Source organism: Mauremys mutica, chromosome 3 (genome assembly GCF_020497125.1).
Source record: "Mauremys mutica isolate MM-2020 ecotype Southern chromosome 3, ASM2049712v1, whole genome shotgun sequence".
In the NCBI taxonomy this organism is placed as follows: domain Eukaryota; kingdom Metazoa; phylum Chordata; order Testudines; family Geoemydidae; genus Mauremys; species Mauremys mutica.
The window spans coordinates 127,410,723-127,691,291 of record NC_059074.1 but is presented as its reverse complement, the minus strand read 5'-3'; the positions used below and the strand labels follow the sequence as shown (position 1 = coordinate 127,691,291).

General features: G+C 41.2%; 2 protein-coding genes across 4 annotated transcripts in view; both read right to left on the bottom strand.

Annotated features, from left to right (window-relative positions):
• Positions 1 to 56,205: 56,205 nt before the first annotated feature.
• Positions 56,206 to 225,669, bottom strand: SMOC2 (SPARC related modular calcium binding 2). Its single transcript, XM_045009508.1, has 13 exons — positions 225,108 to 225,669; positions 169,715 to 169,886; positions 150,372 to 150,478; positions 148,967 to 149,066; positions 138,427 to 138,474; positions 133,624 to 133,674; positions 132,751 to 132,825; positions 100,703 to 100,889; positions 90,662 to 90,744; positions 69,244 to 69,346; positions 64,404 to 64,678; positions 60,617 to 60,660; positions 56,206 to 57,859 (listed from the first exon to the last, which is right to left on the bottom strand). The coding sequence occupies exons 1-13, from the start codon at positions 225,180 to 225,182 to the stop codon at positions 57,836 to 57,838; spliced, it is 1,344 nt and encodes a 447-aa protein (XP_044865443.1). The 5' UTR covers positions 225,183 to 225,669; the 3' UTR covers positions 56,206 to 57,835.
• Positions 225,670 to 271,065: 45,396 nt separating this feature from the next.
• Positions 271,066 to 280,569, bottom strand: part of LOC123366242 (sulfotransferase 6B1-like) — a 23,177-nt gene continuing 13,673 nt past the window's right edge. The window contains exons 6-8 of one of the 3 annotated variants that reach the window (XM_045009513.1): positions 275,469 to 275,625; positions 273,709 to 273,844; positions 271,066 to 273,134 (exon numbers count right to left, since the gene is read on the bottom strand). In XM_045009513.1, coding sequence (XP_044865448.1) covers positions 273,714 to 273,844; positions 275,469 to 275,625 — 288 coding nt within the window. In that variant the 3' untranslated portion in view covers positions 271,066 to 273,134; positions 273,709 to 273,713. Of the gene's footprint in view, positions 273,845 to 275,468; positions 275,626 to 277,507; positions 278,183 to 280,569 lie in introns of those variants that run through there. The other 2 variants (XM_045009512.1, XM_045009514.1) reach the window with 2 other exon arrangements.

The following is a 280,569-nucleotide window of genomic DNA, read 5'->3' as shown; positions in this document are numbered from 1 at the left end:
GTGGTATGTATCCTATCATTTAAATCAGCTTCTGTACCAGATGGCTCGAAGATAGCTAATGTGATGCCCCAAACTGGGTACATGCTGTGATGGAATGTACCCCTGTATTCACACCATACATACTATTGTAATAATCTTTGTACAAAGTACATCTTGTGAGAGATAATTTGCTGGTCATTATTGTCCTGGCAAAATATGTGTGGCAACATTGTATGTGAAGTTATAAGATTTCCCTGTATTGTGGTGTTAACACATGTTCCAAACCACAGCCCGACCCAAGCAGAAGTTCGCAAACTGTGCTCTGCTTAATTTGCATTTAAGCAGTAAACAGGGTCAACAAGCAGGAAGGGGAGACAAAGGAAACTCTCACAGGTGGTGGAAAAAACAGCTGAGAATACCCTTTCACATAGACTCTTTGTCTCCTGAATCTCATCTGGAAATGTTTTTCAGGAGGGGGACTGAAACTATTAAAAAGGAGGCACTCCTCTCCCTGCCCATTGTATTCACGGCATCTGAAGTGACAAAGGAAGTGTTTGTTGGACCCCTTCTCCCAGAATCCTAACCTAAGAAGGCTGGTCAGTAAGACTGCTGAAAGCATGTGGTGACAACTTTGTTTGAAATTTAATATAGTTTGTTAGGCACCAGTTGTGTTTTCTTTTATTCTTGCAACCGTTTCTGACCATTCTACCTCATCACTTGTACTCACTTAAAATCTCTCTTTGTACTTCAAAAAAGTTGTTTTATTGTTTTATCTAATCCACTGTGTTTAAATTGAAGTTTTTTGGAGAAACTCCACTTAGGTTGACAAGTTGTGTGCATATTATTTCTATTAAAGAAATAACTGATTTTCTATAAAACATGTATTGTCCAAGAGAGGGCTGGGTGGTACAGGTTATATGTATCTTTGGGGAAAATCTAAGATGGGGTGTGTGTTGTGGTCACCCTGCAATATAACCCAGGCTGGTAAGAGTCAATGTGTGGCTGGCTGACCACAGCACACACCCAGACATAGCTGGGAGTGACTTGCATGCTGGAGGCTGTCCGTGAGCAGTCCAGGCTGGAGGTTACAGTAGCAAAGTATTGTAAAAGGCACACCAGGCTAGAAGGCAGGGGTGACACAGCTACTCATTAGTCTGGATTGTACCCTGGTATGTCTCACACATGTGGTCATGTCAGTTATGAGAGACAGGTTTCTGATGTTAGCTGCAGACCATTCTTCATGCCACATCCACGCCACCTTGAAATCTGGGCAGGGCAGTGGGCTCAAACCAGGTGACTCAATGGCAAGCGTGCACTGGGGTGGTTGAAGAGGTCAGTGTATACTGGTAGGATTGAGTTTACCCTCATCTTCTCAACCATTCTGGCTGTAACCTCCTCACAACAGATGTGTGGAGGAATAGTGTTGCTTAACACAGGACGCCACAGTACTGGTGTGGGTCGAATCGTCCCAGTTACAGTGCATAAGGTTGAATTTAGTGTGTCAACCACCCTGACATGAGACAAATGAAGCCAGACTGGATCACAGTATTCTACTGCAGAGTAACAGAGATCTTAACTAGATGATGGAGAGTTTGACTGTTTGCTCCCCATAAAATGCTGGCCAATTTGCTTAGAAGATTGTTACATGTCCTCACCTTAGCTGCAGTTTTCCTCAGGTGGTTAAAGTATGTGAGATATCTATCTAGAGTTATTCTGAGATTGCCTGAAACATGAATCCCACTCAATCTATGTCCACTGAGAAAGATATTCAGTTCTGAGTCTGCTTTAGTGTGGTAAAGATGGAACACTCTCGAAATTGTCTTGGTCACACTTAGTTGTAAATGCAACTGCCTACAGTATTCAGCCATCTGAATCAAGGTGACATTTAGCATGTTTTCAAGTTCTGGGAATGACTATGCTTGGATGCCTAAACAAATGTCATCTATATATGTGAACGTGAAGGACTGGGTGTGCAGAAGACCATCTGTGTACAGGTTGAAAAGCGTTGGTGCCAGCACAGAGCCTTGGGGTAGACCATTGGTTTGTCTTCTCCATGCACTAACTCTGTCTCCCATGTGCACTCAGAAACATCTGCTGTGGAGGAGGAGGTCAGCAACACTGACTTCTTGTGATGGGACTTCTCTTGACAATTTGACTAAGAGCTCTGTGTGCTAGACCATGTCATATGCTGCTGTCAGAATCAGAAATACTGCTCCCATCTTCAGTTTTTTCTGAAAACCATTTTTGATGAATGTTGTGAAAACTAGCACTTGATCACTGGTGTTCCAACCTCTTCGAAAGCCTGCTTGCTTGATGCAGAGTATTGACTCCATTCCTGGGGAGATGCACTGAAGACTGAGACACTCCAGCACCTTAAATGGCACATTGAACAGAGATATTAGTTGATAGTTTGCAACCTTATGTAGATCTTTCCCTGGTTTCAGGAGAGCAATGACTTTTTTTGTGTTCACCATGTCTTTGGAAGTCACTCTTCGTTGACCTCTCACATGAAAAACTGCACCAGACACTGGTGAGCATGAGTCCTGAGTTGCTTCAAGAACTCTAGTGACATGTTGTCATAACCGGAGGCAGTGGCTGTGACCAGTGGCTAATACAGTAACCAGCCAGCTTTCATTTAAAAAAAATTGTTTAATCTTAACAGTAAGAATATGGCAAAGTATAGGAGATACTTTTTTTTTAACACAAAAGGCCTATACACAAATATCTTTCTTACCTATAGGCCTAGGTAGCTCTAGCTTACCCTAGACACCTTTAACTCCAGGAGTCTATGTTCAGTTTACCTCCAACCCCTGTCTCCTTCTTCAGGGAGTGTCTCCCCTTTTAAAACCAGCCAAAGTCCTTTTGTTCTCTCCTGTGTTTCTTTAGCCTTGTTAAACCAGTTTGAGTGCTACATCGGGGTCAAAAATAGCCTTTGAAGCTGCTTGTTCTGCCTTGATTCAGGTATTTGCGGATCAGGTGTTATCAAGCCTCTGTCATCTTTTCTGCAAGTAGGTGCAGTCAGAGCCTTCTTGAATTAACTCCTTATATTCATACAGTGAACAGCTCAATATTTAGACAAGCAGAACACATAATATTCATAAGTTTGACAGAGGAGCTCCAATAACAATATGCATAGATAGGATGCCAGTTGGGAGTAGTAAGTAAATGGATCAGTTATGGAAATTACTTTGTGATGCCAGAACAGGCATAGGGCTACGTCTCATCCGGGACTAGCAGGTGTGTGGGATACAGTAGACCCCTTTCAGCTTTCAGGGAATGAATAAAGTAAAAACATGAGTATAACCTTCACAGTAAAAGTCCTCAGGTTTTTCATGTCTGCCTTTTCAAAGAAGGGTTCTTTTCAACGAAGAATCAGACCTTGTCTGTACTACCACATTTAAACCATGCTATGAAAAATTCTCAGCTTAAATTTGTAATGTTTCTAACGGGGTTTTCTGCACTATTGCTCTGCAAAGAAGAAGCAGGAGTGTGAGAGAGCTTATGCACTTTTAAAAATGGTTTCCTATACACTATTCATTATGATACAAATTGTTCTCAAAACCTGTTTCATGTAAACTGTACTCTACACAGTGAGGGATTTTTTCCCCTCTAAAAATTCCCCCTGTTGCTCCATCAGTGGCACCTCTTCACCAATGATGGCAATCATGGGAACACCAATGTAAACAAGGCATGGGTACTTTTACCACCATGTTGTCTGCTCTAATCCTGCTTAGAATAAGTCTAGATGATGTAGTGGAAAGAGTGTCAGTGACCACTGTTTCCTTGTATGCTACTGTTCCTACTTGTGCTTTCATTGGCAGAGCTACACTGGTGATAGTCCAGTGGCAGGAAACTCGAAGAAAAACATCTCACTGTAGACGTAGCCTTAATAATTTTCAGTCTACCAAAGATCACAATAAGAAATGCTAGCCCTCTAAAAACTAGGGTCAAGCAAACACATCATTCAAACATTTCAGCTATATTTGTACTAGAGATGGTTTGAAACCAAAAGCCTGGGTCTCAGTGCCTCCATACTCTGTGAAAGTTTGGATCTGAATCAGATCCAAATGCTGAGGCAGGGCCCTATCTTGGTCTTGGACTGAACCAAAATGCTGCATTTTAACACATTTTGTTTGGATCATGTTTAGATTCACATCTGAATTTTGCTACTAGGCCTATTTCTTGTTTGTACAGATGAGACAGAAAATCCCATTATGGTGATGGGTTGTATGGGAGAGGGGGCGGGGGGGGGGGGGGAGAATGTCCATTTATTTCTTGGACTATGCTCCATGGAATAACATGTGGTGTGAGGAGGAGGAAAATTGTGCACATATTGATTCTGGGTTGTGGGAATAGTGCGGGGGGGAAAAAGGCAAACTGTACTCTCTTTTAAAACCAACTGGCATAAATTTCACAGTTTCCAGAAGTAATGTAAGTTACTGATGCATAAACATATTGCGAATAGGCCCCACTGTGTTTATTTCTGGTGGAATGATGAAAAACATTGAATGAAGGCCAAATGTCAATCTTACTCAGCCCCAGTGTGGTGAAATAATGCAGTTTGGCTGGTCCTACTGAATTCATCAGTTGTTTGTGCCTTCCCAATAATTAAATATTTAATAACCTTTGTTCCTCTGCCACAAAGCATCTGTGGCAAAGCAAAATTAAGAGGAGCAAAATCACTTGAAATAGAAACATGTTTTGGGTGATGTTTTGAAAAAATGAATTCCTTGTTGTTGAGTTGTTGTTGTTTTTTGTTTTTTTGCAAAGCTTGATTAAGCAATTAGGTGTACTAAAACTAGCACCTTCATGCACTTCTGTGCAGTGACTACTTTTTCTAAATAAGCACTGTTTGATTGAGTATAGCTTCTAAAGGGCTCATAAAGTCTGCATCAATGATCTGTAGATAGCTTGGACTATATATTAGGGTGGGGGGAACCTTCCTAAGTAGGAGATCTAGATTATGGGGTAGGGTATCAAGGGAAATGGTGGAAACCCAAGGGCTTGAACTGCCAGAGGGTTCAGAAATGAGAAAGGACAAATGGTTAGAAAATATGCTACATACATCATGGGTAGGTGTGTAGGATGGTCTATGCTGTTTATTTCCATCTCTAATGTCTGTGATTCTACTATAATGAAAATATCTTCTAGATTTCCATTTGAGGTCAAGTCTTCTCCAAAGAAGCCATTATAATCACAGTGGAAGGACTATATATAATATAGCCTGAACTTCTATTATAAAAGCAACCCAAATGGAACCCGATAAGGACATCACCTTGAGATCCTCAGATAGAAAAAAGTTCATCTTTTTTGTGCTCCAGGTGGGCACTCCTGTTGCACACTAACTCATATAAATGGGAGAGAACTTCTGTACAAATCATTTTTAATGCGAGGCAGCCTTAAATGGGCCATATTTTCTGGTTTTTCATATGATGCCCTGGTGATCCCAGAACATTTTCACAACAGCTGAAATGTCCCTGTTTTTCATTTAATCAATCAAAACATTTTGTGCATGTGTTTTTTTAAATATATATATAACTACAAATTTGTTCTTCAAGAAAACTTGCAACACTGAGTAGTTTTCTCTGTGAGGGGAGGAGGAGGTGAAAGAATTGCAGGTGGATTGAAACCTGGGTTTATTGGAGAGTTGTGTGGGAAAGAACCTATTAGAAAGTTGCAAGTCTGAAAAGTGTTGATAGAAATGAGGGGGCAATGAGAGAATTACACAAAAATAAAGAAACCATAGGAAGAGGAGGGATTCAGGGAGCTGGATTCCTACTTGCAAAAGGTTTGAAGATGAGGTTCCCACTGCAACACCATCCCCTTTATGTGACGTAAAAGAGGCCTAAAAGCCACAGTTCCAGTTATGGAAGGTTTTGCATATCAAAGACACTGCAGAAGACAGCTGTAAGGCTTCCTTCTGAGGACCATTTGCAAACCCTGGGGGCATGCTGGGTCCAGGGGTTGGGACAGGAGAGGCATGTCAGGGACAGGGCTGCAACAGGCTGTGCTGCAGACCTTCTGAGCAGCACTGTGACCCTTAGGGTAGCCCTGGGAGGCTGCTGTAATTTAGGCCCCCAGGGCTGTCTAAGTTAAGCTAAAGACCCCAGAGTAGCCCACGATTGGATGAGCACAAAGATGACTTATATGTCACCTTAGCTCCCACTCCCAACTGCTGTGAGGTTTTGTACTGCACCTCTTAAAGCACAGCATGGAATTGCACACCTGGATACAATCTGGAGGATAAATGAAGGTTTCAGATTCTATCACTTTTCCAAATGAGTTTGCCAGCCTTCATTGGTACCATGGTTTCCTCCAGTGCTCTAAGGGGAAAGTTTCCTCCTTTTAAAACCTCTTCCCTTTTTCTAACCAGCTGTGGTGAACGTGTGTGAATGGCATAATCACTAACATGCCTCAATGCACTTTGCTCAGCGTTCTGCCTTAAAGCAATACCAAGTCATCGCCACAATCTGAGCAGAATCGTTTTATGGCTCACAAATTTCCTATGACTATATGGCTATCACATAGATTGACAGCTCTGGAAATTCAGAACCCCCAGTCATCCCTGCAAAACTTCATATTTAGACCACTAGAGCAATGAGGAAAATATACCAAAATACTTGCTCAGCACATTTTCTTTCCTTTTAGGTAACCACATGTGGGTAGATGACTCCTTCACCGCTTTATATTTCAGATTAAATGAAACACATTTATTTCACTTTTTGCCTAATGTAAAGAGTTCTAACTAATTTCTTTCTTCTGGAGCACAGCCAAGATCTATTTCCTAGATTACTTAGTTATCATTTTTCCCTTCCCTCCAGGGCTTGGACTGAGGGCTACGGTACTAACACTAGAAGCCCTAGCTATAGGCTGAGACATGGAAAACAGTGCTAACAACATTTTTGTCACACTTAAACATTTCTTTTTTAATGACATAAATAGTGGTTGTGATGGTGGGTGTGATATAAAGCGCTTATTGGTTCTCATTTTAGATTGCCTGTGTAATCTAGCTGATTAAAACCTTTATACTATGCTACACCATCATGTGTTCTCTCTCTCTGTACACACACACTCAGATGTGCACACACCCATATGTGTATCCTCATACATACAAGATATAGGTACATACCAAGAGTTTAAAAAATGACTAGAAGTTTTGGGTGTTGAGCTTAATATCTGCCAGGAGCACCCTCTCTTTAAGGACCCAGGAAGGAGTCACCAGCCATTTTTGAAAATTTTAACCATAGATTATCCAGAAAGAGATGGAGAGACAAAGTGCTCAAGTCCTTTTTGGCTGACTGCAAATAAATGGTGTCAACCTTAGAAATCCATTTCAGTAATTCCAGAGAGGAAAAAGACAAATTCTACTTCTAATATCCCAGTATATAATGATGTAAAAATTGATACTGAAGAGGGATTTCTTAAGTAAATAATTGAAGCTTATGGAATTGTTAAAGTTTCTCTTATACTTTTTTTAAAGTTAATTTAGAAAGCAAAACACTGAGACATACCTAGGCTGGGTGTACATTTCTCTTCCCCTTCAGACACATTTCCTTGCAGGAGAAATGTATCTCACCGGTTTGCATAGACAAAAGCTATTCACCAACTAAGGCCTACTTTTGCTTTGGAAATAGGGCTTGAAAGGGGTCTTAATTAATGCATATGATGTGTTCAGGCCCCTTTGCACTCTAGTAAAGTTCAGCCATGATAAATAGCATATTATTTCTTCATAGTCTTTCTTCTGTCTAATTCAGGAAATGTTGGTTCATATCCCTCTTCTATCTCCCAGAGGAATGTCTTAATCACCAGGCTATAGTCATTCTCGCTTGCTCTTTGGCCCAAAGAGCATTTAAGTATGTATATAAAATGGAACCTTGGAATACCTTATAGCCTGGTGGCTAGCGCATTTAACCGGGTCAGGGGAGGCCTGAGTTCAATGTGTGCCAGAGTGGGGATTCAAAAGTGAGTGTCCCACATCCCAAGCAATTGTCCTAACCACTGGCCTAAAAGTTATAAAGGAGGGGCTACAGAAAGACCGTTTGCTGGCCTGAAATGGCGACAATTCTGACAAATGCTGAACGCTTGTGCAACCAAGCCAAATATTTCCCCTGACTTTTCAGTTGTCTGGTGAACCAAAAAATCACTTATTAGTGCAGTTCTCCTGTTGATAACCACTCCCAGTGCAGCCACTGACTACATTAATATCAGAATTGATAAGATACATTAATCATAGAATATCAGGGTTGGAAGGGACCTCAGGAGGTCATCTAGTTGTGCTCAAAGCTAGTTATTTAAAAAATCAATTAAAATGACTATTTTTTAAAACTGAAAACATACATGAAAATCTTCTGGCTTTTAATTTTTTTCAGTATTTTTTTTTTAAATTTGGATTTTTTTCTCCTGTTCTTTCCCTTATTCCTGTTTGCCATTAAATTCAATAGAATAAATTGTGTCTGTTTTTTAAATTTCCCTTCACTTTTTCATTTTACTTTTTTCCTTTTGAAACTTTAACTTTTTCTAAACTTCCTCAGCTTTGGCAAAATTAGAGAATGGAAAAAGGAAACTCTAACTGATGCTCTGTAACTTTTAAAAAATTGGAGAAGTTTTGAAATGTAACATAGTTGCAGAGTTTGCAACTCTGTAACCTTTGAAAAGTTACAGAATAGTGAAAGGAAAAAAGTGAAATAAAAAAAGCTTTAACACTTATTTATTGCACTGACGGGCAAAAAGGAAAAAAAATTGGAGAACATGGAAAAAATTCAAATTTTTTTAAAATATATTTGAGAGAAAAAAATTCTTCAATTTCAATCCCTGAAAAATGGAAGCCACTTTGAAAATTCAAATTTTTCATAATATTGTTTTCTTTCCCATATTCAACCATCTTTAGTAAATTTACTTGCTTCCATGATATTATCTTTTCCCTTATGCTGAAAGAGTTAGCATTCCTAGATATTTTTAAGCTTTCTACTTCTTTTCAGATGTCTTCCTCTCCCCTAGATGAGCCAAGTGATATTAACCTAACAGTTTATATCCAGTGAATCAACCTCCACCTTAATACGGGTATTATACAATGTGCATAATCCATCTGTAGATTGGTAGGCTGCTGGAAATTGGATCCATGCATACCTATGAAAGGGTAACAGTAATGCCAGAAAGGACTGGCTGTTTTCCTTCATGCTCAGTATTAGTTTTTCTTTCACGAGTATGTATACAATAATACTGTCTTTACTGAAACCATTCAATTTCTGCAAGTGGCCCGGATCCTTTCTCAGGTAGTGCCATGATTAAGTACACAAAGAGAGACATTCTTTAGAAACAAAAATGAGCTTGCAGATTTTTCTAATTTCTTGCAGATGTAAAATTTTGTGATTTTTGAGCGGATTTTCCCACCATATTTTCCTAGTTATTTATATGCATATATATTTTTCATTGTTAATAAAGTGAAGGAAAAGTTACAGGGGATTGAGGAGACTGTGAGTGTTCGAGCAGAACTGCATAAATACATGTATGGTGTTCTGTCTTGTTAACATGGCATAAATGCTACGCTTACTGTGATAGCTGTGATTTTTAATTGATCATTACTACTTACACAACATATTTGTTGTTAGTTGTGTTTTCTTTTAACATCTAGTAAAAATGTCAGGTGGATATTCTTATGAGGCTTCCAAGTTGAAAAATGTCTTAATCTTCCATAAATCATCACACACACAGATATTTCCTTCACCTATTCAGAGAGTATTAAAGTGTACATAAGACATTGGTCTATTTGGAATGCCCAAAGGGCTGCTGATTCTGCTGTAACTATGGGAGCAGGGTCTATCATTGACTGATTAATCCGAAAGACAACTCACATGTTGTCACAGCAGAGATAATCCATTTCTGTGAATCATGAAAGAGAGATTGGGTTTTGTTTTCAAAGACAACTGCAAAGAAGATGAAAGGAAAACACAAAGTCGAGCTGATTGACAAGGTGACAGTATTTCCTATGCTGTTTGCATAGCAACTCGCAGGCTGTAATGTTAATCTTGGAGATGCCACTGGTATTATACAGCCATTTGCGGACGCACCGTGGACAGCTCACAACCTGATAGATGTTAAGGTCTTCTTCGAAAACGATGGACGAACATCACATCACATACTGTCAGTAGAAATGACAGCAAAATACCAGATACATACCTCGAGTCAGGTGAAACCTGCTGAAGCCAGCCACTCATTTTGTCTATCCTCAACAGCTACTCGTCTTTTTCTAATGGATGAGTATCAACATTATACAATGCCTAAATTCTTCAGAGACCATTGTGCGTGTGTACACATACACAAGTAAATCCCCCATCCAATATATATCACAGACAAAAATATCTGGTGGGATATCTACTTTCAATAATCAAGAGTTATACAAAGAAAATGTACAGTTCTCCCTATTTCTAACTGTCCTCAAATATACTGTCTGTAAAGTCCTCATTTATGATGACAATAGGTGGCTTTTAAAACTTATAAAAGAAACAAAGTTCTTGATTTTTTGACTAATTTATCTCTTCTCCTCCCCCACCCCCCCAACATGCTGGAATTATTTAGAAAATCCTTCTAATTGTCCAGGCTACATCCATTTATATGGTCATAAATGTAAGGGAAAATGTTTGGAAACAAGAATGGCAAGCCAACACAAAAGCTTTTGTTCATGTAAAAAGAAATCATATTGGGACAAAATTGTTAAGACAATTATAGAGGTAGAGGCGGAGAAGAAAAGAAATATTTTTTCTTCTATGCTGTAACAGTTCCCATGATTCACCAAAATGTTTTTGTCTCCTGCACTGCATACACTGAAACTAATATTCCCCACAAAGTTACAGAAACTGCTAAAAAGCCAGGGTGGTCTAAACCCTGGCACATATGAGTTATTCCGAACATTTTGAATAAAAGTGAATGCATATGTGTCACTGCTACCACAGCAATTTATATACATTTTACATATTTGTATACAGCATTATGTTGTACTCAGAAGATGATGGGTTATTTTAGGAACAGCTAGATCATGCAGCATTTTTGCAATTTGTGAGCAATAGGTAACATAGGAAATGACAGATTAACAGGTGTCTGTGCAGCCTGAATTCTTCCCATTTGTGTATTCATCTTGGGTACTGAATGAGGCTGGGGTCTTGTGAAAAAAATAGCATACCATCATGTGATTAAAGACTGTATTATAATGCATATACACCAGGGGGCAGGTTTGCTCACACAACTTTAATTCTGGCATTTCTTAACTTTAGAATTCTTGACTTTGCAACCTAAATAGTGTTCTTTGAACAGTGTGGTGTTTTTTAGGAAAAATAGTAAAAAGCAAATCAACTGTAACAAGCCATCCTGCATTCTCAGCAGGATTTGAACCTTGCGCCTTCAGTACAGGCTATTACCATGTAAGCTCTAGGACTAACTGTTAACTAGTACAGTAGCAGGAGAATGCTGTTAGCCCAGAAGTGGGGATAGGCCCCTAGAGTTACATGCTGGGTTCAGGAGGCTGACTGGGGAATCCCAACCAGCTTTCTCTCTCTTTCCCCATCCCCTCCTTGGGAGTATAAGGATGCTCCTCCCTGTGTGCTCACAGAGGGGGATAGGACCCTGAGACAGCATACAGGGTTGCGGGTGTGAGCTGAGATCAATGCTTGCCATCCTTCCACCCCACCCATGCTGCTACAACTGCTCTGGCAGCCCTCTCACTCCCAGGTTTCCTGGTACAGTGTACACCTGAGGCAGAGTAGGCCTAGCTTTAGCATATTTGTGGTGGTGTTTTGGCATGCTACCAAATTTTTGCTGACATAGAATCATAGAAGATTAGGGTTAGAAGAGACCTCAGGAGGTCATCTAGTCCAACCCCCTGCTCAAGGCAGGCCAACATCAACTAAATCATCCCAGCCAGGGCTTTACATTACAAGTGAAATGGTTTTTTGGAATAGTTTATAGCTCAGTCAGACATGAATGGAATTTCATGGGATAAGGCAAAAAACACTTCTCTAGCCCCAGGACTTTGTCCCTTCTGAATTTCATAGGCCTGATGCAAAAACAATAGGTATTACAGTGCCTTAAAAAATACAAGAACCATTTTTTCCTTTTTAATGGGAAGTATTAGGCAACCTGAAGATAGGGGTCTCTACCAGCCTCTCTTCCCTCCCCCACCCAAATATACTTTTTAAAAACTAAGAGTACAAAAATGAGTCATGTTGAGGTTTTTAATTGCAACATTTAAAGGAAACTATTATTTTGTCCCCCCATTTTATCCTTCTCCTTATTGTATAATTTACTCCTTGAGAGCCAATGAGGGGTTTCCTACTTTCTAAGGGCTTACAAGATCTGTATAGATAGCCCATATACAGAGAAGTGTATAGAACTTAGTAGCAAATTATGTTCTTTCTAAAGATTTGTGTTTTTAAACCATTGTACAGAATTTTATTGCGGGGTATAATTCTTTTACATTATACAGGAGAGTTCAAAAAGCCTCTTCAAAATTTTTAGCTGTCTGTTAAATCATACAGGACTTTTCCTTAAGGGATTGGATGTGTTTTTATTTAAAAAAAATGTATTTCTACCTTGTTTGTATTCATTTCATACTTGGATTCAGATCATATTCAGGTCTGAAACTGGACCAAGATATTAACTCCCTGAGTAGCTAGACTGAGTGGGAGAGATATGTAGGGAGATTGGCTCAGATTCAAATGCAAAGCACTGATCTAGTAATAGTTCATACTGAAGAATCAGAGAAGTCAGAGATAGAAAAGCACTTAGTAGATCATCTAATCCATAGGAATTCACCTAGACCAGTATCTCACCCAGGGGCGGCTCTAGGAATTTTGCCGCCCCAAGCACGGCAGGCAGGCTGCCTTCCGCGGCTTGCCTGCGGATGGTCCGCTGGTCCGAAGCCGCAGGACCAGCGGATCCTCCACAGGCAAGCCATGGAGGGCAGCCTGCCTGACGCTCTCGCGGCGCCGGCAGAGCGCCCCCCCACGGCTTGCCACCCCAAGCACGCGCTTGACGTGCTGGGGCCTGGAGCCGCCCCGATCTCACCTCCAATGCTAATCAATAAATGATGCTGCAGAGGAAGGTGAAAAGCCATGGCTTAAAACAAACCTCATAGATTAAATAATGTTAGCTTGCAAGACTGACTTGGTTGGCAGACCCAGCATCTCTGGGGACTTACATGGGAGCATTCTTTTTTTTCTTTTTTTCTTTTTCCTTTTAGTTTAACTAACAACTGATTTCCAAACCCAAATGTCTTATCTACTTGCATAAATGTTTTTGCTTTACACCATATGCTTTGCCCTGAAATCTGTCTATAGAAACCGCCAGCAGGAACAGACGACCTCAGCAGATGTATTCAATACATAGATGAGTAAATTCAAAGTTGACTTGATTTGCTTCTCCAGGTGTTAATGTCATATGAGCTTCTGTCATTTTCTGGTTGTGTTTCTGTTTCTATCTTGAAGTGCCCTCCAACTACAAAAAAAATTGCTGTATCTCATGAAACAGAACATTTACTCTTATCCACCTGTCAGTCCTTTTATTGTTGCAAAACTGAGATGTCTTTTTTTAATCATAGTGAACAATGAACAGACTTTATTTAATTTTTTAAAGACCCACTGCACCTGCCTAAAGGGCCAGATGGCCATAGCAAATGTGTCAGCACAGCATCCTAGAATGCATTCCAGGAGGTTGCTGGCCTCCTAATCCCAGGGTTTAAAAAAACTGACTAGAGGGGTGAGGAGAGATTTGAAGTAGATGCTTTAAAGGTGCAGCTTTTTTGAATAGTAATGTGCTAAATGATACTATTGAAAACAAAGAAGGTTCCGTCTGACCCCAATGTATTCCCACCCTCACCATCTTGTGTCTATGGTTTTAATCCATTCAAATCTCCACACCTGTCAATAGAAATTTTCTCTAAAACCAGGTAAATTGGCCGCCTCTTATAGTCAGGAATTCAAACATAGTTCAGATTTTAATTCATTTTATGCTTGCAGATCTTCTGTCAGGGATTAAAATATACACAATATGGACTGGTCAAATTCTCCATCAATCCTTTTGATTGACAGAAAATTGGATTTTTAATTAAACATATTTTTCAGAAAGTGTTTGTTTTCCACATAAAATTTTGTCTTTTCACTGAAAATCCAAAAAACCTAAAAGTTGCAGTTTAATCCAAAAACATTTTCTATTTTCACCAGAAAGGCCAAAACTTCTGAGGGTGGGGCTGGGGGGAGAGGATGAAGAAACCCATTTTCTGAACAGCTCTAATATATAGGTAATACATATTTTCTATTCACAATAGAGACAGGCAAATCAGTTTAGATAAAATTAGACGACTCCAAAACCTTCCTGCAAACCATAAACATGAACTAAATTTGATGGAGTTTCAAAATCAATTAATTTTAGATATAGACCTAACCCAATCCTCAGATTCAAACACCTCCTATAATGGTAGCCACTGGAATCAAATACTTCCTGTGAAGACCATTGAGCATTAGCGTGGTTGAGAGCTGGAACCAGTTTTGATGTTTGAGTTCTTCTGTTACTGTTTTTCATTTTCAACTTTCACACTTTGAGATTTTGGTTGGTATCAGAAGAGCTGAAATACCATGGCCTAGGCTGCTCTTGTGATATTTCTGGCCTGAATGGAAGTATTAGTAATCTCACAAAATAACTGGTTCTCATGAGGTTTCCAGCCTAATTTTGAGGACACCAAATATTGCAAGATGTGTTAAAACTGCAAGAGTTGGCAACACTGTTAAATGATTGCAGTATCAGAAGTGCTGGTTAAAAGTTGTTGAGGTTGCACACCTCCAGAAGGACCATCTTCTGATAATATATCATAAGGCATGTCAACATAGAGATGTATAATGTTCAGATATTTTGTGGGTTATTCATGCATTTGCCAAAAGCGGGTCCGATATGACATAGGGAATGCTTAGCCATGCAAACATAGTTGGAATCTATTTGCAGATAAGATCAGAAGCTGTTAGTACCAGATAGGGCTTTGCTGGTTATTTAAATACCCCACAAAGGATCAGGTATCTGACTATGATCCTAAACCTGCAGTTGTATGCACACAAGTAATGCCTATGCAGTTGCAGGACTGTGGACTAAATATATTGCTGTGTCCTTCTCTATATTATGTTAGACACTGTCTGTATGTCTTTTGTAACAGTGGATTACCAACAAGGGGCTAACTAACTTATGTTAAGATATGGTTAGCCGCTGTTACCTTTGATTAATTCTCTCAAACACAGTGGTTTATAAAATGCCAGTTAGTCTGTCATTTGTTTTCTTTATACCCTTGTTTTTTCTGTGTCTCTGGAGGTTTATCTTTACACTATACCATCCATATTTGTTTTCTTACTGGTTTCTGCATGTTGTTGTTGCTGGATTGGCTCAAAGGTAGTTTTTTCTGGCAATATACCCTTTCTTCGGGGGCTTGCACTTGTGCGCCTAGGAGATTTTCCTTCATTGCAGGCGATTTCATCTTTGGTTTCTTTGAAAGAAAGAAAATTAATTTGGTTGTGATTAATATATTACTGTTTTGGTATATTTAAAATATATATATACTTTAGCTTTGCTTTCTTTATAAATGAAAATTTTAAACAGTGCTTTTGTTTATTTACTAAGTGTTAGATAATTTGTTTTGAACACATTTTAAGTCCAAGGTTTGGTATTACTTAATGGAACCAAATCCTTACAAATTAAGACTGATGAAGAAGGTAAGATCGTAGACATCCTCCTGAAGAATATGAATGTTGAATATTATATATGTTAATTACTGATTCTTCTAGAATTGTAGAACCATAGGGTGAGAAGGGACCACAAGGGTCACTAGTCTAACTCCCTGCCAAGATACAGGATTTGTTGTGTCTAAACCATCCAAGACAGATGGCTATTCCTTCTCCTTTTGAAAATCTCCAGTGAAGAAGCTTCCACAACTTCTGAAGGCAGTCTGTTCCATTTTTTTTATAGTTTTTTTTTATAGTTTTTCCTGAGATTTAATCTAAATCTGCTTTGCTGTACTTTGAACCCATTGCCTCTTGTCCTGCCCTCTTTGGCAAAAAAGAACAACTTTTCTTCATCTTTTTTTATGGCAGCCTTTCAAGTATCTGATGACTGCTATCACATCTCCCCTTAATTTCCTCTTTTCCAAACTAAACTTATCCAGTTCCTTCACCCTTTGCTCATATGACTTGTATCCATCCCTTTGATCATCTTCATCACTCACTTCTGGATCCTTTCCAGTTTCTCTACATCCTTTCTATACATGAGTGATCAAAATTGGACACAGTACTCCAGCTGAGGCCTAACCAGTGCTGAGTAGAGTGCAGTGGTGAGCTGGAGCAGGTTCCCACAGGTTCCCAAGAACCGGTTGCTAAAATTAGACCTCCGTGGAGAACCGGTTGTTAAAGGGCCAGGGGGTGGGCAAAGAACTCCGGTCTGCGGGCTGGACCATCCTGTTGCTCCCAGAATTCCCAGCTGGGGAGGCTGAGGCTCCCCCGGCCCTTCCCCCGCTTCCCCCCAGCTGCAGCGGGGCCAGCCGCCGGCACCAGCTGGGTAGCTCAGCTGAGCTCCTGAGTCGTCCTGCTGCTTTGAGCTGCCGGCAAGGTAAAGGGGGAGGGGGCTGCAAGCTCTAGGGTTGCCGGGGGGGCAAGTGGGGCAATTTGCCCCAGGTCCTGCAGGGGCCCCCGACCCCCGGGTATGTCTCCCCCCGCCCCAGCCACTCCCCCACTCCCCCCCTTAAATCAGAACTTTTTATAGGGAACCGGTTGTTAAGATTTTGGCAGCTCATCACTGGTAGAGTGGTACTATCACCTTCTGTGACTTTCATGCAATGACTCAGTTAATGCAACCGAAAATTGCAGTTTTTTTTTTAGCATCAGCATCACACTCCACCATAACTCCCAGATCCTGCTCAGCAGTGCTGCTGCCAAGCCAGTTTTCTCCCATTCTGTATTTGTGCATTTGGTTTTAATTCCCAAAGTGCAGTCTTTGTTGAATTTCATTTTGTTGTTTATAGCCCAGTTCTCTAATTTATTAAGATCCCTCTGAATTTTATCCTCCAAAGTGTTGGCAATCCCCTGCCCCCAGCTTTGTGTCATCTGCAAACTTGATTGGTATGCTCTCTATTCCTACATCCAGGTCATTAATTAAGATGATTCTCTGAAGCAGATTCTGCAAATCTTTACTTATAAGAGTAGTTCTTCCAATAAATACAGTTGAATAAGTGGTTTTAGTCACATGACTAGGGACTACAGTACTCATCTAAGTAAAGGTTCCTCGGATTGGGACTAGCATTATTACGTAATACAGATAATATAACTATTATGTATCAGCAGGGACTATGATGTTGTGCCTACAGATAAAGAGTAAAGCTTCTACCAGATTCCCTGCCTTTTCCAAGGATTGGTTGATGTCCTAGAGAATAGATTTTATGTTCAGGGTTATCGACGCACAACAAGCAGTGAACCTTAAAAGGGAGGAGGCCCATCCTACTCAGAGCCCTTGCTCTCTTCTATGCTCATTTGTAGAGGGGAGTCTGCACTCTTTAAAGGGAGATGTTTTGACTAGTTATCATGCTTCCCCTTCCTACTGGGCCTTGCAGAAGCCTCTCTCTGGGTTCTTTGAGGTTCAACCTCTGTGGACCAGGAGGGGGTAGGCTGGTGGCAAAGCAGAGGAACCAGCTGAGGCTTTAACAACGTGTGTTGGCTTCTCCCACCATGTTGAGAACCTCCCTTTATGAGACTCAGGAGGAAGGCACGTTTAGGATTGCTCCTGGAAATATACCTCATGCAAGACACCTATTCTTCAGGAGCCATTGGGGCTTGGCAGTTGAGAAAAGGCAAGGAGTATTTGTATTACTGTGGATCTCCCAAGCTCCAGGGGTGACTCTTCCAGAGCTGCTGGTTTCTTCCACAGAGAGGCAAATCGCAGCCACCAACCAAATCAAGAGGAAACGACAAGTTGAAACTCGCACATAGGAGAGAATACAAGGTTTGGAAATTCAGGTTTAGTTGGAAAAAGGGCTGTAAACATTTTTAAGTTTAAAGAAACTTTTCTGAGTTATCTAAACCTCTTGTCTGCAGAATTGGGCTGGAGATCTCATCAGAACAAGCTTTCTCATGAGATCCTTCCCAGCACACTCTGCTTCCCAAGAGGCCTGAAAACACCACATGTAGAAGTTTTCTCATGGAACTGCAGCTTTATTTATATCAACTGCCTTCAAACCTCAACAGTTAAAACTAGTTCACCTTGAATTGCCCCTTAGAATATGTGCTGCTAACTTTTTATGACAAACTATTTGTTTGATCTTGTATTTAACTGTGACACTCTGAGTACCTTTCCTAAACCTGAGGAAGAGCTCTGTGTAGCCTGAAAGTTTGTCTCTCTCACCAACAGAAGTTGGTCTAATCAAAGATATTCTACCTCATTCACCTTGTATCTCTAATATCCTGGGATCAACATGGCTGCAACAACACTGCATACAATAGCTATTATGGTCAATTTCCCTCATCTCAAACCTTAAATCTCAAACTTTAATCTTATTTTAAACTGATTCCTTACCAATTTAAATATCAAAAATAGGACACTCTTAATCTAAGGTAAGGATCCACAACAGGGGGATGCACAAATTGTTTTCTATTCTGATTTAGTTAAACCAGTTCTCAAACTGTGTGTAGACAAGGCCATGGTATGTGTCAGGAAACCTGTGTTCTACCTATTTTTCTGCTCTTTGACCTTAGAAATTATCATGTGAATTGTCCATGTACCTCAGTTTGACCGTCTATAAAATGAGAATAATAGTATTTCTTTAAATGCTTTGAACTCCATAGGTGAAAAGTGCTATATGAGTGCAAGATATAACATGTTATGAGAGTCAGATTTTAGTGACAGAGAAACCAGACAGTCTCCAGTGGTAATGTAATGGATTTTTATGCAAGGTTTTGGGAAGGAAGCACAGCATTTGCTTAGTATTGAATAATCCCAGAGTTTCTTTTCAATGCTACTTTGAAACAGGACAAAGGTGGCTATAAAGCTATGGATAAATGATACCATATAGATAAAATGGACTGTAAATCAGGTGGTGGCAGAAAGATCTGTGGTAAAAATGTGGCGGGGGGAGAGCAGGGGTGGGGGCTGGGGTTAGACTTGCCCAGAATACTGTATAATCTAAGGCTAGCCACATATACATTTCTCTACCATGTGTGTGTCATTGGGGAACATGTTCATGTCATCTCAGTCCACAGTTTCCTGGGTTTTTTTGATGCCTTAGCAGAAATGGTTAATTTATTATACAATCAAAGAAATTAGAGAAGGAAAAGAACTATTAGCATGTCTTGACCTTCCAACTGCTGGAGGTTTTCTGCTAACAGTACATTTTTATATGCTTTAACATGTGTTCTCTATGTACATTATTGTACAACTGACAAATAATATACCATACCAAATGGATTTTAATAGACAACTTAAAACATGTTATATGTACCATGCTGCACTACTGTGTACATGTATAGTATGGAATTTGCATCTAAGGCAATAAGGAAAATATAGTTTGAAGATGAAAAATGTAGTGTGTCTGTGTTCTGGAATGAAGATGATTTGCAATCAGTTTGTAATGCAGTGAGATTTTACTTCTGTTCAAAGTTTTAAAACTGATCAGAAAGAATCTGACCATCTTCAAGGGCACCTTACAAGCTTGTTAAAGAAACATAGGTGTATAAAATGACTGAGATTTGATATATACATCCATGTATAATACTATATAATAATATATAATACTACTAATAATAATATAATGTGACTGCCCAGGTCAGTTCTAGAGACAGGGAAAATGTTCCAGGTTTCCTGAATCCATCTTGTGCTCTATCCCCTTGACCATGCTTCTCTCTGTAAAGAGTAACTTTCCCGAACCAGTACAGTAAATGTAAACAGAGAGAAAATCCATGGTAGTGATTGGTGAACCTTAAATGAAAGAGCATCAGGCATGCTTTGGATAAACAACTACAATTTCAAGGGTGAAATCCTGCCCCAGCTGAAGTCAAAGGCAAAACTCCCATTGACTTCAGTGGGCCTGGATTTCATCCCAGATATTTATCCAAACTAGCCAATATGCAACACACTGGGGTTTTAAAAACATGCTGAATGAACAGCCTTTCTTGTGGAATTTCAATTGTGCCAGAACTAGGAAACAGGTAAGACAAGGAAAAAAGAAAAATAGTGTTGGTGGGGTGGGAGAAAGGGGAAAATAACTAAACGTGTAGGCCAAGATTTTTCAAAAGTAGGTGCTAAGCACATTACGTTGAAGTGACAAAGATTAAGAAAAGATTTCCCTGCAACCGTGAATGTTAAGTATATGTTAAAGTGGGCTGTTCTCGAAAGGATTACAAAGCAGCATTCAATGCAGGATCCCAGAAAGTCAAAAATAGTTGTGTTCACAGTGTCCCCTTTATTCTGCAACACTAGAAAAGATGCATGGGAGGTTTTCAGAGCATGAGCATTTCTGAATTCATTAGGTAAAGCAAAAGTGTTTGTGATGGAGTGGGGGAGGAATTGTTAGTATGGCTAAAGGCTGCAAACTACAGTGATTAAAGTGGAATCTGATCAGCAATTGCTAGAGAATTATTTGCAAACCCATCCACCCCTCCCCAAACAATTCTCCAGTCCCTAGGCTGTCTGCTGGGAATGAAAAATTATTACCATTTCTCTTTAACACAAATGAACAACCCTATTTCTTATCAAAAGGTATCTTGCTTACCCTGATGGGCCTCCTCTTTATTCCAGTCTGCAACCTGAAAAGACAATTCAGCATGGCAAGAAAAACTAAAATAGATTTTAAAGGAGACCCCCCCCTTATGGTCAAGATTTTGAACTCTTTGCTTGCTACCAAAGTGACACAGAGTAGATGTAATACCACCTAAAGCAGCGGTGCTCAACCTTTCCATACTACTCTACCCCTTTCAGGAGTCTGGTTTGTCTTGCGAACCCCCAAATGTCACCAAACTTAAAAATGACTTGCTTACAAAATCAGACATAGGAATACAAAAGTGTCACAGCACACTATTACTGAAAAACTGCTTGCTTTCTTATTTTTACCATATAAAATAAATCAATTGGAATATAAATATTGTACTTACATTTCAGTGTATCGTATATAGAACAGTATAAACAAGTCATTGTATGAAATTTTAGTTTGTACTGACTTCACTACTGCTTTTATGTAGCCTGTTGTAAAAAAAAAAACTAGGCAAATATCTAGATGAGTTGATTTACCCCCTGGAAAATTCTGCGTACCCCCAGGGGTACATGTACCCCTGGTTGAGAACCACTGACCTAAAGGACATTCTTGAATCTTAAAAAAGTAGCAGTTATCAGCTGTATTAAAGACCAGCTTCATATACTCCATTGAAATTTTCATTAAGGTTATGTCTAAACTGCAAAGAAAAACCCATGGCTCCAAGTCTCAGAGCCCAGGTGAATTGACTTGGGCTCATAGGACTCGGACTGTGGAGCTAAAAATAGGGGTTGGGCTCGAAACCCAGCATGTGGGGATGGTCTTGGAGCCCAGACTCCAGCCCCAGTCCAAATGTCTACACTGCTATTTTTACCCACACAGCCCAAGTCCCACAAGCCCAAGTCAATTGATGTGGGCTCTGAGACTTGGCACCACAGGTTTTTCTTTGCAGTGTAGACATATCTTGACAGACAAGGTAGATGAGGTAATATATTTTATTGGATCAACATCTGCTGTTGAAAGAGACCAATTTTTGAGTGCCACAGAGCTCTTTTCCAGGTCTGTGGCTCTCGAAAGCTTGTCTCTTTCAACAACAGAAATTGGTCTAATAAAAGATATTACCTCACCCACCTTGTCTCTCTAATATCCTGGGACCAACATGGCTACAACTACACTGAAATCTTAGTTGGCTGACAGTAATGCCTTTTGTATGAATATTTGCACAATTGGTTTAGGAGTGTGCTAAAATATTAGAGCTCCTTGAATTCCTCCCACCCCACAGAAAAACAATTTTGTGGGTTTTTTGTGAAACATTGCAAACTGAAATAATATTTTGGTCATAACCCAAAATATTTTGATTTGGAAGATCTGTTACCCAAATCTCATGGACATGGTAGGGTGGGTGTCTTTTATGTCCCCATTCTCCTCTATAGGTCAGATTCCCTGGTTAGACTGCTTCTCCCATGATGCACCATGGTCTCTTCTCTTGGTGAAGGGAAGCAGTGCACCTCAGAGCCCTTTGGGGTTCAGCCCATAGAGGAGAATAAGCATATGAGGCATCCAAACTACAGGTCCCATGAGGCACAGTGGAATTTCAATATTTTTAAATTGAATTTGGAATTTCAATTTTTGAAAGAAATATTTCAGGGTTTTTTTTACCAAAATCTTTATTTTTCAGTCATTGATTTTTTGATGGAAAATTGAATGTTCCTGCAGAAAGTGGACACATTTTCCCCAAAAACATTAAATTAGTCAAAATCCAAATTTTCTGTCAAAAACCCATTTAAATGGATTTTATTTTTACTAGCCCTACTAAAAGTGACTTTGGGCAAGATACGTGGGCATTGAGGAGGTAATTAACACACACAATATCATGCTGGTGGGGATGGGGTGGAAATGCCCAGTGTGTGTTTTTGACATTTTAAATACATTTAGGTAGATAACTAGTGGGATTTTTAAAAGTACCTAGGCACCTATTTCCATCTTTAAGCACCTAAATACCTTTAAAAATCTGGCCCTTGGTACTTTCAAAGGGAAGTATTGACAGCCTTGGAAAAAACAAGTACAAAACAGGTACAAGATGAGCATCAACAATTCAAGGTACCATTTCACCATGGTTTCCAAGTACATCTCAAAGCTTCCCACCCTGCCTAGCCAATGTGCTTCAGTCCTGACTCAGAATTATGGAGGCAACCATTTGGAGGGGCAAGAGAGACATGTCCCCCACAACTGTTTACTATATCAGTAACGCCCCCTCAAGATTCCCCTCAAGTGGCATCAGGACTAAGATTCTTCTCCTGTGTTGCATGGGGCTACAGGCACTTTAGGCAGCTGCTTACAACAGACTCAATGGAAGTCAACAGAACTAAGAGGCAGGAGGGAAGAAATGGGCCTTTTAAAAGGAAAGCGGAAGTAAAATATCAACCTCTAGGCCTAGTGGGAACTACTTAGTGTTCTCTTCTGGGGGTTGAGGCAGCATCTCCTCCTGACAGATACTTAGACTATGTCTACACTACCACTTACGTTGGTATGGCTTATGTTGCTCAAGGGTGTGAATAAGCCACCCCACTGAGCTACGTAAGTTACACCGACCTAAGCGCTGGTGTGGACAGTCCTATGGCAGCAGGAAAGCTTCTCTCACTGACATAGCTACCGTCACTAGTTGGGAGTGGATTAATTAAGTCAATGGGAGAGCTCTCTCTCGTCAGCTTAGAGTGGCTACGCTAGAGAGCTTACAGCGGTGAAGCTGCATCGTTATAAGCTCTCTGTTTAGCCATAGCATTAGATTTTTCCTAGTCCTTGTGGGAATGGGTAAATGCAAGCACAAAAAGTCTTTAATCCCTTTATCCTCTGTTCCTCTTGCCAGGAACAGTTGCTCCACTCTGGAGAATGTGGGCATTTGTTATTGTTTATTATTTCCTTCTCTGTCAACCCTTAGACATATATTGCACCCCAAACTGGGAACCAAGGAGGCAGAGTTACAACCCTTCTCTACTTTCCATATTAGCTCATTTTGCGGACAGTGCACCTGGTGGGAGAGGCATCATCATCTGAACAGCCTCCTGAAGGCTCCAGATATGAAGATGAGGAGGGTGATGGAAATAGTCTTGGGCAGTTTTGCAAACTCATGGCAGGATTTTCAGAATTCCAGTGCACACACTTAAATGTAACATGGTTTTATATAAATTCTAGGCATGAACATGTGAGCAGTAACTATTGAACCCATATTTGGTTTCACACATTTGCCAAATGCATTGTGTAAGTTCATGTGTACTGTACCGTTTATAAGGCTCCCTTGCATAAAACCAATGAGGGAAATATGTGTGCACCTGAGTAATTCACTCTTATTTTTGGAAACAGACCTCACTCAAATGTAGCTCCCATGTTTCCCAAACCAAATGGGAGTTCTGCAAAGTCAAACCACCACTTCTCAACCATAGTAAACTAGCTGAATGTGCCAGCACTATTTTATGTTAAGCCACTGTGCTGGCACAGGTTTCTTAATTCTGGATGGAATTTTCCCAGGCAATTTTGCTCATCTGGATAGGTTCCCAGCACACACAGTCCACATATTAAAATATACTTTGAACAGTTAAGATTTGGGGGGATGAAACTGAAACATGTTCATTTGTCCCAAGTCTTTTCTGGAGTATGTTTTTAAATGAATGACACATCAAAAGACAGTCTTTATTGTATTTTGGGGAAACATGATATTTTCTCTTCCCTCCCCCCCCCTCCCCACAAAAGGACTAATTACAATGAAAAATAGCTATCAAGGAAAATGAAAAGTCAGTAAGTTTGGTAGCAGTGGATATAAACCAAGTACTTTTGCCCCCTTGACATTTCCCACCATTACGATCACTGGTTTAGCTCAGCTGAGGCCAGCACCCATGGGAGCAGTGGTGTAGACGATACGTGGCTGCCGTATTGTCTATCCCTGCTCAGAGGAAGCATAGATGACAGATATTAAAAACACCAGCCAGTGCTGAGGTCTATCCACATTAGAACTCCCACGGTTACATCTATAGCAGAAATGAGGAGGAAATTTTAGAGAGAATCTAGTGTTGTAGACTAATTCTTAGCAAGTTTTGCATTGGTGACATTTAGAAGTGGTGCTGTGGGTAAAGTCTTCAGCGCCTATCCTGCAACTGACTCTGAACCCATCCATCCATATGGAATCAGTTGCAGGACCGGGGGTCTAAATTGGGAAAAATGAATTAGTTCAGATACAACCAGAACCAGCCTTCACTGCTGTCAAAACTCAGACTTGAACCATAAACATTTCTGAAGTTCCCAAAAGTGTGATTAAAGGGACAGGGTCAATTTGAAATCGAGTCTCATTGAAAATATGAGTTAGAAATACTTTCAGGTATTACACTGAATTCCTCTGCCAAATTTTGTGGGTTTACAATCATATTTTCCTATTGGAAAAGAAGAAAATACCATCAAATTCCTCTCTCTCCTCTCTGGTACTGAGTGAAAGACCCACACAAACAAAAGAGGGAAATGACTAATTGACCATTCAGGAGAAACAGTTAAACTGACGTATAAAGTTTTGTCACCTGTGCCATGTAAACAAATCAAAAACACAGGAAAAAAAAGCTTAATTTTTTTTTCACTTCACTTAACTGGTGCTGAATTTCTTGCGCTAGGGGACAGGAGAGAATGGGTCACAGTAAAACTTAAGACATGTCACCTGGCAGGCCTTTTAGTTTCAGCCTAAAACGTAACTGAGGCCACATGTGCACAAAAACTTGCACCAGTTTAGTTAACTAGTGCAAACACCTGTATGGATGCTTATTTCAGTTTAGCTTAAATCCATTCCTAAAGTAGAAAAGTCCTAATTGATTGAAGCTAAATTAAAATACTCCTGGTTTAAACAAAAATAGATTCATAGTTTTTAAGGCAAGAAGGGACCATCTCATCACCTCCTGTATAACAAAGGCCATAGAATTTTATCATGAGTAAAGCATATCTCCCAGAAAGGAATCCAGTCTTGATCTGAACGCTTCAAAGGGTGGAGAATTCACCACTTGTTTTGGTAGTTTGTTCCAATGGTTAATCACACCACTCATAAAAATATGTGCTTTATTTCTCTGCTTGATTTAAACAGCCTTTTAGTATCTGGTATTTTCTCCCTGGGAAGATAGATACACTCTTATGTCATACCTCAATCTTCTTTTTGAAGAGTTTAACAGATTGGGCTAGATAAGTCTCTCACTGTAAGGCATTTTTCCAGCCCTCAGGTCATTTATGTGGCTCTCGAATTTTTCAGTATCTTTTTTAAAATATGGACACCAGAACTGGACACAGTCCTCCAGTTTTGGTCTCATAGTGCTAAATGCAGATGTAAAATTACCTCACTACTACCCACTTTATACATTCAAGGATTGCATGAGTCCTTTTTACCACATCATTGCACTGGGAGCTCATGTTCAGTTTGTCCGCTATGAAATAAGTGTCCATATAGCCTTTGGCACTGGTTTAATTAAAGTGGTTTAAAAATCATATTGTTAGTGAAACAGGCATAAATTGCTGTGTAGTCACGTCTTGAAACTCCATTTCCAAGCGCCTTTATCCTGATGATGCCTTTGTTAACTTTAATTGAGCTGGCCTGAGGCTCCCAAAATGGCAAACATGGAGAGCTTTTTATTTTTATAAAAATAAGCTGAGATTGTTCCCTTGATTTTTTCCATTGTTTATCAACTCTAGTAAATATTTGTGGGTGTCTCTATTCATGAAATATTTTATATTTTCATAGGAGTCTCCCCCACCCCTCCCCTCCCCTCCCTCCACCCCTCCTAAAAGAGAGGGAGGAATATCTGAAACTCCAGCAGCAGCAGCCAATATGCTGAGTACAGAGCAAACTGTAATATTCATCTTGTGCGGTCTGTTGTTTTTTTCTGTCCAACTTCCATTGTCTTTTCTCTGCCTCAAGAACAACATTCATAGTTAAGACAAAGCATTGATCATGCAGTTCTGTTTGCAAAGATGATTGCAATTTACTTACTGAACAGTTGAACAGGAGTAACCCATCTAGTGGGAAGCAGCCAGACAATCCTTATTAAAGCAGAGATGATAGGAAGGTTTGAGTGGGTTGGGGAACTCAGAATGAGAATATCTTGCTTCTCTTCCTGTCTGTGATATGGACCTCCTTTTTGTGACATTGAACAAATCACTCAGGGCTAAGTTTTCCAATAGTTGCATGCCACATAACTGCACTTTAGTGGACATTTCACACCCCGAGTATTTCCAAATAAGAGTGCAGTTGCAGCATGAGTGACTTGCTGGTGTTCAGCATTGTATCTGGCATAAGGGGCATTCATTTGGAACATGGCCATGAAAATGCAGCTCATGGATCTTTCAGTAGGGTGTACCTGGCCGGGGTACAAGTCAATAAGGGAGGTGGTCCTCCTTCCCCCTTGTTCCAACTGTTTTGTGGGGGGCAGGGTGGCAAGGCAGCCTCTGAGCTCCCCTACCGGATCAGGTTCCTCTATGCGAGTTAAGTGGCTGAACACTTATTTTCCCCCAGTTCATGAATCGCAAGCCGAGACAGGTGTCTCCCTATAGCCCAGTCTTAAGGTCTGTTTACACTAGAAATGCTACAGCAGCAGAGTGTAGTGCTATAGTGTAGTCACTTACTAAAGCAACAGAAGAAGCGTTAGCTAGGTCAATTGAAGAAGTCTTCTGTTGACATAGCAGTGTCTGCACCAGGGCTTAGTTCATGTTAATTAGATCATGGAGGTATGAGTGATTTAGTTAAGCTGACCTAACTTTGTAGTGTCGACCAGCCCTTAGGTGCTGACCTCCAAGAGAGGGACAGGGCTTAGCATCCACCTCTCTGGTCAGCGTCTCCCACTGGCTAACTTAGATGATTCCCACCTTGTGCGCTGGCTTTGTGGAGTGCATTCTAAAGTGCCTTTTCTCCCTATTCATTGTATAGGGAGTATAGGTGCCTGACTCAGGTTTTGTGGATCTCAGTGGTGTTCCTGTGATTTTCTAGGCACCTTAAAGCTAGGAGTTACAATGCTGAGCATCACAACACCTAAGTCCCTTTTGTGGATCTGGGCCACTGTTCCTATGCTGCAAGAAACGGTGCTTACCCCTTAAAGACGTGGCTCCTGGCTTTTGGTCTAATCTATATGGAAAGCCATACTGTTGCCCAGCAAACCACCAGGCAGCTATGTTTGACAGTGATAAAATTCAATGTTTCCAATTTAAATGGGGCCACCGAAATCACACCTCTTACAAATGAAAGCAAGCTCCACCTTGCAGCTGCATCAGCTAGCTATAAAATTTACATCATGACTTGGTCTGCATCCACCCCTCTGATTGTATGGATACATGGACTTAATATGCTATGTGCAAGTGGAAACAATCTAGTCGTGAATCAGACTATTCCATCCTGTGAGATTTTTATGGTCATCAGACATTATTATAGACTGTGTGGCTGAATTAATATGTAACTTCTCTTATCACATTAAAAACATGGGAACATTCAATGAAAGGCAACAAATTCAAAGAAAATCCTTCTTTACACAAAACTCAATTTACCTGTGGAACTCCCTTCTACAGGATATCTTGGAGGTCAATAGCTTACCAGTACCAAACCAGGATTGAACGTTTGTATGGATAATGAGAACATCTACAGTTACGTGAGAGAAAATAAAACATTGTAAATGTAGAAGGGATATAAATCCTCATGTTTCTGAAAATTAGTCAATCACTAACTGTAAGGGCTTTGGAAGAAACTTCTGCTATAGGAAGATTGTTCCATAATTGTCTATTACAGGGTTTCATGCACCTTCCTCTGAAGTATTTTATTCTGACCTCAGTTTGAGACAGGATACTGAATGAGATGGACCACTGGTCTGAACTGGTGTTATAATTCCTAATTACTGCCACATCTTTTGCTTTTGTGATTGTTCAGTTGCTTTCATTCTAATATATCTTTTATTGTTGAATATTCTGTTCTCCATTCAGAAGTGCCCAGAGTCTAGGGGTGAAATACTGACTCCGTTGAAGTCAGTGGGAGATATACCCCTGATTTCAGTGGTGCCCAGGATTTCACCTAAGGCAGCTCCCAGATGTCTGTCAATCCTGCCCACTAGGACTGCCAGGACTGCGTGTTTTTTTTTCTCTGTTTCTTTCATTTTTCTCTGTTTCCTATTGCCTTTTTACTTTGTTGTTTTATAACATTACGGGGGATTTGTTGGAACAGGAGTTCAACAGGAAACTCCACACACCCTGTTTACATTTCAGTGTTTATTTGTTTTCCGGTGTGCCTGTTTTTTTAATTAAAAGTTTTATTGTGCCATTTTTGTGTCGTATGTGTTTTCCAGAAGTTTCTATGGCATAGGCAATACCAGCCCAGTGAGGGCTGTTATTGGGCCTGTTGACAGGGCATAGCTCTGCAGGATATTTGTTAATACAGGAATGTACTGGCCACTTGTCAGCTGATCCCTGAAATGTGCTTCTCTCAAAGGATCCCTTCTTTTTAACACATAACATTTATTTTCCAGATCAGCTACTGTAGTAAATAAATGATTATCCCTTATCTTTCTCTCTTAGTTAGCTTAATACCTGTGAGCTCAATATTTCCTGGTCAGCATGGTCAGGAGCTCCACATCACCTGCAGGACAGTTGGGGAGATTCCTGTAACATACTCTGGTTTCTCTGTTGTGGGGCCCCTAACATTATGTGGGCTCATGCTGTCTCCAGTTGCCTGTGGAGGTTGTTTTTTTTTAAATACTGGTGCTATTGCTTGTGAAGAGTGCAGAGCTATATCCATTTCTAGAACTGATCAGAAACTGGGATTTTCTTCTGTGGAAAATGTGGATGAAATGAAAAAGAATGGTGTTTGTAGAAACTTGTCATGGAAATTTATGATTTATTTATTTGTTTTGGGACAAAAAATCAGAAATAGAAAATTTTGGTCTGAAAACTTTGATTTGGAAATGCCATTCTGGTACCTAATTGGAGTTGTAGTCGGGGTGCTTCCTGTCTCTGTCTACTGTATGGGCCGATCTCCATGGCTGCACTCTGTCTGCCATGGTGTCACATGGGCTGCGTTTTTGATAAAGTCACTGTTGTGCATCATGGGAATCCCTAGTCATGGTGCATCATGGAAGATGTGGGCTGCAAGGAAACCCAACCCATAGAGTAGAATGGGGACAAAAACGCACCTGAACTATAACTTTCACAAAGCACCACAGTGGTATTTCCAAATCAGAACTTTAGGGGTTTCAGCCAAAATGTTTGGGTTTTTGATGAAAAGTCTATATTTTCCATGTTTTAATGTCATTTAGTCAAACCTCCACCCCTTATCTTTTTGTCAAAAGACAGTTTTGAAGGTAAATTTCCTACCAGCCCTACTCATTTACAACATTTTTCTCTGTTCATTTTTCTCTCTGAATTTTGGTGGGCCTCCTGTGTATCATCATCTTCTCCCTCCCCATGAAACTGCAAGCAAGCTTACTTATGAGCTTTTCCCATCTGTAAAATGTGCCTAACGTCAGCCTCACAGGAGTTAGCGATGCTAAATTAATTAATGTTTGTAAAGTGAACTTGGGTTCTTAGGTGGAAGTTGCTGTATAAATGTAATTTTTTATAATGTATTCACTTAAAGAAACCAACACTGGTAAAAAGCAATGGACAACATTTCTCTTCAGAGCCAGGAATAAAAACAAGGGTTACTGATTTCCAACATCCCTCTGCTGTCTAGCAAATAGTGGTGTAAGGTATTGTCACATCCCCCTCTAGGGGATGGTCCACATAGAAGATAACAGACTACTACTGGTACCAGTTACTCCTTAGCTCAAGTGTCTGAGGTCTGTGCCGTGGATCTAAGTTCCTGTATTCCATCTCTGCTGATCACCTATTGGAGGGGTAAGGGGGGTCAGCATAGTTCCACATGATGGTATTTCTGTGTTTTCAATTTGCTTTTAAAAATGTCTAGGAAATTACATATGAAAAAAAAACTATTACAGATTTGTAAAGTCAAATACAGAGAGGTGAAATGACTAGTCCCCCAGTTACACAGCAAATCAGATTGGGAATGGAACCCAGGCATCCTGGCTGCCACTCCTCTTCTGTGAACATGAAACAACTCTGTCTCTCACCTCTGACTGGACATTCTGTATACTTGGAATGTAAATGAATGTTTTGGTCTAGTAGAGAGACAAGGTGAGTCAGGATTAGAAGTTGGTCCAATAAAAGATATTACCTCATCCATGTTGTTTCTCTAACATCCTGGAGCCAACATGGCTAGAAGAACCCTGCAAACAATGCTTTGGTGTATGTCTGTTTAGTACATTTTGATTGCTCATAATTGTTTGAAGCAAAAAGTAGTTTTAAAAGAGCTCGAATTCTATTCCTCCTGCATATTTTGTTCCCCTCCAAACTTTTCTCCAAATTCCTAATATTTGTGGCTCGGCAGTTGTCATTCACTCCTTCTCAGGCTCCCCTGAGATAGCTGTCAATGCAAACAGCCAAACATACTAAGCCAGAAACTGTAAGTCCTGTTCTCATAGTGATCCCATTTACCAGCATGTGGTTCTCATTAGGAAAGACTGAGAGGAGCAGTGTTCTCGTAAGAGCTCCAAATAAAAACCATCTACTTGAAGCTAAGAAATAGGCAGAGAGGTGATGTCCTTGGGATTTTTTTCTGCCAGAAATGGTACAAAAAGATGCATTGATTTGCAAACCTAACTGCCATAACAGGATGCAGAAGAAGGCTCATTGCTCACTGTGCTCCGTGAACATCTGAAGCATCTCTAAGACTTTATGTATGAGAGCATTGGCATCAGGGAGTCACTGGGGTCAGGTTGATTGAGTACTCTTAGTGAAAGTGAAGTGTATTCAAAGGCTGAGTATTCTGATGCGCTAATAAAGTATAATATTTCCCAGGTTGCTACCACACATGGAAACACTAAAACTATACTCATCTAATTTAGTGATCTACTGCCAGGAAGCAAGTTACAACCTTGTCTAGGTTTTGGATGTGACTGTAAAATCTTAGTTTATTTGTATCATTCCAGTATGAAGAATGCTTGTTTCTGTTTGACTTTACTACATGTACTGTAGAATCCATCATAATTCTGAAAGCTGTTCAGAGATATTGTTTAGTATAAAGGGTCTAAATATAGTTTCTGTGCATCTAATGCTAATATAGAATTTAATGCATATTGAGTATATGTGGTCTACATTTAAACTCATTTTTATTGGTTAGTTTGGGCCTTTACGTGTTTCAAGTCCCAGATGTGACCTGTGGCTGGTTTCCTCCTAGGTCACAGGACTTGGAAAGCAGGAATCATGTGACTGAGAGCCACGCCTTTTGGGATATATAGGAAGCTGTGGCTTTGGCTTTGACTTCTTCTTCTCCTTAAGGATGCCTGAGAAAGTCAGGGACGAGGCCTGATGTGGGACTGAAATTGTAGGAAGTAGCCCTGGGAAACAGTAGAGGAAGGTAGTTTTGGGATTAGGGTAGATTATTTAGGTTCCCAGGATGGGAGTGTGTAGTGGAAGAATGGTGTGGGCCTCTGCTTTGGTGCCTCCTACAGGTGGCGCTGTGCAATAGAAAGGATTATGGAAACTTTTGCAAGGTAAGAGGAAGGACTTAGTTTAAGGGTAGTGAAAAACAACTAGATCTGTTACAAGGAAAGAAGAGTCCCTGCCCTATGGGAGAGAACAGACTATAAAGGCCCTGAAAATGCAGGCTGATAGACTTGCTTGTCTTTTTTGCATTTGGACTCTGTCTGGCTGTCTGCTTTTCTTAAGGGGAAGACTGCTCCTTTTGCTTGAAGGCTAAAGCCCAACTGGCTGAGATAGGGTAGCTGCCAATGGGAGAATGTAGTCTCTAGAACACATTAAAAAGGGAGCAGTATATGCTCTTAATTGCAGTACTCTGTGTGCAAGAGAGGGTTGGGTTTAGAGCCACCTTCAAAATCTTGTGACTGACATTTTTCTTTTAAAAAAGAAATGGGATTTTGTCCAGCATTTCTCTTGGAATGCCACCGTCTACTTTTTTTATTTCTGAGACTCTCAGTGAGACAATTTTTTTATCTAGTTTTCAACACCCACGACCTCAAATATTAAAAATTTTGGATGTTTATGATCCTCCACCCCCAGTAAAATGAATGCAGTCAAGGACTGTTTGTTTTCTGCATACAATAGGGTGTACAAATGCCACACAAGCTAACAAAGAGTTGTGGGAGCCTGAAAACCCAATTAGCCCGCCTTTTTGCACTTGGAGGGCATGCGGGCTTAATTCAGTTTCAGACCCAGCTGAGGAGGAGCTGGATGGCTGCCATTAAGGAAGGAGTCCAGAGTAGTAGTTGGGAGAAACTGAGGGGGATGAGGAGACCCTGTGTCCCCCCCTAAGGAAAAGGGCTAGGGTAAAGGCAAGGTTGAACTTCTCTCCTGGGTGGAGAGGCTGAAGGTGGACCCAGACAGAGGTGGGAAGATAAGAATAAGCTATGGGAACCAGGTTTAGCTTCTGTGATGGGCCCCTAAAGAGGGGGGCAGTACTTAAGGGAAATGGCCCTGTGGATTGGTATCCTGACAATAAGACAGAAGACAAAGGGGAACCAGGAAAGAGATTGAAATATCAAAACTGAAGGGATGGGTGTGTGCTGGGTTTTGCTTTGCTTTGTGTGATGTTACATGGTAGAGAAACTGGAACTAAGTCCCCAGGTAGGGCAGAAGACTTTTGGGTTTGCTACCTGCATTTAATACTCATGAAAGACAATATTTAGGACATTAAGGACACTGATGCTCTGAAAGGGATGGGACTCCAGAGGGATCTGGATAGAGGGCCAAGTACATCACTGCATGAGATGGAAGACAAGCACTCTATGATGGTGAGTTACAACTAAGCTGTAAGGGGGAGCCCCAGTGTGGTAAGACCATCACACCACCACCTGCTATTTCTTTTAAGACTCATAGACCTTAAGGTCAAAAGGGATCATCATGACCATCTAGTCTGACCTCCTGCACATCACAGGCCACATAACCTCACCTACTCACTCCTCTAATAGACCCCTAACCTCTGGCTGAGTTACTGAAGTCCTCAAATCATGGTTTAAGACTTCATGTTACAGAGAATCCACCATTTACACTAGTTTAAACCTGCAAGTGACCTGTGCCCCATGCTGCAGAGGAAGGCAAAAAATCCCTAGGGTCTCTGCCAATCTGACCCGGGGGGAAATTCCTTCCCAACCCCAAATATGACAATTAGTTAGATCCTGAACATGTAAGCAAGACCCACCAGCCCAACACTTGGAAAGAATTCTCTATAGTAACTCAGAACCCTACCCATCTAGTGTCCCATCACTCTAAGTCTTCAAATCTTCTCCACCTTCTCCAAAACTTAGAGAGTAGCAAAAGGAAAAATAAAGCACTCTCACTTTGCCACTCTCATCAACATAGTTGTGAAAAAATTCAGATAAATAGGAAAAACTTCAAATGAAAACTTTTCATTGCAGTTTTTCATGTGGATAAAAATAAGGTTGGGGAAGCTCTACTGGTGAGTAATACTCTTTAATGACAGTGGAGCACTAGGAATATATTATCCCAGTCCTGTTCCTAGTACTCTAACAGAGGCCTAAACTATCCTGGCTTGCTGCTGTTTGGATGAATTTATAGGGTAGGTGGAAAGAGGTGTCTGTACACCAGCTGGGTACAATTTTTCAACTGAAACTTTTTTTTGGTTAAAAAAAAAATGCAGAGTAGCGACATTGAAACCCTTCCTGAATTGGTGTCACTTTTGTCAAATTGTTTCATTTGAATTGTGGAGGGGGGCGGGGTCAAAACTTTACTCTGGAATTTTTAAATGAAATGCTTAGCTTTTTTTGTTTGAAATGTCCTTTAATTTTATGTTGTTAATGCATTAATCAATGCTTAAAATCAAAATAGCTTTCTTTACTTTTCAAATCAATGATTTTGAAAATGGTTGTGTTTTGGTTCAACCTGAAATGAAACTTTTTCTCTCTTTCTGAAATAGGTGAACCCAAGTATCCATTATTTACACAGTTCTAGTCTACATCCTCTTCTCTCTCCCTTCCCAGCACACTCAGAACATTTCACCAGGTTTAACCAAATCTCCTCAGGGAGAGGAGGATTAGGATGGAGGAATGGAGCTCTGTCTGATGTTATACTCTTGGTAATATATTTGTTCATTTACTGCAGTTCCTTTGGATTTTTGCCTTGTTTCATGTGTTGTGAATGTTTGGATTGTTACACAGGAAATCAATAATGAGAGATTTTTTAAATGCAGCAGTGAAGCCATCTTCTTCCATGCTTGAGTTATAATGACATTATCTAGTGTAACATAAGTCTTAAGAATAGGAAGGGGAGTCAGGTGTTATCCTATTTGTAACTAACACTGCCATAACTCACACTAAATACTATTTGCAGTTGGCTGACTTTTTTAAATATCAAAACACAGAGCAACCTATTTCCTGCAAATAGGTGTCTTTGTTGGCAAAATTCAGATTTTACTGATCACGAGTGTTGGTTCTGTGACTGAAAACCAGCCTGGTTTTGAAATCTTAGCTGTAGACAACCTTGTAAGGTTGAGCACCACATGTTCATAATATACACTTGGTTATTCCAGGCTTGTGTTCCTCATATAGGCATACTATAAAGACATAACATTTTTTGGCAGAATAAGTCATAAATCAGCACACAGCACATGAATACAACTCAATATATTTTATAAAATCCAGGCTTGAAAATTAAGAGCACACATGATACAATTAGAGTAATTGTACGCTACAATCAGTGTAATAGAAATACCTCTGAGATCCTATAGTCAGCAAAGATAGGAAAAGGTTACCAGTGTTGTCAATGCTTTGACAGGCTCCTTGTGGTCACCAATGCAAACAGGCCTTTCCGTTTTCTGAGCACTAAATTAATCTCATTTTTAGAAGTCGTATTTTAAAAAAATAATTTGGGAATTACCAGAGCTGCTTGATACAAGGTCTGAAAAAAAAAAAGTGTTGAGGCTTGGGAATGAACCATTAACTTGATTGTCCGCCATCTGCCTCAAAAAATATAAAGTTATTATACAATTTCCTGTGGTTTATTTTGGCTGGAAAAGGGATATATGTGCTATGTCCTCCATAGACTTATAATGTATCTTTTTACATTTATTTTCACTTGTGTGTCATATTTTCTGTGCACAGTACAAAAGATAACATCACAGCATTAATAACAGCATATCAAAAACATTGTGTATGTGGGGGGATCCCAATTCCAGACAAAATCAAATACCAAATACGTAATAGAAGTTGATCAAAGGATGTGGGGAGGGTGGCCTAATGGCTAGAGCAAATAAATGAGAAACAGCAATTTAGACACAACTCTACTATTTGCAATCACTTAACCTCTTCATTTGTTTACCCATCCATAGGATGTGTGCAATCCCATTTACTTTCCTTAAAGGTGTGTTGTCAAGGGCTTTGAGACCTTGCAGAATTTCAAATCTTATTATACATGACTAGTGTTCCTACAAGAGGGATGGATAAATAAACAAAAACATAATTCACCCTGCTTAGATGGGCCAATTTTTGGTGTGAGGGGATGCACCTCTCAGCTGACTTCAGCAGAGCTATATCTGCTAACACCAGGTCAGAATTTGGTGCATTGTAGGCAGAGACTTTACACTCATTTGGCTGAATTTATTACGAAAATGTGAGCAAAGCATTTTGTGTTTACTTCATAACGGTTCCCCCTCCCTGCTCCTCATAGCACTATGCCAATCATCTTTGTCTGAGGAGGTCTGGTTGTGGCTTATTTTTGAGGCTCATCTGTGCCATGAGTCCTGAGCAAGAGAAGTTTGTCCAAGAACAGTGTTAGTTGCTCTCTCTTCTTCCCTCACTGAAAGTTGAACATACTGCTCCTCTAAAGCTAAAGACTTGTAGGTTATTGTTAAGATTCCTAAGCCTCCCTTCCATAAGGGAATGAAACATTGTTCTATTAGGGGGAGGAGGGTAATGTATGTATCCAGTCTACCTACAGGAAAGCTCCATATCCTGCAGCCTTTACTTATGCAAAAAGCTCCTATTTAAGTGATAGTGACTTACAGATATACATACTTTCCTTTGCACTGGAATCCCCCTTGTGCCAGAGGGATACTAGGTGCACAAGCACTTCTCTGTAGCCAGAAGGCCTGGTTGTAGCCATCACAGTTTAGCCAACTCCCATGATTTTTATCACAACTTTTGTAATGTTGAGATTTTTTTTGTAGCCTGTCTCATGAAAATATGATGAAAGGTGCCAACTCACAATTTTTCCATTATTCAAAATGGTTGCCATCTCCTATTGTTGTCAGTGGGGCTCAAGCCGATAAGATGGCTATGGTCCATCTGCATGTGGGAGTGAAACTGCACTTCATGACATTGGCTGCCACCTCCTGCTGTTTTCAATGAGACTGAAGGCACACCCAGAGGCAAAAGGGCTGCCACTCTATGATCCGGGTGGCTAGGCAGGACTGTGAGGAGCAGCATACACACTGAATGTGGATGAGGAGCGGGAGCAGGGGGCAGATTTGGGGAGTGCCGGGAAATTTGGGGGCAGGAGGGAGGCTGAGGGGGGCACAGTGGATAGGTGTGGGAGATGGAGGGGATGGGATGGCAGCTCTTCCAGCCAGGGGGCATTGGTGGGGAAGGGGAATCTCATCCTAGCAGCCAAGGTAAGGCCATATTTCCAATTCTCAGGAACTGGTCATGAGTCAGGGGATTTTGGCACCATGACACAAGAAGTGCCTCTGTTCCTGTGATTTTTTCAGGGTTGGCAACATTCTGTGCAAGAGCCTCGGGGCTGAGGACACAGACCTGCCTTGCCACTGAGCCCTGCCTTCATGTAAAGCCCTAGAGCAGAGAGAGGGTCCTGGGGCTCCAGGATGCAGTGGAGGGGGAGTCAGGGGAAAAGCCACTGCTGCAGCAACACTCCCTGGCTTCTTGCTACTTGGGGACTTTTCTTCTGCCTGGGAACCAAGCAGAGGAGAAGCTATGGGGGGCAACAAGGCAGGGGAGGAGAAGAGTTGGGGTGGTGCTGTTTCTGGGTCCAGGGAAGAGGAGAAATCCCGGGGTGGGGACCAAGGATTGGGGGTCAAGACAGTAATAGGAAATGAATGGCTGTTTCCATACCTTAGGGTTCAGGATGGGGTACGTAGAGTCACCATATGAGCAGCCAGGGGAGAAGTGTGCATTTTTGTGTGCATTAAAGGTTGGCTTTTTCCACCTGAAATCATCACACACACATGGTTTGAGGTTTTCAAAATCTCCTGATTTGTGGGGGGGTCTGACTCATGATTTTTGATCTCTTGAGGTTGGAAATCCTGTCTGCATGAATGAATCGGGTAAAGGCGAGTGAGCCACCATTCAAATTTAAACAAAAATAAAAACAAAAGACCAGCTCAACATCAGATAAATTGGTATGTAACTGAGATCAGTACCTTCTGCTGAGTGGAAGGCCATGGATCATTTCAAATGAATAAAACCCTTATGTTGCATTTGTGCGCTGCACCCTTGATTCAGCATCTTTAATTAAAACAGTACCACTGTAGCTTGTTTGTTTCATTTAATTTAGCTAGGCAGCTTCTCTTCAGTTACTGACATAACAGATGGCATTTCATAAGCTGTTCAGGGAAAATTTCCATTTTACTGTAATGGTAAAAAAAAAAAAAAAAAGCTACTTTCAAACTCTTGTTTTTTTATTATTGTTTATTTCATTTTCAGTTATGGAGGGGAACCAAATATGCTCAAGCATCACAAGAAACTGCTACAATAGATTAGCACCTGGACGAAGTATGTGCAGGTGAACGCAAGAGAATTGTGCAAAATCTTTTTAATAAAAAGCTGTTTGTTAAATGTCATGGCTAGACTGGCAAATACCATGTATAGCCAAAATATGCTCACCTTAGCCATATAAAGTACCCTACTGACGGCATTGCATGAACGAGACAAGTAGGAGTTGGGGTCAGATCCAGCTCCCACTGAAATCAGTGGTCAGTCATTGACTTTAATGAGAACAGGATCAGGCCCTTTATCCCCCAAGGTGAAACTCCATGATGTGCAGGGGGGAAGCACAAGACCCATTTACTAGTCCCTCTTAATTCTTCAAAACAGGATTTAAATGATGTATATGCCTTATATTGCTACTCTGAACAGGGTTCAATTTCATCCATAGGGTTCAGAGCCTTGGATCGTGTAAATCAGCATAGCTCCATTGACACCAGTTGAGGAGCCGGCTTCATAAAAATTAGAAAAGCAAGGTGTCCAGTTATCCTGAACTGAAGCTTATCACAAAGGTCTAACAGTAGCGCTTGCTTCATGTTAAAATCACCCACCAGTGAGATCTTCCCCACTTTCCAGGGCAAAACCCCTCCTCAGTGTTTGAAAAGGAGTTTCACAAAGCACTTCAATGTACCATTGGAATGTAGAGATGTGTTTGAAAGTCTGATGAAGGGGTTAAACAAAATTGGGAAGTAATTTGTCACAAATCTAAATTTATAGGTGTATGCACGGAGGTGGTATGTGGTGCAGGGGGAAGGGAAGGATAGATTTTTTTTTAAGCAAAATCAAAAGGTACTATATGCTCTACTGTCTTGAAAAAAAATGACAAGCACTTTGAGCTCCTCACCATTCAAACAGCAGCAGTGGGGTTTTCTCTTTAAAGATGTCTTCCAGAATTTTCCAAAAGTCATTAGCCATTTTTAAAGAACCAGCTGCAGTTACAGCATAAGCTGAATGTATAAAGCCTGTACAGTTTCACTAAAGATAAACTTTGAGGAACTGCTGTTACCATTTGAACGTCCCACTAACAATTGTATGTTAAACAGTACAGTGTCCTAGCCAACTTTTGCTTCATAGTCCTTTTGGGAAATGACACTTAATACCAATAACTAAAACAATAATCTAAAACACAACAGAATCAGGGTTTGTATGCATTTTATCTATGAAATTCATATGTGAGACTAAGAGCCTATGATTGATGGTTCATGTTACGGTCATTAAGACTAAAAAAAAAAGCCATATGCTTTAGCTGGGAGAAGATCCCAGAAGTCAGTATTACTAACTTTGTTATTAGCACTATCTGACTATTTCAGTAATATTATACTGCAGGAGTTGGCAACCTTTCAGAAGTGGTGTGCCGAGTCTTCATTTATTCACTCTAATTTAAGGTTTTGCGTAATACATTTTAACGTTTTTAGAAGGTCTATAAGTCTATAATATATAACTAAACAATTGTTGTATGATCTGGAGAAAGGGGTAAACAGTGAGGTGGCAAAGTTTGCAGATGATACTAAACTACTCAAGATAGTTAAGACCAAAGCAGATTGTGAAGAACTTCAAAAATATCTCACAAAACTAAGTGATTGGGCAACAAAATGGCAAATGAAATTTAAGTGTAAAGTAATGCACATTGGAAAAAATAACCTCAACTATACATACAATAAGATGGGGGCTAATTTAGCTACGAGTCAGGAAAAAGATCTTGGAGTCATCGTGGATAGTTCTCTGAAGATGTCCACGCAGTGTGCAGAGGAGGTCAAAAAAGCAAACAGGATGTTAGGAATCATTAAAAAGGGGATAGATAATAACACTGAGAATATATTATTGCCCTTAAATAAATCCATGGTACGCCCACATCTCGAATACTGTGTACAGATGTGGTCTCCTCACCTCAAAAAAGATATTCTAGCACTAGAAAAGGTTCAGAAAAGGGCAACTAAAATGATTAGGGGTTTGGAGAGGGTCCCATATGAGGAAAGATTAAAGAGGCTAGGACTTTTCAGCTTGGAAAAGAGGAGACTAAGGGGGGATATGATAGAGGTATATAAAATCATGAGTGATGTTGAGAAAGTGGATAAGGAAAAGTTATTTACTTATTCCCATAATACAAGAACTAGGGGTCACCAAATAAAATTAATAGGCAGCAGATTTAAAACAAATACAAGGAAGTTCTTCTTCACGCAGCGCACAGTCAACTTGTGGAACTCCTTACTGAGGAGGTTGTGAAGGCTAGGACTATAACAGTGTTTAAAAGAGAACTGGATAAATTCATGGTGGTTAAGTCCATAAATGGCTATTAGCCAAGATAGGTAAAGAATGGTGTCCCTAGCCTCTGTTCGTCAGAAGATGGAGATGGATGGCAGAAGAGAGATTACTTGATCATTGCCTGTTAGGTTCACTCCCTCTGGGGCACCTGGCATTGGCCACTGTCGGTAGACAAATACTGGGCTAGATGGACATTTGGACTGACCCGGTACGGCCTTTCTTATGTTCTTATGAAAAGTAACTAAGGTTTTTAAAATGTTTAAGAAGCTTCATTTAAAATTAAGTTAAAATGTAGAGTCCCCCAGACTGGTGGCCAGGACCTGGGCAATGTGAGTGCCACTGAAAACCAGCTCGCATGCCGCCTTCGGCACCCGTGCCATAGGTTTCTTACCCCTGTTCTACTGCTACAAAATCAATCAATGAGTTAAGTCTTAGGCCAACATTTTCAAATTTGTGTGCCTAAAGTTAGGCGTATAATAAAGGTTTGAATTTAGGGATGCTGAGTAGAGCTGTGCAAATAACCAATTTTTCCACTTGTTGGCCAAGCCAAAAAATTGAAGTAAAGTTTGGTTTGGGGCAATCAGAAACAAAACCTTGTCACTTTTTCTGGTGGGGGAAAAAGAGTGGGAGTATGTGTGAAAATGTTTTCGGTTGATCCAAAATGAAATGTTTCACTTTATTTTTGAGGGGTTTTTAACCTTTTTTTAAAAATATGTTTTTAATAAAATTGTGTGAAATTCTGAAACAAAACAGCCTTCCAAAGTGAAACTTCAGTGTTTCATTTCAGAAGTTCTGAAATAAACTGTTTTGACATTTCCGTAGTGTTCTTATTTGATTGAAACTATTCACTGAAATTGACCCCAATTAATGAATTGTGTCGGTGGACTTGAATCTGCATTTTTTAGCCAAAAATTATTCACATGAAAAAATTCCCCAGCTCTCCAGTGCTGTGTTGTGCCATTAAAGTCAATGGGCAGTGCATATGGTTTAGCCTCTGAATATTGGACCATTTATTGAGGTGCTTAACCTCAGGCACCCAAGTCTGAAAACTTTAGCCTTTGTTCCTTCATGTGATTATTTTTCTTTCTTTTTTTTCTTTCCCCTTAGTCCTTTCTCTCCCAGTGCTGATTTGAATTCTGTGTTTTATCATAATTATATCAGTAACATCATGAAAGTTGTTTCACCTCACTGTCAAATGTCAGGAACATTCTGCATTCAAATGTGGGGAATGGCTAAAGCAAAGGAGTATTATACATTGGACCAGATCCTCATCTGGTGTACGCTGGTGTAGCTCCATTGAGTACAGCTATAGGGCCTGACTAACTTTGAAACCATTGGTCTTCCATGTTGACTCAAGCCCTGCTTCAGCAAAGCACTTAAGTAAATGTCTAAAGACCAGATTTTAAAAACTATTTAGGCATTTCTGCCATCACCATCACAGCGCCTTCCTGATTTAGGGTTTAAATCTCACTTTCAAAATGGATTTAAGCATTTAGGAGTCTAATCTCATCAATTGTCTAAATCCCCTTTGAAAATGAGATGTAGGCTCCTAAATCTGAGCACAGAAATGCCCGAATAGCTTTAAAATCTGGGCCTAAGCACTGTGTTGAATTGAGGCCATAGATAGCTACCAGCTAGGCTCAGGGGCATCTTCTCGGATGATGAAGAGTATATGTGTTACTGTGTTAAACATAAACTACTAAAACACTAAAGGGAAAACAGCATTTTCCTTCTGCATAGAAAAGTTTCAAAGCTGTGTTAAGTCAATGTTCAGTTGTAAACTTTTGGAAGAACAACCATAACATTTTGTTCAGAGTTACAAACATTTCAGAGTTATGAACAACCTCCGTTCCCAAGGGGTTCATAACTCTGAAGTTCTACTATAAAACATGAAGACATGCAATTGCATATTGACAAAATGTACAAGTGCTTATGTAAACTTCTAGAAGTTTAAATAATAAGATGGGTGAACAAGAGTATCTGGCATTACATGAGGATATTGATATAATAAGTATCATGGAAATTTGGTGCAATTAGGATAATCAATACGATGTGGTAATACTAGGGTACACAGGAATGATAGAGTAGGTTGTGCTGGTGGGGGAGTGGCACTGTATGAAAAAGAAAGCATACAGTCAAAGAAAGTAAAAATCTTAAATTACTCAAACTGTACCATAGAATCTCTACGGACAGAAATTTCTAGGGCTGTCAATTAATCACAGTTAACTCAAGCCATTAGCTCAGAATAAATTACTGTGATTAAAAAAATTAACCGTGATTAATCACAAATTTAATTGCACTATTAAACAATAACAAAATATAAATTGAAATTTATTATAAATATTTTTGGATGTTTTCTACATTTTCAAATATATGTATTTTAATTACAACACAGAATGCAAAGTGTATAGAGCTCACTTTATATTTTATTACAAATATTTTCACTGTAAAAAAGAAACAAAAGAAATAGTATTTTTCAATCCACCTCATACAAGTACTGTAGTGCAGTCTCTTTATTGTGAAAGTGCAACATACAAATGTAGATTTTTTTTTTGTTACCCCTTCACATAACACAAGAACTAGAGGGCACCTGATTAAATTTATAAGCAGGAGGTTTAAAAAAAAAACAAAAGAAAGTATTTCTTCACACAATGCACATTCAACCTGTGGAATTCATTGCTGTGTGAAGGCCAAAAGTATAACTGGGTTCAAAATAAAATTAGAAAAGTTCATGGAGGATACGTCCATGAATGGCTATTAGCCAAGATGGTCAGGGGTGCGACCGCATGCTCCTGTTTCGTTAAACCTCTGGCTGTCAGACGCTGCGACTGGTCAACAGGAGATGGATCATTTGAAATGGCCCTGTTCTGCTCATTTCCTCTGAAGCATCAGGCACTGGCCACTGTCAGAAGACAGGATACCGGGCTAGATGGACCAATGGTCCGACCCATAATGGCCATTCTTATAGTCCTCATCTTTGTACCTTTGGACTCCTGCTTTTTAGCTTGATGGTGAATGCTGTTTATTAGATTATGGTAACAATAGACTCACACAATAAGAGAATCTTAGATGTAGAGCTGGAAGGGACCATAAGAGGTCATCTAGCCCATCCTGCAAATCCTGAGGCAGGACCAAGTAAACCTAAACCATCCCTGACAGATGCTTGTCTAACCTGTTCTTAAAAACCTCTATTAAGAGAGAGGATGTGCTGACTTTAAATGTTGTTTCACTTTAATTAAAGATCGGAGAAATTTGGATCTGAAATCTAAACTGAGCTCCTAATGTCTATCATGGATTGAACTAAACCCCTGCATATAAATATTTCCCTACTCTCCTTCCCACTCCTCAAAACAAAAACAAAAAAACCCCAAAAAACCACTTTGGCAATGTTTGCATCCAATGGCAGATCTGAACACTAGAGATGGGCTTGATTTGCCATTTAAAATTACAGCTAAGGGTGCAGTTGAAGCTATTTGCATTAATCCACCTTCTTCTCTCATCTCCTGTGCAAAAGCCATCTTGTATATGTAAAATCTTATTTTAGAATTAATAGATTTTTAAGGCAGAAGGGACCATTATGATCATCTAGTGTGACATCCTGCATCCCACAGGCCACAGAATTAAATCCAGTAATTCCTGCATCAAACCCATATCTCTGGCTGAGCTAGTGCATAAGAGGGGAAAAAACAATCTTGATGTAAAGAGTGAAACCCTGGCCACATTGAAGAAAATATCCAAGCTCCACCACATACGTACTACCAAAATTGTACCTGTTCTAGGTAAGTTTGCTAAGCTGTTGACTGAGATGAGTTTCAAGTAGTAAAGTTGAGTGTTGCAAAGGTACTTCATGACATTGTCTGTGTATCTTTGTATTAGGCATCCCGAGTTATGCTGGCTGATGGTGCAGGCACTATACAGACCTTTGAGTAATGCATTATTTAGACAAGAAGTCGCTTCAGACTAAGTGTATGGGCTATAATCTTGGCAGTAACCAACATCTGTTGCTATAATAAAGCAAGAAAGCAAACTGGCTTGGCTGTATGAGGTACAGCTGATTCAGTGTTTTGTAAGTGAGGAGAAAATAGACCTGAAGTATGTTAGCATACCTTCAGATAAAGTTCGCAGCACATTAGAAGTACATAAATACTTTGAAATGAGTACAAAGTACAAAATTAACAGATGGAAATGAGTGGCAATGTAGCCACTGGTAGCATTAATCATTGTGGTTATTATTTGTGTTACGGTAGCATGTGGGGGGGTTATTGTACTAGGAACTGCACAAGGAGAGTCATAGGCAGTTTCTGTTTCAAAGAGCATACAATCAAAGGAGACATGACAACCGATGAGAAAAAGAGATAATATGCAAGCACCAGGAAGTTCTGCTTAAAAACTGACCCAGCCCATGTGGAAAAATAAGATCTGGGGCCTGATTCTAAGTGGTACGGAGGCCCATTTACACTGTTCTGGTGGCATAATAGTATCTTCAAGTAGGAGTAAATTCCATTCACAGTGTAAAGACGCTTTAGTATAACCGAGGGAAACATTACAGCCTGATTTACCTTCTGAATTACAAATCTGCTGTGATATGAAGGATGGTGGTATACAGAATCACTGGGTTAAAAAGCAAGTCTTACGCCAGGAAAAATGTCTGTCGATCTCTTAGCTAGGGTTTCCCTGCTGCAATTGTTTTCTGTACACAGCTTGTCCTCTACTTTTCATTTACAATAACAGTGTACTGCAGCTTGCCATCTGTATGGCCACAGATGACTCACTGCTATGGATCTTGCATTAGTCACTATTAAAATGGATGAGCAAAGGATAACTAACTTTCCTGCGACATGAGTTTCACACACAGGTCAGAACTCTCACTGGCAAGCCCTCAATCTCAAAACTTCTATCTATGACTTCTGTGTGAATCCTGGTTTTGAAGTAAATAACTAAATTAAAATTGAAATCCCGTTTAAGTTGATGTACACTAATAATTTCTCTTCACAATTACTGACCACGGGTTTCTGGAACACACCCATGCACACCACAGTTTTCTGGTATGAACAGTGGGCTTGCCAGAATCCTTCTTTTATAGTCTGTGCTGCCAACCGTGCTCCTTACTGGATACAGGGCTTCAGAAGTCATGGTCAATAAAGGCGAAATTCACTCCCTGTGTAGTGAGCCCACACATGTGTTGCCTATATCTTCTATGGGCTCAGTCTCTGCATGGGGTGAATTTTACCCAGTAAAGGCAAACGTTTATTAAGTTGTTTAATTCTTAAATTTTGGATCTTGAACTTGTTCCTGATTCATCCTTCACAGAATCAGCCAACCTGCTGGCTTTTCACAATATATGGATCCACATTTATTTCCTTCTGATGATAATCCAGACCATTACATCAGTACTGATGTCTGGATTACATATATGAAATTTGATCCTCTCCCAACTCATAGAAAAAATCTCATCATTGAAGTGACTATTGTCTTGCCCTTCAAATCTCTACCTCCAACTTCTTATTTCTCATTCCCCCAAGAAATCAGCTAATAAGCATAACTATATGTACACCTATCAGAGGGGTAGCCGTGTTAGTCTGGATCTGTAAAAGCAGCAAAGAGTCCTGTGGCATCTTATAGACTAACAGACGTACACCTGTATCTGGGGCAAGCTATGCACTTGCCGGGCTTTAGGTGTAAATCACAGAAGCCTGGTGGTGGCCAACTGCTTGTCTCCACTCTGTTCACAACTTTGAAGTACAGAGTAAGGCCCCTCCATTTCCTCATGCCTCTACCTGACCCAGTCTGGAAGTGAAAAGTTGTTTTATGGGATTGGTACAGGTACTTGGGCAGAGAAATTATTCTGGGGACTGTTCTGATGCTGCCACAATGTCATTACTTTCAATCTAAATGTGTTTTTTATTGAAGGAAGTGCACCCAAGATATTAGGGAATGGGACATTTTTATAGATATTTATATCTACATGTCTTCCTTTGACTATTAACTAAGTCTTAAGATAAATGTAACTTATTAGTATCATGGGTTCACAGGAACTGTGCTATGCCCCAGCTTTTAAACGGTCTCTTGGAGGAACCGTGTCAGTGTGCCAGACCTCTAAGGGGTCTTACTCTTCCTTCAGGGTAGGCCATGTGGTGTCATCGCCTCCAGAACTGAGCCTCTGGGCTCCAGCACCTCTGGCTTCACACCATGAGCTCTGCCTAGTGAGTCCAGCAGAGATCGATGCCTAGTCAAAGACTTTTGCACTCTTCAGGGACCAGTGCACCTCTGCACAGATTTGCAGTGACACCAAGCAACATATTCAAAACTGCATAGGGATTATTTGTCAATTGGAACACAGCACTGGCAATCCTGTAGATTAGCATAGATAAATAAGTGTTAAGACATAGTCCATCTGGCCAAGCCAGAGCAATCCACCAACTGAGCTGTAAAGGACTCCATTTCAGGTTTTGTGTCTCTCTGACCCTTTGTCAGTCCCAGGTGAGAACAAGCAACCTCTTCCGGAGCCAACCCTTTATCCCCTGCCAGTCACTTCTCAGTCCTTTGCTCTCAAGCTGGCCTCTGCTCAGCTTCTCTGATGAGAGATGGGAAGAGGGGGTTGGGAACATCCTTTCTCTTCATTATTGATTGCTGGGTGTGAACATTCTGGTCATTGGGCCTTCCCATTGTCTCTTTCAGATTCTATATTGATTTGGGTCGCTTTCAGCAGGTTCCAGCCAGTTTCTGAATGACCCATTCATTCCAGCCCAGACTACCAGGGGACACACACCTCTCAATACTCCTGTGCTGCCTCAAGAGTAGACTTGATGCTTTTTCTCTCACTGAGTAGCAATGCAAAGTACAGAGGGAAACTGAGGTGCACATAGGATTCATAACAATATTGCAGGAAATTCCCACTTTGTCACAATTAGTATGTAAGAACTGCTTTAAAATTGGGGTTTACCCTCATGAACATTATAGCCAGGAATAGCACTGGGCAAAGTATGGCTCTGACACTGAAACTTTCACCTTGACCCACAACACCATTTGTATTCCACTTCTTCGTGTCTTCCAAGCAAAGGCTGCAAGTTATGGCAAATTACTTCATGGTTTTGTGATGTTATGGACAACTGGGGATTAGGATGAAACCAGTAAACTCATTTGCCTTTCCAGACAGGCGCTCTAGTGGTGAAAAGCTAATTTGTGATGTTCCGGAGTGCATCTTAACCACATATTAACCTGCTAGGGCCAAATTTTGCCCATGGAGGTGCATGCAGAGTACTATTAAAGTCAATAGAACTTCACAGGATATGGATTTTCTGAACACTTCCAAGGCAGAATGTGACTGTTAGCCTTCCTAGAACAAAGGGAATTCCTTTGGTTTTCCTCTGCCTCTAATTAAAAGAAAGTGATTGTTAAAAACATAATTGAAACTCACTATTATGCACGCATGAAGCATAAAATGTGAAAGTACACTCCACAAAGCATTGCCAAAAGTATACAGGAAGGAACAACCCTGCATCTTCAAAGGGATGGATGAAATGACTTAATAGGTTTCTTCCATCTCTGCTTTCTATTATCCAAAGGAGGAATGGCAGCATTATTCATTAGGCAGCAACTGGTACAAGTTCAGTATTTCAGAGTGTCACAGCCTCTATTTGGACCCCAGTGGAAAATTGAGGTGGAGGGAGAGAAGTGGGTAGAGGGTAGGGAAAGTTGCGCTAATAGATGCCATCAACCAATGCTGTATATGTATCTCCCTTGTGACAATATCTACATTTTCCACTGGAGAACCAATTCAAACTAAAACAAGACATGTGGAAATATTTCTGGAATTAAGCAGACATCATTAGTTTTATTTCTAGCGCTCATGCAATACAGGCTGATTTCTTAAACAAATAACATCCACAATTATGCTAGGATTAAGAAGGAAAATATGATGATACACTTCTTATGCTTGGTATCATGTTTCTGTTGCTAGTTAAAGGCAAAGTTGCATTATAAAACAATTTCTGTTGACTTTTTGTGGCCACCTTCTGCAACATTTTATTTAATTCTGTTGTGGGAGACATGTGGAATGCATGAACTTGAACTGTGCGTGTTTTCAAATCTCAAAAAAAATACTCTGAAAGCTTCTGATGTATAATAAGAGCCAGGGTGGTGTCTGGGTGAGAAATGTATGGAGGGGGCACTGGCTCAGTTAGGCTGGCTGAGGGTCAGTAGCATTTGAGCCAGCTATTCCCAAAGATCTGCTTAGGTGGTGGGGATTGCATGACCTGATCTTTACACAGTTCATGGTGCCTCTCACCCTTCCTCACTCGGGGCCAGACACATAGCCCCGGAAAGGCACACATGCAACAGATCTCAGCAAAAAAAGTGTATGTGTAGGAGGCTGAGAAGGATGAAGGCCTATTTGATTTAAGTTGTGATGGACACTTCTTTTTTTTTTATTACTGCTTTCTGGCCTTGACTACTGCAACTTTGCTCCCTTCAAGCGTATTCAGATTGCTGCTGCTAAAATAATCTTGGCTTACCGCTCTAATCACATCACCTCTTTATGTCCCCTGCACTTCTGCATAAAAAACAAGTGTCCTGCTTTAAGACCCTTTGTTACTTAGCCCCTCCCCCACCTAGCTGATTGAATAACCTATTGTGACATTGACCCTCGCATCTTCTTTCTGCCAGTATTCCCTGCCTTTACTCGCCACCAGTCAGCTTTTTCCTTAACCAACCCATCCTTTCAGTGCTTAATTTGTAATGAAAGGGGTGTTGGGGCTCAAACAAGCCCTGGCACAAATTAAGCAATGCATGGGGAAACTCCCTGACAACTCAAACAGTTGTCATCTTACCCTCCTTCAGATCTCTCCTCAGACTCACCTCTGCCATGATGCTTACAAAACCCTGCTGGCTGACCAGCTGAAGAGGTGACAAGGTGTGCTGCCTTCTTTTTATTTCCTCCTTACCTCTAGCCCCAAGTAAAATAAACAAACCCAGCCCCACAATACATGTAATTAACAAAGCTGTCCCAATTTACCATACTCATTCACTTGTGGGTGGTATCCACATCCCTTAATCTCTTTTGATTGGAAGCCGCACAATGCAGGGATTGTCTCTGATCTGTGCACGCACAGTGTCCAACACAATGGGGCCTCAATCCAAGCCGGGGCTTTGGAGCACTGCCAGGATATAAATATTTAGAGGAAAAGCTTCTGGGTTCTAACGGGTACTGTAGGTGTTTTCAGCAAGATTTTTCCGCTAAACTAACGAGATAAAGTGTCATATGCAGTGGAGTTGTAGACTGGTTGGTCCCAGGATATTAGACACACAAGGTAGGTGAGGAAATATCTTGTATTGCACCAACTTCTATTGGAGAGAGAGAGAGACTGTGTAAGCTTGAAAGTTTGTGTCTCTCACCAACAGAAGTTGGTCCAGTAAAAGATATCACCTCACCCACCTTGTCTCTGAGAGAGTGTTTTCCCCCCAGTGTATCAGAATGCAATTAAAATCTCTCTTCAAATGAAATGTAAGGTTGTAAGCCAACTTGGTTGGATTGAAATTTCTAGACAGGATAGCCTCAACTGATGACCATTAGTGGTCTCTCCCTCTTACCCCATCCTCCTTTAAGGAGTGTGTGTCTCTCTCTTTCTCTGCACGTTCCCAGGCCTGCTTTTCCCCTTTTGGCCCTTTCCCAGCTATTTCTGACACACTGGCATCTCCACAACTCTGTGTGCTATTTTCATGAGACCTGCATGTGTTGTGTGCTGTAGATCATACACACCTTCCATACCACTATTGAAAATCTTGAGTGGGAAGCATTTCCTAGTATTAGCTATTTTCATGATCATTTGTATGGTGCCAGCAGCGAAAGGCAATATTACAATGTCCGTCTGGTACAATCCAACTATCACAGCATTCATTGCCTTCCAGGGCATTCCAGTTGGAGCCTCTGATGCTTTCAAAGTTTCCCTGAAGACATTTTGCACACAAGCTCTGAACCCACAATCCCTGGATTAAGATTTTGAAAAGTCTTTAAATCATTAGTTTTCAGGCACCCCAAGAGTGAACATAAAGGCAACCACAAACGCCAATGCTCTGTTGTAATCTGTTGCCGTCAATGTGTGGATTAAAGAAAATATTAAACTGTAGGGTATCAGCCAAGCCTTGAGAGGATCTATTGGTACAATGAATGAAATCAAAAAATCTAATTACATTTTGCGTAAAGCTTTACTGCATAAAAAATACAAAAGGAAAATCATCTTTGTTGTGGTTAGGATTTCCTCATCCTGTCCAAATCTGCTCCTAATTTAGAAATATATGTTGGTTTCTGCATTCAGATTTTCATTAAATATTGGTTAGACTTCCTGGATCCAGGGATGGCCTCAGGACTGCCCACGAGTACAAAGGTCTCTTCAGACTAAGAGCCACAGCCAAATGTAACACACAGGGCCAACTCTGTCCTTGGTGTATTGACAGTGAAGTCAGTTTGGACCCTTTAGGATAGATCAGGAAGTAGATGTAGGCTACTGAACACGTTTCTGGACCTAGGAGATGTAGACTCTTGGGATTCAACCCATTCATGTGTGTGTCACTCTCTTTTCCTCTCTTCTTACTCTCCCCTCTCCCCTTCTCTCAGCCTCTATCACTTTCTGTACTTCTCTTGGAGCTCTATTTCTTGCTCTTTCCATAGCCACTTTTTATTCTCTGCCTTGCTCTCCCCTTTACTCTCCCTCTTTGTTTTTCTCTCTCCTCCATTTTCTGCCTTCAGGACCCCTATTTCCCCTGTGATTTGTCTTCTGATCCTCTTTCTTTCTCACCCATTGTCTTTCTAACTCTCTCTCTCTCACACACACGCACTTCCTTGGTCTCCATTTTCCTCTTCCACTTGGCTGTGTGTTCTTTTCCCTCTCTGGGCTCCATCCTCTTTCTGTCTCTCTGCCTGACTTTTTCTCCTCTTCTCTAAACCTTTCTCCCACCTTTCCCCTGGTTTCTGTCACTCTCATTCTTTTTGTCATTCACTTTACCCATTGCTCTCTGATTTACTCATTTCACCACCCCCACCAATTCCAAAAACAAAGAGCTCTTTAAAAGGCAGCAGCTCCATGGTTAAGCTGGGTGGTGCCTTAGGCTAGAGAGTGAGCTCCCTCTCCGTGCTTTCAATGCTAGCTCTGTAAGACTAGGAAATGTGCAATATAGACAGAAGGGAACCAGGGCTCCCAGCTGTGGGATATGAAAAGACCGGTGTTCTGTGCTGAAGGTGTTCAAGCAGAGGGTACTGTGAAGACAGGGGATAGCTGTTAGGCTAGTTCAGTGTCTGACACAAGCAGAGTGCATTTGTTGATAGAGCGGCAGAACATACATGGTACCTCTCAACACCCATCATCTGAGACTTGTATTTACTTCCAATCCATTCAAGCATGGAGGTCTGTCACTTCTACTGAAAACCTTGTGGATCATGCATATGGAGTCACGAAACTCAGAGTTTAGACTTTGTCACTTACCCTACAAAACAGTGGTTTGCAAGGTTTTTTTTCCATGCCATAAGGGCCCATATTACAAAAAAGTATTGGGACCCCACTCCCACCTAGCCACAAAGAAAGGAAGGGTGGTTGCAAACCCCTCCCTGCCCCTCCATTGGAGCTGTTTGTGATTCCTCTGGGTCACAAGCTCCCATGATGAGAACCCGTGCTATGGAGTAATCTCCTGTTTACAGATTCCTGCACTGTTTTCCCTGTGTCCCTTATTGTTGGGTCCCACATCTGGGCCTCAGTGTAAAGCCCTGGGGACAGAAACACTGTCTGTGGATCAGCTTTGAGTTAACAGGTGTGGAACGGTTCCTTTCTGCCGTGGTCAGACAAGGGTTTGTCAAACAGCAGTCAATAGCCTGGGAAAAGTCTGACTGGAGAGGGAAAAGTTGGCATAGGGCCTCGGGTGTTAGCCTGGACTTTGGAAGACAGGGTTAAATTCCCTACTCCACCACAGAATTCTGTGTGACCTGGGGCAAGTCACGAAGTCTCTCTGTGACTCAGTTCCCCATCTGTAAAAGGAAGGTAATAGCACTTCCCTATCTCTTGTCAGGGCTGTTATGAGGAAAAATACATTGAAGATAGTGAAGTGCTCAGATACAAGAGTAATAGGGGCCATATACATATCTGGGATAGCTAGACAGGCATAATCATGGGTGTACTTTTAATGATGGAGTGGACCTCAGACTAGTGAGTTAAACCCTTTATTTATAAAATAGTTTAAGAGATACTGATATACTTTTATATGCTGTATACTAGAAATTTTACACTTTAATGAAGTTGCAGCCTTTCCCTTGAAATAGATTAATCTTAATGGGTTGAGTTGTAGGAAAGTTATTTCAGAGTATCCATGGCATGAGGGAGTGGACATTACATCAGAGTGAGGAGTCGTTCAACATACAAAAATCAGTAAGAAGCTTAATGTGCAGCACTAATATCAAGAAAAAAAGATGCTCTCCGGTGAAAACAAACCAACAGTTGACTAGTTTACTGGGAAGCATTCCATCGTTCATACGCTCACAATGGATTCGTCTGTCAGTGTAAACTCTTTACATGTGCCGTGTAGTGTATTTCAGCAGTGACACTGGCCACAGGACAGGACCTGTGACAAAATGTGGAGGAAGGAACTTGAGAGGGGGTCATTGTGCAAATATATTTGTTTCTGCTATAGCTAAAAATTGAAGGTTTTTTTCCTGCTCTGTAGTTTGAGGCAGAGAAATATGTTCCTTTGTTTGCTGAATGCTTCCCGCATAAAAACTCTTATTTAAGAAAAAATGCCATCAACTAGTGGAGCTTTTTAAACAAAGGACATATTTTCACTTGAATTTAAACCATTCAAAAGGACAAAGTATACAATTTGTATCACTAATTTACTGTAATCAGTATAATGCTTCAGACATCAATAAACTTAATTATTTTCCATTTAATGTCAAAGTAATTACTCCAAAATGACATCAATTTGCCATCTTAGAGAAAACAAAAGTAATAAACCTTTCACTTCCCACATTAAAAAGCCAGACACCAGTTCTTAATATAAAACCTAGTTATAGAATACCCTAGTGTAAATATTTAAGATGGTCATCTAAATTCTTTGTCAACAAAGATTTCTTAACCTCCACTAATCCACCTCTTATTACCTACCGTTAAAGGAACCCATTAACTAAATAGCTTCTTTTTAATTTGTCAAACCCTGGACAATTTTACATGTCTCTCACAATGTTTTCCACTAAATGGCCTTTAATATTATTTTGATTCCATCTGCAGCTGTCTAGGAATCTCCACCCTCTCCCTTTGCTATTCTTGTTCACTTAGGATACGTCTACATTGCATCTGGGAGCATGCTTCTCAGTGTGAGTAGACAGATGTGCTAGCTCTGCTCGACCTACCATGCTAAAAATAGCACTGTGGTCATGGCAGTGTGGGCAGTGACTCAGACTAACAACCCGAGTATAAGCCCAAACAATCACCTGGGCATGTATGCGGGTGGCTAGCGCATGCCATTGTGGTCCCATTGCTGTTTTTAACATTGTAATTCAAGCTGAGCTATCGCTCCCAGCTGCAGTGTAGACACATCCTTGGTGTGAAACTGTGGCTCCACTGAAGTTAATGCAAGTTTTGCTGTTCAGTCCAGTGGGGGTAGGATTTCATTCTTAATTTTTAATCTTGTCCTAAAACGTCTCTTCCTTCTGCTCCCTACTGTTGTGCATTGATGTTTCTCCTCTTGCCTTGTAGCCCAATTTTGCATTTGCTATAGGGGTTACCATTCTGAGCAAACATCTAGTCACCAATCCTGCAAAAGATTCATGCAGGCAGGTTCTTGGGGTCAGCTAAACGTTGACTTGGAGGTGTAAATTCCAACTGGAGGAGACATACCTGTCCTAGCTTTGACCAAGCCAGTGCTCTAAAAATAGATCTGTAGCCACTGCCACCTAAGCATTGGGAGGAGTTAGCTGCCCCAGTACACACCTCGCATCTTGGACAGATATGTATTCAGTTGCCATGGTGTGAATGGTGGGAGGAACTAGCCTCCTGAGCACGTGCCTGGCATTTTGCATGGGTATGTACTTGGGTGGCTAGCTCTGGGGCATCTGAATACATAGCCGACCAACAAGCTAGGCATGTACTTGGGAAGCTAGTCCCTTATCCTGGAGAGCTACTCTTCTATTTTTAGAGCACAAACTTGATCAGAGGTTGCGCAGGTATGGCTCCTCAAACTGGAAGTTACACCTCCAGCTCAAAGTGTAGACATACCATTAGACCTACATGGTGTCCGAAAGAAGTCATTGGTACTCTGCGTGGGCCTAAGGGTCTATCAACATAGCTCCCTTTGTAGGATCAGGAACATGTCTGGTTACAAAGAGAGGGCCCAAGCTTCATCTGCATTTCTCCAATTTGTGGATGTACAAGTTAAGGGACTAAGCTTGTCTCCAAATAGATATATGGGCCAGCACTGAATTTTCCTGATGATCAGGTATGTTATCCTGGGTTTTGCTTTGTGCTCAGCTCTAAATCCAATTTTAAGAACTATGTATTATTTATAGTAGCTCAGATGCAGGACATTAAAACCAAACCATGGTTCTGGCAGGGGAACATTTACATGACTATAATCCCTAAGATTTTTTAAATAACTTCTGAGGTTTTAGTCATGGAATTTCATAAGAGTCATGTTGTTAGATCCCATACTGCTCTTTGGCTATTTTGTTAATGGTCATAACATGTATTTAAGACTTTAAAGACTATTCTTCAAACAAGCTGACTCGAATGGCCCTTTTCTTACCCCTGTTTTTGAAAAAAGTGTCATGGAAATTTCCATGGAAGATTGTTCCATTGCATACACATAACATCTCTTCTGAAGAGCATAGTGATTTAGAGTCAGATTTCTACTGACAAATGCTATTGTTAATCACATTGGGCCCAGTCTTGCTGAGCTTTCTTGAGAGGTGTTGAGTACTTAACACCTTCCAGAACTGAGCCTATTATTTTTACTTATACACCTCAGCTGTGCATTTTACAACAAGCTGAGGATCTAACCCAAAGATTCTATCTTGAAGAATTTACAATGTAGAAAAGACATGAACTAATATAGGGTGAGATGACAGTCTGCAAGGAACCCAGAACAAAAGGTGGTTGAAATGGTATAATGTCCAATGTGGTTGTAGCCACACCAATTATCATTGTGTTTGTTCTATATTTGTTAAATTATTAAATGTTCCTATTAAGCTGCCTCACAAGGTGTGTGGAAACCAGAGAGATGGGGGCTGTCTAAGAACCTTGATTGGTAGGTACAGAGTGTGGGTGATTGCTGGAAAAGAAGTGGGTTTGGAGGAAAAATTGGAAATGATTTACTTCATTAGCCTCTGTTGTCTCTTAGAGGCTATTCACGTCATAGAATCAAAACAACCAGAACAGGTTTGATAGCATACTAAGCTTTAATCTAAAAAAAGATTAAATTCAAAGTTTAGCATTATAAAAGGATATCAAATTTTGAATAAAAAAGGCTTTTACAAAGAAAACACACATTTGCCCTCCCAAAAATACCCCCAAAACACCTTAGCATGTTCTTTTTTTAACAATTCCAATGTATGCACAGTCTCGTAGCAATATTTCAGCATATATTCACATGTGGAATTTAAATGAAACTTTTGTTTCTGTAACAAAGATTTTTCATATGCGAGTTTGATCCAAGTCATCCTTCTGACTAGCTAATCTACATATTGCTCCCAAGGCAGGTCCTACACAACTGCTGCTCATTGCAACGTACCCACCCCTCCATATTATGGTTTTTAGATGCCAGCAGTCCATTTATCACTGCATTGATCAATTCAATTACTTATAATTCATTTTCAAGGTCTGAACCTTTTTTCAAGTCCCCTGCTAGTTCACATCTGCAAGTTCCTGTTCCCTTAAGGCACTCCAAAAGAAAGAAAAGAGAGAGAGAGGGAAAACATGACAGAAAAGGTATGAAAACTTGTAGGAACTTCTCCCAGAGAGCAAGGAGAATGCCCAAGGCAGGGATTTTTCTGATTACACCTCCTTACAGCAACTATTTATAATTTGTTCTGTGATAGCTTTACCGTCTCATGGACCCTGCGGCACCCCCAGGAATGGATGGGGGCTCAGCCAGGTGTAGGGAAAACAAAAGACAGACAAGTCTGTTTAGCCTTCTTTGTCTCTTCATAATTAGATTTACAATACTGAACAACTGTGTCCCTTTGCTGCCTTATGCTAACTGCAGGAACATGCTCTAGGGCTTGACAGAGGCTAACTTGAGTGATATTGCTTTTCAGTTAGTTGCATGACTAATTCAGGCAAAAGGGCATATCCCCCTCCCCATACATGAACCCAAAAACAAAAACAAAAACCTTAGTCAAATTTATAATGGAAGGCACGTCAAATGGATAAAATACATTTTTCTACAAGAGACCTAACCGTAGAATAGCTGTTGGAATCCTTTAGTGGTTGCATTCTCATTGCATTATCTTTGGAAAGCAAAATAATAAAAAAAAATGTTACCAGCAGGGAAATATCCATTCACTTAGAGGCTGAAAAAATGAGTCAACAGCAATTTTCACACTTCCCTTGGACTTGGAAACATAAAATCTCCAACACTGCTTGGACAAAATTGTCAATACAGTAGATCTTAAGCAGTTTTTCAGCATAACTATGTTTAAATGACTGTATTGGTAAAGAAAAACAAGGCATACTATTGAAACCAAGATACCTAGAGTCAGGTTTCTATATTAATGTTTGCAAGAAAGCTACTTAAAAAAAAAGTTTAAATGCAAACTTTTACATCTCCAACACATACAGATTTCATACGACAAAAGAAGGCACATACATTGTATGTGATAATTTTTTCAAAACTAGCTGTTACATTTTCACAGATTAAAAAAACAGTCTGTTTAAATATCTCATTTCTACAAGGTGAATTTACATTTTAAAGTACAAAGTGCAAATACTATGGTTGTTTTTTTTTTATTGCCTTTTGGTGAGGAAATCTCCCACATGTCAAAGAGATCTGGCTTGGATATGTAAGCTGTTCATCCTTGCTTCTTAGAGCTTTGCTGAAAAGATATTTTTTAAAAGGTTATATTATTAGTAATGCCTGCAAGTAATTTAATATACATACCAACACTTATTATTTATATTCCAGTGCTGTCCATAGTCCCCAGTCAAGATAATGGCCCCATTGTGCTGGATGTTGTACAAACACATAAAAAACAAACCTTGCCCCCCAAAGAGTTAATCTATTTTGCTGTCCATGTAGATTGACAAAAGCAACATCTTTACAACCTTCTACCTATGGCATCCTTGGGTTCTGCAAAACACACAGTTCTAGATAATAACAGCTATGATGGGGCAGGACCAAGTATATCTAAACCATCTTTGATGGGTGTTTGTAGACTATCCAGTGCTTAATTACCTTTACAGTTGGAAAGTTTTTTCCTAATATCTAACCTAAATCTCCCTTGCTGCAGATTAAGCCCATTACATCTTCTCTTACCCTCAATGGATGGACATGGAGAACAATTGATCATGGTCCTCATTATAACAGCCCTTAACATATTTGAAGATTGTTATTAGGTCCGCGCTCAGTCTTCTTTTCCCAAGACTAAACATATCTAGGTTTTTTTAGCCTTTCCTCATAGGCTGGGTTTTCTAAACCTTCAATCATTTTTATTGCTCTCTTCTGGACTCTCTCTAGTTTATCCATATAATGTTTTGTTCAAAATTGGACACAATACTCCAACTGAGGCCTCATCAGTGCTGAGTAGAATAGGTCAGTTACCACGTCTTACATATGACATCCCTGTTAATATACCCCAGACTATTTGCCGTGGGGGGGGGGCTGATGTGTAGCAGGAAGCTGAGTAAAGCAAGTGACATGTGGCTACTAACCTAATTCTTTGAACTCTATTAATATTTTATTTCAGATTGAAAAGTCACACATGAGACTACATCGACTTTGGTGTATGTGCCTATATCTATATATTCACACAATCTATGTTACTGAATATGGGGTAATGCTTTGTTCACTCTTCCAATTAAAAAAAGAATTACTAAGGAAAATGATGTGGTCCTTCCCATGATGATTCTTGTTCAATTGCCCATCTTCAAAGTGGCTGATTTGACCATTCTCTTTTAGGCAGGTGGTTTCTTCTGAGCAGCTCCTAACCAGATTACTTAATTTCCAATGGCTTCCTTTCAAGTGCAAGCTTTTGTGATGAAAGCCACCTTTTCCATATGAGGGACATTCGTAGCTTTGCATTGTTATAGTGTGTGACTGCCAACAGATGGCTTGCACAGCCAACCTTTTAAGATTCAAGGCTATCATTTCTCTCCAACAGCTTTTAAAATAATGGATTCTGAGTCAGCAAAAAAGTAAAGCTTTAAAAAAAAAATAGAAACAGTAGGGCTCTTTCATTATAGATGTTACATGTTAGAATCAGATTACAGGAAAAGGGAAGGGGGGCATGTTATGCTTTGAGCGTTACACACATGTGCCAATATTTGCTATTATGTAATTAAAATAACCCTTTGAACGTTTTTTGAGTTCCGCCATAGTCATTGTTTTCAGGCTGCCCTGTTTAAAGTGTAAGTGATTTGCGGGCAGGATTTGAAAAGTTAAGACTATGAACATTTGTTTAAACAAAGGGAAATTTATTACATCTCTGTAGCTGTGAGAACGTTTTACATTCCATCAAAGGCGTGTATAGGAGAGCTCTGGTAAAACCCACAACAAATGCAGAGCTTGCCTTAGGAAGTGTGCATATAACATTAAACAAATCATGAGATAAAATAAATAACAAATTGGCTAGTAGCAATCAAAGACCTTTGCCTTAGCTTTGGGAAATGCTATAGCAATTTCATCCTGTATTTGTTTGTTTGCTTTTTGACAAATTTAGCTCTCCAATAGATAGGAAGTGGTGTTTAATTAACCACAATTATGATCATTCTGTCTGGTCTAATGCTGCTGTTTAATCCCCTGGATTGTTACTTTAAATAATGTATTTTCATTAGTAATTTAAAAGCCAATTCATCACCTTCTTCTGTCTCCTGTACATTAATATTGGTTACATGGTAACTGTCTTGTGGTATGCCTGATATAAAAGTAACCGGCAGTTCTATCCATGATGCCCTCCGGAAGTGAATTGTTAATTTAAAATTATATATAAATATAAATCCATGCCAAAATAGCAACCTTCAATCCCTTCCCCTGGCCTTCCCAGTGCATCCTATCTGCTCAATGTCTGTATTGTTTTGACTGTAATGTCTCCTGGGTAGGGAGTCTATAACTGTGTCCTGTACAGCACCAAGCACACTGACTCTAATAAATAACAATAGAAATCTAGGCCCCATTAATACCCTGACTGATCTTGTCTTCACTAGGGAAAAGAATTTTCTTGGCATTTGTTATAATCCTACTGAAGAGAAGGCAAATTGTAGTTATAATGTGTCGGCGAATCAAGGTAAAACCTAGATTGCCAACTAAAGTTTACCTCAACCAGCAAATGTGTTAAAACTACAACTGCTGGGGCTACTTTAGGTGGATTAAAAACACATCTTTGCACTAGTGAAGACAAGCTCTAAATGGGGGATAAGTGGTGCATAGGCTTTGTGGGGGCCCTCTGCACAAGTGAGAATTTCAACCGGTCTGAATAAACAGGCTGTTTGCTGAACAGTTCCATGGGGAATCCTTCCACCCAGGTCACAGTGTCAGATGACCCTGGCTAGTATGTGTAGCCTTAAGGCTGAAACTATAATAGCTGAAAAATACAGTATAGAGAGGCAGAATGGAAAGAGCTCTGTCCAGTACTTACCTGCTGCCTGTTGGAGGAAGTGCTTTCAGGATTATTTTGGGGGGCTGGTAGAAGAGAGGGGAAAAAAGTCATGAGAATAGCTTGCATGTTGTTTCTGTGCAATATTGAGTACGTTTTTCTTATTGCTAGTGGATAAATGATGTTCCCCTATTACAGAAATAACACCATAAAGTGCTTTCCACTTAAAACCACTACAGTAATATTGTAATCAGCAGTGTGCTGCACGTTACTGCAGAATATTGCAATGGTTGCTCTATAAGGACTGGAGAATGCAGCTGAAGTGGAATGGAGATTTTTCTGTGCCATCTGCCTACAGTGTAAAGCAACATAAATTTGATTAAAGAAAAGACACCACAGTGTAAAATCTTGTATCCATGCTGCTTGCTGCCTTTGAAGCCTCTAGACCAAATCTGCATTTCTTGTCCACTCCAATGGCACAACTGGAATACAAGAACAGGGTCCACTGACGAAACCAAAATGCAGTGGAATGTCTTATCTAAACTGGGAGCACTGTGAAAATACCCAGTGACACCGACAAAGTGGGTGGAGGGCAGCATCTCCTCAGAGACCCTAGAAAACCTGTGTAGAATCCTTGGTTTTAACTGATAGGAACTCCTGGAAATGGGCCCATGGTTCTGGGTATTTATAAGCAATGAGCAATCATTAATGAAATGCTCTGCATCACAAACTTTCCATGAGGCTAGATGGTTGCTTTGCCTACAAGACAGACTTGATCACTGATTTTCTATTAAGATGGACTTTGACAGAGAGGCAATGTGGTGACAGCGGCAGGGGACACCTGCTTATTAATCCCATTGTTACATCAACTCCATGTGACCTTGGACAAGTCATCTAGTGTTCTTTAAATAACAGCATTATGTGGTGACTTTTTCTCTTGTCTGCGATACTATGATTAGTGATAAGGTTACATTTAGTTCCAGATATATGGAGATTAGATTAATGAACTTTCATTAGGCTAGTTCAATAAGGTTACATGAAAATGTTTTCCCTTTGGTTTGCCTAGTATATTTTCATTTGTATTGCTTATGGCAATAATAAGAGCATTCTAGAGAACAGGAAGCTCCTAAGAATGACATTTCATAATAGGGGCAATATAACTTAATATTTTTTCATAAATGAGATCCTCCATTTCAAGCATCTCACTAAAAATGCATTTTCTGCTTTCCCCTCCTAATAACAAAGCTGCCTCTTTATTGGAGTGACTTGAAAGCTGAATAACTGGATTCCTTCCCAGTAAATATCTGACACTTGTTCAGTGAGTGTTGTCATCTATTCAATTAATGTTGGACATCTCAAACTCATTTATTTATTGCTCTGGATTTTATTCTAATCTCCCTCAAGAGCAAAGAGCACGGAAAACGGATGGCTGTCTGGTGGCGTTTCCTTTTATTTTTAATCACTACCCCACAGCGTATGCCCCACCACCCAGCAGGGATCATTATGATGTAATGTATAAAGGGAAATTTTGTCACTTGCCTGTAAGAGGCTATGCATAAGCATATATCCAGATTGCTAATCTGAATGCAGGGAAGAAAGCAGGCTTCATGGAGTCTCATCTCCCACTGCCCTTGGAAGTGACTAGGTGGAGGGGGGGGTATGGAGTAGATGGAACCTTAGTTTTGACTCCCAACATGCTGGCCAGCAAAGTGAGCTGGTGCAATGGGGGAAGAAACATGTACCCTGTAAATGGCTGCTGGAGCTTGCTTCCTGCTGGAGCCAAGGGGAACCAAGGTAGGTATTGTGATTCTCTGGTTTTATATCTGTTGATAAAAGAAATGGTGCCCATGTGGCATGTGTAGCACCCATTCAAGATTATGGAATCACTTGTACACATCAGGCCTAATTCCCCTCTCTTATACCAGTGTAACTCTGACTTCAGTGAAGTCATGCCCATTTTACACTGGAGTGAGAGAAAAATCAGGCTCATCAGTCAGGACACATTCCCCATATTGTACAAACTAGGAATTTATTTCTTTTTTAAATTTTAAAGGTGAACCTTTAAAAAAAACACACACACATTAAAAATGATTAGGGCTAGTGGGGAACTTATTTTCCCTTTGTAAAAAAATTTCAGTGGCTTTTTTTTATTTTTGTCAAATTTTCTTTGGCATTTTTGATTTGACAGAAAACCAGCAGTTTCCAGCAACCAAAATCCATTGAGTGGTCCATTGGGCAGAGCATAGGAGACTGAGTAAAGAAAACTGGGTTTTAGTCCAAGTCCTGTCATTGACTTGCTGTGTGTCCTGGGTCAAATCACTTAGGGCTTGTCTTCACATACAGTGCTACTGGGGCGCAGCTGCACTGATGCAGCTGTAGCGCTTTAGTGAAGACACTCCTATACTTGGGAGAGCTTCTCCTGTCAATGTAGTTAATTCACCTGCCTGAGAGGCGATAGCTATGTTGACAGGAGAATCTCTCCTGTCGACATACCTGTCTTCACGGGGCTAGGTAAGTATAACTACATCGCTCAGGGGTGTGGATTTTTCACCCTGAATGACACAATTATATTGATATAGGTCTGAAATATAGACCTGGCCTTGGGGCCTGGTCCTCATTTAAACTAAGACTGCCGTGCACTGCCTGGCAGTGCAATGGGGCCTTAAAGTAGATGTAAATGGGTAAATTGTTACATTTGCACCTTTTTACACAGCCAGCGGCGTGTATAGCAGCTTTAGTATAAATGAGAACCAGGCTGTTGACTTTAACCAGGCTGTTAACTTTCTATTTTCACCTCCGTAAGGTGGGAATAATGATACTTCTGTACCTTTGCGCAATGATTTTTGGATCTGCTGTATAGGTGAAAAGTACTCAGTATTATTATTATTCAGCCCACAGAAAATATATTGGATTAGATATGTTTTACTAAATCTATTTGTCTGCTAATACCCAGTTTCCTTTATGACTGCAATCTACCACGGTTACCCTATTTTCTCTGACCTACATGAATAAAAGCTGTATGGGGAACAATTTGTTTTTGACAGAAGTTTCCCAGTCAGCATATTCTTCTCTTTCCTTATCACACTTGTGATAGTTTTGTTTACTGGTCTTTGACTGGGGTCCCTATTCTATGTTCTTAAAAATATTAAGCAAACTGTACAGCTATTCTCCAGTCACATTTTAATTACAGCCTCTTATAATACAAAACAAGTGTATAAACAGAGACTTTGTCTCCCACTTTCCAGCATTCTCAGGGATGATGTGGGTGATTTTCCCAGTGCTGCAAAGATCTTCAATTATTTGACTCCCTCTCCATCAATTCTCAAAGTCTCTGTGTACCAGCAACCATTCTGTCTGCTTAATGGAGGGATGGACAGTCTTTCTTCAGAGCATTCAGTGGTGCTCTAGAAATGGCTCGAGTAGCTACTAGAAAGTGAACTTCCTTCCATAGCAAGACACCAAAGAACAAGCAAATGTATCTTCATTGTAGCCAGAACATGTTGTTCTGCTGGAGTGACTTTCTAGTGGAATTTAGTACTAACTTACCCTCTTTGCCTTCCTATCATGCAATAATAACTTCAACAGGTTAGTATTTGATGATCAGAGAGAGAGGCTATTGCCTTTGTTGGAACTTGAACTGTTGACCATCTGATACAAAAACACCAACCCTACCACTTGAACTAAAGAACCTCTATTAGTTAGTCATAGTTGCCATCACTGTTTTTATACCTTTTGCAGGATTCCCAGAGGCTGTGGCCTATCAACTTTAACCTTAATCTCTGCCTGATCAAAAAATCTAGTTAAAAGGATAGTTAGAAAAGGTTCTTACTGTGGCGTTTCTTTGTGTCTGCTTTACCGTCTTCTTTTGTTACGCCCAGACAACCCATTAATTCTTGAACTGATAAGGATTTGTCATTGTTCACATCACAGTATTCTACAAACTTCTTCACACATTTTTTGGGCTTTGACTTTTTTCGCAGGAATCTCTTGAACGGCTTGATTTCCTTTTTGCCAATATCGCCACTGGAATTTTTATCAAGTTGTTTGAAATACCAGTGGACCACTCTCTCTTCCAGAGTATGATTTGGATCAGGTTCTGAAAGCCTGCAATGCGAACAGAACATTACACTTTACATTTGATCACACAATCCTCTTATGTTACTTATGAATTTTTAGATTAGTATTAGTAGATAAGGGTATTTTAGTGAGGTAGGGTGACTTGAAAAATCATTTGTGACTAACTTTTGATGTCCTGAGGAGTCCAGGTTTTACAAGAACTGCACATGAATACCATTATTATACAGTGATCACACTTACATTTTTTGGTGGTTTGAAAGTTTTTAAATGGTGAATCAGTAAAAATGTTCATATTGGTGCAAACATTTTATAAATGATCATTATAAATCACACATCCCATCACTGGTGAGCTGAGACTGGAATTCTGGTTTTGCTGCAAATTCCAAGTCTCTGCCACCTAAACTAAAGAAGACTGTCCACAGAGGCTAACAATAGCAGGTCCCTTATATTCTGTGATGCAGCAACTAGAGGGCACCATCGCACAAATACACACAAAGCCAATCATGATTCAAGGATGCTGACAGGAGCCAACGTCAGAAAGAAAATGCAGGCAGGCAGATGAGAATAAAGACAAATATGCATAATTTCCTGTTTCTCTGGGAAAGATGATGATGCTAAAATATCTTCTTGCCATAAAGAAGGGGAAGTACAGGAATTAATAATTCTTGTCTCTGTTATGATTTAAGTATACAATCACAGAAGACACATGGTTACCACAGAAAAATATTGAGTGTGTGTGTTGTGGAATCATAGACTCATAGACTTTAAGGTCAGAAAGGACCATTATGATCATCTAGTCTGACCTCCTGCACAAAGCAGGCCACAGAATCTTACCCATCCACTTCTATAACAAACCCCTAACCTATGTCTGAGTTACTGAAGTCTTCAAATTGTGGTTTGAAGACCTCAAGCTGCAGAGAATCCTCCAGCAAGTGACCCATGCCCCATGCTGCAGAGGAAGGCGAAAAACCTCCAGGGCCTCTGCCAATCTGCCCCGGAGGAAAATTCCTTCCTGACCCCAAATATGGCGATCAGTTAAACCCTGAGCATGTGGGCAAGACTCACCCACCAGCACCCAGGAAAGAACTCTCTGCAGTAACTCAGATCCCATCCCATCTAACATCCCATCACAGACCACTGAGCATACTTACCTACTGATAATCAAAGATCAATTGCCAAAATTAATTGCCAAAATTAGGCTATCCCATCATACCATCCCTTCCATAAACTTATCAAGCTTAGTCTTAAAGCCAGATATGTCTTTTGCACCCACCACTCCCCTTGGAAGGCTGTTCCAGAACTTCACTCCTCTAATGGTTAGAAACCTTCGTCTAATTTCAAGTCTAAACTTCCTAGTGTCCAGTTTATACCCATTTGTTCTTGTGTCCACATTGGTACTAAGCTTAAATAATTCCTTTCCCTCCCTAATATTAATCCCTCCAATATATTTATAAAGAGCAATCATATCCCCCCTCAACCTTCTTTTGGTTAGGCTAAACAAGCCCAGCTCTTTCAGTCTCCTTTCATAAGACAGGTTTTCCATTCCTCGGATCATCCTAGTAGCCCGTCTCTGAATCTGTTCCAGTTTGAATTCATCCTTCTTAAACATGGGAGACCAGAACTGCACACAGTATTCTAGATGAGGTCTCACCAGTGCCTTATATAACGGTACTAACACCTCCTTATCTTTGCTGGAAATACCTCGCCTGATGCATCCTAAAACTGCATTAGCTTTTTTAACGGCCATATCACATTGGCGGCTCATAGTCATCCTGTGATCAACCAATACTCCGAGGTCCTTCTCCTCCTCTGTTACTTCCAACTGATGTGTCCCCAATTTATAACTAAAATTCTTATTATTAATCCCTAAATGCATGACCTTGCACTTTTCACTATTAAATTTCATCCTATTACTATTACTCCAGTTTACAAGGTCATCCAGATCTTCCTGTATGATATCCCGGTCCTTCTCTGTGTTAGCAATACCTCCCAGCTTTGTGTCATCCGCAAACTTTATTAGCACATTCCCGCTTTTTGTGCCAAGGTCAGTAATAAAAAGGTTAAATAAGATTGGTCCCAAAACTGATCCCTGAGGAACTCCACTAGTAACCTCCTTCCTGCCTGACAGTTCACCCTTCAGTACGACCCATTGTAGTCTCCCCTTTAACCAGTTCCTTATCCACCTTTCAATTTTCATATTGACCCCATCTTTTCCAGTTTAAGCCATGGTGTCTTAGAAATATCTCTGTCTTCTCCAGAGAGAAGAGGAATGGTCACAGCATGATTGCTCTGCTGAAAAACATATACGAGATGTATGGATGGAAGGACATTACGTTGTATTAAAAGAAAGGAAACAGCGTTCCACTCGGCATAAAAGCCACTTCTAAGATTTATGAATTGAAACTTCTCATTTACAAACTCTACACTGAGAAATGGAAGTTATTGTTTTCCTTCCCATAGCTTATTTAAAAATTCCCATTGCAGAGATTCAAATGAGGTGCTTAATTAACTGACCTTATTGCTTTTGACCATTATATTTTTAGCATCTCCCACTCTCATTGCTATTTCAACATGCTGAATGCTAAATTCTAGACTGAAGGTCAGAGTCTGCTTTCAGTTACATTTTTGGAAGCCCCATTGAAATCAATGAGGTAGCCAGGGTATAACCAATAACATAAGATCTGCCATGATGGATCAGACCAATGGTCCATCTAGCCCAGTATCCTGTCTCTGACAGTGGCTAGTGCTGGATGCTTCAGAGGGAATGGAAAGAACAGAGCAATGTCAAGTGATCCATCTCCTGTAGTCCAGTCCCAGCTTCTGGCAATCAGAGGTTTAGGGCACCCAGAGGAGCATGGTGTTGCATCCCTGACCATCTTGGCTAATAGCCATTGATGGACCTATACTCCATGAACTTATCTAATTCATTTTTGAATCCAGTTATAGTTTTGGCCTTCATAACATCCCTTAGCAACAAGTTTCATAGGTTGGCTCTGCATTTTCTGAAGAAACACTTCTTATATTTGTTTTAAACCTTCTGCCTACTAATTACACTGGGTGACCCCTAGTTTTTGTGTTACGTGAAGGGGTAAATAATTCTTCCCTATTAATTTTCTCCACTCCATTCATGATTTTATAGACCTCTATCATATCACCCCTTAGCCATCACTCTTCTAAAATGAACAGTCCCAGTCTTTTTAATCTCCCCTCCTATGGAAGCTGTTCCATATCCCTAATCATATGTGTTGCCCTTCTGTGTACCTCTTCCAATTCGAATATTTTTCTGTGAGGTGGGATAACCAGAACTGCACACAGCATTCAAGGGGTGGGCATACCATGGATTTACATAGTGGCATTATTATATTTTCTGTTTCATCATCTATCCCTTTCCTAATGGTTCCTAACTTTCTGTTAGCTTTTTTGATACTGCACATTGTTTTCAGGGAACTATCCATAACAACTCTAAGTTCTTTTTTGAGTGGAAACATCTAAATTTAGACTACATCACTTTTTAATTTACAGTTGAGATTATTTTTTCCAACATGGATTACTTTGCACTTATCAATATTGAATTTCATCTGCCATTTTGTTTCCCAGTCACCCAGTTTTGTGAGATCCCTTTGTTACTTGTCATAATCAGCTTTGGACTTAACTGTCTTGAGTAATTTTGTATTGCATACAAATTTTGCCACTTCAGAGTTAATACTCATTTCCTAATCATTTACCACATCCCATTTCCACTATTTACCACTTCCCATTATGAAAACTGACCATTTATTCCTACCCTTTGTTTCCTATCTTTTAACCAATTACTGATCCATGAGAGGACCTTCCCTCTTTTCTCATGACTGGTTAGTTTACTTAACAGCCTTTGGTGAGCAAAATATGGTCCTAATCCATTAATTTAGTCTAAAGCATATAAAGGAAAATCTGAAGATAGAACTAAATGGGTAAAGGATAGCACCATGGAGAGGAGAAGAACATCAAAACGCAATGGCTTACTGGATCAGACCCTCAGTTTAGTCCAGTATCTTGACTCCAGCTGTGACCCATGATGGATATTTTAAAAGAAAGCATAAAATCCCCATAATGTGTTCGGATAGTGCAATACTATAAATTTGTTCCTGACTCCAGGTAGGTAAGCAGCTTGTACCCAGAAGCCTGAAGATTGTTAGTACTTAGGCATTTTAAATCCTAGCTACTGTAGCTGCAGACCCCTATTTTACAAGAAACAGACAAAATTGAAAGGAAAACAGCCCACTTTCTTCAAGTGAAGTTTAGTAAGAAAACAAAAATTAGGACTGGGTGATTTATTTGACCTGATGCTGTACTGATGGTGAGAATTCAGACACCAAAACAACAACAACAAAGGCTTTCAGTTTCTGCCTTGTGGATACAGCCCATGATATTTTTTTCAGGAGACATTCTCTAACAGTTCTAATGGAATCTGTTTTCACTTCATGGAGACAGAAATAAAATTGCTTTTTAAAAGGGTTTTGTTTGGTTTTGTTTTTAAATTTCCAAATGCAATCAGAACTCTTTTTAAAGGCACACACTACAGATCCATTTCCAATCACCCAAGTAAAACCCACCTGCTGGAAGACAACGATGGATCGGAGACTGCGTGGACCATATCGGTGGACAGTGCATCCAGAACACTGGTCAGGAACTCATTCTTCTTGGCCCCTGGACAACCTAGGAGGGAAACAGAGTTTCCTTTTTCTTCTGTTGTATTTTCCACATAATAATTTAACTCCAAATTTAACTTCTTTGTTAGAGATGGACCTGAACCAGAACACTATATTTAAGCTCTCCACACACTTTGGGCAAGTTCACATCTTGGTTTAGATCCAAATGATGGATCAGAACCAGAAAACAGATCCAATGACCCTTGAAGTCAGGGGAGTCTGGATCCAGATCTAGCCCCCACGGTTTGGATGCTTCCCCTTTTATCTCAAGATTTTTTTGTTTTGTTTTTTAACACAAGTTCTCTGTTGGTGTGATACGTTGAAAAAAAACCCAGTCATTTGATGTTTGTCCATCAGACAATTTGACAATGCAGTGTACAAGCCAAGTAGCAATACCTTGGGTTTAGATGCCCTCTTTTGCTACTCTTGATCACCACCACTGTGGTCTGCAGTTAATCTCTTTGTGCCTCATTTTGCCATTTGTGAAATGGGGATAATACTTCTTTTGTCCCACCTTTTGCCTGTTTCATCTATTTAGATTGTAAATTCTTCAGGGAGAGGGACTGTCTCCTTTACAGCACCTAGCAGAATGGGGCCCTGATCTTGGTTGGGACCTCTAGGTGCTACTGTGATACTACTTAATAATAATAAAGTCACTGCCTCAAGGAGCTAATGCTCTAAAATAGATTGACAGCACAGTTCAGAACTTCAGGTGCATAATTCACCGGACAAATATACACTGGAAAATCCAATCTCAAAGCAGTGCATCTGGAGCGTAGGGATTCAGCTGATAATCTGACAGTTGTTGGGCAGATTGATTTTTCACTTACACAATCCACCTGTTTCATTCCCCAGTCCTTCCCCACTCCCGGGATCCTGATCCAAACTTCATACTTTCTCCTATCTCTGTAAAGGACTGAACTAAACTCCAGCATGAGCCAAATACTCACATACTTTGCAGAGGAGACAGGGGACTGAAATCCATATTTTGCAACTCAAACCTATCTTTAGTATATTACTGGTAAATACTTCAATGGAAGCCCAGTTACTTCAGTGTTCTTCCACAAAGCAGAAGAGGGGAATGCGTAGAAGGCTTGTGGGGAAGGAAGATGAGTGTATCAGTAGGGATTCATTACTTTATTACACTTCACAATGGCCCTCCAAGAAGGAGGTGGAATTATCTGAGACTGAAAAGCTCAACCTTGTCTGGCAAGTTATTGTTTAATATGTCCTGTGTTGATACAAGGAAATGAGTTGCTGTTATATTAGTCCTGAGCAGTAGCACAGTCAGAATGGGTTAAGCTGTTTTCCTGTTGTGTGCAGCAGCAGAAGCCACTGCATATTATGTCTAATACATTTATGCAGTTACAAATTCCCTGTCTTATATATTTCCCCTTGGCACTGGGGCTATTTTATTCATGTAAGATGCATGTAACAGGAATTCACTGAAGCAAGTTGCATTATACTAAAAGCACATATCTAAAACCAAATGTGACTCTCTTAGAAGAGTTCCTCTTTGCTTTAGTCATTCTCTACTTTCCACTGAACACAATCTGAGAACGGAGGCAGTGCTTATGGAAAATAAAATCACTAAGGAAGAAAAATTAGCAGAGTAAACAATAGCTTGAGACGACTTGACCTCCCTGTCTCTCTTTCTTGCTTTTTTTTTTTCTCTCTCTCTTTCTTTTTGGCTTATTTTTAACATCCAAATTGGTTAATTTAGGAGCTACGTTTCAATTTTTTATGTCACTTTGTAAAAACTTTGACACACCGGGAAGAAACAAAGGTTATGGGTAGGAATGTTTTCCAGTGGCTGTCCATCCCGCTGTCAGACACGCATAATGTACACACACAAATTCAAAAATCAGACGTTAGCAATTCATATGAGGCAAAGCCAGACAAGAAAATAAATCAATGTCTTAATTCACAAGAAATTACAAAAACAAAAAACAAACAAAAAAAAACCCCTCTCATAGTTACAGGCCAGCTACAGGCAATTTTGCTTAAAATGAACTGGGGTTCCTAATTGTGTGTTTCATAAAATTGCGAGAGCAGTTGGACAGTAATCTTTGTAAAGAAAAAACCTTACTGTTAAAACAAACAAACTGTTGCTGTGAAACATTCTCAGTTACAACTCTGCTACTTAACATGAATTGAAACCACACAAAATCCTCACCACTTAAGCACAGAGCAAATATTCAGTTTCTCCCAATTATAACTTTTGCTGACGTGAGGGCAGTTACACAGTAATCACAACATAGTGAAACCTCTGTTCTCTGCAGGTGTTATCAACGCAGAATAATTCTCTGGGGGCCTCATGCTGTGCTTTAATTTCCCACAAGCTTGTGGCTAAAATGGCAGAGCTAGGGGGACGTTTTGTTGGATTGTAATGAATAATTCACTCTCAGTGGACTGCATGCCGAAAGGGGAAGGCTAGTTTGTTATGAAGCTCTTATGACTTTTACTATGGTATACTTGCTCCCGTTTCTTTTTGTACTGCTGCCTATATTGTGTGGGTTTGACAGCTTACGTAAATAATTTGTTGTTAAAGGATTGAATTTGAAACCACATGATGTTACACTCCAAGGTTAGGCCTTGGAGACAAGAGTTCAGAGATGTAACACAGAATTAAGTGTTTACTTTAGGGATAGTTTTACCCACAATTACATTCTCCAGTCAAATATAGAATAGTCCTTAGAAACCTTGAACCATCCAATACATATCACACATGACAGGAACACACAAACACCTCACTTCAGCTAGAAACACAACAATATAAAAGCAATTAAGCAAAATTAATTTTATATTTATGCATACACGCATGTGTGTGCACACATACACACATCTCTGTATAAATATGTCTCCTCTTAGAATTAGCTCTGTGGAGCACCAGCCTTAGTGAGCTAAAGTAGAGTATGCTCAATCTCAAAAGAAAGTCTTTTGCAGCACACTTACAGGAATGAGAAGAAAAGTGTGTTTGTTCACTGCTGTAAAAATGTCTAAATGGTAAAAAAAATAATAATAATTAAAAAAAAAAGATCATTAGAGAGAGTCGTCATTTGCTGTATTCACACTAACCCTCCTGGTGTGTCAGCAACCGAGGAAATTGTATCTTGAGTTATTTGTCTCAAGTCTGATAGCATTTAACTTGAGTATGAGGATTTTTTACTCCCTTTTGTTTGTTAATATTAACATAGGGCTAAATCTCCTCTCTAGAAGCTAGTACCCGACACTTACTGAAATCCCTTTGAAGATTATAGATGCTTTTCCATGTGACAAGACTTAAACAATGGGCCAAAGGCTCTTGTCACTTGTACCTATGTAGCCCCCTTGACTTCAGTGGGGCTGCACAAGTATAACGGAGAGCAAAGGTCAGCAAAGCATACTTGTTAGTGTTGGTAGTTTTATATAAAAGATTGGAGGTTTGCTTTTTTTCAGGTAAGTAATGGAAAATTCCTGTCTGTCTAGGAACTTTGTGTGACCTGTATCCGTGTGGTATTTGAGCACCTCCTAATTTGTGTGTCTTGGTTCAATGCCTTAACCACAAACCCATCCTTCTTCCCTTTTGGTGAAGTTCACCTGTAGTGCAGAGGGCCAGGTGAGGTCATTCTCAGCACTTAAACCCTGCAGAGGGGTCACACTAGAGGTGGGCTGGACACTGTTGAAAGGGTCTCTGTGCCAACCCCATGTGGTCTAGTGCATAAGGATGCAGTGTGATAGGATGGGGGTGAGCCAGAGGAGGGCTATAGATCCACTATGCCTTAAAATCCAGTGGCCCCAGTATCTCACACACATGGCACACACAGGCCGGGCTGCTAACCCTGGGCTGGGAGGTAGATTTCAACTCTCCAGTAAACCTATATGTTTTGCGGGTTTTATGTGAATTTTCTTTGTCTTAATTTAAGAAAACCAGAGAGAATAGTAAGCGAGAGGTAGTAAAAGAAATATCTTTTAGGCTCATATATTAAAATCCAAAATATTTAGAGCTTGGAATATATATGTCTAATTTTGTTAGTCCAAGTTCATTAGACAGACTACTATGTTACTTATATAGTTAAATACACTAAAATTAAGGTGTAATGGGAATAACAGAAGAGATGAGCCAATGAATTAGTTTTTGCAAGTGATGAAATGTTGAAGTTGGACAAAGACATTTTTGACAATGGCAAAAGCAGTTTGCTGAGAGTATATTTTAGCACTATTATTATTCTGGTTATGCAATAAAAGAAGAATCATTAAAATACAATATAAAGTAAATAGAGTGAAAAACTGTTTTCTTGCCTTATATGGTGTTGAAGGTTAGTGATGCTATTGTCTGTGACTTTTCAGGGATGTAGTTTTGAGGCTAGAGCATAGGTGAGTCGGACTGAAATATAAGAAGCTTCTCAACTGTCATGTAAAATTCAAAGCAAAACTTGAAAAAGTTTGGCTGACTTTATTTGTAATTTTTTTTTTTGGCGCACTTCTGTTTTCCTGGTTCTAGCTGGAAATTGAGGCAAAAGTACTGACCTACTCAGAGGAAACACTGTTCTTGCTTTACTCTATGCCTGATTGGAAACAGGGTGTTTTGGAAATTGTTTGAGGCAGTGACTTCCTACACAATATCCAGCCCAGTTTTGCAGTTCTAGGGGGTCTGGATTGTTTGATGAAGCATCTGATATTTTGAATGCTTATGTTTAGACAAAATGAACCCAAACTCCTGACATTTTGAGGTTCATCCAGTATTAAATGGAATATAAACTGCAATGTACCCACATGGATCCAATTGTAGGACTGGGACTGCAGTTTATTTTTCTGAAGCTACAGCATGGTGAGTAGGTCAGTAAACAGAGCAAATGTGATACAGAACAATCATAAGGCCCAGGAAAGAAAAATAACTAGATGCCATTTTTATAGGATTACATTTGTCGGATATACTGTATTTCAAAATCACCTGTCACTGAAGTATGCAAGTGCCATTTCTGATCATAACCACACTTTCTTAAATAGCTTGTCAAATTCAGTTTAATAAAAGCACCACAGCCAACTGATCCTCTGTGTTGTCACTTAGGATGTCAATTGTTAGGAATGTCAATGTTATTTTGGGTGTTGCAATACAGTAACTACATTTCAATTAAAAACAATTTACTGCTTTTAAGTTGCTTAGGTATTTTTGTCAAGTGGCTATTTCCTTTTAGGAGATGAGTACAAAATAACCACAACAATAATAATAAATAATAAATTACAACAATTTAAATGCCCAGCAAGAAAGAAAAGCAATTACAAAACAGTATGTTGTTGTAATTCCGGAAATGACATGAGTAGCAAGGTGCACAGTTCTGTAGGGAAATGGAAAAATGGAAGTGTAAGGAAATGCTTAGTGGGGATGTTTTCCACATTAATTAATTAGCTTAAGCAGACTACTTCTTGGAAACCTGCAGGAAAAATGTGGCCTTTGATGCAAAGTGCTATTGTACTTTTACCTCCCTGGATAGCTCTGACTAAGCGAGACTTTTTCCACTGCAGACATGAGAATCCCAACTGCATCCACCCTTTGCTAACACAAGCCACAAAAGACTGTATTCAGATACTGGTAATCATCTGCCTTTAAACCAACAGAATGGAGGAAGTTCAGAGTAAAGTTCTCAAATTGATTCAGCCCAGAAATATTTGCAAAGATGGTAGCTTTGCTTCAAGATGTGCTGTCTAGAAACATGTCCTGGGTGACAGCTGAGCCCTCCTACTAGACTATGATCCCCATGTGTTGCAGCACAGTACAGTGTGGCATGTAAAATCAGCCGCTAGTTAAAGAACCTTGCAATACCTCAGCAGCCTGGGGCGGGGGGTGTTTTATGGATGTTTTCAGACCCATATAGGAACTGCCTGTTTTTGTGAATGGAAACTGGATATGGGGCAAACCCTGCCCCACACCACAAATGGGGGGAGTTCCACAGATGCAGCAAAATGGGTGCAATTCTGCTGCTAAAGTGGAAGCAGGTTTTTTGAAACCAACAAAGAAAGTCTTCACACTTTGTGCCATGTGGATTCCAAACACACTATTGGACAGGAGTAGGGTGAGTTGGGGCAGGAGTCGGGGAGACAGATGTGAGACAAGAAGTATACGGTAGCCACATGGTGCCCTGGGGGTGGGAGAAGGGAAGGATAGATATCATCCACTTGATAAACTCCAATACCCTGGCCAACTTTCTGTTTAATTTATGTTAAAATGTTTAAAATAGCCAAAGTTATTAATCAATTCCTCAAATTCATGTTTTAAAATTGAAACCATTTCTAAGACCAAAAGACATCTGAAACGTCATTCCCACCAATTTCAATCCTAGCACGACGGTGCAGGGACAGGGGAGGAGGGGAGAGACACACCGCTCCCAGGCCAATGAGTTATACATTGAATTTTACTCCAGAGTGAGTTTTTGCAGCACTGATTAAAACAAGGATTTACAAAATGGAAATGCTGACAGAAACTGAGCTAAAGCAAGAGCTAGCAGGAACCACTAAAATGTTACTTTACCATGGAATGGGCCAATCCTTGGAAATCTGAAGTGTTGATATAGCCTTAGCTTGGAGCTGGCATTTGTGTTACCTCCATGGACACCTGACACTAAATTCGACAGCTTGTGGTTTCAGGTCTCAGTGGCTAATCTTTAGTTAAAGAAAAACTGTGAAATGACTAAAACAAAGGAACAAAGAAAAGTCCTACAGTTGCTCAGTGCAGTGGTTTTACAGGATGGGATCTTATGCAGTATTGAGACTACCTCAGCTCCCTCTGAGGTCAAAGAGAGTTGAGGGTGCCTTGGCATGTTGTGGGATCAGGGACTACATCAGTACACAGCATTCATTTGAAAGAAAATGAAGATCAACTAACTAATCAGCATCCAAATAACTACTGCAGGGCACTGACAGAGGTCTGGGTAATTGTGTTGGGCTTTCAAATTAGCCTTTGAAAATCGGCATCTGTGTGGAATGGATCCCTGGAACCAAATACAATATAGTGTACTTTATTGAACAATAAACTGATGTTTGCATCACATCGGGTATCTGACTTTTACCCACAAAAAGCAGGGAAATTCTGAGTTAAATCTGACACTGTCCTTAGCCTCGCTACTGTGCAATAAGAATTAAATAAATGGATACATACTATTTGGCAGCTAAGATCGTGCAATGACAGAAGCACAATAAGGTAAATTACAGATGGAGATGAATGAAATTATGGTTCTAAAGTGTATGTCTGCCGGGCTGCAGTGCCGCTGACTTGATGTGAAGTAATTTATGGTGTGCAATTTATTAAATGTCTCAGATGGTATTACAGTAGAATGATCCAATTACATGATGGCAATCCATTATGGATTACTAGGATGCTTTCTCCATTAGACCACTAATCTGTATGTTAGGTTAACTGCGCCTCCTTGCATCTTCTCAGTGGGAATGTCCTTCAGCAATACTGATTGTTGCATTTATTCCTGCATGTGTGCACAATAGCGCCTTCCCAACATCTTCAGCAAGAGTAGCAGTTTTAAAACTGGTGGCACCTTCAAACACAGTGCTGCTGGGCAAGTGCAACATTCAACAGGACTGAGGGAAAGAAAGAAAGAAAGAAAGAAAGAAAGAAAGAAAGAAAGAAAGGAGAAAACTGAGTTGAGCATACTGTGTGGGGATGAAGGACAGAGAAATCATGAAAGAGTGGCACACTCATTTCAGTATAAAATGCTTTTCATTTAGTTAACATTGACCCTTTACCAACTTAACTAATGAATATAAAGGCATTTTATACCAAAATAAGAGTATCCACACAGATTTAAACTGAAATAACTCAGGGTATGAAATTATAACAGATATTTTTGGTTCCATTCAGCAGGTACATAAGCCCTAAATTACAAGTGCATGCTGAACCAATACAAGCCAGGTTTGAATTACAGTGAATGTTTACACACAAGGCTGTGGAATGTCAAAAGCTAATCTACTCCTTGGTCAAAAACTGAAGGTGCCAGAAGCAACATAGAATCAGCAAAAGCCCCTAAACCTTTAAACATGTTTAAGCCTGACTTGTTTCAGTTTAGCGTGTGCCTGCTAATTACAGGGGATATTTAAGAATAGATATATTCATTGGCACAACTACTGGAGGAGATGAGGGGAACATGTCTCTTCACATTTGTACCATCTTGATTTCCCCTACGGGCTGCTACAGTTCTCAGTACAAGTCCCCATATATTTTTTTTGGTGTGGTTTCAGGTCTATATTCAAATACATTCATATGGGGGAAGGCAGTTACTGTACCTTACCTAATGTACAGTGAATTAGCTTTGTATGTATTCAGTCCTTTTGCATCAAAGAATTTCTAAAGCTTTATAGAGTCAGGCCCCAACGGTCAAATTTTTCATGAAGTTCAGTCCCGATTTGAAATGTTTTTATTTGGAATCGGGAGTCCAGATGTAATAGACCCATTCAGATAACATTATTATGATAAGAAATACATATTTCTTTTCTCCACTATGCTGTGGTTTTATTCTCTGCTTTCCTGGGGAGATTTTGCATGGGCTGACCTTAGAGAATCAGACCACTGTGCATCTGTTCACATTGCCTCTTCCCCCTCCAACCTTCCACATGAAGTGACTATTAAGTGAAGTCTGCCTGCACGACACCCCACAGCTAGAGATGAATGATAGCTAGCTACAATAAAGCATTCACCCAGATGCTTAGTGAGGTTTCTAAGCTCAAAGCACAAGCAGCTGAGGAATTTGAAAAAACAAGGTTTCACTGTAGAATAAGCAGCCAGTTTTTATTCTCCCAGAACACTCGCGCTTCCCAAATGACCCTGGTTTCACCAAGCCACCTGCCTCTGTCAGGAAAATTAATGAACTTCAAAAGTAAATACAACTTGAGATGAACAGCAAGCCCTGTTTTTATAAACACTGGAAATGCCAGCACCACAGTAGTGCATTTTTTCTTAAACAAGCCATAAAGAGAGCTATAAGTAAAAACATGGCTTCTGGACCTTACATTCACTGCCACTGTATCGTCCATTAATCTTTTTTATAGATTCAGCTGCCAAGTTAGCTGTATGTCTGTGCAATACAGGATTTGATCCAGCAGTTTCATTCCCATAGAACTGTGTTTAGTGTTAATATAGGAGTCAAGATGTATATTTCAAAAGATTAATTCTTATGGATACTTCAGACAAATAATTTATGTAGTCCCTACTGGGTTAAACATTTCACAAGGACAACGTCTTTCCTGAACAAAATCTTCCATATCCAGTGAGCTTAATCTGCACAGCCCTGCCCATAAAACATTTATAGATCCTTTCTAAAACATTCATGTAAATTAGATATGCAGAATGGTAGAAGGTAATGAACTGGCCACGTATGTGAGTTTGATGGTTCTGTTTGCCCTAATTCTTTAAAAAAAGAAGCAGCAGCAGCAAGAACAAAGTGAGAAGACAACTAGGGACAAAAAATTACAACAAAGGACATGTCACCGAAAGAGGAGGATTGCTGAGACACAGAAATATATATTTCAACAATTGTCACTACAATTTATTGTCCACAACAAATAGTAAGTAGGTCAACCCCACTGTTCAGAGTGAGAAAACATGTTTCTTTTTTCCTGAAAAAATTAGGAAGAGAAAAAAGGAATTAAGGGAACAAAAACTGATTTTGGCAGTAAAACCGAGGAATGTATCTTGATTTCCATGGGAGCTGGATCAAGCTGACAATTTGACATCAGGGTTGTATATTTAGTGCTAATTATTTTTATCTGTGACTCTGGTTAAAATCAATACGGCCATGTCAATGCCAGCTAGGGCATGAACTCTCCTTAGGTGCTGTTTATGTAGTTCCGATAATCTCAGTCCCTAGGATTCCAGAGGGCACTCTAATGATACTGAAATAGGCTTTGTTCAAGCAGTTATGAAAACTTTTATCCCATTAAATGACTAAAGAGGGAGGGTTATAGTTATGAGAAATTCCTAATTAGCCGAGTGCCAAGAGTTTAGTCGGCCCCATGTTGTACGCTCACATTCTTCCTTCCAAATGCACAGATTATTATTAGAAGCATCAACTCATATTTTTAGGAAGAGAGGTTCCTGACTTTTAACCAAAAAAAATGTTGAAAAGCCACAGTGATGACTGGAAAGTTAAATTCACCTTCACACTTAAATATGCCAGCCTTTGTTAATTGGTTTCTACCAATCATGCTGTACTTTGTGGTGGATAAACACTAATGGGACAGATTCATCCCTGCAGAAACAAATGCAGAAGGAAACATCAGTGTGCACCCAATGGTGCCTACAGGAAAGCTGTGCCCATAGATGATATTCCTATGCCTTCCCTGGTGGGGAAGCATCTTAAATTCCCATCTGGAGCTCCATGGGAGCCCCTTTGGTTGAGGTTCCCAGGAAGATACAGAGATCAGTACATCTCTCAGACAACCTGGCCTTGCTCACTCCCAGGCTGGCCTTAGCCATATTTGGAGCAAGTGCTGGCTGGCTCTAAGCCCCCTGCTGTAGCAGGAGCTGTGGATGGCTTGTACCTCTATAATCCCACTGCAGGCAGACTTTCTACTGTTAGGGGCCAGCAAGCTGATTTCTGCTCAAACAAGCTGGCAGAACCCACAGAGTGAGTCTGGCCCACTATATTTAAATCTTGGAAAATTCAGTGTAGATATTCCAAACTCCTGCACCACCACTGCAAATAAATAAAATAAAAAATTAGCAGCCTTTTTCTGAGGCATTGTTTGCTTTGTACCCTTCTAATTCTGGACAAACGGTGCCATTGGAGGTTCACAAAATGATCCCATTTATTCCTGGCATTCTGTGAGTATTTCACTGTTAAAAATTGATGCAGATACAACGAATATAACAGTCCTCCACTGTTTATGATTGACTCTTTGTCGGGAGGGCTGCATATGCTGGGCCAATTTCTGCTTTCATTTACACCAGTGTAAATCCTGAGCAATTTCACTGACTACAATGGAATTATTCTCAATTCAGAGCAATGTAAACAGAAGCAGAATTTAGCCCATACTTTTTACATTTCTATAACTGTGGAAATGAATAAGAAGATTATACAAATGGGGTAGCTTATATAAAATAAAAAGCAAGTAGCTACCAACCATTCCAGTAAACCCATATCTAGTGAGCTGATTACAAAGCCACTGTTGAGAGAGAGAGTGAGTGTGTATATAGAATATCAGAGTTGGAAGGGACCTCAGAAGTCTAGTCTAGTCATCTAGTCCAACCCACTGCTCAAAGCAGGACCAATCCCCACACAGATTTTTGCCCCAGATCCCTAAATGGCCCCCTCAAGGATTAAACTCACAACCCTGGGTTTAGCAGGCCAATGCTCAAATCAATACACACACGTCTACATATATTTTATAATCCATTTGGATTTAGGGCCTAGCTAAGGTGGTAACAATAAACGGAATTTCTAAGAATTCTGAGGTGATGGTGGGTTTGAGATAAAGCAGTGTGCTGAGTCCACTTCTCTCCAGTCTTGGTATGGAGTTAATAAGTAGGACAGCTGCAATACAGAGAAAACTAACGTATGCAGATGATCTGGCCCTTTTGGTTGACAGCAAAGAGGAATAGGTAAATATGGTATCTGAGTAGGCATCCGTGTTTGAAGATCATGGTTTAAAGGTAAACACAAAGAAAACTGAACTTGTGCAAATAGAGAAGGTGGAAGAAGAGATCTTGATTAAATCATTAGAATCATAGAAAAGTAGTGCTGGAAGGGGCCTCGAGAGGTCATCAGGTCCAGCCCTCTAGGATCAGGTGAACCTAGACCATTCCTGACAGATGTTTGTCCAGCCTGTTCTTTGTGCAATCCCCATCACTGGAGGTTTAATCTCCTTTGGAAGCCTATTCCAGAGCTTAACTACCCTTATAGTTAGGTTAGATCAGGGATCGGCAACCTTTGGCACGCAGCCTGTCAGGGAAAGTCCCTAGTGGACCGGGCCAGTTTGTTTACCTGTAGCGTCTGCAGGTTCGGCCGATCGCAGCTCCCATTATAATAACCTATCAGAGGTATAAAGGAGAAGCCTCTTAAAAGGAACAACATCTTATTGTGTGACTGCCAAGAAATTCTAGCAAGGCTTCAGGGGTCATTTTTTCATAATGATTACCACACTGGTTGATTGAAATGTTTGTATTTTCCCCTCAAGCCACATCAGCTTTTCCTGCCATCCTCTATTTGGCAGCAAACATTCAATCTAGGCTGCATCATCTTTTTAGCTTTCACTGTTCCCCTCCCCTCACCCATGAATTGCACCCTAGTTGCCCCTGGTTGTTAGGAGATACCTCTCTCATGTCTTCACTGTACCAGAAATTGCAACTGTTTTTCCTGCATTTCTCAAAGCTTAATAGCTGAGGGGAAAGAGTGTCAAAGTTTGTTCATTGGGGGGTGTGGAAATATTTTAATCTCTTTTGGGTTCCAGTATGAACCCAGTATGGGTTCTGCACTAGGATTTTATGCCCAGCACAGACAAGACACCAGTATCTAGAATCATATTTCCAAGCAGCTGTTTCTAAGGGCTCTGTGGTCCTTTAACTCTCTAATACAGACTTCTTTCAAAAGAAAGCAGCCATCTTGATTTTCCCCATAACCTCCTCTGAGACCTTTCCCCCCCCCCTAAATCAAACACACATCTTTCTGGCCTCCCCCTTGGATCCCTTAATAATTTTTAGATTTCCCTATAGAAATAGTATGCACAATTTCATTTCCCCTTTTCCTGTATTATAGGCAAATGATGACTAATTTAATGTGCAGGACAAGTGAGGGGCGGGTTAGTGTCCTGAATTTTGAAGTTTCTTTGTCTCCAGAGAGATTCAAGTGCTACATGCTTTTAGGCAGCTGAACACTTTTAGGAATCTTTTAAAAAGTCAACAATATTTCTACAGACTCAATACTTGTCATCAGTAAACAGTGCCAAGTGGGTTCCAAGAAGTGCTGGTTTGGGGGCAGTGAAACCCAAGACTTCATTAGACTAAATGGTACTTGGGGACATTATTCTTTTTGTTTTCTTCTCCCCCATAGCCCTTGTGTAGACAATATGCTTTTTTTAAAAAGAGTCACAGCTATACTAGTGTATTTTCCAGTAAACCTTAATGGCTTCTTTAGGTTTACTGGAGGTATTTCTCCACTAAAAAAAACCTCATTGGTGGCCTAGCTGTTTACTCTTCATCACTGGACTTCTGCAAGAAGAGACATTGGCTTCAATCCAGCTCCCACTGAGGTTCACTGTTTTCAGTAGGAGCACCATCAGGCTCTCTCTTATTTCTTGTGATGTATAGTGAAGTTAGTTTTGATGATCTCCACCTCTAGTGATCATTCAGTTACATAGACTGAAAGTTCCTTTTCACCCCTTTTCAATGGGTGGATGTTTCTTTCCTTCTCTTTTTCTTGAATGTCATTTGTTTTTTCATTTGTTTCATGGGTACTTTCAGACCCTTTTGAGTGCTGCTAAGCCGGTAATGTACAATATGGTGCAGCTTGTGGGGGTTGCTGGTTACAGCCTGTTGTTGTTGACTGACTTGAGATGGCATTATAATGCTTCTATACCATTGTGTGATTTGGATGTTGATGGTAGTGTTCATTCAGATCTAACAATTAAATCAGATTACTCAAACTGATTCTTACAATGTGATTCTTGTGTATGTAAGTAAGCAGCTTCCGAATATGAAGCAGAAATTAACAGAGGAGGTTGGAAAGTTTCAAAATTTCAAATATCCCCTCCCCCCTCAAATCAGGAAAAACGTGACACCTTTTTCAAACAGCTCTAAAAATGGACATCCCCATCCTGTTTTCCAGGAGGATATCATTTTAGATGTGTACAGGCTAGCAACAAGAAATCTGTTCCTGTACTGTTTTCTAGTTTCTGGATTTAATGTATTACATACACCCAGAAATTTCCCAGAATTATGCTTTGTTGTTTTGGAGGGTGTGTTGTTAGTGGGTTTTTGTTGTTGTTTGTTTGTTTGTTTGAAGTTATGCTTTGGTTTTATTGCAAAAGAGGCTTCATTTGGTTTAGCCCAGGCTTCTCACCAAGGAAAAATAGTAATATGCTATCTATGTTCATTGCAAGACCTTTATCATGGAAGTCCAGAACTACTGAGTCCTCTCCCCGACCCAAAATGTTAGAGGTGAAATCCTGGCCTCATGTAACTCAATGGCAAAATTCCCATTGACTTCAGTGGGGCCTGGATTGCTCCTTAGGTCCACATCCTTAATGGCTGTAAATCAGCATAGCTCCATTTACTTCAATGGAGTTTCAGTGATGTCCATTTGGCCCTTTATTTTCCAGGAATAACACACTTTTACTTAACCATAATTTGGTTACTATACCAAAAATACAACCAGAAACTCATTTATCAGAGGGTGGGAGAGAGGCTGATGCAAGGGATCACACCTGTAGACTTGCTGTGTACCAGATTTTAAAGGGAGACTCTTCCATTCTAAGGACAAATAAATGACTGAAGGCTTCCCATCTTAGCACTCATCTGTTTGTAAGGTCAAACTATATTAGTTGTCCTCCAGGATAGACACATTAACTATGGAATAGAGCAGCACACACTTGGGAAAGTATTCAACTGCAGTATTCAACAGGAGGTCCAGTATGAAAAGCTCTTATGGGAAGGTGGGAGGGCAGAATTTATAAATTTTTCCCTCACTCTATACAAATACAGTTTTTAAAAATATGCTGGAAAGCAAATGCAGTCCGAATTTATTGCTCCCAATTTAGCCCTTTTAAAATTTACATAACATTTTTAAAAAGTTATTAATTGAGCAGTAAAGGAAATGCTGTGGCCAAGCCAGTAATATCACATTTTAATTAGCCAGCTTTTCTCTTTTGCTACCATTGGCACAGCTCTGTCTTCCAATGGTGCTTTACTGCTAGCTGAATTGCTTTTACTGTAAATTTCACTTTGTATTATTCAGCAAACTGTCACTAAACTGGAAGCATTAAACAGCTCTGAGTTAGAGTTTTGGTGATTTTTTAAAAAATAATCAATGAATGTTAATTGTGGTGATATGGCCAGGCCAGCACTGGTTAAGGGGATCAGGACAGGACAGCCAGGAAGCAAGAATACTGAAGATGAATTCTGAAGATGAATGAGAGTTACAGAGCCTTGAAAAATAACTACAGGCTTTGGCTTCCTGTATAACCTAAAGCCTAAACATCTAAAGTGTTACTATTTTTTATATCAAAAAATAGTAACACTTTGTTCTATTTTGTTTTGTTGTTGTATTTTCTGTTCTCTCTCTTCTTCAAGTACTCCTCTTTGATCTGCCCATGGTAAGATCAAGAAAATAATGATCAGCTTAATGAGATTAGAGCCAGATCCTCTTCCCAGCACAAATCCCAGCTAAACAGGCATAGGCTGATGAGGACAGAATCCTCTCCCCTGATTCAGCTGCTCTGGAGCTACTATTGCAGACTCAGAGAATGTAGGGCTTATGGCTGCTTCAGTCCCACACTGTGCTATGGTGTACGGAGCCTTGCTGAGCAATGCTCAGACTACTCCCCAGGAAGTATGGATACTCTGTGCAGACTCTCCATGTCCTCCCCACCCTGTGCAGTGAAACAATTATTCTACTGCATTCAGAATTTCCACAGCCCTCATTTGCCTCTGCAACCAAACCACATATTTCATACCTATCTTGCCCTATTGTCTTCAGCATTCTATTCCAAACTCGCTGTTCCTGTGATTTGTACCCAGTTTCAATGTGTGCAAAGGATAGAGCTGTCACTTTGTATCACTACATGCTATAGCTGTGGATTCAACTTTTAAATAAATAGACGGGTCTCAAACACAGACAGCATTTACCAGTTATGCAAGTTATCGGTCCTTCTCTTGCTAAGAAGATAGGTATAGGTCTCAGGAAGATAAGTATAGAGCTCAGGCAAAACACTTATCAACTTCACTGGCTGTTTTGCCAGGGAACTTCTAGATTGGGCCCCTCAGAGCTTAAGACTTAGTAACAGAAATGGATATTTAAAATATTAGCTCAGTCACTAAAAACATTGGTTACATCATAAAAATATAATCCTCGTACATTCACAATTCAGTGTGGAGAAAGAAGTGTGCCAGTTGAGCAATTGCCTTGACAATCAGAAGCTCATAGGAATATACTCTCTGTTTAGAGATATTCACTTAATTGATGCCTTTAAAAAGAAGCAAAGTACTAAGCATTAAAACACTTAAGAATGTGTCTGAAGACTGATTGCCATTCAATACTGGCACCATTCTACGTGGAGAGGAAGTGAAGATTAACTTATCCCTGTGAAACTATGGGATGAAAATGAATTGCCAACAACCAAAAAAAGCTGTACTTAGCTATGCCGCATTCCTACAAAACTTGAATCATGAGTTTTGTTCTGCACAGTATAAGCTGTTCAGGGCTAGGACTTGAAGCACCACATTAGAACAGTAAAGCCAGTGAAAAATTGTATGCCAAGAGTTGTCTTTTCAATTAATATGAATTACTGTTTTTCGGCCCTCATCAGAACATACTGTTCCCTTGTCCATATTTCACTTCCAAACTGTGAATTCAGAATTTAATCTAAGGGAGAACTTTTAAAAATCGAAGGGAAATTTTACTAGCTCAGATCCCTCTTATGCTGTGACTTTGCATGAACTCCACATATTAAACACTAAACCTTTCAGGTGCCAGTTAATCCACTTATATCGAGAGACAAATGTTGATCTTTTCTGAGAAGTGTCATAGGATCCTTTCTTCAAACTAATCTGATACCTAATCAGGAGCCAATATTCTAGCAGGAAGCATCTGGAGCTGCTCTTTTAGGAGAGCCAAGGTACAGCTAGGAAAGGTAAAACTATAACAGGTGAAATACTGATTTCATTTAAACCAATAATAATCCAGAATAATTGAAATGAAGTTAGTGAGCTAGTCTTGATTTCTACTGGTGTAACTGAGATCATCATCTGGCCCTAAGGAAATATTTGGAAATGAAGAATTAGATTAAAATATTAAAGCACAAATCAAAAAGGCACCTTCAGGATTTTTTTAGCACATGGATTTACTACATCTCCATATGAACCCAAACCAGTAGATTGTATTACAGTTTGAGAATTACCCTAACTAAAATTTCCCCCCAAATTAGCCCTTGCTATGAGGAGAAGTATCATGGCTATAGGAACTTTAAAAACAGTGTTAAAGAAAATGGAAATTTAAACAAACCAAAATTAAATGTAAACAATATTAATGGTCTTATTTAAAGCCACAAAACCATAGAAATTAAGAGTTAAATCTGAAAATCCAGGTTAATTATATTTCCTAGTTCATGCCCGTGTGCCTCACTATTTTTCCTTCACAAGATAATGTTACTTTTAGCTAAGAAATGTAATTATGGCCCAGACAGTCTCTCTCATGGTGTACCAGCTTGCTTGTTAGTTTTCAGGTGCCAATGATGAAGTCAAAAAAATTTCCACAGAAAGCAGATAGTTTTTGTGGTTGGGGAGAAATATTAGTCAGACCCAATTTTGTGACCAAAAAAAGAAAAAAAAAGTGTTGATGGAAAATTTTCAGTCACCTGTGTTCAGAAATATCTTCCACACCATCGAGTATTGTATTTCAAATTAGCATGTGTTCACATAGGGTGACATTCACTCCTATATAGAGGACTAGTACAAGGACTATGCACATCTTATGTCCTACATAAGTCCATATGAAGATGTGGAGTGTGTAGATACATGTATGAGATAAAACTTGACCTCATGTTGAGACTGGCAGATAAGCAAAACTACAGCACTTTGTACAGTTTGAGTTCTGAACAAAGTTCATTAAAACCAAAAGGCTTCTGCCACCCAGATTTTGGCAATGAGCATATTGACTGCTCATTCCCCATAGCAACACTCAGCTGTAATGTCATACACTTTCCAACTTTGAAAGCCAGAATATTTGATACTGGAATCTGCCAAACAACTTCTTGGGGGTAGCTTTGCATTACTGCTCAAACCATTCTCCCAGCTCCAATAAGTGATAAATGTGGTCACCCCTGCAACTCCTATGATATTGTGAAGAACACTCTGGAAATGGGTTTTCCGGGAATAGAAAGTTACAAAACTGCTGCTGCACTAGTTCATAAGATCACCCAAGGAAAACATCCTGAATGAATTAGAAAGTTAACACATCTATGTGGGTTATCATTCTTTGTTTTTTTTCTTTCATTATCAGACTCTGAAATGTTAACTTGTCACATTTGGAACCTATGTATCAAAAGGCTTTGGGGCATGTAATGGCAAACATCAGGGAGGGAGAAGAGCTATTTAAGCTAAAGGACAATGTTGTCATAGGAACAAATACATATAAACTGGCCATGAATAAATTTAGGCTAGAGATCAGAAGAAGGCTTCTATCCATCACAGGAGTGAGATTCTGAAACAGACTTTCAGTAGGAATAGTGGGGGCAAACAATTTAACTAGTTTTAAAATAGAGTTTGATACGTTTATGAATGGAATTATACAATGGGGTTGCCTGTGACTGCAGGGGACTGGACTCAGTGAGCCAGGAGGTTCCTTCCAGTCCTATGCCCCTCCGACATCAATACAAGTTATGTAAAGGCAGAACATTCTTGGATGAAATGGTAATACATTTTATAAAACTGTACGCAGGATTACAGAGTTTCTTTGATACTCACAAAGGGCCCAGTTCTACTGTTGTTACTCTAACTGAGTAGCACTTCTCCAAGACTAATTCCATTGTGTTCAGTGGGAGTACACTTCTGTGTAAATTCTCAGTAAGTGAAAGGATAGCAGACCTAGGCCCTTAAAGACCAGCTACCTACAGTGATCTTTCACTAGCTCAATGCGCTGCTAGATCCAAGTTTGTGTCTCATCTAAGTACTTTTCTTCCAGGGTGGTAGGTACAGAGACAGGGCCAGCATTATGAATAGACAGCTACATAAGAAGGAAAATCTGGGAGGGCTGGCAAAAGTGAGCAGCCATCGCTGGGGCAGTAGGTATCATGAGAGTCTCTCCGTGTTGGGGGTTGGGGAGCGCTATTGCCTACTGCAACTGATTGCAGAAATGGATTAGGGACAGCAAGAGTATCTGCTCATCAGTTGACCAACCTAGCCCTATGTGGTAATCCCAATGACAACATCACTTCCTTGTTTACATGAACTTTGAGCCTAAGCAAATTCTATGCTTGGTCAAGGTACACTACATATACTTCTTAATAGTGGGTGGAGAATATGCTGAAATATAAGAACTGGCATTCTTTTAGGAAAGCATGAGTTTAAAGCCCTGGTTCCAGATACCATCAGCCTTATTCTGTAGCATGCCTAGCCAGTCTGAGGCTTTGGAATGGTGTAAATCAGCATACCTCCACTGACATCAACAGAGCTATCCTGATTTATTCCAGCTGAGGAGGTGGCCAATTGTTTCTAACGGAAGTAGAGAAATAATGAATAGTAATGCAGCTGTTAAAATCTTGCTAATCAGCTGTTAAAATCTTGCATTGTGAGTAGCTGCACTGACTTCACCAGGACTACTTGTCTTTAGATTAAAATAGTACAAAGCTCTTGAAAGTCAAAGGTTATTTAAGGGTAAGCAACATAAATATAAGCAACCAAATCTGTGTCACATAGAATTCATAGTAATTATGAGTTCACATTGCAGCAGTGGCTTGTGGGATTAAAGCTGATAGAATGCAAAATGCAGTAGGGTGGAAGGAAAGAATCAAAAGCTCATTGCCTACTAAACCAAAATTACCGGGTGGAAGTTTACAGCATGGAAAGCTCTCTTAAATAGTCTCACTGGCAGAAAGTTCCTGTCTTTGGTCAAATCTTCATTATTGCACTGTATAAAAACACTGCCGGTCTGGGTAAAGAAGAGAAGTGTGAAAGCTGGCATTATCCCCCCTGGCAAAAGTTTCTTCAAAGATTTTTGCCAGCGATCAGAATGACCAGAGGCCACCATACTCAGCACTAAATATAAAATCTATTTCTTCAGCTTAGCTATCCAGAAATATATTCTTTACACACAGACACAATATGCAAAAGACCCACAATCAACTAACTATTCAAGTTTTATACCTACAAGCAGAGAAGGGTGCGAGTGTTGTTACTTCAAATTGAATTTCTTGGGAGTCACTAAATACTGGAGTAATTGGTGCCTTGGCCCCACTGAAGGCAATGGCCAGTCTCCTGCAGGCTTCAATAGGGGCAGGATAGTAAGTTATGGGTCAAAACAATTCCTGGAGTAACTATTGACGTTAGTGGAATTACACCCAGGATGAATTTGGCCCTATAGGTGAAATTCACCACTGTGAAGTAGGTCAGCCCAAGGCCTATTAACTACTTAAGTCCTATTTAAGCCCTATTTGAGGCCCTTGTGCTGGATTTCAATGTTTATCTTATGTGGCACTTAGATGTGCCCATCTAAAACCTGAACATTGCAAGCCCATTTTCGTAACAGAAACAGAGACAGGGCGTTTTGCAAGGAGTCATGAAATTCATTCTCCAGTCTCAAATTTCAGTAAAAATCAGGTTTTTGTATAGAGAGATACCATGAATGTTTTAAAAGAACACACATTATATACTTTCTTCCATAAAGAGCATAACATATAATTACTTATAGTCTACCCAGACATAATTTGCGTTTGTTGCTTCTATTTCTTTTCAAATTATACTTTGCAATTACATTTACTTTCTAGATAGGCAGTGCTAATGCACACTTTAATGAAGATGCCATTCAATGTTGAAGTTTATTCTTGACACAGTAAGCATTTAGACATTTCTGTGGGTGGTGAACAGAGAAGTTTCCCACAGCACACGCACAAATAAATCCCCCAGATTATTTGCTTGTTTCTGATTTCCTATTTTTGAATGATCCACAATTTCCTTTTTACAGCAGCTGATATCACAAAACCCAGTTGTCTAGACCTAATGTTTCACAAATACAACAAAGGCCTGATCCTGAATTGGTGGAAAAATGTGTATTGATGTCACTGTCTGCAGAATCAGGACCTGAGAAAGCAAATCTTACTACATCTTATAACATGTTTACACCCTTATTTACAGCCCCCTCAATTTAGGGTGACCAGACAGCAAGTGTGAAAAATCGGGACAGGGGGTGAGGGGTAATAGAAGCCTATATAAGAAAAGGACTAAAAAATCGGGACATCTGGTCACCCTACCTCAATTCAAAACTCCACTCTCAGGCTTCAGTCAATGACTGACCAATGTAGCAACACCCTGGCATTTATTTATTTAGGCCATTGGTAAGGAACTCCCCCCTAGTTATTGCAGTGGTTAAACACCATTGAAATGTGTGCTGCAAAACTCATCTATTACACTGACCTTGAAGCTGGCGTCCTTTGTACAAATCCTTTGTTTTGGTTGGATGAGCTCTGGCACTGTTATCGCACTTAGGTTGTTCATATCTACAGGGAAAGCAAAGAGAAGAAAAAACAAACTTAAATCAACTTAAATTAGATTTATTCTTCTTTCGAACTCTATATGGTTACACTGAAATTATACCTCATTTGTTCAGAGCCAAAACTGTGTAATTTTATTTTCATTACAGTCGTACACAAGGATATAGACAGAAGTGAAATGATACATAGTGTTGATATTCCAAAGACCTCATTGCAAATATTAATTCATTCATCCTCACAACACCACAAAAGTATGAGTGAGCCCATTATACTGATCGGGAAACTGAGGAAACAAGGCAGCGAAGAAACATTAGGAAACCTAATAAAAAAAGAAAAGTAGGTTTCTCCCACCTACCAGAACACTGGTGTAGAAAGCTGTAAACCATATAACACATTTGGCAGCTGGCATGTTATTCAGGTTGTGATGTTCCTGAAAAACAATTTTAGCCTCACCCTCCCCCCCCAACAACCTGGTACTGTGCTTGGTAGATATTACAGTACTAAAATTGTGTATTACTGTATTGTGACTAGAACAAACATTAGCTTATGTAAGAAAGGCTGACCTCTAATCACTAGCAGTGACAGAAAAGTCTGGAGGACGAGGAGATGTGTTGGGATGGTTTGAACTGGAGAGTGGAATGGACTTAGCTGTTCTTCAGTTATTGCTTGATACATGATATGTCTTGTCTCTTTCTTAGACATTTAATTAATGCAAGCCTGTGAGTCACGGATGGTAACAAGAAACCCTGTGCTATTTGTATCGCCTCTACAAGTAGACGTATCAAATGCCACCAACTGTGCTGTCTTCCTCATGGTCTTGTAATAGATGCTATACAATGAAGTATATCTATTCTGCATTTACAACCACATCCCCATCTTCAGATGCAACATGTTGTGAGTCTTGATGCTTCCTGCTGCTACTACCAGTCTATTAGCACAGTTACAGGTGACACAGCCTGCACTGTAGGAGTATGTTTTAGCAGGAATGTTGTAAGCAAGAGACAAGAAGTAATTTTTCCGCTGTACTCAGCGCTGATTAGGCTTCAACTGGAGTGCTGGGTGCCACATTTCAGGAAAGATGTGAACAAATTGGAGAAAGTTCAGAGAAGAGTAACAAAAATGATTCAAGGTCTAGAAAACATGAGCTGTGAGGGAAGGTTGAAAAAAATTGGGTTTGTTTAGTCTGGAAAAGAGAAGACTGAGAGGGGACATAACAGTTTCAAGTACATAAAAGGTTGTTACAAGGAGGAGGGAGAAAAATAGTTCTCCTTAACCTCTGAGGACAGGACAAGAAGCAATGGGCTTAAATTGCAGCAAGGGCAGTTTAGGTTGAACATTAGGAAAAACTTCCTGTCAGGGTGATTAAGCACTGGAACAAATTGCCTATGGATGTTGTGAAATCTCCCATCATTGGAGATTTTTAAGAGCAGGTTAGACAAACACCTGTCAGGGATGGTCTAGATAATAGTTAGTCCTTCCATGAGTGCAGGGGACTGGACTAGAAGACCTCTCGAGGTCTCTTCCAGTCCTACAATTCTATGCTGATATTTCAAATGCCAACAATATTTGCGTCGTGAATGTGATAGCTACATTGTACTTAAGTATAGCTGGATCTATGCCTCTGCCACCACCAGCTTGGAGGGCATGCCAACAATAAGAAGGTTCAGGGCAAAGCAAAAAGTCAGATCCTTGGCCACCACCGCCTCTAGTTGCAGGTGATATAACTTAGAGCAGCTCTGTAGCTCAGCCTCTGTCCAGTCTAGTAACAGGGGACCAGAAAGGTGGCAGTGGCACAGAGCCACCTTCCAATCCTCCATCCCAAGCTGTACTGTGTGTAAACTTGACACACCTGGGGATTGATCCCACCAAATTTTATCAGTCCTCACTCTCACACTGCTCACATCCTTCCAAAATTCAGAATACCATCCTGGGGCAGCCTCTTGTGTGTCTTAAACCAAAACTCTGGAATAACTAAAGAAGATACAAAGCATGATTCATTCCTGCCTTGCACATTTTGCTACTATTCTGAGTTGTTAGCATTGTATACTGACTTGAAAAATAAGTGACAATACTAATAAATCCACCCTGTGTTTTGCACTGAGGCCAGTTTAGTGAGTGCTTGCAACAATATTCATACAACACAGAATGGTAAACTGTCCGTATTTTATGAGCCTCCCTATGGAGTCTCGGTGCCCTGATTTAAGAAGTTCCCAATAAATGGATAGGGGCACAACTAACTGGTGAAATATCAAACAGGAAAAGAATTTCCATCATACTCAATAGGAAAACTGTGTGTACTGGGGCTCTGTAACTACACGTTTGGGTCTTCCAGTGCTACTGGAATTGCCACAAGAACTGAATGTGGAAAGCACTGTTGCCATTTTTTTAAAACCAAAAGAGGGACTGGTTACACTATGGCATTTACAATAAAGCTGTTTAATTTGTTGCCTCAGAGTGTATTGAACTATCTTAGCATTCTGCAGGTTCGGGGTTACAATTTCCTCTCTCTCTCTCTCTCTCTCTCTCTCTCTCTCTCTCTCTCTCTCTCTCTCTCTCACACACACACACACACACACACACACACACACACACACACACACACACACACACACACACCCCCTGATTTTCCATTGCCTTGCACCTTGTGTAATCATTTATACCTGTGGAAAGTGGGGGTAAAACACTACCAGATCAGAAAAGTAGAATTGTACACCCACTTTGCACTGGGTACAAAGCAGAGAAGAATCAGGTCTTCTGCCTTTTGGTTCCGATCCCATGATTTTATCAATCTATTGTCCCTTCATTAAACACAAAATGCAGATAAGAAACTTGTATAAATTCTATTTAAAAGAGGATCTCTTTCTGCTTCCCTTTTACCTGTCTTTAACTCTTGGTGTGCCATTGGAATCCCAAGTGAAAGCTCACAGACAATGTAAGAAAATGGGGCTTTGATCACGCTGCTGGCTGTGGATTACATATCAGTGTCAGACCTGATTCACTAGCAGTTACTGTGAGATTTAGTCCCCCTTCACAAATGACAATCCAAGAAATGTGAGCTGTGGCAAGAAAGACGGCTGCTTTTACCATTGACTGATTAGGAGGAATGACACCTGGCAACCAGTCATGATGTAAGCACCGTGGACCAAAGCTGCTCCCACAGTTTAAAAAGCCTGTTTCTCACCAACATACAGTACATAAGACAGGGTATTTCGGCTCTGCATGGTGTTACACAGCACATGGGAAACTCCCACCACCTGCATGGTGATACAGCTACAGCTGCTTGGTGCCCTATTTGTATTAGTTTGCAAAAGTGGCCAAAATAGAGACGAAAGATGCTAGAAGCTATAACAGCCCAACCAAGTCTAATTATTTCATTTCATGCCACTTCATGGTTTGCTTCTCAGACATATTCCTCCCCAAAATAGATTATTCCGATGCCCAAGATTTCGACTGAACTATTAACCAGTCATATAATGAAATATCATAGAATCACAGAACTGGAAGGGACTTCGAGAGGTTATCTAGTCCAGTCCCCTGCACTCAAGGCAGGACTAAGTATTATCTAGACCATCCCTGACAGGGAGCTTGTCTAACCTGCTCTTAAAAATCCCCAGTGATGTAGATTCCACCACCTCCCTAGGCAATTTATTCCAGTGCTTAACTACTCTGACAGTTAGGGTAGGTCCATACTTACCCGCCGGGTCGACGCGGAGAGTTCGACTTCTCGGAGTTCGAACTATCGCGTCTAATCTAGACGCGATAGTTCGAACTCCGAACGTGCTTCCGTCGACTCTGGAACTCCACCACCGCGAACGGCGGTGGCGGAGTTGACGGGGGAGCCGCGGACTTCGATCCCGCGGCGTCTGGACAGGTAGGAAATTCGAACTAAGGTAGTTCGACTTCAGCAACGCTATTCACGTAGCTGAAGTCGCGTACCTTAGTTCGATACCCCCCCCCCCGTAGTGTAGACCAGGCCTTAGGAAGTTTTTCCTAATGTCCAAACTAAACTGCCCTTGCTGCAATTTAAGCCCATTGCTGCTTCACCTATCCTTAGAGTTAAGAACAATTTTTCTCCCTCCTCCTTGTAACAACCTTTTATGGTCTTGAAAACACTTCCCCTCTCTGCCTTCTCTTCTCCAGACTAAACAAACCATTTTTTTCAATCTTTCTTCCTAGGTCATGTTTTCTAGACCTTTAATCATTTTTGTTGCTGTTCTCTGGACTTTCTCCAATTTGTCCACATCTTTCCTAAAATGTGGCGCCCAGAATTGGACACAATACTCCAGTTGAGGCCTAATCAGCACGGAGTCGAGCGGAAGAATTACTTCTCATGTCTTGCTTACAATATTCCTGCAAATACATCTCAGAAAGATGTTTGCTTATTTTTGCAACAGCATTACATTGTTGACTCATATTTAGCTTGTGATCCATATGTTGTGGTACAGTAAGACAGGCCTTTAACTGAACCCAAACTGAATCTTTATTAAGACTCATAAAAATTTGATAACTTTTTTCTGCTTCCTCCCCCCTCTTATGAGAAGCCCCTAGAATTGAACAGATGACTATCACTTTTCTACTTTTTTGTTTGTATTATCCTATTGAATTTAATAGAGAACTATTCTCCGGCTATACAATTCTGTAGGATAGTTCACAAAACCTCTAGAAAATATATAATCAAATTTGATAGAGTTTTCAATTAATTTCAGTAGAACCTCATTACATTTCTACAGAATTCTATTGGTTTCATCCCTATTTTCTATAGAGCTGTTCTGTACATGTTTCTTTCCATTTCTATGTTCCACGCCACTTTTTTGTTTCAGCTGGGACATGGAGGAGGAAGTACAAAGGCTCTTTAAATAAAAATCAGCATTTATAGCAGTTGCATGCGTCTAAGATCACCTCAATGGTTCCACATGGTCAATATGGGAGGCACCTTTAATACCTGTGTGATAACTGGCACGTGTTGACATTTTAATGATTTCTAACACTGCATGTTCTCAGTAGATTTTCAGCACCATTTTGTGATCAAAGAACCTTTTGGTGCTTTTCTGACTGAACTCACAAATGCTTTTTTAGATTCTTTCAACTATAGTCTAGTTGTTTAAAAATCACCTACAATTGGTAAAATCCTTTCATCGTGTTAGAAGTTCTCAATAGTTATAGGCTTAAATCTTGCAAACAGTTATATGTGTGACTAGTCCCATAAACTTCAATGGGATTACTTATGTGAGTAAGTGCTAGCATGTGCATGTGTTTGCAGGATCAAGGCCATAGGTTGCAATGACAAGGCATAACAAGGTTAATATTAAAGTTGCTTCACCTTAACTCATAAATCCCATTTTTTGTTAGTTTATATCTCATCCATCTCACTTTGACATGGTAAGGTTAAAGGTCATAGTTTAAAAAAAATCATTAGTCTGCAGAAGAGAAGAGTGAGGGGGAATTTGATAGCAGCCTTCAACTACCTGAAAGGGGGTTCCAAAGAGGATGGAGCTAGGCTGTTCTCAGTGGTGGCAGATGACAGAACAAGGAGTAATGGTCTCAAGTTGCAGTGGGGGAAGTCTAGGTTGGATATTTGGAAACACTATTTCACTAGGAGGGTGGTGAAGCACTTGAATGGGTTACCTAGGGAGCCAGTGGAATCTCCTTCCTTAGAGGTTTTTAAGGCCTGGCTTGACAAAGCCCTAGCTGGGATGATTTAGTTGGTGTTGGTCCTGCTTTGAGCAGGGAATTGGACTAGATGACCCCCCTGAGGTCTCTTTCAACCTGATATTCTGATTCTATTACTAATAAGATCATAGATTACAATTAATTTTTAAAATCTAGTATGCTTTTCATCTTTTACTGTGTGCTCTATGTTTAATTTTTACATTTCACTCAGCTCAGAGAAACTATATGAGGGCTCTTTCTGGGGAATTATACTTTCAGATTCTCACGCATTACTTCAAATCTGCAGCATCTGAATTTACAGCACTTCAGGGGAAAGCTTAAATTCTAAACAAACAAGTGTGCCTTTTTATATAAGGATTTGGAAAAAAACACTCTTCTACCTCCCCTGTCCATACTTGCACACACTCATTCTGCCTCCCTAAAATTTTAGATTTAATACTACATATGGTAGCTCAACTTATTAGAAATACCCCTGTTACACATGCTTCCAGTGACCATATACACCCAATTATATCTTAAAATGTCTAACTGAAATGCATTTATCTGATTTTCATCAAACTATTCATTTTAAAAGCATCACAAACTTTACAACGTCCTGAAACTCTGCTAGCCATGAGAACAACATACAACTATTCTGACTCTTCATTGTAGGACAGGATGAAACAGTGAGACATTTTTTCCTCTTCAGTGCTTAATTTATCTTCACAGTATCTGATGAAAGTTTATTGAATTGTCCAGTGGCCCATCAGATAAAGTTTTTGCTCCAGGAAGGTGCAATGCAATTTCATGCCCATGTGAGTGTATCTCCTATGAGTGAAAAAGGCACTTTTTTTGAACAACGGGAATAGAAGCTGCTTTGATGGCAGGCGTAGAATTCAGCTCTCTGATGGATGACCTCTTCAATCAGCCAGGGAAAGAGTGAAAGAGAAATCTTTGAGTGGTGCACACTAATGTAGTACCTGGCAACGAGCCTGATCCCTGATTAATCTGATACCCTGCTCTGCATTTCCTTCCTCTTCCCCTCCCCCTTATTATTAGTGCTCTGTGCCTACACTTTCTCCTCTGCCATCTGCACTTTTGCCCTATTGGCTTAGGTTTATCGTAAATACAAATGCAGTACATCATATATAATCTAAATCTATAAAGCAAAATAGGTGTTAAAATACTGTAGCATGAAAGGTCTGATTTTAACCCTGAAAGGCAATAAAACTGTCATCTTCTTTTGTCAATCTCTCACCAAATGTCCCAGCTGAGCCTACGGAAAAGTAGCTGCACTGAGACCCAATGAAAGAGGATATTAAATACAAGAAGCTGGGGACAACAGGGTGGCAGAGGGATGGAATGACAGGTTTATATTGGAAAGGGGACATTGCCAGGTTAAAAGTCATAAATTAAAAAGCACTACTCTGTTCCTCACATGCTTAACTTTCAGTAAGTGTTTGCAAGGTCAAGGCTTTTTTTCACTGTTTATGATATTTGTTTTCTTATTGTGTGAACTTCACACAATGTAGAAAATGTAAGAGTGTAGTCAGTTTCCCATTTGCTTACAGTCTTTTGTTAGTTCCTCTCATTTCAGGTATTAGCACAATTTTTTTTAATGGTCAGGTTAAAAGAACATTAGGGGAACGTTTGTTTGTTTAAAAAAAAAAACCATTTACACTTGGTTGGTTTATTTTTTAAACCAGAGACATTTCCACTGGTCTTAGGTTTTGTCCTAGCAGGTTTTTTCATGTTCAGCCTCACTGAGTTCTTTTGCACTTCTTTGCAGCAGACTTACTAATGTTATTGCCAGGAAGCTCTTGTCTTTAATTTATTTTGTTAATTTCCCATTCTACCTACTAGTGTAGTCAAAGGTAAATGAGAAATGGATAAACTCCCTTTATCTGCATTTGAGGAACATGGAGTTTAGGGTAGGTTATTTTACCTACTTTTTCTTTTTTTACCACTGATTCCACCATCTTTTTTTTATTTCAACAGTGCTACCTCTTTTCTGGAACGCTTTCATTGACAACTGATCATTCCTTGGCTTCAAAATGATGGGGACAGTCAATCGTTGGGGGTAACGTGCTCTTACCCCATCCCTTCATGTTATCTGACAGATTTAATTAGACCCATTATTTATTGTAAAAGCAGCAAAGAATCCTGTGGCACCTTATAGACTAACAGACGTTTTGCAGCATGAGCTTTTGTGGGTGAATACCCACTTCTTCGGATGCAATTTATTGTGGTGACCAAAGTACTCTAAGTGCATTAGATGTGAAACATTTAAGCACTCATTCACACACTCTTGTATTCATAGCACAAACAAGTATGGCAACAAATTGATATGCCAACAACTGCCAGCTCCTGTGTATTCTGTGGTGTTCTCCACTAACAACTCTACAGATTTTCAAAGAGTGTTTTTCTTTCTTGCCTACTGTCCTTGGTGTTAGTCCTTTGTCTTGGATTTCTATTTTCTTTCTTATAGTCATTCCTCCGATTTGCATTTTGAATGGAAAGGTTTGATGGGAAGATCAGATGCACCATTTTTCACAAGTCCTTACTACTCATCTAGTACCATGCCTCAGGAAAGAGCTCCTGAGTTAAAAGAACATTGATTTCAACCCCCCTCCCCAACTCCAATCAGCAGAAAGAAAATCATGGGATAAAGAAATTTGCCTGCTGTTCAGCTCTTATTAATCATGTGCAGTGCTCACTTCATTGAAGACTCCCCACAGACCAATGGAGGAAAAGGATCCCCATCTCTCAAACTGTCAGTTCTGCCAATTCTCTTCCCTTCTTTTCCAGAGAGGTAATAGGACAAACATTGATATGAAAGACACATTTTGTACCAAAATGATGAGCCCTGGAGGAGGTGCAGGGGTTGGGGAGAGGAGAGATTTGCATGAAATGTTTGGCTACAGTAAAAAATATAATATGAAAGGAAGCAATATGAATAAAATGTAACTGCTACCCTATGAAGCAGAAGTCACATGAAGCATTACCAGAAAGATACAGGAAAGATTAGGTTTGATTAATCCAACCTGAAGCTGTGTAGAAACTTCAGTTTCTGACTGGAGAGAGCAATAAAGAAGGTCCTCGGAAATGGACTGTACACATGAGCTGAGGCAAAGAAAGCTGCACTGGCTCCAAAGTTAAAACAAAACAGAAATGTCACCAACAAGTGGATCATGGCAAAATGATTTTTTAACGAGAAATAAAGAGAGAGAGACCAGGAGCAGGACTGTTTCTAAGCAGACTACATGTTTACAGGTTCTGTGGGAACATCAGAAGTGCTGATCATACAGTTTCAGGGCCAATCTTGGTAATTCAATTTGACAGTTTAAGGATTGTAGCTTGCAAAGGATGAGAAGTAGGAGATTGCCAGTGACCGTAGGTTCCTCCTACGTAGGCTAAGTGTCTGCACAGTGCAGGCGTGGTCCAGTCTATTGCATAAACAGACATCAAAACAACTTGATACACTGTCAATAAACCAGTGCTCCAAGAACATAAAAGATTGCACTGGATTACATTCTTAGGGAGCAATCAGTTTCATAAACATTGTTCTCCATGCATCTTATGTAACGGTCAAAAAATAACTTTTGACCAAGCCATGAAAAGGTCAATGCTTGCATCAGGCTGTACACATTGCCCTGGTTTTAAATGTGCTTTCTATAGTCTTCCTGCAGGAGCCAAACCTCAATAAGCGGCCTAAATAACTTCCTTTGGAATCCGATATTCACCCTGAATGCATCTGCTCGATGTGGCTCAGAACACTTTACCATGTATTCGGCTCAGCTAAGAGGAGTGAATTCCAAGCTTCTATTAATAACATACTAAAATGATATTTCGTCTCTCTAGTGGCTTCAAGGCAATTGTTCCATTGAAGCTTGTCCGATGAAAATAGCTGTGGGGACTGCCAGAGAAACATTTCTGATGTTGGTTTTGGTTTCTTACATGGACAATGTCAACTGGCTCTTTCATCATCATACTGCAAGAAAGCGGGGCTTACTCTGTGCTGACTCTTTCCCAGCTTCCACCCTGTAGTTTCTCAGCATGAATTAAGAGGAATATAGGGGAAGGGAAGAATGGAGATACCCACATGCTGACCATGACATTGCAGTCAGAGTCAGCAGCTGGACACCAAGTCTAACACTTTGACAGTTCTTAATCCAGAATGCCAAAATCCTTAGCTGGTGTAAATTCAGTCTATTTCCATTGCCATTGGAGCTATGCCAATATACGCCTGCTGAGCTTCTGGCCCCATAAGCCTCTCCAGGGATGTATGAAAACATCACAACCCCTAATGCCTTACCTAGTTGATGTACCAGGGATGGGACGTCCTGTGTCTACAAGAACACACCAGCAGTAGCCTGTGGAAGGATGACACTGCACGGGCTTGTAAAGGCCACCCTGAGCGCACTCTGGAATGAACACATTGTCTTTTTGGGGTTGTTTAGCTTCCTCCAGTGCTGACTGAAGTTCTTGATCACACGACGATGCTGTCAGAAAGAAACAGGTGAAATGTTGATGAGGATATGGAAAGCATCCTCAGGGTGAATGGAGTGATGGATAGATAAACCCTTAGCTATGTGCTATTACATGTAAGGACTTTGTTGGATAAGACTTGTTGCAATAATACTTTGCATTTCCTGGACTCAAATTTCAGATGTGTTATGCACTCTGCCTTGCCCCCTCTCACCCCTGGCAAGCCTCTCCCCACCCCAAACCATGACAGCTCTACACTACCCTAAGATTCTCCTTTGCTAGGGGGAATTCTTGGATACCCAATTACTGCTGCTTTCTTTGCCACCTTTTAGAATGTTTTTCGAGGGGTGGGAAGTGAAGGTGGGTAAAATTTTCTTTTTATAGATCATTGGGAAATGTGCCAGAATCAAAATTTTAAAATTCCATGTACATGAATTCACTTCTTTTGTAATTTTATATTCTGCTCCTTGATTTCAGCTAAGGAATGAAAAGAGACACTTAAAGTACAATGCAGATTTTTTTTTCTCTCTTGTTGGTGAAAAGTGATGTGTTTGCAGCCCTGGAGACCAAAGACCTCTGGTTATCCACATAAGAAGTAGAGGCAGTACAAGCCTCCCACCCTGCACCAACAGTTCTTCTCCGGAGGGACCACACTTTGGAGGAATATGAGGGTAGCTCTGTCTTCATGCCCATTCAGTCCGTGGCCTTTCTGCTGCAACTGTGAACGAGGGGGCCCATGGTGGGTGTAGTTTCTGGACAGCTGCTCAATAGGAAATGCACTAATATCACCAATTTATTTCATATTTGCCATTACAGAGCCATTAGATGAGAATGATTTTTTATCACTACCAAACTGGTCCAGATTCAGACTTGAGAAATCAAAATATCTCATTGACAATAACTTGAGCTATTCAGTCCCCCAGGAGCTTTAAAATAATGCTGTATTTTGGAGCATTATCTCAAAGTTTAAAGGGTTAAAAAACTATTAGTTCTGTGATATTCCTGTCAATCTAGTGAACAAAAACTAAACACAATGAATAAATGCTAATGACATATGTGGTAAATGCACTACAATCATAGGAATTCCTGATAAAATAGATTGAAATTCTAACAATCCTAAACTAGCTAATTATGTCCAGTGAAATATCCAGTCACTATTCTAGGTGGCCACAGAAATCTAATACACGGTAAATTATTTTTCCTTTTTCAAGTGAATTAGAAGCCTGAAGGACACAACTCTTGAATCTACAGCAGACTTCACTATTTTTTACAATTTAACCTGCGACTGCTGTAATTAAATCCTTGACTGGATTTTTGAGCCGCTGACAATGGGTTATGGCTTCAACCTAATCTCATCTAGCATCGTCCATTGTGTGAATGAAATGCTTTATCAACTAGAGGCACAGTCTAGAGAAAGTTAGCACCTGTGGTTCAAAATGCTGTTCTTCTAGCTCCATCACTGGCCTCCTGCTACTCAGAGCCACCATCAAGATATGCTTTGGCATAGTGAAAAAGAAGCCAGCAAATTCTGTTCATATCTCACCTTGATACCCTAAATAGCAGGCAAGTCTAGCTTTGAGATGGCCATGTTCCAAAAACCCTATGAATCATTTCCAGGAAGTGTGAAAAGCTAAAGCTGCCGACTTGATTGCATGGCACTGATGTTTATTTTAGTGCTGTGATCAAGGGCCCTTTAGGTGTGTATGGCATGTCAACAGGAGAGCAGGAGGCTCCTGATGCTCTGATTAGTTTTGCACGCCCTTTACTAGGTCTAAACATTAACATAAAATGATATTAAAAAGTTTTAAAAGTATTGAAACTTGAACACCACACCATAATTAGAGGATCTATACAGTGTGGATGGAAGGTCTGTTTAAAAACTTTGCAGTAGGTAACAATCCCCTGATATATACTTGGACAAATTCACCAATGTAAACTTGGTGTCATTCCATTGGCTACAATGATTTCCCTCTGGCTTTATACCAGTGTAACTAAAAGCAGAATCTGGCATCTTCCTGGTTAGAACAGAGGATGGAGTGACAGATTTCAGTATTGTCAACCCAGTTTAGAGCACAGCTAGAATACTTGAGCCAGATACTCAGGTGAGCCAACTTGGTGAAATGGAGTAGTAGGCTGAGAGCATAGGTGGCTTTCCATCACCAATCCCAGAGGTAGATGTGTGCTAGTTCAACTGAAAGAACAAATTAGAGCAACTTCAGGGTTGCTCTAATTTCCATGGGCTAGAATGGCACCAAATGGTCCATACCACCAACCCAGAACCACAAGAGTGCAGTGCATTCAGCCATATCCTTTCTCATCCCTGGCATGCTCATGAGACATCCCCTGCATTGTGAGGTCCAGGAACAGGGTCATGCAGAGGTAGGGACATTGTCTTTATACTTCCTGGGATTCCCAGCTGCCTGTTCAAGACAGTGCTCTATCTGCTTTGCACTGAGAGGAGGTTAGGATCTGGTTCCTTTGGTCTAGTTTTGGATGTCCAAAATACAGAAAAGCAGCGATAAACTGGAGAAAGTCCAAAGAAGGGTTACAAAAGTGGTGTGAAGTGTTAGAAGCAACATTGCATAAGGGGGGCAGACCGAGAACTGTGGATCTTTTCCTGGAGGAGAGAAAAGAACGCCACACTTTAAAATTGTTTCACACATAGTAACAAAGGGAATGGGAGGAGTGAAGCTGGATTTCAAACTGGGAAAGAAGACAAAGGGCATTAACCTACAGACAGGAAAAACAGAATTCATGGCAGATTTTAAGAATTCTCATCTAACAAGGAGATGACTCTGGCAATATAATAATATGCCCTTGAAAGGCAGCATCACCATATGTATAGATGTCCCCAGAGATACTTTCTATCCCTAAAACATATTCATCTCGTACACAACATGAAGATGAGAAGTTGTAAGAAGAGAATGAATTAATAGTCATAAGTTCATAAGAACTGCCATACTGGGTCAGACCATGGTCCATCTTGCCCAGTAATCCTGACTTTGAAAATGGGGTGTTTGAACAGAACAGGGCAGTTATGGTAATCCACCCGTTTTACATTCCTAGCTTCTGGTAGTCAGAGGTTTAGGGTCGCTTTGAACATGTGGCGTGTCCCTGACCATCTTGGCTAGCAGCCATTGATAGACCTATTGTCCATGAATTTATCCAGTTCTTTTTGGAATGCAGTTATATTTTGGCGATCACAACATCCCATGGCAATGAGTTCCACAGATTAGCTGTGCGTTGTGTGAAAAAGTACTCTCTCTTGTTTATACTAAACCTGCTGCCCATTAATTTCATCAGGTGAGTCCTGGTTTTTATATTGTGTAAAAGAGTAAACAACACTTATCCACTCACTTTTTCCGTCTTTTACCATTTATGATTTTATGGACCTCTATCATATCCCCCCTTAGTCATCTCTTTTCTAAGCTGAATGACTGTAATCTTTATAGTCTTTCCTTGTATGGAAGCCATTTTCCATACCCTTGATCATCTTTGTTGTCTTTCTCTGAACCTTTTCCAATTCCTCTATATCCTTTTTTAGATGGGGCAACCAGAACTGGACACAATATTCAAGGTGTGGGTGCACCATGGATTTATATAGTGGCATCTGGATATTTTCTGTCTTATTTTCTACCCCTTTCCTAATAGTTCCTAACATACTGTTAGCTTTTTTGACCACTGCTGCACATTTGAGTGGAAGTTTTCATAGAACTATTCACAGTGGCTCAAAGTTCTCTTTCTTGGGTGGTAACTGTTAATTTAGAATTCATCATTGTACATATATAGTTGGTATTGTTTTTTTCTAGTATGCATTACTTTGCTCCTAACATTGACTTTCCTCTGCCATTTTGTTTTCCAGTCACCTAGTTTTGTGAGATCTTCGTGTAACTCCTTCCAGTCTGCTTTAGACTTAACTGTCTTGAATGATTTTAAATCATCTGCCAACTTTGCCACTTCATTGTTCACTCACTTTTCCAGATCATTCATGAATATGTTGAACTACGCAGGTCCCAGTACAGACCCTTGAGGGACCCCGCTATTTACTTCTCTCCGCTGTGAAAACTGACTGTTTATTCCTATCCTTTGTCTCCTATTTCTCAACCAGCCAGTGCTCTTAATGATTTGTTGGACAATTTGTAGTTATCATATTATTATTGGGTGGGAGGGGGATTCTGGAGGTGTCATTTCTGTTTCTATTAAATAGCTAAACCATATTTCAAATCTACTGCCCCAGTTCAGTTTTCTTTACCAAATGCCCTAGAAATATTATTTCCTCTGCTTTCATAAGAGCTAATCTCCCTGTGATGGGACAAGCCACCAACCCACTGACAGCATGCTTAAGGAGCAGCCCTGCACTCCGACAGGGCCAATTAAGCACACTTGCAGAGCATGCTCTACTTAGAGAAGGGGAATTTAAAAGGGTGAAACTGGCCAGAGCAGGGGGAGTTTGCCCAAGACTGGAGACTGCCAGGGAGCCCAGTAGCCAGGGCAGCCCAGCCCAAGACAGTGACTAGCCTTCCCTCTCCCTCCAACCCCCATTTAGGGCAGAGCGATACTGCATCCCAGAGAAGGGCTCTGGACATCAGCTCTCCATCAGTGCCTTGCAGCTGGATCTGAGGAGCAGTGCCAGGAACGGGAAGTAACTAGGCTCAGAAAGGACCCTGGGAACCCAGTTCCCACAGGGAACAATGACCTTGCTCAAGAGTGGGGTTTCTGGAAGAGACCCAAGGATGAGCAACATGCAGAACCAATGGACAAGCCCAAGCTACAAGCTAGCTGACTACGATTCCCCCACAACGCCAGATCAGCCATCAAGCAACTTGGGAAGCAACTGTCCCATAGACAGATTCTAACACTGCTGGTTGGGTAGCTTTGACACTTCAAGGGAATTTGTTGCCACCATTATTCCTTGTATTCCCTCCTGTCCTCCTACCATGTAGTGCTGCAGAAGTGAAATCAATAGCACCACAACATTTTCACCCATTATCCTGCTTCCCAAGACCATAGTTTTACTCCTCAGTTTAATTTCCTCTTTGAAGCAACTATTCATTTCCCATCCAAATGCATTCTTCAATTATTCTAGCTATTAGAACAGGAGCACTTGAAGGATTCCACTCCAGTCTCATGACTGGTTAAGGGCTTCTGTCATATAATTAACATTATTTCCGATAATTCTTGTCATAGTATCAGAGGAATATAGTCAACAAACGTTAGTTTGCTAGCAGGATCAGTGATAAATGCCAGTAGTTTACAAAGCTCTGACAGTTTGTCCAAACAATCTGACAACTACTGGGATTAAGGACTGCAACAGATGGATGCCAGAAAATCATAAAAAGAACATCACCAAAAAAATCTATACAACAGCAAAAGTAATATAAATACTTGCATCATTATTGGAGCTAGTCAAAGATGCTTCGACAGAACTGTATTCCTCAGGAATATGTAGTTGTGTGGAGACTGAAAGCTTTAACAAAAGCAGGTTGATTTTGCCAGAATTTTGTTTTGGAAGGAAAACCAGGGGAGGAAGAAGAAAATAAATCAGATAATGTCAAATGGGTCAGTTCCTGTTGCCAATTATTAATTTCAAACACCTAAAAGCAGTATGTCAAATTAATGCAATTAGCATGCACATGCAAACCTCTTCGTAGCCTGATCCTGCAAAGCCTTTTTACATATGAGTTAGTCACTTTGAAGTCAATAAGGATATTTCATGTAAGCAAGGATTATTCACATGAGTAAATGTTTGCACGCTCAGATATTAAAATGGGAAAAGAGCAGTGCATCATTTCTGAGTGCATCAGTCCTGGAGAAAGGCTTATCTGTCATCGGTCTTTAGTAGTTCTGAAGTCCCTATTACTGCGTTATCTAGATCAGGGGTTGGCAACCCATGGCACACAAGCCAATTCTGAGTGGCACGCTGCCACCTGCCGCGGTCCCGGCCCCTAACCCGACTCAGCCCCCCTGCCCACCGCTCTCCCCTGGGGGGCAGGAAGCAGAAGCTTGGTCCTGTGGCAGCCAAGCTTCTCCCCTCCCCCACTTCTTCCCCCAGCATGAGGCTTTCCTGCCCCTCCTCCGCTCCTTCCCTGCGCAGATCAGCTCATGGCCCTAGCGACGGGGAGAGGGAAGGGGAAGAGCGGCAGCGTGCACGCAGCTCTGTAGAGGAGGCAGAGAGAGGTAGGGACAGGGCCTTGAGAAGGGGGTGGAACAGGGCATATCCCTTCCAGCCCCCTGCCATGAGCTGCTCAGGGCAGGGGGCTGGGAGCACCCCCATGAGCTGAGCACCCCAGCCCTCTGCTCTGACCCCGAACCCCCCCCCACACCCAACCTTCTGCCCTGCAGCCCCACAGACCCTATCCCTCTGCCCTGCACCCCCAAATTCCGCCCCAGGTCTGGGGTCCCGGCCACAGGCCCTGCTCAGCCTGCTGCCGGCCTAGGTGAACAGAACCCCAGGCTGGCGGTGTAAGATCAGCATTTTAATTTAATTTTAAATGAAGCTTCTTAAACATTTTGAAACCTTGTTTACTTTACATACAACAATAGTTGAGTTATATATTATAAACTTATAGAAAGAGCTCTTCTAAAAACATTAAAATGTATTACCGGCACGCGAAACCTTAAATTAGAGTGAATAAATGAAGAATCGGCACACCACTTCTGAAAAGTTGCCGACCCTTGATCTAGATATTTACATAACACAACATATTAGCTTTGTAACACTGGATATTTCAACCTTCCCTGCCTAAGATTTCATTGGTGATGAACCATCCCCCACCAGAGTTTTCTCTGAGCATATGGGGTTCTCCCAGTTGCAAACATGCATGGTTTGCTTCTGCTTGAACATGAAATGCTGCATGCACATATGCTCGAGTTTAGTGTGTTCTGCAGAAACGAGTTGTCAAATCTGCAGAAAATTACAAAGGCACCTGTGTTCTACTTTTACATTTCCTGCCGCTACATAAACACTTCCTCTTAATTTCCTCGACCCCAACAACATATACATGACAAATGGAATCCACATCAAGAAATTCTATTTTCAGTTGATACCCCCGCCCTTCTTTTCTCATTACTGTAATGGGCCATGAAAGGACAATTAGACAGGGATGGTTTCCAGAGAAAAAGGATCTTTTATGGGGCCTTGAAGCTCAATGTGCTTCACATAAAGCCAGTAACAAGAAATCCATGAACAAAAATTCCCTGCAACGTGATACATGTTAACCACTCTTGAGTAGTGCGGTATTAGTACGTCTAGCATTCAAGAAAGTGAGTTTTGCAGTTCTTTGGTGTTTCCCTGGTGATATACAGAAGTCATATTTCACAGGCAATTTTCAGTACACAGTCTCATCCAATTTCATAAAAGCTAAATCCTGCTACTCAAAATGGTATCAAAATAATCAAAATACTCCAGTCCATTAAACCTAATTTAGTTTAAACATTTTAGTACACTTTATCTATTTACATCTGATTTGATGCTAGTATATTTCTAAAGTCTTGCATATGATGGGCCAGGTAATCTTCTCATTTACACCAGTGCAGCCTCTATTGCAGTCAGCTGTGACTGGGACTAATTATAACTTAATAAGCCAATTTTTTATCTTCTCTGAACTGATGGCGCTAACATAGAATCATAGACTATCAGGGTTGGAAGGGACCTCAGGAGGTCATCTAGTCCAACCCCCTGCTCAAAGCAGGATCAATCCCCAACTAAATCATACTGTACTGCTGAAGCTGATTACAATGTATTTTGATTTTATAATCTTATTCCTGTTTCATTGAATTCATTTCCATTTCATGTGTTAATCTTCCAAATCTCATTTCTATCTTTAATTGAAATGTTCACTTCAGTAGGGCAACTGGATTCAATATGCTCTGTATACAAGCTATAGTCCTCCTAAAGGTGAGTCTATATTGACTGGATTGCTGATCTGAGAGAGAAAGAGGGTTCTCACTCCAGATAGGAATAACAGTTGAGGAAATTATTAACTCCAAAAAATGTCTCCTCAAGATAGAAGTGTAGATTCCCCCCTGCAACTCAGCCAGTTGCATATCCCAAAAACTGTGTCCTTGGCATAGGGTAGAGCAGCTGAGGAGTTGCCCTAAATTATGGTAATAGCATAAGGTCCCTAAATGATCTTATATCAGTGAAGGATAGGTGTACCTCCATTCCCCAAAACCCACTTCTACCCTCGGCATGCCCCTTCCCTCCCCTATGTCAGAGGTAGAGGGGGCAGCTGGTATAGGAGCTGGTTATTATGCCTCTGCCAGCTACATGCCAGTGCAGAGTTCCTTTATGCAGGGAAAATTTGCTGCCACCTACCTTTGGCCAGGATATGGACATTTTGCACCACTTCCTTCCTAAGAATTATGGCTTCGATTCTGCAAGCATTTGCTTGCATTGACCCTTATGACCATGTGAAAATACAATTGCCTACAGTGGAACCCAGTGCAACCCAATGCGGCCAATAAATGAACAACTTTTCTCATGAACAGTCCCTACTGGAACTACTTGGGAACCTTTTATTTATAACGGAATGGGGACTACTCCTGGGAACCGTCTATTATACACTGAAGTCAGTGGAATAGCTCCTATTAATTTCAGGGGTCATTGGATCAGGCCTCAAGTGAGTAAAGCTACATGCATACGTGTTTTCAGGATCAGGCCCTATATTTGTGCATGGATCAAGTGTCAACTGTGAAGGGACAGTTCTTTTTAAAAAAATGAATAGATAAAACAATCAAGCTCAGTTCCAATACTGAATTACAGTGTTAATACTCATACGGCACCATGTTTTGATTTACATCTATGTTCAAAGGGTCATCAGCTGTGGGGTTCAACACAAATGTGTATCCATCCAGTTTTGTAGCAGGTTGGATACTTCCCTACCAATGCTCATAATTGTTCATGAAAACGCATGGGAAACAAACATTCAAGGCCCTGTTGTTTGTGTTTGCAGGGTATTTCCCCTGTGCACTTGGTCACTATTTTGCACTTTTTGAACTTATGTGCATGCTTGTGGCTTATGGCTTCAACACAGCCCTGAAGGCAAATTTATGTACTACTTCACTCCACTGAATGAAGGGGGCTAAATCGCATACAGATGTCATTTATCTATGCGGTTTCATATGCAGTGATATTGCAGTACATAAAGGCTGATCATCTGGAAAAGCACCGAGCCTATACAAAGTGCTAAAAGCAGGATACTCATAACCCACATTAATCTCTTGTTGACATCACATAATCACTTCCACAGGGTGACTTCCTATATAAACTATGTTTATCTCCAGTGTAACTTTGTGTGTGTGTGTGTGTGTGTATGTATCTAATGGCAGTAGGTCAAATCAAAATTTTCACGTTATATACATTCCTGTACTACCCATGGTCAAAGATTTTGGGGCCCTTAAGACAGAAATCTTAAATGAGAATAAGCCAATGTGTTCTTTGCCCATAATCCAAGCCCACATCTCTACAGGGATATAAAAATGGGTTCATCTAACCTATTGTTTTCTTTTTTGCACACAAATGCAATTCAAAATTTCAGCCAGAAGTTGAAATATCAGAAATACTGTGAGAAAGGCTATTACTGTAATGTTTCCAAAATGGAGGGAACTAGGAACATTGTACAATTTAATGTACAACCCTATTTTTGAGAGATTTCCAGCTCTATTTCTAGATCAAAGATATTAGGATAAAGTTTCTCAACATTTGAAGTTTGTCTATCACCCTCTATCATTCATTTAAATTACTAATTTTAATGATCTCCACTTCCCTTCAAAAGTATGGTTTCTCGCTATTTTTTCCAGAAGTTTTCACACTGTAGTATGTTACTACAATTTGTAAGAGACCAAATTATCTATTACATTGACTCTGTTCTTAAACAAAAAACAAAAATCAAAGCCAGATTCTGCCACTCTTATTTATGTTAAGTGATTGTTTACTCTGTGAATAGTCCCACTGAAAATGATGGAACCACTCTCAAAATAAGCTAAGTGAGAGTAAGGATATGTAAGAGAGCCCCTTGCAGTTCTTTCCCCAGATGGTGGGAAAACCTGACCATGCTCAGTTATTTGCAGTGGGTGGCTCCAGCACACCACCCAGTTCCTTACTACTTATAAGAGGGGTCTGCCCTTCATGGGCCTTTCTTAAGTCTCTCCAGATGGCAGATCAAAACGAAAGTCACAAACCCCAATACATTCAAGGATACCCTCTTCCCAGGCCTCCTCAAAAGTGTGGGGGAGTCCACAGTACTGCCAACAATACAGCACTCACGTATCAGGTTTTAAGAAATCTCCCTGGCTGGGCTTTCAAGTCAGGCTTAGTCAATCCAGCTTGCCTTGGGTTTTCATTACACTCTCTATAGGGGCAGGGTAAAAGTCTCCAGGCTGGGTGTTCCTGCTATAGCTTCAATAGTCACCCTTGCAGTTTGCTGCTTAAGGTAATCCTGCTTTTCCCCACCCCCAGCTGACTGCAATTTCCTCCCCTTTAAAGGTCTCCTCCCTATCATATATGATTGATAGGGAAGGAAGGGTGGGGCTAGCCCTGCCCACAGGGCCTCTCTGGCACCTTCCTCATCCATCTGGGATCTATATATCCCATTAGAGGGTGGCCTGACTTGGCTCTGATGGTTTGGAAGATTATCATTTAATACAATAGTTGAAAACTTCAAAGTGTTTATAAATTGGCTTATACATCTGATCTCTTTCAAATAGCCATTTTGCATTAAAGTAGGTCTTATGTCCTGAAGATCTGAGATCAAGCTTGTCATATAACATCTCAGAAATGAAAGGCAGTAGTTCATTTTTGCCAAATATTTTTTGTTTGCTTTTTTGTAAGAACAAATTGCAAACTAAAGACAGCTTTCTTGGTAGAGCAGATGAAATGAATCAATATTGATTAGATTATAAACTTTTGGATCCAAGGGCTGTGTATTTACATATCACCAGCACAATGGGGCCCTGGGAGGCTACCACAATACAAAATAAAATCATCATCATAATAATACATTATTTTAGGCCATTGGTCAATGATGTGACATCAGGCTCAATAGTGATCCAAAGGAGTGAAAAGCTCTCGTCACAAAGGGTTCTTTCTTATGAGAGATGAGCATCTTCAATCCCCTTCACTCAGTGAGATCAGACCCAAGATAAGCAGAGAGAGAATTATAGTCTCCTGGTGCTCTTGTACAACATGAGTTTCGTGGCACCCCAGTATATAAGCAAAGCCAAATTCTGCCCACACCATTGACTTGTACAGGCAAAAGTGAGAGCAAAATTTCCCTCATTTTGTGAAACTCAGTTTCCCACTGAACAAATAACAAAGGAGAGGTGGTGGCTTCTATGGGTTGCTTGATACAGCGGCATAACTTTTCCCAAATTGAGCAACCATATAGCTTTCCAGTTGGGAAAACTACAGCAAATGAAAATGATTGACTTTTTCCAAACACAATAGCTAGCTGGCTAGTTAGTTGCCCATAACAATCTAAAGCAGAGGTTCTAAAACTGGGGGTTGGGACCCCTCAGGGGGTCGTGAGGTATCAACCTCCCCCGCCAAATCCCGCTTTGCATCCAGCATTTATAATGGTGTTAAATTAAAAACACTTTTTATATATTTATAAGGGGGAGGGAGGGATCACACTCAGAGGCTTGCTATTTGAAAGGGGTCACCAGCACAAAAGTTTGAGAACCACTGATCTAAAGGATCCTTCATTAACAGAAGTTGTGCAAGGCTGCCATGTTTACTTTGCAAGTCTATTGACCAGTAAACTTCAGAGTTTTCTGCCAATGGAAAATCTCTTTCATTTTCAAGACATTTTCAAGACAACTGTTTCACTTTTTCCACAAACCTGTGAAACTGGAATTCTTTGCCAGGTGAGCTGGTGGTGAGAATTTGAGTAGTTCTACCAAAAAATACAGTCCATATTTAGGAACTTACACAAGCAACTCAATTTACAGGAATGCTGAGCAACCACCGCTTCCGTTCCATACAAAAGGAGCATCAGTGGAAACAGGCCACGTAAGTGCCTGAATATGGATTTGGGGCCTAACTTTAGGCACCTAAATTATTTTAATTTCAAAGGTGCCTAGAAGCACCACTTACTGCCACATTTCTGCCATCATGCTACAATTACCCAATGTTTTCCAGCCTTCTTGCTTAGTTCTAAATCCAAGCATTCCATCTACATTTTATCTTCTAACCACCACCGGCTTTCCAAGGACATTGCCGGCAGCTCTTCCAGATAGTCAGTTACTGAACGTTACACCTCCCTCCACATTACAAACAGCGAGTTCTGGGAGGCACTGTCTCCCTTTGAGTGCTTCTCAACACTCCCCATGAAGCAATGTGTGATTCTGTATATAGGGTGAATTTTGTCTCTGTGCAGGTTTATGTGAGATTAAATCCTGCAGAAGTCTTGTGCCGGCCCTCTGCACAGGGATGAATTTCACCCATAGTGCATTGTCTAGATCATAGGAAGTTAGTAATCTTAACTGCAGAGGTTGGAAAATCAACACAAGCTGGAACCAGATTAGGATGGGCGACTGATTTTGGCAGAGTTCTGTGTCCAGGAACAAGGATGAGCCACAGAAGAGCAAAACAAGTATGAATAGTCTAAAATCACTTCTTTTCAGCTCCAGCATGTTTTTATATAATTTTACGCAATCTATTTTTCATATGTTTATAGTCAGCTCAAATGGCTCATCCTGTGTTTTAGTTTCTCGAGCAAAGCCAGACCTTTGCCTTGGCTCTACCTTAAAACTTTGTGACTAAAACAAGGGTAATGTGAATAAAAAATCCCCCACCCCACCTTCATCTTTAACTGATGAAAAGAAGGAACATTCCATTGTAGTCAATGGAGTTTTATGAATGCACAAGTATGGTACATGTCAGTATTGACCAGCAAACTTGGTGCATCAGTAAAACTCCCACGTTCTTTTGAAGGATGTCAGGTCACTAAGCTATTGAAGATCTTGGGCCATATTTGGTGGTGCAAATTGGTGCAATTCTATTGACTACAATAGAGCTGAGCCAACTTGCACCAGCAGAAAATTTGCCCCGTGGCCTGCACTGAACTAGTTCTCAAAGGAGTCTAAGATCAGACATGGCAGCCGGGTTAAAGGCTTCTTGAATCAGTTAAATCATAGCTTTCAAGGATGCATAACCACTATGCTTAATCCTTTACAGCCCAGTGTTTCATATGATTACACTAACCGCTCAGAGGATAATTACTTTTAAGTGTTTAACCAGCCACGGAAATAACTTGTATCAATGGAAAAAGCCCTACATAAATAAATACTTAATAATCTATGGCATATGAGGGTAGGGAGCATATTTCAGAAAGTGCTACGTTTCTATACGTGTTTGCTGAGCACATTTCCCAAAAATGTTTTCATCTCTCTCCCGTCCCTCCTCCCCACCACCACCTACCCCAGAACTCCGAGTCATGTGTTTAGTTTGAAGCCCTTTGTGACAAGGAGAGAAAATCCAAAGGGCTGGTTTTGGCAGAACTCTTCAAATAAAACAGATTCTAAATATTTAACTTTGCCAGATAACCAGCATCACAGGAAGCAGTGATGCTGGCCTTCAGTCCCCTAATAAGGCAACGTTTCTATTACAGCTTATGTGAAGGCAGCTCTGTGGTTCTTTCTATCTATTACTTTTTCTGTGTTGTTTTCTGTTTCATTTCGGAAGATTAAAGGTTGTTTGATAGTTTGAAAATAAGAGGCAAAAAATGAAGCACATGCTGCACATGACGCTCCGAGGAGGTTGGGCAGTTCTGAAACCAGAGCCTGTTACAGATTAAACCTGCATATTGTTCTAAAGAAGTGTGTGCCGGACTGATCAGCCAGTGACAGAATTAATGAAATTTGCAAAAGCGTTGAGCAGTGGGACTATTTCCATCAGCCCAATGTGAGATAGAAAAGCCTGTGTGTTTGCAGACCTGCTTGTCTTTGGTCCCAGCTGCGGGCAGCGGCGTATTATCGCCTAGGCCAACAAGGCCTAGGTCTAGGGCGGCAAATTTGCAGGGGTGCTCGCGACCCCTCCCCAACTCCGCCCCTTCCCCAAATCCCTAGCCTGCTTCCTCCCCAAGGCGCGCCACGCTTCCCTCCTTCCACCTCCCTCCCAGGCTTGCTGCATGACACCGCTGGGAGGGAGAAGCGAGTAGCGGTGCACTTGGAGGAGGCAGAGCAGAGGTGAGCTGGGGCCCGCAGGCACGGGGAGTAACCCGGGGGGTCCGGGAACCGCTCCCTGCCCCAGCTCACCTCCGCTCCACCTCTGCCATCCCCCGAGCCCGCCACAACTCCCCTTCTCCCCCATCCCTCCCAGGCTTACCACAGGGGAGCAGAGGTGAGCTGGGGGGGCAGCAATTTTTTGAGGGCCTAGGGGTGCCAAATTTGTTAATCCACCACTGGTTGCGGGTAACTGCAGCACAGTTCTACCTGCAGCCAGTGTCATGGGTTATCTGGGAGTGTGCCTTACTCGTCTGATTTTACCTAGAAGGGGACAGCACAGAAGAGAGCCTTTGTAAAGGCTGTATTTCACATGACAGCCACATCCTCTGATTTGTCTGTGGCCTTATGTATCTATTACCTCTCTCTACTCTACATTAAGTGCAGTTTTCTGGAGGTGGGCTCTTTGAAGCACTCAGTTGCAAGGGAAAGGGGTGAATACTGTGTCATAATTTATCTGAATGTAACAAAAGAAGCAAAATGAAAAGGAGAAACAGCCGATGAGAGAAGTTGAGACTGAGACCCACACAAAGGGAGAAACAGGTATATTCGCCTCACGTCCCCTCCCATGTTAATTAGAAAGTCCAAGAGCATCCACAACCAAAACACAATTACTTCCATCAGATCAGATCTCAGTCTTCTCTACTGCTAGGAACCTAGACATTTCACTCAGTTTCAAACTCTCTTGTACTTCCAATATCCAGGTTTGTAAATCTGCTTACTGTTATGTTTGATACATCTCCTGTACCAGATATGATCTCAGCCACTCCTCTGCTGAAACTTTTACTCATGCCTTCATCAATCTGTCCAAACTCCAGCTGCGATCCCAGAAGTAGAGCCAGGATTAGCTCTCAGGAGTGGCTGGCTACACGCCATGAACTTAAGCCATTAGACCACACTGCTTCTCTGCAGTAGTTAATGTCAGATGCTTTCACATATCATGCTTTGTAAGCTGCTTAAACTTTCTCATCAATGACTTCCTGAAGGAGAAAAATTGGCACAGGATCTATGGTAAAGATGTATTAGTGATGGGCATTTCTACTAATTTTATTATTGTTTCATATTTATATGACATCATAAAGGTTTGCATAGCACTTTACAGGAATAAATAGAGTGATTTCCCCTAAGAAATTACAATTTGAAGGCACTGATTCAAATGGAGTCAAAACTTGGACTGGGGTCTCTCCTTTTCCAAGTGAGTACCCTAACCACTTTGCTAGTTGGGAAGATTAAAGAGTACTTGATTGTTTGAAAATAAGAGAAAATTAAGGACACACAGCACATTACACTCCTAGAAGATTGGACAGTTCCAAAACTGGAATTGGGGATGAAGGGGGGTCTGCCCTCTCTCACACTCTATCCTGTTCCCTTCCATCTACCCTGCCCCTCCCCCCCCCCAAAAAAAAAATCATGGGCCTGAGAGGTATTTTTGTTTAAACTGATCTGTTTCTGCAAAACACTTCCACAAACCAGCAATTTTTGACAGAAAAGAATTACAGCAAACCATTTTCGACCAGCTCTACTCACACTGACAGCTCCAGAGCAAGAACCACCAGCACCAAACAATGTTACATGTGGAAAAATTGAAAAAAATAACATCACCGAGGTGAGGCAAAAGTATCCAAGGGTATTTAAAATGCACTTCCACATTATTACACCTCAGAGGATAAAGTTGTTTAGGAAGGCAATAAAGAGGAAAGTATCGGGCTCTGTTCTCTCTGTTGGAGATACAAGCAAAAGGTCAAATGGAGTGTAGGCAATACTCCTACTAAAGTCAAAAGGAATTGTATCTATGCAGTGGGCGCAGGACTGGACTTAATAGGCACCATTGCTGATCCAGAAGAGTAATATGACACATATTAGTTGCTTGATTTAGGGAAATTGGCTTGACTATGTTTGAGGGGCAAAGGGAAAAATCATTAAGAAGCCTACATTTTTTATTCCTTGCAGGTCTGCTCTTGTCTCTTCCTAACTGTGGTGATGTACACCAATTTCTTTTGTTTACCTGAAGCATTGATGTTGAATGCTTCTTAGTTGCTCCTGATAATGCAGCTCAAGGAATCTGCAGTTCATAAACATCTTCAAAATGTTTTTAAATGTACCTGGGCAACAAACATTCTCAGACTGCAAATTAATCAGGTTACTCAATATGCATTTTGGTAGCACCGAGAAGTGGGTTGAATATCTAATATTTTGAATACCTTTATTCAAAGGAAAAGCAGACAGAAATTACAAAAGCTTTGGGCCTGATTCTCTTCTCATGTCATCAGTTTTACAGTGGAATAAATTCGCTGCCTTCGATGGAATTACTCCTGATTTACCCTGATATAATTGAGAAGAGAATCTAGCCCATTGAAACTAAACAGTCGCCTCTAATAGTCATTTGCTATTATTATATTAAACTGTTTACTTTATGAGCATAAACTAGGGGATGCGTGATTATTTTAAAGGGCCCTGTTCCATCATTCTGGTGCTTCAGTGATAGGGAAGAAGAAACTCTTCAAACAATTGATATTCATATTGACATCTTCTGCTCTTTTCTTTTTTTATGGCATCCACACAGAGAAGTGGGGAGTAAGGCTCCCCCGTGTTCATCCCAGTAATTGCTACCTAGATAGTGGCTCCAGTTTGGGGGAAGTGAGATCAGAAGTTACATGCTCAGTACCATCCCCTGTGAACAAGTAGGAGGGGAAGTGGCAGCCTGGAGTGCAGAGTGGGAGTCACACTGGCTCCACAGCCAAACCCCCTCACTAGCTGGAGTAGCTGGCCAAGAATCTAGGGGCAGTAAGCTGCATCCTGAAATGGGGTGAAGTAACTTAGGCTATGTCAGTAAAACTTTTCTCAGTCAGGGGTGTGAAAAAACCCCACGCTCCTGACTGACAAAAGTTTTACCAAGGAAAAGTGCTAGTGTGGACAGCGCTTTGTTGGTGGGATACACTCTCTCGCCGACCAAGCTACTACCCCTCATTGGGGGTGGTTTTATTTTGTCATCAGGAGAGCTCTCTCCCAGCGATGAAGAGTAGCTACACTGCGTACCTTACAGGGGCATGGCTGTAGTGGCCCAGCTGTGCTGCTGTAAGGTGCGCAGGGTAGACAGCCTTAGTTGTCCCAAGACACAGGGGGCAGCAGGGAAGTACTGACACCTCTCTGAGACACAATCCCTGCCCAGAGCTCCTCTTATGCCAGCACAGCTACTCACTGCCCATACCTCTATCCCCGGCCTAAGAGCTGAACCTAGCCTTTAACTCCAGCAGGAGTTGCAGACACTCAACACTTCTCAGGATTAGGCTCTGAGTAAGGCCTGCAGGACTGGGTCCCAAATCATTTTCTCCTGCACATTCCTGCCAGGACTGAAGTTCCAGTTTTGCTGGCTCAGGTCCTTAGCTGTGGCTGAGAAGTGCTCAATGCATCTTAGAATAGGCTTTAATCCACCTGGACACTCTCCTGCTCCCAGACTGGCTATATGCCGGTACAGTCCCTCAGCATAACTTCTAAATTATGCTGGTTGGCAAGGATCTGAGGGGGGCAGTTATGGCTGCCAGAGATTCCTGGGGAACAGGAATGTCTGCTGTGCCAACCACATGGAATGAGAATACTGTAGGAGCCACAGTGTCAGCTCTGCAGCACTGGAGGGTCCCTATATGTTGCCTTTATGGCTGCCACAGTGGAATGGCACAAAGCAACCTCAGTGCAGGGGAGGTTCAGGGCCTCCCCAATGTCACAAACACCGGAAGCAGTGTAAGGAAAGCAACTCTTGGTGCTGCTTGAGTTGCTTGTGTGACACCATCAATTCTTCCAAAAGATGCAAGAACTGCATTATCAGATGAATAAAACCTTTTGGCTTTCTTTTAAAATAAAATAGCATACTATGGCGCCATTTCCAAATGTGTTCTGTTAATGGTTTAAGATCTTACAGATTTGTGGGCTTAGATTTTCCTTTCAATCCACTTTAGACTACATTTTAGCATCTGTTCAGCCCCCAAGAAGGAAGTTTTTAATAAAAGGCAATGGAAGTGAAAAATTACTCTAAATGGTTAATGTTATTTAAATTCAGGTTCTCACTGGAACCCACAAAAAACAAAGAAATTCACTACTTGGGTTGATAATCTCTCCTAAACACCACAGAAATCATTAATGATAATTAATAAGATTAGTTGAATTTTTTGTCAAAACTGTTTTTAATGGAAAAATTGGGTTTTCAACTAACTATTTTCATGGAAAGCAGACATTTTTAATGAAAGACAACTGACTGTCAAAAAAACTGAACTCCAAGTTTTTGTTTTTTAGCTGTAATCATGGGAGATGTATCATCATGCATCATGGGAGATGTAGTCCAACTAAATAGTCCAGCCCATGAAGGAGAAGGCAGGCAGGAGACATCCAAACTACAACTCCCATGAGGCATCACTGAGAGAGGTTTTGGGCTAAAAAAAAAAAAAAGTAGATTTTCAGCTGAAAATGTATTTTATTTTTTTTTGTCAAAAAGTCGAGGGGGGGGATGAATTCTGACCAACTCTAGATATTAGTTTTTGTCTTCTCTCTCTATCTTTATATGTTTTGTACAACAGAATTTAAGACCAGAATTTTAATTCACTTTCTTATTCTTTTTTAAACGTGATTGAATGTAGAAATTTGGATTTGCCTTTTTAAACTAAAACAGATTCCAGAAACAGCTTAATGAAAAACACTAGTTTTACTCTTCAGTCTCTGCTTTTTCTCCAGTAACAAAAATCTAGTGCAACCTGGCAATGGCAGCTAATATTATTTTCAGGCATTGTAGAATGCAGGAGCAATGCAGAGTCTAGCATTTATGTGGAACACAGTTGTAAGGAAAAGAGGGAGATGGAGTGGGGTCAGTGGAGGAGAAAGAAGGCCACTAATAATATAATGATACTTAGCACCTACATAGCACCTTCCAGCTGAAGATCTAGATACAGTTTCAGGGCTTGTCTACACACTACAGCAATGATCTCAAACTCAAATCACCACGAGGGCCACATGAGGACTAGTACATTGGCCCGAGGGCCACATCACTGAAACCTTTTCATACAACGATACCAAAGTATAGTCAAAAACGAAAAAAAATTAAGTCATATAGTATGCTATTAAAAGTCAATGTATTAACTTTTTTAAAACGAAGACAGGTTTTAATAAAATATAAACACCTGTAACTATTCCTTATGTGGTCAGTAACACTGATGATGATCTACACTAACAGTCTATCAACAAAGCTGTAATGGCAGGAACTTTTTAAAGTAACTATTCATACAAAACACGTTGCCACTTTTAACAAACATTCTTCCCAACTACTCACAGCAAAGAATCATACATGCTGAACTTACTACCTCAGACTGCTCGTCTAGTCCATGAGACCCTGCCCCGCTTCTTCCCACCCCTTCCCCACCCCCATTCCAACCCCTTCCTCAAAGTCCCCGCACCAACTCTGCCCCCTCCCTGCCCCTATTCCAACCCCTTCCCCAAATCCCTGCCCTGACCCCGCCTCTTCTCTGCCTCCTCCCCTTAGTGTGCCACATCCCCACTTCCCCCCTCCCTCCTGGAAAGTCCTAACCGCCACCAAACAGCTGTTTGGCAACAGAAAGCACTGGATGTGGTGCACTCAGGGGGGCGAGGAGGAGGGGGAGGCAGGGGGGGAGGGGAGCTTGGCTGCCAGTGGAGTCAGTGCCTATGGCGGGCCACAGGAAATAACTCTGCAGGCTGCGTGTTTGAGACCCCTGCACTACAGCAATGCACACTATGGAGGTGTGATTCCTAAAGCTCACTAATTTGTTGCACACTAATTGGTCAGTGTAGACCCTGCTGGTCTAGAAGATCCCTAGCACACTTTAACATAGTGCTGTTTTGAACAGTTTGAAAATTTTGGCCTAAGTCTTTTGCCCAAGAATGCACAACAAACCTTTAGCAGAGCCAGGGTTGGAGACAATATAGTCCATGCCTAAGTACGTCTCTCTGCATTAACACATGCCATTTGTATCTTTCTATTAAAACATAAACAGCTAGACTGACATGCAGTTTGGATTTATGTTGCCTAACAAAGCTTTTATGATTATGCCGTCTGATGTCTGGTTAGCTGTGCAGGGCCGGGGTGGGGGTGGAACAGACATTCATCTGAAAATGAAAGAACTAAGACATGGCTGTTTTGTCATTAGTTGCTGCAGAAAGCAATATGACATAATTAAAAATAGTGCAGTGAAGATTAGTATCTTTTGGCACCAAATTTTAACATATGCAGTAAACCAGAAATTATCAACCTGGCATAAACCAGACTTTTTTTTCCCCCCCACTGTGGGGGTCCAATAAAACTGTGGAACATCCTGAACATAGAGGATATCAGCTGGATGTAAAACAGAACTCTCCTTCTTTTTAATGGTTTAGGATGGGAGGATCTTTCTCCATGGTGGGAGGAAGAAGTTGGAGATGCCAGAACTTCGGGCTTATACGTGTTTTTAGCTAATATGTAAAATTAAAATGAAGATAAATGAAAATGCTTGTAAAAGAAGGATTATTAAAGATAGGGTAATACTGTAATGGGTATAATCCAGCAGACTGTAATTTAAGAATGTGTCATAATATACAAGCTCTCTGGGGAGGTCTGGAGAGGTTTATCTTCTTGGAAGAGGCTGAGAGAGAAGAAAAAAAAACCCACTGATTTTCCTTTACCAATTTAGGACTTTTAAAAAAAACAAACAGAAAAAGGACAAAGAGTAGTTGTCTTCACTGATCAGAAAACTGGAGAACATTATATCCTATTTGTGTAATAATGAAATGAAAGCTAGGGCTGCATTAAAAATTGCTAGTGGCAACTGGGATAATGGTGTACCACTAAGAACCCATGGTGACCAATTTACTGCCTTGCCTTAATGGCATATTAGGTCGGAAGTTTCTGCTGACCCATTCCCAACCCATTAGCAAGTGGCTTGCCTTTCAGCTGGCAGGACGTATTTTGGAACTGGACTTTTTGATTCTGAAACCCTTTTGATTCTTGACTGAAAGCTAAAAAAATTCCCCAGAATTTCAAAACTCACCATACAAATGTATAATAAGGTCTGAGGTATAAGAAGATATGAGGGTGGCTCCTACACGCCACCACAGTTTCTTAACAATGCTGACTTTACAATAAATAAAAGTCATAAATTATAATATACCTCAAGTAGATGAGTTAAATCCAGGTAACTGTGCTGTATGTTACCAGCCAGGGCCAGCATAAGGAATTTGGGGAGGCTCCAATGCAGTTGTTCTTGGAAGCCCCCAGTCTGCCATCATCTCAACCTCTCCTCCTCCACAGATTCCCCTCAAAATCATTCTCTCTTCCACCCACCTGCAGCTGCCCAAGCAATGTATTCCATGAATCCGTGGTCTTATAACAGCCATGAGTTTCACCAGTCCCTAAAGCCAGGTTTGTGGCAGTCCCAAAATGTTTTTACTTCTGCCATGTCATGTAGAAAAGAGAAATGTTTTGTGTGTGTGTGGTTTAAATTAGAGATGGGCCCAAGCTTCAAAGTTCAGATGTGTTTCTGGATTTGAACTTTTCCCAAGTTTGGCATTGTTTGGATTCTGGGTTTAGGTTTAGGCTCATCTCTAATAGACTGAGACCTCACTAACAGGATACATCTGCAGGCTAAAAATGACAAAAATATGTTTTAAGAGGAAATTGTTTAAAATAAGTACCTCCTTCCTCTACTTACCTGCCAAGACCTGCGTTCAGGCCCTTGAGGTTCTAAGTTTCTCCTACTACAGTTGATGGCATCACTAACTTGTAATGTAGCATAGGGAATGCAACTCCCTGCTTTGGATGTCAGTGATGTCTTCAGCTGTTGCAAGGAAACACAAAAACCCAAGTAATCCAGGTATTGGCAAAGAAAAAAAACACAATTTATTTTACATTTAAAATACATTCCTTTGCAACTAATGAGCCAGATTCACCAGAACAACTCTGGCTGTTTTGTACTGCTCTTGAATTAATAGTAAGAGCCACATCTGGAAAATGAAACAATATGTGAGGAGTAAAAAGGCACAGAACTGTTTTTCATTTTCCTGTCTACTAGTTACTTATTTTCCTGATGTTTCTAGAGGAGTGGCCAGTGGAAATGATTAGATGGGGCAGAGAAACAAGCTCTTAATTTCAAAGGAAAGAAAATGTTAGTTTGGGTCTTATCCTGAAGCTCTCAAACCTGCAAAACTCCTTTTGAAAGTTTTAGCCTCATTACAGAAGGGGCCAGTATAAGAACTTAAATGTAGCATACGTTTTGTGGGGCCATCTGTACTGGAGTGAATTTTACCTGTGGAATCAGGGCCTTTGGGCTTCTCTGTAATAATAATCAGCACCAAAAAATTCATTGGCAACCAGTTCAGCGGCAACCAGTTGCATAAGTGTTACTTAACCCTGGAGAAATTACCAGTTAAGGAAAACTTTGTACAAACACTGTAATACCCATCTGTCACATTAATCACACTCACTGACAGCTTCTACTAGTAGTCTCAAACTGGACAGGCAGGTAAGACAAGCAATTATCTTACCCTATATATATTTAAAATAATTTCAGTCTTGATCACAGTCGTGCTGTTAAAGAACATGTCATGGTACATCTTGTAAGAAAGAAAAACAAGTGTCAAAAGTATGTGTGCAAATTAGCCAGTTCGCTTATATTTCACTCAACCCATATATATAGGGTAAGATAATTGCTTGTCTTACCTGCCTATCCAGTTTGAGTCTAAGACAAGCAATTATCTTACCCTGTGTGTGTGTGTGTGTGTGTGTGTGTGTGTATATATATATATATATATATATATATGGGTTGAATGAAATATAAGGGAACTGGCATTGATAGATAGATAATTACTTGTCTTACCTACCTGTGCAATTTAAGATAATTATCTTACCCTACACACACACACACACACTAAGAGAATTGCTTGTCTTACCTGCCTGTACAATTAAATGTTATTTTTCTACATGTAAACCCCTCTTTTACAATAGAAATCGTAACACATCTTTTATGTACCATATATTGTAGCTGTACTATGCGATAGAGTTTCATGAATGAAGCTGCTGTAGGACTGAGCCCTCAATAGATGATTGATATTGCCTTAGAACATAAGAACGGCCATACTGGGTCAGACCAAAGGTCCATCTAGACCAGTATCTTGTCTTCTGAGAGTGGCCAGTGCCTGGTGCCCCAGAAGGAATGAACAGAACAGGTAACCATCAAGTGATCCATCCCCTGTAGCCCATTCCCAGCTTCAAACAAACAGAGGCTAAGAACACCAACCCTGCCCATCTTGGCTAATAGCCATTGATGGACCTATTCTCCATGAACTTATCTAGTTCTTTTTTTAACCCTGTTATAGTCTTGGCCTTCACACGATCCTCTGGCAAGGAGTTCCACAGGTTGACTGTGCATTGTGTGAAGAAATACTTCCTTTTGTTTGTTTTAAACCTGCTGCCTATTAATTTCATTTGGTGACCCCTACTTCTTGTGTTATGAGAAGTAGTAAACACCACCACCTTATCTACTTTCTCTACATCAGTCATGATTTTATAGACCTCAATCATATCTCTCCTTAGCCAGTGGTTTGAGCATTGGCCTGCTAAACCCAGGGTTGTGAGTTCAATCCTTGAGGAGGCCATTTAGGGATCTGGGGCAAAAATTGGTCCTGCTAGTGAAGGCAGCGGGCTGGACTTGATGACCTTTCAAGGTCCCTTCCAGTTCTAGGAGATTGGTATATCTCCAATTATTACCTATCTCTTTTTCAAGCTGATCAGTCCCAGTCTTGTTAATCTTTCCTCATACAGAAGCCATTCCATACCCCTAATAATTTTTGTTGCCCTTTTCTGAACCTTTTCCAATTCCAATATATCTTTTTTGATATGGGGTGACCACATCTTCATGCAGTATTCAAGATGTGGGCAATATGATACTTTCTGTCTTAATATCTATCCTTTTCTTAATGATTCCCAACATTCTGTTGCTTTTTTGCCTGTCACTGCATATTGAGTGGATGTTTTCAGAGAACTATCCACAATGACTCCAAGATCTTTCTTGAGGGGTAACAGCTAATTTAGACTCCATCATTTTATACGTATAGTTGGGATTATCTTTTCCAATGTGTATTACTTTGCATTTATCAACACTGAATTTCATCTGCCATTTTGTTGCCCAGACACCCAGTTTTGAGAGATCCTTTTGTAGCTCTTCGCAATCTGCTTGGGACTTAACTATCTTAAGTAGTTTTGTATCATCTGGAAATTTTGCACCTCACTGTTTACCCCTTTTCCCAGATCATTTATGAATATGTTGAATAGGACTGGTCCCAGTCTAGACTCTTGGGGGACACCACTATTTACTTCTCTCTATTCTGAAAACTGACCGTTTATACCTACCCTTTGTTTCCTATCTTTTAACCAGTTACCAATCCATGAGATGATCTTCCCTCCTATCCCAATGTCAGCTTACTTTGCTTAAGAGCCCTTCGTGAGGGACCTTGTCAAAGGCTTTCTGAAAATCTAAGTACACTATATCCACTGGATCCTCCTTGTCCACATGCTTGTTGACCCCTTCAAATAATTATAGTAGATTGGTGATGCATGATTTGCCTTCGCAAAAATCATGTTGAGTTTTCCCCAAAATATGTTCATCTATGTGTCTATTTTGTTTTTTATTATAATTTTAACCAGTTTGCCCAGTACTGAAGTCAGGCTTACCGGCCTGTAATTGCCGGGATCACCTCTGGAGGCCTTTTTAAAAATTGGTGTCACATTAGCTATTCTCCAGCCATTTGGTACAGAAGCTGATTTAAATGATAGGTTACAGACTATAGTTAGTAGTCCTGCAATTTCACATTTGAGTTCCTTCAGAACTCTTGGATGAATACTATCTGGTCCTGTTGACTTATTACTATTTAGTTTATCAATTTGTTCCAAAACCATCTCTAATGATTCCTCAATGTGGGACAGTTCCTCAGATTTGTCACCTAAAAAGAATGGCTCAGGTTTGGAAATCTCCCTCACATCCTCAGCCTTGAAGACCGATGCAAAGAATTCATTTAGTTTCTCTGCAATGGCCTTATGGTCCTTGGGTGCTCCTTTAGCATCTCGATTGTCCAGTGGCTCCACTGGTTGTGTAGGAGGCTTCCTGCTTCTGATGTACTTAAAAAAAATTTGCTATTGCTTTTTGAGTCTTTGGCTAGTTGTTCTACAAATTCTTTTTTGGCCTTCCTAATTATATTTTTACACTTCATTTGCCGGAGTTTATGCTTCTTTCTATATTCCTCACTAGGATTTAACTTACATTTTTTAAAGGATGCCTTTTTGTCTTTCTCTGTTTCTTTTACTTTGTTGTTGAGCCACGGTGGCTTTTTTTGGTTCTCTTACTATGTTTTTTAATTTGGTGTATACATTTAGAAATATCAGATGTCTATTGCTTTGAAATTGACAATGTTATCTTAACTGTATTGATCAAATACCAGTGCATTATTTCGGAAAATGAAATCAAATGTCAAACATGGTCTTTTCCTCCCTGTGCATACGTAAAACTAATAATGGCCCCAAGTTAAGCAAATTGGGTGAAATCCTTGCTCCAGTGAATTCAGTTAGAGTTTATCCATTGATTTAAATGAGGCCAACATTTTCACTCATTACTTCAATGAAACTACTTATGTGCTTAAAGTTAGGAATGTAAATCAATGTCAAGTTCATTAAGGGGTGATGAAATGTAAAAATTTCTTTCAGGCATCTTTTTTTGTTGATAGTACCAAGCTTTGAACAAAAATAATTTAAAATCACTCTGTAAAAACTCTAGATTATGCTATTGACTAAGGTACACCTAAATGCCTATGCTAATAATAAACCACTTATTTCTTAAACTAAATCCAATACAAAGTTATTACTATGAATACATAAATAAAATTAAACCTATATGTTTACAAGACTGTGGTTTTGTATCTAGGGACTCTGGTGACATATTATTTGGGCTTGACTCTTCCAGTTTGCAGTGCATGGCTCTTGATGGTCTGGATTCAGGAAACAACATAATCATGCACTTAAGTGCATTCTTTATTCGGGAGGTTTTTCTGAATTGGGGCCTGTGAAATTACATGCAGTTGGGGGTCATTTGTTTTTACTTCTGTGTGTGTATGGTACAGCACACCTGAATTACTTAATAATTTGAGGATTTTCTTATAGGCATTAATAATATCCTGAGCTAAATCCCCCTTCCCAGAGAAGTGTTTCCAAAACAGACTATGGAAAATCTTCCCCCACTAAAAGAAATCTGAACAACAATTATGAATCTAACCAGGTATATGCTAAACTTCACTTATTCACTCGCACAGGCTTTCAGTCTCTCTTCCATCTCCTGTATTTTCACACATAAAACTACATACTTCACACAAGGAGTGTGATTTTTGTTTAATTCACAATAAGGGTGTGATCCTCCACTGATGTAAACTGGCATAGCTCCAAAAAAGTCAATAGAGCTACTCTGATTTACACCAATTGGGGATCTGACAAAAATGTCTTGGAATTTGCTGTTTGACAGCTATACATTACAGAATATGAATAGCTATAGTAAAATATTGTCAGCCAGGTTCTCAACTATTGTAAATTGTCTTCATTGGAGCTGCCCTGGTTTACAACAGCTGAGGATCTGACCTTTAATATTTTGGTCAATCTCACATAGAAAAAAAACCATTATTTTTAATAAATGCAGAAAAAACACATGAAAAGACCTTTTCTTGGACTTTTTATAAGGCCATAGAAGGAAATTTGAAAAACATTTAACCTCAGCACATACAAACTTTTTTAAAAGTTGGATAAATGCCACCAGGCAGGAAAATTATGAAGAAAATCATTTTTGAAAATCATTTGCAACATAAAAACACAGCTGAAATGGAAATATTCAGATGTTTCTAACCACAGAAATCATTCTAATCGCAGTCGTCATCAGGCCCTGATAGTAATGGTTTTCTGCCAGGAGTAACATTTTATCGACAAAAGTTAATAGACTAAACATTACTTTACAAACACCTTTTTTAACCAGCTAAGGTCCACTTGACCAAACCAACAGACTGAAGGTGCACCAGAAACTGTTATATAATACTGAAATGTAATCCAGTAATTTCATGCTCTGCATCTGTAAATCTTCCAGTTCTTTGTGCTAAATTCATTTAGACTTTTTAAAATCAAAATTATTGGGTAACTAATGTAAACTGGAATTTCCTGAGCCATTATTTTCAGTTCCCCAGTTACTAAAAGCCAACACTGGTTTTATTGGTTAATTATAAGTGGCAGGTCACTTACAGAACAGCAAATGTTTTTACAAGCCAGTTATGGGTGAGGTACAATAAATACAATGTATTCATTTGTAGTCCTTAACCCATCAAAAGTGTTGGTACTTTCTTGCAAAGAATGGCACATGATTTTAAAATTACACCTGCTTACATTACAATAACAAAATGTATGAGTAGTTCTCTTGTCAAGGCGAGTTTATTTACTGCCATATATCTTCCACCATGACACAGTAAAATACATGTGAAAATACAAATATATAAAGGAGACAAAACAACACAAACTACTGACCAATACAGACTGTAAGTAGAAATTTGGATTTTACCAGATATTTATATTTGTATTGAGCATAGATTACAGTTGTACTGAATTTTCACATGGGAGGCCAGATTATTCTGTCATTTACACCAGAGCAATCTCATTGAGGCCACTGGAGTTACACTGTTACAACAAGGGATAATTTGGCCCATTAGTGATAAAAATGGATTTCACCTCATTTTATAGGTAAATTAGAGAGAGAGAGGCCCAAATCCTGCTCAGTTTACTCAAATGGATTTCAACAGGATTTTTCATATAAGTAAGGCAAACAGGTTTGGACTCACAGAGATTGCTAAGCAAACTCACTAAATCAGAGATCTATATTTAACCTTATGCTGCAGCTGCTTTTCCTTTGCATCTCATTGGAATCAATCATGTGGCCATACCCAATACATTGATTAGTGTAGAGGCAAATTCCTCCTGGAAGTACCTGAATGGTTTGAGATCAGTCAAGGAGTTAGTAGACTCAAATAAAATGAGGTGAAATCCATTTTTATCAATAATGGGCCAAATCATCCCTTGTTGTAACAGTGTAACCTTAGAGGCGGGGGCAAATTAATCTATATTTCTAGGGATCTGAGAAAAGCTCACTACTGGAGTTTAGTATAGGCTCAGTCTCCAAATGAAGGCAGCATAAATAATTTGGCCACCTAGGGTATATCTTCACTGCTGAGTTATCCTAAGATAGCCTAGTCTGGGTGAAGTCTCACTACTGCAAAGCCCTATCTTGGCTAGACTTGTGTGGCTGCATTCACAATGCTTCTGTATTAGCTCATGTGCTAGGATGGATTTCTAGCAGGATATTTAGTCATGCATTAAACTGGGCCACTCTCTGAATTCATCTGCAGTGTATTGTGGGAAAATGTGTCTGTCCTTGCAGGATTTCTGTGTGGAAATGCTCCTGTGGGTACTCCACAACTTTACCAGAAGGCTGGTGTCAGCTTCTGGCCAACAGGCAGCACAGGAAAGAGATTTCTTGGAGAACATTTGTTCAAATGCTGTGGAAGTACAGAAGAAATGGAGCAGCCAAAACTTGGGGCTAAAACACAATGCAGAAGAAGGGAGGAGTTAGACAAGAAAATAAAGCCCAGGTGGAATAGGACTGGAGGACCAACAGCAGTGCAAGTAGGTGGGTTGCTAGCCCGGGCTGAAGTGAAACCTGTGCTCATCCTATACCCACAGCCTGGTGTGCTAGCGTGGGCGCAATGCACCCTCAAACCCAGGTTAGAGAATATTTTGTGTGGAGGGGCAACACACAATCTATAGCCAAGACTAATTCTGCAGTGAAGACATACCTGTGCTGTGCTGTGTATAGGTGGAGGCTAGAACAATGACAATACTTAACACAGCTAATAAGTATGCTAATTTTAAACAATTTGAAGCATCTCCATCAGTACGATCATATTGTACAGGTAATAGAAGCAACAACAGAGATAGCTATGTTTCCTTCTAATTTAGATGCACTGGGTTTCACTGTTCATGAAGGACTCTCCTTAACATCCAGTAACATTCATCAGCTTTTTCTTTTTTGAATTCTGATGCTTCTTCATGTTTGAATCTTGAATCACTACTATTTGTTCCAAAGTCAGTAACTCTTTTGCTTTGGCCCTAATTGGTCTCCAATATCATAAAAGTGAAATAAATACCCCTAAAAATGAAGTATTTGTAGAGACTGTTTTTGTTTTGCTTTACACTTCCAGAAGAATTTTGCTTTTTCTGGCTGATGTTACATAGAGAAACAACAAAATAAATCTCCAGCATGGAAAGCATTTGCTTAGAATAGTGGTATGCAAACTTTTCCAGTTGCTCCTCCACCCCCATACCATTCACAAAATTTGTCGCACCCTCCTTCCATTACTTGTAATCTGAAAAAAAAGTGGGGGTTTTTGTGGTTTTTTTGCAAGTTGGTGGAAGAAATGAAAAATGTATATTTATTACTAAATTTATAAGACTAGGTAAAGGTTATTAGGAAGTAGTAAACACAAAGTATTACAAACTGCAAACATACACAAACAGTTCACTTGATACTGACTGTCCGAGGCCTGGTCTACACTAGGGGGGTGGGATCAATCTAAGTTATGCAACTTCGTAGCTGAAGTCGACGTACTTGGATCGACTTACTGCGGTGAGTTGACTGCTGCTGCTCTCCCATCAACTCTGCTTGCGCCTCTTGCCAAGCTGGAGTACAGGAGTTGACAAGAGAGCACTTGGGGATCGATTTATCTCATCTAGACTAGGTGCGATAAATCAACCCCCGCTGGATCGATCGCTGCCCGCCGATCCAGCGGGTAGTGAAGACATATCCCGAGAGTCTTTGTTTGGCACTTTTTATGGCATTATAATCTGCGCATTTCTGAGTAGATTGTGCATGCACCACACTTGAAGGTCACACTGGACGGTGGAGGGGAAACAGAGATGAGGTTATTCATTCCTTTGGTTTAGTGTTAGAGCATCTGACTCACTTGAGGGGTCCTGGGCTCTCATCTATTATTATATAAATTGCCAGATAAGGTCTTTTAATATCAATTATTAATCATTAAATGAGTTTTAAAATTAATGAGAATCAAAATTCATTTTAAAGGCATCATAGGCCTACTGTAGTTATGAAACTTAGCAAATTGTTTAAAAAAACCCAGCCTGCACTTTTATTTGTCTGTTTGTTTTTTAAAAGGTCAAAAGGATGAAATTTCTTCCCCCCACCATCCCAGGAGGAACCTCTTGCACTCTCTTGAGGGAGCATGCCCCCAGTTTACACACTACTGGCTTAGAACCTGGAGGTTCAATTTAGGCCTATTCCTTTCTAAGTCTTTGTGATACTCTCTTGGAGGGAGAGAGGAAATATTGGAAAGTATTGTTTTGGTGCTATGAATAAACCATAGAGTTGATTTGTGGGGCCCTACAACAATATACACTTTTTTCTTTTGAGCACTGCTCATCTTCTTATATCCATTTTGGCCCCAATTCAGCAAAACACTTTAACGTGCTTAATTTTAAGTACATGCTTAATTTCTATTGGGACTTAAACATGTTCTTAAGTGTTTTGGTGAATCAGAGGCTTTATTAACAATACCTCAGTTTTGTATAAATGCTTTTGTACCAACTGACTATCCCTTGCTATTTATCTATTATTCATGTACAGGGCATTACCTGACATAGGAGCTCAATTAATGGCTGAAATAGGAAAATAATGTATGAGGGCCAGGCAACTCAGTGAGGTTCTATTTGGGGAGTTTTCTACAGATCATCCTATCATGAGGGCAGGATTTGTGGCCCTCCGAAGCTGCAGATTTCTCAACACTTGAGAGATTTCACTGTGGGTCTTAGACATTTGCATAGAAACCCAGTTCCACCCTTCTGAAAGCTCTCTTGTGATAGACTAACAAACAGAGTAAGGTCAAAACTTTAAAAATAAAATACAAATCAATGTCATCAAACCTATATTAAATTGGTCCTTGACAGTTAACACACAAATTATCATAATTTGGCAGATGGCACATTTATAAAACAAGAAAGAAAAACTGAGAAATCTGTCTTTCCAGTTTTCTCTGAGCTGACACGCAATTTCTAATGGCATGTTTGCTCCCATTCAGATCCGTCTCATCCAGATTTCCCCTCACACATATGCCCTACACCATCTTTTTCTAAGTTCATACTTAATTGTACCAAATCAATTAAAAATACATGTTCCAAACAAAAAAACAAAATATTAATGTAGATGAGAAAAATAAATGTGCCAGATCTGCAGCTGTTCAAATTGTCACAGCTCCCTCGAGGACTTCAAATTAACTGTGCTGAGTTCCACCAGCTGAGGATCTGGCCAAAAGTATTTAAGTATAAAAAGGGAAAATATAATAAACATGTTACATAATCTCTACATTACATCACAAATCTTTAGGACACTGTTGTGGTGGGAAGATGGAAGTATAAGCTCTGGTGTATTAAAATGATTTTCACTTCCACAACTTCAATTTGAATATGACTTTAAAAAGTGCTTCCAAGCAACTTTGCAAAGCAAGACCACATATTCTTACCTGAATTTTTATTGGTTTTGTTTTGCCTACTCTTTACTTGCTCAGTCCATAATGTAGGGTAACGAGAAGCTATATCTAAAAAAATCAAGCATGACAAAATTTACATTATTATAATTTAATAAACTAAAACAATCTGTAGCAAACAAACATTAAGTGGTCAATGAACAAGATAAGGCTGACAACATATTATGGTACATGTCTAACAAAGAAAAGGACACATTGCAACACTTTAGAACAGCTACATTCATGCATATAGCAGCAGTGAAAAAATATTGTACAAACTGGCACCTATGTTTTAATATCTTCACACCAGATTCTGCCATCCTTACGCACAATGAGTAATAACTGACTTTGAGTGTAGGCCCAATACAGCAAAATAGGGCTGATGTGGCATGTAGGCATTGTGTTGGCCTTCTGCACAGGGCTGAATATCACCCAATGTGAGGAAGTGTGGCAGAATACGGACCTTACCCTGTTGTCAGAGGGGATGTATGGGGCATAACGAGGGCAGAATTTGGACTTTAACATTTGAATTTGGCCCTTTACGCTTTAAAATTAGCAGCTCAAGTTTGAAATTGCAGCATCTTCACTCTGAAAAATGACTGTGAACATGGCATTCTGGGATTCCATAGTTATTGTGTCTCTGGGACGTCCCCATGAAATTTGCTCACTTTAAAAGTATGATTGCTGTACTCTGGCTGTCCCACTTGGAAACAGGTATGGCAGCTTTCATCCTCTTGGCAAATCACCAAAAGTGTGCTAAATCCTGTAACATTTGGGTGCCCTTTCTCTAAGGTAGCAGTTATGCTACAGTATATGATATATAATGTGTCATTCTGGCATGACTCTGTTACCATTCCTAAAGATGCTTACCTTCCTCATCACCTTGAGGCTGAGTCTCCAGCGCGGGAGCTGAGGCATCATCTGAATTCAGAATGGAAAAGATTTGCAAGGAGACTACAATTATGAGAGTAAACTAAATAAGTGTACATACATGGTTAATGCTAATGATTTGCACATAGCCCCGGCCGGTTAACAAACAACATAAGTATTATATGACACATATAAACTACAGATTATAAATCTATGGCATTTAAGGTAACTGTTTGTGTATATGAATGAACTGAGTGCAAGATTTTTGAGACATCAGCCAGTGAGTCGTACACTGCCAGGGATAAGAAAAAATACTATGCATTGATTCCTCTAGAACATAATTAATTAAACAAATATTTTCAAAAGAAGAAATTGATATAGACATAGAAAAGGTAAGCCCTGTGAAAGCAAAAGCAATCTGGGCAAGTGAGTGGATGTAGTCCTTCTACAGCCTAAAACAAAACCAGGGTTTCTTTTGGCCCAGCAAAATTCATTTGATACGCCAGCTGTTTTCACAAAAAAGATCCTTAGTTTAAAGAACCAGATAATCATTTGCATTGCTCTCATCCTTCAGTCAGCCATTCCCATCCCCTACAACCAACTGCCACTGCAAGGGAAGAGGGAGTAAAATGTTCCGGAAAGAATATAGTAAGGATAAGGGTAAATCTTCAACTGATTCAAAAGCATTGCAAGAAATACATGTAGCTAGAAAATCTCATTATAAAAAATAGTTCAAATGAGCAAGCTTTGGGAAACCGTAGTACATATTTTCAATCCAAAGACCAATTTTTAGCAATTTGAAGGGGTGAGCTGTTTATATGTTTTCATATGCTGAATGAGCCACAGTATGCAATATAACTTAATAGTCCATATCAACCAGTTGCTGGCATTTCTTGTGAAGCAGAACTACTTCCAACATTATCCTCTGTGCAGGCATTTGGCTAGAATTCCTTGAAGTCACCACTTCTGGGTCGCAATCTTGTTTCCAGATTGTTTACCCAATATTTTGCATAGAGGCTATAACAGAATATAGCTTTTTCATGTACCTAATTTTACTAGGATGATTTCAGGCAACAGTGAAAATGGACTGTACCATCCACCTCCTTGCCATGGCAACTCAATAGCTTCCTCTTCCTGCTCCCTTGTCCCCACTACACAGGCTGGTGCTCTAGATTATGCAAAGGAGTGAAAAATAATCTGGCCCTTCCCAATACAGTGCCACAATTTACTTCTCAGGAACATAATACTGCTGATAAGTACTAGATGGATAGCCATGCTATCCTAAAGTCCTCTCTCTGCAGAACAGGTAAAGCAAAGCAGTAATAGTGGAAGTTTCCCAACCAATATGCTTCAACCTAAATTTATGGGGTACTTCCTCTTTAGATGAGCAAGTCATTCATTCTCCATATCCATTTAATATTTGGCCACTATGTTGAGATGGAGGACAAGAGTGCACATTACTGTCAGTTTCACCAGTGTTTTTTGTAATATTCTCTGGAAAGTGGACTGAAGCCACCAACCCATTTCAGACAGGACACCAAACACATGTAATTACGTATGAATTCAAGACTTACTATCGGATTGTCAACCACTATCTGATTCAGAAAAATATCCATGTTTTGGAGGGGACTGGGGGCAAATAATAAATGATACAAAGACATTAATTTAATTTGATTATATTTTCTAATTGTATTCCACCATACACTTTCACTAGATAGGGCATTTGTTCTTGGAAATGATATTGCCTATTACTGGAAACCTTACAGACCAGCAGCCCAGTGAAAAATATTCTAGTGGCAGCATTGTTCCATTAATGAATATCTTTGTTCAAGCAGCATCTAACATTAGTCCATGACAATATTTTTTTAAAGAAGCTAAGGTGCCAAAAAGGCCTTGTCCAAACATTGGCATAGGGTTGGGAGGAGAGAGAAGCTTGTTGCTGGTGATTAATGAATCAGGTCTTTGATTTGAGGATATCCATATAATCTGTAAAAGATTAGCTCTCCACAGAACTGGGGGCAAGTCAACAGGCACATGTGAGGGATACCTAACTTGAAGGGAAGAATCCCATTGGGACACCAGTAATTTCCTGGTTTTGCTCTTTCAGATCCACCTGTTTTTGAACAAACATTTAGTGTTTGGAATGAAGATATGCAGTAATTCATTCTTCAGAATAAGAACCAATATGGCATCATCACTATATAAATTCAGAGCAGTTCTAATTTAACTGGTTTACTAAATTCACGATATTTCGTGCAGATCACACTGAATGTATATGTTTAAACACACTTCTGGTACTCGGATCTCACTTATTCAAAACATTGCCATGCCCCCAGCTAAAATCAGAGGAAGAGGATATGGCCTTGATTCAGATAACAGCGTTCTTCAGCTAAGATAGACTTTTTTTTCTCCTGAGAGGGAAAGAGGTTAAATTTCTGGATTGTGGGGCCACTAGGAAGGTGGATTAGGAAATGTCCCCGAAGCTTTTTTCCCTACACAGTTTAAGAGCACTGCTTCCGTCCAGTAGAAAGCCTAATCTTCAAAGGCCTGAAAGTTTGCTCCTGCAGCGCTTTACTCTTGGAATAACCAAAGCAGAAGACAAGCTTCATTTGTGTGAGGCTTAGTAATACCACAGGAATCTTGCTGGCCATCTATGTGTGGCCTGTCAGCTATTCTATTCTATTCTATTAATTCTGACTCTTCAAGGAATTCCTGGAGGAAGGGACTCTCCCAGAGTCTACTGTATGAATTGTAAAACCAAAGACGGATCTGAAATTCCTGTAACTCATCTGGTAGTATAGTTATGTAGTTCTCCCTAGATATGTTCTGATGTTTTTGACACTGCTACTTAATGCAAACTACAAGGAAGAGACAGCTTGGAAGAATGGGGGGTTGGGGGATTCAGCTACTGAAAAGAAGAATCAGGAACCTCCTGGGAAACAGGACATCTGCACTTTGTGCTGCAGTTGTGCTGGTGAATAAAAACAATGCACAAGTCAACTGTCACTGTGTAATGTCAAAAGCAAACATTCTTGATGAAGAAGGCAACATAACACATGCACTCTGTTCATCTCTGACCCCTGATGATATAGATGCTGTTCATTCAGGCTTTGCAAACAACTCAGCTCTCACACACGTCCTCATCAATAATCATTAAGCTTCCGGCATTCTATGGCATTGGCTTTATGGAATTTAAAATCTGACCGCCACCTCACAACAAAACATCTCCTAGGTGATGATAATACCCATGAGTACATTAGGTTTTTGAGGGAAGTAAGCAAACATTATATAATATAAAACAAAGATGTATCAGTAGATCAATACTCACCTCAGATGAAGACACACTTTTCTCCTCCCCCCTCCCACCAGAGCCATGAAGAGAATATATTCATCTCTGAAGGGAAATTTCACTCTCATGCTGAGAGGATTTTGCAGGGTTTAATGGCTATAAGTGGAAGATACTCTGCAAGGCTGACTCATATAAAATCTTAAAATATGAAAAATGTTGTTAAGAACACTCTGGGCATGATTGAGAAATAGGACCCCAAGGTATGTCTATAATAAGGTATGGAAACTAAAAAAGGGTCAGACCTCTTTAGCCAGATAAGTACTGGCAGATGGTTGGCCTCAACGGCAAATAACACAACTGAATGGTTCAGTGTTCTACATTTCCCTTCATGCCTGGTTTCGGCCCATATATATATCAGGCAGAGTTGAATGTAGACAGGAAGGCTCATTTATTTAATCTTCACCACTGCTCAGCTCTCTGGAGAAAGGCTCACAGACAAAAACAAAAGGTTTCCAAAACCCAGGCAAGTTTTTTACATGGTACAGTTCACACCCAAGAATGAAATCCATGACCCAGAGCAAGCTTCCCTAGCAGTCTGTGGATAACTGGAGGTCAGTAGAACCCAGAGGCGATCTAGTAGACACATGATGGAAACGTTTCCTCTGCTGATTAACGTATCTTTTAATAACTAACTTTCAAACAGCTACTGATTTTCTCAACACAATAGCACCACTTACATTGGTCATATAAATTCAGGCTAAAATTCCTGCAAAATCATAAATCAACTATAACTACATTGGGCCAAATAGTCTTTTTATTTATGCTGGCATAAATCTGGAGCAACTCCTTTAAAGTCCATTTATACCAGCATTACATAGAGTATAATTTGGTTAAATATTTTCATTTGCCTTTAGAATTGCTACTTTTTAAATTTTCTTTTGGTCTTGACTTTATTTAAGATTAGGGCACAAATTCATCCCTGATATAACTCCTACAACCTGGGTGGAGTCACATCACACAAGAATTTGCCCCAGAAACATCAATTATTATAGAATCTATACATGAGGATGTATCTTTAATAGCAGCAACTCTTTGGCTATGAATATAAGTCATCAGCTGAACTCATCACTGTAGATGAGCCTTAGATGAGTCAAGTCCAGGTTACCATGGAGATGAAGTAATGGCACCAGTTTCCTGGATCTTGGGGCTAGACAGTGCTGGTTTTAACAGACAGACAGTACAGGCTGCCATCCAGGGCTAGAGAATATTTGGGGCAATTAAAAACTTAACAACAGTTTACTGGGAGGGTAGCAATGGGCTGGGAAGGGAATTCATTTTCCAGTTAGCCCAGTACAGCAAAATCTCTAGGAATGAGGCTGGACAAGTAAAAAAAATAATAATAATAAAAAATATGCACTCACATTTCAAACTTATGAAAGATCCAGGTTTCAAATCCTGCAAGTTTACTAGTTTGCATAGTTTAAAAAAAACACACAGCATTCTAAGACATTTACCTGTATTTCCTGCACCTTCTCGTTGTGGCAACTTCTCAGTTATAGACCCTGGAAGTGGAAAAAAGTATAAACCAGAAAAATTACTTTCATTATCAACTCACCTTTGTAGTGACACACCTTAGTCTAAATTATTCCCCTCTGTTTGTGTCAGCCATAAATACCAGACATTTCTTCCTCTGTAAGCCAATGGATTTTGGCTTGGCCCGGTACTGACATTTGCTCACGATCAATTTAGGGTGAGGTGTTTTGGTTTTGGTCACCACCATACTTACGCCAAGGAGAACCCAGGCACAGTAGATGAATACACATGCTCATGCGCACCACAGTCATAGGCCATATCCTGCAATCAGATCCATATGGCAGACTTTTATAGCTGTGTGAAACTCCACTGACTTCAACAGGGCTCTGCCTGGGTATAGGAGTCCCCTCACATGGCTCCATTTGCAAGATCAAACCCTTTATATCAATAGTTTGTTGTCCATGGTTTCTCAGATCTTCCTGGACACAACAGAGACGGGCGACTGATAAGAGCCTATCAAAGCTCCCTGATCTCATTTATCCAGTCCTGTCATATGTTAAAATAGCAGGAGGCAGCTTTAATTTATATCACTGATGTAAGCCTCCACTCCTGGGACTTTATGCTGGTGGAGAAATGGGCATAGCAGAGCATTACTTCACCATGCCATCTCTCTTCCCCTCTGCCATGCTGCCACTCTGACCCCAACATACCCTCCCCTCAACACAGCTACCTCCACTAGCTTTACATCAGTTCCCCCTACGCCGGGGACTCCAGGACAAATCTCTGGCTGCTTTAAGTACAACATAGGCATCATAAAGTGAATTTCATGGACTGGTGAATCCAGGACCCCGTATTGACAGTAGTTGTATACTTCACATAATTACATTTAATATATGTAAATGAGGAAACAAAATGAAAAATTAAATACGATAATTTTTACAAAATATTTGTAAAGATTTTTTAATTGTTGTGGCATTTAATATTTAGACTGGTTTGTTCATGTTCAGTGTCCAGAAATCCCATATAACACACTTACAGCTACACTTTCAAATATAAATGCACTTAAATTGTGTCTGTAAATTACACAGTTTGCTGGATCAAAGTGTATTTATCTGCACAACTGAAAAATAAGAAACAGAAAATTGTAATGCACAATTATCTATTTTATGTTGCAACTACTTTTATTTGTTTATTTTAATTTCCAGTTTAGGCTTATTAAATTGGAAGCACAATTCTTGATCTTTGTCATGAAATTCCTTGGAAATTTTGTGATGGCAAAAATTTGATAAAACTGAAAAACTGGTTGATTAAAACAGGCAAAAGTTCTTTTTAATTAAACATCCATGTAATAAAATGAGAAGAAGTCCTGCCCATTAAGAAGAAATAGGGGCACTGGATTGCTAATGAGATATGGAAACTTTCTGGCCTTAAAATCTAAGAATTTATGAATCTATGAATTGTTCATCCTAGATTAATGGCTGAAATCTCTCCCAGGCTGATAGTAACAGAGGGTACGTCTAGACTACCCGCCGATACGGCGGGTAGCGATTGATTTCTCGGGAATCGATATATCGCGTCTCATCTAGACACGATATATCGATCCCCGAACGCACTCCCGTCGACTCCGGAACTCCACCAGCGTGAACGGCGGTAGTGGAGTCAACAGGGGGAGCTGCAGACGTCGATCCTGAGCTGTGAGGACGAGAGGTAAATCAATCTAAGATACTTCGACTTCAGCTACGCTATTCACGTAGCTGAAGTTGCGTATCTTAGATTGATCCCCCCCCCCGGCCCAGTGTAGACCAGCCTTAAGCATCATTACTAGCTGAATTAGGCATGAGTGCTGGGGGAAAATAGTATGTTATCATCTAATTACAGACTGTCATAATGCTTACACAAGGCAGAAAATTAAGGTTGCACAGGCAACCTTAATTCTACCATTTCCTAATTTTGAGCGCTTGACTTTGCACCCTTAATAACAACCTAAATAACATTAAAATCTTTTTTTAAATGTAATATTGCAAATAACTTGTTCAGTTATTGAACTTGTTACTTGTTAAAATACCCATACCATAAGCTTAATCATAAGTAAAAGAAAATATAATCTGTGGCTGTGAAATTTTATAACCAATTGTAACATCTGTTACTATGGAGGCTAAGAGAAAGATAAATCTCATGCTCCAGAGTGTTAACTGATGGCCAGTGGGATCAGGAAGGATTTTTCACACACACATGTATAACCTTTTATAGTTGGCCACATTCCCATTAGGGTGACAGTTCCAGATTCCTCTGAAACATCAGATAATGACCGCTGCTAGAGAGAGGGTACCCCAGTGACTGTATGTGATCTGGTACAGCAAATTCTGCCACCCCAATTTAACTGCAAGTAATTAATGAAACAATTCAAAATTGTTACTCCTGCCTCTTGGTTAGTGTGGTGTCATTGATAAACATTGACATTAACGAAAGCAGAAGGAGGCCCTAAATGGGTTCTGCCCTCTAAAGAATTAATAGCAGACCTGTGTAAAACCTAACTTCCGCCTCAAAAAGCCCAATATGAAGCATGTGAGAGCTGGGGATAACATAATTTTAGTCAAGGGGATCCAGTTGTGGAACGAACTTCCAGAGCACATTACAGAAATCCATAATTGATCATCTTTAGGAAACACTGCAAGGCCTTCGTCTTTGAAAAAGCCTTTCCACCATAGCAAGAATGACACTAACAGTATTGACAGCTCCATCTACCCAAATAAACAGCCCCTCCCCCAGTTTTTTAACATTAAAAATAGAAGTAAAAACCTGTAACACGAACAAATTAACCAAAAGAACCCAAATGAACAACAAGCAAACAAACATACTCCAAGTACAGTTTTTACCATGAAAAGAGAGGTGATTCAGAAGCTCCATGAAGTCCACTACAGACTTTTCTATTGTTACTGATTTTACATGAAAAGTACTTAGATACTATGGTGATGGACAGCATTAAAAACCCTAAACTAAACAGACAGTCTTTAAAAAAAAATCCCATTAATTCAAAGAGTTTTGAATCATGCCCTAGTTGAGCCAATGCATCATTCATTAAACACCTGCTAAAGATTATTAAATGTTTTATTATTGCTCGTCTATAAAAATAGTTTCAGAACAAAGTGAGGGTTTAATCTGATTTCTTTTTCTTAGTATCGGATTAAATATACATTAAAAACAAGAAATGGACCAGTTCATTAAGAGCCATTATCATAACATGAGGAATTATTATGTTAGAATGTTATGCAAAATGAGGACAATTTCAATTAAAATTAAGTTATGATTTGATGGTTTTAGCAACTTAAATATCTATTGTATTATTACCTGGCAGAAAACACTGAGAAACTGTGCATTTTCAGCAAGTCATACTGCAGAAACTAAAGACAGATTATTATAGATCGGTAGTAAAAAGCTTGGAAAGTGGAATAATTGGAAATTTATAGCAATGAAACCCCAAGATTAGAACATTATTTTTGCCTAGTTTGAAGTATTATAATAACCCTAGGGGCAGATTGTCAGCTGGTGTAAATAGTCATAATGGCATTTTCCCAATAGCAATGTTCAGTTTTAAACCAAATATTGTCGATTTTCAGCCAAAAATAGTTAAGTTTAGATTTTTTGCCCAAAAGTCAATTTTTGGTGGAAATTTTGCCAAAATCATTGTTTTTAATTTCATTGAATTTTTCAATGGTAAAATAACTTTTTCTGACCAGTTTTAATGTTGACTTTTTTTCATAACCACCTTGAATTTCTGCGCAAATTCATTTAAAACCTAAGATCAAGAGCTCTACTTAATGCAGTCTTTCTGAAGCAATGGAATGTGATGCTGAATTAGTCCATATGCAGGGCCGGCTCCAGAGCCCAGCGGGGCAAGCACCCACCTGGGGCGGCCCTTTCCCGGGGGGGCGGCAGGCTGGGCCGGCGGACCTGCCGCAGTCATGCCTGCGGGGGGTCCACCGGAGCCCCGGGAGCAGCGGACCTGCCGCAGGCATGACTGCGGAGGGGACGCTCGGCCGGCGGCTCCAGTGGACCTCCCGCAGGCATGACTGCGGACGGTTCGCTGGTCCCGCGGCTCGGCAGGACCTCCCGCAGGCATGCCTGCGGCAGCTCAACCGGAGCCGCCGGACCAGCGAACCGCCCACAGCTGCGGGAGGTCCAGCCAAACCGCGCGACCAGCGGAACCTCCACAGTCATGCCCGCGGGAGGTCCGCTGCTCCCGCGGCTCCGGGGCGCCTCCCGGGCATGACTGCTTGGGGCGGCCGAATTTGTAGAGCCGCCCCTGTCCATATGTGATGCCAATCTAATCATATTTCAGAAAGATTTATGTTAATGTTTGTTTGTTTTTTAAGACTGGAGTCTGGGATTTGTGTGTCCAAATCCTACTCAATTTTAATGGGAGTAGGGTACCTGAATCCCTTAGATATCTTTGAAAATCCCAGCTAGAGTTTCTAGCAATTATTACTAGTGGTGCTACTGTGATTGCAAAAAGCAATATGAAGTGGATTACACAGCTGTGAGGTTTGCTCATAGATTTTTAGGCCAGAAATTTTTTAGATCATCTCATCTGATCTCTTGTAGATAATCTAATCTGATCACAGCTCATTAAATTTCACCCAGTAACTCCTGTGTTAAGCCTAATAACTTGTGTATGGGTATATCTCCCAGAAAGGCACTTGGTCTTGGTTTGAAGATGTCAAGGCTACATCTACGGTAGTGTGTAGTGTATGTGCAGCTACATGCCACAATGAAAAGCAGACTGCGTCCACACTGCATCCAACGCTGATTCAGCCTTTCCCCACTGCTGGAGCCTTTCTCTGTGTCAGGGGAAGGATTCTAGTAGTGGGGAGCTGGCAGAGCCTTTTTCCTCTACCAGAGTCTTTTCCTGTGGTAGGGAAAGGTTACACAGTGTGTAGCTGCCCATGCCTTTCTCCACTGCCTCTCACCTGCCATTCTACGCAAAAGAATAAATGGACACAAATCTGACATCAGGAATCATAACATTCAAAAACCAGTGGGAGAACACTTCAACCTTTCTAACCACTCAGTGACAGACTTGAAGGTGGCAATTTTGCAACAAAAAAACTTCAAAAACAGACTCCAAAGAGAGACTGCTGAACTTGAATTAATATGCAAACTAGATACTATTAACTGTGGTCTAAACAAAGACTGGGAATGGTTGGGTCATTACACCAATTAAATCTATTTCCCTATGTTAAGTTCCCCTCACACCTTCTATGGGCCATCTTAATTATCACTTCAAAAAGTTTTTTTTCCTCCTGCTAACGATAGCTCATCTCAATTGATTAGACTCTGCCTGTTGGTATGCATACTTCCACCTTTTCATGTTCTCTGTATGTATAAATATCTCCTGTCTGTGTGTTCCATTCTATGCATCCGAAGAAGTGAGCTTTAGCTCACGAAAGCTCATGCTAAAATAAATTTGTTAGTCTTTAAGGTGCCACAAGTACTCCTGTTTTTTTTTTCACCTGCCATAGTCTTTCTCCTCTGGAGGATTCAGCAGCAGGTAGGCAATGGGACAATACACAGCTAAAAAACAGCAGTGTAGACAGGGAGGCATGGCTTGGGTGAGTAGAGAGACTGTAGAGTATGTACTTGCATACATACCCACACCCTTCAGTCTCATCTTTTACTCTATTCACCTAAGCTGTGCCTTCCTGGCTACAGTGTTGTTCATATCCTTGCTAAGGGGGCTATGCAAGTATGGATTCTACCAGCCACCAAAAGAAGAGTACAATGTGAACATACAACAAGAGATGGAGAATCTACCACTTCCCTTGATAGTTTGTTCCAGTGGTTAATCACCCTCACTGTTAAAAATGTGTGTCTTATTTCTAATCTGGATTTGTCTGGCTTTAATGTCCAGACGTTGGTTCTTGTTAGGCCTTTCTTTGCTAGATTAATAAGCCCTTTAGTACCCAGTATTTTCTCCCTGTGAAGGCATTTATATTTTGTGATCAAGTCACCTCTCAATCTGTTTTGTCAACGAAATATAAAGCCTATCACTTCTCACCAGTTCAAATCTTGTTACCCAGGCTGATAGTAATGAAAAATCATCACCACTTGATAACTGTTCAGCAACCTATGTGAAATGAGTTCATTGTCTCAATTCAGTTCTCTTCAGAAGTGCTAAATTCACTGAGAATTAAAATTAAATAAAAAATCTTGCAGAATGTTTTTGTTGATCTAAAATAAGGATTTCAATAAGTGAATCACTGCGTCAAAAGTCTTGTTTACCATACTGAACTGATGGCCACTTCAACATGAAGTTTAGACAAGGAATTTTGCCAGAGAAAAACTATCTGACATCACAAATCTGGCATGCAGATTTGAAAGCCTCCAAAACAGAAAATAAATGGCTGAGCAGCAAACTGCCATTAGGCTCTCAAGAGCTATAGTTTTAATTGTTCATATTAGGAATACTGGTATTTGTAGGTATTATTAGGAATTTCTGGTACTGTATTTTTCCAGCATCATGGATAAATCACTATAAACTCTATGGGCTTAACAGTAGCTGCCTCAATAAAACATAAGTGCAGAAAAAGACTCTACCATCATGGTAGCTGGCATAGCCAAGGGAGTTTTGGAAAATCTCCGCTAAATAGGGTGAAATACTAACCAAGGCTAAGGACCATGCTATTTGATCTGTAAAGGCAGACTCCCACTTCCACGCCATGCTCTGTTGAAGTCAAAAGAGCTGAAGTCAATAGGATTTTGAATGGGAGCAAGCATGAATTCTGCATGAATCTGCTTACAGGATTTGGGTCTACTTTGGATTCAAGTGTCAAAGGTCACAGGTGTAAACTGGTGGGGGTTATTACACTGACAGTGTGGTCAGCACTGTACAAAAAATGAAAACAGAAATAGTAGTTGCCCAAGAAATTTACAATCAATACAAGGTTATTACAAGAGCCCATGGGGAGACTCAGATGGTGAGAGCATAACTAATGTTACTAGCTACAGAGAGGAGTGGGGATGGCAGTATCATTACATGTTGGTTAGAGTATTCAGCCTTCAGGAAGAAGTACAGTAAGTTTTCAGGGAGGGTTTTAATGCAGAGGGTGAACCCGGGAGCACTGGGATAGGGAATGTGTTCCAGATTTAACTGGTGACACTCACTGAAGAATGCAGAAGAGGAGTGTGGGAGAAGGAAATGAAAGGATCAGTGAGGCTGAACTCATTCATAGAGTGAGGGTGGGAAAGGGATGTAATAAGAAACAAGAGCAAAGATGTAGGCAGGAAGAATGGAGGGCTGGAAGATGATCCTCTTTACTGTTACGTACAAAACAAGGGGATCCAGCAGGGAGAACCAAAATAAGTGAAATACGTGTTATATATTTGAGTAAAGTAAGACAGAAGAAAAGGTTCAGGACTGGCAAAGGCCACATCTGGAATACTACAGGCCTGAGTAAGGACTACCCTGATTATAATTGTTATTTTATGAGCTGGTTAAACATATAAACAGAAGCTGAAAAAAAAATAAAAATGTGAAAAAGCAAACATTAAATACTTCAAAATTCATGCTCTGTTTGAAGAAATATAAATATGAATAGGAATGCAAGACCTTTCCTAAGGAATGGAGAAAAAAGTGTTCTTTTGTTCAGGACTCCACATCTAATATCCCACCACAAAAGATCAAACCAAGAGAGATATGTACTTTATGATATTAAGCATTTTTGTTTGGAAGCTGAATATTCATGTGCAAGTAAATCCATGTATCAAATAAATCCATACCCTTAAATAAAGAAGAAACACATCTATTAGCAAAGGTTCCATGAAGTAAGCCAGGTGAGATAGCAGGTAACAGTGGTACCATACAAGCACTCAAATGAAAGTCAAAGTGATGAAGCTGTGTGTGTAAATGTTGGAATAATCAAAGATCTCCTTGTAACTAACCACAACATTCTGTCCCCAGAAAAGCATAGGCTATTGAAGAATACATGACCGTTCAGTTGTCAGATTCCACTGCTGTAAGATGTGCACTTGCAATATCAAGTAATAGCAAGGGAATTCTTGAGGATAGGCCAGAAACTGCACAGTTTATCAGTTTGGCGTGGTTGAGAGTCTGTGATATCCCAAAAGAACTAATTAAGACAGAAGCAAGTATGAACTCTGTGTAAGTAATGATATTTTGGGCATCATTCCTGTGCATAATGATAGAAAAGGGGAAAAAAGATAAAAGCAAATAGTAGATGTAATGGAAAACATCAATGTTCCTTCTGGAAAAAATCTCTCCAGTCTTGACAGATGGCGATTCTGGAAACAGACTGGAAAACAGACTAGAACTGCAGCTCTGCTTCATCAAGAATGTCATTCTGCAAAATTAGCATTGGGGGTTGTGTTATTTCACTGCATAACTTTTTGTAAAATTTGTGGCACTGTCTCCCAGACAAAGAGACAGACAAAGAGGTTGTGTAGTCCTCTTTAAGTAAGATTGAGTTCTTCATCACTAGCATTTCAAAATCCTCTCCTAGGTATTTGAGACATTACAAGCCCAGTCCTGCACCCGCTGATATAAATGGAAAAACAATCATTAACTTTAGTGGTGCAGAATCAGATCCTATGCACTGATTTGGACCCTGATCCTGCAAAGACTTGCACACATGCTTAGCTTTATGCACTGTGCGTAGACTCATTGACTTTAGTGGGACTACTTGATGTGTGTAAAGCTAAGTACATGCATGAGCCTTTGCAAAATTGGGGCCTTGGTCCTGAATACAGAAGAAAGATGGGTTTCTTGTGGATATATTCTGGCTCACATTATGACTTTGATGGAACAAAGCAAACACTTTATCAGTGTAAGTGAAGAAACTGAACAATTTGTGTCTTGATTAATCAAGCATCTGAAACCAACTACATTTTTTTCTTGATTACATTGAACATGAAACATCCCATGAATTTGTTTGTCCAGTAATTCAGCAGAACTGTGGACCAGAAATTAATGCCACACATTGTGACAGAGCTATTAGACAATTATTTATTAAGATTTCAGCACATGTAATAGGTAATAAAAGGTAATAATTGGAGATATACCAATCTCCTAGAACTGGAAGGGACCTCGAAAGGTCATCGAGTCCAGCCCCCTGCCTTCACTAGCAGGACCAATTTTTGCCCCAGATCCCTAAGTGGCCTCCTCAAGGATTGAACTCACAACCCTGGGTTTAGCAGGCCAATGCTCAAACCACTGAGCTATCCCTCCCCCCTTTTTTGTTGAGGTTAGTGAAATTGAGGGAGCTACTAGGTTTCATGATCACTGATATTGCAAAACTCCTGATGGAGGCTCCAATTAAGTAAAGCACTTAAGCACCACTTAAGTCCATCCCTATTTAGGATAACACTTAAGTATTTAAATATAGTCCTGAATCACGGTCAGAGTTTGTATCAATCATTACATTAAAATACACTTCTGTGCATATTATTGAATCTTAAAACTTGTGAACATTTAATGTGGCTCTTGGCAACTCTGACTCCAAAGTGACTCTTCAGCATTTATACTAGATTGGACTAGATCACTGGACTAAACTGAACTTTATGGATCCTGGTGTAAAATCTACTGTACGACAGGACATTTGCAAGGTTCTCCACACCATTTAAGTCACACGGGGCTTAAAAGCAGCCTGAAATTTTGATGTTCTTTTGTTTTTACATATTCACTTCTTCTCTGGTCGTCTCCCTTCTTGTAATTATTATTATAATAATAAAGGTTTCTACTCTGAAAATATTGCTTAACTACAGGTAAGGGAGCCCCAGTTTCTTCAACTCCGCCAATCTTCCAGGGAGCCAAGGTGTCAATTAATCCCACCACTACCAGAAGTTTAAAGTGCAGGGGGTACTGCTGCTGCAGTTCACAAAGCTGCAATATCGTTAGTGCTCTCTCTGTAGAAAGAGAACAGTTGTATTGACCTAAAACATCTAGAAGAGTACTTGCTACAGTTGCTTGTACAATTCTGATTTATCATACATTTTGACATGTTTGAAATGAGGCTAAAAGGCAGTCTCTAAAAACTGGTTAATTTTTCGTGTGCACTGGTTTAAGGCAAAAGCTTGTGGGAACGACAGTTTTTTATTTGTTGTTCATTTTCTGCAAACAGTGGTTTAACGTTGATGTTAATGCTATTTTTCATCTTTATTGAAAAGGGTGTGTGGTGGTTTGTTACCCCTCCCCCCCTCCCCAACCCTCCAGGTTTGGCTACTGGTGAGAATTTTTTTTCACTGTACCAAACCTTGAACAGTGTTTGTTTGTCTTTTTTAATTATTCTTAATACTTAAAATGTTTAAAAAGTAAAACTTGATGGTATGTTTGCAGTGATTTTACCAGAAAATTATAAGATATAAGAATAATCATTTCAGCAATGCTGTTGCATGGCACCATATATTGGCACATAGATATCATGTCAATGAGCACTGTACAAAATCCTAAAAACTGAGACAGGGAGATAAAATAGATGAATGTCACTGATAAACTAAATCATTACTTACCTGGACACCGTGGAGTTTTATGTGCTACAGCTGTACCGCTGATTGGACGTCCATTGGGAGTGACACACCAACAGTATCCTGTGTAACTATGACACTGAACCTGTCAGGAAATGACATCAAGTGAGGGAAATCTCTGAGACATGTGTTGACCATATTGAAATGTTCATGGCACATAGAGTATATATTTATATATGTCTCTTGAGTACAATGGAGACCTCCAGTCGAATATATTTTTAAAGATATCAAACGCCTTTTTCTGTTTCTAGTAAGATAATCCATTAATAGACCATAATTCAAGCATAAAAGCAGAGCTTCCCTCAAGCACTCTACAGTAGGTGCTGCAGTGGAGAACTGAAGAGAAAGCTATTAATGTGTGTTTGCTTGTTTTATGTCCTATACTGAAAGAATAAGATACAGGCATTATGAAAAGCTCCCTAGGGGACACGTGGATTGACTGTCTCTATTCCTGAAGTAAGCCCTCTCTAGCTTTTTTCCAGATAGACAACATATCATCTCTCACACAGTAACAACAGGATACAGCACTTTTTCCAGCATTATTCGTGCGCCAAGTTCTCAGAGAGCAAACTACTGGAATGCCTTCTTTAAATGAATTGCTTTATAAATCCCAACATCTTTAACATCTCCCCTGGAGTCTAATGTCACTTTCTCTACCATACTGAAATTTATAAATAGTAAATGTGAACTATTAGCTACACTTAAAAATGATTACAGTAACTTTCTACATGACCCTACCTTTTAACTTGTTATCATGGTAACAGAAGACAATCCTGCTTAGTATGTATCTGACTGTGATAAAGGTTTCAAATTGCACCCTCTTGGATTCTAAATCTTTGCCTGAGTAACTCAGTCCATGAGGCCTGAACAGAGATTCAGCAGGGGTTAGGGAAGATTGCTGTCTTACTCATGGCATTGGCAATAGGATATGGACTCTTTTACCACAAGATTACTGTTTTGGATCAGGAACAGGACAGAAATCATACACATTTTACCAGCTGATGACTTGTCAGAGAGCTATGAGAAATTACTTGGTTGTCTCACCCTAGTGGAATGGGGTGCACATCACAATAACCAACATCACATTCAGCTATTTTGTTGATCATTTCTGAAGAGATGCCAAGGACTAAATTGGTACAAAAATGAACTATCCTCTAGGGTGACCAGATGTCCCGATTTTATAGAGACAGTCCCGATTTTTGGGTCTTTTTCTTATATAGGCACCTATTACCCCGCACCCCAGTCCCGATTTTTCACATTTGCTGTCTGGTCACCCTACTATCCTCCCACTTCTAAACATCAGTGTTAATGTAATTCCCTCGCTGCATCACAACCCCCCCAAGCATGCTGAACAGCAAGGCATACAAATACTGAGCCAAAACTTTTCAACCTGGCTGTATGTGCCATCATCATTGCACTCGGGAATGAAAACTTGTTGAAGCTCCTTGCGGGCTTGTTCCTGGGTGTATTTCCTCTCTGCCACACACCTGGAAACATCTACGGCAAGGGAGAAAACAAAGAAGATTAATGATGCAACATTAAAGAGAGTATAGGTGATAGCCCAAAGTATAAACAAGGAAGAAGGTTCAGAGACCCAAATAAAGAAATGGATCCTTTCATCCTGGATGGTGTATTGTTACCTGAGTGTTTAGAAATAGGAAAAAAATGAAAGAAAATCCAAAAAGTTATATCCTCACTGCTTCTCTTTGGTTCGATCCTGTGTATACATCTTACAAATGTATCTATTTTCTATCAGGTGTAGTATGTCTACCAGCAGTACAGCTACCATTAGGTCTATTCAGACTGCTAGCTGTTTGGAGCAGGGATTCTCTCACACACTGTTTGCACATTGCTATATTGCTTATCACAACTGGGCCTTACTCTTAGTGGCATCTCTAGATGCTTCTGTAATACAAATAAATAATAATAATCTACTGTGCAATATGTGGACTAATTATTTCACTTGCAAGGAGTGAATATAATAATTAATAAATCTTTTCTATCTCTAATTTCTATGATGCTAAAAATGTAGCTAATAAATCAGCTGTGGTTTATGGGATTTGAGAAAAATGACACTTACTTTAATTCTGGCAAACTTGGATGCCCCAGCCATGCCCCTTTTTCCCTTGACCCACCCGCTGTGCCAGAGGCTGGGGGTCAGGGAATGGTGTTAGAGCCACTATACAGGCTCTATGGAATAACAGAATTCCTGAATACAGGAGAAAGTCTTCACTGGTCAACATCCACCAGGTTTAGGGAAGCTCTGTGCTGGGAAAAACTTTCTGTCAGGGTGGTTAAGCACAGGAATAAATAGCCTAGGGAAGTTGTGGAATCTCCATCATTGGAGATTTTTAAGAGCAGATTGGACAAACACCTGTCAGGGATGGTCTAAATAACACTTAGTTCTGCCTTGAGTGCAGGGGACTGGACTAGATGACCGCTCAAGGTCCCTTCCAGTCCTACGATTCTATGATAGTAGCACAAAACGGCCATAAAAGGACTAGAGAATCTGGCCTGGAAAGTGCGAAATAAGTGTAAAGTAATAGTAGTTATCATCTGAGAGCAGGCCTAGAAATTAGGCGTCCCTTAGTCCTAAGCTTTGCTCTCATAAGTCACTTAACTTTTATGTATTAGTTTACCTCACTGTAAAGTGGAAATTATAATACTTATCTCATAGGAGTGTTGGGAGGATTAATCAAGTTTGTAAAGTTATTAGAAGTGAAAATCATTCTGACTTTGTAAAAAGTAAAGTATTAAGATTAAACATTGAATCGTTATGATGTTTCAGAAGGGGCATCTGCAGAAACCCAATATGTCACCTAACAAATGGACAGAAACCTTCCACAGATACATAGGAAAAGTTAGTTAACAAGAGGCTAAATTGTTTTATATATGTACTTTAATAATGTTAGATTTTCACCAAGGGAACTTGCACCTCCATTCTGGTTAATGTACTGTGTAGCCAGGGCTGGCTCCAGGCACCAACCCAGCAAGCAGGTGCTTGGGGTGGAGGGGCGGCACGTCTGGGTCTTCGGCGGCAATTCGGCGGCGGATCCCTCACGCCCTCTCGGAGGGAAGGACCAGCTGCTGAATTATGAAGCGGCGGCGGTAGAGCTGCAGATCGCGATCGCGGCTTTTTTTTTTTTTTTGCACTGCTTGGGGCAGCAAAAACCCTGGAGCCGACCCTGTATGTAGCTTAGGTAGATCTTGTTAGTCCATGCTCTGCCAAAGTTAAAAACCAAAAGTATTTAATCTACCTTCAGTGCTTTAAGCCTTATTATGAACTTGGTTTGGTTATACAGTACTTACTTACATGTGGTTTTAATGTAGCCAGTGTTTTAAACTGAAAATAAATCACTCCTTTGGTGGAATTCTGTCTTCATTTTTTTAGCACAACATGTGGTTTAAATGTCTAAAAGGAAAAGTGATATAAATTCCAGCACATAAGGTCTCTACTACAATACTGATAATTTATAACTCTATCTCTAATATTTGAATTATCATAAAAACATGCCAGAGAGAGATAAATCCTCCAAACAACTTGTCCGCCACCCTGTTCCTGAACATCTCTGCCTTCTAAAGCCTTCATATTTGCAGTCAATTTAACACTCCTAGACTTTACAGCGATCAACTTGAATGGACTAGAAAACTCAAGTTTGACGTGTACTGTTTCTTGGATTATTTAGCTATAGGAAGCATTTGAAGGTTAGTGGCATGGAATTACAATGCCTCTCTAAACCCCAACGCAAACCTGGTAGAAAGCTCTCTTATCAAGTTAAGCAGCTGAAACAGTCAAAATATTATTCCAGATACATCCTTGTAAATTATTCTGCTTTATTGATTTATCAAGATTTACTATAGCACATGGAAGAACTGTGATTCAGTTAAAGCTGGGGATGTGATACAAACTTATAAAAGTGAGGAAATATGATTTTTTATCTTGCCTGTCCTTTTATATCAAAATATCATATCTGTATTACTAATGACACATTAGATTATCAAAACAGATGGGCTAAACTCATCCCAAGTGCAACTTCATTAAAGTCATATTATTATTCAATTTTTAAAGTGTTCTTATGGTAAAGCCTAGAGGCCTCAGCCAAAAAGAGGGTCCTGTAGTGCAATGCGCTGTGTACACACATAGTGAGAGACAATCCTTGCCACAGAAGGGCAATACTTGAGATAGACAAAGAGTGGGAGCAAGGATGTATGTTAGCCCCATTTACAGAGGGGGAATTGAGGCACAGAGAAGTCAAATGATTTGCCAAAGGTCACACAGGAAGTTTGTGGCAGAGCTGAGGTCTCCTGGCCCCCTCAGTACAGTGTCTTTACCCCAAAATCATCCTTTTGCTTGAGCTACAAGAGGGTGATTTTGGATTTAAACAGTCATCTATCTTGGACTGTGAACTTAGGTTAAAATACTATGGTAATTACCTTACAGGTGCATTCTGAGGAGTAATTACAGTGAAACCCCGCTATAACGCGACCTTTGGGGTCCAAAAAAATCCCATCGCGCTAAATGCGGGGTCGCGGTATAGCGGGGTTTCAAATCAGTCAGGTCGTTCCCAAAGCAGTGCATTGAGGTGTACCGCCTAGTGCCCCTGGTGCCTAGTGCCCAGCAGGGGAGAGGAGCTGTGGCCCCCCGCCTCCTGGGGACAGAGAACTCCAGGGCTGCAGGCGCCGGTGCTCTCTGTCCCCAGCAGGCGTGGGGCTGCAGCTTCCCTCTGGCTTCAAGAGGAGCCGCGGCTCCCCGCCTGCCGGGGACAGAGAACTCCAGGGCTGCGGGCGCCGGTGCTCTCTGTCCCCGGCAGGTGCGGGACTGTGGCTTCTCTCCCCTGCCATGGTGTTGGGGACCATTGGTACAGTACCATACTGTATTATACTGTACCTTAAAGGGGAGCCAACCTGCGATTGCGTTATATGTGATTTCGCGTTATGGCGGGGTGCGTTATGGCGGGGTTTGACTGTACTTCATAGGCCTGGTTCTAACCATTGTTATACCCCGTGTAAATCAGGAGTAACTCTACTGACGTGAATGGTGTCCTACTGGTGTAGAAGAGTCTGAGATCAGCATCAAGTCACTGTCTGTGAGGCACTGGAAGATGAAAAGCATCATATAATTCCAAGTAGCATTTTTAGACAAATATTGCACCCTCACAATGCTATTGTATTTGGGTTTCCAGCTCTACAAACAGAAACATTTTTTAAAAGAATCTGTTTTCACTTAACAACTCTTTGAAAACATTTAATGAAAAATTCTCTCAATGCTAAAGGCCTGAATCAGCTGCTGGTTCGGGAGTGGTTTCCCACTGAACTCAGTCTAGCTCCTGTCTCATGTATGGAATGGGAACCAATCCAATAGTAATAGACAGGTCCAAGTTGGAGTTCAGTATGTGGTGTGAGTGAACGATAATTTGGTTCTAGCCCCTGTAAAATGTTGAGGCCTTATCTGCCCAGATTCGGACAACAGAAACCCCAATACTCCAAACAGTTTATGCACACATGTAATTTTAAATCAAGCAAGTTGTGTCATTGAGTGTGATTCTTATCTCTGCTCTGGCCCCTGTACATGAGGTAAATGGGCTGGAGCAGCATAAAGGCTGCCTAAAAGCTCTGGTTCTAGCTGGGGGAGAATTCTCCCGGCACAGGAACTGAGAAAGACAGCAGCAGACTGTCCTTTGAGCACGCCTTTGCAAGCGTGGTGGGGAGCAAGAGGGGCAGGCTGGGAGTGGGCAGCAGCACAGTGCTGCAGAGATTCCAGGCAGTGCTGGAATCCATAGGGCAGTCTAGGTAAGCTGCCATAACTGAGCCCACCAGTGCTGTCTAAATTACCCCAGTGACCTCTCCAGCCCCTGGAGCAGCCCACAGTGGGAGAGCACAAATGGCTTAAAGCCACATTAGCCTCTATTTCCCCAGGTCGCAAGAACAGTAGCGAGCCTCTTAGGATATGTCTACACTGCACATTAGGCCCAGGCTCTGACTAAGGTTTGAGCCCAAGTCCCTCTCTCATCCACACACAGATCAGTCTGACTGGGGTCAGCAAGCACTGAGGACCCAGGTCCTGAGACTCTGGTAGGGGCCTGGGTCACAGCCCAAGTCCTGCTGAGAATCAAGTTCAAGCCCTGCCATTTTTCAGTGTGGATACAGCTCAAACTGCAGACCTGAGCCAGAAGGTCGGTGTAGTGCAATATGGATGCGTAAGCATGGCTATAAGACTCAGGTCTAGCAATTGTTAACCTACGTTTACAATGCAGTGTGGATGCTCAAGCACAGGCTTGGAAACACCATGTCCACAAGCCTGGGTCCCACCAACCCTGGTTTACAATGCAGTGTAGGCATATCCCTAAAGGCGCAGCATAAAATCTCACCCACTGGGTTCAATGGAGCTACTCCTGTGAGTAAAGGAAAGCATGTGCATATTTACAGGATCGGGGACCAAATTCTCATAATTTTTTGAAAATTAGAAACATAGGGCCTTATTTTTCATTCCTTGTGCAACCAAAATACTACTGAAATCAATGAGAATTTGAAGTATGCAAGGAAATTCTTAATGTAGGATCAACTGTATACTTAACAGAGGAATTACTCAAACTGGAACAGATTGCCACCCCATCTAATCCACCGTCCTGTCTCCAATAAAACAGTGTTTGATGCCTGCAGTCTAAGAGGAAGGGAAAAAACTATCACCTTTAATACAGCTGGCTAATTTTGCCATAATGTATCATGGAGAGAAAAAACCTGCAAAGCGGGGGGGGACTTTTATAATGGAAACAATGACACAATCTTAACTGGGATGCAAACCCTATTTCTATAACTACATCCAATACGAATTACATTTACAGCAAGTTTTGGGCTCCACGGGAAGATCTAATCCAAATTCTCTCACTGGAAATTAAACTGATTGCCAAAATAAGTAAATAAATAAATACATATTCTGCAAATGGGGTTTAATTTAGTCAGTCCTGTATTTTTTCTTCATTGTTGGATGATAATATGTGTGTTAAGTAAAATTAACAAAAATTTTACTTTCCCAATCCACTGAGCAGCCTTCAGTTACTTTTAGGGGAGCTGACTGTGTTTGACATGGGTTACATATTTATACATAAAATATTATAATGGTTTGTTTATTTATTTTATTCTAGATTGAAAATTCCACTGAACAGACAATAACATTTATCACTTAGAAAATGGTTAAACTTAATTATTTGTATTTAAAAAAACCCTGAGGCCTTTGCATGGGTGCTGAACAGAAAGCTTTCCTAAATCCATGCAGATTTGAACAAGCAGGTTTAGCATAGAAACACATAATCTAGATAACGCTAACTCTTATTGAAGGCTCCCATTTCTGGCTCTTGCCATCTTGCAGAGTGCCCAGATAATCTGACTTTCCCCTAAATAGTCCCCTGTTTGTCATTTGAAAGTGTTCAGTATATCACTATATAGACATCAGCAGCAACTGAGGCCCTAACTGAACAAGGTACTTAAGCACATGCCTAATTTTAAGCATGTGAATAGGCCCATTGAAGTTAATTGAACTACTCAGATGCTTCAAGTTAGGCATATAGTTATGTATCTCACTGAATTGGGGCTGGAATGAAGATGTTATTTCTTTTCATTTTTCTTGCACTAATTGGTAAGTTCATGCATTATGTGTATCTGGTGTACTTCTAATTTTGGGAGAACATGCATTAATCAGTGAATATAATATTTCTGTGCTAAAAGTGTTTTCAATGTAACAGGCTAGTCTTTGGTATGTAAGGGTATATACTGCCCTCAGTTCATGCAGGAATCTCCAATGACACTGGATCTAAGGGTATGTCTACACTATGAAATTAGGTCGAATTTTTAGCAGTCGGATTTTTAGAAATCGTTTTTAAACAGTCGATTTTGCGTATCCCCACACAAAATGCTCTAAGTGCATTAAGTCAGCGGACTGCGTCCACAGTACCAAGGCTAGCGTCGACTTCCAGAGCACTGCATTGTGGGTAGCTGTGAGTAGCTATCCCACAGTTCCCGCAGTCTCCGCTGCCCATTGGAATTCTGGGTTGAGATCCCAATGCCTGATGAGGCAAAAACACTGTCGCGGGTGGTTCTGGGTTCATGTCGTCAGGCCTCCCCCTCTCCCTCCGTGAAAGCAACGGCAGACAATTGTTTTGTGCCTTTTTTCCTGCGTTACCTGAGCAGACGCCATACCACAGCAACCATGGAGCCCGCTCGGCTCACCATCACCGTACGACTCCAGGGTGCTGGCAGATGTGGGACTGCATTGCTACACAGCAGCAGCCCATTGCTTTTTGGCAGCAGATGGTGCATTACGATTGGTAGCCATCATCGTAATATTCCTGGGTGCTCTTTTAGCCGACCTCGGTGAGATCTGTAAGGGGCGCCTGGGCAGACATGGGAGTGACTCAGCCAGGTCATTCCCATCTTCTGCCGAGCACCCAGGAGATGATGATGGCTAGCAATCATAATGTAGCATCTTCTGCTGAGCACGCAGGAGATGACGATGGCTTGCAGTCATACTGCACCATCTGCTGCCCGCCTAAGATGTAAAAGATAGATGGATCAAAACAAGAAACTGACCCACTTTGTTTTGTGAAATCAATGGCCTGCTAAAGCCAGGGTTTTGACTTCAATCCTTGAGGGGGCCATTCTGTGTGACAGTTGTTTGTGTTTCTCCTTGATGCAAAGCTACCCCTTTTGTTGATTTTAATTCCCTGTAAGCCATGTCATCAGTCGCCCCTCCCTCCATCAGAGCAATGGCAGACAATTGTTTCGCGCAAAACCAGGCGAGGAGGCGATGGCAGCATGGTGACGAGAGGGACATGGTCATAGACTTCTCACAAAGTACGGGCCAGGCAATGTGCCCCGGCAATGTGCACATCATGCTGATGAGCTCTGCAAAAATGCTGTCCAAACAGGAAATGAAATTCAAAAGTTTGCGGGCCTTTTCCTGTCTACCTGCCCAGTGCATCTGAGTTGAGAGCGCTGTCCAGAGCGGTCACAATGGAGCACTCTGGGATAGCTCCCGGAGGCCAATACCATCAAATTGCGTCCACACTACCCCAAATTTGACCCGGCAAGGCCGATTTCAGGCTAATCCCCTCGTTGGAGGTGGAGTAAAGAAATCGATTTAAAGAGCCCTTTAACTTGAAAAAAAGGGCTTCCTCGTGTGGACGGGTCCAGGCTTAAATCAAGGTAATGCTGCTAAATTCAACCTAAAGTCATAGTGTAGACCAGGCCTCAGGCTGTCTACAGCTCTAAGAGCTGATCACCACTAAGTTAAAAGACATATGTATCAGTATTCTAGAATGATAGGAAATATGTAACAAGTCACTTGTGCTTGAATCTCCTTGTTTCAAAGATCTGAAGACCATCCACATTTTGAGAGTAGAGAGGGGGTGGATGTCTGCAGAGACATTTAACATGACACATTCACAACATAAGGACTTTGTACTTGGTGGTAATGATCATCCGATGATTTCTGTCTTTTCATTTTTATTGCTGCATTCTGGATCTTAACAAGAAGGCAGCATTATCTTTGCTGAAACCCTCTTCTCTTGGCATCTAATGGAGGCAGACACTGTGTTTTTCACATTTGCAACCACCCAGCAACTTAGATCGTTAAGCTTTAAGATAAAACAAGGAATGCTGTGGTGGAAACCTCCTTGGCACAAAAATATTCCTCTCTCTTTTGACTAAGTCTCATTTGACTAGATACAATGTGCCTAGAGGCATGCTAAGTATTCACAGTAAAATCTGAAAGAGAAATCAACCTTAATTTTGGGTTTATTACAAACCCAAAACACAGACCAGACCTTCTGAAAGGGGCACAAAGGTTCACAAATGTTTTGAATGAGTCTGACCAGGTTAATATGAATATGGGCCCATTTATGATTCTGCATCAAAAAAAAAATCACAACTATGTGTGCTTTCAAGTCTTCAGTGCTGCACTGGGGCTTCAGTCCTGGTAGTTTCAACTTAGTTTTGCTTTGAGATTTTAATTTTTTACAGAAACAGAGTGAAATTACATAGATTGAGATCAGTAGAAAGTATGAGCACAAACCTCTGCTAAGTGGAACTGGTGAACTTTGCCGAGCTGTGGCTATGGCTGAAAGTGCATTTGACTATAAAGGAGAGTTTTTTTCGCTCCCTATTCCTGTGCATTCTGACTGACTTTAACAATCTTTGCATGAAGTTATAGTATTATGAAAAAGATAATACATTTGAGAATAAGCTGGACCAAGAACAGAATACAATTTTTGTGATCTTTTTTCAGTATTGTCTGTTTTTCATTTTGTGACCCACACACACACACACACACACACACACCATTTTCAAAAATTGAATTTCCCCCTCCCCCCCCCCAAAAAACTTGCTGGGTGTGGGAGAAGGATGACAGAAACAAGTAAAAAGAATGGAAGGGAAAAGAAAAGAAGGAAAAAATGCAAGATGTAAACAAGCCTGACTTGTTTGACCTACCAAGCCAAGATGCATGTTCTATCTTTTTAGTCAGGCTGTTAGCAGAAGGTGAAGGATTGGTAAAGTGGGATGGCTCCGCCCAAGTTTAAAGTAGTAGCATAAAATTCACATCCTCAGAGAAACACTCCATACTGATATCCTGCTTTCCCTACATGTAGGGAATATCACAGCTGAATAGTAATATTAGAATCTGAAGAGAAAAGTTTACCTTACTGAAGTGTATGTTTTAAATTTCCCTGTGTTTGGAGACTTGCAAGGAGTGCATTCTACAGCTACTAAGTAAGAGTGACAAACTTTTTTCACCACTACCAGGAATTTTAATTCTTTTAGTGTTATTGAAATGCTGTATGTCCCTCTTTCTGGGAAAATAGCAAAATATTTTATGTGAAATTCCACACATTTTTATATGTGTTTCAATTCTTTATGTGAATCTGAAAATGAAGAGAGTACCCTTTGTTATGTCTATGATAGCCCATAAAAGGAGGACATTTTTAAACAGTAAGGCTCTTTAAGATATCATAAATTAGTTAAGCTAAACATCAGCTGTATAGGGTTTCCCATAGAGAAAGGGATCTACATCATTACAGAGAAATAGCAATGATATTATTTGCGATGGCTGTCTGGGTTGTGCTTATTTAGCAGTGAGACACTGTAGGTATATAGCCTTTGTAACGAATGAATATAGCTATACTTGCTATGCCTGGAGCCCAAACTACCACCTCATGGGTGTTGAGGAACTCCAGGACAGAGCTGAGGCACATTGGCAGGATTGTATAGGCACACTTCCTTTGCCATTGTCCAGAATGAACTTGTGAAATGGATACAGGCTATTAGTCAATCACTATCTGTCACATTAACTTAAAAATAAATGGAAAGAGGGAAAAAAAAGAATCTTCTTGCTATTATTGAAAAACAAATATAATTATTATCTTGGGTGCATAACTCTGCAAATCTTGCAGCTCCTTTTCAAGTAAAAACGCCTATTAAAGCCAATGGGAGTCTGTCTGAGTAAGCAGTCCAGGACCTGGCCCCATAGGAGCTTGTGTGTACCATCGCTGACAACTAAACTGAAAGTTCTATTGGTGTCCAGAATTCAAAAGCAAACATCGCATACTCTCTTCAGCTTCCTCATGCTTAGAGCCCTACCAAATTCAGAGTCCACTTTGGTCAATTTCATGGTCATGAGATTTTTAAAATCATAAATTTAACATAACATAAGAACGGCCGTACTGGGTCAGACCAAAGGTCCATCTAGCCAAGTAGCTGTCTACTGACAGTGGCCAATGCCAGGTGCCCCAGAGGGAGTGAACCTAACAGGCAATGATCAAGTGATCTCTCTCCTGCCATCCATCTCCATCCTCTGCCGAACAGAGGCTAGAGACACCATTCTTTACCCATCCTGGCTAATAGCCATTTATGGACTTAGCCACCATGAATTTATCCAGTTCCCTTTTAAACATTGTTATAGTCCTAGCCTTCACAACCTCCTCAGGTAAGCAGTTCCACAAGTTGACTGTGCGCTGCGTGAAGAAGAACTTCCTTTTATTTGTTTTAAACCTGCTGCCTATTAATTTCATTTGGTGACCCCTAGTTCTTGTATTATGGGAATAAGTAAATAACTTTTCCTTATCCACTTTCTCAGCATCACTCATGATTTTATATACCTCTGTCATATCCCCCCTTAGTCTCATCTTTTCCAAGCTGAAGAGTCCCAGCCTCTTTAATCTTTCCTCATATGGGACCCTCTCCAAACCCCTAATCATTTTAGTTGCCCTTTTCTAGTGCTAGAATATCTTTTTTTAAATTTGAAATTTCACAGTGTTGTAACTGTAGGGATCCTGACCCAAAAAAGGAGTTTAGGGGTGGTTGCAATACCACTATCCTTACTTCTGCACTGCTGCTGCTGGCGGTGGCACAGCCTTCAGAGCTGGACAGGTGGAGAGCCGCAGCTGCTGGCTGGTAGCCCAGCTCTGAAGGCAGAGCTGCCACCAGCAGCAGTGCAGGAGTATGGGTGGCAATACCATGACCCTCCTAAAATAACCTTTCTACCCCCTGCAAATCCCTCTTGGGTCAGGACCCCCAATTTGAAAAATGCTGGCCTCCCCCAGGAAATCTGTATAGTATAGAGCAGGGGTCAGCAACCTGTGGCATGCATGCCAAAGGTGGCACATGGGCTGATTTTAAGTGGCACACTGCTGCCAGCTGGGGTCCCGGCTGCCGGCCCCACTCAGCCCACTGCCGACCTGGATTACAGAACCCCAGACCGGCTGGCGGGGCAGGCGGACGGAGCCCAGGCCGGCAGCAGAATGAGCAGGGCTGGCAACCAGGACCCCATATGGGCAGCAGGATGAGCCAGCTGGGGTCCCGGCCGCCTGCCCCGCTCAGCCCGCTGCCAGCCTGGATGGACAGAACCTGGATGGCAGCAGGCTGAGCAGGGCCGGGGGCTGGGACCCTGGCTGGCAGGGGCCAGCAGACGGAACCCCAGACTGGCAGTGGGCTGAGCGGCTCATCCTGCTGCCGGTCTGGGGTTCCATCCACCAGCCCCTACCAGCCAGGGTTCTGGCCGCCGGCCTTGCTCATTCTGGGGTTCCATTTGCTGCCCATGCTGCCGGTCTGGCACGCAAGACCTTTTACTGGCACGCAAAACCTTAAATTAATGAAGACTTGGCACACCACTTCTCAAAGGTTGTCGACCCCTGGTATAGAGTAAAAGCACACAAAAGACAAAATTTCCTTGGGGTAGAGGGGGGAGACCAGATTTCATGGTCCGGGACGCATTTTTCATGGCGGTGAATTTGGTAGGGCCCTACTTATGCCCAATTTCTTGAACCTTCCAGAACTTATGTAGAGAGACTTTGAATAGTTAAAGAACACTAAACTGATGCAGGCTGAAGTAAAATGCTACTTGTTTCAATCCACCCTTATAACATCTGTAAAACTGAAAAATGAACTGCTGCTGTCAATTATTCATTATTCTCTTGACACTACACCAGAAAGAAAAAGCTGTTTTTTCTCACTGGACACTTCTGTTTTAGATATTGCTCACTCTGAGACAAGATACAGCAGCCTGACAGTGTTTGGAGACTTGATACTTGAAGAAGCTGAGATGTGAGATGAAGAGATGTCTGTCAAGTACTAAAATGTTCATTTTCAATTGACATTAACAGTTTCTGGTCTCTGAAAAAAAAATATTATTGATCCTCTCACAACAGAGCAAGATTCCCACTAATCTACTTATGACTAAGGCTAGGTGTTTGACATCTCCAAAAAATGGAAAAAGAAGGTTTTGTAACAGAAACTGTCTCTCTCCACTCAAATTTTAGTTTAAATTATGTATTAATATACATGTATTGTTTGTCACAGAAAATTATGAGAAGTCAAACAAATATATATTTTACAATACAAATTAATTGAATAACCTAAAACCATTTGAAAACCATGACACTAGAAATATATAAACTCACATTTTCAAAATTAATGGATGGAGCCATGTTCAGTAATGAGCTAACCAGAGTAATAAAACTAATGCAAAAGTCCAATACAAGATAACAGAGATGAAACCAATAGCTCTATTAGGGGTTTTAGAATCATTTCTATAATCTAATAGAGAATTTGCACAATCTTTGTATACATTTTTGAATCAGGAAATAGATAATCATATTTCTGCTGTAAAATTCTACTAAATGCTACAGGATGGTTCTAAAAACCTATAGGACTTTTCTATAAGGGAAAGGCCATGATTTTTTAAGAAAAAAAATCTTGTCACAGATTTTATTATACAGCACAGTTTTTAACACAAATACAGCCCTATGCATTGTCAGATAAATAAATAAATACAAATTAAATATCAAGAATAAGGCACTGATCCAGCAAAGCACATGCTTAGCTTACAGTATAGGAGCAGAATAATTGAAGTCAAAGGGCCTACTCATATGCTTACAATTTAAAATGTGATTAAGTGTTTGGCTGGTTCTGGGCCTGGATATCCAGACTCTGAAGACCAATCACCAAGTTTTCACTTAGGCAAAATTCACTTAAGGCAGTGTTTCCCAAACTTGGGACGCTGCTTATTTGGGAAAGCCCCTGGCGGGCAGGGCCGGTTTGTTTACCTGCCCCGTCCGCAGGTGCTGCTGATCGTGACTCCCACTGGCCATGGTTTGCAGCTCCAGGCCATTGGGAGCTGCTGGAAGCGGCAGCCAGCATATCCCTCGGCCTGCGCCGCTTCCAGAAGCTCCCATTGGCCTGGAGCTGTGAACCGTGGCCAGTGGGAGCCGCGATCAGCCAGACCTGCAGACAGGGCAGGTAAACAAACTGACCCGGCCCTCCAGGGGCTTTCCCTACACAAGCAGCATCCCAAGTTTGGGAAACACTGCCTTAAGGCAATGGATGTTTTGCCTGAGTGAGGACAAAAAAGTTCAGGTTAAGCCCCACTATACATACTCTGTCATCCAAAACTCTCAAAACAATTTATACACGTTAATGAAGTCTCACAACATCTGTGTTAGGTACTGTTAAGTGCCCATTGGGTAAAAGAGACAGACACACTGAGTTATTCAATGTCATACTCAGAGTAGATGCAAATCCAGGAATAAAATACAGAAATCTTATCCCCAGTCCCATACTCTAGTTACTAGACAATATTTCTTCCTTTAAATATAAAGCAGGAAGAAATGGGGGCTTGGCCTCCAAAGGCTGGAGTGCAGCGGATAGAACCAGACACAGCAGTGCCAATTGGAAGGAAGGCATTACTGTCTAACATCCGATTTTTCTGGATCCCTCTGCTTCCAACTGAACCTGAAGCTGAAAGGTGTCTCATTGTGGGCAAGCATAGAATAATGCTAGCCCAGGCTCCCTCCTCACCTTCCAGGGCAGCATGGCTCTGGTGGATTTCTGATGCCAGGGGAACCCACCTGCAAATCTCAGGGGGGCTTCAGTGGGTGGAGAAAGTATTCATGCAGTCTAATGCAGAGGAGTTCTGTTCAGGATTAGTAGGGGAGAGAAGGTTTCACATAGCCCTGCCCTCTTCCTCCATGGCACATTTTCACTCCTCAGAAGCCATAGAGCTCCAAGGACAACACAAAGTCTTTGGGAAGTTTATGAGGGGATTAAAAATTAGATCAGTGCAACTCCCCACTTCCACATGGGCCGGCCACTTTTGATCCCTCCACAAGTGCAAACAATAGGGGATGATCTGGGCTTAGTTCTTAATTGAGCAAAACACCCATTAACTACAAGATTTTACCCTTTGGCAGCATCCTGACAGCAGACTCCTGTGCTGTGCAAAGCTCCACTAATTATAAAGGGGCTCTACATGACTCAAGGGTCCAGATGACAGGATCTGGGGGTTGTTTGTAAACAATTATGTGACTTTTCTATTCCAATTATTTTTAAGTGATGTATTTGTGTGTACTCGGGTACTCATTTTGATCAGGGTCAGGAAATTTTAGCTCATATGGTTCATATTTATCTACAGAGCATCAAGAGTCAATCCTGTAAAAGCACTGAGCACTCCTTCGAGGTTCCAAGACTCCTCAAATCACACTGACTTCAACAGAAGTTGAGGCATAGCAACCTCACAGGATCAGCACCTCAGAGGATCAAGCCTCAGAGTAGAGTTCCAGGTTATACTGGTTATAACAGTAGGCTTAAGTAAAGTATACCAGGACAGTCTTGTGAAATCCAGGTGCAATCTCTGGTTCTATGACAGACTTCCTGTGTGACCTTCAGCTAGTCACTTAATCTCACTGTGTTTCAGTTTTCCATTTGTAAAATAAGGATAACAATAGTTCCTTTCACCCACTCTTGTCTAGTTAGATTGTAAACTCTTCAGGGCAGGGGCTGTTTCCTCCTATGTATATATACACATTAGGACCTGATCACGATTAGTGCTTCTTGGTTCAACTGTAACACAAATAATAATGCTTCTCAGCTTGCACCAATTTTCTTGCACAACCAAATGTCTGTGTCTAGTGAGGGAAGTTCAGAGTTTAGGTTTGGTTTGGAGAAGCATCCAAAAATGTGGCTGTTCATCTAAAGTTTATTCAAACTAGCTGAACCTCTTGAAGCTACAAAAGTGGGCTGGAAATCTTACAAGAATCAGACTTCTCACAATGTTTCCAACACTTTGGCATCTGGTTCCAGCCTTGCCGGGAAGCATAAGAGTGCACAAAAATGAAAAATAAGAGAGAGAAAAATGAATTGCAGGGTTGTTGTTTTCCTTAAAATTAAAAAAGGCCATTAGGCATGTTCTAATTTTGGTCAAAGGTGGGTGTAAGGCTCACGGTGGACCTGTTTTCAGACCAGTTCATCCTCCCTTAACTTTATTATCTTAATAAACAAAAATTCACACAGCTATTTAAGTGCCTGTTACAGGCATGAGGGCACAGGGGACAGAAGTGGGAGAAAGGAGATGGGGATTAAAGTTCTGTCAGTAGGTTTTATTGTTGCATTTAAAATCCAAACTTAAAAATAGATTTCCCCCCTGGTGTTAAAGAATTCCCTTAAAAGTCAACTTTTTCCTGGTAAATGAAACCTGAATAATTAACAAAAACAAGAGAGAAAACAATAAGCCCTTTAAGACAACGGTATCTCTGTAATTCCAGTCTTTTGACAGTCTCAAAATAAATATATCAAGCAAATATTGATAACAGAATTGGACAAAGAAGAAAGTCACTGTGAATTCTTGGCTTTTGTGGGAGGAGAGATCTGTCTGGGGCTAGTATTTGGAGAAAGGAATGTGAGGAGACATTAATTTGAATTTGATTCAAACTTTATTGTGTATGTAAAAATATCCCAGTTTTGATTGTGTAAACAGGCATGTAAAAGGCTTAAGAACAAATGCTGACTACAAGTTATTCAGCGAGGCTAGATGGCAGAAACTGCCACAAGAGCTCAGTGTATATGCTAACCTGAAACCAGAGCTAGTCACAGCATTTTGGACAAAAATGAAATTGCATCAAAGCCAAAATATTTCATGGAGATGTATCAGTTTTGCCAAAAAATTTTAATTGGGAAGTTATTGGGGGAGGGGGTAAGAGAGAGAGACAGTCCCTGCTCTGCCTGATTCAAAGTAATCAGGGATGAAAAATTCTGCTCGGAATCAGGCATGTATGGATTTGAACCTGAATCTCCCCGCCTTCCTAAATCGAGACACTCAGGTTTTGATCCAAAAACAGACATATAAACAGAATTCAATTTTCATGAAAATGTTCTCAGTCAGCTCTACTAAAAGCCTCTGCTCTTTAACTAATTAATCCATCACCTGCAATAACAAGCTCCGCTCCTCATAGGCAGTTGGCTGAAGTGGAGTCTTTCTCAGCACCTTCAGCAGAATGTTTGATCAGGGTTATCAAAGGTGACAGTGTAGCAAGATGGGAGGCAAAGACTGAAACTGCAGTGAGACCAGTTGGCCTCCCTTTTTCTGTGCTCAAACTTGTTTTCACAGCCTGAGTTATTTCAGAGGATTGCTGCCATGGGCAGGAGTGAAGTGGCATGTCACTGAACAGCCCAAGGGTGTTTTGATTAAATTAAATATGAAATTAAAAGTGGAAAATAGGAGTAGTCCCTTTCTCACTGATATTCATCAGGTGTACAAGTGGCACTTATGCCCCAAAGCAATATAGCATCTATATAGAAAAATAAAAAGTTGAGTGAATTTCATGCTCATTGAAGTGAGACACAAAAAGCACCACCTTGAACTGTGTGTGACAACTAACGGTAATATTTAAGCTGCCTGAGTAGAGCTGGGGGGTGTCAGATGCCAGGATTACAATTGTGCTAAAATGTTATAGGTTAAAATGTATACAGAAATAAAGTACTTCTGCAAACTTATATATATATCAACCAATTGCAGTAAAAATTTGCAAGCACTGCTAGAGCTGATCCCCACAAGCTTTGCATAGGGAAATTCTACACATTTTTATAGAGGGGGAAAGAATTCTGTAGTTGCCATTGTCAGTGCATTTGGTAAATTGCATGGAAAAATAATTAGAAAAAAGTATGCATAACATTTTACTTCACAGAGTGCCTAGTGTTTTAAATATGTACAGTGCACTAACACAAAGTGTTTACAATAATTCTTCCTGTTGTTAGTGGAAACAACAGGCACTTGGGCTCAAGTAACTCCATTATGTTTTCTTTGTTCATATAAGGAAGTAGATCCATCAGCTAATACAATGCTAGCATGATGTTTCGTCTAGGGGGAGGAGGAGACAGAATGTCTCTTGGTGCTTTAGAGGCTTGTTGGAGCTAATAGAGAGAGATGAAGTAGAAAATTGTCTCCAAGAGGTTGAGTCTGTGTGGTCTCAATCTTTTTGTTGTTATTAGAGAGTAAGGGAAGGTAAATCTTTGTGATCACCGCTATACTTATATTTAAAAAAAAATAGAGCACTGAGCAGAAAATCAAGCCCTGCATTTAAGAGAGGAAGCATGTCATCATTTCTATGACTAGGATTTGGAAGAATGAACATGTGCATGGCTTAGATCACTAAATAATGGTATTGAAATGTTGGGATATCTCATTGCCCAGTGTCTATGAACTTAGGGGAGAAGGAAAACTAAAAGAACAAATGAAGTAACTAGGGAAGGAGAATGAGGTTTTGCTGCCATCTGAAACTATTTCATTGGATTTCAAAACTAGCATAAATTTAAGAGACTTCTTTCTTGTCATTTAAGCCCATGGATTTACCTCCTGGGTGATTGTTTGTTTGTTAAATTGAATCAAAACAAATATGTTTTTTTCTAGCAAAAGGAATGCAATTAAGAAGTAGAAGAATGAGCCTGCTCACCTCAATGGAAAGTACTGAAGGCAGTAGGCAGGAAGCCTCAAACAGGATTCAGTTTGGTTCCTATTTCTAAGGTACACACAGGAAAATCCTAACTGTGGAGCCAGTCCAGCAAGGACTGGATCACTCTCCATTCTCATTTACTTCAGAGGGAATTATGGATGCTCATCACTTCACAGAATCAGGCTTGAAGAGAGGTGCACTTATATGTCTAAATAAATATGCAAAGGGTGTAAGAACACTTGCTTCAGGAAATTGCAAAGAATTGGAGGGAAATAAACAAAGGCCTCAATCCTACAACATCTTGCACATAGGCAAACTGCTGAGGCTACTCAGAGCCCTACTGACTTCAAAGGGGATCTTTCCAGGCATGGCAGTCCACCCATGCACAATAAATTACAGCATCAGGCCAAAGAAAGTAACAGTGGGGATCCAATCCAACTCCCATTGAAGTCAAAGAAAGTTGGAGCAGGCCCTAGATGAAGAAATGATCACATGATTGAACAGGTGACCACATAGGGACTATGGTGGTATTTCCAAAAGCACCCAAGTGATTTAGGAGTGCAGTTCCCATTCATTTTCAATGGGATCTATGCTCCTAAGCTATTTAGACACTTTTGCAAATCCAACTCTAGAAGAAACCAATTTTGTCTCTAAAAATTAGGGATTTTAAGAAAAAGATATTTGAATTAATCTAACAAGAAAACTCAATTTTGTGAAACAAAAAGATGCTCAGCCCAGCCAAACACATGGATGCTTGAGATGCCAGGGGATCACCAAAATACTGGTGCCTAGCAGAGGAGGGTTCTCAACTAAAGATTTAACCATTTTGTATTGGAAACTTTGGGTGGCTGCTTAAGACAAATATTTACTCATGGAAATGGTCCTTAGTGACTTTTTCATTGTAGCACAATTAATGCGAAGATTCATCAGCCAGTAAAACACTGGCACAGAGGGCCTGATCCTGAAAGTTGTACTGCATGAACGGACATCTGCACTTGCAAAGGACAGCTTGCAGAATCCGGACCAAACATTATAGTATCCCTCTGATGCAATAAATCAAAATCAATTGCTTTGTAAGGAATTGGGTTTATGTTATTTCTGTTGTGCTGTCTGATGAATCTTTGTAGATAATATCATTATAATAACTTGCCCTAATAGAGTGTCTTTCAGATGAACATCTCATCACTTTACCAACTCCCACCCCACCCCCTCAATGGGAAAACCAAGCTACACTTCCATTGACTCCAATAGGCTTTGCATCAGGCCCCAAATCAGTGGCAGAGTTTAGAATAGGATCTAGACCTCCCATTCTTACCATACTTCGAGATATTTGGGTAAATTCTTGTCTAGTGGGGTGAAACCATTCTCTTAAAACTCCACTGTTCCTGCTGATTATCAGAGTACAACACCCCTGATTTAGTTTAATTTTCTACATTATGAACACACCAGACTTTGCAGTGCTTACCTTTGCAGTTGCCCCTATATGCAATTTCCAACTGAGGATCTTTGCATTTTGCTCGTTGAAATTCACAACGGGACAGGAAAGTCCTTCCATCAGAAGCACAAAGTGACTTCTGAGGGGATCCTGCACAGTCCAGGCTGCATTCTCGGTCTTTGTCTTGGTCCACTCTCAAAAACTAGAAACAAAAACAAAATGGCATAAGACTTTGGGAAGTTCACTCCAATAGTCAATGGTCATCAATGGCATGAAAAGCACTTCCTGATCACCTACTCCAGAGAATATATGCAGGTGCACTCCAAAAATGTTTAATTGTATGCTAAATAATAGATAATTTGGTGTTCCCTGGTTTTTGATGGTTCAGCAGTTAATGTGAAATACTAGTCATTAAAACATCTCTGCAGTGCATATTTAATTTATTATTTTAATTAGGGAAACTCTGAACATTAAACAATCACTCTGGAGAGAAAGGAGGTTGCTCAGAGCCTTTACAGGCAAAAATACTGATATTGAAAAATGGAAACCCCCTTCAAAACAGAAATGAGGAATTACTGTGATCTATTAGTTACTTATAGTAGCCATGGGTGATCCGCAACACTTTGAAAGGTTCAGCTTCAGTCTGGATACTTATATAAAACAAGAGCTTCATTCTACAATAACAAACTAGTGGTGTACCTGAGTGATAATGGCTGGACCTGCCTCCATCCAGCATGGGAGCCTTGATGCTACTGGCCGCCTTGTGCAAAATCCTTTAATCTCTGTGCAGAGCGGCCAGCACAGACTCATGTGCCAGCAACATCCACCGTAAGTCCTCAGAAGGGTTATGTGAGTCTTAAGTGGTGCGTGCAGCGGTCTTTTTCTGGCCCTACTGCACAGAGATTAATTTCACCCAGAGTAAAATGTCAGGCTATTTGATGCAGCATAAACTCCAGGATATATATCTGCCAGGGTTGGAAAGAGGCATGTTATGGGTTGTGACTTCTCCCAACCCCAGCATACCCTTTCCCGCTCTGCAGAGACTTACCCTCCCTGCCACCCCGATTTGGACTGGAGTGGCTTCTGCAGGCACATTGGGACAGAGACGACAAAGAAGGACGTCTGGTCCCTGCTTCTGGGTCATCCAGCTTCCTCCCATAATGGAGGTAGAGGAGAGAAAATATAGGCTATGATTGAAGTCTCTCTGTCAGGTTGTTCTAGCTATGAGTTACAACAGGTTAGAGAGAAATATTTTTTCTCTCTCTAATTTAATTCCCCAGTCACTTTGAACATGCTAAATGATCATCAGTTTGCATTTTAGTCTCCTACCCACTGCATATAAGCTTACATATAAGTTCCTGGAACTGAGAAAAGCAGGATCTGGTTGCACTGAAACACATTTCCCTAACCCTAACTAGTTTTTATGCCACTTTCACTTTCAGACAGAAATGAGCCCAAAAACATTTTATTTTCCAAGCATCAGAAGGGCTGATGCTGTGGGGGAGGTGAAACCACTAAGTCCTCAAACAATTTTCTCTATCATTTAACTCTTTTCTGAATAAGCAATAAGATATGAAAGGCATGTAGTTACCAGCAGATAATCACCCTCCTGGGCATTACAAGTCACAGAGAAATGGACCTTAGAAAATGTCATCAACCAGCTGAAGTGCTGCCTTGGTTTTACAAAATGTGCAATGATGCTTTATTACTATTAATGTCTGATACAGGAAAGTTTAAAGCTTTAGGTTATGTATGCAGGCTAATGAGAGGGGAAAGCTTTGGGCAAGGAAGAGAAATAAGAGCAGAATTTGTGCATCCAAAGTACACAAGCCTCCAGACTTGCATACCTCTCTTTTCTGGAGGAAAGTGTTGGCTATATATAGCTCACCTTTATTTTAGTGAAGAAAAAGAAAAAACAGTCATAAATCCACTTAATTGTCATGCTTAAACTGTGGTCTGTTTAAGTGCTAGGAAATACAAAGTGAAGAAATGCAGATGTCTTATGGTAAGACGTGATAATTATAATTTTCTGTAAATGGAGAGACAACCTCACAGCTTCCATTTAAAAAACCAAACCCTAATATTCATATGGTTGGAATTTGACTGTAATTTTCACATTTGAGCAGCACAGGAACACACAATAAAAGCATTCTTTTCCTACTCACAACACTCTTTTGGTTTGCTTTTTCCTTTTAAATAGTAATTAGCTTCAGGAGCAGATGAGTCAGCTGACAGAGAAAAACCTATGGCATATGTCTGCGTTTTAGCTATGTTTTTTCCCCCTTGTAGTCATTTGTGTGTGTGTTTTTTCTCTTGAGGGATGCTCAGATACTGTGATGACAGAGAGAGTCACATAAATACCTAGATAAATAAAGTGGGAGCTGTGGAGACTTTATCTTACTCTATTGACTCACACCAAAAGCAGTGGTAATGCAAACTTCCTCCACCCTGACAAAAATACAGGTGAGAGGGTAGTTTGGTCTCCATCCTCATCCAGCACTTGATCCCTTGAAGTCAATGACAAGGCTTCCCAGGAGAAAAAGAATGGACTGGGGCTTTTGAAGGGGAAATCAGGCAATTTGGATTCAAGCCCCTGCTCTGCCACAGACTTCCTGTGTGGCCTTGGCAAAGCCACAACAATTAATCTCTGTCCCGCAGTCCCTCCATCTGTAAAATTTGGATGATAATACTTCTTTTCTCTATCTAGAAATCTCACATGCCCCCCACCACTGTAACATCTGAGTACATCTCAAGCTTCACAGCCCCCCTGCTATAGGAAAATGCTATGTCCCCATTTTACAGATTAGGAACTGAGATGTAGAGACCCAGATCCACAAAGGGACTTAGACATTACAATGCTGAGCAATATCTAACTTTTAGGAGCCTAGAAAGTCCCAGGAACAACACTGCAAGCCACAAAGCCACAGTTAGGCACCTAGGCTACCTATACAATGGATGGGGAGATATGTGCCTAAGAATGTGATCCACAAAAGCCAGAACACTAGATAGGAACTGCCTAAGCTAGCCAATGGGAGATGCTGATGAGAAGGGTGTTTACTAAGCCCCACTCCCCTGATGGAAATAGGCACTGATGATTGGGCTGCAGTGACCTACAACCAGGAATCCCTCTTCTGGAGTCTGGTGGCTTGGGCACCTAACTCATTTCTTGGGAGAATGAGCTAGATACCTGCCTTGCTCTACACAAGCGAGCCAGAGGAGGAAGTGATGCCCAGGCTATATCTTTTAATCCAGTAGTGAGAGTTGTCACCTGGGACATGGAAACCTGGGTGTAATTTCCCCCTCTACATGTGGGGAAAGAAAGGATTTTAGCACAGTGGATAAACAATGAAAGAGTCATTGAACCAGGGAGAGGGCAAGAAAGACTCAGAAGCTTGATAGTTTGGGCACTGAGGTGGGACACTCAAGGTCCAGACCTTGTGTGCAAGTTTGGTGGAGGACCACATATCTTCCCCCACTTTGTGGATTGCTCTGAGGCTTAGATGGAAGATAGGTGTCTGGGTGCTTAGAGGGAGGTAGTTGTGTGTGTGCCCAATGACAGAAGCTTAGACACAAAGGAAACTTTTACTGCAAATACTTAGCGGCCTAGTGAGCTTAGGCACCCAAGTGGGAGTTTTATAGATTGCAATGGAGCCTAAAACTGGGACTTGGGTACCTAAGTACCTGTGGATCTGGGCCAGAGAAACTGTGATTTTCCCATGGTCACACAGGTAACTTACGCAGAGCAAGGAACTGAATCCAAGTCCCACACTAACAACTAGACCATCCTTTTCCAGCTTTTCCCCTCTATTTTCTAAAGAGAGTGTTTTAGCCCTATGGAGAAGGCTCTACCTCTTACTGTGTGGTTGTTTAGTAACTAGTGCACCAGGACCCTCATCTCAGCTGGGGTCTCTAGGTGCTGCCATTGTACAAATAAATTAAATAATATGATTTGGTTCAGGCCCTCAATCATTGATCTCTCTGTGGAGAGTGCTTACAAAGGGAAAAAATAGAGTCAAGACCAGTGTGGACATCCTGGCCACAGTAACTGGACTGAGACTACCAAACTCATTTTGCAATGGCCACTGAATAGCCATTAGATTACACCAAATTTTGGTCATTTCCAACCTGCTCTGGATTTGAACCAGTAACTTCTTATCCCATCACCAATTCCCCAGGTTCTTCATGCTCCAGCTCATGTTTTAATGTACTTTCTGTGCCTTGGTTTCAAGGTAGTGGAGAAAGCTGATCCTTTAAAGTCTTTCTAGCACAATTTTGCCAAACCTTTTTTGTTATTATGAGTCTTTGAATTCATTTGGAACGTGAAATGTGAAATCTTCTAGACTTGTCACTTGATTTTTTTTCTTGTGCTTCCCTGTCTTTTGTCATGTTCTGAAAATTTAGAAATAAACCAGGAAAACAATGTTTCCCCAACATCATCACCACAATCCATCCCTGGAATATTGCCAAAGTAAATGCGTTGAGAGCAAATTACGTTGATGTCTTTGGAAAGTTGTATCTTAACGGGAGTCCAGGCAGACCAAGACAACCAACCAGTTGAGAGGGGTAAGGCCAATATGCCCGATTACAGCAGGCAGACATCAATTTCACAACACTGAACTAGACTGAAAATCTCCTAGGCTGTTTAAACTCCGAATAACAGAACCCACCCTCTTGGAATATTGAGTGTTCACTGATGAAGTTACATTTTGGAGGGCATTCAGCCAAAAAGTTCAATTTCAACTCTTTATTATTTCAAAGCATTTAGATGAGATTATGATAAATTATAGGTTCAAGGATATTGGAGTAACCTGGAAAAGCAGAGGATGAAGAGAAACCCCATGAGACAAAGCCACTTGAATAACTTGTTGGGTAGCCAAACCTCAGTGGAGAATTTGTGTTGTACACTTAAACAGTTTCCACCAAGCTAGCAAGCTAAAGGATTTAAGAGTAGGGAAGACAAAAAGACAAACAACGGCCAGAAAAGATAGCTTATAGGAGGCATATTAGTATGTTTACTTATGGTCTGTTGAAAAAAAAGGGTAAAAGGAATGCACAGACATTAGACAGAACACACTGTAGCTGTTACTGTAGCAGTGCAGGATGGTTCAACCCTGCGTCCCTTACTCACATGAACCCAATAGAAATATTTGAGGAAGGGCTATAAGATCAGGCCTTAATTTAAGATTTCTGCCCATTTGCCTGTCTTAATGGGTGAGAGAGTACCACAGAAGCTGGTACCATATTTATGTGCAAAGTGCTAGATTGTATATCTTATCTCGAGTGGTACCTTACTCTACAAATAGTGCTGTTGTTTTCACTGGCTCACCTTATGGAGGAAGGCGATACTAGACACAACCAGGGGGACCAGAATGCGGCTTAAACGGATTACTGGCAGTAACTGGAGGCAGTTGGATCATCTATCGCTAACTTTAAGATGATTTGAAACCAAAACAGTTATTATAAAATCATGTGATTCACTGACAGACAAGCCTCAACTAACATTTTGTGAAAAATCATAATTTTAAATAAGGATTATTCTGTGGCAGTTTCTTCACAAGAAAAGCTCATGTTTTCAGAATATATAGTAGCCACATTTGTAGAGGTTCAACAGTTTTCTGTTGCTTCATTTCAGTTTGCAAGGGATTGAGAAGACACGAATTTGCTCTGCGAGATAATGTGTCACTGTATTTTTCTGACTTCTTCACAATAATCTCTGCAATACAGTACTTTGACATTTCTTTGACTCCTGTGAGGCATGGGAATCACTAGCTGGTTTGATAAGAACTGTTTATAACTTATTACTAGTTATCATTTGTTGAGCACAGATGATGCATAACTTAAACTCTTGCTTTAAATATTATGATCCATGTACTGACTGGTTGCATAGCAACGTATGTGAAAAATACAGTCACTGCCAATATGGAGGGTAAAAAGACATGGTAGGATGGGTGCGAAAGGAATTCTCTTTGATAACCAATAGATTTTTTTCATTTTTCTTAACCCGTAGTAATCCTGAGACATGCAAACTTTACCATGTGGCAAGGACTCTCCCTGTAAAAGGAACTGCTTGTTACGTCTAGGAAAGGATAATGAAAAGAGACTGATTATATAGATAATACTATATTATATAGTCCACGGGGATTGATGGAAAATGTACAAATATATGTATTTTATCTTATTCTGTATTGCTCAGTTATTTGTAAATTGTGTGTTTTCTCATGCAACAACATGGCCACGAGTGATATAGGAAACTATTGATACCCTGCACGTCCTTGTTATTTAGAGCTTTCTATAACAGCAGCACATATGGCCAACCACTGGGGTTTTCTGTACCTGAAAAGATAGTTAGGGTAGTATCTTATATTGGACCTACTTCTGTTGGTGGAAGGAACAAGCTTTTGAGCTACACAGAGCTCTTCTTCAGATCAGGGCATCTGAGCTAAGTACAAGTTGGGACAGATTGTTAAGCAGAAGGGGCAATGCATAATTGGCGGTGGTCACTAGAAGTGGGCAACTGAGTATTAGAATGTCAAGTATCAGAGAGGTACCGTGTTAGTCTGGTTCTTTGGTGAGTATTAGAATGTTATTCATTAAGGGTCTGAAGTGGGCAATATGAATTTCAGCTTTGAATCTAACACCCCTCTTAAAAATGTAGGTGACTAAGTGGCCACTTGTTGTTTCTGACTGGTCAAATTGAAGTGCAGTTATTTTTGACCAGTAAGAGAAGGAGTTTAATCCTTTTGGATTGGTGACTATGGTTAATCTCTCCTTATAAAGACAACGAGGCAGGGTGGGATTTTAACAGAGCCTGTGTCCTGCTAATGTTAGCATGGAAGTGAGCAGTAGCCTAGTTCCAGCAATAGGTGTTAGGCTAAAAATATTCATTCTCATTTGTGCTGTAGGTTAACAGATCTGATGCCTTAAAATGAGGGTGATTGTAAATTTAAAAAAAGCAACATGAGAAAACCATTTTAAAATATGAACTTTTTTTTAATAAAACCTTTGTATCTGAATCTTCAAGGAAATAGTGTCTCATCCTTTCCAGTACGTTGTATTTTACAACTTAACATTGCCAAGTATATGAATATTCTACAGTATGCATTTGCTACAAAGGAGTAATGATGAAGATGGTCCTAAATCTGGAGAACTCTTAAGTCTCCTAGTGTACCTCAATTAATACATTAAAGATCAACTGTCAGAGTGGGATATTTTAGCTTAAAATTGCTGTAGCAGGGTGCTGGTGCAAAGGCACCTAATTAGCCCCTGCTCAGCCAGCCCCAATCAGGGGAAATAGATTGGGGCTGGGGAGAAGTCTGGTGCCTGGCCTTTAGAACTGGCCGCACCTGCAGGCCTGAGGGCTCTAAAGGCTGGCTGGCAGCCAGAAGAAGGGGGATGGCTAGGGGAAGGTCAGTCTCCAGGCTGAGGGCAGACTCTGTGCAGGAGAGGAGATTGTCAGGCCTGCAAGCTCTATATATAGTATATCACTGGTGGTGGGAGAACATGGTGTAAATAAAGCCACAGGTGCTGCACAACTATAAGCCTCTCTGAGCTTTATTGGGGCAGCCAGTGGGCCCCAGGAAGAGGAGTGGGCAGAGGACCTTGTCACAATTGCATTTAAGCATTTTTTAAAGCTGAGCAATGACAAAATACCATTATTTGCCATCTTGTATCCCCAGCACATAGTATTCCAATAGAACTCCTTCACTATCTCTTGTGTTAAAAGTTCTTAATGCTAGTTGTAAATTGCTCTCCTCCAGTGTACACAGTCCTAGTGATTTTTTTTTTTACTGCTGTGATTCAGTAACATTAGAACTGTAGCATTATGGAACTGCAGATACACAAAACCATATTTTAAACTGAGAATTTCTACATCTGCATTTCCTGCTCTGCTTTGTTTCTCAGTTTGGTTTTGTAACCCATGCTTGTCAGTAGTCCCACAGCTAGTCTTTGGAAGGTGGGGATGCTTATTTCCTCAACCACAAGCAGCATGTCAGTCCATTAGAAAGATTTTCCAATAACTCAAGGATAGGCATTAGGTTATTACTTGACTATGCTATTAAATTGTCCATCGAGAGACAAGTTCTCTTAAACTCATTAACTGTGACCGGTGTCTCATCATGCATATCCTCTATTTAGCTTAGATTTTCCATACTCGTGATGGAATCCTGTTTCACTCCTATAAAGACACCTCCTGCCCACAACTCACCTCTTGGGCCCAGAAGATAGTCAGATGCAGCTGAGTTACTACAATTCCACTGCTCAATGAAGGCAGGCTTCAAAGAGACCAAGCATGGAGATTTCACACACCTTATACTCTGCAGGACATGCTATGCAGCAACTCTCGCTAGGGTAAAGTGGAGGAGGGGTTGTAGAGAACCTCCTGGGGTGGAGGAGAAGTGGTACATGGCCAATGAGTCCACAGCTAGGTGCATCCACTTGTCAAAAGTCCCATGTGCAAAGTGGCAGAGAGGTCAAGGCCAATATCATAGTCCCTGGGCATGGAAGCAGTTGCATGATGTTCTGCATCTTGTAGGTCAGAGCAGGAAAAATAGCAGGGAGGTGTAAACTGAAGTGTAAAGATTAGCCATGGGATCTGGCTCATCATGTTTTGAATTGTAACTGGAAAAATTCTACTCTGTTATGTGAGATTATTTTAGGAAGCATGAGTACCTTTGGGTTTAGGAGCTGCTGTTGTCTGATTCTAATTTGAGCTAGGCAGGGGAGAATAATGTCTTTTTCTCAAGCCTTATCTACCCTAAGAAAATGTGCACCAATTTAACTAATGTGATTTAATTACACTAGCCTAAACCCTTAAAGTCAACAGGCTATGCACGAACCCATTAGGGCTTATAGTGGCACACCTCACAGTAAGCCTTTCATGTAGGCAAGGCCTTAGACAGAACCAGTTTCTACTCTCTCTGACATCAAAATTCCCATTATCTTTAATAGCAGCAGGATGGAGCCTGTCCTTTGGGGAAAACAGAGAGCTGGAAGTGCACAATTATATGGAACTGAGTTTGTCCTTTAAGGGGTAAAATAAAATTAAATTATGCCTAACCAAAAGGCTGGCAATTTGTCTGCAGGTGGAAAACATGAGAACCAAGCACGACAGAGAGAGAAATAAGTCTACTGTTCTCCTTAGAAAAGCTTACCACTCTGTAGTAAAGTTTTGAAGGTGATTTCTTTATCCTGCATCTGTTTACTGTAGGATGTTGAATGGAATATTCTGACTTCTCCACTCCATGCACAGGAGATCTGTATTTGTACTCTGGATAGTGTGTTCTAAACTGATAGAAATCAGGGCTCTGTGCCGTTGAAGACTGCAGTGGATTGAGGTAGTCACAACAGGCTTGATAAGCATACATGGGAATCTCCAAGCTAGCCATGTTCTGTTCTCTCTAGGCTTGTCTAGACTGAAAAATGAGTGGTGTTTTAATATATATTAACATGCATTTGTTAATAGGTTTTTAAACACCACTTAGCCTTCAGTGTATATGAAGACAGTGGTATTTTAAAATGTGAGCTGGTCACGGTCTACTCTAGGGCAATAATGACCACGTAACTGTTTTAGCTAACATGCTTAAAACCCACTTCTTTTCCTAGTGTAGGCAAGCCCTCCATTTTATCACTCACCTCATAAGTGATGAAGTTCTAAAACACATCTACACAACAAACAACCTCCAGATTGTTTCTTTACATAGGGTAGCATCTCAGGCTCACAACCACTAAGGTATTTAGGTACCTAATTCCCATGGGTCTCAGCCAGAAAGGGAGCATTCCATAATAGTCTTATAATGTATTGTCTACAATATGGACACCCTAAATTCAGAATTCACTCTGAAGGGCCAGGAATTAGGGTCACAGTTGGTTTGTCTTGCTTTTACCACTGTTTATTTTCATTACTGTATGATTTAGGGCAGTATTATCACAGTTAACCTCCAAAATGCAGGCTCCAAGTAATTGCTGGATTTAACATATCTTCCATAGAACAGCTGATCTTGAACAACCCTTCTACAGCTGCTAATCCTTCATGAATACGATGGTGGAAAACTCAGAGCTAACTACTGTAGATAATAAAATGCTATTCTCTGTCCACACCTATAAGACAGCTTCTCTAAGGAGGTCCTGTTTAGAAAGATGCTTCTCTGGTGGAACATAAAAAAATCAGCTCATAGGAAAGACACTCTATGTAAAAACTATTCCACTTACCTGTAAAATGCTAAATTCTACTGTGATCACACACCAATATAAAGTCAATGGAGTTTATGTGGATTTACAGGTGCATTAGTGAAAAACCTAGACCAATAATTTTTGTATGTCTCTTCTTGTTAGAACACATTCTCATCTGATGTAAATCAGCATAGTTCCATTAACTCCCATCACCACTCATGTGACTAATAAAATAGACCATTGAGTAATCAGTGGAGCTAGGCCGATTTACATCAGCTGAGGTTCTGACCTCTAATTTCCTGTTATTAGATAGATTTGCAATTGAACATGTGTTGCCTGGACAATCATTTGTTCCTGCCGCTCATACAGGACCACAAATGAAGTCATAATTCACTGTTTACGGCATCATCATAATCTACATAGCAACTAATGATGATGCAGCAAGCACATGATTATGATTTTATAAAGGGCAATAAGCAGCAGCTGAATTCTTAAGAAACATAAATCCTATTACAGCAATATGACCTGGCTTTGGCATTAGCTAGACAGGGTAGCACTTACTCATGTATTGTTATACTAACTAGAGTGCGCTGCAAACCAGAAATAAAAATCTAAACAGTCCTGTGGATTTCACAGGCCAGGGCTCCTGAATTGAAACCTGCAACCTAAACTATGAACTTGGGGGAAATTTGGATCTGAACCTCACAGTTTAGCCCCATTTCTAATATTAATGTGATCATGTGCTCCTGTGGGATACATTCTAAACACAGGAAACAGCTGATGCCTCAACAAATCTAGATTTTATTTTAGAAACATATTGTTAGAAAACAACAGAAGGGCACAAATATTTCAAACACACCAGGCTCTAGTTTTCTAACGTGGGATGTCACCAGCCCTTAGAAAGGTAGGAATCCAATGCTTTCCCTAGGAGCTACTCCCTAAGTGCCTAGTCACCATTCAACTCTCAGGGAGTGTGGGGGTTTCACCATCTGATAAGAGCTTTTCCCAGCATGCTTGGTTTAGAGCTGATCCTTTAAATGCAGGAGAGAGGAGCAGCTACAGGCCTATGGTTGCCATTTTGTATCTGAATGCTGTAGATTATCTCCCATCCCTCAAATCAGTGAGTATCCTTGGTTCTCATTGTGCTTTTCTCTTTTGTTTATTCCTGAGGAGATAGCACACCCCTGTCAGTCATTGTTCTTGCAAAGAAGCCCCTGAAGTGAAAAAGATTGCTTTTGCAGCACAATGCGGCTTTTCTAGTCTAAATTGCAATGTGTTAAATCAGTTTCCATACTAAGATCTCGAGAAGAAAAACAGAAAATACAGTTATTCCTGAAGAATCATCTTTTAACAGAATGTTTCCAGGGGTCTCCATAAGTTGTCAATGGCTGGTCTTTCTAGTGTTTGCTGAAATGTGGCCTTGCTGAAAGGGGCCCGTTTAAACCTCTGAGCACAGACCCTCTTTCCCTCATTACATTACATGTAACTTCAGGTGTGACTTACCCATCAGCCCTCTTTCCAAGCGAGCTGTGTCAGTGATGGTTGAGAAACCAGCTACAGTATGAGATTTCATTTAGTCAAGATGGTTTTGCAGAGCAGCCTTGGGTCTGTGCCCAAGGTCAGCTCCAAGTTGCCAATCAATTGGGACCTTATTTTGCTTCACTTCATCAGTGCCTGCAGTTCAGGGATTCCAGAGAGGCTTGTTGCATTCCTCTGGCATTGAAAATGTACTAAACTACAGTATCAGCTTGTTGAGTCCGGCACAGTAAATTGATTGTTAAATAGGGCTCTGCTTTGATTGATATGTTATGCTTTGGTGTGTTATTTTAAAAAATGTTTATTGCTTTAACAGGCATTTAGTTAAGTGAGCTGTATTATGCTATACTGATGGATGTATGGCTAGTATGTACGCCAGCAAATCCATTTCTTCCCATGTTGCTGTTCAGCAAATGTGTAAAAATGGCCAGGGCTCTGGCTTCCTTATCCCTATCGACCAGATGCATGGAGCTGTACCCCAGGGGTCAGCAACCTTTCAGAAGTGGTGTGCTGAGTCTTCGTTTATTCACGCTGATTTAAGGTTGTGTGCCAGCAATACATTTTAACGTTTTTAGACAGTGTCTTTCTATAAGTCTATAATATATAAGTAAACTGTTGTTGTGTGTAAAGTAAATAAGATTTTTAAAATACTTAAGAGCCTTCATTTAAAATTAGATTAAAATGCAGAGCCCCCCCGGACCAGTGGCCAGGACCCAGGCAGTGTGAGTGCCACTGAAAATCAGCTTGTGTGCTGCCTTCGGCACATGTGCCATAGGTTGCCTACCCCAGCTGTACCCCAAACAAACCTAGTGACATTTGCTTTTTCAATCCTAATTCAAGAAAGGAACAAAAATTAACTATTCACCAATCCAGATCCAGTTTCCTGCAGTCCCTCTTCCCTCAAAAGCTTCATTGGCAACCCTCACTGAGTTCAGGGGGTGTTTTGGGTGTGCAAGGATCTGACCTATGATTAGCAGTGTTCCCAGTCTCTATGGGGGAGACATTGCAATGAGGAAAAGAAAAGTGGCACAAGCAACGGAGGAAAACATGGGACATTTTAAAAGGTTCAAAAGTGCCACTTAATCTCATGTTTCTTCTCCTATTTCTGCTTGTTATTGCTCTGTTTAAGGCAGAATTGATTCCTTTTTGTTTCTGGTGGGTTAGATAAGCAGTCTGAAGGGGGGAATATATACAGAAATATGGTAAGATGCTATAGAACTATTAAAGCAACGGAGACCCCAACTATCTTTTATTGATTTTGTCCCAAGTTTGGGTTCACAGTGTATTAATAGTCCTTGCAGTTACAGTAGGTTCTGTTCTTTAGACCAGCACAGTTTTAGGATCTGGTCCTGCCTCCACTGAAATCAATAGCAAAACTCCTATTGGCTTCAGTGAGAGAAGGATTAGACTCAATGTATTATCCTTTCAGAAAGATCTTTCACTTCCTCCTGTCCTATGCTTGTAGGATATGATTTTTAGAAGTTCTGAGTGCCCACTTGAAGTGAAGTCAATGGGAGCCGCAGGATCTGAAAATCAGGCCCATGCTGTGAAATGTTTGCTGGTATTGAACCCATATTGTTGAAAGTGAACAAGTTATAAAATATAGGGGGAGCCTGAGTTCCACAATGTGATGAACACCTATATCCACACTAAACGTTTGTTAGATGTGTCGATGTTCTTATCAGAACTTCCCAAATTCCATTAAGTCACCCACATTTGAAAACTGGGCCTTGTGTGTACACAGTAGGTGAAAATAGCCTTTTTGAGTACTGCTATTTAAAAATACCAGCCAGCACAATGTCTGGACAAATTGACTGTGCAGTGTAAGTTTTTGTTGCCAGAAAGTCTAATTCAGTTTTTCTATGATCAGAACTCCTTCCAGGTATTATCTATTTTATTATTTTGCGTCATTGTGTGACTTAAAGAATTTGTTTATGTGATTTACACCATTTTTTCTGGAAAAAACCCCAAACTGTATCCAAACTGTTGGCATGCCAGCAAAACTTCAGCCTGCCATGATATGCTGCCTGAAAATTAAACTGTGGATTAGGATGGAAAGCATGACAGAACCTTAAGTACAGTGTTGCAATGCAGCGCTGGTATAGATGTGGTGAAGAAAGAGGCCAATTTTTATCAGTAGAGTGATGTCCTTTGTATGCATAAGCAACCACTAAGTGGGGAGATTCTGACCTTTTTATTTCTTCAGCAAATATATAGCTTTTGCTTATATATTTTTAGATCAGTGGCACTCTTACTTTGGTTTTGGATTATTGTCACTACAGTAGAATACTTAGGGATAATGAAATCATGGCAGCCGCATAGCTTCTATGGATGTATGGGTTTTGGACTACTGTGGATAAAACAATCCATCATGCACTGATATTGGAACTCAAGCCAAAACAGTTTTCAGACAGGAAAGTATTCTAGTTTGCATATATCATTATTTGCTAGTTCCCTACGCAAAGGGAAGTGTCATGTGAACACTGAATCATAATCTCCAAATCACTGGTAATTCTGTGCCCTTTCATTCTTGTGATATTGTTCTTCATAATTTATTTTCTTTGCCAGGTTGTAGTCATTGACAGTGTCTCTTCTCAGTTGCCAGAAATCAGAGTGAAAGTAAACAGAGAAACAGTAGGCCACATTGTCTTCGTACTAGCTCACTCAATCTTTTCATGACTCCTGACCCATCCTTTAGAATATGGCTGGATTCACACACACACCCCATTAACTCATGTACTCACAGGTGGGATAATTTGTTTATGCTGCCTCTATTTCCCAACTATTATGATTCTAGAAGATTGACACTCTTGATTTCTAAGTTTTGCCCAAATCAAGATATTCTAAGTCTGTTTAAATGATTTCTAAAATATTGAAAATGTTACTTTAAAATATATTTTTTTTAAAAATCCAGTGATCAGAACACAATATTTACACACAGAATGTTTGTGCTGGGACAAAGGAATAGGCATACATTTTCTTAAACAGGGTACCACTAGGAGTAATAGGATGCAACTGAATATAGGAAACAGTAAGCTGAAAATCATCAAAGGACCAAAAACATCCCTATCCACTGACAGGGGATGTCCAAGGAAACCCTGAAGATCACCTTCCAGATCTTGTCTCAAACCATTCTCCCCAAAGATAGGCATGAGAAATGTCCCGTTCCCTTCCCACCCCCCAGTGCTGCAGTTTCCTGGGATCCATGGAGAAGGGGCCTCCTCACACACCTATTGCGGCTTTGCCTTCTTTCCCACCCCTACTGCCCCTCCTGGCAGTGTTGAGCTATGCTGCCATTGGCAGAGTCCCCTGCAACACTGTAGTAGCCATTGCAGAGGGGGGCCCAGCAAGAGTTAGCAACAAGCAGCCATGTGTCCCCACTGGGTCTGTGATCAGAAATCCATAGTGCCAGCAGGAGATGCTGATATGGAAAGTATCTGGCCCCCTGCTCCACCAACTTGTGCCACTCCCCAGAGGAGATGGAGTTTTATCACAGGAGCTTCCATGGTTTCCAAAAGTGGGAGAAGAGACTAGGCTGGTACCCTTCTTCTCTCTCCTGACTTTGTATCTGCTAGCCTTTGTTTCCCACAGAGCTTTAGGGGACTGCTTGGTCCTAATTTCCTACTGACGAGCTCTATTGGACTATGGAATCACTTACTAGTGGAAATTGTGAAAGTCTCATCACATGAGAAAAATAAAACTAGACTGGACAAAGTGCTTCAGAATTGTAGGGAACAAATCCTTCATTATTTCTGTGTGTGTGTGTCTGTTTACTGACTTTCAGAACCTATTGAGCAACTGGCCACACTAAACATGGCTGCTTGCCCTCTCCCTGTGGGGAAGTAAAGGCTAGAGAAGGCATCTCAGATGAAGAGAAGATCCCATATGTGACAATATTACAATCAAGCTTTCTTAAAAAAAATTGGTTTAAAAGAAAAGCAATTGATTCATGCAGGCAGAAACTTGAGAAGGGAATTACATTAGAGGTTTGAACCCCCACCCATAATGCTAGGTCACGGAATAGAATTGTAGATGACTTAAGTTTGTATTCTCTTCCACTAATGCTGCCATTGTCTCTCAGGACAAAGTATGTTGGAATGCAGAAAACACAAAGCAGCAGAGACAGAAATTATTGTGGGTTAAGCTTACAACTATATATTGTGGATGTGAAATATTGTCTTATGTAAGAGAAAATCTATACTGAAATTACATTGATCAATATACATAACACTCTTGAAAGATAAGTGTTCTATAGTCTGGTCAATAAACCCCTTTCAATTAGGGATGCATGAGCCTGGTCATGTCTGGGGTTTTGCAGAACCACTGAAGGTTTTATTTCGCTTCAAAGTTTTGGTTACATGGAACTTTTTTGTGTGGCACAAAACATTTTTCCTCATTAATTTAAACGATTATATTCCAAGAAAAAGTAATTAAAAAGCCATCTAATTCTAATGAAATTGAAGCCCATGCTTTTGCAAAACAACAAAATCTTGTATTTGGAATAAATTCTTGTTCTGTTTCTAGAACTACTAAGCATTGCAAAACAGAAAAACATGCGGCAGCCAGAACTCGCACTTTACCAGAGCCTCATACCTCAGTTTTTGAGTTGTGCTCTAAATCTCAGCTCTATCATTTTCAAATGGGTTCCTTATCCCTGCTGCACTGTTCATGCTGCCAGGCTTGAAGAAATAGGCTGGCCTGTTGCTTTGAAATCTTGAATTAGTGTTCCCTAGGGATATGAAAGAAGGCGAAAGAAACATAACATGGCAGCCTATTCTTTTCCTTTTGCATCATGATCCACAACAGATGAGGCTTGGCCGTAAAAATAGTATGTGGGGGAGTTGATTATTATATGACTTGTGCTAGCATCTAGGAGCCCTCGCTATGGATCAGGATCCCATTGAACTAGGAGCTGTACAAACACAGGACAGAAAGATGGTTGAAGGGTGGCCTTTAATACTCCAGCTAGCTCTGTTCATCGACTGGTACGTCCTGGTTCAAATCATTCTGGAAATACCACAAGAACAGCCTCTCTCATAGTATTTTCTTAGGGAACAGATAAAACTCTCGTGGTATAATAATTAACAGAAGTGGTCAGGTACCAGAAAAATATTTATTGGGATATCTATAAAGATTGTTGAACACTGGAGGGGGGAGTAAAGTTATTTCTCTAGTAAATTATTTTGGAAAATGGCAATGTTTGGAAAATATCGTCAATAAACAGTCTTCAACCAGCTCTGATAGTCAAGGATTCTGTCATTCAAGATATTTTTGGACATGGATACACACACACATGCCACTTGAATTCCTGTCTCCATTATAAATAATATCCAGATGAAAACATCTACCTCTCCTTGGGCCTGTATGAAATTAGTCATCTTTTTTTGAAGATTGGGGACTTGAGGCTTGCAAGCCAAATTTTCTCTCCCCAGTCACTCTAAGGATCAGGGAGTCTGGGCTGGCCACAGACCCATTTCTACAAGTTCTGTAATTGTTAGAAAGGCCAAGCATTGAAATCCCTAATCGCTATCCCTACCCCCTTAGAGTACGGGGAGATCACTGAAAGACTTGCTAGAGATCTTAACCTTCACTCCTTGTCCTCTGAAATCCAGAGAAGGAAGCTTGTGGGGGCAGTAGGGTAGCTGCTAAGGCATTCTTTACTCCTCTCAGGCTGTTGCCTGGAGAAGGGGAACTTTAGGCAGCTGTTATGAGAGATCCCTCAATCCCCTCCCTCTGTCTCTGAGATCATATGGGAGATGTGCCCAGTCAAGCAGAACTATAAACAATTAGTGAACAATTTTTGGCTTCGCCTGGCCAACTGGGATCCTAGCTCAGGTTTACTGCTGAGACCAGCAGACTAAGGAATGGTCTAGATTAATATCCAGCAATAGAATATTTTTGGAATGATGTTTACAAATATTTGACAGGGAAATATAGCCAATAGACAGGCTCTTTGGCAAGTGCACTGCACAATTCACCCATTCTTACTATGTTTAGTACTTGTTTGCAGTACTGATCCGAAAGAGTAACGGAAGTGGGGCACCCATTTCAAAGTCTTTCTCTGTATGGAAAAGTTAATCAAATGTTGACACCCGAAAGGGGTTGAGTTTGGGGTTTGTTTGAACTTTGAGCGAAGGTTCACTTCTGTTATTTTATCCAATTGAGTGGAACCATGCTGGCCCCCCCAGATGGTCCAGAACAGTGGTTCTCAACCTGCAGCCCAATCAGCAGTCAGCTGCAGCCCATGTGACATCCTCAGGGATATACAGGTAGTATGGGATGAGGCCCACAATGGTAAATAGGTTGAGAACCACTGGTCCAGAGTTAGGGCACAGGATTAGAAACCAGGAGATTTGTGTTCTCTTATGGGCACTTGCACAGACTTCCTGTGAGACATTGACCACGTTCTAATCACTCTCTGCCTTAGCCCGCCTTACAGCTTATACCCACCATCTTCACAGGGTTATTGTGGGGCTACTTTAATTCACATCTGTAAAATACTTTGAGATCCTCAGAGAGACGGAGCTGCCAAAGTGCAGATTATTATTACATAGCTCTATTTTTACAGTGATATTTTCCAGTAAACTTCATTTATTAAAAGAATCTGTTGAAAATTGGTTACAGATTTAAATACTTTTCATATCAATCCAACTTTTAAAAAAATCAGTCAGAAGCAAACAATATTATTTAGCTTTTACTCGGGCGTGAAAAAATAAACTTGATCCAAGCATTTTAACAACAACCAAAAAAACCACCCCAAAACCACTATACGTATGTAAGAGATATTGGGATGGTCACTGTTACCAAAGAGTCCGACTGCCTCATAAACATTAATAGATTTACCAGACTGTCAGCTCTTTGGACAGGGATTGTTTTTTTGTTCTGTATTGTACAGCACTTAGCACAATGGGGTCCTGGTGCATGATTCGGGCTCCTGGAACCACTACAATACAAATAATAAATAATAACCTGCCTGTGAGGAAGGAAGTTCCATTATCCCCATTTTACAGATGGGGAACTTCATCATACAGAGACTGTGCCTTATCCAAGGTCGCACGAGAAGTCTGTGGCAGTGCTGAGGAATGAACCCAAGACACCCGAAAGCCCCATCTACTGTCTTAACCACAAGACCCTCGCTACAAAGGTTTTTCCCTGTGGAAAGGTTAGCCATGGCTGGACAAGGCCTGTTTGTTAGCCAAGCCGAGCAATGGCAAGAGTCATAAAGTTTCTCTTTCAAAATTGGCATGAAGATTTTCCTGTAAAAAGTGCTTAGGGATGTTTTGTAAACTAAAATTAGGATCTTTGGTTTTCCATTCTTTGCAACAATATGTTTTTAATGGGAGTAGGACTGGAGTTCCAAGGGAGAAGCAGGGACTGAAGTAAGCTGCTGTGAATCTGCATGCCAAAGCATTTTTTATTTAAAAAAAAAGTGTTCTGATTTTTTAATTTTTTTTTGACATCTCTGGCTCTTTCAGGGAGCATCTCCAGCAGTGGTGTTGGAACAATTTTGTAGTGGGGGTGCTGAAAGCCACTGAACCAAGTTGTAAACCTGTATATGATAGAAATCACTTCAACCCTGGGGGTGCTGTTGCACCCCCAACATACCTAGTTCCAGCACCCCTGGTCCCCAATTCAAGATTCTATCTTATCCACACAATTCTTCTCCATTTTTGAGCCACAAAAGAGGATAAAAGACCAGCAGTGTATAAGTTTTGTATGTATAATAGGTGTTTTGTAATGTACTTCCCCCTTGATAGGAGCCACTGTGATCCAGAAAACACAGCACTGGAGTCAACATTAAAAGAACTGACTTCTCTTCTTGGCTCTGCTATTAACTCATTAAATGCCCATGGGCAAGTCAGTTCACCTCTTTGGTCCTCGGTTTCCTCACCTGTAAAATCAGGATCATTATACTTGACTACCTTTGTAAATTCTGTGCATAGAAAAATGCTATACAAGAGCTGTGCATTATTTAAGTGAGTGCTAAAGCCACAAGTTTTTGTCACCCTCTGGATAAGGCCAAAGACTTGATTGAAGTTTGTGTTTTGTCAGGATTATTTGTTGCTGAGTGGTAAATGACTAGGATTTTCTGTGCTAGCCTAGTTCAGTGTTTTATTTGGTTATTGGGTTTTATGAGCCTTAAGAAATGTTCAGCGTTCACTTGTGTTCTTTCTGTAGCATTCAGGAGTCTTTCGGTCAAAGCCATTTAGGTACAATATTGTTAATATTTCCATCCAATCAAAAACAAGACTTGATGTAACTAAGACTACTGCAGAGCTGTTATGGAAATGTTGAGGCAGAAGGTATATTTTGGTGTGTCTTCAAGAAATATTTGTTCTAAGCCCTAAAGCTCACCTAAAGTTGTCTGTATATGGTACCATGCTGCTTCTGAGTAGCTATGTCTCAGATAAATTTTCCTGCCTGGAAAATGGAAAGGTGATTAAGAATTTTTCATGGTTCCAGATAGAAAAAATTCAAACCTCCAAAGATGTATTTTTTGGCCTGCACAAATACTTTAATCTCCTTGTCTCTTGCATCACAGCAGTGATTTAATAATTTTATCTTTTATCTGTGATTGCACCTGGATTGTAATATCAGACTGCCGGTTAGCTAATAAAAATAAATAACAGTGGAAAATCTGCATTTACTCACCAATTTGCAGTATGAGAGTATATAATTAGTGTCTTTGTTCATGTTAACTGCTTGATGAAGAACGCAGCTCAACATTATCTGAGGTCTTAATCTCAACTTCAGTTTTGTATCTCAAGTTTTATCAAGGAAGCTGGACTCAATTTAGAATTGAGAAGATTTTATACTTTAAAAAAAAATGTTTGAACCACAATAGGATCCAAGCAAACAAAACATGGAGTAGGATATGTTTTTATACACCAGCCCAAAATATTCTGTTACTGATTCATAAGTGAATTCTGATTGGTTTGGATATGATCTTAACCAACCAATGTTGGCTTAGTGAGGTGAAGTGACCTGAGCCAACTCTGAAATTAATATGATAAATAACAGTTCATTTTTACTGCTAAATATGTCCAATGAAAACTCTGCTCTCTGCTACAGTATGTTTCATTCCGAATATTTCTGAAAGAGCAATCCAGAAAAGCTTTTCCAAGCATTGCACCCTTGCATATATGAAACTGCAATATTGTGTCAAGCTTCCATACACATTGTACACAAAAACAATACCAACAGGCAGATACGGTACTTTTCCTCTTCTGTCTCGGTAGGAACATCATATTTATGATGTTTGAAAGTTGGACTGAATCTTCCATGTCACCAGATCTTCACCCAAGGGCCCATTTCTCAAGCCGAGAAGCCAATCAACCCAGGGTGTTCCAACCTCTTTCAGGGGAGGCACAAGCAAGACCACGGAAAATGAGAATACAGGGATGCTTTTCTTAGGACTAGGCAAAACTAGAGCCAGATGCTGGAGTTTTGAATATCCAATATGAATTCTTATTATAAAATAGGGAGGAACATTAGTACCTTAACCCCAGTGTTCTGACTGGCTGACTACCAGGCAGGACTTAGTTAACATAAGATTTAACTAGGAGTGCCCCAGTATTGATGGGATGACTACAAACAGACCTCTACCCAGCCATTTCCACAGAAGAGAAATTCTTGGCCTGAGGGAGTGCACTGTATTATCTCACTACCACAAATTAATCATCTAATTTAAGAGGCACTGGGATATTTATGGAGTTTTCCCGTTTGATGCTCAAACCCCTCTTTGTGGTAATGTTCCGTATGTTAACTTCATTTTTTTGTACAATGTTCAGATTTATTTTGCTTCAATATAAACTGCAATATTGCTTCTAAGGTGGGCATTTCTCTGGTGAAACAGAAAAATAACAAGGATAAAAACTGGAGGTCCAGGAACTCGCCTTTCCTGTGGTGTTATTGTTTTTTAAATAGGATTTGGGAGATGGAAGAGAGAGTTGATAATTATCACTGGGCTGAGCTAGGTTCGCCAGAGGCCATCCTAAGGCTTTACTAATGATGTATTTTACTGACAAAAATAGGATTCTGAATGTTCCTCAAAAGATTTAGACTTGGTCCAAGCTAGAGAAATCTGCCATTCTTAAGGGAAGGGGGTCCATGATAGCTCATCCTGGCCCTGTGCAAAATGACTAACATGTCTGAATGGCGAGTTTGAGCGGAGTCGTGACTTGTAGTTGCCAAGCCAAGTCCCAACGCTTTCATACTTCACCGAGGAAGAAATGTCTACAACTCCATATACCTCTTTGGCTCCTATTTTATTGGATTTGTTGCCCTCCTGTAGCTGTTTGGCTTCCAATTCCTCCTGGACAAAATTCCAGAACAAATAGTTTCAGTGGCCTGTCCTGTGGTTTTATTCTATTATCCCTTTGTAGATGATAATCTAATTCACACACTAAATATTATTGTTGAACAGCTCCTGGTAACGTATCCTGCAGTGCACAGATTCTGCCCTTGTTTCATCTCATTTTATATTGTCTTTGGCTGGTGCAACCAGGGATGCGTTGTTGCTGATTCCCAGTGGTGCAAGTTAAAACTCCTGTCCCCCTCTGGGAGAACGCCAGAAAAGGGCAACAGTGCAAAGGCCACCTATTGTAACTTGGGAGTGAAATCCCATGGGGTGCAGCTACTCCCTGTTGGGATCAGGGGGTTGCAAATTGTACTTCTTATACTAACAATGATGAATCAAGACCCCTCCTTGATCATTTGTACTTCCCTCTTTTATGTCTAAAGTAAAGAGATGGTGAGGGGATAGGGAATTCACTGAAGTTGTGATTAGTGAGATGTTAATCTAAAAATATACATGTTCCGTTTCAGAGAGTCTGAAAAACCAGGCATAGACTCTTGAAAGAAAATCTTTTCTTTCAAAATGTCCTGCTTCTGGCCAGGACAGAAATACCATGAAAACAGCCACATTTTAGCCAGAACTGGATGTGCATGTAAAAGTAATGGAAAACCAAATAAGTTATGCAAACTCTGAATCTAATAAAAACTTTAGTTGGAATTCAACTGGAGTTCTGATTAAAGTGTTTTTTATTTTCCTTAGAGGGGAGGTTGTGGAGTGAAGATCAATATTTTGTCCTATCTGTTCATCTATCTCTAGTTCAAATGTCTTCCAGGAGGCTGGCACTCTTGTTCTGATAAGGCTTGCACACACTGGAGTATCTAGAGAGAACCACCAGCCATGATGCTACTTGTAAAGATGCACAAACATTTGTTCCTCCCAGAGTTTATGTAATGGGCATATGCCCCATTTGTATGCTAATCTAAGGTACGTCTTCACTACCCGCCATATCGGCGGGTAGCAATCGATTTCTCGGGGATCGATATATCGCGTCTCATCTAGACGCGATATATCGATCCCAGAACGCGCTCCTGTCGACTCCGGAACTCCACCAACCCGAACGGCGGTAGCGGAGTCGACATGGGGAGCCGCGGACATCGATCCTGCGCCATGAGGACGGTAGGTAATTCGATATAAGATACTTCAACTTCAGCTACGTTATTCACGTAGCTGAAGTTGCGTACCTTAGATCGATTTTCCCCCGTAGTGTAGACCAGCCCTAATAAAAGCATCACATAAAAAACAACCTCACAGGTTTTTGGTTTTTGTTTTACACCGGTGTAATTCCATTTGCTTCCATGGAGTTACTCCTGAATTATACCCATGTGAGAGTTGAATGAGACCCAAAATGTGCAGAGAAATTCCCTGCACAGCTGGGATTGTTTATGCACACAAGATGAATTTTAATAATATCATTTGATTAAGGAAAAGTCCAACCCACAGAGTTTGGATTTGCATGCAAACTTTCTGAAAGTCTGGGGGTGTTTGGGTCTGGGGTTTTGATTTGGACTCACCTCTATATCCCTGTAGTAATTCATAGTATGCTGTGATTTGTACTAATATACCCTACTGTATAGCCAACATCAAGTTGTTAATATACAGGTTTTGTGGTAACTGGTAAATTAGATTGTGGGAAAATATACAGTAACTAAATACTGGATTAAAAATATGGAAAAGGAAGAGTTGTCAAACTGGAAGTTGCCTTTTATTTCCAACTGCAGTACCAACTTTCACTGTTTTTCACTGGGAGTGTCAGGCAATGGATGCTAATGTGTAAGCTATCAACAGTATCTTCATGTAATAATTAGAAAACTTCATTTTTCTAGAGCTGAACTTTGGGAATTACAACATAGAATGTGAAGATCTTCAGCATGGTATAGACCTGGGTGAAATTGTTCAGGTCAATGGTATATTCCCCTCTTCCCCCCCCCCCCCCACCAAAAAAAATGAAGATATGGTTAATCCAAAACTATTATCAAAAGAAACACAAATTTGCTGAATAATTTCAGCCAGAAAAGGTGGAGGAGTTTGTGGTGGTGGCAGCTCCTGTCTAACTTTAAGCCCAGTGGTTAGGGCATCCTCCTGCAATGCGCAAGACACAAGTTGGAATTCCTTCTGAATATAGGCAAAGGGGGAGGGTTGAAACCAGGTCTCCCATATCCCAGATAAGCAGCTTAGCCACTGGGCTAAGGGGGTTACAAAGGAGGTGATACTACTTCCTCCAGCCATTTTGGAAATCTAACTATTCATTGCCTTTGCTTTTATTTTTAAGGCCTTGTCTACGCAACCCTGGTACGCCAGTTACATAAATAATGTAACTAAAGTCGACGTAGCCTGGGTCGACTTACTGCGGTGTCTACACTCCTCTGCGTCAATGGGAGATGCTCTGCGGTCAACTTACTTTACTCTTCTTGTTCTGGTGGAGTACCGGAGTTGACCAGAGAGCACTCTGTCGTAAATTTAGCGGATCTTCACTAGACCTGCTAAATCAACACTCACTGCATCGATTGCAGCAGCCAATCTACTGGCATACATGGCATAAAAGTGCCTGAAAAACTAAATGTTATGGGTTGAACAAAATGTTTCATTCGAATCAAAAAGAAATTTTTGTTGACCTTTCCGATTTTGCTGAAATGTTTTCAGAGTTTTCAGTTTTGGTTTTACCCAAACTGAATTTATTTTATTTTCTTTTTTTTTTCCAGAACTGCCAGCAACTGGAAAAATCAGTTATTTACTCAGTGTTGGGTCATGGTAAAAGTATTAGTGCAGTAATAACACATAACTATTTAGGATCATACTTCTTTTTCTCTCAAGTTTATCTGTCAAAATATGTGTGGTTTTGTTCTCTGTTAACCTAATTAGAATCTGTGACCACATTCCTTCTGATGACTAAACTCTGTGTGTGTGTGTGTGTGTGTGTGTGTACGTACACATAATCAACTGTAGGCATTAGAAATGCAAATACAGAATAGATGGGATACATACCCAGAATACCTGTTCAGTGACATATTCCATACAACATGAAACAAGTCTTTTCAGTTAATGGTTTGCTTTAATATTTGGCTGGCAAAGGTCCAATGGCTGGAAGTTGAAGTTAGAAAAATTCCAAATAGAAATAAGTCCCAATTTTTTAATGGTGAGGATAATTAACCACTGGGAAACCTCACCCAGGGAAAAGTTCAACGCTTGGAGTCTTTCCATTCAGATCGGATACCTTTCAAAAAATAGATGTTCTAGTTCAACTGCAAGTTATTGGGCTCAGTAACACTCACTTACATAGTGAGAAGAATAATTCCTTCCATTGCACAAATCACTAGGTGAAATTCTATGGCCTGTGTTATGCATAAATTAAATTAAACCTGCTTTAAGCCCTCTTTATACTGCCAGAGTCATGTACTGGGTCTTTAGCATAAATGAGATGAATAAGGGCTTATGAATATGTAAATATTTTCTTCTTCCCATAGGCAAATTCTGCATGAATAAAAGAAACTTTACCCTTTTAGTTAGAACACTCTTTTCCATAATATAATGCAGTGTTTCCCAAACTTGGGACGCCGCTTGTGTAGGGAAAGCCCCTGGCAGGCCAGGCTGGTTTGTTTACCTGCCGCATCTGCAGGTCCAGCCGATAGCGGCTCCCACTGGCTGCGGTTCGTTGCTCCAGGCCAATGGGAGCTGCTGGAAGCGGTGCAGGCCAAGGGATGTGCTGGCCGCCACTTCCAGCAGCTCCCATTGGCCTGGAGCAGTGAATGGCGGCCAATGGGAGCTGCTATCAGCTGGACTTGCGGACGCAGCAGGTAAACAAACCGCCCCGGTCTGCCAGGGGCTTTCCCTGCACAAGCGGTATCCCAAGTTTGGGAAACACTGATATAATGGACTAGCCTTTCATTTTTTTGAGAGACTAATGTTTGCATCCAAAATATGCAGTTAATTCTGGGAAGGAGCTCTTTGTTGGAAGTCACACTGGGATCTTAAGCTTGGGAAGAAAGTACATTCCCATTAAGTGAAAGGTGCGCTCCATTGGCTCCAGCTAGCAACTTTTTGTCTCTTGACAGGAGTGGGAATTGCTGTCATCCAAGTCAGAAATATCAGGACCATTGTGACTGAGGCTCTAAGGGTTTCCATTCACTCTTTCATTCGTTGTTCTGTTGATCTAGCTGTTCTGGGTTTTTGTACACCAAGCTAAAAGAAATTAGGACTTCCCTCTTCCCTTGCCAAGTGCCATGTGCTTGTGTAACAGTGGCACAAAACCAAAGTCATGTGTGTTGGATAAGAACATTGAAATGTATCAATACCAAGCCTCCTAATTTTTGTTTGCATGGGAGATAAATGGAGGGAAATGAGCGGGAACCATATGTTCTTCTGCATTTACACACTGATGGCAAGAGTTGTTCTGTCAGCCTTGAGCATTCAGATGGGAAAACTGCCAAAGCCAGAGTTGTTCCCATGTATCCATAAACTAAATCTGATTCCTCAAATTAATCCATGTTAAGAAATTTTGCTTTGCCATAGCCTTGTAAATATTACTGTACCTGTCTCTTCAGATGCTCTTGTCTGTTTTCGTAATAATGAGCTGATAGTTTTAAAGCTGGGAAGCTGTGTTGTGTGTTTCATTTTGTCTTTTGATGTAAACTATCAGTCTGTGTGTGTAAATGCAGGTTTGATCCTTGCATCCTGCATTGCACTGGAACCTAGTGGACAGGTGTCAAAATATGCTAAAGTGCCATCACAGTGGCACTTGTAGGGGGCATCTCAGAAAAGACACCAAGGACTGAGCAGGCATGGAGACTGAACTACAGATACTGGGTATGTTTCTCTGAGTGAGAGCTGAATCGTGTTGTCTAGGCAGTATATCCTCACACTGTGATTTTTATATGACTAAAGAGAAGAATTTAGTCTCCAAGCCTGTCAATTTAAAAAATCTGTGTGTTCCTCCTACATATTGATTGTATTCCTCCTGATCTTCAGAAAAGTGTTTATAATGGATTGGGGTTGTTGGATATGTGCTTTGCACCAGCAGTTAATCCAGCAAAATTATCTGAGTCAATTGCACATGGGTTAATTACAGCACATGTAGCTACTTTGCTTCTTGTAGACAAGAATAGCTGGCTTCATCTAAGATAGATACATAGCTGAAACTATCGTTCTGCTCTTGCAGAATTTCATTTAGAATCCAATACTTTCAATATTGAAGTTAACAGCAATTTTGACATCAACTTCTGTGGGAGCAAGATGGGGGCCCAGTATCAACCTGGGCACGTCTACCGAGAACATCGTCAAAGAAGCATAGATAAAATACTGGCTCCTGGAAATGGTTGAATCTGATGTTTCTGACCTGTAGCTGTTTGGAATTTTCTTTCTGTGTTTAAATGTGATAAGCATTTGTTAAGGAAATCCAAGTTGCTTCTTGATGATTCTTCAATCTGCCATAGAGGATAGGCTCTTAATACTCCTGTTTTTGCAACTGGAGCTAGAATGATAAATTCACACACTAACAGTAAATGATTGAGCAGAAGCCTGTTTGTGGTCTATTACTGATGACTCACAGGAACAGGGAGCTGAATTCCCAGCTATGTTCATGATTGAGGAGTACAAATTAAATTTTGCAAAGCTTTATCAGTATTCCATGTGTACAAATAAAATGCTGAAATTAAACCGTCCTTCTGTGTTACTGCAAATTGGTGGCATTCTTTATTTTTGAAATATGTGCTACTGCTATTGTCATGATTTGATTAAGAATTCTCTGATTTAAATGTGTCAGATATTTGGGCATTTGTTATGTGCAAAAGAGCTGATGTTTTGTCAAAATTGAATAACATACTTCCAAACACAGTGGGCAAAAATGATCCGCCACTGGAAATTCATTCCTTTGGGTCTAATTTTTAACAACATGTTATACCATGACAGAAAAACATACATTAAAGCTCTAATTCTTTTTACATGATGGTGACAGTTTTTTCTTTGCAAAATACAGAAGTCCCAAGCAGCACAATAGAAAATAGCCCATTACTCGGGAAGTTGTGTTTTGGCCTAGGTAGTTTAATTAGCTCATTGGCTGCTATGCTAACCTGGTTTTGGAAACTGATTTCATTGTGAATCAGTAGCTAATTACCCCAGATTGATGTGTTTGTTCTTTGGTGCATGTTGAGATGATTTACTAATTTAAGGCAAATATCCCAGCTTCGGAGGCTTGATAGCTCAAGAGACTTTCACTTCAAGGTCAAATGTTCAAATCTTCCAATCCAAATCAATGACCAAAAGCTTTTGCCATCTGATAATTGAGTGGCTGATGAGAAATGAACTTGTGTCCAGGTGGACAAGTGTCAGCATCACAACCAGCTACCTTGCTGGCCATCACACTAGAGGTCAAGAAATTAATATCTATGGAGAATGACCTATCCTCTCACTCTGAGAGTAGGTCCTTCTCTGTGCTATAAATTCACAACATAGGTATTTCTTTCATTTTTAAAATATTTAATTCTGTTATACAGAATTCTGTTGGGTTTTTTTAAATCCTTTCTTCACTTTTATATTACCATTTATTAGTGATAAGAAGTAAATAGATACTGTGAACATTGTTGGCAATAAACATAATGCAACTGTGAAGCACAGGTAGGTTACTTACGATTGCAAACTGTAGTATTGGATTTGACTTCATTGTGGACTTGAGTTTGTGTTATAACTGTGTTCCAAATGTTAACATCTGCAAAACTAACTCATTCTCCTCATTTCACACCTCCTCCCCCCAAAAAAACTCCTTTACCAGGATGTCTACAAAAAACTTGATAACAGTCAGGCTACTGATATGCTGAGTCCACTGCCTATCTTGCTGACCAATACAGTCTTGTTGTTTCCTTATACTGCCCCATCTGTTGGTTTTTTGTCATACTTAGGGTGAGCTTTTGGGGGCAGGGACCATCTTTTTGTTCTGTTTGCATAGCACCTAGCACAGTGGGGTCCTGATCGAAGACTGGTGCTATGGAAATACAAATAATTAATAATAATAATAATAATAAAAAATAAATATCAACTTCAGGAACTCCACTAGCAGCCCAGGAGATTAAAACATAATTTGCTATTTTATCCGGTATCTAAGTCTTTTAGATTCTACTAATGTAAAAGTGTACTGGACAGAATCCTAGTGTTTTTCTGAACTCGTGAACCCAATCCAGTTTGTAAAAATCAGTAAAGTGTCATTGACAATTAGGCCTTGATTTTCAATAGCTAGGATCTTCATGCACCAATTAAATGTGCATCTCTGTGGTATTTTTAACTGACCGAGTAAACTGGAGGGGCCGGTGATGCTTTCAGAGGACTCATTTGAAATGCAAGCCTCTGTGGACTTCATTTCGTAATCCCAAAAGCAGTGAACACAGGCTGGAATGTGTTATCTCTCTTTCCGGAAGCAATATATCTTTCAGTTAAAGCTGGACACTTCACCATGAAACGGTTTAAAAAAAATTACACTGTTCTACAGTAAAAGATCCCAAACATTATAGTCACCTTATAATGTGTTTGGGGGAATCATTGACGTAGAATGCCCTAGAGTGTTTTGACATTATTAATTTGATTTCATTCTTGCAGCTGAACAATTTGACAACAATGTGAGGATTGTGGGAGGTACATCGGGATCCACTGTTAGAAGTTTTCCTTGGAGTATACCCTTTTTATATAAAGGCATCTGGTTTAGTTCTAACAAATAATAAATAGCAGATGTCAGTTTACTACCATTGTTAGGCCATTTGTAGACACCATAAGCCAAATTCTTCGCTCAGTTACGCTCGTGCAACCACCCTGCTTTCAATAAAGTTGCACTGGTGTAATAGAGAGGAGAATTTTGGCCCAATATTATTAAATTGATGCATGTATATAGCAGTTTTTGTCACGAAGGATATAAATGATGGAGCTATGTCGTGGCATCGATTTCTCAGCAGAACTACCCAAGGATTCCAACTGAGATTTCTGCTGAAAAGCAGATGGCATGACACAAACCAGCATACATACAGTGCCAGTGAAATACAGTCAGGTTGGGAGTAAACGGCAGCAACTTGAGCCAAGTACATATCTGCCCGCAAAAGCCACTCCAGCGTTAACAGGATTAGGAGGTCTAGAGTTCTAATCCGGAACCTACCACTATTTCATTGGCTGGCCTTGGGCAAGTCACTTCAACATTCTTTAATAGCTTCCCCATCTCTAAAATGGAGTTAATATTTACCCACCTACTTCTCCATAGGGAAGTTGAGAATTTAATGTCCGCTCAGTGCTCTGGACATACAAATTGTTACAACAATGCGAAGCACTCTGACTTATGAAAGTTCTCTAATCTTTAGCCTCCATGCAGAGCAGATGTGGCCATGGTTTTAAAGTCATTTTTATAGTACCCAGATTTGTGCTTTTTAGAAGGCGCAGTTCTATGCTATTCTATATAAGTTGTTTCTTATATCACCCTCATCACATGATATTTGAGTGCCTTCTGCTAGTGCATTAAGTGATGTGACTAAATACTTCTCATGTATGGTTCTTTCTCTCATCAACTCCCCACAAGGATAACTGTCTATGCAGTGGTGTGCTTTGTTTTGGAAGGGTGTTTTTCTTCCATATGTACACACGGTTGTGTGTTTGAGTTGGTCAGAGTGTGCCTCACATTTAGCACAGACAGTGATGAGCTTTGTAATGAGAGTTTGCTCCACAGTCTCACACTGCCACCCAAGAAAGCGCTGTCTCCTGTACAGACCTGCTTCACTCTTGTTGTAGGCACAGTCCCTGCCCCAAAGACAACCACTGAGGGGGACAACCACTAAGGAGAAAGGAAGGTGGTGAGAAAGAGAAGGGTTACAGCAATACACTCATAAAGATATTGAATACATGCAATCACTGAATAGTAAAGATAAAGATAGATAAAGCCATGAATACTCAGGTTCTCATACAACAGACCTATGAGCAATGGAGTCAATTTGTGTACCTCAGAAGAATGAAGGGCTGAGTTAACCTAGCCAGGATTTCAGCATGTTTTCAGGGAGCTTGAATGTTTCCAATTTGATGCTTTTTACATCACTAAGCTACAATCAGGAACTGGGCTGAGGAGGAATAACTGGACTAGAAAATTCTTCAATCATGAATTATTCATGGATGCACAGTTTTGCTAGTTCTGTACCAGGGCAGATAGTATTTTAATGGTATGTACAAATGCATAGCAACATTTAAGGCTGCAGCACCTAGATAACCTGTGTTCTGAGGGACACATCTCCCATGGACTCATATTGATACTTTACTGGGAGCTACTGGTCTGTTAAGCTTCTCAACCTCCCTGAGAGGAAGGTATTCTCTCCATTTTTCTGATGGGTATAATAAAGAACAGAGATTTAAATGCTATGTTCAGGCCACAAAGCAAGTCAATGGCAGAGCCCAGAATAGATAAACCACACATCTATGCTACATATCTTATGAAATAGGGTTACGTGTTAGCATAAGCTCCTGAGATTCCTCCAAGAGAAATGTATCTGTCTTTTTAGTGAACACAATCATGACTGAATAATTTGCATTACCTCTTGTACCCGAGAACTACCAGACAGTTATGTTCACTAGCAACCCATATTTTTCATCTTACAGTTTTGTGCTTTTCTGCATCTTAGAGAACTGTTCACAGTTTATCAGAGATGAGCAAGATATCATCATCTTTGCATGAATCTACCTACACAAGGAGTTCAGCAGTAAAAATCATTCCGTCCCTTCCCCATTTTTCCTTATCCATGAGAAACTGCACTCCTGATTCAACACAAAACATCTGCAAAATTTCAAGGTGCCATTACAGGGCAACCATGAGTTTTGACAGCTTCTCCAAGAGCAGATAAGTTAACAGTGTAATATGGAAAACTCATGGGCTGAGTTACTCCAGGCATGCTCATCCTCATCCCAGAAGTAGGGCCAGATCGACTGTGCAAATGGCCTTCAAAAGCAGCAAATAGTTGACTTATAAGGAGAGGACACTTTCCATTATGCCTAGATTTATAAAAGCCTTAAGGCTAAGCTCTATTTCAAGAACTCTTGGAAGGGCTAATGAAATAAGGGGGAAGTTGGAGGACCCTATTTCGGTTTTAAGCACACTAATTATAAAAAGAACCCCATCTTGAAAACAGAAATGATTACTTATTGTTTCTACATGAAACATTGAAAGTCACATTCTTTTTTCCATTCCTTTTCTAACCTGAACACTTAAGCAGTCAGAGATAACATGCTGCTTAGAGTTTGTGTATGACAATCACTAGCCAAAAGCACTGTATAGGGATAAATGCCTCCCTTCCTGATATAAGCCGCCTTGTCCTCAAAAACTTCCCATTCAAGCTAGTCTCCTCGCCATCTGTCCGGTGCACCCTCCCTGTCCGCCCAACCCCCATTCTGTTCCTCACCATCCACCCAACCGGCTGCCTCTTTGTCTCCCTCCTGCCTGCTGCTCGCCTACCCGTTTGCCTCCTCGCCCCACTCACCCACCCGCCTGACCTGAATATTGGGACAAATGAAGTCCCGATTGTACATTGGTCGGGATGCAGAACAAAGGGCTAAATATCGGAACAGTCCCAATTTTATCAGAGTGCAGGGCCCCCCAAAGTGCGGGGCCCAGGGCAGTCGCCTTGATTCACCCTACCCAAGGGACTGCTCTGGACACAACCCATAGTATGGGGTGGCATGTTGCTCTGCTGCCTAAGGACAATCCCAGGAAGGAACTGTGTGCTTTGATTCATAGGTTTTTAAAGCCCAAAATGGACCGGTATGATCATCTAGTCTGACGTCCTGCATAACACGGGCCATAGAACTTTAGCCAGTAATTTCTGCATCTACCCTATGATCTCTTTTTGAGCTACAGCATTTCTTTTGGAAAGACAGCCAGTCTTGATTTAAAGACTTTGGTCCAGGGGGTAACACTGGCCTACAACTCCAGAAAATTACGACCACCACCACCCCAGAAATTTCATGGAGAATCCTGGGAGTTTCTTTCCCATCTTTTTACTAGTCCATTCTGAGTCCAGTAGATGCTGGATCTGAGTTCATGCCATCTTTACTGCCAGATCTGCTGATAGTTAATCCAAATCAATATGCAAATACTTTTCATATAAAGAGTTCTTTGTGGAGGGCAGGAAAAAAAGTGAAGAAAATCTAAGACCAAATGTGGGAAAACATACTTTTCAGAGTATAAGCCAAGAAGTTGGAAAGGATTTATTTCGTTATATTTTTTATTTTCTTTTTTTTGGTGGTGGAGGAAGTGGTCTTGATAAATCATCTTGTTGTCTCACAAAAGACAGAGCTGGCAAGAATACTTTGTTTCACTAGTGCAGCTGTGAAGTATGAAATTCAATCTTTCAGTGAGTCTGCAAGTTTAGGCTTCCCTGGAGAGATTTGCAGTCCTCCGAATACTCCTGGGGAGGACTTTCAAGATTTTGGACATTTGTCCCTCAGGCAATCACGGGAAGAAATTTTCAAAGCAATTTTTTTTTGTAATTTGTATTTATGTGTTTTCTGCCATTTTTGTCTTCATTTACTTGCTTGAAAAGCTTCTCTGTAGCACTGCTGACAAGGCTGGCCCTAGGCTTTTTGAAGCATTACACACAGTACACAGACTATCTATCCTGCCCATGTCACCACTACACATCACACATATAAGATAAAACATATACAAGATCACTTCCTGCCTGCAACGTCTATGATTATGGCAACCCACCAGGCATTTATAAGACTTTATTGCCTTTGACCATTCACGTGAACTGGAAAGCAGGATGTGGAGCCAACGGGCAGCTTGCAAAAAGAGGAGAGTAGCTATTCATTTCCTGCTGTAGGTCACTGCTGATGTCAGATAAAACTGTGGAAGGGTGAGCCTTGTTTGAATGCTAGCTAGCACGCTGGGTGTGGTCTTGCACATTAAGATGGTTTCAACAGTAAGGTACCTTAGAAATATGTTCGTTGGGATGCAGGGTCCCTCAAAGACTGGTGCTTTTTAGCTACAGAGGTTGATTAGGCTGGAGCGTGCAATTGACTACTCTCAACAAATGGCTATAGCCTTCTATCTCAGATGTGGATGAATTCCCGCAGTGAATCAGTGATTCCTATACAGCAGTGTTTGTTTCTCAACCTGGGGGTCGCAACCTCTGGGGGTGGTCACAGGAGAGGTTTGGGGGGGGTCACAAGCAGGGCTGGCGTCAGGGGGTAGGAAGCAGGGCAATTGCCCGGGACTCCTTACCACAGGGGCCCCTGTAAAGCTAATCTACGTTTCAGCCCCACGCCCCAAGGGAGGCTGAAGCGCGGAGCCCTGTCTTCCAAACTGGGGTGGGGGAGGGGAGGGCTGAAGCCCTGTATCCCAAGCTTAAGGTGATGGGTTGCAATTTTGGAGGGGAGGTCGTCACAATTTTTTTTTTTTTGGTCCAAAGGGGGTCGCCAGCACACAAAGGTTGAGAAACACCGCTCAACAGGTTTTATATGCACACACTACGTATTTTTTTAAAGTGCTTGCAGAACATTTATATGAATAGTTTTATCTTTGTTTGATGTTGAGCTCATTAAGTTTGGCATTGTGTCCTTTTGTAGGCATGTACAACGCTGAGCAAAGTGTCCTCACTCAGTAATGAAATGAATAACAAAGCACTTTCAGATCACCCAGAATTAAATATGATATAAAAAATAAGTCTAGATTCTCCATTACCCTGCATGTTGTGTTGTCCCCTGCAGTTTTATAAAGTGTGTACAAAGTTGGTATCTTAGGGGTTAATACTGATGCCCATCACCATAGTATCTGAACACCTTCCATGGAAAATCAAAAGTGAAGCCACTGTGGCCTTCATGTAGTCCCTGGACCTTCTTTCTTTCTAGGATCAAAACTCTGCTTGGAGTAGTGGTGTCAGCGAGTGTCTTTGCACTGGTATAAATGACTACTCAAGGTGCAAAGCAGTGGAGAATCTAATTCCATAATGTGTAGCCACTAACCCCAGAAATGATTCTGGGGGCTAGAATGGGGTGAGAATTCAGTGAAACATCCTTTGTATTAGTGATAGGGGAAGAAGTTCAGAGGTTTCATTTCTTTAAGAACACAAACATCTGCATGATTACCACATCTTACACACACACACACACACACACACACACACACACACACACACACACCTTGGGCCTGTAAACTTGGAGCAGGACAGCCTCTCTAATGACATTTCAGCATTTCTACTGCTAGTCCAGACCTGAACCTGGAAGTGCAGAGAGGTATAAAAATAAGAAATAATGTTTACAAGTTAACTGAACCTTTTAAAATTCAAAATAGATTCTATCAAGTTTGGGGGAAATGCTTGCAGGGGTGAAAGTGGAAGGGAAAGATTTCATTTTACATGAGCTGATTTTCCCAATCATGCTATTTATCTGTAGTTTAGACTATTGGTAAAAAGCTTAGGACTGATTCTGTGGGAAGACCAATCTTTTTGTGCGGGTAGAATTGCAGTCTTTGTGCTGCAGGGAGTGCAGTGACTGCTCTGTCCCTAGTCCTTTGTGGTCACATGGCACCCCAAAGGTTGTGGGGAGCAGGCAGAACCAGACTGACAGGTAGCACTGCTCTTCATAAAGGACTGTGTTCTGTGGGTGTGGCAGGGGAAGCATTTATTGGGGGGGTGTCGCAGGCAGGGGCACTCAGGTCAGTCTTCACCCATGAGACCCATCTTTAGGAATCCTCCATCTGGAATAATTTAGAGAAGGCCTTGGGCTGTTCTGAAATATGCCAGGGGCCATTTTGACCCGTTATCCCAAGACTCAGGAGAAAATAAAGGTGGCTTTCTTCCCCCACCTCCACTTTTTAGTGCAGCTGAGGATCTGGTCCACGCTGTGTAGCTTTGTCTAATTAACAATGATATCTTGGACCAAATTCATCTCTGGTGTAAAGCTACTAAAACCGTTAGTGTTACACTATGGATGATTTTGGTGCAGCTTCACTGACAGTAGCAAGGGCAAGAATACTAAAGCAGGCAGTCTGCTGGCAGTTTAACCACTACGTTGCCTAACCCTGCTCAAAGCTGGTGTGGACACCAGTAGCTAGAACACTGGTGTGCCAGTGACCACCAGCATCTTGTCTAAACTAGGTTAATAAAACCTTATTTCACGCTTTTTAGCCAATGGATGCAGAGTGCACAATAATCCTACACTATATCACTTGAACTGCAACCAAGGAAATAAGTAAAGAATGGAGGATAGGGTGAAGAGTGAAGTACCAATGTCTTATCCTATAATCAAGTTATATACCATGATTAACAAGCAAAAGGTGTGCTTTTAAGATCACCAAAATAATATTAACAAATAATATCAAGGGCCAGACTTTTCAAACTCTGCACAATGGCAGAGCCATGCAAATACTATGTACACCTGAAGTCTGGGCAAACTCCCACAACTATGCACACTAATATTCATCTGCACATGTAAGACGGGTAACTGCCTGCAAAAGTCCTGCTTATTCACATAGTCCTCTAGATTACATGCACAATGGTGGGATTTTACCTACACATCAGCTGAATGTGCCTTCTGAGTGGTGCTCGCACTGCACAGACCTTTAAAACCTGGCCCCAAATCTCAGTAATGGAGGTTACTGAAGTGCATGTATGGATGATCTCAACGTACTGGCTTTTAAAGAACAAAGTCTATGCCATCTGCTAAATCCATTATCAGGGGAAGAGAAACTTCTTATCTTCATTTTATCCCAAACCAGAGTGGTAGCATGAATCAAACTTTGGATGAATACTCTGAAGGGAAAGAATAATTGAGGAAAAAGCAAAGGCAACGCTATCCATGTTGGCAGCGAGTTCTGGTTTGCTCCTGACACAAGATGGTTTTGCAGATTTTTTTGGGAGTACTTTTTGAGCTAAAAAGGTTCACAAAACTATAGTGTTCATGAAACTTTTCTAAGTTTGTTAACAAGTATGTAGTTGCAGTAATTGACATACCACAAAACCACACACACACCTACAAGTAGCCTATATATCCATTTGTTACATTAAACATGAAAAATAATGAAGCTGTTTGAATTGAAACTAAAAAAAAATCCCCACTTTTACGATTAAAACAAACCCTTTGTACAGTACCCTATAAAGTACAATCACTATGTGCATAATTTGGGGTTTGTTTGTTTTTTGAAGAATACCAACATTATGAGCTTACTTATTTCAGCAAATTTCAAAACTGGTGGGAAATTTTCAAATGATTTTTTTTCATATTTCAAAAAAGACCATTTTGACACATTTTTCATGAAAATAATGCTTATAAAAAATTGTCCAAATTTTGTTCCCTGTTTAAAGCTTGTTTGGACTTAGAAAAAGGAACCAGGCTTTGACCTTTAGTTGGAAGATGTTGGTGCTGTAAATTGACAGATATGCAATACTATACCATTATTGATTTAGCTAGTGAACTTCTCTTTGTGCTCAGCTTGTCTAGTGTTTTCTATTTTGAAAAATGTTCACAATGCACTTATGATCATCTGGTTTCTGATTAGCTGTAGTTTTATGTAATAATCATTAAAGAAAACGTTTAGCTGTCCAGCTAAATCAGTTTGGTTGGTAGAGATTCCATTTATGTTGTTGATACAATTATGCTTAAACCCTGGACAGTAAAAAGCCTCTTATCCAGGAAAGTAGAGTATTAATTTAAAACAACAATGGAAGTATATCATGCATGTACAGGATTTGAACAAGAGGTGAACTTTTTTTCCCAAAGAGCTCCAGGGTAGATGGGTATCTTGTATATGATTTTAATTAAAACATGTTTTTCTTGTGAATCTCTTTGATCCTTCAAGTATGTATGTATGTATTTTTGACACCTAGAATGACTCCTCTCTCTCTCTGCTCAGCCCATTCCATGGCAGATGTCTGTGGCTTTGTCTCACTGTACATCAGGTAAAGGTCTCAAGGTCCTTTTGGCAAACAGTTATCTTAAGCAAGAGGAGCATCTTCAGAATCAAATCAATTTCCTCTGACTTACTGCTGAATAGAAGTAATTCAAAACTAGGTAGTGAAGTGAGCAGGGGTGGCAAAGCAGCTCCTGCAATACCGTGGATTTGTTTCAGTTCCATTAGTGGGCTTTAGGCAGTGATGAGCTGCCAAAATCTTAACAACCGGTTCCCTATAAAAAGTTCTGATTTAAGGGGGGGGGAGTGGAGGAGGGGCCGGGGCGAGGGGAGACATACCCATGGGGCCGGGGGCCCCTGCAGGGCCTGGGGCAAATTGCCCCACTTGCCCCCCTGGCAACCCTAGAGCTTGCAGCCCCCTCCCCCTTTACCTTGCCAGCAGCTCAAAGCAGCAGGACGACTCAGGAGCTCAGCTGAGCTACCCAGCTGGCGCCGGCGGCTGGCCCCGCTGCAGCTGGGGGGAAGCGGGGGAAGGGCTGGGGGAGCCTCAGCCTCCCCAGCTGGGAATCCTGGGAGCAACAGGATGGTCCGGCCCGCGGACTGGAGTTCTTTGCCCACTTTCTGGCCCTTTAACAACCGGTTCTCGGGAATCTGCTCTAGCTCACCACTGGCTTTAGGCCTGTGTAGGGGACAGAAATGCTCTGGGGGTAGTCATTGATGAGCTCCTTCTAGCGAGGGGTCAGAATCATGTAGCTCTATCCTTTTTTATTCATATGAACTGTTGTTGACATGATGCAGTTCCTAACATAGTTACAGAGCTGCTCTGACCACTACTGCAGCCTCAGTAGCCTCCACGGCCCCAGTACCCCCTGTATGGAGCAGGCGGTAAGGATAGCAGGATCTACGGAAGTGGGAAAGGGAAGAACTGGAGGGTCCATTAGCAAAAGGTCCTCTGGATCCAGACCCATCTCTCACAGGGCTGGCTCTGGCCCTGTGCTAACTTATCCTCTGTATTTGGGCATTCAGGAGGACCTGGTGGTGCTGAGCTCTGTGTCCACAGAGCATGTGCACTCCCCCAAATTCAGCACCTACTTTGCACAGTGGACCTACATTGTGTCTGCTGCCAGCAGGCAGCTTCCATAGCCACAGAGAGGCAGGGGCAGGACACTCCCTAATGGCTTTGAATGATGACTGTATATTATCATAAGGATTACAAATTACTAGATTTAAATTGTATTAGGTGGTGAGCAGGGGGAGGGATAACATCTGGATTCTCAGCCAGTCTACACCTGCCTCTGTTTGATTCAAGTGGCAGCACATTTGAAAAGCTCTGTTTCAGTATAGCAGTTAAATGGATTCACATGGCACAGTTCCTACTGTAGCTGGAAGATGTACAGACAACAGTGCAAGGGTTCACCTTTGACATGCAAGCCGTGCAAAAAATTAATGTCTTTCAGAAATACAGCATATGCTGTACAGCTGTTTGAGAGAGGCAAAGCAACTGTCAGGCCTAGCAATTACGGTGACCAGACAGCAAATGTGAAAAATAGGGGTGGGGGGTAATAGGAGCCTATATAAGAAAAAGACCCCAAAAGCAGGACTGTCCCTATAAGATCAGGACATCTGGTCACCCTACTAGCAATATCTGTGAGAGGAAAGGCCAAAGCTCTCATGGAGGTGCAGCTTCAAGTACAAAATGAGTCACCCTTGGAGTAACTGACTCTTCCCTTATTCTATTTAATGCTTCCACCAATTATAGCGTCAAGTAAATTGACCTGAGAAACATTTACATTGCTAGATTAAATAATGTACTGTTAGCTATTTCAGTGCATTGTACAGTTACAGGAGGAAAGCAAACGGTGGGAGATAAAACACCTTAATTCTGACTATTACACATACATCAATGCCTTTAGTCCAGAGAGTGGATTCTCAGCTGGTACAAATCGGCATCGCTCCATTGAATTCAAAGGACTTCCGATGAGAATCTGGCCCAATATCTTAATTTAGGTCAGACTGGATTCCAGGATATGCATTTGGACGGGATTGCCATGAAATGGATGGGTGCATCTGAGCTGGTTGTAAGAGGGTTTGAAAATTGAGTTTGTTGTGGAACTAAGGAGTCTTGAGTGTGTTTGGGCATAATGGAGTTTTGGGAGAACAGTTGTTGCTTGAGTGTTCGTGATGCTTTAAGTGGTGATTTCCTTGATATTTTTTAGTTATTGCATTGATATGTAATACCATTGTGCAACCTTAGCTTTAAGTTAACTACGTTTTATGTTAAGGGAATTAATATAGTTTTGATATAATATAAAGAACTTGTAATAGTTTGACTTTAGGAAGAAAGCTCTATAAAAATCAGTTCATTTTATTTGGGGATAAGCAGACTGCTTTGGAAAAATAAGACCTGGATTGCTTTCTTCCAAAGTTTTGGGGTGGCTGGCTGCAACTCTCTTCTTTCCCTTCAATCGGCCCTGGTTCCTCCCCTCTTTTCACAGCTTCTTTACCTTTGAAGATCTCTACCTGGGAGGTCAGCATCCCTTGTTCTGTCTCAAGCTACCAACCTCATATTTCACAATATTTGGGGTATGTGGTGTACTCTGAAGCACACACATTGCCTTGCACACTTAAATTCAGGCATAGCCATGACCTAAAAGAGACTCTACCATTGCTGTTGGGGTCAACAATGGGATCTTCATTGAAAGTTGGGCTGGGCACCTTAGAAGTCATGGCTTTAATGGAAGTGGGATCTGGGCCCTCATTTTACCAACTGGGCAACAGTAGAATAAGCTGCATTTGTACTGTAGAAGGAAAAGTGGATATCAAGTGTCATTTCATCAGACCGGAGTTTGTCTATCGTTTCAATAGAAAACCAATTCAGTTTCCTTTCATTTGTTTACAGCTGCATGATAAATATTAACATGATATAAGAATGAGTCAAAGTGTATATCACTGGACATCAATAATTTCAGGATATTAATGCCAGTCTACAGAGCGAGGCAAAGGAGTCTGATTCCTTCTATACAGTACATGCCAGACTAGCATTTTGTTGTTGACTAATATTGTCTTCCAGATATATAAGTACAGGAGGCTGATAGCAGGTTTCTATTTTTATTCCAGAAAATGAGTGTAAGCAGACCCACCAACTATATTTTACATAACACACAGAGACTGGCAAAGACCTTGTCAGTGCTAAAAATTAGGCCTCTGAGGGAAACTATTTTTCTTTCAGTATCACAAATGTCTTTGTTTAGCTGTGAGTTGTTTAAACAGGTTACACATATTTATTTGTTTTACTCATTCATCAAAAGTCAACCCTTCCATATGCTTAATCATTTCTGTGCTCTCCTCTTTCAATTCTCTTCTGCTTGTGAATATCTTTCTAGTAAAGAGATGACCAAAACGGACTGCATTATGCCATGTTCAGTCTCATCAGTGCATGTAGATAATAATAGAAGGGCTACCACCTCCCAGGTCTGTTATCTGACACCACTGCCTAAATAGCTCACATTTGCTCTGGATTTTTGTCCCCAGCTCATATTATTGGAAGCGCATATCAAAATTGCTGTCCGTTGTCATTTCTCAGTCTCTTTCTTTCAGTATTATCACTTTCCAGGTGTCTCCCTCCAACTAAATATCTCTTTGAATATTTCTCCTCTGATGACTTACTAGGAGTATCTCCATGTTTAACTTATTTTTATTTTTCCCCTTCCCATATCTCATACCATTCAAACTCCCTTCTAAAATTGTTCTTTCTCCTCACTAGTATTTGGAATACACCAGCTTAGTAATACCCTGCAAATGTAATGACTATGCTTTTTCAGTTCATCACCCCAGAACTTACCTCCCACCCCCAAATCAGAAGTGTTTCCATTAGCCTTTGCTTACAATCTTTTGATTCAGCTAATTCTCAGTCCATTTGAACAATTCTCATATCAAGGCCAATTTGAATTATAGATTCTAATATCTTTGCAGTGTTACAGCTGAGGAAAGAACTAAATCATCTCACAAGTTTATCTGCTTTCAGATGTCAGTTACTTCCCAAATGGACAGCTTCCATAGTCCAGAAGTATATGGTTAGTTGGTTGCATTTAAGAGGACTGATTGTGCAGGGCTTGCACACCCCAAACTCTCATTGACCTCCATGGGCATTTGGGGTACTCAAGGAATGCAGGGTTTAATGTAAAAGTTTTGCTGAGTCCATTCTAAACAAAAGGGAGGAACTCAAACAATTTTCATTGCAATGCTGTAAACTCTACAGCATTCGCTCAAACTCAAGTATCTCCATCTGTAATTTCTCTGCCAAAGCCCACTTCCCATTAACGGACTGTTAGAGAATTCCTACTTTAGACACAGCTGCTTGCTAAGCGGCATTCAGATGTATGGCACAAAACACCAGCAGGTCTTGAACAATATCCAAGTTGAGAATACAGGCTAGTGTGTGCATGTGTTTATAAGTGAGATCTTCAGGCCACATTATAATTACAAAGTACTGAAAAAAAGATTAAATAACTGGTTACCATTCTTCATCTGCAAAAACTTCTACAGGGAGCTACAGTAAACTGCAATATCATTGGCAAAAAAAAAAAGGTTTAAAAAATGCTAATAGCTTTAAAAATCATGAAGCAATTCAGAACAAGAAAGGCCAAGCTCGGGAAGTAAATATTAGCTTAGCACTACCTTTCTCAAACATGAGTGGAGTAGCACACCTGCTTTCCCTCTGCCTAACACTGCTTCAGGGGTCTTCCTGAGAACACATCCTGCATGCCAGAGACTAGCTATGGAATATGAACTATGACCTCTTAAACTCTGATGACTTGACATTTCACTCAGGTTTTCCATCCATCAAAAATGCTCTTTTTCCATGTATGCCCCTCTGTTTTATACAAAGTTTCCCTCGAGGGACTGAACCTAGCATCTGCATGACACTGATTTAACTGCAGCCTAATGAAAGTAATGAGTTTTCACCTGTGGTTAGACCTATTTGTACCCATCTAATTTTAATGAAAGCTTTTAATTGCTTCTTGCTTGTATTAAATAAATGTTCTTTCCTGCCACAGTTGTAAAACAAACCTCACTTTGGAGCTTCCTCACCCTCTGGGTATTAGAGAGAGAAACTAGCTTTCAAGAGATAATATATTTTGCAGGCAGGCAGACAAACTCTCTAACTTTTGGTTATTCCTACAATGTGACTCATGGTACCGTACATTGCATTGTCTCAGACATTAAAACAATGTACTGTATTCCACTCAGTGGAAATGTAGGATGGTGGACAAGCAGGCTAATGTAATAAGAACTAAATGTTTAATCTTAACCTAATCGGGAAGTTAACCTGATCTGAGTTTTCGTTTGCTTGGAGGGGTGAGATTGGGCAGTCTTTTAAATTTCAGATACCTCTGCAAATTTATCAACTACCAAATACAACAGCCCTTGCAGTATTTCCAATGTGGCTAAAACCTGGATGCTTTCAAAATCCTGTCAAATCATAATAGTTTTGAGATTCTTAGACCAAAATGTTTCACATAATTTGGATAAACTTCCCCCCAAAAAATCTTAAATTCTGGAGTTTTGCTGAACTGAACCTCTGAGCCTTTCTTGGGTTTTCCATCCATCATTCTTGAAAAGCAAAATGAGGAGTAAAACTTTGCACAGGAATGTAGAGGCGAAATATATGCACAGTATATGCACAGTAAATTAGGAATCATTGTCCTGGAGAGGAGATGGCATTCTTGGATACATGCTATTAGATGACAAAGGATAGCAGATGTTATTTTGGAGCATGTGGCTCCTTGTATGAACAAGGGGATATGCTTTTTAATAATACTTGACTTCTCTCAGAGATCGGACAGATCACATCCATGTAATGATTAGTTTGAGAAATCAAGCTCTCAGAAGTTGGAAAAACACACAAGGGTGAAATTTGCCCCTGTGCAGAGGAGCCAGCTCAAGGTTTATGCAAAACTGATGTCCCACTTAGCCCAGAAATGTGACTTAATTCGTGTCCAGGCCTTTTGCTAACCCCTCTGAACAGGGCTGAATCTCTCAGAAAAAAAATCAACTAGCTGGTTTGGAAGGGTCTTTCAGGGTACATCGTCACTTGGTGCTGCAGGTGTAATTTCTGGCTTGAGGAGACAACTTTGGCTATGGAAGACACTATGTAAATACTCTGTAACAAATGTTTTGGAGGCAAATTACCACTGTGAGCAATTTGCACTCCTCTCTGCCTGCCTCCCCGTGCCCTGGAGGTTTTTCTATGGATGGCAACCTTAAAATCTGGTGAGGACTCTGTAGAAGCTCCAATAACAGAAGCTGCTTGGAAGAGGAAGTGGATCAGTGGATCCCACTGTCTACTCCTGGGCTAGACCTCATCTGCACTTGCCTGCTACAGACCAGCAGTGGATTAGAGGTTACAGGCTGTTTGAGCTGTTGAACCTACCAGTCCAGGTAGATTTACCATTAGTAGGGACTCGGGCTAGATTTAGTTCAGCTATCTGTATTTCATCAATAAATTCTTTATCATATGGTATAATCAATTTCACCATCAGTAACATATTCAAAACTTCATCACAGGAAATAAAAATACCAGTGATGGCTGCTAAATGAGCAAAGTAACCTCATATTCTGTATTCAAGGCTTAAAGTGAAGTGGCTAACAGGCTTGGCCAAAAAAAATCTGTTGCTTTGAGCAGGGAGGAAATCAATCATTGGCAGGAGATTGGTGATACGGTAGAGTCTGGAATTGCATTCTTCATTGGCAAAAAGGGACCACAATGCTGGTCATTCCTTCACTTGGATTCTTGTAAATTCCTCACTGTCCAAGACATGAGGCTATCACCAATAAGGACTGGGATTTGCATTAATTTATGGTTGAAAATAAAATGAGTGTATTGCTTTTGATTTGTCTGCTGATTTTTTGGCAATCTCTCCATTCATTGTACCAATTTGGGAGCCCTACTTCTAATTCCACAGTGCTGCCTCTGTGGGTCTGTCCCAAGCCATAGAGACACACAAACCAATCCATAATAGGATGGTTCAAAATATTTCACCTTGGTATCAATTCTGCTTCTGCCATCTAGTGTTATGGACCTGATCTGATTCTCTGTCGCCTTGCACCAGGTGTTCAAGTGCCTAGTGGGTGTAAAATACTACCACATCAGACTGGTGGAAGTGGTTTACACCCGTTTGGCACTGGTGTAAATGACTGGACAAGGTGCAGGACAATGGAGAACTGCGCTCATTAAGTTTTGCCTTTCCTCTTTTGAAGGAAATAGCACTGTCAGTGCTTGTATGTTTACCTATAATTGTGTTATGAAGTTCTATCATCAGGTAATGACACAAACATTGCTTGGAGAGTCCTTCAGCATCTGCTTATGTCACTGTCTGTGTAGTGCATGACATGACAGGGAAAGGGAACTTAAACAGAGGAAGAATTTACCAGATGAACTCCTCTTTCAAAAAGCTTTGTTTCTTCCAGAAATGTAATTTATGACGCCTCTTTGGAAAAGCGATGGAAAGATAAACTCTCCTGTGCAAAGTTCAGATTTGCAACTAAATCCACTCAGGCTGAAATCCATAAAATTTTTTGACATGCTTGAAACCTGCCTTCCCAAGAGAATGCTGCTTGAAACATAATCCTATTAAATGCAGTGTGGAAAATAAGTTCTCTTTCTCTTACCACACTCACTAAAAGTCCTGTAAGTAAATGCTTCAAAACGAACGCCAATTGATACATGCAATAAACATTTTATGAGCCGCCCACATGCCTTTTCAATAAGTTGAACACCTCAAAATGTAGCACAGTATAAGGGACAGCTCTCAGTTTAGCCTGTAATTGTCCTCTGTGCCACACTAGCATGCTGTTAGCTCATTCTTATTACTGTAAATGATTCATGTTCGGGGGAATCGTGGCACTAAAGTTACAGAAGATCTTCTATTTAAAGAGAGAAATCCCACATTTTTAAGATTCCTTTGATACTGTCTTTCGTGTGTCCCACTTGATGGCAAGTGGAGGTGCAAGTACTGGGCACTGAGGTTCCCAGTGAGGTGTGTCTCTGGCACTCCTATTGCATGGTGGAGAGAGGAACTTTGACACTGTCACCCCCTGCCCCAACACAGATGACTGAGCTGATCAATGTTGTTCTTGGGTTCCCTCCAGTGGCTGATTCATGAAGTGCCAAAGATGTTGGCTTCAAAGGAAGATGTGTGTGACCTGCCTGCCCTTTAGGATGCTAGATGAGTGATACCACCTGGCTATATTGAGAGGATTTTATCCTGAGTCTCTGAGGTCTTTGACATCTACCTCCAAAAAGAAATCCTATCAAATATAGCACAGATACATAACATGACACATACACATGTATGTTCCAATCACAGTCCTCTGTGTTTTTAATCCCTATGCATATTTTAAGGGTACAGTTTTTTATAATGTGTATTATAGTCTATGTACTGTAATGATAACTGATTGGATAATGTTCATCTAAACATTTGATAAACTGACTTTTAAAAAAATGATCAGTATAATTAGTCTCATATATAATCTCAGCACATGTAATAGGCACATTCTGTCTGGACCAAGACCATGCAGCACCACTGGGGCAACGCAGTGTGTCCATCAGGGCAGTATTTCATTAACTAGAACTCTGCAGAGACCATACACCAGATATACTGGAGTTACTTTGGATTTGTAGTGGCCGCTGGTGTGAATGTGTTTGGAATCTGGCCCCATGTAGATTAATGCACTAACCCTACACTTGAGAAGGCACTGTCTTATTCCTATTTGGTTTCCTGAAACAAATGTGTTTTTTTCCCTTTTGCTCTCAAGATTTTAGTTTTTTGTGCATTTTAAGTAAAAATTACTCAACTAAGTGTATTTGGCAGTCTTTAAGTGTCATCTGAGACTTGGATAGCAGGGCTGCTGCTGAGGAGGATTTAAGTCCGCTGTTGGAGCTGTCTAGCAAAGCTTTCCAGTGTATCTTCTTTAGCCATGCCTGGCTTTAGCACTGTCTTTTTTTTCCCCTTTCAAAAGCACTAAATTCACTTCCAAATCTCAAAAAAGGAGAATAGATGTATTCATATAACAGTAGAAAATGAGAAAAGCAAACAAAGCATAGTTCTGTCTGTATTAAACGTATTACAATGGCTTTACTTTAAAAAAGATTCTACTTTTGAAATTCCCTGTGTTAGAACTTTAATTCCAATCTCAAAGCATTTCTGGTATGTAGGCAACTGAACATTTACATCCAGTATTCAGAAAATATAGCTCAGCTTACACTGGTTACATGCACCTTCCCAATGCTGAGACAGTTCAATACATGTGCACTGGGTAAATTCACTTCTCTTTACAGATGTGGATTACGGTCAAATGGGTTGTGAATCCAGAAAAGTGTTTGCCCGTCTCTCCTCCTCCCCCAGAATAACTTCTAAGCCTAACCCCCACACCCCATCTCCTTTACTCCCTCCGTGATAGGAGTAGAAAATAAAGAAACTCCTCAAGTGACACACACACACCTCACATCAAGATGCAGTTGTCTTTTGTGCTGCAGCCTGCTACTCTGCTTTTGATTCACTGGTCCATCTCGGCAGGGACATGCTGGCCACCACTTCCCGCAGCTCCCATTGGTTGGGAATGGTGAACCGCGGCCGCTGGGAGCTGTGGGCGGCTGTGCCTGTGGACATAGGTGCCGACTCCCCCGCTTTCCCCTGGGTGCTCAACTCCCCCTCTACCTCCAGCCCCATCCCTACTCCACCCCTTCCATGAGGCCCCACTCCCATTCCAACCCCTTCACCAAAGTCCCTACCCCAACTCCGCCCTCTCCCTGTCCCTATTCCAACTACTTCCCCCAAATCCCTGCCGCGGCCCCAACTCTTCCCCGCCTCCTCCCCTGAGCGTGCCATGTTCCCACTCTTCCCCTTCCCTACTAGAACCCGCTAATGCTGCCAAACAGCTGTCAGTGCTTGTACATTTACCTATAATTGTGTTTTGAAGTTCTATCATCAGGTAATGACACAAACATGGAAGATAGGCAGAGGAGCGGGGACGCAGCGCGCTCAGCGGGGGAGGAGGAGGTGGGGGAGGGGGTGAGGGGAACTTGGCTGCCAGTGGGTGCAGAGCACCCACTAGTTTTTCCCCATGGGTGCTCCAGCTTATGCCCAAATAAATCTGTTAGTCTTTAAGGTGCCACCAGACTCCTTGTTGTTTTTGTGGATACAGACTAACCCGGCTACCTCTGATACTTCGGTCAATGTTTTTCTTGCCAGAGGATGCTGTAAAGACCAAGACTATAAGCGGGTCCAAAAAAGAACTAGATAAGTTCATGGAGGATAGGTCCATCAATGGCTATTAGCCAGGATGGACAGAGATGTGTCACTAGCCTCTGTTTGCCAGATGCTAGGAATGGACAACATGGGATAGATCACTTGATGATTGACTGTTCTGTTCATTCTCTCTGAAGTACCTGATATCGGCTATTGTTGGCAGACAGGATACTGGGATAGATGGACCTTTGGTCTGACCCAGTTTGGCTGTTCTTATGTTTCTTGTGGCCCTAACAATGATTCTGTGATGCAGTTTCTGCTGTCTTGAATCTTCATCAGCTGATAAAATACCAACTCATCATCTCTGAAAACTAAAATTAAAAAAAAATTGTCTTAAGTCAGTTTATTTACTTAAGTTTAAGGTTTGCAAAAAAAATCTATTCTCTAAATGCTGATTAAAATTTCAGGCTGCTAATTGCACCCATGGCACTAAGAATCTTACCCTAGTGATTCTGTGCCAATGACTGGTGCTGTGTTACCTATTCTTCTTTGGGGCTGTGATGTCAGGAAACTCAGATCAATACCAAGTGACTAGCTGGCCACATCACACAAAACACCATATCAATTGACATGGTTAATGGATAACCTTGACAGCAAAGCCAAGGAATTAATGGGCCTGGAGATTCCACTAGCCTCTCTTCCTAGACGTAGCCCCTCTGGCCTTGGCTACATTGAGAATTTGCCCCCATTTCAGCCATTATTGACCTTGTAGCCAACTAGGATTGTTTGCTGATCTGTAATCTGCACAAATATTTCTAAATTTTTGCTGCATTTTCAGTCATCTTTCCTTGTCTTTAGTACCTATTATGTCATGTAATGTCAGCATATAACAGATTGCAAGCTTTTCCTAAACTTTTTCTTTTTTGGAGACAATAATCAGTGTCAGTATGTAGAAGGTGCTTTCAGTCCTGCAAGTGAAATGAAAGGGGTGGGTACCGGTCAGGAAATAGCTAGTCAGAGAAACTTTGATGGAACCAAATTCCATTAGAATATGATATTCTGTTGAAATCTAAACATTTTTCAAAATTGGGTCAATGTTGACAGAGTTCTCACAATATTGCAAATCCTATTCTGACATGATAGTCAAAAATGTTTTTTGTTTTGAAACTACTTGTCATTTCAAAACATTTTTATTTTATATATTATAAAACAAAATCAAAAAGTCTAAATCAAAATGAAAGGATTTGATTGACAAACAAATTTTTGCAGAGTTTTCCTATGCAGAGAATGTCCAAACTTTCAGTTTTCGTTCCTAATCATAACAAAACCAGATTCTGAAATCCCTAGATCCTTCGTGAAACACAATTTCCATCCTCCATACAGCTCTATCAAGAACATATGAAGCAGTTCAGATAAAAATCGACACTCCTGAACCAAACTCAAACCTTCATTTGCAATCTAAAAATAGTTCTCTTGACTCCCTAGGTTGGTTATTAATTTTCAGGCCCCTCTCCACTTCCTGGTCTTGAGCATGACAGAAAGGTGAAGTACCAAAATATCATGAAAACAGCTGCTCTTGTGGTAACTCTGGCCTCGCCAAAATACTGGAAACACTAGCAAACTCCTGAGCAAGCGAGAGCCTGAAGAGATTTCTAGACTGATTTCCAAACCAATGAGGTTCAGATAAGCTTTGGATAAGTATCTACATTTTTGGATGTTCCTCCAAAATGAACGAAACCTCCCAAGCTTTGGAGGTTTGCCCACAGTTAAAAAGAACACACTAGTGCTATGACTCCTTTGACTACCTCTCAGGACAGGGAATGAAAGGAAGCAGCAAAATGGGCTGGAGGGCCTTTCATAAATGTATCTTTCTATGTATGTTTTTTTTCCTGTAAACCGCCCCCTTCAGTTTTAAAACACTCCCAGTATGCAGTCAACCTGACATCTACATTATTCACTTCACATTAAATGGGACTGTGTTTGTTGGCTGTGTGCATAAAAATGACTTCTAACACACAATCTAAAGTTCCTCTGACCCTTTTAATAATAACCCTGTTGGTTTTTTTACAATGAGAAGTGTCTTGAAAGTTTATTGTAGGGAAGCATTGTTGAGTGTTTTATTTTCAGAACTGATGTACCCTTTGTTGCATCAATGCCCATTTGCTCTAACAATGCTGTTAGGATCTGGAGCCACTTACAGTTTTATTTATGGTCTTGGTTTTGAGTCACAATTAAAGTAACTTTTCCAAATGTTTGGGTTTTGTAGGCGCCATCCAAATGGGTCCCTAACTTGGAAAGCTTTGATTGTGTTTAACTTCCCTCTATTCAACTACCTTAGTGGTCCATCTTATATTGGTGAGTGTTGTGGAACCTATCCAGGGCATTAAATGCTATTGAATACTCACGAAGCATGTGCCTAGAGAGAAAAAGAAAACAATTGTTCCTTGAAATATTCAGCATCTGATGAAAGAAACTTTTGACAGGCTGAGGTGTACATTTCAGTAAGAGATTTCTCCAGATGCAAACAAGAATTTTCTTTTCTGGTAGGCTCTAAAATTGATATTCAATTGAAAGACAAACATGATTCTGCATGTCTTTTGGGCATAAAATTAAATATTTGTGGTACATTAGGAACAATGCAAATGTTTTCAAATAAGAAACACTTGCATCCTATTAATACACAGACACACACAAGTCCAGCTGAGATAGAAGCTGCACTGATATTTCTAATAACATAGCGTTAAAGATGCTCCGTGTTTTCAGTTCAGGATCCTTGCAGTAATCTAAGTGTTACTTAAACTAGAGAAAGATGGAGTGTACATTTAAGCTTTGTATTTCAACGCAAAAGTACCTAGATCCATAATATGTGACTGCCCTTATTGGAATCATGCCAACCTAGTTCTGTTCTCTCATCTACCAATATATTTCAGTAAGGAGACAGATATAGGTATAGATATAGATAGGAGATTTGTGACGCTAAATAAATATTATATGCCATAACAAAAGTAATACAGCATGAAAATATTCTAGTAATGTACTGCAAGAGTTGCAGAATCCCATCTGTCATTCCATAGAAGTGTTTCCAGAACAAAGTTATTTAGTTCTTTTTAGAAGGTAAGGACTTTGTATAGTGGTGTTTGACAGAGGGAGGGGGGAGTAAATTGGTTACAACCCCTCCACATTGAACAGTTTCTTATCTAGATGTCCCCTAAAATAGTGTACTTATGAAATAGCTCCCACCCCAGCTTCCCAAAATGAAAAGTGTTCTGCTTCCAATGTTTGTTCATAAAAATCTCCCCCCAGCCCAGTGGCTCAGCTAGTAGTTGACAATTTTTTAATAGGATAGATATTCCCCCACTCCCTTATTCATACTCAGCTGGCATTGCAACATGATGTTTCACAGGAGATGAGTTCAGGAGAAACCTTCGCACAGTCAGTCTTAGAACGAGAACAGGCCAAGAGCTCTGCAAGATTGAAATAACTTTAAGGACCAGATTATAACTTTGAATGCAGTGGTGGTCTTTGACTCCTGTGCACATCAGAAATCAGTTTGGCTGCTAGTGTCAAGGCATTTGGAAGCCACATAGTTACACAATGACTAGAGGCCAGTCGTGGCTCAGCACTGGAGCCACAAATGAGGTTGGTTACCAGGGACTGGGGAACCCACTGGAGTTATGAGTTGTGTGAAACCTTTAGAACTTTTCCCTTCAGGGTTTTGTGAAACTTCAAGTTTTGCAAAATCATTTTTTCCATTTAATTTAAGCCCTGGGCTTTTTATTTCCCCCAAGGGAATTTTAATTGAAGAATGTATTCCTAATTAAATGGAAGCAGACAATAGACTCTTGTTTGAAAGCAATATTTGCTCTGCTTCTGGGGCTACCAGGGAAATAAGTTAAAACAAAAAACCCAGAATTCCTATTTTGCCAGATCCAAACATAAAAACTGACCCTCAACACTGTCAAGTTCTCTTTTAAATCTAGAGCCTTAGAGCTGCTAAATAAGAGAGTGAATTTTCTGATCCATGGAGCCACATTTTTAAAACTGGCCACTGATTCTACATGCTCTGATTTTTGCCTAAAACACCTGAGGCTTAATTATCAGAAGTGCTGAGTGCACTCAGTTCCTGCTGAGTTCAATCTGAATTGTTGGTACTCAGCTCTTGTGAAACTCAGGACAATGGTGTGTCAAGTTACATACCTACAATCTGTGGCCACTTTTGAAAATGTTGGCCTCTGTTAGTTACTCCCCCAGCCGTGATGTTGGTGGGCAGCTTTCATTTGCCACATGGAAAAGAGACGAGTGCCCTATATGCAGAGGAAGATAACCTAGCATTGTAGAATGATGCAGCAGGTAAAAAAAAACAAAACCACTTCCCTTCATGCCTGTCCACCACTTCCCTTCACTCCCGTCCACACACATGTATTGACCCAAATATCCCAGGTTCGGTTCACACACAACACCTATTGACATTTCTGAGAAGTGCTAGAGATGAAAATGCATCTCTTTGTATCAGTACCTCAGGGACGTCAATGTCCCTAATGTATTAAGAAATACGGAGTGAAGAGCACATAACTGGAGAAAAATAACTATCATATTGATACACTCTGTGAACTACAAGTCAAATGACTGTAAGGAAGAATACAGAATGATTTAGGATTGAGCTACCTGTTGCTGTGATATTTCACTTTCCATTTTAATAAGGAATGTCTCCAAATATTTTGTAGGAATAACATACACACCCCCGCCCCACATGGTACCAAAACTCAAGACCCAAGGTTTATTTTTATGGGAAATTTTTACAAGATTAACATTTTCTGTTTGCAGACTATGTGCAGCCAGGCGTTTATTACCTACTTTATGGATTAAAGGTTTCTAATGTAAACAGCGACATGTTTGGTGGCCAGCTCTGTGAGAGCACATCCACAGGGAGTGCTGTGAAGAACTGGCTTAGGTTCACTGCCTCCAGGAGTTAGCACTGTTGCAGCTATACCAGAGCGGGTTGCCACCAGTGAGAAGCCCAATGTAGATCAAACCTAACCATCAAGTTTCAAACTTCAGTACATCTCTGGAAGCACAAGTTCAAATTCCTTCAGAATTGACTTAGCTTTTCATCCTTCCAAGGTATATAAATTGAGTGCCATATAGTTTATTTGGGGGAGGGAGGTCTTTCAGGTGAAACCAAAGTTATATTTGCCTTGTATGACATATTACATTCTCATAAGACAGTGGTTTACCCCAGTCTCCTTGGCGAAACTTTCACTTCCTCCACTTCAGTAGAGCTACCATCCATCTCCCCAGAGATGGCTGAATTTCAGTGGCAGTGTATATATATCTAGTGGTAAAATGCTTTAGGCTCCTTTGGGATGAAAGGTGTTATATAATAGAAGTTGCTGTTACATGGAATGACTAAGATTGGTCGTCTTTCTAATTCACAATCATTTAAAATGTTTGCAGTTAAGCAAGGAAAGAAAAAGTGTTGGGTTCTGTAAACCTTGTTCATGTAACCAACCAACTCAAATTCTAATGTGCTTTTGAAATCAAACTTGGAATTCAGTGCCAAAAATCACCTTGTACTACTTTTTCCCCCCAAAATCCTCTCACTATGAGAGGGCAGTTTAAAAACCAGTCTTTCCAAGTGGTGTTATGGTACTCCACTTGATTTCATGTGTTCTGTGCTTGCAAAAGTGGAGTGAGCTTTGTGGTTTCAGTTAGCAGTTGCTAATCTACAAATAATTTTCAATAAATTAGACAGGGAGACAAGACACCTTACGAAGAATTTCAGGTATGAGCAACACCTCCAAGCTCCTGAAAATATCACTGTGTAAATTTTACACAATCTTATAGAAACATTCATTGTCTGAAAGTCTAAGATAAACATAGAATACATCTCCCTTTGCAAACCTCCAAACTGAATATCCTTTACCCAAACACTTAACTGCCTGAAAATGGGTACACTGCCCTTTGTTTATTCAAGCACTCATTTAAAAACACAGTTAATGAATGTTTTTATTTCTACAGATTGCATTAATTATAGTTTTGCAAACACTACAACCTCTACAAGAAGACTGAACTGAGCTATTAGCTGCAAACCTCACGTCTTGGCTAGAGAAGCAATTATGGCTTATTTAGCAATCCTAATGACATAGCTCACCCATCCTTATACATAGTCCCATGTTTAGCATCAAGGGCTCCAGAATAGCTAAGGAGGGCCGTTTCATGGGGCTTTATACGTTAAAAAATAAATGGTCCACCAAAGATAATCCACATATTTCCAAATGCAGCCTTTAGTGCAACGTTATTCCTCTGCAACATAATAAAGGCAATAATACTAGACTAAAGCTCTGTGGAGACCCCCAGTAAATTTCCATTTAACTGCAATAACTAATCTTGTTCCTTGGAAAATGCAAATGGTATATTTCATGGAGTATTACCCCTGGGTTCTGAGTTGCACAATACACACAAAGACAACCCTTGAAGAATTTTCAATCTAAAATAGATACAAGAAGAAGGAGAGGTTTTATTTCCTCTTTTCCCCCACCATCACTTTATCTTGTCTCAGGGAGACTCAGAAAAGCGTTTCAGCAGCAGCAAAGTTACCTAGCACATTACAAGCAAAGGGGAAGGAATTTGTCTAGCAACAATGTATGCCTACCTGATCTGTGGCTAAACTCGAGCGCTGAATTCTCTTGTTATTGACCTACTAAATCATTTTCCCTCGCACACTTTGCCCTTCCAAATCATCCACTGTCAGGTTTCTTATTTAGTTTCTGCAGCTTGCGTCTCTCTCTAACCAGTGCTCGTTTTACGGGCAAGTTGAACAGCAATGCAGTGCTGTCTTTATTTAAAGTCAGCGTCCCTGATCTCTGACAGGGACTGTCAGAGGGAAAGGGGTGGGGGGAAGGGGTCTCATTTTCTCTCTCCACCGAGTTACCGAAATATATAGCAATGCATCAGTCCTTGTCCACATCGGACAGGCTGAGAAGGTTTGATCTCAGGAACTAGAACAGGTTAGAGAACCTACATCGGAAGTGTCACCTGGAGCCACCCCCTAAAACCTGTACACTGCATTCAACCTCCGCATTAGCCTGACCTGAGAGGGGAGGAGATCAGGTCCAGGATTTGTTGTTTTCGGGGTGCGCCCTACTCGCCCCCAAACTGTTCACACTCGCTCCCGGCTCTGGCCGCTACTAGGGAGCTCCGAGGGTTGTCCTTGTTTGGTAAGCCCACCTGATGGGAGGGAGGAGAGGGGAGCGCCTGCCTTACCGTGAGCGCGGAGAACTTCTGAGCCGGCACCAGGAGGAGTAGCTCGGGGAGCAGCAGCAGCAGCAGGAGCCGCATCCTGATCCGGAGCCGGGACAGCCGCAAAGTCGCTGCTGGCGGGGGAGGAGGGGGACTTTCCTTGGGCTCGCGCTTCCCCCCCTTCTCTGGCTCCTTTTCAGTCTCTCCTGCGGGGAGGTCCCTTTGCCCAGGGCTTCTTTCCCCACCCCCTGAAATGCGGGGCTGGGGGACAGCGCGCTCCCTCCCCTCGCCTCGCCCCGCCGGCTGCTCGAGCGCTTCCCACCTCTGGCCGGGGCGCTGCCTCCCCAGCCTTGGGGCGGGTTCCCCTGCGATCGCGCACGGCGCTGCGGGGAAGCTTCGCCGGGGCCGGGGCCGGGGCGGTGCCGCTTCTCGGCTGCCCTGGAGCGGATCAGATGCTGCCCCGCGTCTCCGCTGCGCTTGGCCGCCCCTCTCGCCCTTGGCACCGGAGGGTCGCCGGCCGCAGCCACGGGGCAATGACAAGCACGGAGAAAACGGGCAACGAGCCTGCCGTCTTCCCCGGGGCAGCACCCGGGCGGCACCGCTCGCACGTGCCCTCTTGCGCTGCAGCGGCTGGCGGGGTTGGAGCTGCAGGACACAGCCCGGGAGCTGCTGCTGATGATGATGTCGTGTGAACCGCCCCAAATCTTTTATTTCCCTTTACTCTGCTTTTTGCCTTTCACTTCTCCCTCGCCCAGCCTCCAGCTTCTCCTCCCAGACTCACTGATCCTCCGCTGATTGATTGATTGATTGATTGACCCAGCCAGCTTAGCTCCAGGGGACACAGACACATACACCAAGCATCTTCGTGGCCACCAGAGCCTTTAAAAATAAGGTTTAAGGGGGAAATGAGAGGGTAGAGGGAAGGAACACGTAGCTTTTATTATTTCTGGTCCGTGTTCAGCGCCGAGGTTTGCAGCAGTTTCTTGGAGACTATGCAACATGTGCAGATAGGCGAGCGTGTGCTTGTTGGTTTATACTCACTAATGAGCGCCACGCAGAGGGGTAAGGTGAGCACAGGTAGTTTCCCCCTGGGTATTGTCTGCTGCCCAGTTCACTAAGTTCAGAGCCTCCGGCCTATTTTGTTGGTGCTCGGTACGTTGCACCCTGACGCTGGAAAGCAGCGTTTTCAGTACAACATTGCTGAAATATTTCAGCATTGGCTTGTAACGGGGGGCGGGGGGGACACGAATCTGGCTGGCTCACACAAACCCAAAGCTTTACTATTTTCCAGCACAATGAGGCAACTGCCTGGCATGTTACTTGAAAGGCCTTATACCATAGAGGGGAAGAAAGTATTTGGCCAAAACATTTCTTGTGTGGATTTTGGTATGTGTTTCTGGGGAAAATACAGTATAACTGCTTGGTTATCAGCCTGTATTTAATAAATGCCTGATGATTAAATTAAAATAACAGAGCATTAGCTTTGCATTCTTGTAGGTTATCTTTTGGGAACCGCATGAAAGAATGTTGTTTATTATCTTCTGCTAAAACCAACAGAGGATTTCTTACTGAGGATTGGGTACAAGAAATTGTTCCACACCATCTTTCTTTTTCATGGAGTGATCCCATAGCAAGCAGCGGTTCTCTGAGCTGTACAGCTGCAGATATCTCCATGGTCCCGACACTAATTGAAACAATAAGCCATTTATAATGATTGCTGACATTATGTTAGCATCTGGAGTCTCAATATTCTAAGCACTGTACATGCATAATATACACAAAAGAACTACCTTAAAATGGCACTAAAAAGGTTGCAAAATCAGGTGCTCAAACATTGTGAAATGCCAGAATTAAGAATGCCTGTGCAAATTTAAGTCTGTCCCCTTGTGCATGGGTATTATGATCATCTTTAATTGTATTTTCATGTTCTATTTTTTCCCTCAGAACACTGCCTCATTCAGTGCACAGGACAGGTGGTGCTCAATTAATGAGCAGCTATTCAGTGTTTTGTTTTCTCCCCATTGTTCAGGGTGTGGCCCTGAGCCTTATTTACTGCACAATAACCTTGCTCTGCAGACAGAATTAGTAATATCCTCAGGGGTTTTTCTGTAGTGGTCATCACTTGAGTATGAGTGCTTCACAAACACATTTATTTTCACAGCTCCCCTGTGAGATGAGTGTGTCTTATTGTCCCCATTTAAAGAGAGGGAACAAGGGCATAGAAAGATTGTAGTAAAAAGTATCCATGAAATGTTAGGTGCCCAATATGAAACACGAAGGAGCTGACTTTTCAGAGTAATTACCATGTCGTATGTTCGAAGCACAGCTCCCACTGACTTCAGTTGCAGCTGTGAGTTCTCAGCACTTCTGCAAATTAGGTCCCAAATCAGGCCCATACAACTAGTGACTATCTGTGAAAAATGTGGGTTAAGCAACTTGCCTGGCATCACAGAGGAATTCTGTGACAAAGGCAGGGACAGATTCCTGTTCTTTAGGGCAGCCTTCATCTGCCTTAACCCTGAGACCTTCCTTTCCCTTCCTGTAGTTTCCTGCTTTATTCACTTCATACCTTCCTGCTTCTGCAACAAATGAGACAAAGGTTCTATAGACAACAGCCTTTTTTTTCCCTTTACTACTCAGCCCTTATTTATCCTCAGAGCAGGTTCATCCCGGGCACTAAATGAGGCAGGGCTGTGGCGGAAAGAGCTTGTGATAATATAATTGAAGAATGTATTATAATGCACATGTACATGGGGCCCAAATTAAAGTTGCACAGACAACCTTAATTCTGATATTTCCTAATTGTGAGTGTTCGACTTTGCAATCTTAATAGTGTTCTTCTAATCAAGTTGTTGTGCGTGAGAATTCCTAGTTTTTTTAAAAAGCAAACTGAAAACCAGAAATATCATCATGTGTCATCCTGATTTCCATTTGGGTCATCAGCAGGGTTAGAACCTTTAGAGCAATCACAAAGACCTCTGCTACTTAAGCTAATGGAGTAAGTTGTAGCAGTAATAGGTCACCATCCTCAGTGTGGCTTAGCACTAGAGAGGGATGAAACACTTTTCCAGTGGACTTCACAGATAATGCTGACAGCAGAGGAATGGTGAGACTCAGGAATCTTGGGTTCCATTCCAGGATTGGAAGGGGAGAGTGTTTGAGTTGGCACAGACTCTTCTGTGCATTGCTCCCTAGCCAGGGGTGGATCTAGCTTTTTTGCCACCAAGCACGGCAGTCAGGCCGCCTTTGGCGGCGTGCCTGCGGGAGGTCCCTGGTCCCGCAGATTCAGCAGCTTGCCTGTGGGAGGTCCGCTGGTCTCCCGGCTCTGGTGTACCCACCACCGAATTGCCACCGAATCCGTGGGACCGGCAGACCTCTCGCAGGCAAGCCGCCGAAGGCTTCCTGACTGCTGCCCTCGCAGGGACCGGCAGGATGCCCCCCGCGGCTTGCTGCCCCAGGCACGCGCTTGGAGCGCTAGTGCCCGGAGCCGCCACTGTCCCTAGCATGACACCTTCCAGTATCGTCCCTTCAAACCTGTTCCTGGTCCCAGTCCTGTCTCTTTCTCACTCCCAGTTCCTCCTCTCAGCACCATTCTGATTACCTAGGCTGTCCCAGTCTCCACTCTTTAGGTTTCTGACTGCAGTCCCAGTTTCTTTGTCCAGAAAGTCCTACTCTTGCCCCTCCATACCTTCTCCTGGTCCCAGTCTCCTTTTCCAGCCAGTCCCAGTTCCCTCCCTCCCAGCTCCTCATCCAATCTGTCTTTCTTCCCAGCCCTGGTTTCCAGTTGCCAGTCCTATCCACATTCTCCTTCAGCACTGGCTCCCAGTTCCAATCTCCCTCCCTTGGCTCCTTCTGCAATTTGTGTGTGCTTCTCCCCCAATCCTTGTCCCAGTCTCCCTCTGGCTCCTTATCCAATCTCAGTCTCTCTACCACCTACTGGCTCCTGCCCCTCCTCCTTTCCCTCTCTGTCTCCCAATCTCCTTGCCCAGCCAGTTGCAGTCTCTCCTCACCCCAGTCTGCAGTCCTTATCTCCACCACCCATAGTTCCCTGTCCCAATTTCTCTCTCCCCGGTGCCAGACTTCAGTCCCAGTTTCTGCTCCCCATATCATGCTCCAAATTCCACCCCCACCCTCCCCAACTCTTGCACTTGTCCCCTCTGCATTTGAATCAGACAGCCTCATCCTCCACACTTCCTGGGCCCAGCCAGGTGGTCAGTCAGGTGCCCAGAGCCAACAGAACCAGTAGCAGCCCAGAGCTGCAATTGCAGGGAAATTCCTACTCAGCACCAGGCTGGAGCATGCTCAGTGCAAACAGAATCTTCAGGGAATTTAGCTGCCAGAATCTAAGTTGTGTCTACTGAGCACGTTCAAGTGGCAATTTTTCAAAGATTTATAACGTGGATAAATTTGGCCACCTGATACAAAGGCCACTGCTGTCAGATTTCAAGTCCCTGCTCCAACGAATGGAGGTGCTAGAGTTTTTCAAAGAAAAGGTCACCAGAATCCTTGGAAACGGCTGAGCCATTGGGTCTGAAATTTTCTAAATAAATAAAAAATCAGCCTGAGTCAGATTCCTGACATGGAAAATTTTAGCCCAAACAGACAAAGTTATAAGTAACTGAAAACAGTTCACTAAAAAACGTTAGTTTCCAGTCGACCCAAAATGAACCAAAAAATCAGTTAGTTGCACAGCTGTAAATTGCATCCAGAGCTGTTGAATCCTAGTCTCATGCTTTAACCACAAGACTATGCTTTTTCCTTTCCTTCTCTTGTCATTTCTGGACTGCCCATTCAGAAAGTGTTAAAAAGAAATGCAAGCTGCTTACACAAGCGCTCCCTTATGGCACTTCCTATACAGTGTAATAGGAATGAAACCAATAAGGTTCTATAGTAAAATTTGATAGGATTTAGAAGAGCATGAAAGTCTTTCTATAGAAAGTTTAAATTAGCCCATGGCTGCATGTGTTCCTCAATGCAAAACTGGAGACTTAGGGCTTGGCTGCACTGCCTGGTAGTTCAGACTATGAGGTTGTGAATGGCAGTGCATGCTGCGCCGCCGACCGGGAGGTAAATGCCGCCTGACTGGAGCCCGAACCCCCACCCATGCCTCAACCCCCTGCCCCAGCCCAGAGCCCGCTCCTGCACTCCAAACCCCTCATCCCTGGGCCCACCCTAGAAACCACACCCCCAGATGGAGCCCACACCCCCTCCCACACCTACTGAATTCATGGGACTACTCATGAAAACAAAGTTAAGCTTGTGTGTAAGTATTTGTACTATCAAGGCTTTTTATATCTAAATCCTGTTGTCTTTCAATGAGTCTTGTGCTTCTAAGACACTTATGTGCTTTTGAAACTCTCACCCTTTGATTGGATTTTAGGTGATTAACCCACTGCATTCTTATGGGTTAAAATCCTGTCAGTTGTCTTAAGTTTTCTCACACTTTTATGATGCCCTAGTACAAAGCTATGGGCCTGATCCTGCTTGGTCAATATGAGTTGAAGGCACACAGCACATCTCTGTAGCTGGCAGGATTGGCCCATATGACACCCGAGTTATTAATATGTGCTCTGCCAACAGCGTGAGATGTTATTTTTCGTTTCCTAGTGGGAGATGGGCTATTTGCTACATGTTTTTCTGATAGCTGTCGCATTTTTGTCACCACTAATATATTCACCATAGGGTAAATTCTTCTCTCAGTTATACCAGGGTAAAATTGGTGTGACTTCCTGGTAGCCGGTCGAGCTCCTTCACTGCAGCTGTGTGCAAACTTAAGCTCACAGTGATTAGCGTCAGTCACAGGCCCTGAAAAATCAGTCAATGAATGATTTAAAAACCATCTGCGATGGGAGGCAGGGGGAAGAACTGTTTGAAACATTCCAAATTCAGATTGCTGCCTGACAAACTTTAAAGAAATGTGTCATTCTTTACAGCCTTTAACCCTTCTCTGTATGAACAAATCTCTTTGTATGGTCCATTCTACTGAATAGTCTCACCAACCTGTATCTTTACTGCTAAAAATGGCAACAGACACACAATTTGCCAGGAGCACTTGGCAGCATGGACCACACAGATGCAATTCATACAGGCAGAAAAGTAATGAAAGGTGATACTGTAATAAAGAAACCTTTCAATTACACTGAGCATTTCCCTCCATGCTGCCCACACACTTAACATTCTGGTCCACTCTCCTCCTTTAGTGCTGAGGTCAACATTGATGGAACATGAGATGCATAAAGATATGTGGTATAAACAGGGCATCTGAGCAGAGGATGTGCTATCAGAAATTCTTCGTTTAATATCACATTTATCTAAGTATTGTTTATTTGCCATGACATAGGGCTTGTCTACACTACAGGACTATTTCGAATCTACTTAAGTCGAATTTGTGGATTCGACCTTAATAAGTCGAATTTGTATATCCATACTAAATACACAAATTCGAACTTCTGAGTCCACATTCACGGGGCCAGCTTCGACTTTGGAAGCGGTGCACTGTGGGAAGCTATCCCACAGTTCCCGCACTCCCCGCTGCCCATTGGAATTGTGGGATTTCCCCCCAATGCATGCTGGGGGGAAAAATGTGTCGTCATTGAACCGTCAATCCCGCCCTCCCTCTCTTCCTTGAAAGCGCCGGCGGGAAATCTGTTCGCGCCCTTCTCTGGTCGGTTACAGCGCGGACGCCACAGCACTGCGAGCATGGAGCCCGCTGCGATCATCGCTGCACTTATGGCCGTTGTCAACTCCTCGCACGTTATCGTCCACCTCTTCCACAGTCAGATGCTGAGAAACCGGGCGAGGAGGCTCCGGCAGCACGGTGAGGAGAGTGGCGCAGACCTCTCACAAAGCAGGGTACGCCGGGCAGTGGAGATCATGGTGGCAATGGGTCAAGTTCATGGTGTGGAACGGCGATTCTGGGCCCGGGAAACAAGCACAGACTGGTGGGACCGCATAGTGCTGCAGGTCTGGGATGACACAGAGTGGCTGCGAAACTTCAGGATGCGTAAGGGCACTTTCCTTGAACTGTGTGACTTGCTGTCCCCTGCCCTGAAGCGCCAGGACACAAGGATGCGAGCAGCCCTGACTGTGCAGAAGCGAGTGGCCATAGCCCTCTGGAAACTTGCCACGCCAGACAGCTACCGGTCAGTAGCGAACCACTTTGGCGTGGGCAAATCTACCGTGGGGATTGCTGTCATTCAAGTAGCCCACGCAATCGTTGAGCAACTGCTCTCAAAGGTAGTGACTGTCGGAAATGTCCAGGTCATCATAGATGGCTTCGCCGCGATGGGATTCCCAAACTGCGGTGGGGCTATAGATGGGACTCACATCCCTATCCTGGCACCAGCCCACCAGGCCAGCGAGTACATTAACCGAAAGGGCTACTTTTCAATGGTGCTGCAAGCTGTGGTGGACCATAGGGGACGTTTTACCAACATCAACGTCGGGTGGGCGGGCAAGGTTCATGACGCGCGTGTGTTCAGGAACTCTGGTCTGTTTAGACGCCTCCAGGCAGGCACTTTCTTCCCGGACCACAAAATAACGGTTGGGGATGTGCAGATGCCTACAGTGATCCTCGGGGACCCGGCCTACCCGCTAATGCCCTGGCTCATGAAGCCCTATACAGGCGCCTTGGACACTGAAAAGGAACTCTTCAACTACCGGCTGAGCAAGTGCAGAATGGTGGTGGAGTGTGCTTTCGGACGTCTCAAGGGGAGATGGCGGAGCTTACTGACTCGCTCTGACATCAGCGAAAAGAATATCCCCGTAGTTATTGCTGCTTGCTGTGTGCTCCACAATCTCTGTGAGAGCAAGGGCGAGACCTTTTTGGCCGCTTGGGAGGTTGAGGCAAATCGCCTGGCTGCTGTTTACGATCAGCCAGACACCCGTGCTGAGAGAATATCCCAGCGGGAAGCGATATGCATCAGGGAGGCTTTGAAAGCGAGTTTCCTCGCAGAGCAGGGTAACCTGTGACTGTCCACTTGATTTTAAGAGAGCCTGATCATAAACCAAGTTTTCCCCACTTCCCAAGGACGTTTTAAAACTAAGGACATGTTTTAGTAATTAATAATAAATCTTTCGTTGACTTTGCATTTCTGTTTCTTCGTTGAAACATGGAAGCATTCTGTGCTGGTTAAGGTGTGCACTGATGGGTGGGTTTGCAGGAAGGGGCGAGGGGTGCCGTCCTTGGATAGGGGTTACCATGACGGCTGTGGGTTTGGGCGTTGGAAGGGGTGAGGGGTGTGGGGGAAGGGTGAGTATCTGCCCCTGGATGAGGTCTCTTTTTGGGGCTCGGGGCACCGGGGAGGATCGTGACTACGGTCCAAATGCATGTGAAGGGAAGCCTGCCTTTACATTCGGGGATGTCAGGCACCAGGACCCTACACATCAAGGAAAGACCCGGGGCAGCATACACCACACAGACTGTCCCTGGTGCCTAGTGACTGCAGTCTGTGTGTGCCCTGCAGTTGACCCTGCCCCCAAGTCTGTACCCTGGTAATGTGGGCTATGCACTGCAATTAAAAATCCCCCCACACACACACAAAGTCTTCTGACACGAGAAACGTGACGGAAACAGAGAGTAACAGCAAACCGCTTTTAATAATGTTATACACAGTGGGGGGTTGAAACTTGGATTTGGGACTGGGTGATCCTGTAAGGGAAGAACTTCTACAGATTTACAGCGCGAGAGGTGTCTTGTACATTAGCGCTCTGCTGCGGTGCAGTGACAGTTCTCACGGCCCCTACCGCCCCTCCTTCTTGTCACTTTGGGTGAGGGGGGGACAGGACTTCTTGGCGTTGGAGGGCGGTTGCAGATGCACTGCAGGGGGGCTCTCTCCTCCTGCCTGCGGTCTTGCAGAACATCTACAAGGCGCCGGAGCGTGTCCGTTTGCTCCCTCATTAGACCAAGCAGCGTTTGAGTCGCCTGCTGGTCTTCCTGCCGCCACCTATCCTCCCGTTCCAGGTGTGTGCGATGCTGCTGACACAGGCTCTCCCTCGACTGTCTCTGCTCTGCCGCCTCCGCTCTGGAGCTGGCCATCAGTTCCTGGAACATGTCGTCCCTTGTCTTTTTCTTTCGGCGTCTAATCTGAGCCAGCCTCTGCGAGGGGGATGGCGGGGCAGTCCGTGAAGGAGCCGAAGCTGTGTGATGCGAAAAAGTAGGTGATTTCCTTGAACAAATACATGTTTGCCAACAGTAAACACAGTCTAGTCATTTTCAGTTAAGAAGACCAAACAGGGAACCAAGTCTCAGGAGATCTCGGAACTAGTCCGAGATTTCGGACTACGCTCTCATTGGCGGCGCGATTGCACTGGATAGCGCACAAGCGAGGAGAGACAGCTGCATCCCTCTTGCACAAAGTCCTGGTAAGCCTTACAGTACAGACTGCTTATCAGATAGTGCTTAGCTGTGCTCTCCTGCTGGAGGCAATGTGCAAAGCAGAAAAGATGAGCGTTATGCGGCATCTCCCGCCAGTGACCGCGAAAGACCCCTGTATGCTTTTCCTCTGAGTCCTGGAACACGTGGCTGTTAAGCGAGGGTCATTCTTATGCAAAGTAAAACTCTGTTAAGCGAGGGTCATTCTTATGCAAAGTAAAACTCTGTTAAGCGAGGGTCATTCTTATGCAAAGTAAAAGTCTACCATGCACAATAGTAACAGTACACTAATTCCACTAATTAGATGCAGCACTTCCACAACGACATCACCCTGAGGCGTGTCAGGCGCACACAGAGAGAGCGGATGTTAATAGAAGCCCTGCACAGACCAGGACCCTACGCTGCCATGCTCGTAGAGGCGATGGTCCCCCTCTACCTGAGGATGGCATGGCGCGGAAGAGTGTGCTTCAACGGAGCACCCAATAAAGCACCTCTCCCAAGAAACCTCTTGCTGAGGCTTTTCCAGCTGCTCTCTGAGAGCTTTTTTGAAATATCCCCAGAGGACTATTGCTCCATTGCTGTTTGTGTAGACCTGCTGTTTGTTTAGTTTCATATTTAAAAATGTTTATATAGTATTTCTATTTTTTATATAAATCCCTGTTTCTTAAAAAAATAAATGTTTCCCTGTTTGTAGCACTTACCGCCTGATCCTTCCCCTGATTCCGAGTCCTGGTTAACGGGCGGGGACGGTTGGTAGGGGATCTCTGTGAGGGTGATGAAGAGATCCTGGCTGTCAGGGAAAGCGGGAGTGGGTTCGATGTCGCCTGCGCCGTCCTCTAAAGACCCTTCCTCATCTTCCCCATCGGCGAACAGGGAGGGGGAACTGTCCCGGTACACTATTCCGTCCTCGGAGTCCACCGTCACTGGTGGGGCACTGGTGGCAGACCCACCTAGAATGGCATGCAGTGCCTCGTAGAAGCGGCATGTCTGGGGCTGGGCTCCGGAGCGTCCGTTTGCCGCTCTGACTTTTTGATACCCTTGTCTTAGGTCCTTCACTTTCACGCGGCACTGCATCGCATCCCGGCTGTATCCTTTGTCTTTCATGGCTTTAGAGACCTTCTCGAAGGTCTTCGCGTTCCGCTTGTTGGAGCGCAGCTCCGAGAGCACAGACTCCTCGCCCCACACAGCGATCAGATCCTGGACTTCCCGGTCAGTCCATGCTGGGGACCTCTTTCTATTCTGGGATTGCCCGGACTCCTCTGCTGGAGAGCTCTGCATCGTTGCAGGTGCTGCGGAGCTCGCCCCGATGTGCAACCAGAACGTCAGATTCAAACCGCCCAGACAGGAAAATGAATTCAAATTTTCGCGGGTCATTTCCTGTGTGGCTGGCCAGAGAATCCAAGCTCGGACTGCTGTCCAGAGCGTCAACAGAGTGGTGCACTGTGGGATAGCTCCCGGAGCTGCTAAGTTCGATTAGCATCCACACCAAGCCTAATTCGGGCTAGCAAGTGCGAATTTAGCGTTACTCCACCTGCCGGGGTGGAGTACCAAATTCGAACTAAAGAGCCCTCTAGTTCGAATTAAATGGCTTCCTGGTGTGGACGGTTGAGCGGTTAGTTCGAATTAACGCTGATAAATTCGAATTAAAGTCCTAGTGTAGACCAGGCCATAGGGTGAAATCTCCATCCAACGGAAGTCAGTGAGAGTTTTCCCATTGACTTCAATAGGGTAAGGATTTTACTCATGGAATTCAAAGATGGAAGAGACCCATTTCTAGTCCATTTTTCTGTCAATGCAGGATTTTTCTCTAAAATGAGCATCAGTGTAAATGGGCTAGGATCTTAGGCTAAAATCGGAAAAGAATAAGTAAAAAATTACTTAAACCAGTTAGATGTCTTCAAGTCAGCAGGCCCTGATGAAATATATCCTAGAATACATAAAGAACTGGCTGAACTGATCTCTGAGCCATTAGCGATTATGTCTGAGAATTCGTGAAGGACAGGAAAGATCCCAGAGGACTGGGAAAAGGGCAAATGTAGTACCTAGCTATAAAAAGAGGAATAAGGACAACCCGGGGAATTATAGAACAATCAGCTTAACTTTGGTACCCTGAAAGATAGAGGAGCAAATAATCAAACAATCAATTTGTAAGCACCTAGAAGAACATAAGATGATAAGTAACAGTCAACATGGATTTGTCAAGAATTAATCATGTCAAACCAACCTAATACCCTTCTTTGATAGGGTAATAAGCCTTGTGGATAGGGGGAAGTAGGAGATGTGATACATCTCGACTTTAGTAAAGATTTTGATACTGTCACACATGACCTCAAAAAAAAAAACTAGAGAAATACAGCCTAGATGAACCTTCTATAAGGAGGGTGCACAACTGGTTGGAAAAGAGTACTCAGAGAGTAGTTATAAATGGTTCACAATCAAGCTGGAAGGATATATTGAGTGGTGTCCTGCAGAGATCAGTTCTGGGTCTGATTCTATTCAATATCTTAATAAATGATTTAGATAATGGCATAGAAAGTGCATGTACAAATTTTGTGGACAATACCAAGCTGGGAGAGGTTGAAAGCACTTTGGAGGACAGGATTAGAATTCAAAATGATCTGAAAACAAATGGAGAAATGGTCTGAAATAAATAGGATGAAATTCAGTTAGGACAAATGCAAAGTACTACACTTGGGAAGGAATAGTAAATTGCATAAATGCAAAATGGGAAATGACTGCCTAGGAAGGAGTACTGCAGAAAAGGATCTGGGGATTATAGTGGGGATCACAAACTAAATATGAGTCAACAGTGTAATACTGCTGCAAAAAATACATCATTCTGGGATGTATTAGCAGGAGTGTTGTAAGCAAGATGGGAGAAGTAATTCTTCCACTCTACTCAGCACTGTTAAGGCCTCCGCTGGAGTACTGAGTCCAGTTCTGGGCACCACACTTTGGGAAGGATGTGGACAAATTGGAGAAAGTCCAAAGGAAAACAACAAAAATAATTAAAGGTCCAGAAAACATGACCTACAAGGACTTATTGAAAAAAATGGGTTTGTTTAGTCTGGAGAAGAGAAGACTGAGAGGGGACACAATAACCATCTTCAAGTACATAAAAGGTTATTAAGAGGAGGGTGATAAAGCACTGAGGACAGGACAAGAAGCAATGGGATTAAACTGCAGCAAGGGAGATTTAGGTTAGACATTAGGGAAAACTTCCTAACTCTCAGGGTACTTAAGCACTGGAACAAATTACCTAAGGAGGTTGTGTAATCTCCGTCATTGGAGGTTTTTAAGAACAGGTTAGACAAACATCTGTCAGGGGTGGTCTAGATAATACTTAGTCCTGCATCACTGCAGGGGACTGGACTAGATGTCCCTTCTAGGTCTACGTTTCTATGATTCTGTGATAATGTGCGTCAGAGATAACCAGTCCAGTCATTACACATTTGACTTTACTTCATATGGATACAGCAACTGGGTTATTTAAAATGCTCTAAAAGTAGGTAGACCAGTTTTTCAGTTGATGTAAATTGGTGTATTTCTCCTGACTTCAGTGGCACTATGCTGAGTTACACCCAGCTGAGAAGCTGGCCCAGTGTCTCTAGGTGTGACTTGTTTGAGGATTTGGTTGGTATTTTGCTATTTCTGTTAAACCAGTGGTTCTCATACAGTGGTCTGCAGAGCACCAGTGCTCCACACATGCATTGCTGGTAACCTATACAATAAAACATTCTGAGAAGCAAATGTGTGGGTGTGGAGTGTCAGAAGGGAGGTGGGTCAGTGAAAGAATCTCTCTTATGAAGTGGTCTGTGGAATAAAAAGGCTATGGGAAATGACTGAATTAGTATGTATGCAGAGTTGATGTAGCTGTGTCGGTCCTAGGATATTAGAGAGACAATGTGGGTCAGGTCCTGAAGAAGAGCTCTGTGTGGCTTGAAAGCTTGTCTCTTTCACCAACAGAAGTTGGTCTAATAAAAGATATTACCTCACTCACCTTGTCTCTCTGAATTAATATACAACATTTTGTTAAACAAGGGCCATATGGTCATCTAAATGGGCTATTCCTGCCTGGGGGACAGGAAACTCTGAGTTTCCACTTGTGGAGTTTGTACAGAATTCTTCTCTTGGAGACAGAGTTTCTCTCCCTGTCTTCCTCACCCAACAACAACGGGGTTGACTGAAAGTTTGGCTCACAGAACCACTATATCTTCTGGTAGCAAAGGCCTATCTTTGCACTGGTAAAGGCTCTACCCAGACTTATCTGGCCCTTTGATAGTATAACTCCTGCTCTCCTCAAGCTATTGCACCCTAGAGCTCCCTTCCTCCCCCAAAGGGAACTTCCATAAGGACTATGAGTATGTTAATGCTAACAGTGTCAATAGGATCTATAAATTTCCTTGTTCTGCCCATTTTTGATTTAGTGAATACACTCATTGTTACAGCCCCAGAACTAACAGTGGGTTAAAGTTTGTTTGAAAAAAGACAACCATCCAAATCTCTAGAAAGAAATGGAGAAAGAGAGATAATTTAAGAAGCTGGGATTTATTTTGCTGTCAGTCTAAAAATAATGCTAATTCTACTGTAGAATCCAATTTATTTTCATTAATTACCAAAATAATCTGTTGATTACCAAGTTTTGTAAATTAGCTGGTCAGCAAACATAACACATAGAAAGCCACCTAGGGTAATGCAAACATGAATGTAGGTTATTAACTTATTTTGATGAGCAATTTGCTTTTATTTTTGATGGTATTTTTTAGCTGCTAGTGGACATACTCTCGCATATTTGTAAAGGTAATGAAATCTTACAAGAATGACTTATCTCTGCGATGCTCCTTTATTAAATCTGTGCTGAGAAACAGGGTGTGAGAAACAAGATTTTTTGTTGTTTTTGAGAAGGATTAGATTTGTGGATTAGCAAAGTGACAATTAGGGAAGTTTTTCTGTACATTTCTGGTATATATTTGTGGTGACACATTATTTAAAAACATATGTAATAATAGATGCCTGTATGTGTATTTATATACATTATCAATATGGCTAAATTAATCCCTGTTGGAGCCCTGGATTTGCACCAAGGATGAAGATGATGCAAAAATATTCAGGAAATTATAACCATTACATGAAGTAATGTATTAGCTGTAATACTCTTTCTGAATACTAGTGGGGTGGCTCAATCTACACAGAGCACAGATGGAGAACAGGGAGAGGAAAAATAAAACACAAAATAAAATGATGACTTTCTGACCCCAGGATGGTAAGTTACGGAAAGATATAAACATGAGAAAAACATGGAATGTGCTTATTTCATATAATGATTTTTTAGAGTTTATTAGCCTTCTGTTGTCATCATCATTGATCTGACATAGAGCTGGTCATCTTTTGGAGGAAACGGGTTTAACTAATTTGTATTAAATGGAGTGTAAATAGTGGATTGAGTATAAAGGTACAGATGATCACAGCAAAGACACAGGACAATTGTCAAGCACACACGGCCTCAGTACCCTACATACGTTACTCCCTTCAGAGTAGTACAGGGGGTGAGCTGGGGCTCAGCAGAAATGGCTACCACTACAATGACATTTTGGTAGTAGAACGTTACAGAAGCCCCAAACGCAGAGTATGAAGTGGCTGTGCAATGTACATGTATATTTGCTCTTTTAAATCCCTATGTTAACATATACGTTACATAATTGGTCCCTACTTCAGATCTGTAAATCCGGCCTAGATCTTTAGTAAAAATCATTACCATCTAATGGTTGTTCATTGGCCTTGTGTAAGATGGGCTTGACTAGTCTCATGGGGACAAGGACATTTGCAAAGTCTCTGACCACAACTCACCCCTTTGTTTGCAATCTCAGCACAGGTGCCAAGGACTACACGAGCATAGGGACTGAACTACATCCTCACCGCGAAGAGAGCAATCCAGGACAGGTTTGAGGCACATTGGCAGAGCAATGTGGGGAAGTTTCCATCGCCACTACCCATACTGTACCTGTTCTGTGCATAAACAGCGGGCTTCAGTCTCCAGGGCTGTTAATCTGGCACCTTTCACAAATACTAATTCACTAAAAAAAGTGTGAAAAACAAACAAACAAAGGTTAGCCCGGCCCCCTCAAAACTCTAGTTAACCATGTGGTCACACAGGACAGTAGGGCTATATTTTATTCTCCCTGACCTCAAAGACTCTCCAAACAAAGTGGAAACAAATCTGCTCTGTCAGATAGGAACGTAATGCAGGTTTGTGCCCAGCAAACAATGGGCTCTGCTGAGGGTGCGCAAGGGCAGTGGAGAGGAACGAGCTGGTCATAATCCTGTTGGGGAGATGCAGGCACTGTTCTCCACTGAGTCCCCATGGGTTCTAGCTGCCTGAAAAGGGATGGGAAGGGACCATGTGAGGCAAGGCAATGGCAAGTTGCATCCTTTGAAAAGGTAATAGAGCTGTGCTGCAGTGTGGACTCCATATGATTCTAGGAGAAATTCTGTTGCAGTGAGAAAAAAAAAGGAGGGGGGGATGACCCACCATTGGGTCACTTTATTCTAGTCACATCTCTTTAGGATCAGAGCATTCTAAAAATACACAAGAGCAGGGTGAGAAGGGGAGGAGGTCAAAGGAAACACAAAGGGCTGTACAGCTAGAGAGACTTGGATTTGCACCAAAATGGCCTCTATTTCTCAAGTATAGTGCGCTGTTAGGGTTCTGTACATTTTACAGCCACGAAATTTGCTCCAGTCTCCACCCTTTCTGACAGAATTGTGCTACCAAGTCTAGATTTTAGTTCTTTCAAAGTAAGTTTGTAGCTCTTATAGTAGTAAATTAACCCACCTAATCCTGTAAAGCTCTGGGAGGTGTGAAGTGCCCAGCTGATATCTGTATGTTAACTCTGAAAGTTAAAGATGACTATTTAAATGCCAGCATTATTAACTTATTGCATTTACATTCATTAGCAGGAAGAGTTAGTGTGTTTATTCCCAAATAGCCTCCCATACTTCCTTGGATCTCAAAGGTTCCAACTTTTCCCTATCCATCTGCCTGAAACTTTTGTGTGTTGTCTATACAAAAATTGGTGGCACAATGAAAACAAAAATGTGGGGTCAGTGTAAAATAAATCTAATAGCAAAATAAATAGCACGTGGTCTACAGAACTTATTGTATTGTCCATTTCCTATTTAATTAATTAAAATCCTCAAATGAGATTAAATGGAATTTAGAATTAATTCCAATGAAACTGCAGTGGACTTTCCTGTGTGATGCATGGAGTACATGGGGCTTTGTATAAAATGTGTAAAGGATGTGCAGTTATTATTTTTATATAGCATTATAGAGACTCCTAGCAATGCAATATGGATAAAGAGCTCGCTGTGTAAGTATGAGAACAGCAGGAGGAGACGATGACAGTGGGAGGTATAGGATGAAGGAGAGGACAGTATAATTATGCCTTCCTTTGGGAGGCTAATGCATGAATCTCAAGAGGACAATGTGAGGAGGACTAAAGGTAGGACTCCTACTGAAGCTGATAGGAGTCAATGATTTCAATAGAAACAGAGTAAAGGCAATATTGAGTGCTTTTGGAAATCCCACCCTACCTTCAAAGTGCAATGGTTACAAAAGCCTCTAGCTGCAAATTGTAGGTATTGAACTGATGTATGTGCAATACTGTAATACATTTACAGGAAGTGAGAGCTCTATATTGTAGCTGTTGAGTAGCACTTGCCTCTGTACTCCGCCTCTGATATACATACTACTCTATATTGCTTGTTAATCTCTCCAACTAATTGTAATCTACCCAAATTAGTAGAAGAACTGGTCAAAAAAATTTCACACAAGCTTTTTGTTGAAAGTGACTTTTTTACACAAATGAAACTTTTTACAAGAAGTTGTCATCACTATCAAAATGTTCTGGTTTTTGCAAATATTTTCCACGTTCTTTACCAACATTTTTACAAAATCCTTTTTGAAATTGTTAGCAACATTTTTCATTCACCACAAGCCACGTTGCCTTATTGGGTTTTCAGTAAAGGAAAAACTATTTTGATCAAAATTTCGGTTACTGTTTCAGGGAGCAAAAAAGTAGATTTTTGTGAATAACGAAAAGTGGGTCAATTTTGAATTGTACAAGATGGAAACACTTTGAAATTTTTCACTGAACTGTTTTCCTATTTTTGACCAGCTGTAATGAATAGTGAATATAAGCCAAGTGACCCCCTCAGAGGCAGGATAAAGCCTGTTAGCCAGGGGCACTGTGAATTAGTCTCTCTTTCTGCTTCCTAAACTGTACTTGCCCTTTGGATTAACCAATTGCTTCAGCCTCTAAGGCCCCATCAAAAGCCCAGTGAAGCCAATGGGAGTCTTTCCATTGACATCAATGGACTTGGGATCAGGCACCTACTACCACCCATTTTGTCCCCATCACTACATTATTTAAAACAAATAATAATTTTAAAAAGAGCATGCTGATAAGCCCCAAGGTTTTTTAAGACCTTTAATAGGGTCCATAACATAATGTCAAAACATTGTTTAGGCCTGTGATATTTTACCACTTTAGAGCAAAAACCAATATTATTTCTTTATTTTGTTTTAAAGTAAGGCAAAGAGAGGAAAGTTGCTATAGTTTTTGGCTGCCTGGTCTGTGCTATTGGTTGAGTTAGTGGGGAACTGCTGGCTGTGTGTTTCTCTAAAGCATGCCACGGTGAAGGGGAAAGAGGGTAGCAAAGAGAAGCATGTATGGCTAACAGTAAGTGGAAAAAAAGTCACAAACAATTGAATGGGGACCTGTCTGCTTAGATAAACAACCTGCCAAGAGTCTCTCTCTGCTTGGTTTGATGTTAGACAAAAGGTTGGGTTCCACCTTTTCTTCTCTTTGTGGTTTTAAATCTCTGACAGGCTCCATAAACATTAATCCATAAGGTGTTTAAAATGGTGTGCCTTAGCAAGGATTTGTGTGTGTTCTGTGGATTGTATTTATTGCTGTGGAGTGACTATGGCATGAAAAAGAAGATTCTTGCTTTTGAAGTATAAACATTGGCAACGTGAGAGAGAGAGATGACTTACACTAAACATTTAGCAAATGTTTGGTTTCCACTGGAAGAATAAAGTACTTTGCATTAAGAGAAATACAGAAAAAAGAAAGGGAAAAAAATAGTTTCAAGACTTATTTCCTCTAAAAGAATGTTAAACACTATTGGTAACTGGCACCTTGTATTCCTTAGGTCATTTGGCCCTCCCTGTGCTCATAACAGCTCTCATCAGCTGTTCTGTTTCACTGCTTCAGAGAAAGTCCACAGGTTTCTCTGATTCTGTGACCATATGTTATTCCTCCAGTGGGACCCGATAATTTCATTCCTTAAGAGGAGTGCAAGACCCAGCAACTATCTCAGATAATTGTCAAATATCCGATTCAGTATGTCTTATACCACTGGTTCTCAAACTGTGGTCTATAGACCACTGGTGGTCTACACAGAACTTGATGGTGGTCTGAAGAGAGCTGCTAGTTGTATTGCTCAGCCTCCTGTTTGCTTCCAGCTGTTAAATTCCATTAAAAGAAGCTAAAAATATATTAAATGCTTTCCTAATATTTTTCCATGTAAATCATTGGTGTATTTTCTGCATGGATGTTATGTGATTGCTAGTGGGAGGCAAAAAGGCTCTGGTGATCTTCCATGGAAAGGGAGGTGGCCTGAGACAATAGCTCTGATAAGATGTGATGATCCAATCTATGGTCTACACTAGAAACTTTTGCTGGCATAGCACTGTCAGGCAGGGCTGTGACTTTTTGACATTTTTGTACATGCAAAAAGCCCTAGTGTAGACACAGTTATATGGGCAAAAATTCCTTTTGTTGGATTAGCTTATTTCATTTTGGGAACTGGTATGTGCTATGCCAGCAAAAATGGTCTTTTGCCAGTATAAGCTGTGTGTCCACTGGGGCCAGGAGGTTTGCTGGTATAGCTCTACCAGCAAATGGACTTGTGCAAATAACTGATATTTTTTGTTTGTTTGTTTGTTTGCTGGCAGTTCCAACAAGTTCTTTTTAAAAACAATTATTTGGAGGCAAACAAAACAATTTTTAAAATAAAATTGAAGGAGATTTTAAAACCAAAAGTTTTGAATTGAAACATCAAACCATTTCCATATTGAAAATGTCAAAAAAAAAAACCCATTCTAGCTTTTTTACTCAAAGAAATTGGCAAATTCAACACAAATTCATGAAATGTTTTGATCGACCGGAAAGTGCATTTGTTGCCAAAAAAAAAAAGAGAGTCTTGGTTGAAAAATTTTGCCCAGGTTTACCAGCAAACCCTTTCTACTGTTGAGAAGGCCTTTGAAAAGTTTTGAGAACACCTGGCTTAACCAAAATAAGTTTTATGGTCAATTTTTCAGAAACAGAGAGAGAACCATAAAAATCAAATGTGTAAATGCGTTACACACCTAGATTAATACTATGGCAAGCTCTGCTAGAGTTGGGCTGACACTAAAGTTAGTTACAGAGGCAAACCACATAGCAAAATAAATCATCTCACAGACCCTTTTGCAGCCAGCTGCTCCCATCTGTAGCCAGTATCCAAATGATAGTTCAGAGAGAGAGAAACAAATTCTTCTCTCCCTTATCCCTGTCCATCCCATGATTTCATTGCATTGCAGTGGTATAACTGAGAGCAGAATTTAGCCCAAGATGGTATGGTCCTGCTCTTTAACTTATAGGTTTTCCTTCTTTCATGTGGAGGAGATTAAAGATGGTTGGTTCCCCCTTGAATCAAAGAACATACTCCCTTTCTGATTTCAGCTACTGCTGAACAAGGTCTCTTCTGTTTACAAAGGGATGTGGCTATTTGAATAGCTTGTATCATTTGGAAATATTCATTTCCCCTAAATCTTGAACAGAGGTCTGTCACCCGCTCTGTTCAAGAGCTTGTGACTCTAAACAATATCTTAATAGAACTAGTGTTATTATTATTTAAGTAACATCTATTGCCTGCCAAAGCACTCAGGGCTTTGTACAACCCAAAGGAAAATAAATACAATACACAAAGAATAAATACCGTATAATGGAAGCATAATAAAATACAAACAGAGAAACAGTTAAATGGCCATTCTGAAAAAAAATGGAAAAAAATTTTACAAGGCTTTTTAAAAGTATGGAGGGATGAAATAACGTGGCTTCCCAAGGAAAAAAATTCCATGCTGTTGGGCTCCCTATTGGAAAAGTGTGATTCGATGCTGATCCAATGACGGGGTGATTTATTTTGGGAAGTGGCAGCAGCGACCAGAATCCTATCAGTATAAGGGTCAAAGAGAAGGTCTTGAATGGTCAAAGACTAGAGTCAACTGCAAGGTCTTTAAAACCCAATAGCAACTTTCTAAAAGCCAAGCCGCCGCCTTATAAGAAGCCAGTGTAAAGAATAGGGGAACAGGCATGATATAATCACAGTAGTGCAAAGCAGCAAGAAAATGGACTGTCGTTTTCTGAACATAGCTACAGGTGACAGAGCTGCCTTGCAAAGAGTGAATTACAATAGCTGAGCCTCTTGTTCATTGCTCTATCCATGTATCGAGTGCTAACAGTGTCACAAATAGCTCAACAGAAAAAGCATGTCCATACTGTAGTCCACAAGAAAGGCTTCTGTAAACATTGTCCCAACAGCAGTGTCAGTGTAATACATCAACATCTTCAATGTCAGATCGCAAGGATGCTGCCAAACACTGAACTGCTGTATACAGATAGGACAGTCCCTTGTACCTTTGAGGATCATTCAGTTGTCCTTGGGCTCACAATGGCTCTTGTTACTTCTTTATGCTATTCAAAGCCATTGCTCACTCCTGACTCTGCCTTTCCAGAAGGCAGAACTTAGCTTTTCTCTCTAAGGAGCCTGAAAGCTATTGGTTCTCAGACCCTTTACAAACAGTTATTCTACAGAAACACAGAATGAATTAACAAGGTGAGGTAGAAATGAACACTTTTCTACAAATACTCTGGAAAGCATCCCCAGACTGGCATTAAGCTTAGTTACCTGTGGTGGTAATATGGCTTTTTTTTCCCTCTCAGAGCCTAATGCTGTCTCCTCCTTTTCGTAATAAAAGACAAATCTCATTCTTTCTGAAATACCCATTTCAACTGTCTTATTTCTTTCCATCTCAAAATGCATGAGCCTAAGGAAATGTTGTCTGGGATGATCCATTCCTTCTTGTCTACACTATTGCCTCACTTCCTTCTCTCTTTGATATGCGTAGTCATCAGTGGTTTCTTGTAGGACTAATTACCATGCTAAAAGAGGGAAGTCCTTTGCAGGCAGACTAGCTAGAGAAAACCAAGGCTGAAGAGTAACTTGCTATTCAGTCTTGTACCTCTGAGAGCTTTCAGCTCGTATATCTCAACCTACTTTACACTCCTAGAGATGGCAGAAATTCCAGGTTTTTTAGGTCAGAGCCAGCCTTTGGGAGCTCTTGAAGCCTGCAGCCACAGGCTCCCCCTACCTCCCATCTCATTTTGGAACTAGAAATGTCAGGATTCATTTCAGCTTTTTGTCTAAGTTCCTGGCCCATCTCTTTGTGAAGCTATCCTTAAAAATGTGAACTGACTGGTAGAGTGGAAAGTTTGTCATTAATTTCTCTGAAAGATTATGGATTAATTCAGTCACCTTCAGTCACCTGGAGCTTGCTTTTGGGTCATGACCACTGGCCCCTTGTCAGATTTGTGACTGGGGGGGGAATGCCACCCAGTTAGTTGTGAGGGCTCTGAAAGCTCCTTCCCAGACAGCTCCTCTTCTGAGCAGACAATGTGATCTCTGGCCACGAGGGCACAGAATGGTTTAGTGGACTAAGCAGAGAACTGAGAACAGAGCCCAGATCCTCAAACATATGTAGCCACCTAACTCCCAGTGATCTCAACGAGTTAGGCACCAAAATATCTTTGAGGATCTGGGCCCAAGTGACTACTATACATTAACCCTGTCGCTGATACTGACTCTCCTCTGAGGTATTAGTCAAATCACTTAACATTTCTCAGTTTTCTGCTCTCTGCAATGGTAATAATACTGTGCACCTGTCTCTTAGGGGCATTCTGCTGATAACGTAGGTAATATATAATGTATAACAGCTAAAATTCACTAGCGTGCATGCACTTCCCTCCAGTGACAGAGGAACACTGACTCCCAACCGAAGCTTCTTTGGACAATTGTCCATTCAATACTTTTTAAAATGGTGGCAGCTAAGCCCAGACCCAGCACAAGAAGTGGGGCTGCACTCTTCCTGAAGAAGGAAGCTTTAGGTTACCTGAAGATTCTGGCCCTCACCGTCTCCAACTTATTTTTATATTAAGAGGAATTTCTCAGATAACAAGGGTGAGGAACATTGGTGTATAAAACTAGAGGCACATAGATAAAATAAGTCAGTAATCTGTGGGTGCCCCAATGCATCACTTTGCCAACCTTCCCATAAATCTTCAGACCCCCTTTATAGTGGTGTCATCCCAGCGGACAGGAGCTATTTATGTTTTGAAGGGAGTGAGTAAAATATTATTTCAACAGCTCACCCACAGGGGGTAAGGCTGGCTCTGCTTGCAGTGACACATGACCTAAGTTTCCTGTAAGGTGTCCCTCCCCCGACCCCAACCTAGACCAGCCCCCAACCTGCCACGACTCGGGTAGGCATCCCGAACCCAGCCCCAGCCCAGACCTGCTCCGGCAGGGAGAGGTGCCTATCCCCTCCAGCCCAGGTGATCTCTCAAACCGACAGATTAGATGTCAACATCCCCTTTATTCAATGATTTAATACCTCATCAGTAACACACTCCTATATGAAACTTGACATCAGATTTCATCCAGGGAAGGAGGATACAGAATTTGACAGCATTTGAGTTTGGTTTAATGGGATATTTGAATCTTTTGGGGTTTTGTTGCTTTTGCTTTTTGTTCTTTTATTTTGTATTGGTTCTTTTGCTTTTGTATTGTATTTTACTTATGTTAGAAGCAGTAGTTGGCCAACAAAGAGAGAGAGAGTAGCTATCTGCTTTTCATTCTCCTCTAGAGTTAGGCAAAGGGGGCCACATGGAGCAGTTTGTTTATGTTCACCGAGATGTCCCATGAATCCTCTGTAGAGATCTCTAGGAAACTTCTATGGAGGTACTGTGCAATCCTCTGCCGAAGGTTTCTGGGGAGGGCTGCCTCATTTCTGCCACTGCAGTAGGACACTTTTCCACTCACTGATCACTTCAGCAGGCACCATTGCAGTGCACAGGCTAGCAACATATGAACCTGAGCGGCATCTGGATGCCAACAGCAGCTCTGCTCTCTCTGCCTCTGTTACCCTCAGGAGTGAGATATCAGCTAAAATCACCACTGCCTGCAGAAAACGGTGCCAATATTGGTAGAGTTAGGGGGTACATAAAGATTGTGGCAAATATCATACTACTGTGCCATTATCACCTAGAACACACCCACCCTTGCCACTGACTAAACCAAGAAAACCCTTCTGGTCTTGTGGCACAGCCCTCCTTGCAGAAGTTAAGGACATTCACAGAAGATGGTCTGAAGCCTGGGTGGCTGCTGACATACCAAATAAAAATGTAATTGATGACCTTCTTATGTTCTTATGTAAATGCTGGCATCTCCTTCCCATGACACATAGGGACAGCTCTAAGCCATAACTGCACCCAATATGGAAGATGCACATACTTTCTCCATAGATGGAAAGTGAGGGAGTTGAACTGCGACTGTGGTGTGGTGCAAACTGTCAGACACATCATGGAGGATTGCCCAATCCATGCTTATCCTGGAGATGCTGCAGCCATTCATATGGCCACCCTCTCTGCTCTGGACTAGATAACAGACCTTAAGATCCAACTATAGTCATATCATTGCTTTCACTGTTCCACTATCGCCATACAAAAGAGGAAGAAGTGCAGCTCTCATTTTGGTGTCTCTGACCTGAAAGGGTGAGGTGAGCTCACCACACAGATCTAGGAATGTGGCCTTGAGCATCCGAAAGTTCTGCATTCACTGCTTGTCATCCCAAAACTGCATGACAATGAGTTTCTGGTAGTCAGTGCTTGTTTCTCGGACCTGGAACCAGTGCTAGACCATCTGCAGCTGCTTCGTGAAGGCCAACAACAACCTTGAATTGTTTCTTTCTATGTCCCACAGCAAGCTAGCCTCCCAGGAATCATCATGTTCCCAGTGGTTCTCCGTGCAGCTCTGCACACACTGCAGGGTCAAGCGCCCTGTGCTTGGACTGCTTGTGACAATAGTGCACAGCTATGCAGGCTCCATGCTTCTGTCAGAGAGGGCAGGCACTGAGGCGGGACAAGTGGGTTTGCAGGGATTTTGAAAAGAAGGTGCGAAATATGGTGGGATGGAGAGCACAGCATTATGGGAAGTTGACCCCTTGCTCTCTGTTACCCCCACGTGACTGTTTTGGCCCCATCAGGCATTGCAAAAACATCCCAAAACACCTTGGGTTGGATGATGGAGAGTTGCACAGTGGGATACCTACCCACAGTGCACTGCACTCTGCCTCAAACAAGTGCTCCTGGTGAGTACATGCACCGCCAACACAAGGAGCATAGTGTGCTTATGCACAAGGATGTAATAACAGTGGTGGCTGTTTGACATTGTAAATTAGGTTGACATAATTTTGTACTGTAGACATGTCCTAGAAAATATTTCAGGGATGGGCAAACTTTTTGGCCTGAGGACCACATTGGGGTTCCAAAACTGTATGGAGGGCCAGCTGTAGTGTATTAAATTGCTCCCTGTAGGAATGTGCTACTTATGGTGTATTACTTACGGTTGCCAGTCCTGGTGCTCTGAGCAGCATGGTAAGGGGGCGGGGAGCAGGGGAGTCAGATAAGGGGCAGTGGGTCCCAGGGGCAGTCAGGGGACAAGGAGCAGAGGGCAGTTGGATAAGCGTGGGAGTCCTGGGGAGCCTGTCAGGGGGTGGGGGTGTAGATAGGGGTCAAGGCAGTCAGAGGAGAGGGAGCAGGGGGGCTTGGATAGAGGGTGGAGTCCCAGGGGGGTGGTTAGGTGTGGGGCATCCTGGGAGTGGGCAGTCAAGGAACAAGGAGCAGGGGGCTTGGATGGGTCGGGAGTTCTAAGGGGGGCAGTCAGGGGGTGGATAGGGGGTTGGGGCCAGGCTGTTTGGGGAGGCACAGCCTTCCCTACCCAGGTGTAGTGTATTAAATTGCTCTCTGTAGGAATGTGCTACTTAGAGTGTACAGTAACTCCTCATTTAATGTAGTTATGGTCCTGAAAAATGCGACTTTAAGCGAAACGATGTTAAGTGAATCCAATTTCCCCATAAGAATTAATGTAAATGAGGGGGTTAGGTTCCAGGGAATTTTTTTTCACCAGACAGAAGACTATATATATGTGTATGTATATATATATATATATATATATACACACACACACAGAGTATAAGTTTTAAACATACAATTTAATACTGGTATGCAGTGATGATGATTGTGAAGCTTGGTTGAGGTGGAGGAGTCAGAGGGTAGGATATTTTCCAGGGAATGCCTTACTGCTAAATGATGAACTAGCAATTGGCTGAGCCCTCAAGTGTTAACTCGACAGTCTACAAGGCAGCAGGAATGGAGGGAGTGGAGAGAGCATCGCAGACAGAGACAAAGACACACACTGTGTGTGTGAGAGAGAGATGCACATCACTCCTTTAAGTACACTGCCTTGTTAATTAGATCAGCTTACTGAGACTGCAGCTTCTACTGCCAGCAAGCTCCCTCTGTCCTGAGCCTTGTCGTGTGTCCCCCCTGCTCTATGGAAATGGGGTAAGCGGGGTGCGGGGGCAGGGGGACACCCTGACATTAGATCCCTCTTCCTCCCCTCCCCCCCGCACAGCAAGCAGGAGTCTCGGGGCACAGCTCCAAGGCAGAGGGCAGGAGCAGCACATGGCAGTGGGGGGAGGGACAGCTGCAATTGCTAGCCTGCTGGGCAGCTGCTGCACAGGGAACTTATGGGAGCGGGGAGCTGATAGGGGGAGCTGATGGGGGGCTGCTGGTCCACCCTGGTTCCAAGCCCCCACCAGCCAGCTGCAACGGGCTGCTCTTCCTGCAAGCAGTGGACAAAGCAGGGGATGCCAAACAACATTAGAAGGGAGCATTGCACAACTTTAAATGAGCATGTTCCCTAATTGATCAGCAACATAACAATGAAACAACGTTAACCGGGATGACTTTAAGTGAGGATTTACTGTACTACTTTACAGCTGCCAGTCCTGGTACTCCATAAGTAAGTAGCACATTCCTACGGGGAGCAATTTAGTACACTACACCTGTCGGCTCTCACAGCTGTGCTGCCCAGCAGAAGTTCACAGCGAGCTGAGGCTGCGGAGGAGGGGGGACAGCAGGGAAGGGGATGGAGGGCTAGCCTCCCTGGCCGGGAGCTCAAGGGTTGGGCAGGACGGTCCAACGGGCCATAGTTTGACCAGCTCTGATACATTTCATAGTTCATGAAAGTTTCAGCTAATAAATTAAAATGTAGACAGTTGATTGGAGCTGCATGAAATTATTCACTGGAAAAAAAATCTGAAATTGATAGGGGTTTCTGAGCATATGAGGTTTCGGACTTGAGCAAAGTTCTTCCATTGCTACCAAAAAGTCCAGTTGCTATTTGGCTCAACACCACTGTCATTTTTACTACAAAAAAGGTAGTCACCTGCTAAGATTTATGATTTTGAGAAAAAAGCATGTGGTGTTGTGGGGGTGGGTGGTAAAACAGTGAAATGTTTTTACAAAACCAGTGAATTATCATTGAGTTCATCATTGCAGCAAATGTTTTCCTGCCTGCTATCATAAACACACCAAAATGGTCTGATTTTTTTTTACAAAGCCATATAAAACCCAATCCTGCACCCATTGAAGTCCATGAGAAGCTCCTATTGGCAAGAGCTAGTCAGGAAATGCCAATTATTTTTCTTGGGAAATATTGTTTAAATAATGTATTTCCTGTGCAATGTTTCTATTTTATCACTGAAAAAACAAAATTTAAAATTTTGGGGGGAGGGTTGAAAGCCAAATGTAAAAAACATATATAAACAGCCCAACATATATGTACATATACAAACATATATAAACAGAAAATATCAACCAAAATGAAAAATTCCCACCAAATTTTTCAATTTGGCCAAAAAGCCATTTTTAATCTGGAAAAAAAAAATTCAGACTAATATCTTTCAAGCAGCTCTGCTGTGGATGTGGATGGTGCAAGATTGGTTCTGTGATCTAATAAAACTCTGTATAAAGAAAGTTGTTTACAAGTCTGTCAACGTGACCCCACCACCTCTCATTCTTACTGTTGGATAACATGTTTCTGGGATTTTGTCATTTTCTGCCAGAGGGCAACTGTTTTCTAACAGAGGCAGCTTGTCTAGTCAGTTAAAGAGACTGGGAGTTGGAACTCTCTGGTTCTGTGCCCACCACGTCTCTTCTGTTGCTGGCTCTGTATGTGATGCTGGACAAGTAACAATTTCTGTGTAGCTCAATTGAACACAGCAGGACTGGTCCTGGGCAGCAGCGTGGGGAGATTAGTTTATTTGCTGAATATTGAAAATGCAGCTTCCTAAAATGGCACGTCCTCTGCAATCTTTTTTGGCCTTCTACCTAATGCTACTGACCGTGAGGGATATTTTTCCCCTGAAAGATGAGCCTTGAAAAGGGCAAGAACTATATTGTCCCCTGACACCACAGTGTCCGTTCTAATTGCCCCTCACGTTTGTAATTTGCTTTGGAAATACATTTTGACACGTGCAGAGCCTGGGATTGGAATCTTTTGAGCAGTAGCATAAGGGAGAAATGGAAACCCACCACTGATGTCAACAGTGGGATGAGAACAAAACATAGAGAGTGTCCCCTTTGCCACCAACAATCCACAATGTGACATCCCTTGCAAGAGACAACATTTCTGCAAGCCGAGCTTTGTCTTATCAAAGATAATAACATCTCACTGACAAACTACGCAGGCTTGGGCCTGGGCCTGAGACTGAGCAGAGGGTCACTGACCTATGAACCTCTGTGATCGTTTTACTCCAGGACCCAAAAGGACGATTGCAGATAGGCCCATTGCCCCAAAAAGGCTGAAGAGTCACTTCCTTTTCACCGCTATCTGTATCATAGCCTCTGTGGGCTTGACTTCAATGGGACTTGTGTTTTAAATTAAGCATATACTTAAGTGCTTCACTGGAAGAGGCCAGAGCGTTCGGCACCTGGCAGGATCTAATTCTGTGTGAGCAGGGAGTGCTCTGAGCAACTATTCTATGTCTCCCACATGGAGATGCTGAGAAGAGCCCTCCCATCTACTTGCTTACCTCCCTACGTGGGGGAAGCGAGAGCCACTCTGGCTTCTCCTTCCCAGTCAGTGAGCAGTACTGCCAACCCCAAGCACTTAGAATTCATGAGCCAACCAGCCCCCCCAGACTATGAGATCAGTTTAAAAAGATGCACTGTTCTTTTAAGAGCTGCTTTTTATTCCCCTTGGTTTTCTTAATGAAAACTGAGGATCTCGTATAGTCACCTGAGCCCAGGAGTTGGGGCATCAAGAAAAATACCAACTATCATGAGACTCACAGTAAAATTGCAGGAGTTGTCAATACTGAATAAGAGCGGGATAGGCACACCACTGGCTTTGTCTGAGCCCAGCTAGTGGAGACATAATTGGCTGCTGAGCCTCTTCATGGTCAGGAGAAAGAATGAGGGTTTGGGCCCATTCCAGAAAACAGGGAAAATAACTATAACTACCCCACAGGGGGTTAATTAGACAAGTTTTCCAGGACAGTGTACAGACTTGAAGTTCTGGGTGTTATTACTGACCTGCGTGGCAGTCACAGAAAGGAACTGAGGGACATTGTCAAAAGTGCCTTCCTCTGCTACGCACACCTACACCAAACAAGAGGACCATTGCACTCCCATGTAAAGTTGTGGCCTCTACTAAATGACCTAACCACCACTAACCTGCAGTCAGAGGAGTTTTAAACAGGTACTATAGATAGTAAAGAACACTGTTTATACGGTCATATATTTTGACCAGCCTAGCTCATCCTGCTTTGCAGCAACAATGAGCGAACGCAGAGATCTTTGCATTTCATTAAATTAGAATCTTTATGTGCTTTGGAGCATGTTAAACCTTTCAGAGTTTTCTTTAGGGATTATTACATATTTTACTAAGTAAACAGATTACTTAGTTCTTGTGGTATGAAAACAAAACCTTGAAAGATGCCTTATATATACATTAAAAAACTAAACATGTCAATATGTGATGTATGCAATCTCCATGATGCCAGGCTTTAAAAAAATAATAGAAAGACTGCAACATTTCTGCTTATTTTTCCTATGAAGAAGGGACTTAAAAGTAACTGAATTGATTGATTTTAATTATGAAAAGAGATGTTTAACTTGGATTCTCAAGTCTTCTGAAAAAAAATTTTTTTAAACATTTTGATTATTTAAAGCACTATATATGAATACTAAGTGTTGTTATTTATTATTGGAAAATAAGGGGGGAAGTACATTTAGTATTATTCACTGCTAGAGACAGGATGTTTGACTAGTTAAACAAATGGCCAGGTCTGGTATAACAACTCCTATGTAGTCTTTACATGCAAGCAAATTAAGTAACAGAATATGTTGCAAATTATTGCAAAGGTGTTAGGAAGGAGGCATCAAAAGGAGCAAAATCAATAAGTCCAGGAGACAGTTTAATGATCTTTAATGCCTGTATTTCTCCTATCTCACACTGAGCAATAACCCTTCCTTCTGTTCTCACAGTTACAATCACCAGCAGTGTCACAATTTTATTTGGGTAGCTTTGTGCTTAAGACTAACAGCAGGGCTCTGAAACATTTGGCAGGCTTCAAAGTCCTCAGATATTCTTTCAGGCACTAAGTGCAGTCAAGGTATCCATTGTATGTACATGTACCGTAATTCTCTGTGTTGAACAACAACAATGTTGGTTAGTGATGTTCCCCTTTATTCATTGCTGTGACATCTTTCGTGCTTTGCATAGCCCTGAACACTCTTTTGATACTATGAATAATGAAAAATGATTAACTGCAGATTTCAGTTGCTGGTGAATTCATACAAGCAGCAATTTCTATTCTTCTATTAAGAAAGGTAAACGCCAAGCAAGCATGGTTGCATTGTTTTTTCAGTCTCATGGCAAGTAGCCAGTGCTGCCCTTGGTGTCACAAAGTATTGTGGCCCCTGCCATGAGCTAATTAAGGACCTGAGCCAAAGCCAATGGAAAGACTCCCATTGACCTCGGAGAGTTTTGAATCAGGCTTCATAACTATAAAGATCAACACTAATGCAATCATGGTAACGAGAGGGGAATGTGAAACTAAATGCTAGTATTATCACCTTATGAGTTATTTAATAGACACCAGTTCAAGGATGTCTATTTTATACATGCAGCAAAGAATCCTGTGGCAGCTTATAGACTAACAGACGTTTTGCAGCATGAGCTTTGCAGCAAAACGTCTATTAGTCTATAAGGTGCCACAGGATTCTTTGCTGCTTCTACAGAACCAGACTAACACGGCTACCCCTCTGATACTATTTTATACATGTGGGCTATTTTAATTCTTCCCACTAGGTGTGCTCCTGTGAAAAGTGTGCATGGTGTGCTGCTGTGAGTATGCATCTTAAGCCTCTGGTACCACTCACTGACTGATAAAGAGGTCAAAGGGGAAGTCTGGGTGATGACAGTGGAAAGAAATGTTCCAGAAGAGGTCTTACAAAAGGCCGTGAACTGTGGAAATTCACTCTCCACTGTCACCAGCTATTAATGGGATCATCAATAAAACATAATCTAGTTATAGCAGACTTAGTCTGTAGGTTATATTAACCATTGTCTTGCATCAGTAATGACTCTCCTAGAGGCAGGAATGGTAAGCACCTTGTGCTATTGGATGGGAATATCCCTGCAGAGCATTACCTTCACTCTATCTTGCAAGGGATAGAGAGAAGAGAGAGATGACAGATACCCTTCTACAGCTTTCACTCCTCAGGAACTTCCCCCACCCCTTCCGTTCCATTAAGTGCTGTACCCAAATGTTTTGACTCTCCTGCCTCTGGAGGCAAAGTTCAAAACAAAGTAGATGGGAGATCATTCTGCATACAGAGAATTTGCAGATATTCTCTATATGACCTATGCTGGGTAAAACTCAAGTCACCTGCTGTTGTTGCCATTCTCTGATTGGATAACTTTTATAACTAGCACAGCATGGATTTTTAATTGCAAGTTCATTTGTACAATTTGCACTTCTCAATTTGTACCATGTTGCTTATAAAACTATCCAACACATTTTGAACAGTCAATTTCAGATTTTACAACTGAATGTGCCAGTTTCAAAATTTACTCTCAGTGAACATGCAAGTTAAAAAATTTCAAGTTTTATCAAACTCACAGGTCAGTGAAAAAGCCAAAGACAAATGGGCCATTAAATGACTGATTGAAATTTGCTTTCAGATTCAAATGAATATTTGAAGATATTTGTTCCTCTATTTGCCTGGGTCTAAAATTGATAATACACCAAGCCACCAAATGATAGTCATGTCTCTAAACTGTAGATATTTTAAAGTTCATTTTTCTTTGGATTATTTTTAAAAGGCTTTATGGGAGAAGTGTGGTTTCCTTAAGAAATTATTTGGGGACTGGAGGGAAAAACCCAGATCACTGAGTCCAATCGCCTGCTATCACAGGCAACCCTGTCATATAATTTGAATGAAGACAGGGTGGCCATTTGCCAAACAAGGCAAAGGAAGAAAAGACAAGTACATGGTGGAAGGTTCAAAGACAAGATGTAGGACAAGGATACAGAAAGGACACCATCGGAGAAGCATAGAGATTAAGAGTGAGAAACTCTCTGTGGTTGTAATAGAGATATTTGGCCATTTTTATACATTAGAGAAATCCACTGAATTCAATCATGAAACGATTCCTGTATCTCACACCCACAGTTACTATTATAGTCCTGACTCATTGACTTCAACATTAATGAGCTGGATGAAAGTGTAAAAACTGGAAAAGGTTTGTGAGAAAATTACGTTTGGAACTTGTTTGACCAGCTACAACTGGATTCTCTTTTGGTGGGTATAAGAAACTTGTTAATATGTTTAAAATGACAGAACATAAGAGCTGGAAGAATAATGCAAAAATCTTCTATAACTGATGTGAAATGCTCTCATCTTGGCTATGCTCCTGCCATTTTTGCATTCCCCTTAAACATTGCAAGCCTTTCCTTAAACATTCAAAGGATCAAGTTTCACTGGCATGAATATGGAGAGAAAGTGAATTTTAAAGTTGTCTGTGTGAGTATTCTCACACCGGCTGAATTATAAATGTGTACATGCAACAATTCACCCAGGAAGTGTGAATCAGGGAACTGAACTAATACCATGTGACTTAAGTGCCCAGTAACAATTAGGCAACACAGCTCAAATTTTGAATAGAAACAATCAAGCCATAGAATAAAACATTCAAAAAGATATTTTGCAAATAATATTTATCACTGAGGAACCTGCGGTCATCTTGTGGTAATTCTGGAAATAGAAAAAAAAAGTTAAATGCATCAAATAAATTAGTTGGTGTGAAATATTAGTTCAGTTCTACAAACAATTAGAGCTGGTCAAAAATAGCAGAGAAAACTAAGTAAAACTGTTTTCAAGACCTCCCTCCCCCCACCTCTGTATTTTGATTGTAGTGTCAAAACTCAAACTTTTAATAAAAAATGAGGGTCCACCCACTGCAGGAGGTGGGGTGTAGCACCCAGATCAATTACGTCAGGGAGCTGTGCCACAAACCCAGGTATGCTCTCTGACTTCCCCCCCCCCCCGCCGCCGCCGCCGCCGCCATATAATGCACCTTGACAGGAAGAACCACTGGGCAGCTCTTGAATAGGAGAGAACAGAGGACAATCCAAATGGCAAATGATGCATCTGACAGATAGTGGAGACTCCTGTGCATTTTACCAGAAAGAGAGAATTGGGATTGAATGGGAAGAACTGGAACTTGTTATAGCATGTGGCATTGCTCTTTGCATGTCTCGTTAGCTTATCAACACCATTCCCTCTAGACCCCCCTCTCCCACCCCTTTGGCACACTAGGAGAAGGACAAGGTCTCACAATAAACTTGCTCTGTGTCAATGTCACCAATCTTTGGCAAAAGAGATTAAAATAGATCAAAATAGAAAGGTGGAAGTGACTGGTTTTGGTGGTTGTCCTGTATGTTATCATGGTCGTTGAGGTCCTGACCTGAATATCATTGCATTGTCTTGTGCAATGGGAAGTGGTATGGGATAGAGAATGGAGATGAGGAAATGTGGCTGAAGGGAGGCAGTGTCCTTCAAAAGGCCCATAGCCAGCCAAACAAAAGTATGGACGTGCTAGTGAACACAGACCATAGTGCTGCATGGGGGACAACTCTGGAGTTCTCACCCACAGAGCCAGGACAAGAGACAGAACTAATATTGCCATTCTGCCATTGAGATTCTAGTTCAGGTTTGCAAAATTAAGAGCAGGCTCCCCATTTTCTCCAGGAAAGAAGAGGAGTTGGAGGTGGCAGTTTTACTTCTTTCCCACCCAGAGGAGAAGCTAGCAGGGAAATAGAAAAATGAATGTAAATAGGGGACTCCGCCTTGGACAATTCTTCTCCATCTGCTGCTCCACCTGCTATTGGAAAGGCTTTGGGCCTACTAAGGTAAACTCCCCAGGGGGTGTGTTGAGCATGCTAAGGCACGGAGTGGCCCTTAACATGGAAATGAAGGAGAACATACTTCCAGGAATGACTCCATGACAGCTGCTCCACACATCCAGCCACCAGCTCCCACTTCTGCTCCCAGTTCTGATTCTCCCATCTCACAATTTGTCATTTCACCAGCCATTGCAGTGACAGAAGGTAAGGGAGCTCTCCTGAGCTCACCCAAGCAGTAGAGAAGAGGAGGGGAACTCCCTTACTCGGCATCTAGAACCGGGGGGAGCTGTCAGGCTGCCCTTCCCTGTCCTCCCTTTTGCTTTAATCTTTGCTCAGCGCCTTTTGTTCATTGCGTATTGTAAAAGCACAGGTCACTAGCTCAGCTCCTCTATCTGATTGGGCTGATATCAAGGGAGAGGTCTCTGTGACACTGGGTCAACATCTCTGTTGCTGTAGCTGTAGCTGGCTGGACTGAAACCAAAGCAAGACACAGGCTTTTCTGAAGTTACACTTGCTGGGCTAGTGTCAAGGAACAGCAAGAAAGATGAGGTTGCTAGTCCAGCATCAGTGGTTCAAATAGATCAAAATAGGATAGCCACCATTCTTGTGTTTGTGTGTCTCATCACGGTTGTTGATGTCATGTTGGGGTTGTTGAGTGGCAGCTATGTTGTCCTGTTAACTCCTGCTTGGCACTCAGAATGAGCTGTTGGGAATAGGACTGGCCAGAAGTGGACTGTTTTAGTGTGTGCTTAAACAAGACACAAAACATTACAGGAGGTGGCCTAGGAGCAGGAAAATTTATGCTGGGATGGAGAAGAAAAAGTGGGAGAAAAAATGAAGGTAGTCAGATAAAGAGAGGGGGGGAGAGAGAGAGAAAAAACAACAAGATGAGAACAAAGAAAGAACAGGAGAAAAAGGAAAGGCAAAAGGAGAGATGGTGGCAAGCATGCCAAGAGTGAGGGGACATGAACAGCCTTGGGAGGTCCATATGTCAGTCAGTCACCAGGGAACAATTTAACAAAAATGTTTGGTAACCATTGCCATATGGGGAGTGCAGGAAACCGGTCTGCTGTGCATTGTTTGTGATTTATTCCGCTCAGGCAGGAGTAATATAACCCTGAACAAAGGTCTTGACAGGTAGGAAAAAGAGGAAAATATGTTTTACAATGTGGTTAAAATAAATCAGAGTGCACCACATGCTCTCCTCCACTTGTGCTCATACACAGTTCTTAAACCCTTTTTAAAAAAAATCTTTCCAATTCACCTCAGCTCACCTTTAAATGAACATTTTGTTTTTCAAAATGTCAACAAGGAAAAGCTGTCACCGAACATTAGCTGTATACCCAACATCTTGCTATTCATGGCTTATGAATAATTGCTTGTCATATGCCAGCTTGCCTTAATTATGGTTTGAATATATACCAAGTTGATGGATTGTTCTGTTGGGAGCTAATACGATAAATATCACAGCATCTCTTTTGGCTTGATCAGGCAGAGCTACAGCTATCACAGCTCTGTTACCTGCTAGCAACCACTCATTGTGGGCTAAATTCAATAAGTGGGTTCAAGTCAATGGAGTTAACCTAATATTGAATAAGGGCCAAAATATTTTGGTCATCATGCAACCACTCTTGGGGCCTGATTCTCCTCTCACACTGCTTTTGTACTAGCATAACTCCGTTGATGGAACTGGAGTTTCTCCTGTCACTTACCCAGGTGTAAATCAGGAAAATTGGCACCCAATATTTCTCTCTTTTCTCTGTCAGCTTGGCTCATGGGATCCTAGGAGTTAGAAATGGAAAAGACCTTCTAGATCATCATAGTCTTTGTCCTACAAGCACACAGTGGATGGCCAGATCTTTCAGGCCTTCCTTATGTAAGTAATCTTTACTCCTGTAAATAATCTCTCAGTTTCAATAAAATTATTCCTGTGAGTACAGGTTTGCAGGACTGGGCCTCTAACCCCCCCTACTGATAGAAAACATATCAGATATTAAACTACCTGAAGTCAAGACCACCTCTCTCTTTCTTTCCACAAGCTCAGTTGGATCACGTTTGCCAACAACCTCTAGTTTTGAAGATTTTAGGTGGCAGGGAGTTATCAGTGGAGAACTCTCTGCTGTGAAATTTTGCTTCCTCCCTTGATCTGACAGAATGCACATCTGTTGGCCTTCTGGACAGTGAGCGTGGCTCATCTATTTACTCAGGCCTTTGCCTGAAGAGGTAGCAGTGGGAAAGGTGTCTAGTTTATTCTGGATGTGATTCTACATAGAGCTGACATAGATCAACAAGCTACTTGGTTTTCAAATTTGTACAGCCAAAGGCTGTTTGGACACATTTAATAAATACAAAAGGAAATACAAAATACTACCTTTCACCTGAGCTCAAGTGGCACAGCAAGAGCTCCCTAAAGAATGCACGTAAGGCCTTATGGGGGTGACTGACAGAAAGCCAGTATTTATTAAAAGAAAGCAAAAAAAAAATCAAATTTTGCTTTTCATCCTTCCTGCCTGTCTCCATTACAAATGGCAAATTAAAAAATCTAGACATTAAATACTGTTCACTTCATTTGTGTACAAAGAAGTCATGGTTCTGTCCATTCATTTGTTTTGTGTGCAAAGAAGTTATGGTTCATAGTTGTCACACTCATTTTTCCATGTTGCCAACGTTCCCGCTCACCTTTGAGCACACACAAAACTATACTGGATTGTGGGAAAGAGAAGGGAAGGAAATTAAAGAGCAGGGAACAAGGTTAGCCAGGGTCATTGTAAGAAAGATGGGACAAGAAGGGAAATGTGGGGTGATGTAGAGGCGTGCACTATTTTCACCCAAACACACATCAACTTCTATGCCATATTACATGCTGGAGCACCATGGTCCTGTGTACCCCCCTGATCTTAGGCTGCATGGTGCTTGTACACTGGGTTTTTTTTTAAATACAGTTTAATGAAATAATATGTTAACTGATGGATGTAAATCAAGCAACCCTTATTGATGCAAGCAGTTTCAATGAAGCTGAGGGTTGCAAAATCGGGGAGAGAGAATTTTGTAAATGCCTGTCAAAAAAAGTGATCCTAGAATAGATACAGATCTGCAATGTTAATTGTTCGTGATCCTTTTGAATAGAAGATGCAGTCTAGTGTTTCTCAACCTTTTTGATACTAGGGACAGGCTTGCTGCCTTCCTAAACTGTCAGGATGATCTCAGGGACCAGTGCCGGTTCACGAACTGGTGGTTGAGAAACACTGAGTAGTCTACAAAAAAACAAATGGAAATCAATATAATTAGAATGAGGTGCTTATTTTTTCTTTCTTCTGTTTCTGTACCATAACCAAAAACATACATTTATTTTTTTTATTTCCAATTTATTTTTAAGTGAGAATTGATTTCTCCCATGAAAGTGAACACAACTAATGCAATTCTCAGAATTAGTCTTAATAATATGCAGATCTTTACCTTAGCCTGTGGTGCCATCTAGTGATTGTTCCTTTAAAAGAGCAATAGTTCGTATGGTCTCATTTATTTTGTTTCTTCACTATTGTGCCATGCAAACGTGCAATGCTATGAAAATTACTAACATTAGAAGACAACCACTACACGCACAGCAATTTGGGAACCATGGGGTCCATATACAGGGCATCATACTGCAAACACTCATACAACTGTAGTAAGTGGTAGTCCCTGTTCGGGCGCCATTTGTGTTACAGATACTTGGGTTAAATTATGTACAGTTCTAGGACACTCTCTTTTCCTGCACTTCAGCTTAACTCTTTTCTGAAGCACAGGCCAGAGTTCTGCCTTTTCAAGACTTTTTGGAAAGAATTACACAGAGTTAAACCTCAGGGCTACTGTTAGAAAAACCCTGAATGTAGGTGCTTGTGACAGCTTCCAAGCTGGCACCCCACACTAAAATAATTATGCTGGATTCTTTTAAAAAAGTCATTAAGGACCAAATTTTCTAACATAGGAACCTGATATGTGCCCTTAAAAATTATGTGTGCATGTATAAACTTGTAATTGCATATAAAACCAGGCAATAATGTGCTCAAAGATCTACTGGCATATGTACACGCATGCTTTGTCCACTCAGTTCTCTGTTTGCATGGACATATGATGTGCCTGTGTTTAAGGCCTTGTCTATGTAAGAAAGTTGCTCTGGTCTAATTTTATCACTTATGCAAATAACGCTCAGATTTACTTCCATCTTTCCAATGATTCATTTTCAGCAACAGAGAATGTCATCCAGTGTCAGCTGTGAAATTAAGGATGTCATAGAAGTTCCTATAATGAAACGCTGGTTAAAACAGAAATGTCTCTTATTGGGGCTAAGCAGCTGCTCCATGTCCCACCTCCTGTTATTGTCACCCAATGAGGATCACATCAAAACGTCTCTTCCCACATGCAAACATACACATATTCCCTCTGATCTTTTTTTAGAGAAGAAATTCTCCACAGTGTGGCCTTAAAATGTATCTGTCACCTGGATCCTCTTGAGAGCTTGAGAAGACTGGCAACGGTCTCAATTCTTTATTCTTGAATACTGTAGTCTTGTCAGCAAACAAAGTCTGGGGACTCTCACAGCTAGCAGTGCTTCAATCTTTGGTCTAATAGTTGACTTGGCTTCTCAGTAGCTGGTAAAATAGGCAATCTGCAGCCTGTATCCCAAGTGGGACAAGTATTGGGATCAGCATATAAAATTACAGTTTCCTGTGGATATCTGAAAGGCTGTCAATCTAGATCACTGGGCTCTGTCGTATCCCCACGAGAGCAACTAAGTCAGAGATGGATCTACAGACCCTCACCACTTTGAGCTCTCATCTTTTCTCTTTACCTGAGACACAATCTTAGTAGGAAGTAGTTAGCTAAAAGCCAAGTGTTATTTCAATAGACTCTGTAGCCTCAAGATATGACAAATGCTCCCTTCCAACTCTCCCTCTGGGTCCATAAAATACACTGTGGTGGACCTTTCATTACTTCAACTGAGGGTGTCCCTATTATGTAAAGTCGGAATAACTCTGTATTGTATAGCAATTGGGTAATATCCCTTTAAGTAGACTGTAATCCCTCTAGTAGGCCTCTCTGTCTCCTATTGCACTAACCACCAGAACTTAATATAGCAGCAGTGTATATAAGTAGCTAGACCATGTATGTTTATATATAGTTAATAAACGTGGTTATTTGGAGGCCAGCTGTGTCCAGCTGGTTTCCTCATTTCTTAACATTGTGTGCAGAGCAGACACAACAAACACCTGTATCCAACATGGTATTGGGACCGAAGTCTTACAACAGACACACCTCTTGGTCCTGCATCGATCAGCCACTGAGTCCACAGGGCTGTCTTTACCTCCTGTATCTACAACCTTCCCCTCTCTAATGTCTGATTGGCTCTGCTCTCAGATGGTGAATATGTGTGGGCCCTGCAAGATGGTTTGTCCTTACTGGAAACTGTCTATACGGCTTCCGAAACCGTTACTGAACATGTCTAATAACTGCCACATCCTATATCTAGATGTTTCTGGGTCCTTCTAGCTGAGTTGCGCTGCCCTGGATTCAGCCAAAAATCCATGTCTCCTCCCCACTGCTTCTCTCCCTGCCTTTGGACTTAAAAACCAAATGTTCCTGTATAAAGCATGAGGATTATACAAACGTAAGTTCGTGAGTAGTGCCAATCACTTCGGTGGGACTACTCACATGCATAAAGTTAAAGAGAATGAATGTTTACAGGTTTGTGACCTTATTGTTTCTCAGTGGCCCCAAATCAAATTTGCGATGTTTTTAAGTAAAAAGATGGGGTGAAGGGTGTTAAACAGATGACAAGCTCAGCCTGTGTTCTGAATGCCAAACAGTGTTCTTTCTGGTTTGTCACATCACCTACCTAAAGATTCTGCAGGCCAAATGCTGCTCTCATTTCAACATGTACAACTCAATTGGCCAAGAATTATGCCCTGTGTCCCACCTGCATAATTCCGCCCTTCCATAGGATTGCACAGGTGTGACTGAGCACATAATTTGAGAATGGTGGGTTTGCACAGATAGCCCTTCTAATGAAACTTAGTTACTAATTCTGTTAATGATCCATGAGCCAGAAAAGGATCCAGTTCATACTCTCTTCTGCATTATTTCCAGCGGACTGACAGTAGTAAAATGAGACTCTTTGTACAAAAAGGAAGGGTGACACTGCACTGTGTTGCCAACTCTTGTGATTTTATTGTGAGTCTCACAATATTTTCTTAAAGCCCCAGCTCCCTCAGTCAAGTGATTGTGTGAATTTCATCTTGCATTTTAAAAAAATAAACATATTTCTAGCCCGGTTGTAGACAAAAGCTGGAAAATGTGCCCCAAGTGAGTTTAAACACTAGGAAACCAGAAGACAAACAAAAAGAGCCACAAACTTATTGGGTTTTTTTAATCGCATGATTTTAGGCCAATCCCATGATTTCTTGAGGCCTGACTCATGATTTTGGAAGGCTTTGGATTGGCAATACTATTGCATACCCAAAGGGAGAAGATCTGTTGAGCAAGAAGATTCCATTTTCACATTGGTACTTTTCATGGGAGACGTACTCTATAAGGAGAACCCTTTATTTTCTGACTGAATACTGACTGTTGTCACTGCTTCATCCAAAATGGAGACAGTAGTTCCACAAAGTGGTATTTAGGGAAACAAAAGATGGTCTGGTGTTTAAAGCACAGATCTACTGGTCGGGAGGAGGGCCGGTTAGTCTGGCTGTGCCACAAGCTTTCTTTGTCATGTTGGGCAAGTTATTTAACTTTTTTGTGCTCTATCTGTAAACTGGAGATAATACTATGTAACTTCACAACAGCCATGAGTGTAACTACTGATATTTGGAAAGTTCTCTGAGATCTTCAAAGAGTGCCTTTTGGAGTACAAAGTAGTATAAAACTAAATAAACATAGTCACACACGAAGAATCAAATAATTCAGCAGAGTTCCTTTTGATTGTCAGACTTTGTCTCAGAGATATTCAGGATCGCGTCCTAAGGACTATATACTTGTGGCAAGGACTATTCATTTGAGCCATGGAGAGCCAAATCTCATGTGGAGTATGCGGGGAGTGAAAAACGTCTCTGATGCGCCTTTCTGCACCTAGTCATAGGACAAGCAGCAAGTTCCAGTTAGTGGGTAACAGTTGTCAGCCATCAGGAGTAACACTCTGATTTTGAAAGGAATATATTCAGTCTTATTAAAGTCCCAGTTTTCTGTACTTTGATTATAAAAATAATGAAGGTCTGAGGGTGAGCTAAGAGGCAGAAAAATAAAGCATTACATTTTCTATCATCTAATGTTACACAGCACAAGCTAATTGGTTGTGGTCAAGAATTTTTTCTTTCTTCCAGCCTGTAATGCACAAATGCAAAATTAGGTGCATTGTAGCTGGGATTTTCCACTCATTCATCCAAGACTGGCCATTGTTGGCAACATGATAACTGACAAGATGGTTCTTGGGTCTATTCTTGTATGGAAAATCCTGTTTTCCTGAGTTTCTTTGTTTTCCAGAAAACAATGAGACAATGCCTTCAAGAGCCACTCTGAGCAATCAGTTTGCAAATTACCAGACATGGTGACTATGTTCTACTTTCTGCTGAGAGCTGATTTAAAAAAAAATCAAAGTTTTAATAAAGAAACAGTAGACACCAAACACACACAAAGTAGTGTAGATCTCTAATTACTATGTTTGACAAAAAATGTAATGAAAAATATACCCCTTAATTTTTTCCAGTAAAGACATCAAGTCTGATGACTTGTTACCACGATCTCTTTGAGAAAGCCTTTCCCATAGCCATGCGATTGATTATATTGCTGTGGAATCGCAGTTATCATCTGACTTTTGTATTTTGCATTTCTAACATTTCATCTAGATTATTCTTTCGCTAAATAAAGAAAGAAGCATTTGTTCACTTTGAGAGGTACCATCTGGTTTGAGTTTAACTGGGGGTGGAGGCTGAGGGTGGGGAGAGAAGTAGTTTTCAATCTGACAATACAAAAGGAGCCCAGAGCAATAGGTTTGGGAAAGCATGCTTACCCAGCTATCCCCAGCATTCTATTTCAGTATAATCCAAAACACCTGTTCCAGGGCTCACACCTAGGTAAGGCACATGGATTCCTCTTTTTTCCAACTCTGCAAATTAATAGATTATGTTTGCCCTCTGGTGGCTGTTTGGGGCTACAGCAGTGAACAAGGATACCTATAAGGATGATGATGAAATATGGGCCTTAAAAACATTGAACTTTGTTATACCTCTGCGTCAAGAGGAAGGTCAAATCTGCTGATTAGTCAGAGGTTAAAGAGATATTGTATGAAGTATTTTAAAAACTATGTTGAAAATAAGTTACCTCACTCTTTCTGGCACACAGGATGGGGGACAGAGAGAAGCAGCTCTGGATACAAATAAAGCAGCTCTGGATTACTGCTTCCTCCTACTCACACATGCATGGGTTTTACACAAACTGCTAGTAGAGAGAGGGGATGTCATGATCCATCTCGTATTTGTGTCTGAGTGTGGGTTGGAGGAAAATCATACTCTAACTCGTTTGTGTGATGGTTGCAGGGACAAGGATCATACACCATGTCCTTGCGGGGGCAAGGGCCGAGGCCTCTGCACTCCCACTCTCTTTTGCCAAGGGTGAATTGTAGTGAAGCTCTTTGCTAGGATCTGAACAATAAAACACTCAGCCACACCTAGAGACTGAGCCCAACCTCATCAAAGGTCATGGGGGCTTTGTCATGTACTTCAGTGGCAACAGGGCAGGCCTTACCATGAGGCAAACTGAGTTGGCCAGACTGTGGCGGGGCGCCACGAGGACCCAGAGTGTAGAAAATTGTGTCTGCTGCTGGTGCATATGTATTCTCTCTGCTCTAGATGCACAGAGATGGTGGAGTGCTGTGGTGGAGGAAGGAGGGCACAAGAAACATAACAGGCAGGCAGGAGAAAAGGTGATCAGGAATAACAGAAAGCAGCAGGAGCTGCAGGGAGAGAGAGGAGGAGGAGGAGCCTCTTATGTACCTCTCTAGCACCCCCAGGAGCCTGGATTGATTAACACCAGATTCTCAAGGAGCTTCCTGTTTCCTGCTGCTTCCCTGAACCCACTTGAGGAGAACAGGCAGTCAACTGAAGTAATAGGAGCCAGTTAGGCCCTTAAGACGCTGATATCTTCCCTCACGTAGGCCCTGCTATCAGCCTGCTTATTTGTCCCCTTCAACTGAGTGTTGAGAGCCACTATAGCTGGCACAGAAAAGCAGTCATGAGTGAAAGAAGAAAACGCCCCTCTGGGGCAGCATTCAGAAAAAGAAAGCAAGCAAAGGAAGCTTTTCTATCTAAGCAGGAAGGAGCTCTCCGGAGATACATAGACACAAATGTTCACAGTGAGCCTTCCGGCCCCAGTGAGGATGTGAGTGGTGAGGAGATGCCTGATATTCCATTTAGTCAGAGTGCAGGTGACCTGGCAGCTACTGCAGCATCCACATCTCCATTTCTAATGGATGTAACCATGCACATTCCTGAAGAAAAGCATAGATCAGAGAAGAGTGTGGTGGAGGTGCAAGAAACAGTTGCTGCTGAGTTTAGTTCCTTAAGTCTAGATGATCCAGGACTGTGGACCCAGTAGCCTAAGGGACTTCCTGTACTGCATGGGCCACAGCAAGTGAAAAACTTCATGTTCCCCAAAGACAATGAAAATAGAAGTTTCCATCCTACGCATTACTGGTGTGAAATCCCCAATGGTGACAAAGTGGAGAGGCCATGGCTTATGTACTCAACCCCCCAGAATACTGCATACTGTTTTTGTTGCAAACTGTTCCAGTTTAACCTTCCAGCCACATTGGGTTCTACAGGAACAAAGGACTGGAAAAATCTGGCTAGAAATCTGTCATGCCATGAGAAGGCAGCAAATCACCAGAGAGCATTCCATAGGTGGAAAGAGCTTGAGATGAGACTAAGTTTGAAGGCCATCATAGATGATCAGCATCAAGAGAAGATTGCATCAGAGTCTCTTTACTGGCAAAATGTTCTGAAAAGGCTCATTGCCATTGTGAGAATGCTTGCTACCCAAAACCTAGCACTGCATGGCACTTCAGATCAGCTGTATGTGCCAAGCAATGGAAACTTCCTTAAAATTGTGGAGCTGATGGCTGAGTTTGATGCAGTATTACAGGAGCATCTAAGAAGAGTCACCATCCAAGGAATGTACACACACCACTACCTTGGAAAAACAATTCAAAATGAGATCATGTTACTGGCAACAAAAGTCAAACAGAAGATTGTGGCAGATTTGAAGTCAGCACGATATTACTTTGTTATTCTGGACTGCACATCTGACATCAGATTCTTCCTAACTCGCATGACACCATGGGCTTCAGCATAGCACATCCCTGATTGGTTGTGAATGAGAAGAGAATCCAGCTCAATGGTTCCATGAAAGACTATTAGGATATGTCTACACTTCAGCTGGGAGTGTGTTTCCAAGCCTGGGTTGTTATATCTGTGTTGGTCCCAGGATATTAGAGAGACAGCATGACCAACAAAAGTTGGCCAATAAAAGATATTAACTCACTCACCTTGTCTCTCCCAGCCCCGATGGACAGATACAGACTACCTCTGCTTCATCTAGCATGCTAAAAATAGCAGGGAGGATGTTGTGGCATGTGCAACAGCCTGGGGTAACTAACTTAGCTCAAACCCCGGGGGTCAGGCAGGCTTGGACTCAGTCAGCTAGCCTGAGTCATTGACCCTGCCGCAAGGTCCACACTGCTATGTTTAGCTCGATAGGTCGGTCTGCCCGTTCCAGAAGGCACACTCCCAGCTGCAGTGTCATTATGACATTATGGGCCTGATTCTAAAGGCACTTTATGTGTGGAACTCCCCATTGTCCACAGCGAGTGCCAAAGAAGGAACAGCTGCAGGACTGTGCTCATAATATGCATACCGTGTATTCCTCCCACCCCCAATTAATAATGGGATCTTTTTGGTCTGTAAATAAAGCTTCCCTAGGAGGTCCATTTTCAAAATGAAATGAGATTGTGGGGGAAGGGAGCTGCTGGTTCCAGTATCTTTAGATTCCACAAAGAGCCCAAATAATTATGCTATGTTATAGCAGCCAACATACACGTTATTTTGCATGCCATTATGCCACAAATACTCTTTCATCAGTCCATTGGTCTTTCACCAACTCCAGCACCAGAAACCTCTGCTTCTCCTCAGAGCCGTGCCAAGGCTTTGGAGCTATGTTGCAGCTAGAAAGCTGTCTAAAGCCATCTAGTCTGCATGTAATTTTGATATGAAGAAAATAGCATCCAACAGTGACAGACTTGGGCTAAAAATAGGATTTTAATAAAATCAGGTTTGTTGCTCTGGGCTCATAGAGGCACCAGTATTAAAAAATTTTTGTTATATTGAGCACTGCTCTGAGAAATCAACACTGTTTGGAATGAAATATATGCACATGCGTACATATTGTGGCCCAAGTTTTGAAAAGTAACTAGTGGTTTTAGGTTGCCTCATTTTTTGGGTGCCCGGTTTGAAACTCCTTAAAGGGCCTGATTTTTAGAACGCGCTGAGCATCTATCCTCTGAAAAGCAGGCTCCTTTATGGTGTCTTGGGTTGGGCACTGAAAATCACTAGCCAGTTCTGACAATCTTGGCCTGTATCTACATCTACACATAGAAATTAGGGTTGGTCTGGAATTTTCTGGCAACGTGTGTTTTGGCAGAGAATGCAGTTTCTGGAAAATTTCAGTCTTGCTGAAATTTTTTGATTTTCCTAATGGAAAATCAAAATGAAATATATTTAGTCTGGGATCTGGTTGCCTAAGTAGAAACATCTCATTTCCAGGCAAGTTTGACATTAATCCATATGTGCCTGTTGTGGAAAAATTGACCACACCATTGATTTTAGGTCAGACACAGCCTTGAGGCTCCTTTATTTAGAATACAAATATGCATATAGGGAAGGTCAGCGTGGCCCCATGCAAGGGGTTAGCTGCCTTACGTTGGTTAAATTGCTTCAAGCTTATAAAGGTAAAAACCGCAACGCGTAATCACATATTACAAATCTTATCAACCTTATTTGGTATAATATTTTTTATTAGCAAGCCAATTAGAGCCCCTCACCATCTAGGGGTTTTCCTGTTATTGTCCTAGATGCTCCTGCTTACGCCATGTCCCTCTTCTTGCGTTACCTTATTGCTTACTAATTTAACTTTGCAACTATTTTTAATACTGTTGTACAATAAGCCCTTTCTTAAATTAGTTTGCCCACCTACGTGCGGTTACATTGTACGTTACTGTTCTGCTTAATTATTTTCCATTGCTAATGTGCTGCTATACTAAGGCCATGTTGCACAACCATCAGTTGATTTTGGTTCCCCTTTCTCCTGTTGGCCTTTTGATTAAGCCACACAAACTATTACAAATTTTCCTATGCCTTAATGTCAAGCTGGCCTATAATGGCCTGCAATTACTTATGCTCAGCTAACTCAGCTTGGGGCAAGCGGGACACAGTCTGGGGCAAGCGGGACCCCTTAAAATCCCTATCATGCCTGAGATGCTGCAGTGTCTCATGGAAGCTGCAGTTTGAGTGCCTCGTATCTCCATTCTCCTCTATGGGCTAGGCACCCTTCCTGGACTACATCTCCCATGATACACCTCAGTCTCCCCTCTGATTTCTGCAGTGAATCATGGGACTTGGATGAACGATGCATCATGTGGGTGTAATCTGGCCTGGGAGCCTGGTTGATAGCAGAAAATGGGAGTCTAAGCCACCTAAACTACAACTCCTACGAGGCACCACAGCAGCTCAGAAGGACACAGACTGTAATGCTGAACCAGGCCAAAATGAAAAGTTTCAATTAGGGAATGTCAAAACATTTTGTTTCAGCTGAAAATGTAGAAATGAACACATCATTTCTGAACTGAAATATTTCAGAACTTCCCGTTCAGTGAAAAATTTCAGTATCTTGACTTTTTGTCCTGATATTTTGAGTGAAAATAAATGTAGAAATATCAGAATTTCTCAGGAGGAAAATTCTGCTTTTCAACCAGAAACATCTATATATTATAGCTAGATAGACACAGACAAGAAGACTGCATGATACCTGCAACTGACACTATTTTTGAGAACAAGTAACCAAAAAAATAGGAATGGGAGAACTTATTTTTCTAAATTTGGAATACACACTAACATCATGGTTTTGAAATTGGGTGAAGGGAGAGAAGAAATGTATGAGTCTGATGGGAGGGAAAAAACACCCAACCTCTTGGGCTAATACAAAGGAGTAGATTAAAAGGGGTCATTCACAAAAGCTCAGAAAGCACAATGATACCAGCAGCTATATCAGATACATGTGTCTTGGTTTTCCCCAGGATGGGTCAGATGTGCCATGAAAAAACTCCCCCCTGGTCTCCACACTTTTTGCTTTATTTTGATTTTGTATCCTCAAGATATTCTCAGGGCAGTGGTGTCCTATATTTTGGCAATAGCCTGGTTATGCTAAGAGTACAATAGATAGACCGAGAGTTTCAAAGCCATCTAGGAGAATTAACCACTAATTAATTAATTTCCCATTAATTTCAGTGCAGTTGCCCTGGCTTTGAAAATCTCAGCCACAGCTTCCAGAGTAGACCAGTTAGTTTGCTGCAATGATACAAACATTTGCTACTCTGTATAGAGTTTATGACCATGAATAATTCAAGCCTCAGGGATCCTCTATCTTTTACCAGGCCTAGGGTTGCCGACCCTCCAGAATTATCCTGGAGACTCCAGGAATTAAAGATTAATCTTTAATTAAGGATTATATTATGTGATGAAACCTCCAGGAATATGTCCAAACAAAACTGGCAACCGTAGCCAGGCTTCCAACATGCCCCCTCTGATTGAAACAAGATGAACCAATTAATAACATTTTTAATGCACTTATCAAATCAAAGATTTAAAGGACACAGACAAATAATGAATGCAAGCAGGAAAACAGAAATAGAAAAGCTGATTGGATAACAGTTATCTTGGAGGGAATCAGCCTGTTCCACCAGAAGATAGCCACATTCAAGTCATTGTTAATGTTAATGGCAAAAACTAATCTATTTGGTGGAATTTCTATCACTTTTGGACATCTGGATCATCTGGACACTCTAAGCCTAATTCTGCATTGACTTACATCAAATGCAACCCCCATGAATTTCAAGGGATTTCTCAGTGCAGAATTGGCTCACCGATTACATTGTTTTTGATAGAATGGTTAAATAACTGATGGTGCTTCTGCCTGATACCTCCTCAGAATAGTGTATATGATATTGAAGTCTACAGCTCCTTTCTAAGGCAATGCCATACAATGGGCATATGCATATATAAAAGATCTATTAAGCATGGTGAGGTATCAAATTTAAAGCACACATCTGACATAAATTGCTGGTATTACGGACTAAAATATAATTATTTATAATTAGATATACACAAGTTTAGATGATTTTTCCAGTGTGCAAAAACAAGTGAACAGATCATACTAAGGGGAACAGTTGCATTAGGTTTTGCTGTTTTGCTCTTTAGGCCTTCCAATACACCCCATATTTCATCTTTTCTCCCAGTTTAGTTCCTGCTAAACACTCTTCAAATTTTCTGTCCATTTCTTTACTCTGAGCTTCAGAGAAATGGTCCTTCCAGTCACCAACAATTCCTGCAAACATTAAAAATATATATAATCATTTGTTAGAGAGAAAGGATCATCATTCCTTGGTTGAAGTTGTAACTAGCTTTCCATTGCAAGTCTGATTTTTGCACATCACAACCTTCACTCCCCCATCTATATCCCTAAAAATTGATCCTTTCTTCTTTTGTCTCTACATTTAGGGTTTGTGGCCACAGGAGAATTTTTTCAGCAATGTATGAGGTGAATTGGAGAAGTCATCTTTAAGATGTAGGATTTTTTTAAAATACAGGTAGAGTTCTTGGTATATCTTCTTTTTTTTGGTCATACTATATCTCAGAAGTAATTGGCCCCAGAAACATCCATTTTGTTATATTCAAGAGTCATTACACTCATTTACACCCAGTAAGATTTGGCCCCAAGTCTGTGGCATTTTTTTTATAAGATAGTCTTCAAACTGCAAACTAAGCATGTGTCTTGTTAGGTGTGGTCCTTATTCTTAAATAAATGTAGGGGAAGAGATCAGATTCTCCATGCACACTCCACCATTAGCGGCTCTGTTCTTGTGTGCCACTCTCAGCCTGTGGCAGCCAGAGATCCTAACTCAGGGCCGGATAATGCCCGCTATGATTCATGACCCACAGAGGGGAACCACCACACACAAATCTGATGTATTCTTTGTGGAGGTGGGGTGAACCGTCTTCAGAACATCTTCTACTTTCTCTGGAGCCCATGTGACCCACACATCAGGAGAGGTGGGCCAGTGGTGAGGCTGAGGGAGAGATAGACGTGGTCTCCCCCTTAATGGATGGGATGCAATGAAATCCCAATGAAAGATAATAGAACCCCAGATTAATGTGAGCTACAGGTAACTCCACTGTATCTTGGAGTACACCTCTACCCCGATATAATGCTGTCCTTGGGGGCCAAAAAATCTTATTGCATTATAGGTGAAACTGCATTATATCGAACTTGCTTTGATCCACGAGAGTGCACACCCACGCCCCCTCGGAGTGCTGCTTTACTGCGTTATATCCGAATTCTTGTTATATCAGGTCACGTTATATCGGGGTAGAGGTGTACTTCCTGAGCTAACCAGTGGTAGTGCCAGAGTCACTGCAGCAATTGTATTAGGCGATTTCAACTTCTGCACTGATTGTGGCACTTCTACGTTAGCCCAAGATTCCACAGCCACCAATAACAGCCATAGCACTTGCCCAGGGACAGTCTGGCTCAACACCTATAGTTGGATACACTCTAGATTTTGTCTTTGGCCTGGGATTGGATGTGGATGTCACATGCTCGTTACAGTGGGGGTTATCAGTGCTACTCTAGTGGCATCAGAGAGGCCTTTCCCTGACCATCCACCCAGCAATAAAAGGTTCCTGGTTACTATCCCAGCAAGACAGAGGTCCTGAGCCACTAACCCTTGCAGAGGACTGTGCCTTCACATCACACCAGCAAGCTAGAGTTGCCAAGCTTGTGATGTCACAGAGGGCCAGGCTTTCACAACAGCCCTAAAACATAGGGATGCTGGAGCCAAGGCCTCATCAGAACCTGCGCCTTCAGTTCACCCAGCCAGCTAGAGGTGCTGGGCTAGTGAGTTCATTGCAAGGGACTGGTGATCATTTATAAGGAGTTTTCAGAAATGTACCTTTACGGAAGAGAATTTTCCCAAATGTTCCATGGGTTTTGAAGGATTTCTCTTTCATAGCTTCGAAGCTGCTTTTCTCTGCAACAGTCTGAATCTCTTCCTCACTTAGGGAGAACCCAAAGAAGTCAGCTATTTTTTTCAATCCTAATGTCTGATTCTGAAAACAAGGACGACAAGAGTGAATAGTATTGAAACAACATTCCATTTGGATCACACCTGTGGAGTGATTATAACAGTATCTCTATACTTTCACAGAGCAGAATTACTGTGAAAAATCTGCAACTACTTCATTTTTGCATTGCCAAGGAATTCTAACAGGTGTAACTTTCAAGCAGCTTCTGTCCTGAACTCCTTACTCATGCAAGTAGGATACTTTGTCTAAATGGAGAGTGGGCTCTATACTTGTTATATGTGGCTGTGCATAGAAGTGAGTAATAATAATACCACCTAGAGCTTTTCAGTACATAATTGAATCCAGAGAGCATGTACCTGTTAATATTCATACACTTCAGGTGTGCTGAAGCAAAAGGCATTGCTAAGAAATGTGCAGATAATGACATGCCTGAATAAGGAATTCTGTACTCTTCGCACACCAAGTGACGGTGCATTTTGACAGATACAATAGTGAGCTGAAAGAGCTGTTATAAGGGGATTTGACAATTGTGGACATAAAGATAAGAGGAAAACAAGGAGAATCAAATATGGTAATCAAATAAGGCAAAAAAATTTAATTTGCAGAACTTTTCATCTAGAATCAGGATGAAAGGCCAAAAATTAAAATTGTGCAATATTTTGTTTCAGAAATGCTGAAATGTTCCTAAAGAGCAGTGTTTCTCAACCTTTCCAGACTATTGTACCCCTTCCAGACTAGTGTACCCCTTACACCTCACTTAAAACCTGCTTGCTTACAAAATCAGACATAAAAATTCAAAAGGGTCACAGCACACTATTATTGAAAAATTGCTTACTTTCTCATTTTACCATGTAATTATAAAATAAATTAATTGGAATTTAAATATTATACTTACATTTCAGTGTATAGTATATAGAGCAGTATAAACAAGTCATTGTATGAAATTTTAGTTTGTACTGTACTGTTTTTTATGTAGCCTGTTGTGAAACTAGGCAAATATCTAGAACAGGGGTTGGCAACCTATGGCACGCGTGCCAAAGATGGCATGCGAGTGATTTTTCATGGCACACGGGGCGGGCTGAGCTGCTCAGCCTGCCGCCGCTCTGGGGTTCCCGCTGCTGGCCCCTTACCAGCCGGGGTCCCGCCCGGTCCCACTCAGCACATGCTGCTGGCCTAGGGAAAAGAAACCCAGGCTGGCAGCAGGCTGAGATCCCAGCTGGCAAGGAGTCAGCAGCCGAAACCCCAGAGCGGGGGCAGGCTGAGCTGCTCAGCCCGACGCCGCTCTGGGGTTTCCACTGCCGGCTCCTGCCAGCTGGGGTCCCCCCTGCCACAGCCACACTCAGCACCCGCTGCTGACCTGGGGGAAGGAACCCCAGGCTGGCAGCGGGCTGAGACCCCAGCTGGCAAGGAGCTGGTGGTGGAAACCCCCGAGTGGTGGTGGGCTGAGCTGCTCAGCCTGCTGCTGCTCTGGGGTTCTGGCTGCTGGCCCCTTGCCAGCCGGGGTCCCCACAGCCCCACTCACTTTGCTTCCAGTTGGAGTTCCAGCACAGGCCCCCTGCCAGACAGGGTCCAGGCTTCCGGCCCTGTTCAGCCCTACCAGCCACCAGCTCCCAATCTGGGGTTCCAGCCGCTGACCTCCTGCCAGCCGGTTAACAACCGATCGCTCAGAAACCTGTGTGCAGCTTGAAGTATCTAAATAGGTGCCACCAGACATTGGAAAACTCGGCAAGGAAAAGCAAGGGCAAGGATCACACTAAACAGTTAAGATCTGCATTTTAATTTAATTTTAAATAAAGCTTCTGAAACATTTGGAAAACCTTGTTTACTTTACATATAACAGTACTTTGGTTATATATTATAGATTTAGAGAGACCTTCTAAAAAACGTTCAAATATATTACCGGCACACGAAGCCTTAAATTGTATACATGAAGACTCGGCACATCACTGCTGAAAGGTTGCCGACCCCTGATCTAGATGAATTAATGTACCCCCTGGAAGATTTCTGTGTAACCCCAGAGGTACACATACCACTGGTTGAGAACCACTGCTATAGTGGAAATGTTGTGGTGTTTCCAAAATGCAATATGATCTTTGGGATACCCAGCAGATCACCTACCAGGCAGGAGGCCTGGTAAGCTGGCCAGTCAAGGAGTCCAGGAGCTCAGGAAGCTAGGTAGTCAGGTGCTCAGGAAGCCTAGAGGCCCAGCCCCCTGCCTGTCCGTTCATCAAGCAGACCTCCCTGGGAGACAGCCACCCAGACTCCTGATAGTTTAGGGAGCTGGGGAGCCTGGAAGCCCAGCTCTGCAGCTGCTCATCAGATGGGCTGCCAAGGAGCCTGGCTGCTGAGGAACAAGGAGCCTGAAAGCTCGGGTCAACCTCAGTTCCACCACTGAGGCTGCCAAGAAGCATGGGAACAGAGAGGTGGGCAGATGGGGGAGCTAGCAGGAAAGCAGGCAGGCAGGGTGGCCAACAGGTCGGCCTGCCTGGTTTCCATCGAAAGTGTTGAAGCAATGTACATGTTCCCACAGAACACGTAGAGTCCATTGAATCAGTATTTTCTGTTGGAAAGCTGACGACCCCTGAGAGAGAGAGAGAGAGAGAGAGAGAGAGAGATTGCATTAAGATTTTTCTAAATAGATTTAGTGTGGGGCCAAGGTACCACACTGCAGGCACTGAAGAAATTAGATCACCCTGTTTTTATTTTATTTTTTAAAATCATCTCCAAAATACCTTGGCAATTTTCAGCAAGCTTTCTAGGAAAAAAATCTATCCTACCGTATATCACAGCTGTAAAATTTCAGGTGAATTTACTTCAGTTTAGTTGGGTGTCGGGCTCATAATCAGACTGCAAACTGAACACGTTTTTCCCACCTAAACTATTATACAAGTGGTTAGTGTTTCCCCATGGTCACTCTCCATATGCTTTGTGGTAGCTGGGCATAATAGGAAGGCATGCTAAAGACAGCCATGATTTGCAAATGGAAATTGTTATTAGATGACTTTGTGGATTTTGTCAGTGCTTCTCATGCTTAATGTTACTGTAATTTAGGTTTTAATGCAATATGTAGACTACAATCCCATCCAGCTCACTCATGTGTGAGATTTGGAGAAGTCCACATTTTAGTCCACATTGGTTACAGATGGCCATATCTTATTGCCCTCCATTTTGGCAAAATTTCCCACTAAAGACAATTAAAGTTTTGACTGAGTGAGGACTGAAAAACTTGGTCAGTTTTATTGTGAAGATGTTTGGTCTGAGTTTCAGAGATGCAGCGCACCCACACGCCCCAGCGAAACCAGTGGGAACTGTAGATGCTCAGTATTTTTTAATATTAGGCCACTGGCTCATGTTAATAGTATATGTTAAAAAAAATCTTAGGGCTAAATCAAGGCCTGGTGTAAGTGGGTGCAAATCCATTGAAAGGTAACGACGTTACACCTGCTTACAGCAAGGCTGATGTTGGCTCTTGTTAATCATTTCCACATGAAGTGGATACTATTAGATGGAACGAATAAGGCCTACAAAGTCTCTTTGTTCCTAGATTCAAGTTTCTTGGCACATTGGTGGTCACAGAGGGTGAAATTCCACCCTACTCAGATGTCTTGAACTAACTATATGATATTTGCATCTGACTTATTTCTTCATAGGGTTTAAGTAGAGCTGGTTAAAAAAAAATTCCACTGAAACAGGAGGGTTTTTTTTAATAAAATGTGGCTTTTTAATTACATTTTCATGAACATTTCTGTTTTGTCAGTTTCTGTCAAAAACAAAATGAATTGTATAGGCCTGGCATGGGCTTGGTAGCTGTGTTGTTATCATTAGCCATGCACTATTTCTGTATGAAGTAAAGATTCATAGAATCATAGAATCTCAGGGTTGGAAGGGACCTCAGGAGGTCATCTAGTCCAACCCCCTGCTCAAAGCAGGACCAAACCCAACTAAATCATCCCAGCCAGGGCTTTGTCAAGCCTGACCTTAAAAACCTCTAAGGAAGGAGATTCCACCACCTCCCTAGGTAACCCATTCCAGTTCTTCACCACCCTACTAGTGAAAAAGTTTTTTCTAATGTCCAACCTAAACCTCCCCCTCTGCAACTTGAGACCGTTACTCCTTGTTCTGTCATCTTCTACCACTGAGAACAGTCTAGATCCATCCTCTTTGGAACCCCCTTTCAGGTAGTTGAAAGCAGCTATCAAATCCCCCCTCATTCTTCTCTTCTGCAGGCTAAACAATCTCAGTTCCCTCAGCCTCTCCTCATAAGTCATGTGCTCCAGCCCCCTAATCATTTTTGTTGCCCTCCGCTGGACTCTCTCCAATTTATCCACATCCTTCTTGTAGTGTGGGGGCCAAAACTGGACACAGTACTCCAAATGAGGCCTCACCAGTGCTGAATAGAGGGGAATGATCACGTCCCTCGATCTGCTGGAAATGCCCCTACTTATACAACCCAAAGTGCTATTAGCCTTCTTGGCAACAAGGGCACACTGTTGACTCATATTCAGCTTTTCGTCCACCGTAACCCCTAGGTCCTTTTCTGCAGAACTGCTGCCCAGCCATTCGGTCCCTAGTCTGTAGCAGTGCATGGGATTCTTCCATCCTAAGTGCGGGACTCTGCACTTGTTCTTGTTGAACCTCATCATATTTCTTTTGGCCCAATCCTCTAATTTGTCTAGGTCCCTCTGTATCCTATCCCTACCCTCCAGCGTATCAACCACTCCTCCCAGTTTAGTGTCATCTGCAAACTTGCTAAGGGTGCAGTCCACACCATCCTCCAGATCGTTAATGAAGATATTGAACAAAACCGGCCCCAGCACCGACCCTTGGGGCACTCCACTTGATACCGGCTGCCAACTAGACATGGAACCATTGATCACTACCCGTTGAGCCCAACCATCTAGCCAGTTTTCTATCCACCTTACTGTCCATTCATCCAGCCCATACTTCTATAACTTGCTGGCAAGAATA

Bases quoted from the DNA above. Each gene is read 5' to 3' on its own strand.
- SMOC2 (XM_045009508.1), bottom strand. From the start codon at position 225,182: ATGCGGCTCCTGCTGCTGCTGCTGCTCCCCGAGCTACTCCTCCTGGTG. The intron at 150,479-169,714 runs GTAAGCACTGCA...CCCTTGCCGTAG, and splicing joins ATATAGGGGCAACTGCAAAG to ATGTTTCCAGGTGTGTGGCA. The intron at 64,679-69,243 runs GTGGGTTTTACT...TTCGCATTGCAG, and splicing joins CCATCGTTGTCTTCCAGCAG to GCTTTCAGAACCTGATCCAA.